The 288,358-nt window shown below is 41.1% G+C and overlaps 7 protein-coding genes, 2 long non-coding RNA genes and 1 pseudogene across 17 annotated transcripts; 4 read left to right on the plus strand and 6 right to left on the minus strand.

Annotated features, from left to right (window-relative positions):
* The first annotated feature begins 991 nt into the window (after window positions 1-991).
* Window positions 992-100,398, plus strand: SNTB2 (syntrophin beta 2). Its single transcript, XM_023637203.2, has 7 exons — window positions 992-4,099; window positions 48,233-48,446; window positions 59,898-60,108; window positions 66,008-66,150; window positions 82,429-82,625; window positions 89,910-90,094; window positions 92,722-100,398. Exons 1-7 carry the CDS (start codon window positions 3,436-3,438, stop codon window positions 92,812-92,814), a joined length of 1,707 nt encoding a protein of 568 aa, XP_023492971.2. The 5' UTR covers window positions 992-3,435; the 3' UTR covers window positions 92,815-100,398.
* Window positions 100,399-105,528: 5,130 nt separating this feature from the next.
* VPS4A (vacuolar protein sorting 4 homolog A) lies at window positions 105,529-116,619 on the plus strand. 2 transcript variants are annotated; one of them, XM_023637209.2, is made up of 11 exons: window positions 105,529-105,886; window positions 109,582-109,693; window positions 109,795-109,942; window positions 111,327-111,388; window positions 111,504-111,623; window positions 112,102-112,258; window positions 112,849-112,997; window positions 113,356-113,437; window positions 113,652-113,871; window positions 114,912-115,052; window positions 115,755-116,619. In XM_023637209.2, exons 1-11 carry the CDS (start codon window positions 105,866-105,868, stop codon window positions 115,854-115,856), a joined length of 1,314 nt encoding a protein of 437 aa, XP_023492977.1. In that variant the 5' UTR covers window positions 105,529-105,865; the 3' UTR covers window positions 115,857-116,619. The 2 variants fall into 2 exon arrangements, with proteins under 2 accessions (XP_023492977.1, XP_023492978.1); XM_023637210.2 differs by having other exon boundaries at window positions 105,572-105,886; window positions 111,330-111,388.
* Window positions 116,620-119,376: 2,757 nt separating this feature from the next.
* On the minus strand, window positions 119,377-129,070 carry COG8 (component of oligomeric golgi complex 8). Of its 3 annotated transcripts, XM_070263064.1 has the most exons (6): window positions 128,656-129,050; window positions 127,230-127,437; window positions 125,594-126,421; window positions 123,400-123,568; window positions 122,177-122,353; window positions 119,377-120,205 (listed from the first exon to the last, which is right to left on the minus strand). In XM_070263064.1, exons 1-6 carry the CDS (start codon window positions 129,048-129,050, stop codon window positions 120,048-120,050), a joined length of 1,935 nt encoding a protein of 644 aa, XP_070119165.1. In that variant the 3' UTR covers window positions 119,377-120,047. The 3 variants fall into 3 exon arrangements, with proteins under 3 accessions (XP_070119165.1, XP_070119166.1, XP_001497236.3); XM_001497186.6 differs by lacking the exon at window positions 119,377-120,205 and having other exon boundaries at window positions 121,831-122,353; window positions 128,656-129,070; XM_070263065.1 differs by lacking the exons at window positions 122,177-122,353; window positions 123,400-123,568.
* Window positions 129,071-129,148: 78 nt separating this feature from the next.
* NIP7 (nucleolar pre-rRNA processing protein NIP7) lies at window positions 129,149-149,686 on the plus strand. 2 transcript variants are annotated; one of them, XM_023637215.2, is made up of 5 exons: window positions 129,149-129,385; window positions 129,505-129,591; window positions 129,687-129,825; window positions 130,355-130,495; window positions 130,704-133,158. In XM_023637215.2, the coding sequence occupies exons 1-5, from the start codon at window positions 129,330-129,332 to the stop codon at window positions 130,821-130,823; spliced, it is 543 nt and encodes a 180-aa protein (XP_023492983.1). In that variant the 5' UTR covers window positions 129,149-129,329; the 3' UTR covers window positions 130,824-133,158. The 2 variants fall into 2 exon arrangements, with proteins under 2 accessions (XP_023492983.1, XP_023492981.1); XM_023637213.2 differs by lacking the exon at window positions 130,704-133,158 and adding an exon at window positions 142,809-149,686 and having other exon boundaries at window positions 129,194-129,385.
* TMED6 (transmembrane p24 trafficking protein 6) lies at window positions 131,921-138,400 on the minus strand. The gene is made up of 4 exons (XM_001499607.6): window positions 138,127-138,400; window positions 136,762-136,888; window positions 135,288-135,436; window positions 131,921-132,937 (listed from the first exon to the last, which is right to left on the minus strand). The coding sequence occupies exons 1-4, from the start codon at window positions 138,337-138,339 to the stop codon at window positions 132,704-132,706; spliced, it is 723 nt and encodes a 240-aa protein (XP_001499657.3). The 5' UTR covers window positions 138,340-138,400; the 3' UTR covers window positions 131,921-132,703.
* TERF2 (telomeric repeat binding factor 2) lies at window positions 140,397-164,104 on the minus strand. Of its 4 annotated transcripts, none has more exons than XM_023637205.2 (10): window positions 163,705-164,099; window positions 163,503-163,598; window positions 162,712-162,842; window positions 153,369-153,455; window positions 152,126-152,272; window positions 150,267-150,373; window positions 148,577-148,969; window positions 143,875-143,960; window positions 142,228-142,268; window positions 140,397-141,551 (listed from the first exon to the last, which is right to left on the minus strand). In XM_023637205.2, exons 1-10 carry the CDS (start codon window positions 164,081-164,083, stop codon window positions 141,393-141,395), a joined length of 1,626 nt encoding a protein of 541 aa, XP_023492973.1. In that variant the 5' UTR covers window positions 164,084-164,099; the 3' UTR covers window positions 140,397-141,392. The 4 variants fall into 4 exon arrangements, with proteins under 4 accessions (XP_023492973.1, XP_005615041.2, XP_070119168.1 ...); XM_005614984.3 differs by having other exon boundaries at window positions 142,228-142,271; window positions 163,705-164,098; XM_070263067.1 differs by lacking the exons at window positions 152,126-152,272; window positions 153,369-153,455 and having other exon boundaries at window positions 163,705-164,104.
* Window positions 164,105-175,071: 10,967 nt separating this feature from the next.
* LOC102148636 (uncharacterized) lies at window positions 175,072-178,262 on the minus strand. The gene is made up of 3 exons (XR_290020.4): window positions 177,930-178,262; window positions 175,986-176,047; window positions 175,072-175,827 (listed from the first exon to the last, which is right to left on the minus strand). It is a non-coding gene; the product is annotated as an uncharacterized lncRNA (long non-coding RNA).
* A 21,832-nt stretch (window positions 178,263-200,094) lies between these two features.
* On the plus strand, window positions 200,095-233,944 carry CYB5B (cytochrome b5 type B). Of its 2 annotated transcripts, XM_005608367.4 has the most exons (6): window positions 200,562-200,843; window positions 218,844-218,972; window positions 219,421-219,450; window positions 222,429-222,498; window positions 227,133-227,161; window positions 230,192-233,944. In XM_005608367.4, coding segments are annotated over exons 1-5 (393 nt in total). In that variant the 5' UTR covers window positions 200,562-200,681; the 3' UTR covers window positions 227,135-227,161; window positions 230,192-233,944. The 2 variants fall into 2 exon arrangements, with proteins under 2 accessions (XP_001497331.2, XP_005608424.2); XM_001497281.5 differs by lacking the exon at window positions 222,429-222,498 and having other exon boundaries at window positions 200,095-200,843.
* Window positions 215,191-216,089, minus strand: LOC102148762 (ER membrane protein complex subunit 3 pseudogene; annotated as a pseudogene).
* Window positions 233,945-253,172: 19,228 nt separating the features above from the next.
* On the minus strand, window positions 253,173-280,467 carry LOC138923581 (uncharacterized). The gene is made up of 3 exons (XR_011437368.1): window positions 280,384-280,467; window positions 269,314-269,418; window positions 253,173-253,864 (listed from the first exon to the last, which is right to left on the minus strand). It is a non-coding gene; the product is annotated as an uncharacterized lncRNA (long non-coding RNA).
* Window positions 280,468-288,358: the final 7,891 nt, after the last annotated feature.

Below are 288,358 nucleotides of genomic sequence, written 5' to 3' on the forward strand. Positions count from 1 at the left end.
ACACAACACTCAAACCTTGGAACCAGCCCCAGATCCACTAATTCTTTCCTTTGACGGACTCTTGGCAATACGTTCTCTCTTTCAGCCAAAGTGTAGCTTTATACAAGATCTGTTTGTCGCTGAAATTAATTTGGCCATTTGCCCTTTAAGCCTGGGATCATATGATATTATGAGAGACTCATTCCTAGATAAAGTATAGACTCAGCTGGAGAGTTTCTACCAAAGGTTTAATTGTTGCTGCTGCTGAAGGTCAACAGGTAATATAAGAGCAGCTGGTACTTTTTATGGCACTCTAACCGCTTGGCAGGTACGGTGCTGCTAAACACTTCGCATACATCATCCCAGTCGACCCTCACAACCACCCTTAGAGGTACAAAGTATCTGAATTTTTCTGAAGACACTGAGGCCCATGACCTCAACCCTTTGACTATTATCATATACCTAGTAAGTAGCCAAACTACTATTTGAATCTTCTACTCTTAATTACTATGCTATATTATATATCTACTATGAGGGAGAAGAAAAAGGAAAGACCATTGGGTTTGGAGAAAGCATAGAATCAGAGCCTGAGTCATAGAATTGTAGGAAATTATGGAACTGAGAGAGCTGATCCAACCCCCTCATTTTAAAGTAGCAATGATCCCTGCCTTGTTCTGAGAAACAGTAAGATAACAGCTGGGGCAGAGGAGAATACATATTGATAGGTGAGAGGAATGAAAGGTTATTAGGAATTATCTCAGCCATTTCCTTTTTTAGAGGTAGATAAAATGACATGTCTGTTCAAAGAATTATCTAAGCTTGTCTTGCTGTCCCTAAGAAACCATGGAAACAGATGTGTGTTCTTTTTATTTCAGATTTCATTATCCACAGTAAGTAGATTTCCATGGACTACTTGAGATTTCCTAGATGGTAATTTTCACTCTGCAAGGAACCAATAACCTTCAGAAGGATTATTTGAAACAACTACAGCACAGGAGGCACTGAATTTCAATCAATCACATGTTTAATGAGTTCCTTCTCTGCAAGGCAATATTTTTGGAATAATAGGGAATAGAAAGAAGTCGATGGGTGGTCCTTGCCTTCCTGTATTTTATAATCTACTGGCGCAAAACAGCCAAGCATAGAAGAAAATTATTCAAAGGAAAAATCCCAATGAATTGGGTAGTCAGGGAAAACTGGGATGAGATCTTGCTGGGTGGGAATGTGGCGGAAAGTGGCAGGGGGTGTTTGGAAGGAAGGATTCAGGAAATGTGCAAGGCATCACTAGGAGACAGTGAATGAGTTTGGCTGATCTGAAAGTAGCGATGAAAGAGAATGTTGAAAATTAACTTAGGAGCTGATGGAGGACCTTGTAAAAGCAGCTCAATAGTTTGGGAATGTTTTATGGCTATATTTTAAAATAATTTTTTATGTAAAAACCCCCAAGTAATCCAAATATCAGTCTCCATTACCTTCTCTCCTCTCTGGTTTAAATATTTTCTTATATAACTTACTGTCTTATATAAGTGCCCTCACTTACTATTTAGGTGGAAGATTATGACTTCCTCCAACTCTATTGACCAAAAGGTCTAGATACTCTTAGAAAGAATTCCCGGCACTTCCCTTTTGCTAATAAAGGTGTCCTTAAGGGCCCAACCCTCGGTGAAGGCATATATAAGTGTTGAAAACAGTGCTCATACTCTAAGGGATCAGCTGCCAAGTGCTCTCTAACAAGCAGAAATTTCACATAACTCAGGCCTCTGGGGGCTCATGCCTCAGCTGGAGCAAAGCCAGAAATGTCTGTGACTGCAGGTGCACTTGGGCACATCGGGACCTGCCGAAACAGCGCGCTGGCCTCGCTGCAATTGATTTAGGAGAGGGCTAGAGGGTTGAGCTTCTGCTGACATTTGCAGCTTGGGAAATCCTGCTCCATTAATTGCAAAGAGGATTCTGCTGTAATGATTTTTTTGGTAAGATACTTTTCTCATTTTGAATTCTTTCTTCATTTGGGCTCTGGGTGCTTTCCAGTCTATTTTTACGGCTTTAATTCCTGGTATAGGAGGCTCTTTGGAAGTTTCTGCCCACACATGAATGTGCATTCATAGAGTGGTACATGGACATGGCTTACAAGCTTCAACATGTACTTCGTGAGCAAGCAGGTATGCAGCCCCTTTTACAGGAATTGGTGCACAATCCCTCTGCTTGCAGTCCACCCCTCCCCCCATGAAAACGTGGGGATTTCGCTTTCACTGCTGAAGGAAAGTTAGAGGGCACCTTGACCTCATGTTTTTACTGAGATCTCTCTCAGCAGTGTGATTTCTGGACTCTCATTTTTGAGGTCTGAGGTAGGTAGTAAAGAAAAGCACTGGACCAGGAGACTGGGAGACCTCAAAGTTGTCTCTGTTTCCGCGCCGTCGGCTTTAAGCCCGAGTCTTTGGCTTTCCAGGCCTTAGTTTCCTCAGCTCTTCCAGCCCATGAAGCTGGAAGAAGCGAGTGAATTGCATCACTCACGTCTTTGGATAAAAGCCACTGTAGGCTCTGCGGTGTGCATACCGTTTCCGGGGATGCTCATCTACATTTACCCTAAAAAAGGCCATGGCCTCCAGGGTTAGAAAGTCAGATCTACAAATTCAAGTCCAAACACTCCGATATTTGATTATATGAGGCTTTTCACACTCACATCCTGCTATCTCCACCAACCCTACATTCTGTTCACGTTGGAATTCTGGCATCTTCCTAAGTAACCATCATTCTGCAAATATCTTTGAGGTTGACCTATTGTGGCTGCAAGGCTGAAGAAGACATGGTCCCCTCGCACATTATAGGCAGGAAAACAGGTAATGAATGCCAAAGTAGAGTGACATATGCTTGGATTCATGCCTCTTGACCTTTGCTTATGCAGTTCTCTCTGCTCCACCTATTCACTGTCCAGTGTCACCTCTGTGCAGCTGACCCTGGGCCCAACCAACTGTTTCTTCTACACTGCCCTCAGAGCATTTTCTACATGTCACTTAACCACATAGTATCACACTAGTTTGCTTGGTTCCCCGTTTTCCTCTCCCACTAGACCGCCAGCTCTCAGCTATGGTACGTTTTATTTAGCTCATCTCCAGGCCACAAAAGGAGCACACGGCACAGCACTCGGTAAATACGGAATGAACCAATCAATGCAAGAGTGAACGTGCAACCCAGTCCTGCAGGCTTGCAAAGTGCTTCTTGAAGCGCATTTTGCTTTCTGTGCCCAGGCAGCTCCGGTAAATTGCACAGTAGAGGTTAGGAGTTTGGGGGGGGCTGTTGGAGGCGAACGGAAGGAGATCGTGATACAGAGCCCCACTGTGCTCAGGCTGCCCACGTCCGGTGAGCAGCAAAGGACTGGACTGCGGGCAACAACTTAAGCTCCCGGAAGCGGCTCAGTCGGCCTCTCCCCGCCCCTCCGGAAGGTGGGCGTGGCCTCTCATGAATAATAAATCGCCGCGGGGGGAGGGGCCGGGCCCGCCCCCTCGGGCGGGAAGAGGGAAGCGCCGAGGCTGCCTGACTGGAATGAGGGTAGCTGCGACGACTGCGGCGGCGGGAGCGGGGCCGGCCATGGCGGTGTGGACGCGGGCCACCAAAGCGGGACTGGTGGAGCTGCTCCTGAGGGAGCGCTGGGTCCGGGTGGTGGCCGAGCTGAGCGGGGAGAGCCTAAGCTTGACGGGCGACGCCGCGGCGGCTGAGCCCGAGCCCTCTCTGGGGCCGGCGGCGGCCGCCTTCAACGGCCTCGCGAACGGCGGCGGCGCCGGCGACTCGCTGCCCGGGAGCCCGAGCCGCGGCCTGGGTCCCCCGAGCCCGCCCGCGCCGCCACGGGGCCCGGCGGGCGAGGCGGGCGCGTCGCCCCCGGTGCGCCGGGTGCGGGTGGTGAAGCAGGAGGCGGGCGGCCTGGGCATCAGCATCAAGGGCGGCCGCGAGAACAGGATGCCGATCCTCATCTCCAAGATCTTCCCGGGGCTGGCGGCCGACCAGAGCCGGGCGCTGCGGCTGGGCGACGCCATCCTGTCGGTGAACGGCACTGACCTGCGCCAGGCCACCCACGACCAGGCCGTGCAGGCGCTGAAGCGCGCGGGCAAGGAGGTGCTGCTGGAGGGTGAGCGGGGCCGGCGGGCGGCCGGGCGGGCGGCGCTGGGCCGGCCGGGGCTCACTTTGTTTCTGCCACCCTGCCCCCTTTGCGGAGCGAGCCCGCTCCCTCCCCCTCTGAGTCCTCGCCTTCCCCTCTGCTAGTGACCTGGCTCTCCCTAGACCCCGTGTGCTGGGGCTTCGAGGATGGAAAAACTGATATTCCTTGCAGGAAAAGTTGGGAGCCGCCTAAGTGTGGCTTGCAGTCCCTAAGGAAGACTCGGTAGAGAATTAGTAAAAAGCAGGCGCGCTTCAAGCCCCGCCTCTGCACGATAAGCTGACACTAAGAACTAGAGGGAGACCGAACGGCTCCAGTTCTGGAGGTCTCTCTTTGCTTCCTGAGAAATGCCGGGTTGGCATTTTCATCACTCCCTTCTGGCTCCCGGGGCTGGTGGGTCTGTTAAAAAAAAAAAATCATCCACGCCGATGCCAGCGGTATACTTGGGCAAACCACCAAAACGCTGGTTAATATATGGGAATTTAACCCATCATTGGCTCTCAACAATAACCAAAGGAGATCAGAGTACTTCATTGAAGCCAGAAAGCTGAAACAGCAAGTTTGTGTGGTTAATGAGCCTTGTTTAACAGTAGAGGCTCACGTGTTTGAACATTTACTGCCAACTAGAGTTTTGCCTCTTTTGCAAGAGACTGGTGCCAACTTCCTACCATTCACAGGCGGGCTGCTTCAAGCTTTAAGCTTTTTAGAAGCTTGAAATGTTAAATCTCAAGATGTGTTTGAATAGCTAGGCTTATTATTTACCCTAAGTGTATTTGTGATCTGTAACCTGGATCTTTTATGATGAATTTATGGAACTAAGACACAATTAGATCGCATCTGGTTGAAGGACTCATGGGTGTTGGAGGGTATAGAGTATTGTAAATGTGATCTGAAAAGCCAGTTGCTTGCTTCAGAAATTTTTGAGCCATTGGCTTTCTTTCACTGGTGATTCAGTCATTCGAGAAGCATTTACTGCTGGCTGTATAGAAGAGAATATAAAGGATGATGTGTCTCTGGTTGGGGAAATGATAGAAAAATGCAAAACATCTTACAAGCTATTGATTATGTAGTGCAAACTATATATAAATGCCAAGGGAGTGCAAAGTTAGGAAACAGTGAAAATCAAGATTAGTCAGGGAGGACTTTTTCAAGGAACTGAATCTTGGGCCAGGTCTCCAAGGAAGTGATGGACATACACAGGCAGAGATGAGTCAGGAGAGTATTCCTAGCAGAGGAAGAACAGAGGGAAGGGGTGGGGAGTAGGGATAAGAAGGAACCAATCATCAAACTGAGAGGCCAGAAGTCCATCTTGGCAAAGTGATTTTCATTTTTTTCTAAATCTTGTAAATATTTGGGAAAATATTAGTTTGCAAGTAAATGATTTAATATGCTCTGAATTCGTGTCCTACTTTTATGATATCCTATTTATGAGTCTTATTTATATCTCGCTTATACGTGGGCCTAGAAACTGCTCAGAAATTGGTGTTAATAAAAGTGGTAAAATTATAGATTGTGGCTTGTGTGGTGCATGTGTAAAAAAAATTGTTACCGTAAACGTGTACCTTGAAATTGGTCTAGCTGTTTGATTATAAATTCCTAGAGCCAGAATATTGAATGTGGTACTATTTATGTAGTACTCAGTGGTGATGGGCAGACGTTTCAACTCTTTACACCATATTTTTTTAAAAACCCAGTTTTTGTTTAGATATAATTTGAACGTGGTATTCATACCAAGTAAATGAAAAGCATGTAGTAGATGCTTCCCTGTATTCATTAGTCTAAAATAGACCACATGTGCTTTTAGGAGTTTACACATGGCAGCATAATGCCATATTTATTGAATGCCTTTTTACCTAACACACAGGTTCTACTTGATTTTCCCATTTTGTAAAAGACAAGCAGTTTTTGTCCTTATATGTGTGGGGAAGTATGAAATTACACTTTTAAGCCAAGGGATATAAAAATAAAATTACTTGGAATATGCAGAATCACTGAAAACAGTGATTTCATTGAACCAGTCAAACATTATTTAAAATCAAGAGCTGGTGTCCCATCCAGGTAGGTCACTTTTAAAATAGATTTTCTGCTTAGCCTTTAAAGTTTTGAAACTGTATTGTCCTTCCATTAGATGTCTCAAAACTTGAAAAACTGACTTAACATAGCACAGTGATGCTCTTTGTGGTGTGGGCAGGGAATTTCAGACATGTCCTCACCACCCCGAAGCAAAGGAAAGCTGTAGTCTCTGGTTGCCTGTGTTTAGGGAATTGAGCTAAATGATTCGTTTTTGTCTCATGGATTTGTGGCGATCATTCATTCATCCATCAGACATTTATTCAACTCCACCATGTGCCAGAGGTACTTGAAGATGCCTCATTTCTGCCCTCAGGAAGTTTGGAGCTGATACGAGAGAGAGAGGAAATAAGTACAGCAAGGCTAAAAGCACTGTTATTATAGAACTCTGGAGAGGGCATGCACAAAGGAAGGAGAGATCTCTAGAAAACCATAGTCGGGGTCAGAGGTTGAAGATGCCCAGGAAAAGATTGATGGAGAAGTTGAAGCTTGAATTGGAATTTCTCTTCCCCTAAGAAGAGAAAGCTGCCATCAGTTAAGAGACACAAGTGAGAGACGTTAAGAAGTTATTCTGCCCAGTTAGGGTAGAGTACAAATGACAGATGTGAGTTTGTTTCAGGCTAGTGGTTTGTAACCCCTAGGCAAGTTACTCAACCTTGCTAAGCCTTAGTTTCCTCATCTGTAAAACCAGGATGGTGATAATACCTCCCTCAGAGGTTGTTATTCATTTGACAGTTTATGTGCTGTGTGGTTTTTTAGGGACTGGGAATACAGCAGTAAACAACAACAACAAAAAGCAAAGTCTGAATGAGGAAGGTAGGACTGGGTTATGAAGGTATGCCGAGAGTTAAGGAAGACACTCTCAGAAGAGCCAGGATAACAAGTTGTTAAAATCCAAGCCTCCGTTTTACTTGAAAAGAAATACATGATAAGAATATGAATTATTTTAGGTGAACAGGTTAAGAATGAGTTTGCATTTCTTGGATGCAAGCACATTTTCTCAATCATGTTTTCCTATTTTTCTGTCATCTCTCATATAGGCCATTTTTTTATCCTTAAATTTTGAATTTCAGTTTCCCACTCCTCTGATTTTTCTTCTTTCACAAGTACTACTCAGAACCTTAAAACTTGCCATTAACTGTGTACTTGTAGTTTTGGGTAGTGACTATCATTGTTCCAGAGGTTAGGGAAGACAGTATAAAGAGTCCAGCTTAAGTTTGATATTTGAGAAAAGATCAGTATTTTTGAAGCACTTCTCATTGGAATATTGTTGGAATATCATCTTTTATTGCCTAAATGTGATTCTAAAAGTATTCTTATTAAATCTACTGAAAAGAAAATTGTTAAGCTTGTAGAGGAAGTGGACTGGCATAAAACTTAACTTAAGAATTGAAAATAATTTTTGTATCTAGAATGGTTTGAGATTTTGAGTGTCATATACAATATGGCTCTTTGTGTATGTCAGGGGACATGTAACAAATACTGCTGATTTTATTAGGCTGCTAAGTTAGAGAAGCTGGTTTGGATTCCTGCACTGCCACTTTTCTTCATTGTGTGTTAGACAAGTTGAGAATCTCCTAAGGAAAACATTTTACATTTTCTTTGGACTTTGCATGCATATTCATTAATCTGTCTCTTAATTAAAACAACGAAATTGTCAGGACATTTGTGTCCCTGTGTTTGTTTCTTTTTGTTTAACTAGCCCCTTTATGTTTCACTTGAATGATTAGACATGTTTATATGAGAAACTGTCTTTGTAACCAGATTATTTCTTACAGAGTCTCCTTCATGCTAAAATATGCCCTTCAAATTATTATCAAAATATGAAAAGTTTAATCTAATACAGAATGGTTATGAAAATTCTAATAACATTTTTAGAAACATAACCAGGCTTTAATTTGGATCTCAACTGATAACTCAGTAACTTCAGCTGATATAGTCCCTGTTCTGTAGTCCTTCCCAGATAAAGGTTACTTTACTTTGTGATCAGATACGTCTTTCTACATAAGGGACGAAGTACAGCCTGTGGCTTTGAACAGTGCTCTGCTGTTCTGAGCTGACTAACTTTTCAAGGGTCCAGTCACTGTCCTTGGCTAGGTTAGCACACTATCCTAACTGAAGAACTTCCACTAAATAGTATAATAATGCCTTATATTTTAATCAGGATTTTAAAATTATCTATGTGTTTTTATCTGTATTTTCTCATTTGACCTTTACACAGTCCTTCGAGATGGTGGGCTATTTATCTTTATTTTCCAGATGATTACAATGAAATTCAATAAAGTTAAGTGAGTTATCGAAGGTCTTAGAATTTCTCTTGATTTTTAGGGGAGAAACTTGAATGTTTCCTTTGGGCAAGAGAAAAAATCTTACCTGGAATTTATTTATTTATTATTTGCTTATTTTGAGGAAGATTAGCCCTGAGCTAACATCTGTCAATCCTCCTCTTTTTTCTGAGGAAGACTGGCCCTGAGCTAACATCCGTGCCCATCTTCCTGTACTTTATATGTGGGATGCCTACCACAGCATGGCTTGCCAAGTGGTGCCATGTCCACACCCAGGATCTGAACCGGTGAACCCTGGGCCACCAAAGCGGAACGTGCGCACTTAACCACTGTGCCACCGGCCGGCCCCTTACCTGAAATTTAAAAAGTTGTAAAGTCTCATCTTCCAGATGAGGAATTAATGACCAGAGACTGTCAAGGGTATGTTTAAAGTCACCCAGCTAATTATTAGTGAAACTTGAACTACAACCCAGTCCAGTGCTCTCTCCTTTGCATCATGCTGCCTACCTCTAACCAGTCAGTCAGATCTTTTACCATCTCCTATGTATCATCATGTTGCAATGTGTTGTGAGAGATCACTGTACAAAAGAAGTTGAAGGTGGTCCGTGGCATCAAAGAACTTAGAGGGGCTGGCACCGAGGCCAAGTGGTTAAATTCTCGAGCTCCACTTTGGTGGCCTAGGGTTTCTCCGGTTCGGATCCTGGGCGTGGACATGGCACTGCTCATCAAACCACGCTGAGGCGGCGTCCCACATGCCACAACTAGAAGGACCCACAACTAAAAATATGCAACTATGTTCTGGGGGGCTTTGGGGAGAAAAAGGAAAAATAAAATATTTGAAAAAAAAAAAGAACTTAGATAGAAATTGGTGAGAGAAAACTACCACAGAGAAAGTAATTGCTAAAACTGTCTTCAAGAGTTCTCTGAAGGGAATGATCAATCAGTCGGGGGTTGGAAGAGTTGAGTAGGACTTCATTGGGAAAGGATAATTTGGTCTGAGGCTTGTAGGACAGGTTGCTTCTCTGTAGATAGAAGGCAGTCCAAGTTGAGGCGGTAACCTGAGCAAAAGCCAAAATGAGCATGACATATGATGGGAAGTGAGGAGAATGGGAACGGACTTAGGGGAAGAAAATAAAGCTGGGTAGATAAATAGGAGACAGATTATGCGAGGCCTTGAAAGCCATTCAGAGGAATTTGGACCTTTTTCATTCTGTCAGTCAACATTTATTAAGTACCTATTGCAAGTAAGGTGTTGTGGTAGATGCTAGGAATTCAAAATTGGGGGTAATCCCTGCTCTTAAGACGAGTAAGGAAACAGTTTTAGCAGGTTGTGCTAAGTGCTTTCAAAGAGGTGAGAACGTGATGCACTGGCAGCAAAGGTAGAAGTGCAAAGGAGACAGCATGTCAAAGGTAAGAAAGTGATACATAGCTGGTGTGTTGAGAGAAGTAAAGCATGGTAAGGTATGGAAAGTGTGTGCCTAGAGAGCAAGCTGGAGAGGTAGGCAGAGGCCAGATCATCAAGGGCCTTGTATGCAGTGCCAAGCAGTTGTCTCTAAGTGCAGTTTACATTTACTTTTCAACCTGAAAAAAGAAGAACTTGAACTTTATTAATACTTAATGTATAGATGACCTGGTTCTCTCACGCAGTCTTATGAGACAGTGCCATTACACATTTGATACACAGTGTGATGTCTCAAGGGACGAGTGGAAGCTTCACAAAGCAGAGGCGTTGAGAGTGGTGACCTTACTAATTTGTCTATTATCATATTGTAACTTATTGTGATTTACTTGAGCCTAGTTGAGTGGATTTATGTTATATTATCTGCTTTTAACTAAATTAATATTCACAAAATGAACAACTGACTTAACGATTTGCACAAAGTAACCATGGATTGAAGATAATTCTAACACTGCAAGCAGTAACAAAAAGGTAGAGTAGACATTTCTGCTAGTAGGAGCTCTTCATCACATTTCAAGGTAATTATATCAAGAAATCAGCCTAAAAAATATAATTGCCAAGAAGACTATTTGAAATATGTGTTTACACACATTATCATCAATAATGAACTTCAGTCTAAGAGTGTATTGTACTTCTAATCATATAGTAGCCAATGATAGTATTACTTCATTAGGGATATATTAGTGTATTTAATTCATCTTTATCTCATTCTTTCTTGATTTCTATATTTTATATATGATTTATAATATATATGCATTAATGAATATTCATAGATTGAGGGTGTATACTCAGATTTTTACTGAGGGTGTGTACTGTCAAAAGCTTTAGGCCTGGGGAGCTGCCCATGATTTAAAGTGCTTTAAACAAGGGAGTGATGTCCTAGAAGGTTCAGAGTGGCAGATGGACTGTAGGAGCTCAAGAAATGAGGTAAGAGAAAGCAGTTAGGAGGCTGCTGTGACACCATAAGGACAGTGAGATGAGATAGGACAGTATAAAGCTGAAAAATCTAAGGAGATAGAAACAGCAGTTCTAAATGATGAGTTGGTTTGGGGGCTAAGGGAGTAGAGGATAATGCCTAAATTTCTGGCTTGGGAAACCAGATGACTATGAAACCAAAATGAATGGGAGAGTAATTAGTTCTTTGAGTAAAGGTAAGGAGTTCAATTTTGGACATGTTGAATTTGAGTTACCTGTGTGACATCCTGATGCAAAAGGCCAGTAGCCGGTTTGAAGTACAGGTCTGTTGTCAAGATTGGTGTCAGTATTGAGCTGAAGATTTATGAGATGTCAGGGTAGAGGTGGTAATTGATGCCATGAATGTGGATCAAGAGAGTGCAATTAAAAGGAGAAGTAGAACCAGGATTGAACCAGGCGGAACCCTTGCATTTAAAGTGAGAGTGGAGAAGAGGAATCTGGAAAGAAATGGTCCAGGAGGTAGGAAGAGAGTCTGGAGAAAATGGTGCAGTGGAAGGCAGGGAGGCAAGAGTTTCAAAAAAGAGGGATTGATCAGTATCTTCAGATGCTACAGAAGCCAAGAAGGTAAGAAAAGAGTCCATTGGATTTGTAATTAGAGAAAAAGATCATTAGAGTTCTCTCTCTATTTTATTTTTCTCCCTTTTTCTCCCCAAAGCCCCCCAGTACATAGTTGTATATTCTTTGTTGTGGGTCCTTCTAGTTGTGGCATGTGGGACGCTGCCTCAGCGTGGTTTGATGAGCAGTGCCATGTCCACACCCAGGATTCGAACCAACGAAACACTGGGCCGCCTGCAGCGGAGCGTGTGAACTTAACCATTCGGCCACGGGACCAGCCCCTAGAGTTCTCTTAAGAGCAGTTTCAGCAGAGTGATGGGAACAGAAGGCAGTGAGTAGACCATGCTTTTTAAAAGCTTCTCAGAAAAATAAAAGAAGCAAAGGTGGTAACTGGAGTTGAATCAAGTGTCCAAGGAGCTTTCACTTTTGTGGTTGTTTGGTTTTTATTTTATTTTGTTTTAAATGGGAAAAAATTGGTACATATTTGTACAGCAAGGAGCAAAGGCCAACAGAGAGAGGGAGAGGTTGAAAAGATAGAAGGGGTGGGGAACTGATGCAATCCATTTCTGAGCCAGGAAGTGACCTGATGGGAACAGAATTTTGGGTTGGCGGCTGTGGATGCACTGGATGCTGTGCGAAGAGGAAAGACCAAAGGTAGGAGAAACTACAGCTGTTGTAGTGAAAAGCAGTCCTAGGCAGAGGTGATAACCATTGAGGGGGGGTGGTGGTGGCACTGGGAATACAGTGGAAGATTTAATTCAAGAAACATTTTAAAGCAGATGGTTCTTGCCAGAGGAGAGCACAATCCACCAGGGATCTTTTCCTACCCAGACAGCCTCCTTCCAACTGCCTGTTCACCCAAAGATTTGCTATGTGTAAAGAAGCTTGGGCAGTGAGCCTCTGTTACTAGTACAGATGTTTGATCCCTCAGAGACATTAGGGTAGAATATTGAGAGCCACTGTTTTAAAGCAAGAAATGACAGGATGGGAGTGCAGATTGGGTATAGTGAATTATCCCTGAGATTTCTTTTTCTTTTTTTTTTTTTTGAGGAAGATTAGCGCTGAGCTAACATCTGCTGCCAATCCTCCTCTTTTTTCTGAGGAAGACTGGCCCTGAGCTAACATCAGTGCTCATCTTCCTCTACTTTATGTGTGGGACGCCTACCACAGCATGGCTTGCCAAGTGGTGCCATGTCCGCACCCAGGATCCGAACCGGTGAGCCCCGGGCCACCGAAGTGGAACGTGTGCACTTGACTGCTGCGCCACCCGGCTGGCCCCAGCCCTGAGATTTATATCCAGGGACAGTAGAAGAATGGTTATTGCCAGTGGGAAAAAATGGGATAATTGGGAGAGTGTTAAGCTTATACCATTCAGCTTCTTTATAAAGCTCTTAGTTCGTGTTACTCTGTCTGCTAGCTGTGGGGATTGAGAAGAAAATTTTTAGTTTATAAACATTACATCTAGTCACACAGCTTGAGAACTTATTCTTCCTTTAAAGGATTTTTTTTTTTCTAGATTAGACAAAGGAGCTTTTGGTTCCTCTAGAGAAATGATGGTGTGTTCAGGTGAGTTTAATATTTTGTGTCTGAAGAAATACAGTTGATTTGGTTCCTTTATTGAAGTGCTGTTCTAAGGAAAATACGGTGATTCCTTCATAAAATTTGTGTTTAATTTCAGTGTAACAACAAAACTCATGAAATAATTTTGTATATGAACAAAGTGCCAGTGATTATGGCATCAGTAGATGTGCTTTTTGGAAAGAGTAAGAGTTAGAAAACTCAAATTTTGTTTCATTTCTGTGAACTGGCTCCCAAGACATGGCTAAAATGCTTTGACATGCTATAACTGGTTAAGAATATGTGAAGTACAAATTTTTTTTATTACTTTGGCTTTTCTGCCACATTTTTTCTTTCTACCGCCTTCTGACCCTCTTGTTTTTAAATTTGCAAATTATGTAGAATGCTTTGTGAAAAGTAAACTTAATGGGATAGAGAAATGAGAAAATTGAGTCGTGTATCTTGCAATTTAATCTGTCATGTATATAAAATGTTACACCTCATACTTGGAAAATGGGAAGCTTTGATTTTTCATTGAAAGAGACTCAGAAAAATTATAGATTTATTTATTTTTGGTAAAATGAGTTGATCAGCTAACAAAAATTTTTTTAAAAATTGTGTGCCTTATTCAAGGCTCTTCTGGTCTCAACGCACAGAAACCTATTCAAGCTAGTTCAGATAAAAGGTTGGAGGTATTATAAAGATATAGAGAGTTCTTTGGAAAAGCTGAGCAACCAGGCCTCAAAAATGTCAGGAACCAAGGCAGTGCTGAGAACCACTGCTTTCTCATTCTCATGTCTCATCTCAGAGCTTGTCAGTTTCTCTTTGAGAATATCGTTTGCAATAGCTTTGTTCTAGTCCTTTTATGGTTTCATTTTTTATATTTAACTCTTTAATCTATGTAGAATTTATTTTGGCATATGATATGCAGTAGAGATTTAACTTTATTTATTTTTCCAAATAGTTAACTGATTTTCTCAGCATTATTTGTCAAATAATCTGCTTGCGTGCATTGTCTGATAGGTTGATGGGGCTGCCTGGAGTGCCATGTGGGGAAAGCTTCCAAAGCCATATCTGAGTTCAGCAGGAAAGCTTAATTAGTGATGTCTGCAGTGAGTCTGCAGGGGTGAGATAGAATATGCGTGCTGCATATCTGGCACCGCAGGTGTGACCTGTCCTTTCCTCATTGATTTGCAATGTACCTTTTTTATATAATTTAATTTTTTATATTCTGCAGTCTGATTCTGGATTTTCTGTTCTATTTGAATGTTTTGTAACATTCCACACTGTATGTTGTACCTTTTTTTTTTGCTGAGAATGATTTACCCTGAGCTAACATCCATGTCAGTCTTCCTCTATTTTTTTAGTACGTGGGCCACCAGCATGGTGTAGCCACTAGCAGAGTGGTGTAGGTCCGCGCCCAGTAACCAAACCCAGGCCGCCAAAATGGAGCGTGCTGAACTTAACCACTAGGCCACCATGGCTGGCCCAGTACCCTTAACATTTAGTATCTGATAATTCAAGTGGACTATACCAGGCAAGAAAAATTTGGAAAATAACAATAAACAGGTGCAGGCTGTTATAGTTACTTATTTATCCAGATAAATTTTGGAATGATTTTATCATTCTTACAAAAAAATCCTTTGAGATTTTGATTGAAATTGTATTAAATCCGTAAATTAATTTGAAGAGAACTAATGTCTTTGTAATGTCTTTTTCCAATCATCCTGCCAGAAATACTGGGCCTCGCTCATCCATGTTCCAATCATTTGGCAAGGAATATGGGATGTTCCAATTGGCCAGGCCTATATCAGGTACTCACCTTGGAGCCAAGGAATAGGGCTCCACATGAACTGAAAGTGAGGATTTCTTAAAGGATAATCAAGGTGATGTTACCAGAAGAAGGAAAAATGGATACCAGGCAGACAGAAACAGCAGATGTCCCCTATAGTGTTCTAAAAATATCAGAAGATGGTATTAGAGATTAATGAGAGACTACCATATTGGTTAAGAGATTTAGAAACTTTATAGACAGCTGTAAAAGGAAAGCAAGAAGAATAAATTTGCTTGGGTACAAATGAGCCAGTTGGAACTTTTCAAAAACTCTTGACACTTTAAAGTGAATAGTAAATTATTCTCAGCACTTATTTTAGTGGCAGTTTGGATATCACTTTTGTATGAATTTCAAGCAACTTCACAAGCATGCATTACGATGATCATTTTATAACTGGAACAACACCATATAAAGCTCAGGGACAGGCCTTGAAGTTAGAGATAGATTGGAATGGAGAAAAATCTTTGTGTATCAAAATAAGCATACACCATTTTTTCAGTAAGAATTATTTTGGTTGGAGAAACCCAAACCAAACTAAGCAGAAGTGGAATGTATTGCCTCATATAACTTAAGACTGGGAGTGGATCTAGCTTTAGGTCCGGAGGGATCTAAAGGCTCAAATTATCTTGGCTGCAACATCTCCTGCTGTGGAGAGTCTAATTCTGTGTAGTCAACTCAGATGGTGCCACAGTTCTAGGAATATATTGCCCTAACTTAATAACCCCTGTGAAAAAAGAAGTTTTTCTTGTAGCACCCACATATCAGTCTCAGGAAGGACTGTAATTAGCTCTGCTTTGTCTACCACTTAAAACAATAAATAAACAGTGATACTATTGAGAGCTTACTCTGCTAAGCTCTTTACATGCATTATCACAATTTATTCTTTTAATAGCCTTGTGAGGCAGGTAGCATCATGCCCATTTTAAATATGAAGAAATTGAGGCCTGGAGAGATTAAATAATTTGCCCAAGGTCACAGTACTTAGGTGGTAGAGGCATAGTAGTTACTCAGATTTATCAGACTCCACAGCTCTTGATATTTACCATTATAATAGACTGCTTTGTGGATGGATCAGTTTAGGTTAAGAAGCTAGCAAGTCTAAAGACCAACAGGATTTGTTGTTGTAAGTGGCTTAACATGCAGGAAATTGTGCTCTGGATTCTGTGTTGCTGTGTGTGTTTGGAGGTTATCATTAACGTCTCCCAGTCTTTTTCTCTGATTTTTCATCCTGGGCACAAATAGTTGGCTGTATGTGATTAATCAGTTCATACTGAATACCCACACTCTGCTAGGCACTCTGGGAGAAATGGAAAGAAAATATGAGCCCCACAGGCCCTCCTTTTAAGAAGTACCCAAGATGGGTTTATAATGCTGATAAACTGTACATAAATTAACCCAAATTATTTTATACAAGTGATAGAAAATGCTGAGAGAACTTGGAATAAAGGAGCAACTAATATTAGGAATGTGTTTTGGGTCAGGTGAGAGAAGGGTAGGACATGGAATGGGAGTGAGAGGTATGGAAGACAGAGGTAGTATATGTGAGGCAAATGGCATGTCCAAAGGGCGGATGGGAACAAGCAAGTGATGTTCAAACTCCAGCAAACACATTTGATGAAATAGCTGATTTCCAAAACTCTGGAGTAATAACTTAATAATTTTAATGTTTTATTAGTAAAAACAATACAACTGACTTTTTAGATATTCTCATAATGATTATATTTATCTGCTAACTGCTTCGTAAAGCAAAAATAATTTTTCTTTTGTAATTATTCTAGCCAAACATATTTTTGTTAGCTCTTCCATTTTTAATATATTACTATGTTATTTTATTTTTGGAAACATCACTTTTAGCAAAGTAGCATTCTCCAAACTGTATCTACCTTTACAAATAAATGTCTGCCCAAATGAAACCAATCTGTTTCACTGAACACTGAGTGACTCGGGTTTACCTTCTTATTTGCTGTAATTGTTGGCAAGTAAAGGTATTTAAATTGTTAGCTGTTTTCATTGCAACAAGGGCTGTCTACAATTTAGAAAACCACAGTAATGTATACTATATTTTAGAGTGCTAAGGATAAATATTATGTATTAGTCTCTTTAAAGATTATTAATACGTTCTACAATAAAACTGCATTTGTTTTTACAGTGGACATAAAGTAAAAATAGTTGAAAAAATTAAGCTGGTTCTGGACAAATATAAATTCTTGTACAAACAACAAAAAAAGACTAAAATGAGTTTCTAAAAATCACTACTCACCACAGATGTTTTAATATTCATCTCCTTTGGCCATTTACAATGTAATAGAGTTGATTTTTGTACTTGTTAATTTCATTTTAGGATACAGAGTAATGACAGTACTCACAAGATTAGTATAAAGCATTTATTCTGGAAAATAAGGAAATGAAATAATTTTAAATGCTGCCAAGCTGGTTTTTAGCATCCACATCTGGCAGGTAGTCTCAGACAGCCATATTTGTATGTATATTTTTACATATGTATTTTGACAAGAAAAATGTTGTCCTCGCATATCTTTCCTCTGCTTCTCTCCAAGGAGATTATGGTTCAGAGAAAGACCTAGTCTGCTCTTATTCCTCTACCACCTACCAATTTCCTCCCACTATTCTCTTTTTATTTCTCCTATTTCCTCCTACTTCCTCTGTGCTTGAGTCTCAAAAGAACTCTTTGGGATCCTTTAAGCATCTCCAACCCTCGGGATATAGTTACAGAAACTACCTGTCTTCTGGTACCAGAAATACTTTGGTTCCAAACTGAAGCGTGAGAGGACAAGATACCTGGGAAAAAATACAGCAAAGCAGTTCGGATGCCATTAGCTCTCTATGTGACCTTGGAAAAATAGTTTCAACATTGCAAGACTTACATTTCTTATCTATTAAAAATAAGATGCCTTCCAGTTCTCATATTTTATAATTCTAAATATGAGATAGAGAATGAAAAGTTGTAGTTAATATAGACTATCTACAAATACATGGATTGTCAGAGAATTAGAATATAACCAAATTATTTTTAACAGTAAAACTATTCTAAATATAATTGAATCTTTTTTTGATCATTCAGATGGAACCTCAGGATTTGTAATACCTTATTGGGAACTTTATTGTTGTGAAAGATGCACAGAAGTGCCAGATAAGAGATTTCATGTTGTAGGTTTGCAGATAAATCAGCTTTTGCTTTTCTACCTTTGATTATAACTAGTAACTAACCTCTTTTAGACCAACACGAGCAGCATCTCTAAAGCTATCTTTTTCTCCAAATGGAAAAGAATCAGGGAAGAAGGAATATTGAGCGATCTAGATTGCAATTAATTTTGCCACTGATTACTGTGTACCTTGAGGTTTCTTCATTGTTCTTTAGTGAATGAGGGCAAGACTCTCTTTTTTTGTTTGTTTGTTTGTTTTGGGTTTTTGGGGGGGTTTTTTTGAGGAAGATTAGCCCTGAGCTAACATCTGCCACCAATCCTCCTCTTTTTGCTGAGGGAGACTGGCCCTGAGCTAACATCTGTGCCCACCTTCCTCTGCTTTCTATGTGGGACGCCTGCCACAGCATGGTTTGCCAATCGGTGCCATGTCCACACCCCGGATCTGAACTGGTGAACCCCAGGCCTCCGAAGAGGAACGTGTGCACTTAACCACTGCGCCACAGGGCTGGCCCCAGGGCAAGACTCTCTTAATGAATATTGCAAAGAAAGGCCAAAGTCTAAGACTTAGATACCAAATAATTCCTTCTTCTTTGCACTTTTTAGTGTGAAAAATCAGGAGAAAGAGGGAAATTATTGATATAAATATTTATTTATGTTGGCTATTGTTGTCAAGCAAATTTACTCACCATGATTTAGGAATTTAGATGTTAGGAATATTTTGACAAGGTGGGGAATCAATTTCATTTGCAAACACTTTAATTTATTCTCTACTAGCACTAGCACACTGGCATGAAATTATTTTCATTTCAGGCATTCTGCTCCTCTAGACTGTGTTCTTGGCACCTAGCACGGCGTCAGTCACATCACTGGTGTTATGAATGTTTGTTAAGTGAAAGAAGGATGGAACATACAGGGCATCAAATCTCAAGTATAAAAAGGTCATTTACAATATAAGTGACCTAAATAAAAATGCTCTTGCAATGCAGTTTATTTTTTAGGCCCATGGAATTAAAATACAAGAAAAATAACAAATTTGTTATATGCCAAATTCAGGATATGGTTACTGCTAGGGCATGAGGAAGATGAATGGAGTCAGGGAGAGGTTCATGGGGACTTTTTGTTAGGAAACCAAACTGAATGAATATGACAGAATGTTAAGATTGATAAAGCTGAGTTATGTGAATATTCATTATATTGTACTGTATAATTTTTAGCATATTTTAAGTATTTCACAGTTTTTCGAATTCAGGTCAAATTAAAAAGTTGTCCAATTTTTCTTTATGCCAGATCACTTAACTGTCACTTTGATTAATTCTGACTCCTTAACATTTTAAAAAATTGAAGTATAATTAACATACAATAATATGTTTTTGGGTCTTCAGTTCAATGAGTTTTGACAATTGTATACACCTGTCGAAACACTACATAAGCTATAGAACATTTCTGTCACCCCCAGAAGTTTCCCTCGTGGTCTTTCTGGCCAATTCCTCTCCCCACTCCCACACCAGGTAACCACTTTCTCTTTTCTTTCACCATAGATTAGTTTTGTCTATTCTTCAAATTTATAGGAATGGATTCATACAGTAGGCACTCTTTTGTATAAGGCTTCTTTCACTTAACATCATGTTTTTCTGATTCATGGTTGTTACATGCATCAGTAGTTGATTTTTTTTTAATGCTGATTAATATTTCATTATACAAGTATTCTATCATTTTCCCGTTGATAGACATTTGGATTGTTTTCAGTTCTGGATGTTATGAATAAGACTGCTATGAACATTCTTGTTCACTTTTCTTTTGTGTGAATGTATGTTTACATTTCTCTTGGGTGAATACTTAAGAGTAGAATTATTGGTTCATAGGGTAGATGCATGTTTAACTTTATAAGAAACTGCCAAACAGTTCCTTAGAGTAGATGTACCATTTTATACTGCAACAACAATGTATGAGTTCCAGTTGCTCCACATCCTTGCTAATTATTAAATGTTATTAATCTTTTTATTTTAGCCCTTTTAGTAGGTGTGAAATGGTATTTCATTGTGGTTTTTAATTTCCATTTCCCTGGTGAATAAAAATAAGCCACCTTTCCATGTGTTTATTGGCCATTCATATATCTTTTTTTAAATTTATTTTTTATCTTTCCTTCTCCCCAAAGTCCCCCCGGTACATAGTTGTATATTTTAGTTGTGGGTCCTTCTAGTTGTGGCATGTGGGAGGCCGCCTCAGCAGTGCTAGGTCCACGCCCAGGATCTGAACTGGCAAAACCCTGGGCCGCAGAAGCCGAGTGCGTGAACTTAACCACTCGGCCATGGGGCCAGCCCCCCGTTCATAGATCTTAAAAAGTATCTGTTCAAGTCTTTCATCTACTTTTTTACTGGGGTGTTTATCTCTTTATCATTGGTTTGTAGAGCTCTTTATATATTCTGGATACAAGCCTATTGTCAGATGTGTGTGTTGTGAATATTTTTTCCAGTCTGTGGTTTGTCTGCTCATCTTCTTTTTTTTTTTTTTTTTTTTTTAAAGATTTTATTTTTTCCTTTTTCTCCCCAAAGCCCCCCGGTACATAGTTGTGTATTCTTCGTTGTGGGTCCTTCTAGTTGTGGCATGTGGGACGCTGCCTCAGCGTGGTCTGATGAGCAGTGCCATGTCCGCGCCCAGGATTCGAACCAACGAAACACTGGGCCGCCTGCAGCGGAGCGCGCGAACTTAACCACTCGGCCACGGGGCCAGCCCCTGTCTGCTCATCTTCTTAATGGTGATGAACTGAAATTTTTTCTTTCATGGTTACTGTCGTGGGTCCTGTCCAAGAAGTCTTTGCCTACTTCAAGGTCACGAAGATCTTCTATGTTTTTTTCTATAAGCTTTATGGTTGTGTTTCAAGTTTAGACCTATGGTCCATCTTGAAATTAATTTCTTATATGTTGACTATTCTTTACTGTTCCTTTACCCTCGCCTGATTGATAAGGTTCTTCTACCCTAAAGATCCTTATTTTTTCTCTTTGGGGTGTCACGGCAGAAGACTGCTCTGTAACTTTTACCAAACACTTTACTAAACACTCCTGTCACCTATTCACTTATGTGTATTCCCTTTTCAGTGATGTCTCACTGAAATCTCAGACAAATTGAATTGTCTTTCTCTGTTTTTTAAAGTTACTCCCATCACACTTTCAGGGCTTCCAAGGGCCTAGTTTTAAAGCAGAGTATTCAGGAAAGCCATAGGAAAACAGCATCCTGGCCTAAAAGTTCCCACCTGGATGATGAAGTATTACATGTGAATGCATGATTATTTAAAGAATTTTGATATCTCCTTTACCTTTTATTTAAGCATCTTGTACAGTATTAGCATTGTAATGGTATTAATGTCACAGAGCTAAAAGGACTACTTGTTAACACTAATAAATGGGAGAAAATGTACTAAACTCAAAGTTGCAGTCTTAGAATTTGTCAGACTTTCTTAAATGCAGATCCATACTTAAAACAGCAGGCTAACTTATTTTTGCGATGTTGATGTGGTGAGTGAGGTAGGGGGTAAGTGGCGAAATAGAAAAGATTAAGGAGGCATGAGCATAAAATCCTTTATTTAATACTGCTTAGTAAGATATTCATTTTATCCATTTGAAGAAATCTAAAATTCTTTATGAGAGGAATATATTTTTAAGTTGGGGGTGGGGAACTGTTGCTAAATCATTGGGTATTAACCTGTTACTATACCGAGTATGGCTGAAAGGAATGTTAATCCTGTTAGATTCTATTTATTGTCAACAACACCACTCCAAAAGAAAAAAACACCCTGAGAAATTATTCTCAGATTTTCAGAAAAAAGTTTGAACGGTTATTTTAGATTTCTTATTTGGAGGGCAATAATCTTGAGTTTGGTTAAAGCATTTTCTATGAGCAATCAACTCTTAATCATTCATGTGAGATTGATCAATTTTGCTGCTTATTTTCCTAAAATATTTCATCTCAGTCAGGTTTCCCGTGCCCTCTCTGGTTCTAGGTGGAGAGTGAATTGCCACAATCTGCTGCATTTACCATGAGAAGGAAGATGAATTTTATTATTTGCGTGAGCAAAATGTAATTAGAGGTAAAGCTGCTGCGACAAAATAACAACAAAAAACCCTGGAGATTTAAATTATTTTTGAAATATCCGCTATTGTGGACTCTTTGTTATCTTTCCACTAGTGAGAATGGTGGAGTTAGAAGTCTTGACCCCTGTAGAATTCTGCTTCTTACATGTTTTGAATTTGCTGGCTGTTCTACATGCCTTTTTCATGGTGTTGTCCCAGCAGTAGGAGGAAGCTGTACAGCTGTCATGGGCCAGTATAGGCACAGCCTGCGAGCTATAGCAAGGCAAAAACTAGGGAATCAGTGGCATATTATGGTCCCGGAGAAAGTACAAGGTCCGGAAAGCTGTTGGTCAACAAAATAAGGTGATCAGAACAGGCCAGGCTTGTCTGTCTTTCAGGACAAGAAAAAGTACTATTGAGCAGAATATTCTCAAGTGAATCTATGCCAGTGATTGTGATGTATTGCAGAAAGAGCATTGGCTTTGGAACCAGGGAGACCTAGAGTTCTGCATGTCAGGAAAATAACACTTTTTAAGCTTGTTTCTTTTTCAGACAAATGACTGTGGATGTTACATAAAATATTTTATATAAAAGTGCCTAGCACATAATAGATGTTCAAAAAATATTAATCTCCCTTCCCTTCTAAACTTCATATTTGGATGGAAAATTGTTTCAGGATCTCATTATCCCTCTCTGGAGAAACTGGTGCTAGCTAGTTTAGGAGCAGATCAATGAAGCAAGGCGAGCTGATAGGGCCCTGATTCATCTTCCTCATATATACCCAGTGTTTAAGCCACCTGTTCCTATAATTTCAGCTATTACCTGAGTATAATGTTTAGCTACATCTTTTTGTTCCCAGCCTTTCTGTGATCCCTTAACAGCATATCAGATTTAACCATGACCTAGGCAAACTTCTTTGCAATCACTTATTATTTGATTATGAGGCTATAGCCTCTGGCCCTGTCCCCTCTCTTCTCTTTGGCTAGGAGGCTTTCTCCTTGTTCTTGTCCTTTCCCAATTTTCACTCAAGGCTTATAAAGAAAGCAGGAGTAACTCCTCACATCTCCCCAGTTAGTAGGCATTATTTTGAACAAACAAAAATTCCTATCTTTGAAGAGCTTATAGTGGAAGGTAGCATCATGGTTACTATCATACTAAATGTAGGTCGTGAATTTTACGCACTGTCGAAATTTCTAGAAATAATGTTAGTTAATCTTTGGATTTTTACCTTTTGTTTTCCATTTAAAACAGTTCCTCTAACCCTTTCCTTCCTTCTCTAATTTATTGCAGTAGGCATGTGTTATTTATTGAGAGCCTCTGCTTAATATTGTCTTGCAAGCTAGAGACTGATGAGGACTGTCCTTTGCTCAAAGATGAGGACGCAGAAGTGGATAGCATTGCTACTCAGCTGCATTTGCTTCCATAGTTTCACTAGGAGCACCAGAAATCTCTCACCTGGCACCAGATTCATTGGGTTGTATGCCATCAGGTCTTATTCCATATATGGAATTTATTGCTCCTCAAAAGAAAAACATGTTGAGACAGTAGTTTCTAAGAAGTCAGACTTTGCCACAATCCCTTTTAGACGTAGCACCTCAGGCCTTTCCTAGCTTAGATTTAAAATTCTTTCAGAAGCACAAATTCTTCACAGGGACAGATGATTCATTAATTTTGCTCTGTGGAAAGAAAGGATCTCAAGTTAATACATGGCCCACAATCTAAATGAACTGACTACAGATTTAAGCTTTGGGAAACCTAAAACATTTAAGAACATCCAGTCTTAAACTGAAGCAAGGTATATTCAGATGTTCTACCAACATATGGAAATCTGCAGCATCAGCCCCTTCAATAATCCATTTCAATTGAATAGTCTGTGGTTTAAACAAGTATTTTTCCACTATCCTGTTTACCACATCTTTCTTGGCATCAAGATTGCCTTTCTACTTAATTCATGTCCATGTCGTTAGTTTGACTGTCGGGTTGAATTCAGTTATGGAAATGGAAATAAAAATTATTTAGTGATGTTACTACTGTGTTGTTCACATATGGTCATAGTATTTATATACTGATGATCTTGGTTTGTTTCCCTGAAGTTATATTTTTAATTGTCTGTGTACAGAGGTGGACCGCTTAGCAAAAAGGGAATCCTCACATGCATGACCCAGTTGACTTTCTTAGAGTTCAAGGGAAGTAATATTAATCCTTTCTCGATAGTTGCCCTCAATTCCATCCCAGGGGAGAGATTGTTACCAGGATTCATATTTTTCAGATACTTCTTGTGACCCCTAGTAAGGCAGGGAGAAAGACCTCCAGTTTTATCTTTCCTGTTTCCTTCCCTCTCTTGCCCACTGATCCTTGGGTGTGTGTTCTGGCTTGTTTGGTGGATGTAGCATAATGGCTTTTTCTTTTAATTGGGTAATATTTTCTTTCCCATTTTGTCTTCCCGCATCTAGCATCTCCAGCTACTTCTTTCAAATTTTACACACATGGCCCCCTAGCAATCCCAAACAAAGAATTTTAATGTTCTGGTAACTTTAGATGACTTTGAGAGAGGAAAAAGTGGAATAAGTGTCTTTTCCTCAAATAAAACTGAAGTTTCTAATAATGCTTCTTAAAAATACTTAAATGTAGGGGCCGGGCTGGTGGCGCAGCGGTTAAGTTCACACGTTCTGCTTCTCAGCAGCCCAGGGTTCGCCAGTTCGGATCCCGGGTACGGACATGGCACCGCTTGGCGTGCCATGCTGTGGTAGCCGTCCCACGTATAAAGTAGAGGAAGATGGGCACAGTTGTTAGCTCAGGGCTAGTCTTCCTCAGCAAAAAGAGGAGGATTGGCAGCAGTTAGCTCAGGGCTAATTTTCCTCAAAAAAAAGAAAAAAAAATACTTAAATGCAAATGGTTGTATTTAAGTATTTCTAATGTGTTAGAAAAAGAATCCATTATATATCCATATAATCCTATCTTTCCATTCAGGTTCTCTATGCAACTATGCTTGTTAGAGAGTGTTGGGAATATAGGAAGCCACTCTTGATTCCTACCTTTTAACCTCTTGTTTAGCAATCATTATTATTCATCTTTCCGGTAAATGATACTATTTGGGTCAGATGTAGGTAATTAATCTCCAACTTCCCTAGGAAAATATCTTCTGCAAGCATTTGTTTGTTTATTTTTTGAGGAAGATTAGCCCTGAGCTAACATCTGCCAATCCTCCTCTTTTTTCCTGAGGAAGACTGGCCCTGAGCTAACATCCGTACCCATCTTCCTCTACTTTATGTGTGGGACACCTACTACAGCATGCCAAGCGGTGTATAGGTCCACACCTGGGATCTGAATTGGCGAACCCCAGGCCGCTGAAGCGTAACTTGTGAACTTAACCACTGTGCCACCGGACTGGCCCCTGCATTCGTTTGTTAATAAGGAATTGGCTGCATTGTTATTAATCAATTTTTAAAAATAACTTTTTTATCACAAAATAATCAAGTACTTTAAAAAAAATAATCAATAAGAAAGTATATAAAATTAAAGACTCCCCTTTTCCCCAGACTTTTTTTTTTTAAAGATTTTATTTTTTTCCTTTTTCTGCCCAAAGCCCCCTGGTACATAGTTGTATATTCTTTGTTGTGGGTCCCTCTAGTTGTGGCCTGTGGGACGCTGCCTCAGGGTGGTTTGATGAGCAGTGCCATGTCCGTGCCCAGGATTCGAACCAACGAAACACTGGGCCGCCAGCAGCAGAGCATGTGAACTTAACCACTCGGCCATGGGGCCAGCCCCCCCCAGACTTTTTTCTGATTATACAGTTTCCTTTACTTTGGATCATTTAGGCTATGTTATTATACTCATAGATGTACATTCATTATATATTATAATGATGATAGTGATTGGAGAGCATCCTGTGTTTTCATACTGTTCACAGTGATCATTTAGGGAGGTTACCCAGAGCCCTTTTATCTACTATGCATGTACTTCTGTAATGTTAAAATGTTTACAGAGTGCACAATTCCTTTTGTAATTAAAAAACAATAAAGATAAAATTGTTTTAAAGCAATGAAAGAAAAAGAAAAGCTTAGGGTAATATTCGGAGATACTTTGGAGAGGAACAACTTCTGCTTTCTTAAGTACATGCCCAATAGTGTTTGTGTGTGTATATTTATGTGAAGGTTGTTTAATTAACCATGTCAAATGTAAACATCCTAATACTATTTAATCTTTCTTTAGCTACTCTTCAATATAAACTTGAAATAAAAGAAACAAGTTGAACTGAAAAAGATTTCCTATGTGGATTTTTTTTGGTAAAGATTGGCACCTGAGCTAACAACGGTTGACGATCTTCTTCTTCTTTTTTTTTTTCTGCTTTATCACTCCAAATCCCCCCAGTACATAGTTGTATATCTTAGTTGTGGGTCCTTCTAGTTGTGGCATGCGGGACGCCGCCTCAACGTGGCCTGATGAGCAGTGCTGTGTCCATGCCCAGGATTCGAACCAGTGAAACCCTGGGCCACTGAAGCAAAGCAACCTAACTTAACCACTTGGCCACAGGCCGGCCCCACAACAACCTTTCTATAGCAGGCCACTGCTTTTCACCTTGAACTCAACACTCTAGCCTTTCCTAACTGCTTATATTTCTCTGAATGTGTCATGTTCCTCCTTGCCTCTATGAGGTAACCCCTGCCAGGCTCGCTTATTTTCACCTTGTCTGCCTGGGGCACTTGTGCTTATCTTTCAGTGATCAGGGTCGCCTTTGTGAAACCTTTCCTGACTGACTCCATCCTACCCTCTCCTTTCAAAGCTGAGCACTCTTTTATCTTACCTTTTTTTACTTTTTATACATGATATATATATATTCTATAGTATTGCTTAATATACTGAGAGAATTATTTGTTCATTGGTAAAATATAGTAGTGTAGTTTACATGCTTGGTCTTTCTTTTCATCTTTGTTATTTAATGGCAGAGTGGCAAGTTTTTTATCTTCTCTAAGACCTCAGTTTCCTCATTTGTAAAATGGGAGTGATAATGTACCTATCTCCTAGGATTGTTGTGAGATTAAATGAAATTATGCATATAAAAGAAAACACTAACACTGTTTTTGGCACATACTGAACATTAAATGAGTAGTGAGGATGATGATTGCACAGTTGTGTCCTCTGTTATATTTTGAGCTTCTTGAAGACATGGGATGTGTTTTATTCATCTTTCGTTGCCTAGTATTTTGTCTGTGATAGGTTTGATCAGCAAATGCTTATTCAATGAGAAAATTACTGTCCAACACCATGAGATCTTTATACCTACTTTCTGTACTTTCTGCTTCCTTTCTTCTCATTCCAATGGGCTGTACTATGAGAAATACTATGATTTTAGGGTTTTTATACAGTGTATTGTGGCTTCAACACATATAGAAGTCTAATAATCTGTTGTTCCAGTTAATTATAACTTATGCTATGTTTAATATTAGAATAGGATTTCTTGACTTAAGGTTCACAGAGGTTATGTTAACTATCCTACCACATTTTTGGATGTATGAAGTGCCGTAAGTTCTGAGAGTTATTTTATGTGAGAACAGGAAACCATGGTCTTTTCTCTTAGGGAGGGTGTCGAGGGTTGAGAAAGAAGACAAGAAAAGTGACTGGACTCTTCTAATTTTGCACAAGCCTGGGAAGCCCAACACAAGTTTTTTCAGAGATTTCCAATTTATTTTTAACCCAGATAGAAAATGGAGAGATTTCCTATCAAAGAACCCATTTTGGTTCCTGTGTGTATGCTTTCCTGCATCCTCTTTGCATTGTTGCTGGTATAGTATTTGTTTTGCACTTTTCTACTTTTGGGATTTCCACTGACAGAAAATAAAAAACACAGTTATAAACATAGAGCACAGAGGCATTTTTTAGAGATTTGTGTGTGATATTAAAACATTTTGCTCACTCACCAAACAAACATTTCAGCAGAATAATCCAAGTTTAAGAGTTATTCAGGGGCCAGCTTGGTGGCGCAGCAGTTAAGTGTCCATGTTCTGCTTTGGCGGCCCGGGGTTTCCCAGTTCAGATCCTGGGTGTGGACATGGCACCGCTTGGCAAGCCATGCTGTGGCAGGTGTCCCACATAGAAAGTAGAGGAAGATGAGCACGGATGTTAGCTCAGGGCCAGTCTCCCTCAGCAAAAAGAGGAGGATTGGTGGCAGATGTTAGCTCAGGGCTAATCCTCCTCAAAAAAAGAATTATTCAAACAGTTTTCTCCTCTGTTAAGAGCCTATTACTGCTTGAATTTTCAGCTTTATTCTGCCCTTTGTGCTATCAGCGTGGCAGCTTATACATTCAAGAATGATATGAGGAGCCTGTTTCTTCAGACCCCTAGTCTGCTTTGTGAGCTGTATCTCATGAACCCTCACAGTTGTGTTAGGTGTGTAGGTTAGGTATATTCACCCTCTGGCGTGTATAGGTCAGACTCAGAAAGGCACAGTCGTCATTTTTCTGAATTCCATTATGTTATATGATAATGCCCTTGGAAGAAGGTCTTAACCACTTTGTATGCAAATTCCTTCAGCAAATACTTATTGAGCACCTGCTTTTTGCCATGTACCATGCTAAGTGCTGATACTGGTAAAAATGAATGTCAAGTTCTGCTGCCATTAGGTAATAATAGTAATACCTCACATTTGTATGGCTTTTGAAATTTCTAGAATCCTTTTCCATACTTTAATTCATTTAATCTTCACAATAATCCCCTAAGGATAGGTTTTATGATTTTATATATAAAGAAACTAAAATCCAAAGGAATGGAATCAAGCCACTTGTCTGGATGTAAGTTCTGAAGGGAGGACACATGGGAGGCACAATCTTTTCTAAACGGCAATAACTTTCTTTTGAAAAACAGTATTCTCATGCTTTTTATTTAGTTTTATCTTGACTGGGGCTACTGCACTGCTTTTCCAATCACCCTCTCCCCACACCATTGCTGCAATGCCCATGACAGGGGAGGAGACAGTGGCTGTGACTACTCCAGCTCCTCTGTGCTTCTAATGGCTCAGAAAGCACCATTTGCTTTCAGAGTGGGCTGACTAGTGAATATAAATATTGATCTCTGATTTTTTTTTTAAGTTTTGTTACTGATGTAGAAAAGATGAATTACTACAGGGTAAAAAGGACGCTGGCCTGAGTTTTTTAAATATGTTAATGGTAAAGTAATAGTATGAGACGTAGCCTTCTGTGAGATCATTAGCCAGCACCCGTGTTTGCCCCTTTTTCTTTTTTTTCTATTCTTGAAACATGAATTAAAATGCTCAGTTGCTCCCACACACGGTAAGGTTATCATGTTAATCTTAGATAAGATTTGACTGCTTCAGTTTTTACCATAAAGACCCAGTGAGCAAGTTTGAATGCTACTCATTTGTATTGGCTGCTGAGTAATCTGTAAAATGGTGTTTTAACATTTTACGCTATCTAAAAAACCAAATTGAAAGTTTAGGATGTATTCAGGAAAAGATGACATGGGTTTTTAGTCATGGCTTTTGTCCCAGACTGACTGTGACTTGGAAGAAGTTTTCTAATTTCTTTGGGCCTCAGTTTTATTCAGGTTTCAGTTTAGGCACCTTTAAAAATCAACAGATTGGACTGAATTATTACTAAGGCCCCCTTCAGCTCTAAAATTTTGTAAATTATCTGTTTTTAGATCAGTATTTGTCCACAGGACACTCTGGATGAGTGTGTATATAGGGGGCCAAATATAATACTCTTGAAATTAATACCTATTTCATTAATCTTCTCTAAATTGGGAATTTATTTAGGCTGTATTGAATGTAGCTCTGTAATTCATGTGTACTTACTACACTGGTGAATCTTTCTCCTTTCCTAGAATAATCTCCAGGGGAGAGAGGAGGATTTAACATGCATGAAGATAAATATAATCTCAAGATAAGCACTCTTCTGGATTACAGGAAGCTAATATTAATACAAATTGACTGTCAATTGCAAGGGCAAACTTTCACATATCTAAAGCTGCTCTATAATATTGCTTTAATATTATTTGACAAGAATATTTCATGAAATTTTGGAATTAAATGTAGATACCTCTACAATGACAATATTCTTTGATTTTTATCATTATTCTGACACCTCAAATTTACTCTGGCTCGTTAAGAATGAAGTCAAAGTGGGTGGGGGAAATAGGAAGGTGTTGGTCAAAGGGTATAAACTTCCAGTTATAAGATGAATAAGTTCTGGGCAACTAATATTCAGCATGGTGACTATAATTTACTATATTATATATTTGAAAGTTGCTAAGAGAGTAGATCTTAAGTGTTCTCACCACACATGAAAAAATTTGTAATTATGTGAGGTGACGGATGTGTTAACTAACCTTATTGTGGTAATCAGTTTGCAATATATACATGTATCAAATCATCACTTTGTACACCTTAAGCTTATACAATATTGTATGTCACTTAATCTCAATAAAGCTGGAAAACAATAACAATGAAAAGAATGAAATAGAAGAATTTGTAATCATCTTTAGGAAATATGTTTAAGTACCTAATTAGTTGTACATGGTACAGTGAACTTGACTTTTCCTTAGCCTACTAAGAAGCAAGAAAAGGGGCCAGCCTAGTGGCATAGTGGCTAAGTTTATGGGCTTTGCTTCAGTGGCCGGGGTTCGCAGGTTTGGATCCCAGGTATGGACCTACACACTGCTCATCAAGCCGTGCTGTAGTGGTGTCCCACATAGAAAATAGAGGAAGGTTGGCAACAAATGTTAGCTCAGGGCCAATCTTCCTCACCAAGAAAAAAAGAAGCAAGAAAAATTCTGAATTCAGAAGTTCTAGAAACAGGCATTAGCATTTCTTAACCTGCATCTCTATTGTAATTCTTTAATAAAGAATTTTCTTAGCACACTGATAATAAAAATGTAGGTCTAACAAATATTGAGGTAGGTTAAATAAATAGTAGTAGTATATACTAGGTTTATATTATAGTGGTATATAATGGGAGGGGTCAAGGTGAAAGGTTAGGTAATTACCTTTTTAAAGTAATGTGAAGTAGGAACTATTGGGCTAATAGGTTTTCAATACTTATTTGTAAATGTGCATGTTATCAAGTAATTTGAGTTATATTTTTTCACTTATTCCTCCTACGGGTTTTTTGAGATGCTTCTTTCAAGTACCAAATTTTAAAAGTTATATGTATGTATGTATTTCCTAGGTCCAGCATGAATTCTTTTTTTTTTGACAATTAGTAAAAGTAGCATGATGACAATAATATACCAGTAATAAAATATGTATTGAACTTAAAATTGACGTACTGATAATTGGCTTGTAATGATCCACCTATACCCTTTTGGGGCCAATTTATGATCTGTAGTGTGCATGTATATTTCATTTAGCAAAATAGAGTAGTATTGTGAAAGTGGCTGAATAGGAAAACAGGATTTGGTTTTAAAAACAAAAAAGAAACATGATTCCTCTTAAAAATTGACTGAAAATTCATGAAATGTGTATTTGAGGTAGAGTACAGACAGGAATAATTTGTAGGAGCGTGTGGTTGTATACAGATTCTAGTCAAAATAATTGTATATTTATCTCATAACTAATATAAGAAACAATAATTGTTTTAGTGTCTGTATTGTAGTCACTAAAGGTAGCTTTTTAAAATTAGCCTTAAATAATATTCACGAGAACCCACTAATTGTATATACTTACTGTATTGAAAAATTCTTCATTCAGTATATATATTTTTTTTTTGAATTTTTTTGATGAGGAAGATTACCCCTGAGCTAACGTCTGTTGCCAATCTTCCCCCCTTTTATTTTTCTCCCCAAAGCCCCACTACATAGTTGTATATCCTAGATGTAGGTCATTCTAGTTCTTCTATGTGGGATGCTGCCACAGCATGGCTTGATGAGCAGTGCATAGGTCTGCGCCCAGCATCCAAACCAGCGAACCCTAGTCTGCCGAAGCAGAGCACGCCAACTTAACCACTTGGCCACGAGGCCGACCCCTCAGTATATGTTTTTTAAACATTGATCCTATTGGCGAGACACTAGACTTGGCATTGGAAAACAAACATGACTAAAATACCCATAGTGGCATTTATAGAGCATCCAAATGCTTTATGAATTATCTAATTTAATTATCAAACCAGTCTACTATTATTTAATCTTGCTTCTCTAAATGGGGAAATTGAGGTTTAGAAAATTAGGTAGCTTGGTTAAGGTTACAGAGCTAGTGTGTAAGTAGAAGAGCTACAATTTGAACCCAGCCCTGTCTGATACCAAAGCTGGCCCTTTTTAACCAAAATGCTGTATTACGTGTATGCTATGTGTATATAGTCCTCTAGAACATGGTAGTAGAATCTGGGAAGGGGAAAAGGGCATTCCAGGAACAGGAAACCTAGTGAATAGAGGCCCATAACATGAGTAAAACTACAGTGGCAGAGATCCAGGTTACTGAAACATAGGGAGCAAGGAGGGAATGGCAAGAAATGAGACTGGAGGGGCCGGCCCGGTGGCGCAGCGGTTAAGTTCGCACGTTCCGCTTCTCGGCGGCCCAGGGTTCGCTGGTTCGGATCCCGGGTGCGGACATGGCACTGCTTGGCAGCCATGCTGTGGTAGGCGTCCCACGTATAAACTAGAGGAAGATGGGCACGGATGTTAGCTCAGAGCCAGGCTTCCTCAGCAAAAAGAGGAGGACTGGCAGTAGTTAGCTGAGGGCTAATCTTCCTCCAAAAACAAACAAACAAACAAAAAAAAAGAAATGAGACTGGAAAGGTCAGCAAGAGCATTGCCACACTGAGGAATTTGGACTTTTTTTCTCTAGGCAAAGATTTTTAAAGAAGAGAGTTTAATTGAAGCTGTGTTTTAGAAGTTTAACTAGTGGCACTGTAGAAGATGGATTGGAAAAGACAGTCTGGCAACTGGAAGGAGTTTTTTTTTTTTTATCTAGTCCCTCTGAGAAGTGGTAAGTAGCTGTGGAAATGCAGAATAGAGGAGAGATTTTTGTTTTTATTAGCCCTGAGCTAACATCTGCCACCAATCCTCCTCTTTTTGCTGAGAAAGACTGGCCCTGAGCTCACATCTGTGCCCATCTTCCTCTACTTTATATGTGGGACGCCTACCACAGCATGGCTTGCCAAGCAGTGCCATGTCCACACCCGGGATCTGAACTGACAAACCCTGGGCCTCTGAAGTGAAACGTGCGCACTTAACTGCTGCACCACTGGGCCAGCCCCCAGGAGGGATGTTTTATAGGAAGACTTTAATGGCATTTGCTGATCTATTACCAGTGTGTTTATGTTTGGGGAGTTGATGTAGAGAGAGGAATTACAAGTCACTTTGGGTTTCTAACTTGGGCAACTGGTGATGCCATTAACCACAATGAGTAATTTAGAAACAGGAGAAAGTAAAGCATGGGAGAGAGGAGCTGGATTTCGGACATTGTGTAAGTTAGTAATGCTTTTGGCTGCAAGTAAAAGAAAACACAATCAAGAATAGCTTAAGCAACAAAGATTTTTGTTTAGTCTCAAATCACAAGAGGTCTGAAGGTAGGCTATTCTAGGACTGATGCAGCACTCTGTGAGGTCAGTTTTGTTCTGTTATTTGTAATAAGTTCATTTATCTCATGGTTACAGCTCCAGACATCATATCTAAAGCTGCTTTGAGGCACAAATTCAAGGCAGGAAGAAGAGGAAAGGGAAAGTTGCTGGTTGGATCTGTTCTCTTTTATCAAGAAAAGCTTTCCCAGATGCTCTCCAGCAGATTTCACCTTATATCTTGTTGGCCAAAACTGAGTTGGATGGTCACCAGCAAGGGAGGTTGGAGAAGTGAGTATTTAGCTTTTTCAGCCTTTCAGTGAAGAAAGGCAAGGGAGAGAGGAGGATTGGGAATGGATGTTGAGTTAGCCAGCCAAGTGTCTACTATAGACTTGTTGAGTTTGCAGTACCTATAAAAACATCAGTTAGAATCAGGAACTTTTCATTATTTAGACCTGATAAGCATTTATCAGTGGGTCTTGCCTGCAACAACTATTGCTATAGTGTTCTAATGATGATCTTCTATTCCTCTCATTCCTTCTGTACTTATTAATTGGAATTCTTCTCTAAGAAAGAGCTGCCCCTTTGCCTCCATTTATTTATTTATTCAGTTATTCATTTATGTGAGTATGGACTCATGGACATTCACTTTATTCTGTGAGTTATAAGCCCATACCACTATTATTTATTTTGATGCTCAAATTGTTCCAGCTTTTGTTTTTATTTTTTAATTTAAAAAATTAATAAAACATTATCAGTGAACACAGTTACTTGATGTGGGTTGAGCAATGAATACATTGCACTATAACTTAGCCTTCGATAGTTGTTTTCTATGAACTTGGACAATTCTCAGTCTGCTACAGCCGAACTACTTAGTCAAGTGTTACATAAGAATGAGGAGGGAAAGAACATGAACACATCTTTGTCTCTTCTCCTCTTCCTGAACTCAGTTAATTCTGCCAATTTGGTCAGAAAATCCCTAATGACAACAAAAGCCTGGCAGTTACTAATAGCAGTTCTTTTGTGCAATAAAAGAAAAATTACAAAGTATTTAAAGATATGGAAACTTGGATGGCATTCTTCTTCCCCGGTGGTGACTCTGACTGGATGTTCAGGATGGAGTGCTTGCTGACCCCTTGAACACAGCTATTGTGCTGGGTTGATATTGTGTTTCCGTCTTTAGTTTATCACTTGGGGTGCTGATCTAAAACAAACCATCCGGTGTAACTAGCTACTCCAGGACACATCCACTTAGCAACAAAAATACGGGTAAGGATTTCCTTGCACTTAAACTGCTAGAATTTTTTTTTTTTTTTTTTGGTCTGGTGGAAAAACATGATTAGTATTTTTGTTGAGTATTTTTCAGTTATTTCATTTTGTTTGCTGTTGTTACATTCAATTATGTGTAACATTTTATTTATACTTCTAGCATTTATCGCTTTTTACCTTTTATAATTTCTACTTTATTAATTGGTCTTTTTTTAGGGGGGATACATGTCTGCCTTTTCCTCCTCAACTGAACAACTTGAAGACAAAGTCTGTATATCAAATGTTTTAAATATCCCACATGTTTTGCATATAAGAGTTGTTGGTTGTTGAAAAAAGGGAAACATTATGGTTTTTAAGAGTAAAAAAAATGGTTTCCTATCATTTATACTAGGAATAGATAAAAGCCTGTACTTTGGGTTTGAGAGGCAAGGCTTTTCTTTACTTACAGAAGAATGTTTAATTATTGACTCCTCAAAATAAGATTACATTTTTATGTCACTGGAAGAACAAACTGCTCATCTGTAAGTTATGTGTTTAAGTTGATAAAGTTTATTACGGAGAATTTTATTCTAATGGCAGATTTGTTTTAATAGCAAATTTAGCTGACAAGAAACTCAACAAAGATCTCACATGTAGGGGTGGCCTGGTGGCGCAGCAGTTAAGTCTGCACATTCCACTTCTGCAGCCCAGGGTTTGCTGTTTTGGATCCTGGGTGCGGACATGGCACCTCTTGGCAAGCCATGCTGTGGTAGGCGTCCCACATATAAAGTAGAGGAAGATGGGCACGGATGTTAGCTCAGGGCCAGTCTTCCTCAGGAAAAAGGAGGAGGATTGGCAGATGTTAGCTCAGGGCTAATCTTCCTCAAAAAAAAAAAAAAAAGATCCCACAGGTAGAGTTTATGTGATAACCTTCAGTACATGGAGAGAGTGACCATGTCCCAAATATTCAAAAGCCACATAATAGTGTTGAGCAAGGACCCTTTATCCAAATATTTGCAAAAATCCTTAATCTAGAGCAATTAGCAACAATTTTTAACTAGATTATATTACCCATGCCATAAATATTTCTCATGATTTCACCATGACTGGGAAATTAGGACTACAAAAATATATCTGTATTTGTGACAGAATCTCATAATTCATCTAGCCAATATTTACTGTGCATCTTCTGTGTGTTAATGATCCCTACTATGAACGCTTTATCAATGTACTCCCAAATTTTGACCAATGTATAAAATTCTTTTGTGCTACAACTAACTATGCATATTGTTATAGTGATGTCATGTGGAGTGGGGTACAACTTGCTCTAAAAGATTAGAAGCAAGTGTAATGTCAAGCCAGAGTCATAGAAAGATTGTGTGTGTGCTAGAAAAATAGATGAATTTTGCCTCATGAATGTGCAGGAGAATGTATTCAGGGCCTTAAATAGCCCTGCAGAAACTGCAACACAGTTAAGAGTGACTGAAAGGAAAAAGTGAGAGAACTATGGATAGATAAACATTATAGAAGTGATGTGTTGCAATTATTGTTGACTTTTAGGGTGTCTTGTGTTTTAATCCCTTTAATGTACCGTGGTCAAGTGGAAAAAATGGGCAAAACAGAAACTGACATATGACAAGTGCCCTAATAGTGCTATATGGAATGTTATGAGAATGTAAATGAGGAAGGCTACGTGCTGTCAAAATCTGTTTTTGTGAAAGGGAAGACAAAGAACAATTAGCTTGCTGCCTTTCTGGAGATATCTTAACTGCTATCTCCAGATGTTCTTCAATATTGCATAATAATCCTATTCTGTAGATCATTAATGTTCAATGCCTACTATCTTCCAGGCTCTCTTAAACAGTTTACTTTTTTTTTCATGTTTCTTGTTTGTTTTATTCTTTTTGTTTTGTTTGTTTTCTGTTTTTGTTTTTTTGGTGAGGAAGATTTGCCCTGATCTGACATCCATTGCCAATCTTCCTCTTTTTTTTTTTTCGCTTGAGGAATATTAGCCCTGAGCTAACATCTATGCCAGTCTTCCTCTGTCTTGTATATGGGATGCCTCCACATCATGGCTGATGAGTAGAGTAGGTCTGCACCCAGGATCCAAACCCACAAACCTGGGCTGCCTAAGTGGAGTGCATGGAACTTCAACTACTCAGCCATAGGGCTGGCTCCTCATTTTGTGTTTTTGCTGAGGAAGAGTCACCCTGAACTAACATCCACTGCCACTCTTCCTCTTTTTTGTATGTCAGCCACCACCACAGCATGGCTACTAACAGACAAGTGGTGTAGGTCCATGCTGAGGAACTGAACCCAGGCCACTGAAGCAGAGCGTGCCAAACTTAACCAGTAGGCCACCAGGGTGGCCCAACAGTTTACTTTTATTAGTTACTCTTATTTAATCCTCTCAGTTACTTAGTAAAGTTGGTATTAGGGTTAGTATTAGAGTTTTATGGGTTAGAAATTGAGATTGAAAAGTGAAATTATTTGTCCAAATCGCAAAGTTTATATGACAACTGAAATTCAGACCCTGTCTGTTCAATTTCAAATCTTAGACTCTACCCACTATAGGATACTCTCTCCAAAGTATATTTGTGGTACACATGCGCATACACACACACACATACACACTAATACTCAATACCTACAATGCTCAAGCACAGGCCTAAGCACCTTTCATACTTTATCTCATTTAATCCCCACAACAGCACTTTGAGGGTGGTATTTTGTTTTACAAATGAGGAAATTGAGGCTCAGAAAGGTAAATTCTGCGTTTTAAACCTCCCAAAAGGTAAATGGTAATATCAAGACATGAACTGAGATTCATTTGACTTTCAGGTTTGTTGCTCTGCATTTATACTTTAATTATTTTACAAAAATTATGCAAAGGGCATCAATCGTAGGTTAAGGCAAATGCCTTGAAAGGTGTGAGATATACATCTAAGACAATTCCATACTGATACCCCATTGTTCTTTCAGCATTTACCAAATAGTGACTTTTCTCCCATTGTTGTATTGTTTCTGCTATTGAATCTATTTCTGAAATTACTTTTCTAATCCGTATTTTCTTTATTATTTGATGGCATGTATTTGAAAATTAATATTATTTATTATAGAATACATGCTTACTATAAAAAAGTTCAAAGATTATAGAAATAGCTAACTTCAAAAATAGAAGTCCCTGTAACTGCAATGCAGATATAACCATTATTAGCAAATTGGCATATTTTCTTGAGCACTTTGTAAACATAATAATCTATATTTGATTTTTTGAAATATAAAACTGAGAACTTGCTTTTATCACTTAGCAACTCTAATACCCTTAGTTTTACCGTTAGTTTTATAGTGTATGAGTCATTTTATGATGTTTTTAAAATCTGGTAGGGTTCATTTTTTTCAAAAAACAAGCCTCTACTATAATACTTCAGCAAGAGACCAAGAAGCAGTATGAATTATTCCCAACCAGACTGTTTCTTCTTATGCAAATTGCCTTTCTCATTGCCTCTACTTTAGTGAAAGTGAAATTAAATAAAGTCTTATCTTTCTATTTTTTCTAATCCAAGACTTTTCTACTGTTGTCAACCATCCCCTCTGCTTTGTACGTTTTGAAGTAAGCAGAAGGGTATGAAACAGATTAGAACATTGTTTCACATAAAGCAGTACTTTTTAGGGGAGGGAGAAGTACTAAGAATTGGATTGATTTATAAAAACAAAGATATGTCACAGAAAATAAATATAAATCTCGACACCAAAAGGAAAAGAAAAATATGTAATTTGAAGTAATTTTTCAGAGGCAATATCTGCTGCTTTTTGAATTAATTATATAAAGCATTTTAAACACACTTACTGTATGGCAGTTTCCCCAGGGAAATTTGCTACTAGCTGGCTTCCTTGCAAAAACATTTAAAAATGCAAACCTAAGATGTTTAAAACTTTTTTTTAATAAAAAGTTGAAAAGCTTGCATATTCTTTTGGAATGGAATGGAAACATTCCAAAGAAAAACACTTTTAAAATTTATTTTAAAAATATTTACCTTTTAAATGACCCACAACCAGTTTTACCATATAAGATTAGTAGTTAAAGAAGACTACCAAGGAGAAATTATATAGTAAACAGTCCAAAGACCCAAATTATTTCAATCTAGCTTGTTGTTCTATGTTTGTATTATGAAAGCGTGAAAGCTAATACTTTTGTATAAAAGTAATAGATATCCATGTTAGAATTTGACTAAGGCCTAAAAAATATCTTTTTTTTTTTGCCAGTTTGCATACATTTATTATAAAAGGCTATAATTTTAAAATCCTGAAATTTTAATTGCTGGGGACAAATTTCAGAGCTACCTTATTTCTGTTTTTTTTTGGACTTATTCCACTATAGCTCAGAGGTTTCAAAGGAAACTTGAGTTCTCTTTGTCATCCCAATAGTAATTTGAGATCCTCAAAAAGGATGTATCTCCTGTTTCTGTTGACTTGGACAAGGCTTAGATTGAAATGGAGAAGGAAGGATGGGTAATGAAATGAATTGAAAATCCCAGAACCAACATAAGCTACAGGGTTTTTTTTTAACTGGAAAACATTGAAATCACATCTTACGAGCACATGTATTGCTTCTGAGGACATGCTTGGTTTCCTTGTTGAGGGTTTCTTCCTCCTGATGACTAGCAACGAGAAAAGAGCTCACTTTACAGAGTTAAATAATCAGGCAATAATAGGAAGTTAAGTATGACTTTGGAAATGCTGGCACGGTAAATCCAAAGAATTATAACTCAAATTTGTGTTAGATCTGAGGTTCTGGTGATCATCCTGTAACTCCTCACTGTTAGAACCTCACAAATCACTCCTCCCATGTCTTCAGACAAAAAAGTATAAAGAGACATGGATTTCCTGCTTTTAAAGAGAAGAAAATAATAACATCCTGCATTTGTTGAGGCAGGAGATCAAGATTGAGTGGGCATATATACATAACATTTTTCACCCATTAAAATAGCAAAGATTATTCTGAGTAAGATTGCTTCATGTTGGTAAGTGTACTGACATAGACGTGTACATACACTCCTGGTGGGAGTGTAAAATGGTATCTTTTTGGGGAGCAATTTGCAATATTTATCATGAACCTTAAATATTCTTTTGACCCAGTAATTTCTCTCCTGAAAAATATGTTCATTATAGCATTATTTAAAGTAAGTGCCCAATAATTAGGGAATGCCTAAATAAATTATGGAAAACACACAATGGAATGCTCTATAGCTATTTTTAAATGATGCTTTTAAAGATTTTGTATAACATGGGAAGATGTGTGTTACTATGTTAAGTAAAGGACTAAAAAGTCTAGAAGGAAGTGTGGTGGAATCAGGAATTTTTATATTTGTCTTTGTTTTCTTTTCAGTATTTTCCAGTTTAATTATCTGAGGGGAAAGGACGAGGTCAGCAGAAGGTAGAATGGTGGATGCCGGTGGCTGGGGGAGAAGAGAATGGAGAGTTATTGTTTAATGGTTACAGAGTTTTAGTTTGAGAAAATGAAAAGGTTCTGGAGATGGATGGTGGTGATGGCTGTACAGCAATGTGAATGTGCTTGATGCCACTGAACTGTACACATAAAAAATGGTTAAAATGGTAAATTTTGTTGTATGTATTTTACCATAATTTTTTTTTTAAAGATTTTTTATTTTTTTCCTTTTTCTCCCCAAAGCACCCCGGTACATAGTTGTATATTCTTAGTTGTGGGTCCTTCTAGTTGTGGCATGTGGGACACCGCCTCAGCGTGGCTTGATGAGCAGTGCCATGTCCGCGTCCAGGATTCGAACCAACGAAACACTGGAGTGTACGAACTTAACCACTTAGCTACTGGGCTGGCCCCCATAATTTTTTTAAAAAGGCCATTACAATGGTTTGGGTGATCCAGAAGCATGTTGGCAGTTGGAACTGAAGGGAGTAGGTAGATAACAGAAAAAATCTCAGAGGTAGGCTGGGATGGTTTGGTACTTGATGTGGCGGCTAGGGAGAGGAAAGAGTCTGCAAAGATTTAGAGAAGTGGTTCCCAAAGCTCGACTGGGCATGAGAACCAACTATCTGGAGAACCTGTAGTAAAATACAGATTATTAGGCTTTACAGCAGACTTATTATACTACTGGATTAGATACTGGGTGGCTAGAAAGATGCTGATGCTAATGCTAATAACTAAACGCACACAGGAGAAGATTAAAGATAATGAAGATTAGTTCACATTTGGTTGTGTTGGGTTTGAGGAGTTGGGACAGCACCCAGGTGGAAGGAATTGGGGCCAACAAGAGATATTGGTTCTAGAGATCTCTGTTAAGTCTAGAGATGTAGCATTGAAAGTTGCTAGGGACTAGAGGAGAAAGTGAGAAGAAAGTGCTAAAATTAGAGTCTTGGGGAACTATATTGTAGGAATAGGAAGAGAAACAATGCATTAGAAAATAAATGGCCAGAAAGGAGGAACAAAGAACAGTTGATAGAGCGCACTGTCAGATATCGGAATGGTCAAGAATGAGGTTTGAGAAGGGGCCTTTGGACTGAGTGAGTGAGAAAACATTAGTGACTCTTTAGAATGCAGTTTTGTTCAGAAGAGATTAAGGAGCAAGAGGAAAAAATAGAAACAGCAAGCATAAACTTTTTTTTTTTCCCCCAAGGAGTGGTAAAGAAAGAAAGGAACCTTAGTAAGATCAAGGCAAGGCTTTTTCAAAGTTTGGGTGAACTTGGTGCTATTTTAGGCCAGTATTTCTGTGGAGTACTTGTCTCTCGTGGGTCTCCTGTCCCTTGCTGTTCCTTCTCTTCTTCCCAGCCCTTCAATAGGGGAATGTCTTCCTCATCTATGCTCACTCCCTTGGTGATCATGCTGGAAGTCTTCCATTTGCTCTGCTGGGTCCACTCCTCTTTCTGTTGCTTTCTATCCCAGCAGGCTAAGCTGCATTGATTAATTACATCAACAATCTTCCTTGCTCTTTGTCTTTTGTTGAGTTTGGCCAATGTGGAGCCCCAACTGGACACTAGAGGAAAAGAGGGAGGAGAGTGAGGCTGGAGCATTTATCCCCTTGCCTCCTAATCTGCAGGGTCACTTCAGTCTGGCTGAACTGACTGAAGGTCACTGCTCCTCTCAAGTCAGTCCTCTACAGAAGTCTTTCCTTCTGGGTCTGGTAACCGCTTCCTCTCCTAGTCCCTTTAGGCCTACGTATGGAAACAAGATAGCACACTCTGTTTCCCCTTATGGTTTCCCTGAACTCTTGCCCACAACTTTATAAATTGTCCCTTTATTAACCTTCTGCCATCCATTTCCTGCTGGGACCCTGACTGATACAGTGATCTTATGCAGTCTCATGGCTTTAAGTATCAACCATGTGCCAATAGCTGCCAAATTTATAGCTCCAGCCCAGATCCATCTCCTGAAATGCAGACTCTCATATCTGGCTGCCTGCTTGATTTGATTGTCTAACATATGTCTTAGTAATCAACTTACTGATCTTTCCTCCTAAACCTGTTGATATTAACAGTTTAGGACAAAAATCTTAAAATCATCCTCAATTCCTATGTTTTTCTCACCGTCCCTCATCCAATCTGTCAGGACATCCTAGTAGGTCTACCTTCAGTAGAGAATCTGACCACTTCTCACTCGCTCCACTCCTGTCACCCTAGTCTAACTACCATAATCTCTCACCTGTAGTAACCTCCCAATTGGTCTTCCTGCTTCTGCTCTTACCCTCTTTCACCATTTTCAACATGGTATGAGAATGATTAAAATACAAGTTAGATATGTTACTCCTGCTTAAAACCTCCCAATGGCTTCCCATTTCAGAATAAAGGCCAAAGTCCTTACAATGACTTAAACGGCCCTACTCTATCTTTACCTCTGTTTCCCAGTTTCTACTCTCTCCCCCTCGATTATGCTGCGCTAGTTACACTGGCTTTCCTTACTGCTTTAACGCTGTTCTCTCTGTCTGGAATGCTTCTCCCAGATACTCTCATGACTAACTCCACCACCTCCTTTAAATCTTTGTTCAGCTGTCTTCCTAATGATGCTTACCCTAGTCACCTTATTTAAAACTACAAATTGATCCCCTTTGCAGCACCGCTGATCCACCTCACCGTACTGTTTCTCCTTTTCCCTAACACTTAACATCTTCTAACATTACGTAATTGTGTTTTTAAAATTTTTTCATGATCATGCAGTAAAATTGGCTTTTTTCCCTCTTATGGTATTCATTTCTGCAAATTTTAACACATGTATAGATTCTTGTGACCATCACCACAATCAGGATACAGGATAGTTCTGTGCTCCAAAAACCTAATCACATGTTCCTCATCCCTAACTCCTGGCAACCAGTGATCTGTTCTTCATCATATAGTTTTGTCTTTTCAATAATGGGATCGTGTAGTATGTAACCTTTTGACACTGACTTTTTTAACTCAGCATAATGTCTTTGGGATTCATCCAAGTTGTTGAGTATATCAATAGTTCATTTCTTTTTATTGCCGAGTAGTATCCTATTCTGTGGCTGTACTGCAATTTATCCATTCACCCATTGAAGGAAATTTGGGTTGTTTCCAGTTTGGGCACTTATGAATAGAGCAGCTAAAAACAGTCATGTACAGGTTTTTATGTGAACATAAGTTTTTGTTTCTCTAGAGTATAATATACTTATTAATTACATTTATCTTTTTTTTTCCCATGTTTTGTTCATGGAATACCATTCTAAACTCCTAAAACAATTCCTGGCACATAACAGGAGCTCGATAAATTAGTGAATATGCAATGTTACTTTCAAATGGAAACGTGGAGTGAAACCAGAGTCACTGAACACATTCAGGGTTTGCATTGCCAAACTCTAGACTGCAGTTTACTCAAACCCCAAATGGCAGGAGACTTGAGCTGAAAGACGCCTGCAAGTTGAGAATGTAAAAGGCTTTTTACTGAAAGTAAAGTAATTCCTCCCTAATGTTTTTGGTGGCCATCTATCAGATTCTTGATTTGGAGGAGGAGCTTGGGATGAGGTTGAAGAGAAACCTCTTGGGAGAGTACTTTAACAGTGATGTCAGCATAACTCATTTGTGAGCAAAATGAAAAGCCAGCTTTTCCACCCTAAGGATAACCCAGAAACAAACTTGCTTGCAAAAGCAGGGGAAATATTGGCACTGTTCTCCCCACATTATCTGACCCATTTAATTTCACTTGAACTCATGGTAAAGGTCACCAGATGAGCTAAGAAAAAGAAAAGCATTAGAGATAATGAAGAAACTAATGATTATATGAGAGGTTGATGTTTATAAAGGAAGGTAATTGATTTACTGGAATACTTGTGTTTACGGCCATAGGCTATATCTGCACTATGAAGTATCTTTTGGATAAGCTTTTAAAAGCCACATAAATGGCATTCAATTTAAAATCAGATGCTTCCTAATGCCCCAAAGCAAGAAAGCAATGTACCTGATTAAAACACATGGACGTCCTGTAACCCTATTCATTAGAGCATGGAATTCAGTAACAATCACTTGGATCTTGGATCTCATCCAGTACATTATAGTTTTTGAAGTCTCAACAAGATTTCAGTTTAAGGGTTCCATGTTTCAATTTTGAGCAAGGTTTCAGAATAAGTTTTCTTGATTTCTTAAATAAATTTTCTCCTTTTTTTGGTATAAATTATATGGACTCATAAAATTTTCAAATATACAGAACCATATCAAGAAAAAAATCAAAAGCAATCCTGCACCTATATATAAGCACTATTGATTTTTTGATGAAAATCTTTCCAGACATCTTTCCAGGTGTGTGTACAATACATGTATATGTTTTTGTCTCTCTAAAGAGAAGAAGTTATAGTGGTACTTTTAGGGTCGGAGGAAGCTACCTTCACTTTCAATGAGTGATCAGTACATAGAAGAAAGAGGATTAACTTCAGCATCTAAACACCTAAAACACTACAAACATCAGTGTTTAATTAAACATTTTGAGGTTAATCTTTAACTATCAGGAAAAATGAAGTAATCCTGAAATATATCATGGGTCTGAGTTCACCTGAATGCCATGTGGGAGTAAAGAGGCTTTGCTTATCCAGCCAGGTATCCAAGTTAAAACACTGTGGCGATTGGGGAGGTCCAAGTATAGGACTAAAACAGAACACCATTAACTTTCCACTTTGCCCAAATCTCCGGTAAATGAGAAACAAATGTCCATTCACAGTTCTTTAGCCATTATGGATGGCCAATTAGGTGGGGATATGGGCGGCATTATCATCAACTCAGGTGAAACTCCTTGCTCTTTTAATCAGCCCAAGCAGTAGGCTGTGTATATGTGTCTATTTTGTTTAAATATATGTGCAGGAATCAGTTCAGTGATGCTACTGTGTGACTGAATGAACTTCTGAGTAGATCATAAAGAGTGTTTTTCTAACCACTATAATATTCAAGAGTAGTCATTTAGACCATCTTTAATTTCCCCCAGTTGGTAGCCCAATAGTTGGTATATTGCCTTAAATGTTCAAAAAGCAAGTCTCTGCCATTGGCAGTGACTAGAAACTAGGAATTTCTGCCAAAGTTCTTGTGATCTAATCCTCTCTTGAAAGCACAAAGCTAAAGCATGTACTGAAATGCCTGAGTCAGCCACTCCAGGGATATACTGACTGCACCCCTGTTCATTTTTCTAGGATGAACAATCTCCTTGGTGACCCTCAGCAACTGGCTTTTACTCTCTCCACCTAGAAATACACATATTATAACTATGCATAAAAAGCACACACACACATATGCAAACACACATAAACTATATCTAAATGCTGGCATTAGCTTTATTATATTTTTTAGAATTATGCTTAATTTTTAGCAGATTTTGTTTAATAATTCATCAGAAAATAATTTCACCTCTTCTACTGATTGCTGCTTCAGCTTCTCTAACTTTGTAATTTAGGGAAGAAAAAGACAGGTACCTAACTATTTATTGAATGTTTAGTATGTGCCTGGAATTTTTACTTGTTTAGTGTTATTCCCATTTGATAGATGAGGACCTCAGAACAGTCAAGTGAGGGCGCATAGCTCTGCCGTAGCAAGCACAGTTAATACTTGAACAAGGTCTATCTGATTCCACAGGCCTCTCTATCACCACATCATGCTGTGGAATGCTAGGTTTATAAAAGTTTATCATCAATCTTATTAAGTAAAAAAAGCAAGCATAATATACTACCATTGTGTGAAATGTGTGTGTGTGTATATATATATACATAGATACATATATATATGCACATATACATATATAAACATGCATATGTGTGTCTATTTTTACATATGCTTAGCATATTTAGCATATCTCTGGAAGACCATACAATGATTACTACCAGGGATGGGAACTGGGCTGCTAGAAATCTAGACTTTTTATTATAAAATCTTTTATACCTTTTCAATTTTGTTTTATGTGTATTACCTATTCAGAAAAGAAACAATAGGGATGGCCTAGTGGTGCAGCGGTTAAGTGTGCACCTTCTGCTTCGGCAGCCCGGGGTTCGCCAGTTCAGATCCTGGGTGTGGACATGGCACTGCTTGGCAAGCCATCCTGTGGTAGGCGTCCCACATATAGAGTGGAGGAACATGGGCACAGATGTGAGCTCAGGGCCAGTCTTCCTCAGTAAAAAGAGGAGGATTGGCAGTTGTTAGCTCAGGGCTAATCTTCCTCAAAAAAAAAAAGAAAGAATATATTTTTTTAAGATTTTATTTTTTCCTTTTTCTCCCCAAAGCCCCCCCTGCAAATAGTTGTATATATTTTTTTAGTTGTGGCATGTGGGATGCCACCTCAACATGGCTTGATGAGCAGTGCCATGTCCACGCCCAGGATCTGAACCGGCAAAACCCTGGGCCACCGAAGCTGAGTGCATGAACTTAACCACTCCTCCACGGGGCCAGCCCCAGAAGCAGTATTTTAAAGACTGTTGTTAGCTATGTTTTTAGAAACATATCTGACTCTTTTTTAGATTTAGTAATCTATTTGTTACTAAAGTTTCCTAGGCTTGTAAAGCTTCTAATGCTGTAGGATATTAATACTAGCTATTATGATATTGATAAGCATTGATAATGATCATATCTTTCTAGTTTTTCACTTCTCATGATGCTACTCTAATGTCCTACCACATTAGAATTTGAAAAGGAAGAAGAATACTGATAGAATATATATTGATGTTAGCAGAGGTAATGGTGACTGATTCATCTGCATTCAACTATTTATGTACACTTTTAATGCTATTTAAGGTTATAATAGTTTTTGATTTATCTAGTTTTTGAAACAAGAACACTGTGCCTCAAATGACAGTAGTTGCCAGTCGTGACTAAAGTAAAAGAAGTATTTTGTAAAAGTCCTAAAACTGAATTTAAAAAGTTTCCTGTCTACTAACAGCTATATTTAGTTTGGGGCTACCATTAATGGAAATACCTTATCTTGAATACGCTTTATTTTCAAAACTACAATGACCTGTTTACATAGCTGTCTTCCTTACTAGACTGGGCATTCCTTGAGGGCAGGGTCCATGCCTCATTTACTCCTGTATTCTCAGTGGCTAGCCTAATGCCTGACACTTGGTAGGTAGCTGAAAATGTTGATTTGAGTTGAATCAAACTGAACTAGAGATTCTTACATTAGTCCAGAGAAGAGATATCATCTCAGTCTTCAGATATTTGAAAGGTTCTCATGTGGAAGAGATTAAGTTTGTCCTATATGCCTTCAGGAGGCAGCAAACCAATGGGTGGAAGTTTCAAGAAGTTTCTAAATGTTGAGTTGTCAAAAGCTAGATGGCACTGTCTTAGGGGGTACTGAATCTATCACCCAGAGAGTCACTCATGGCTGGTCAACTACCAAGATAATTCAAGTATTTAATTGTTCATTTGTTCCTTCACGCATTTGCTCAAACATTTACTGAGCAGGCACTGTTCTAAATACTGGATACCAAGATTGAATAAATCATAATCCCTGCCCTCAGGGAACTCACAGCCAGCAGGGGAACAGAAGTATTAGAAAAGGATTACAATCCAGGGTGCTAAGAAGTTGTTACAGAGATGTAATGGTAACACTCTGGAGAGAGTGGACAGGAAAGGCTGCTGGAGAGATGACTCTTGAGGAGAGTTGACCAGGCGGACAAAGGGAGAAAGAAGTCCTAAGCAGAAGGAACAATACATGCAAAGGCTCAGAAGTTAAAGTATTCAGAATAAAGTAGGGGTATTTCATTTGGATTATATGCCCTTAAAGGACCCTCCAGTCCTAAGATTCTGTGTGCTGGCCCTTTAACTTAGTGTATTTTTTCACTTCATGCCAAATATTTTGTGTGTGTGTGTATTTCAGTTGTCATTTTTCATGGGAAACAAAAATACTAACCTTCTTCTTTGATTTTTGTTCATAGTCAAGTTCATCAGAGAAGTAACGCCATATATCAAGAAGCCATCATTAGTATCAGATCTGCCATGGGAAGGTGCAGCTCCCCAGTCTCCAAGCTTTAGTGGCAGTGAGGACTCTGGTTCTCCAAAACACCAGAACAGCACCAAAGACAGGAAGGTCATCCCTCTCAAAATGTGCTTTGCTGCTAGAAACTTAAGCATGCCGGATCTGGAAAACAGGTGAGCTGTACCTAAGGAGAACATCATACTTACAGCTTTGTAAACTTAAGGACATATTGCAGTATTACTTATGCATATTATTAGGCAATAATGCAACTAAATTATACAGAGGAAAACATCAGTCTGAGATGAGAGAATAATTTTTGGAGTTCATATTTAAATTACTTCATACATATATGTACTTGTACATATGTAGAAACATTTTGGACAAACACCCAAGAAACTTAATGGTGGTTACTCCTGAGGAGTGAAATGGGATTAGAAGGTAGAAGGAAAGAAGGGCCTTCTACTCTTTATTTTATACCTTTTTGGAGTGTTATTATTACATTTTTTCACTATAAACATTACTTTATAATTGAAAAAAAACTTGTTAAAGAAATTCTTTTAACTGTCTGCTTGGATGGAAATTCTTTATACTATGGATAGTATAAAGAATCAGAGATCTGCATTATAGATCTGGCTGCATCAGCTAGCAGTGTGACCCTGGCAAGTTAGCTTCTCTTGACCTCAGTTTCTCGTTTGTAAAATGAGAGTTGGATTGGATAATTTCTGATAGCCCTCCTAGTTCTATAAGCATTTGGGTTTTATGACTTTGTCTTCATTAGCTCCATGAAGTGACACTGGTAAACCTAGTGTTAGATTAGAGATTAGGAAAAAGAAAAAAAGAAATAAAGAAACTTGTCGAAAGATCTAGTTAAGGACAGACTTTTTATAATGTGCTTTCACTTTTATGGTCGTCTCTGATCTAAATGCATAGCCACGTGCCTAATCAGGATGGGATGGATCATAGAAGACAAAAAGAGCTGAATGCCCTTCTTGGGCATTTAATGTCCCACATAGGGACATTAAAACTCCTTCTCTGTAATATATTGTGTGGTATGCTGGAAAGAGTTGAGCTCTGCAATCAGACAGACCTTGGTTTGAATCCCAACCAGGTCACCTACTTAAAGGAAGGCTCTGAGCAAATCCCTTCACCTCATAAACCACCATGTCCTCATCTGTAATTAAAAAAAGGGGAGGGGGAGAAGATAATAATACTTAACTCAGTTCCAGATTAAATGAGATAATATATATGAAGCCCTTTGCATAGAGCCAAGCACATAGTGAGTTCTCAAGAAATAGTAGTTTAAAAAAGTCTTAACTGCCAACTATGTATACACACTTTTGAAAATTATATTCTGATATATTTGTATTGTTTTTGTTTGCTTTCTTTTAAAAGTTCAAGACATAGAAGTTACTTCATGTTACATACAGATTTATTTGTGAAAGATTGTGTGTGTGTTGACTCATCAAAATGGAACACAGCTTATCTTTAAAGAAATACTATATTTTTTCATAAAGTAAGAATTTAATTTCTAAAGTAAATAATCACCTCTGCCTGTTAAATCCAAATTTTAAATTTTTTTTCTTCAAATGGCAAACATTTATCTAAGCTTTCGGTCTGTTAATCGTGGACTTAAAAAAAAATTAGATAGTAGGGACCATAGAGAAGGAACTAGAATAGAGAAACAAGGTGATGAAGAACAAATCGCAGCTAAATTTGTCAGCTGCTTGTCAGGCTGAGGAAAGTATTCAGGCTGAGTCCCTTCATTGTAAATCATTTCTGAGCATTAGAATAGATACCTGTTGTCTTAGTCTGTTTTGGCGGCTATAAGAAAATACCATAGATGAGGTGGCTTATAAACAGCAGAATTTATTTTTCAGTTTTGAGGAAGGCTGGGAAATCCAAGATCAAGGCACTGGCAGATTGAATACCTGGTGAGGGCCTGCTCCCTGGTTCATAGATGGCGTTTTGCTATGTCCTCACGTGGCAGAAGAGAATAGAGAGCTCTCTATTATAAGAGCACTACTCCCATTCATGAGAGCTCTGCCCTTGTGACTTAAGCACCTCCCAAAGGCCTCATCTCCTAATATTATCACATTAGAGGTTAGGATTTTAACATATGAATTTGGTGGTGGCGGGGACAAACATTTAATCCATAGCACCTCTAGTGCTGCTGATATAACTGGGTATTGGAGAAAAAAGCAAAGTATTTAAAGTTGCTATAGAACTCTAGGGTTATGGGAGTAGGGAGAGAAGGAAAGAGGAAGGTGATATGACTTGGCTGTATTGCTGAAAGTTGTGCTACTTTATCATCTACTAAGACATCTTTTAGAGCTCAGTAACCTTGGCCTTCATTGAAACTTGGGGCTGCATTCTCTTTACCATGTAAATATGCTAAAGACATTTGGTGGATGGCTAGGTTTGAAAAAGGTCTTCAGAACCAATTGGAGAGGGCAGCTGGAGCTACAAGAGTTGTATCACACCTTACTCTTCAATAAGATGACCAGTCTGCTTGACCATGGTGTACTATGCAAGGAGAGGTCTTAGAAGATTCAGGCTATTGCAGGTTCTCAGTCTTAATGCTGCAAAGTAATTTGTTTCTAATTTTACTTGAAACACCAAAATTTGCAAATGATTTGCTTTTTGTAAAATATAAATTAGAAGAGATTCAAGGTTATTCCTATATAACTCTTACTTGCATTCCAGTGCGCTTTTTAGAGAAAAAGAAAAGCAGTAGCATTACATGTACCTGGAAAAATTGTGCATAATACCCACAGGAATGTGAACATCTATCCTATGTGTCTTGGCAGAAAAAAATGTTCAGAACCATTGACTAATTAGACGGAAGTTAGGATGGTGGACTTTGTAACTTTGGCCAACCTCTTTGTTTTTCATAAGGCTTGGTTTTCTCTTGTTTAAAATGAAAGGTTATGTGAGGATTAAATAGGAGAATGATTGTAAAATTGGCATAGTAAGCCCTCAATATATTATTAGTATTATAGGTGCTGTTAGTGTCCTTGTGACCTTAAATAAGTCCATTAATTTCTCTGTCTTCCTGTTTTCTCTGTCTTTAAAATGGATGTAATAATGCCTACTCAACTATACTCTTTAGAACTACTTCAAGGATAAATAAGATAATATCTATAAAATCACTTGGAGCTCTTTGATCCTTAAATTTATCTCAGCTCTGTCAAAGGAAGTGTCATGATGGGTCACCCAGCTGCAACATTTAAAGCCATGAAAAAAAACAGTTCATGTAGGAAGAGCAAAAATAAGTTTCCATCAGGACATCTGTCACCAAGATATTTATCAAATTTCAGCTTTGTGTAACTGACCATATTTCTGTTTGAAAATCTTAGTCTTTCACATAGTCTCGTGTAAAGCTCTGAGCAAGAAATAGGCTTAGATGTTCCCTAATCTGGAAAATACTTATGAATCTGGTTTTACAGCCCTACATAGGCATGTGATTTCCCATCATTCTTCATTTTTTTATTAATATTTTATTATGAAAATCTTCAAACATATAGCAAAGTCGAAAGAATTTTGTAGTCAACATTCATTTTCCCACCACCTAAATTCTACCATTAACATTTTACTATATTTGCTTTATCCGATCGGTTCATCTGTCCATCTGTCAATCCATCTTAATTATTTTTTATGCATTTCAAAGTGAATTGCAGACATTAATATACTTCCCTCTAAATACTTAAGCATGCATATAAATATCTAGAGTTCAGTGTTTTGTTATAGTTCTTTTTTTGAGATAATATTTACATTCAATAAAATGTACAAATCATAAATTTTGACACATGCATACAATTATGTAACCAAAGCCTATCACGATACAGAACATTACCATCATCCTGGAAAGTTTTCTTGTGCCCTTTCCCAGTCAATTCCCTCACCTACCTCCCAAGGCTACTACTGTTCTGACTTTCTACCATAGATTAGTTTTAATTATTATAAAACTTCATACAAATGTAATCATATCATATATACTCTTTTGTAATAGAATTCTTTTACTCAGCATAAGGCTTTTGAGATTCATCCATGTTGTTGCATATATCAATAGTTCTTTTTTATTCCAGAGTAGTATTGTGTTGTATGAGTATATCGCAATTTCTTTATGCATTTTCCTATTGATGGACACCTGAGCTGTTTCTAGTTTGGAGCTAATATTAATAAAGTTACCATAAATATCTTTGTACAACTCTTTTTGTGGGCATAAATTTTTATTTCTCTTGGGTAAATTCTTAGGAGTGGAATTGCTCGGTCAAAGAGTAGGTGTATGTTTAGTTTTTTAAAAAACTGCCAAACTTTTTCCCAAAGTGGTTGTGCCATTTTATATTCTCACCAACAATGATGAGAGTTTCTGTTGCTCCACGTCTTCGGCAACATTATTGGTGTCAGTCTTTTTAATATTAACTATTCTAGATGTGTAGTGGAATCTCTTTGTGGTTGATCCTTCATTTTTATGTAAAGGCTTCACTTTCTAAACCAAAAACTTATTTGACATAAGAGGGAAACATCCTTTTTTTTGTTTTACTACTTTGATTTAGTTTCACTATTTAGAGCTGAAAAATAATGGTGACCCAGGAGGAGGAGGAAGTTTATTCTCTTCCTCCACCTTGAGTTCTCAGGACCTCACTAGATGCTTCTGATAGTTATAAGCGGTTCGTTCTGGAAAGTGAAAGCTAAATAAATAATGATGAAGTCAGGAAGAGAACATGAGCACATTCCTTAGCAAACAGCATTGTGGACAGTGTGGAGTTTAGCAAGGACAAAGTGTTCTTAAATGCTGCGTTTCGGAAGTGTAAGTCTGTTTCCTTTGAGCTGGTTCAAAATGTCTTGGTCATCTTCACATTGGCTCTTATCCATGTAAAAGGTAAATTTTGGCTTTATCACATATAAAACAATATGATTATTGCTAAATTGAACACATAAGTTATGTCAAAGACGTTACTAAACAGAAGAAATAAGCAGGCTAGACTTAACAGAAACCTATGCTTTTGTGTACCTAGACACTGATTTGATTCATACAATCAAAATGTAATAGCATTTTCTCAGGAAATCCTCAGTGGTTTGACTAGAGGCCAAAATTCTTCACACTGTAGCTGTCTCCTCCTCTCTCCTGTGGGCCCAAACGATTACTGGCAGGCTGCCTCTAAATTTTTATTAGCAGAGTTTTCATTTGAATTTTTCTTCTAAAACAGCAGTAGACTTTAGAAAATACGTTGTCCCCTTATCTGCTCTAGGGGCTGCTTCTTCAAAGGCAGACTCTTCTGGATCCTAGAATCATCAGTTCTATTTTGGAGTTTGTTTTCTGCCTCTTCTAATTTAATTTTCTATTTTATAATCCCTTTTTAAGAAACACTATAGAATTTCTCTTTTCATGAAAAATTGGTGATCCTGCCCTGGGAACTAATTTACTGCCTGTTTTCATCTTTTTCCAGCCTAGTGGTCCCAGTATTTTCTCCTGTTTAATCAGGTTTAGTTTTATTTTATCACAGAGTTAGTTTCCAGTCTTCTAGTTATTAATAACAAGGATCTTTGACACTGGGATTTTCAGAGTGCAAACTGTGTCAAAGGAGGTGTCTGAGACACTGTCCCAGGAACTGTATGAGAGGTAAAGGCTTTTTCAGAAGGTGAACGTTTTGTGCCTAGAGAAGGATGAACTGTTTCCTATCTTTAGTGCTAAGTAGGTCAGGAGGAGTGAAAGAAATTTCTCGTCATGGTTTTGCGACTGAACTTTTAGCATGTGTTTAAAGGGTGTTCAGCCAGTTATAGTGCTAAAGCAACCATGTAGAAATAAATAGCCCCTCTAGAAAATGACCAGCTTGATATAGGGTCTGACTTAGGGACAGCGCTGGCTCTTGCACCCAATTTGGTGGGATGAGGGTGGGTATGAATCTTTTGCTGGGTTGAGGCTGGGGCAGTCATTGGCCGCTGGGTATAGAGAATACTGAGACACTTTCAACCAACCTCTTTATTTTAGCTGTGCGCTTTACTTCTACTTCCAGAGGTAACTGGTAACTCCAATTCCCCAGGCTCTTTGGAATTCTGCAACATGGATTGGCTGGGATTTGACTCTTCACACTTTTCTTAGGTCTGCAGGTCATTTAACTTCTCTGTCTGTTTGCCAACTTCCAAAATTTTGTTGTAGTCACTACTCTTCTGTTCTCTCTGAGCTTGTAGGATTATGCTTTTTTTGGTGATACTTCTTAGATATAATACCAAAAACACAATACATAAAGAAAAAATTGATAAGTTGAACTTCATTAAAATTAAAAACTTCTGCTCTTTAAAAGATACTAGAGAAACCAATAGGATGGATGGGTGGATGGATGGATAGATAGATTTATTAATTATAGAAAATGGCTCATGCAATTATGAAAGCCAAGAAGTCCCATCATCTGGTGTCGGAGAGCTGGAAAACCAGCAAAGCCAGTGGTATAATTCAGTTCGAGTTCAAAGGCCCTAGAACCAGGAGTACCAGTGTGCAAAGGCAGGAAAAGATGGATGTCCCAACTTAAGCAGAGAGCAAATTCACCCTTCCTCCACCTTTTTGTTCTATTCATGCTCTCAGTGGATTGGATGATGCCCACCATATTGGTGAAGGCCACCTTCTTTACTCAGTCTACTGATTTAAATGCTAATATCTTCTGGAAGCACCCTCACAGACACACTCAGAAATAATATTTTACCAGCTATCTGGGCATCCCTTAGCCCAGTCAAGTTGACACATAAAATTAACCATCACACACTGTTAAGACAATAAAGAGAGGCCAAAAACTGGCAGAAAATCTTGGTAAAATGCATATCAGATAAAGGACTAGTATCCAAAACACACAAAGAATTCTTAAAACTCACCAATAAGAAAACAACACGATTAAAAAATGGGCAACAAATCTGAATAGACACCTCACCAAAGAAGAAATACAGCTGGCAGATAAGCATATGAAAGGCACCCCGCATCATATGTCCTTAGAGGGTTGCAATTTAAAACAGTCATATACCACCACACACGTATTAGAGTGGCCAAAATCCAAAACACTGACAACACCAAATCCTTGCGAGGATGTAGAGCAACAGGAACTCTTACTCATTGCTGGTCGGAATACAAAATGGCACAGCTACTTAGAGACGATTTGGCAGTGAGTAATAAAGAATTCATAGGTGGAGCATAGGGGATTTTTAGGGCAGTGAAACTATTATTCTATATGATATGGTAATGGTAGATATATGTCGTTATAGATTTGTCAAAACTCATAGAATATATAACACAAAGAGTGAACCAGGACTTTAGTTAATAATAATGTATCAGTGCTGTATTGGCTCATCAGTTATAACAAATGTACCACAATAATGCAAGATGTTAATAACAGGGGATATTGGGGCGGGAGGAGTATTTGGGAGCTCTCTGCACTTTTTGCTCAGTTTTTCCTGTAAACCTAATTTTAAAAAACCTGCTAAAAAAGGATCTTAATTTTTTTAAATCTCCTTCACCTGTTGTTTTTAGTGGCATTTCAGGAAGGATTAGAATAGATGTATGTGCTCAACTGCTGTCTTATATAGGAAGTTCTAGAAATACTAGAAATACTTTTTCTTTTCAAGATTAGTATAAATAATAAAGAAAATATAAAATAACTTGCTTTAGGTTTGTATTAATATATTATCTAATAATCTAGTGTTATATTTTATAGATAACTACTTATCATTAAATAAATTTACTGTAAAATAAGTTTAGCTACTTTAATGATTATTTGAGCAGTTTCTCTGGATAATGCAGTGATTAACTCATCAAAAGGATTATAACAGAGATGACTCTTTCAGTGCAATATTTTATTGTTATATAGTGTAATGTATTGTTTTAAATCTTCCCGTAACAAATGCATAGCTATTTTTCTTCTAGAGAATAGTCAGGTTTTTTTTTTTTTTTAATGATTGGCACCTGAGCTAACAACTGTTACCAATCTTTTTTTTTTTCTGCTTTTTCTCCCCAAATCCCCCCAGTACATAGTTGTATATTTTAGTTGTGGGTCCTTCCAGTTGTGGCATGTGGCACGCCACCTCAGCGTGGCCTGACTAGCAGGGCCATGTCCACACCCAGGATCTGAACCAGCGAAACCCTGGGCCACCGAAGCAGAGCGCACGAACCCAACCACTTGGCCAGGGGGCTGGCCCTATACAATCAATTTTTTAGCCAACAAATATTTATGTTCAGGACCATGGCAGCAACAATTGATATGGTGAAAAATAACATTAAAAACATTAAAAAGAATGAATATTATAAAATAACACAAAGGACTGAAAAAAGGTTAACATGAATATTAAGCCATTTGACAGAGGTCTCTTCTTTGTACTTTTGCTGGGCTTTTAGGGTGGAGGATTCCTCCTGCCTAGGAGTCTGTGTCCTGCTGGTGAGCTCTGTGTAGTCTCATCCTTCTTGGGTCCATTGAAATCTTCCCAGGCCATTTCTCTCTCTATCGTAGTCCATCTTACATCCTACCATAAGATTACTTTTTAACTAATTTATTTAAAAATGTTTAATTGTGGTAGAATACACATACATAAAATTTACCATTTTTAAGTGTATAGTTCAGTAGAATTAAGTATATTCATATTGTGGTACCAATCTCAAGAACTTTTTCATCTTGCAAAACTAAAACCATACCCATTAAACAACAGCTTCTCATTTCCCCCTCCTCCCAACCCCTGGCAACTACCATTCTACTTTCTGTTTCTGTGAGTTTGACTACTCTAGATGCCTCATATAAGTGGACTCATACGATGTTTGTCCTTCTGTAACTGGCTTATTTAAGTTAGCATAATGTCCTCAAGATTTACCCATGTTATCATGTGTCAGCATTTCCTTCCTTTTTAAGACTGAATAATATTCCATTGTATATATTTTATATATATATATATACACCACATTTTTTTTAAACATTTTTTTTTCCTTTTTCTCCCCAAAGCCCCCAGGTACATAGTTGTATATTCTTAGTTGTGGGTCCTTCTAGTTGTGGCATGTGGGATGCCGCTTCAGCGTGGCTCAATGAGCAGTGCCGTGTCTGCGCCCAGGATTTGAACCGACGAAACACTGGGCCGCCTGCAGCAGAGCACATGAACTTAACCACTTGGCCACGGGGCCGGCCCCTATATACACCACATTTTGTTTATCCATTCCCTTGATGGACATTTGGATTGTTTCCACCTTTTGACTATTGTGAATGATGTTGCTGTGAACATGGTGTACAAATATCTCAAAATTATTATTATTTTTTTAAGATTTTATTTTTCCTTTTTCTCCCAAAGCCCCCTAGTACAAAGTTGCGTATTTTTAGTTGTGGGTCCTTCTAGTTGTGGCATGTGGGATGCCTCCTCAGCATGGCTTGGTGAGCAATGCCATGTCCATGCCCAGGATTTGAACTAGCGAAACCCTGGGCTGCTGAAGCAGAGCACACAAACTTAACCACTCGGCCACGGGGCCAGCCTCTCATAAAATTATTTTTTAATTCATTGTTTTGATTGTGTTGTTCCCCTGTTGAGAATTCTCAATGACTCCACATTGCTTGCCAATAATATCCAGCCATAACCTGCTATTCAAAATCCCCTAAATTTTGGTCCCAAGCTACTTCTCACTATGTTTAACTATAGGATAGAAAATCAAATAAATTCATCAGAACTGTAACTAAAAGAAAAGCAAACAGCTTATGACTTGCTATCTAAAGATTCTCCTCTGACTAATATGAACTTTCAAGTATGGGCTTTGTTAAGTGTTTTGGCTGTTTACAGATCTTATTTTATGTTTTGGCTATTTTCTAGAACTTTTTGGCCTATTTGGCTATTGCCCTAGAACTTTGAAGGCATATAAAACATGGATAGACTGGTGGCTAGGCCTTCAGGTAGCTAGATGGGTAACTCCAGTGGGAGGGCAGGTGAGTGGGTGAATAGATAGGTAGCAGGTAGATGTGTTAATAAACTGTCTCATAGTATGACACCAGCTTGGTAAGTGTGCCCCTGAGGTGTAGAGGCCTCCATTGCCGTCCTGCTTTGCTACTACAATCTTGGGAGTGCCTTTTTTACACAAGATCTTCATAGTAGTCATCACAGTCTTTTATAGAATCATTTTTTGTAACCTGTAATTGTGTATTAATTAGTTGCTGATTTTCTGCCTTCCCCATTAGACTATAGGCCCAATGAGGGGAGAGACTATTTTTTTTCTGATTATCTTCTTCACCACTGTTCTCTCCAATGCCGCTGTCTACCACAGTGTCTGTCATGCAGTAGGTACTCAATAAATGTTTATTTAAGAAAGGATAGACTGGGGCTGCAGAGAGGGCAAAAGGGGTAAAGGGGCACATGTGTATGGTGACGGATAAAAACTAGACTGTTGGTGGTGAACATGATGCAGTCTACACAGAAACTGAAATATAATAATGTACACCTGAAATTTACACAATGTTAAAAGCCAATATGACCTCAATTAAAACATAAAGAAAGAAAAAGAAAGGATAGACTGACCAGGGTTCAAATGAGAATGAATACCTGCCATATTAAATATGACAAATTAAAATATTTGGAATTTTAAAGGATTTATAAATGTGGCAAAAGAAGGGACTCAAGCTTTAAGGCAGAAATGCTAGCATACATACAAACTGCTTATCTTTGACAGGTGGTATAGGATCTGATAATGATATTTCAAAGAAACAAAAACTGTCTTTAGAAAGATTAAAGAATAAAAAGATTTCTCCTTCTCCAGTGGCAGTTTGTCAATTTCTAGCCTACCATGAAAAACACCCTTAAGAGCTTTTTCTTTTTCCATTTTGAAAGATACGTGTTCACTGTTAGAACACAGCAGGATATATATGTTATTTATTTATTTATTTGACCTTTTAAACTCATCTTAGCAAAAACTTTGACCAAAACACCAAATAATGCCCAATAAATTGCTTTATAAGGAATTTGTTCAGTGTACTTTTAAAAAAATTAGCTAATTCCTAAGATTACTTTTGCAGTGTAAATTCTCAGCTGAACCTTAACAAATAATAGTCATAGAGTTGAAGACCTCTTAACTATTTTTCTGCCATGACTCAGAGGATGATTTAATCATATAATGTTACCCAGACACTAAAAAAAATTCCAAATTTTCATAGAGAGTCATATTCTTCAGCTATTTTTTCCTTATTTCTCACAGTGGAAATTTCAGTTCACTATTTGGCAGTAGGTTTTATTTCCTAGCAATACCTTATACCAGAATTTTCTCAGTATTTAGGAAAATATCAGTTCTTTCTTTGCAACGTGCCTATGAGATTCAACAAGCATGCTTTCCATTTCTTTGACATGGAAGTTAAAGCAAAGTGAAGTGTTCTACTGCAGACTATACAATAGGTTCCCTCATCTTAGGTCATTATATTAACACTGAAACAACAGACCCAGCAGCTAGTCTTTCTGATGATTATCTTTCCATATGTGATTTTCTCTGGAGTTGGACCCTAAGGAATTAAGAGAAAGTATCTCTATTCAGGAATATAAAATTAAAATAGATTTCCAGTTATGTATCTTAAACCCTGGCAGTTTTGATGACTTCTGATCTAGCTCACTTTTTTTTTTCTTTTTCCACACAGATTGATAGAGCTACATTCTCCTGATAGCAGGAACACGTTGATCCTACGCTGCAAGGATACAGCCACAGCACACTCCTGGTTCGTAGCTATCCACACCAACATAATGGCTCTCCTCCCACAGGTGTTGGCTGAACTCAATGCCATGCTTGGTGCAACCAGTACAGCAGGAGGCAGCAAGGAGGTCAAGCACATTGCCTGGCTAGCAGAACAGGTAGGCTGGGAGGCAGGGCAGGGTCTCACCTGGTCGTCATTCAGAGCCAGATGGTTCCCCCATTTCATATATCTGTAATATTTATCATGCAGTCAGGTCCTGGATATCTAGCTTACAGATCTTTTGCGTGTCAGTCTTTTGTTTCTCCTCCCTACCATTTAGCTATTTGTTGCTAATTATTACCTCCACCAGAAGAATCGACTATCATGATACTCATCATCACAGCATAACTAAAAAGAGGATCTTGTTACCATCTCTGTCCTTAATGACAGAGAATAATTTTCATGATTTTAGAACAGGATTGGCAAACTTTATCCACAAAGGGCCAGATAGTATCACAACTACTTGACCCTGGCACTGTAGGAAGAAAACAGTCATAGGCAATATGAAAATGAATAGGTGTGGCTGTGTTTCAATAAAACTTTATTTACAAAAGCAGGTAGTGGGCTGAATTTGGCCTACAGGTCATAGTTTCCCAACTCCTGTTCTCGTCTATTGACACAGTTTCAGGGGCAGCAGGCTTGCTCCCCTGCTCTTGGAAAAGTATAAAATATACAAAAAATTTTACAAGCCTTTAGACAAATGTACAATTATCTTCCACAACTGAAAAATGAAAAGAAGAGAAACAAGAAAACCTCAGTGGATATTGAGTGAAGGGAAAGGAAGAACTTAATCCAAGTTAGTTTAGATCCCAAATTTGATGAGAGAGAGACTAAAAGTTCTACATGAAGTTATAGTACATCCTTTCGGGTCCTTCATGTCAGCTGGGCCACAGGGAGTTGAAAAAAGAACACTGGGCTAGGGATTCAGAGATTAATGTTCACGTACTAGCTCTATTTTCCACTGATTTTACATCTTTTTAAAAGTTCCTTCATCTTGTTGAATCCTAGTTCCCTCTTCTGTGGAAGGGGGCAGAGATTGCGTCAGTATCAGCCCAGGAAGATTTTGTTTTTTTGTTTTTGTTTTGTTTTGTTTTAAATATAGTTTCCCAAGTCTGGCCTCCCACGCTCCACCTCAGCAGAGTTCTGATTTGGTAGATCTTTGGTGGGGTCTGGTAATCTTGTTTGGTAGCTCCTCATGTGATTGTGTTGTGGACCAATTTTAGATTCCACTAATCTATTTTTTTTTTCAGCTCTGAAATTTTATGAAAATTCCAAATAATGATTATAATAAATTAGAACATACAATTAGTACTGTGATCATTTCTAGGAAGTATAATTAGAATAACTAAGCAGAGAAGAAACTAATGAAAATCATGGTTTAAGTAATTAGGACTTTGAAAGTTTTAGTATTTTAGTTATGCTTATCATTGTTCTGTATTTTTATACCCTGGTTGGAACACTCGATTGAGTGGTAATTGTTCTGTGCTTGTAGCAATGTTAAAAATCTTCATGATTTTAGAAAGGTAATACATGCACATGGTTCAAAAGTCAGAATAAAAAGTTAGTAGGTGAAAGTCTTACTCTCCTTCCTGTTCCACCTCCACCTAATTCCCACTTCCTTTCCCCCAATGAGGTAATCACTTTCCTTCCTTTCTAGTGAATCTTTTGAGAGGTTTTTCATGCAAATAAAAGCAATAATGAACATAGAGTCTTCTTTTCTCTTTTATAAAAGAAGATAGTATGTTATGCACACTTCCTTGCTCTCTTTTTTTTTCATTGAACAGTATATTCTGGAGACCTTTCCATATCAATACACAATACACTTTTATGGGCGATATTTATGTATGTGTTTCCTGCACTCAATTGTGAGCTCTTGGAAGATAGGAGCACATTTTTTCCAAATCTTTTTTGCCCCCAGAGAACTTAGTACATAGTAGATGCTCAGTAATTTTTTTCTTTGTCTGCATACAAAATAGCAAGCAAACAAGTCACTAATTATAAAAAATATTGTCCAAGAACACAGTCTGAGGTTTGGGAAATAATACTAAGTAGAAAAGTTTCAACTACTTTAAAAATAGTACCACTGAACAAATTCAAAGTACTGTTTCTAAAATATCCTTGATTTTTACTTTTTTGAAGTAGTTGTTTGGGTTACCCAAATTAAATATCACTCTCAGAAGAAGGTGTTCAAGCAAGACTGGATACCATTTCTTAGAGGTATTATAATGAGCTTCTGTGTCTGATAAAGGTTGAACTAGGTACATGCCAAAGCCTTTTCTGACTATTTAATTGTATGCCTATAAAAATGGTCAAGATAATTTTAGATCATGTAATCTGTTTACTATAGGTAAGCATTTCTTTTGGCAAGAGGTGATTTCCTGATATACTTGCATATAAATGAAACTGTTTCAGTTTTACTTAGAAAAGATAGTCATTTTGGCAGATAAATTAAGGAAGGATCATTCATTTAACTTTAAATGATCTCTCCTTAATTTATCTTGTTATTTCACAATGTCATAAGTTGAGTTTGCTTAAAACAGGGAAAACTTATACTACAGATATTTGGTAGCCAATTGATAATCTGTTCTATGCATAGGTGCTTCTATCTCTTTATTAATACTTATTTTTATGTGACTGATAGTTTACTTTTAGTTGGTTATATTCTTAAAAGGGAATTTTCTTTAAGTCCACCAAATGAGGGGGACATGTATTACCTATAAAACCAGTATTTTTAAGCATTTAAGTATTAATTAGAACAGCCAAGATAGCCAAAGAAAGCTTTGTTTCCACGTTTCTTACTTTGTCCCTGATAATTCCCAAAATGTGTAAAGACGTAAATTAGGAACATATTCACTCAATCAGGGTTAGTGGAGTGGTTTATTTAGTTTTGCTCTATGTTTCTTATCATAATAATAAAGAAAGAACAGAAGTACATCACTGGACAAAAAGATAGATTCATAGGATTAAGAGATTTAGGGAATGAATAATAACTATTAGTATTTTTTTCATCTTTAGTGCTATCCAACTCTATTAGAAAATAAAATTTGGAGAAAGCTGTTGATTGGCCAGATGTATGCATGTGTGGGTGTTGAAACACAGCAAACCAGAACCCTAACATTAGTATTCCTTTTTTCTCCAGCCAAAAACTCAATAGTGGAGCCCCAAGGCTGCTTATACTGATACCACAACCGAAAACACATACTATATATAGCAGGCAGCATTTTGACTCCAGTGAAAGCAAACAGTGTTCTTAAAAATTAAGGCAAATAGGCAAACAGAATGACTTAAAGTGAGGTTTCATTTTTCTCCAATGGTAAGTAGAAGAGGAAAAAGATACTCTCCAAAAAGTAAGGACTCAAAAGAGCTAAAGAATAAACACTTTTTAAAAACTGTTAATTGAACAAAAAGTTCCCTCTCTTGAAATTGGATATTGCTTCTATTGGCATTAGCAGTTTTCCTTTAGAGCCTAAAATATCTTCTTTGGGAAGAAATACATTTAATTTAGGTTCTCCAAATGCATATACTCTGATCTAGCCTTCAAAATCTCTCTCTTAAAACTTAGGGAGGGGCCGGCCCCGTGGCCAAGTGGTTGGGTTCACGTGGTCCGCTGCAGTGGCCCAGGGTTTCACCAGTTCGGATCCTGGGCACAGACCTGGCATCGGTCATCAGGCCATGCTGAGGTGGCGTCCCACATGCCACAACTGGAAGGGCCCACAACTGAGAGTATACATCTGTGTACCTGGCGTCTTTGGGGAGAAAAAGGAAAAAAAATAAAATCTTAAACAAAGAAAAACTTAGGGAAAAAAATTAATTTTAAAAAATCAAATTATCGGGGCCAGCCCGGTGGCACAGCAGTTAAGTGCACACATTCTGCTTTGGTGGCCCAGGGTTCGCCAGTTTGGATCCCGGGTGCAGATATGGCACCGCTTGGCATGCCGTGCTGTGGTAGGTGTCCCACATATAAAGTAGAGGAAGATGGGCATGGATGTCAGCTCAGGGCCAGGCTTCCTCAGCAAAAAGAGGAGGATTGGCAGTAGATGCTAATCTTCCTCACAAAAAAAAAAAAGAAAAAGAAATCAAATTATCATTTTAACCCTTTGGGAAGATAGATTTTACATTATTTCCCCATTGAAATATTATCCATAACAGTCTTGCAGAAAAAGACTTAGTAATGCACACAAACTAGAAATCCCTTTGGGGTATCTATGACCCAAAAGTGAAAGAATCCAAGAGAACCTCTTTAGAGCTGATAGTCTCCCTCCAGATGTTAGAGTTACCCATAGACTAATATAAAGTCTTAGAAAATGGGTTCACCGATAAGAAAAGGGTAATTTGTCCACAATACTTTCCTTGACTCCTCAGAGTCAGGTCATATATTTTGTGCTTTCAGCACATGGTAGAACATGACTCACTTTAGTGGCTGGACTTCATTTCCCTCTCCTGGAATCACCTTGTGGAGAAGAGTCCTGGTGGTAGATGTTACAACACAAAACCGAACCACTCAGGCCACAATTCAGGTTATGGACGTATTCTTAAAGTGCTCTGGCATGTCCAAATTACCTTGCAGAAGTCATTAAGGAAGAGAAAATAAAAGGTGGCTCTAAAGACAACTCTTTAAGAGACAAGTGAGGGGCTGGCTTGGTGGTCTGGTGGTTAAGTTTGCATGCTCTGCTTCAGTGGCCCAGGGTTCACAGGTTTGGATCTCAGGTGCAGATCTACACACCACTTATCAAGCCATGCTATGGTGGCGTCCACATACAAAATAGAGGAAGATTGGCACAGATGTTAGCTCAGGGCCAATCTTCCTCACCAAAAACAAAAAAAGAGAGAGAGACAAGTGATTCATTAATTTGAATTCTCTTTGAAGCCATCAGTGATAGTGAGCTGAAGAATCAGTGTTAAAATACACTATGGTTAAGTGTTCCCTGCTCAAAGGTCTTTTTTTTTTTTTTTTTTTTTTTTGGTGAGGAAGACTGGCCCTGAGCTAACATCTGTGCCAATCTTTCTCTATTTTGTATATGGGATGCTGCCATGGCATGCCTTGGTGAGCAGTGTGTAGGTGTGCACTCGGGTTCCAAACCCAGAACCCTGGGCCCAGAAGCAGAGCGTGCGAACTTAACCACCATGCCCCTGGGGCTGGCCCCTCAAAGGTCCTATCTCATGAGGGTAAACGTTTTGATAATACCGTGAATTTTCTTGAACATAGTCTTTTGCTTTTTGGCCTTGAATCCTTGACAATATGGATAAATAGTGGTTGTTTTCCTACATTTTTAAACCCTCACAGAGATAACTGAGCTTTATGCAAGTAAATGCAATGGTGTATTTGAAACTGAAACATAAACTTCCGAGAGTATAATGGAGGAACTCTTTGACAATAGTTTATATCAGTGTTTTCCAAAATGCAACATAGTGTGTCATGATCAGCATTAAAAAAAAGATAGAATGGAAATTATCAGAGTGCATTGCACAAAATAGAAAAGGATTGTGTTGCTTTGGAAATTCTTTTATTCAGTTATTTATGTATGTGTCTACAGGGTTGCAGTGTAAAATGTATTTCTTATTGTAGGTCTTGATCAAAAATATTTTGAAAAAACACTGATGTTTAAATTATACAGACTTACTTGGTAGTAGAATTTTGTGTTTCTATCCTGTGCTTAGAAGATGTTACTCCCACATCAGGTATATTAAAACGATTATCATTTTGAACAGATTGCTGTATATTTAATTAGAATTGGTGGTAATTAGTTATTGTGGAATGGGGAAAAAACTGTGTCCTATCGCTAGATAATGTTTATAACTCAGAGAGAGCTTTTTCAGACTACACAATCCACCTCACACCTCCCAGTGAAGAATCCCTGTCAGTGGGAAGGAATCTGACAGGATGTTGCCTGTTTCTCAGCTCTGTTAGGATGGGGAAACAAAGTGGAGACCCACTATGTTAGGCCATTGCTGAGGGACCTTCACAATTACATATCATTATAGTTAGCTCTGCTTTCTGGATTTCACCATTGTAACAGGCAAAACTAGATGGTGGAAGACAACAATGGAGACCTGTCCTCATGGCTGTGACTGAAAAGGATTTGCTGCTTTATGACTGTATGCCATGGACAAGGGATGCCTGGGCATCACCATGTCATAGCTACCCTCTTGTTGCCACAAGGTAAGACTAAAGACAAAAAAGTAAAATATCTATCCTACTCTAAATCTAGTGAATTTTAAAGTGAATTCTATCTTAGGTACCTAAAATAGCATTTAAGTAGCTTATGTAAGTTGATTTAGACAAAAACTTTTCGTTCAGAATCTTATTATTTTGTAGCTCTTAGCTTAGAATAAATGGTTTCTGTCACTAATATATTTGCGTGTATTTTTTAAGTTGTTGAAGCAGTTTCCTAACTGTTCCCTTCAAGACTTGCTTAGTCATGAAGATAAGTAAATAGTGTTTTTTTCTGTACTTTATTGACTGTGACTAGAAAACCACTGAAATTGTGGCAGCCTTTTGACTGAGTGATGAAATCATTTAAACCAGAATGTGGTTTAAAAAGTTGTGTGGATAAACCACACAACTCAGCCAAAATATTCCTCAACTTCTCTTTCTAGTATAAGAGCACGTAATTTTGATTCCGTCCGATAAACATTGATTTGACCTGAACCAACAAGATGTTTCTAGCATGCCAGATGTGGGGAATTGGAAGGGAAAAGAATAAAGAAATGTATATTTTGGGGCCAAAATGTCTTAAGAGATAACTAGAAACTAGTTATCTAGCAAAACTAAAAAACATAATCACATTCACTTTTATATAGGCTTAAAAAAGAATCAAGCTTTGATCTAACTAAAAAACTACACATTAAAAAGGAGCCCCACAGAAAAGTATTTGGCAGTCAAAAAAGCTAAATGATGGAACCATCTGGTATGTCCAACAGGGAACCCTGGGGTCGGGGGTTAAGTTTGCATGCTTTGCTTTGGCCATTGTTAAGAGAGGAGCTTAGCTCTACCCAATAGTTTTTACAAGTAGTGAAAGTTTCATATTAAATGGCCTTTATGGCCTTGGGCAGTGCCTTCTTAGATATGACACCAAAAGCACAAGCAACAAGAGAAAAAAAAATATATTGGACTTCATCAAAATTAAAAACTTTCAGGGGCCGGCCTGGTGGCACATCGGTTAAGTGCTCCTGTTCCGCTTCTCAGCGGCCTGGGGTTTGCCAGTTCGGATCCTGGGTGCAGACATTGCACCGCTTGGCAAGCCATGCTGTGGTAGGCGTCCCACATATAAAATAGAGGAAGATGGGCACGGATGTTAGCTCAGGGCCAGTCTTCCTCAGCAAAAAGAGGAGAAATTGGCAGATGTTAGCTCAGGGCTAGTCTTCCTCAAAAAAAAATGACTTTCATGCTTCAAATGTCACCATCAAGAAAGTGAAAAGACAACCCACAGAATGGGAGAAAATATTTGCAAATCACGTATCTAATCTGGGACTTGTATCTAGAAAATATGAAGAACTTGTACAACTCAATCATAAAAAGATAAGTTACCTAATTAAAACAATGGGAAAAGGATCTGAATAGACATTTGTCCAAAGATACACAAATGGCCAATACGCACATGAAAAGATGCTTAACATAATTACCCATCAGGGAAATGCAAATCGAAACCACAATGAGATACCACTTCCTACCCACAAGGATGGCTATAATTAAAAAGACAGACAATAGCAAAGTGTAGGCTAGGATGTGGAGAAAATGGAACCCTCATACACTGCTGGTGGGAATGTCAAATGGAACGGTCAATGTGGAAAACAGTCTGTCAGTTCCTCAAAAGGCTAAATGTAGAGTCACCATATGACCCAGCAGTTCCACTCCTAGGTTGTATACCCAAGAGAAATGAAAACTTATGTCCACACAAAAACATACATGAATGTTCATAATAGCATTATTCGTAACACCCAAACAGTGGAAACAACCCAGGTGTCCATCAAATGATGAATGGATAAACAAAATATGGTATATCTATGTAATGGAATATTTACTTCAGCGATAAAAAAGAGTGAAGTTCTGATATGCTCTGTAACATGGATGAACCTTGAAAACATTATGCTAAGTGAAAGGAACCAGACACCAAAGACCACATATTATATGATTCCTTTTTTTTTGAGGAAGATTAGCCCTGCTAACATCTGCTGCCAATCCTCCTCTTTTTGCTGAGGAAGACTGGCCCTGAGCTAACATCCATGCCCATCTTCCTCTACTTTATATGTGGGACGCCTGCCACAGCATGGCTTGCCAAGTGGTGCCATGTCCGCACCAGGGATCCAAACCGGCAAACCCCGGGCCACCAAGCGGAACATGCACACTTAACCTCTGCGCCACCAGGCTGGCCCCTGTATGATTCCATTTACATGAAATGTCCAGAATAGGCAAATCTGTAGAGACAGAAAGTAGATTAGTGGTTGCCAGGGGTGTGGGAGGTGTTGGGAGAAATAGGGAGCGATTCCTAATGGATATAGGATTTCTCTCTGGGGTAATGAAAATGTGCTAAAATTGGATGTGGTGATGGTTGCATAACTCTGAATATTACTAAAACCCATTGAACTGTATACTTTAAATAGTTAAAGTGTACGGTATGTGAATTATATCTCAATAAAGCTGTTACAATTAAAACAACCCAAAAAATATTTAATAGAAGGGACTAAGACCAATCCTCAATAAACTGAGTTTGAGTCCCTATTCTGCCACTGATAGTAGGTAATTAGGAGCATGTTACTTAACCTTTCTGTGCCACAGATTTTTCATTTGTTAAGTAGACCCTAATGAGATGGAGTGGTTGTGAGTATTAAATGAGTTAATGGCTATACACATTGTAAGTGCTCAAGTGTTAGCTGCTTTAATTATAATAGTAATTATTATTTAATATTAAATGAAAATATGTCAAAAGAAGTCTATATAAATAATATAATTGGTTTAATTTGGCCATTGTTAAGAGAGGAGCTTAGCTCTACCCAATAGTTTTTACAAGTAGTGAAAGTTTCATATTAAATGTGAAGAATTCAAAAGTATTATTTGGATCAACCTAGACCTGCAAATTGAACTTGGCCATTAATTAAATGGGTGAAGCCTGTAGCTCTCTGAACAGGTTGTTTCTTAATAAGTTTAATTAATGTAACAGCAGAGATATTTTACTCCTTGTTCAGGAAGTACCAGTGGATTAGGAGCAAAGCTGACAGGCAGAGAGAGATTTAGTTTTTCCATGTGGCCATGTCGGCTAGCTGGTGTTGGTTGAAGTCACTGCATGATAGAATTAAGTGGGGCTTAATCATCCTCTGCCTCCAAGAGCGGGTAGAGTATGGCCACTGAGAGAGACCAGAGAGTGGAACCAGACTAGGAGGGATTCCATAGAGAGAAGTAAGGCCAAAAAGTGGTGTGCTCATGTCTTTTTAGTGTGAGGGAAAGAGAGGGTTTGAGATTTATATGAGAAAGGGCTGAATGTTCACTTTCACTAATTCTATTTCTAATACTTTGGAACATGTTCTTATGAGTGGATGAGACCAAAAAAAGTGATAGCGTAAACACATAGGGAAGGAAAAGAAATTAAGGACCTTGATTATCTGCAAAAGTAGACAGTCCTTGATAAATTAAGACTTAATTGTAGTTCAAAAATCAAAGAACATTGTTAGGGTGATGTAAATTAACATGGGTTACCATTTATCTTAGCTTGCACATTTACAGGTTCTTGGAAATCACAGCTGTATGTGTGTGTGTTTGCTTAATAGCTGGTATTTCAGGCTGGTGAGGAATTAAGTAAAATGTGAAATGATAAATGAAGAGGATTTTTATTTTATTTATTTATTTTTTATTTTACACATTTCTTGAGATTAAAGCCAGATGCGTGATACGGGTAGAAAAACATTGGTTTTAAAGGTGCTGTGGATTTTGCAGGATGTGCATTTTGCAATCTTTTCCTATAAGCTTTGTTTGACTGGAGGAGAAAAAGATTCAAAGAAAGTGTGGCTACTTTACAGTGTGGAAAATTGAGTGGTGTTGTGCTTATGGGACTTATGGGACAAAAGCTGCTAAAATGCCTTTGCATGAGCTCATCTGGCCTCCCCACCAAAGGGGGGCTTTTGGCAGTGTACTCTAACTAACTGCTGCACAGCAAGAGTCCAGCAGCTGGTTTGAATTAGATTCCCTCTGCCAAATATTTCATAATCAAATCTGTAGGAAAAATTCTCCTAGACTTTATAATTTTTAATATCTGACTTGGGATTAGCAATCAAACTGAATATGGTAGAATACACCCTGTCACTTTCCCCACTCCGTGTCTTAGTTGGATCATATGTGGAGTAATTTTGAAACTTATTCAACTCTTGCTGAGATAGCTAATGTTTAATTGGCATGTTGGTTCTATGGGAATCAGCTCAGTGAGGCAGTTCTCAAATTATACTTTCATGGACCTCTGGGGATCCCCTCTTCAGGGGGGTCTTTGAGTTCAAAACTATTTTCATGGTAATACTAAGATGTTATTTACTTTCTTTCACTGTTGACATTTGCACTGAGGGTTGATAAAATTGCTAGTGCCTTAGCATGAATCAAGGCAGTTGGCACCAAACTGTATGGACTTGCAGGGGGAAAAAATGCCAGTTTAACCTGAAAATGTCTTTGTTGAAGCAGTAAAACTTACTAGTTTTATTTAATATCTACCATTGAATATTCATCTTTTTAATATTCGGTGAGATGAAATGAGAAGTACTCACAGAGCGCTTCTGCTGCATACTGAAGTGTAATGGTTGTCTCAAGAAAGACATATGTGTGATGGAGTTACAAGCTGAACTAGCTGGGTTTTTTTCATGGAACACCATTTTTGACTTGAAATAACAACTGGCTGACAAACTGTGGTTAGTCAGACTTGGGTATTTGTCAGAAATTTTCTCTAAAACGACCAAAACGAATTTGTCACTTAAGGAAAACACTGATAGTATTTGTTGCCAATTATAAAATTCTAGCTTTCAAACAAAAATTAGAATTCTAAAATACTTGTATCTGTCACTGTGGGCTTGACAGCTTCCCAAGACTTTTCTGGTGAGATCAGTGGTAATATTAGCAAGTGTGACTTTTGATATTGTATATTGAAATGCTTTTAACATTTGGAAAATCTGCATAACTCAGTGAAAAAATATTTTCCAAATGACCAGTACATGATATTACAAAATCATGCATGGGTAAAAAAGATCCATTCAAATTGCAAGAGAGACCAATGGATTTTTAATGTAACAGGATGCATTAAAACTTTAGTGATGGCTCCGCCCCATGGCTGAGTGGTTAATGTTTGGCGTGTTCCACTTTGGCAGCCGGGGTTCCTGGGTTCAGATCTGGGCTTGCAGGTTCGGATCTAGGTGCAGACCTACACCATTCATCAGTCATGCTGTGGAGGCATCCCACATACAAAATGGAGGAAGACTGGTACAGATGTTAGCTCAGGGCTAATCTTCCTCAAGCAAAAGAAGGGAGGAAGATTGGCAACAGATGTTTAGCTGAGAGTGAATCTTCCTCACCAAAAAAACCCCCCAAAAACAAAACTTTATTGATAAGGTTTCAGATCCTACATTGCAACTAACATTTAAGAAACCGCTTGTTGAGTTTTGGTTCAGTGGACAAAAGGATATCCACAATTATGTGGAAAAGCTATTAAAATATTCCTTCCTTTTCCAACTACATACCTATGTGAAGCTGAGTTTTCTTTATGTATTTCAACTACATGCTGCAACAAAATCCAGAAGCAAATGTGAGAATTTAGCTATCTTTTATTAAGCTGAATATTAAAGAGATTTACAAAAACTATAAAACAATGCCACTCTTCACGTTGTATTTTTTTCTATTTTGGAAAATATTATTTTAATAAAAACAAGTTATTTAATATATTAACACAAAATAGGTTTGTTTTTTCTATTTTTAAATGAATTAATATTTTTTAATTTCTCAGTTTTAATTTCTAATTATAGTAAATACCAATAAATATAATCCATATAAACAGAAGCGTTTTGGAGTACTCAGTGTTTTTAAGAGTGTAGAAGTGTCCTCGGACCCACAAGTTGGTAAACCACTAGTTTAGTTCTTCTCAACTGTGGCTATACATTTTGAATTGTCTGGAGAACTTTTAATAAAGTAAGGTTGCCTGGGCCCCATCCTAAACCAGTTAAATCTGAATTTTTGAGGATATGAGCCAGACATCAGTCATTTACTTTTACAGTTAAAGCTATGTACTGGGTGCTCTAGTGTACTTGGCTGAGAACTCAGTAATTAACTTGGCTAAACCAGTTGGTAGATTAAGGAGAAATTCCCTTTTCCTTGAGAGACACATTCTTGCCTTTTGTCTGAACCAGTAATGACTCCCTGATAACTAAAGGAAATGTAAAGGAGCATCCATTTGCTCTTTGATGTCTTCTCGCTCAGATTACCATTGGAGGAGTGAAGGAACGAACCAACAAATTTGTAGAAAAATATTACAGGTATACAGCCTACAGTGAAGCTAAGAACAAGCCATTTTATTTATTCATCTTTGATGTACGTTCCTCACCCAGGTTTTTAAAAATCCTATATAGAGGGGCTGGCCCTGTGGCCTACTGGTTAAGTTCAGTGTGCTCCACTTTGGCGGCCCAGGTTCAATTCTGGGCATGGACCTGTACCACTTGTTGGTCCCCATGCTGTGGTGGCAACCCACATACAAAATAAGGAATATTGGCACAGATGTTAGCTCAGGGCCAATCTTCCTCAAGCAAAAAGAGGAAGATGTGCAACAGGTGTTAGCTCAGGGCAAATCTTCCTCAGAAAAAAAATACAATAAACTTTAAAAAAGATCCTATATGGAAAACATTGTCTGCTGAGTGATTCCTTATAAGTGAGGTAGTATGTTTGTTCTGTTACACTGATCCACTTAGAACTTCTTAAATATAGGGAAAATATTTTTGGTAGACTGAAATAAATTAAACTATATTAAATAGTTGTCATGAAACAAAATATTGAATAGTTAAATGACCTTAAGGAAAGTTGCTTTTCTCAATGGTTTTTCCACATGTATACTTCACTGTTATTTTTTTAGCAGCTTTATTGAGATATAACTCACACACCATACAATTGACCCATTTAAAGTATAAAATTTAATGGTTTTTAGTATGTTCACAGAGTTGTACAACCATCATCACAATCAATAATAGGACACTTTCGTCACTCCAAAAAGAAAGTCCTTACCCATTAGCAGTCACTTGTTTTTCCCTCCCCCAGCCCTAAGCAACCACAAATCTACTTTATAGATTTGCCTATTCTGGACATTCCATATAAATGTTTCATATGTTATGTAGCCTTTTATGTCTGTCCTCTTTCACTTAGCATCATGTTTTCAAGGTTCATCCATGTTTTAGCATGTGTCACAACTTCATTCCTTTTTATGGCATAAAAATATTCCATTGCATGGATATATACCATTTTCATCAGTTGATGGTCATTTGGGTTATTTCCACTTTTTGACTATTATGAATAATGCTGCTATAACATTCATGTACAGGGGCTGGCCCAGCGGCTGAGTGGTTAAGTTCGCGGGCTCTGCTTCAGCGGCCCAGGGTTTCGCTGGTTCGAATCCTGGGCGCGGACATGGCACCGCTCATCAGGACACGCTGAGGCAGCATCCCACATGCCTCAACTAGAAAGACCCACAACTAAAAATACACAAATACATATCGGGGGGCTTTGGGGAGAAAAAGGAAAAATAAAATCTTAAAAAAAAAAAAATTCATGTACAAGTTTTTGTGTGAACATATGTTTTGGGGTTTTGGGGTATACACCTAGGAATAGGATTGCTGGGTCATATGGAACTCTATGTTTAACTCTTTTGTTGTTGTTGTTGTTGTTTTGAGGAAGATTAGCCCTGAGCTAACATCTGCTGCCAGTCCTCCTCTTTTTGCTGAGGAAGACTGGCCCTGAGCTAACATCTGTGCCCATATTCCTCTACTTTATACATGGGATGCCTACCACAGCATGGCTTTTGCCAAGTGGTGCCATGTCCGCACCCGGGATCCGAACCAGTGAACCCCGGGCCTCTGAAGCGGAACGTGTGCACTTAACTGCTGTGCCACCAGGCCGGCCCCAGGATAAAAGTTCTTGCTTCACATTTTCTTTTCCTTCTTTGCCAAGAACACTTTGAGAATTCTGGAACAAATGGACATCAATAAAGAGGAGTGAGGCTAAAATGTTGACCCTTTCTTACACTTTTGCTTAGGCATCAGTCTTATTTCTGGCCTTTTCTCCTGTGGTTCCCTTGAATGAAAATGACACTAGGGGCTGGCCCCGTGGCCAAGTGGTTAAGTTTTCATGCTCCGCTTCGGTGGCCCAGGGTTTCACCAGTTTGGATCCTGAGCGCGGACGTGGCACCATTCATCAAGCCATGCTGAGGTGGTTTCCCACATAGCACAACCAGAAGGACCTACAACTAGAATATACAACTATCTAATGGGGGCCTTTGGGGAGAAGAAGAAAAAAAAAAGATTGGCAACAGTTGTTAGCTCAGGTGCCAATCTTTAAAAAAAGAAGAAGAAAATGACACCCACCAAATCTATTGGCTCTCCCCTATATCTGACCCAGTTTCAACCTCCTTCCTCAAACTCTTCCACTTGGCCCTCTGAAACTCACTCAGTCATTAGGAAAATCTTTTATATCCTCGACTTTTTCTTTGAAGATGCTCTTCACCTTCTTCCTCTAAATCTGGCTGTCCTCTAAGAGAGAACTGCTTCCCCTTCTGTTCTTTCAAGAGATAGCAATGGTCTCTTCCACATCCCACTTACCACTGGGCTTGGAAATAGGGTAGGTGTCCTCCTTGCTCCCTGTTGCTCTATTAGTCCACTGTTCCTCCCTCCTCCCTAAAATCCTCCAGCTTCTTTGGCGTTCATACCTTCAAACCATACCACCTGAATGCTTTCTTTGTTGATATCATCTCAAGACTACCAGCTCATTCTACCTTACCCCTTAAAGATTTTAGCACCTGATTCATGTTCATTTGTTCTGTCTCTGTCTCTGTCTCTCTCCCCTTCTTTCCTTCCTTCTCTTTCTCCTTCTCTCCCATCCTCTTCCTTTCTCTTTCCCTCTTCCCTCCACAGAATCCTAGAATTTGAATGATTTTAATATCTAGGTAGATGATCCTGTTACTCCGAACTCTCAGTTCCTTGGTTTCTTCTCCTTCAATGATGTCCTTCACACTATCTCCATCACTCACCAACACTATCATGATGCTGAGCTTGTCATTACCAATAACTGGACCCTCTCCATTATATTGAGTTGGTTCAATAATATCCTCCCATCATGCTCAGTTATTTTTATTATAACAGCTTTATTGAGATATAATTCCCATACTATAAAGTTCATAGGGTTGTGCATTCATCAATACCATCGAATTCCAAAGATTTTCATCACCACAAAAAGAAAACGCATACCTATTAGCAGTCACTACCTATTGCCCCTTCCCCCTAGCCCCGGCAACCACTAATCTACCTTCTATCTCTGTGGTTTTGCCTATTCCATATAAATGGAATCATACAATATGTGTTCTTTTATGTCTGCTTCTTTCACTTAGCATAATGTTTTCAAGGTTCATCCATGTTGTAGCCTATGTCAGAACTTCTTTCCTTTTTATGGCTGAATAATATTCTATTATATGGATATACCACATTTTGTTTATCCATTCATCATATGTCCAAATGATGGACATTTGGGTTGTTTCCACTTTTTGGCTATTATGAATAATATAGCTATGAACATTTGTAAACAAGTTTTTGTGCTAACATATGTTTTTAGTTCTCCTGAGTACTTAATTAGGAGTGGAATTGTTTGGTCATATGGTAACTCTATGTTTAACTTTTTGAGGAACCAGTTAATTTTTTAAAAAATATGTGAACTTGTGAATTTAATATCCATTGTTGTTTATTCTTGTTGATGTTCAGAACGTCCTATCTTTGGCCAGTGGGAGCCTCTTCAGGGCCTCCTGTACCCCTTTGACAGGACTTTTATATTAAAGCATTTGAGAGTTGCCACCTGTCTGGTATGATAGAATATTCCAAACTTATCTTGTATATCTTCTGCTCTAGAGCAGTCATTTTCAAGAAGCCTCATTTTTTTTTGAAGGGTAGGGGTTCAATGTGGGCAGTAAGGATATTTGTTGCTGTTGGGTTGGTTATTGTTTATAGGTCTTTGTTGATGGTCAAAGGTGGGATGTAAGGATGTATATGTATGTATGTATATATATTTTTTAAACATAAAATACATCATGAGTTCACACAGATACTCCATTTCACATTTGAGACTACAATGTTTTTACGTAACCTCTGCTATCTTACATCTGGTTTTCCTTTTTCTCATACCCAGAATTCCAGATCTCAAGGATACTAGAGAGGATCAAATTAGACTATCACATAATTACGCATTTGCTTTATCCCGTATTACATACACTACAGTATCAGAATAGTGCTACTATTATTCTACTGTAACCCTATCACCAACAATATAATTACTGAAAACAGTTGAAGAAAATATTTTGGAACTCCTTTTTTTGCCCTTTTTACCTGGCTTCTCCTGGTTCTCTGTCAGTTCTCCTCTAACCTCCTTGGCCACAGTTTCTCATTCCCTTTTGTTGATCCCTCCTTATCTTCCTGACTTCTAAACATTGACATGCCCCAGGGCTCACACTTCTTCTCTCTCAACTATCCCACCCCACTGGTGATTACATCTAATATCATAACTGACAATTCCCAAAGTTATATCTCCAGCCCAGACAGAATCACAAACTTATATTCCGACTGCCTATTTAACATATCATTCACATATTTGTAATCATTAGGAAGCACATTCAGCGGTTAGTAAAAGTAACCAGAAATAGTAAAATAGATATTTATTTCTTTCTTATGTAAAAGAAATCTTTCATCTTTAGCAAGAGGCTTCTACCCTTCAAGTTTGCTTCATGGCCCAAGATGGCTAGTGGAAGCTCCAGCCATCATATTTAAATTGAAGGCAGGAGGAAGAGGAGGAAAAGGAAAAGGGATACATACGTGCCGCCTTATTTTCCAATTACGGAGTTTTTCTGGAAATCCTACCCAATAACAGCTACACTTCATTGGGCATGTCTTTCTGCAAAGGAGTTTGGAAAATATTCTTTTATCCACACATACTGTCATTCAGGATAAAGGCAGAAATCTTCTATTTCTAAGGAAGAATGAGAGAATGAATAATGAGTAGGCAAGTAGACATTGTGGCAGAGACTGCTAATTGCTATCTCAAATTTAATATTTCTAAAAACACATTTTGTACTTCTCCAACAAACCTGTTCTTCCTACACTCTTCTTCATTCAGGAAAAGGGCATTTTTCCAGTTTGTGTGCAGGTTTTTTTGTGGATGCAAGTTTTCAGCTCATTTGGGTTTACACCAAAGAGTATGATTGTTAGATCGTATGGTAAGAATATGTTTCATTTTGTATGAAACTGCTAAATTGTCTTCCAAAGTGGCTGTACATTTGCATTCCCACAAGCAACGAATGAGTTCCCATTGCCCTATATTCCTGTCAGCATTTGGTGTTGTCAGTGTTTTGAATTTTAGTCATGCTAATAGGTGTGTGGTGGTATATCATTGTTTTAATTTACAATTCCCTAATGAACAGATTTTCATATACTTATTTGCCATCTATATATTGTCTTTGAGGAGGTGTCTGTTCAGCTCTTTTGCCCATTTTTTTTTCAGTTTTGCTAACTTCAAAAATTTTTCTTGAATTATGGTAAAAAACACACGACATACAGTTTGCCACTTTAACCACTTTTAAGCGTACAGTACAGTAGTGTTAACTCTATGTACATTATTGTGCAACAGGTTCCCTAGAGCTCTCTCATCTTTCAAAGTGAGGCTCCTGAGCCATTGAATAACAACTCCCCTTTCCCTCTCCTCTCCAGGCCTTGGTAATCACATTCTACTTTCTGTTTCTCTGAGTTGACTACTTTGGATATTGGAAGCATGTAACTGGAATCATGCAGTATTTGTCTTTTTTATGACTGGCTTATTTGATTTAGCATGATGTCTTCAAGTTTCATCTGTTTTGAAGCATATGACAGGATTTCCTTCTTTTTAAGGCTAAATAATATTCTATTGTGTGTATATACTGCATTTTCTTTAGCCATTCATCTGTCATTAGACATTTAGGTTGCTTACACCTCTTGACTATTGTGGATAATGCTGCAGTGAACATGGGCGTGAAATATCTCTTCAGGAGCCTATTTTCAGTTCTTTTAGATATATATCAAGAAGTAGGTCTTTTGCTCTTTTTTTTTCAGTGAGGAAGATTGGCCCTGAGTTAACATCTTTTGCCAGTCTTCCTCTTTTTGCTTGAGGAAGATTGTCACTGAGCTAACATCTGTGTCAATCTTCCTCTATTTTGTATGTAGGATGCCTCCATAGTATGGCTTGATGAGCAGTGTGTAGGTCCACGCCTGGGATCTGAACCAGTGAATCCTGGGCTGCCAAAATGGAGCGTGAAAACTTAACCACTATGCCACTGGACCAGCCCCTTTTGCTCATTTTTTAACTGGGTTTTTTGTTTTATATATTGTTGAGTTTTAAGAGTTCTGTGTATATTTTGGATACCAGTCCTTTATCAGATATATGTTTTTCATATATTTTCTCCTACTCTGTGGCTTGTCTTTTCATTCTCTTAACAGTGTCTTTTGAAGAGCAGAAGTTTTTTTGTTTTTTTGCAGGGGAAGATTCGCCCTGAGCTAACATCTGCTGCCAGTCTTCCCTTTTTTTTTCCTCCCCAAAGCCCCAGTGCATGGTTGTATATCCTAGTTGTAAGTTGTTCTAGTTCTTTTATGTGAGCCACTGCCACAGCATAGCAACTGACAGACAGGTGGTGTGGTTCTGCAACCAGGAAGTGAACCTGGGCCCCCGAAGCAGTGAGTGCTGAACTTTAACCACTAGGCCATCAGGGTTGGCTCGAAGAGCAGAAGTTTTTAATTAATAAAGTTCAACTTACTGATTTTTTCTTTTCATGGATCATGGCTTTAGTGTTGTATCTTTTTAGATCACCTAGATTTTCTCTTAAGATGTGTTCTAGAAGTCTTGCATTTTACATTTAGATCTAAGATCCATTTGGAATTAATTTTTGTAAAAAGGGCAAAGTCTTCCAAAACAGAAAGCACCAGGCCCAGATGGATTCACTGGTGAATTCTACCAAACATTTAAGGAAGAAATTCCCTATAATCTCTTTCAGAAGATAGAAGCAGAGGGAATACTTCCTAACTCATCCTAAGAGGCTAGTATTACCCTAATACTGAAACCAGACAAAGACATTACAAGAAAGGAAAACTGCAGACCAATATCTCTAACGAACATAGATGGAAAAATCCTCAACAAAATATTAGCAAATTGAGTCCAAAAAAGTGTAGAAAGAATTATACACCATGACCAAGTGGGATTTATCCCAGGTATGCAAGGCTAGTTCAACATTCAAAAACCATTTAATATAATCCATCACATCAAGAAGGTAAAGAAGAAAAATTACATGATTGTACCAAGAGATGCAGAAAAAACATTTGACAAAATCCAACACCTGTTCATGATAAAAACTCTCAGTTAACTAGGAATAGAGGGGAACATTCTCCACTTGGTAGAAACTGTCAACAAAAAAAACCTACAGCTAACATACTTAATGGTGAGAAACACACAGCTTTCCCACTAAGATCAGGTACAAGGCAAGGATGTCCCCTCTTGCCACTCCGTTTCAATGTCATACTGGAAGTCCTTGCTAATGCAATAAGGCAAGAAAAGGAAGCAAAAGGCATACAGATTGAGAAGGAAGACATAAAACTACTTTTGTTTGGAGTTGACATGATCTTCTATGTAGAAAATCCGAAAGAATCGACAGAAAACTCCTGGAACTAATAAGCAGTTATAGTAAGGTTGTAGGATACAAGGTTAATATACAAAAGTCAGTTGCTGGGTCTGGCCCAGTGGCGCAGCAGTTAAGTTCACATGTTCTGCCTCAGCAGTCCAGGGTTTGCCAGTTTGGATCCTGGGTGTGGGCCTACACACTGCTTGTCAAGCCATGCTGTGGCAGGTGTCCCACATAAAGTAGAGGAAGATGGGCATGGATGTTAGCTCAGGGCCAGTCTTCCTCAGCAAAAAGAGGAGGATTGGCGGCAATGTTAGCTCAGGGCTAATTTTCCTCAACAACAACAAAAAGTCACTTGCTTTCCTATATGCTAACAATGAATAAGTGGAATTTGAAATTAAAAACACAATGCCATTTACATTAGCACCCCCCAAAAAGAAATACTTAGGTATAAATCTAACAAAATATGTTCAAGATCTGTATGAGGAAAACTACAAAACTCTGATGCACAAAATCAAAGAGAAACTAAATAAATGGAGAGATATTCCATGTTCATGGATAGGAAGAATCAGTGTTGTAAAGTTATCACTTCTTTCCAAATTGATCTGTAGATTCAATGCAATCCCAATCAAAATTCTAGCAAGTCATTTTATGGATATTGACAAACTGATTCTAAAGTTTATAGAGACAGGAAAAGGACCCAGAACAGCCAACACAATATTGAAGGAGAAAAACAAAGTCAGAGGACTGACACAACCCAACTTCAAGATTTACTTTAAAGCTTCAGTAATCAAGACAGTGTAGTATTGGCAAAAGAATAGATAGATAGATCAATGAAACAGAATAGAGAGCCCAGAAATAGATCCCTATAAATATAGTCAACTGATCTTTGACAAAGGAGCAAAGGCAAATACAATGGAGCAAAGATAGTCTCTTCAACAAATGGTGCTAGAACAACTAGATATCTACATGCAAAAAAAATGAATCTAGACACAGACCTTACACCATTCACAAAAATTAACTCAAAATGGATCATAGACCTAAGTGTAAAATGCAAAACTATGAAACCCCTAAAAGATAACATGGGAGAAAACCTAAATGACCTTGGATATGGTGATGCCTTTGTTAGATACAATACCAAAGACATGATCCATGAAAGAAATAATTGATAAGCCAGATTTCACTAAAATTAAAATTTTCTGCTCTTTGAAAGAGAAGACAAGCTACAGACTAGGTTAAAATATTTGCAAAAAACACATCTGATAAATAACTGTTATCCAAAATATACAAAGAACTCTTAAAGCTCAACAGTAAGACAACAAACAATGCAATCAAAAAATGAGCCAGGGACCTTAACAGACACCTCACCAAAGAAGATATACAGATGGCAAATAAGAATATAAAAATATGCTCCACATCCTATGTCATCAGGGAAATGCAAATTAAAACAACAATGACATACCACTCCACACTTATTAAAATGGCCAATATCCAGAACACTGATGACACCAAATGCTGGTGAGGATGTGGAGCAATAGGAACTGTCATACATTGCTGGTGGGAATGCAAAATGGTACAGTCACTTTGGAAGACAGTTTGGCGATTTCTTACAAACATACTCTTACCATATAATCCAGCAGTCCTGCTCTGTGGTTTATCCAAAGGAGTTGAAAATAAGTTCACACAGAGACCTGCACAAAGATATTTATAGCAGCTTTATTCATAATTGTCAACACTTGGAAGCAACCAAGATGTCCTTCAGTAGTGAATGGATAAGTGAACTGTGGTACATCCAGACAATGAAACATTATTCAGTGCTAAAAAGAAATGAGCTATCAGGCTATGGAAAAACATGGAGGGAGCTTAAATGCATATTACTAAGTGAATGAAGCTGATCTGACAAGGCTTTATACTGTATGATTCCAACTATATGACATCCTGGAAAAGGCAAAACTATGGAGACAATAAAAAGAGCAATGGTTGCTGACAGAGGGGAAGGATGAGTGGGCAGTGCACAGAAGGTTTTTAGGGCAGTGAAAACACTCTGTATGATATTATAATGATGGATAGATATCATTATACATTTGTGCAAACCTATAGAATGTACAACACCAAGAGTGAACCCTAAAGTAAGCAGTGGGCTTCAGGTGATTATGATGTAGGTTCATCCTTGGTAAAAAATGTACCGTTCTGGTAAGTGATATTGGTAATAGAGGAGGCTATGCATGGATGGGGACTTATCATTTCCTAATAAAAATTGAATCTTTTTTTGATATGCACAGCCTCTTGGGAGCATAAAAAGCCAAGGGGAAATTGTGGCCTTGACCAATCCAGCCCACTGTTCTGCCTGTGATACCAGGGGTCATTTTATGGGAAAACAGAATGGTATCTACTTCAAAGATTATAATTTTGAAATGTACTTATCCAAAAACTGCTGGTGGCTTTTATAATGTTCTACTTGTTAGTCGGCATAAATTGCTGACATTTTCCCCTGACAATGCATTGATTACTTTTGATCTTTGTTCTGTTTGTGGTCCTAGATTGGTTCATTCTGGCTCCGGATGTCGATCACCCTCACTTGGGTCTGACCTTACCTTTGCTACCAGGACAGGCTCTCGGCAGGGCATTGAGATGCATCTCTTCAGGGTGGAGACACATCGAGATCTGTCAACCTGGACCAGGATACTTGTTCAAGGTTGCCATGCTGCTGCTGAGCTGATCAAAGAAGTCTCTCTAGGTATACATCGTGGCATTTCATTTCTAAGAGTAATTAAATGGACCTGTTATATTTTATTTTAAAGTAGAAACCATTATCATGTGTTCCAGACTTAAAAATGTTCTGAAATATGGCAGCTTAAAGTGATCATGATGGAAAGAAACCTAGTTTCTCTGTTTTAGTAGCAAAGTTTTCCTAAGCCTTGTACATGGCTCTGAACACGCTCATAACACAGATGGCAGTTTTACTGTTCATCATTTTAATCTGTATTTGATAGTGTAAAGATTTGTTTACTAAGTACTAGATTCATGGACCCTCTGTTTAAGAAGATTTGGAATCTAAGATTTGGATAAATATGAGCGTATCACAAAGCTAATGGCTATAAAAAAATAAAATATTTTGAAGAGGAGTTTTGCTTCAAAAGTTCAAAAATGTGTGCCTGATACTGAAATAAGCATCTAAAGGAAATAAGCCTGGTAGTCTCTTTCCATTGTTGAAGTGCCCTCTTGTGGCTAATACGTATGAATTTGGGGGTATGGTTTCATATGCATATATTTGTGTGTATGTATATATATATATATGTATAGATTTTTCCAGATTGCTTTTCATTTTAACAAGAAGAGAAAATAGTCAAAACGAAGAGACAATTAGAGTCTCTAATATGGTTTGAATTACATTGAGTATCTTGGCTGCAAGTTGGTTTACTTAATTTTGCTCCTGTTTTCTATATACCTTATTTTATAAATCTAGTTTTACAGAATTTATATAAAAAGAGAAAATATTTTAAGAGCAGAATATCTTGTGATTTATCTTTCTTTCCATTGCTTTTGGAAAGTGAGGGATCTCCGTGGCTTTAGAACTGCATGGGCAGCATTTCCATGGGTCATCTTCTAACACTAGCACCAGGGACAGTTTATTTTTTATGTTGTCAAAACGACACAATTCTTCAGCTATTTAGGACTTGCTGATTATTTCCCTCACAACCACAATGATGATTCAAGCAATGACACCAATAACTAGTAAGACCTTCAGCTAGATTCTGCTAGAACCACACATCTACACTGTCTTTCTCACTTGTCTATCTCCCACCCATTTTCTCTATGGAGTGGTTTATTACAACATTAAGGGCTGTGGGGTTCTGGTTTTTATTTTGGCCACAGAATGTGCTTTCTGGGATTGGCATGTCCTCAGTGTGAAAGTTTGTGATGCTCTGTGTTCCTGTGGGGACTCCAAGGGGTCAGCCAGCACTCTCCTCAGGCCCTTCACTGACATCTGGGGTCACCATATCTTCTTCGAGGATTCATAGAGATATGCTTCCCAAAACAAAGAATGCAACTTGGATTTTTAACATTTTTAACTTTTGTGTTGTTTCTGTGGTGTCTGGCAGCTAAACTTCATATTGCAGGAAATCAAAATCTATCCAGTCCCTGGCTCACAGTTGTTTAAATACAGATGGCTTGAGGAGAGGGAGAATAAGAACCAGCTGGTTCCTTATATTTTTACATAGACAAAAGAAATATATTTTTTGGTAATTTTGAACTTTTTTTTTCTCATTCATAGCTGTATTTTAATATTACCTTGGTAATGCTTTCATTTCCACTATTCAGGCCAACTTATGTACTTACTAATCACTTACTCTGTATTTAGAGCTGTGCCAGATATATTAAACTGGCTGAAGGTAAACCACTTTGTGAGAGCCAGGAGTCCTTTAAAATGTGTTTGGGGGCCAGCCCTGTGGCTGAGTGTTTAAGTTGTGAGTGGTTAAGTTCGTACACTCTACTTCGGCAGCCCGGGGTTCGCTGGTTTGGATCCTGGGCACGGACCTAACACCGCTAGTCAAGCCATGCTGAGGCAGTGTCCCACACAGAGGAACTAGAAGAACCTACAACTAGGATATGCAACTATGTACTGGGGGGCTTTGGGGAGGAAAAAAAAGAGGAAGATTGTTAACAGATGTTAGCTTAGGACCAATTTTCCTCAAAAAAAAAAAATGTGTTTGTGTGTGTATGTGTGCACCCGTGAGTGTGTGCACTTAGTCCGTTATGTCTTAATATGTGTGTACTCGGTGTGCACATCCACATATATACATACATACGTACATACATAACCCAAAATGTCCTTCAGATGCATGTTACCACCTTCTGTTAAATTGCTGGGGGATTCAGAAAGGTTTCTTTAAAACCGTAATTTTATGGGGCCAGCCTCGTGGTCTAGTGGTTAAGTTCGTCATGCTCCACTTCAGTGAACCAGGTTCAGTTCCCAGGCGCCAACCTACACGATTCGTCAGCCATGTTGTGGCGGCGAACCACATACAAAATAGAGGAAGATTGGCACAGATGTTAGCTCAGGGCTAATCTTCCTCAGGGGAGGAAAAAACACTAGTTTTGGCACATTGTACCACATAGTCAGATATTTATGGCCTACAGAAAGTCAGGAAGTTGACAAAAAGAAATCAGTTAAGTTCTGTTCCTTGTCTCATGTATTTTGGTTATAGTTAAATTTCATTGACTACCTACAAGATTTGACTAGTGAATGCAATACATGATCTTCATAATGTTCATTTAGTTTTAAACCTTTATTAGATTATAGTTATAGTAGAATTGATCAGTGATCCCTCTGGTACACAAGGACTTTTTCCTTCTAGCAAATATAAACTTCAAGATGCCTAGGCAAAGAATGCAGTTAACTCCCTCAGGTACACAAAACCATTTTCCATGTGTCATAATATGTCAAAATTTGTCAAAATATGAAAATGCATATATGTGTGTAGTTGTTTGAACTTTAATAAGTATGCTTTTAAAGGCTTAATTTCATCATACCAATTACCCAAGCTGTTAAAGTTGTTAAATCATACAAGAACTTTATGAAGATAATTTATATTTCTATAGCTTTGGTGATATGAAGACTAAGAAGTAGAAGATATAGGTAGGAGTTTTATTAATAAATATGCAGAAAATCTGCCAGAGGAGAAGAAAAATGGGCATTTTAAAGTGTTTATATTGTTAGCATATATGAGGAAAGAGTTTCACCATGTTCTCAATTTCATAGAAATTCTCTTGAATCCCTTTTTATTCATCTACTCGGCAAATATTGATTGAGTATGTGTATACTCTGTGCTTTTACTGGCTATACGAAAATAAATAAGGTAGGTGTAGCCCCTGCCTTTGAAATAGGAAGGACAGAAACGGACAGAATAATAGGTGCATGTCAGGGTTGTTATAAGTCATAAATGTGAGCTACATGTATCCTCTAACCCTAATACACAACCTTCTAAGGCAAGTTCTATTACCTCCATTTTCAACATGAAAGAACCGGAGGTGGGCCGGCCCCATGGCCAAGTGGTTAAGTTCGCATGCTCTGCTTCCGCAGCCTGGCGTTTTGCTGGTTCAGATCCTGGGCACGAACATGGCACTGCTCATCAGGCCATGCTGAGGCGGCGCCCCACATGCCACGACTAGGCCTCACAACTAAAATATATACAACTATGAACTAGGGGGATTTGGGGAGAAAAAGCAGAAAAAAAAAAAAAAGATTGGCAACAGCTGTTAGCTCAGGTGCCAACTTTAAAAAAAAAAAAGAATGGGGGTTAGTGTGGCTGTGACTTGAATTGAGGTCTTTTTGACTCCAAAACCAGTGCCTTGAGCCCTGACATTTCCTTCTCTAAATGACTCATTCTTTTTTTGTGTGTGAGGAAGATTGGCCCTGAGCTAACATCTATTGCCAATCTTCCTCTTTTTGCTTGAGGAAGATTGTCTCCAAGCTAACATCTGTGCCAATCTTCCTCTATTTTTTGTATGTGGGACATCACCACAGCATGGCTTGATGAGCAGTGTGTAGGTCCACACCCAGGATCCAAACCCATGAACCCTAGCCCACCGAAGCGGAGTGCACGAACTTAACCACTATGCCACTGGGCCAGCCTCCAAAATGGCTCATTCTCATGACCAGATTAAACTCCTGGAGGACATATAGTATCAGTTTCTCTTAATTCATTAAATGAACAAATATTTACTGAGTATTTTATTATTTACAAAGTGCTGTGCTTTGTAATGAGAGAAATAAAAATAAATAAGACCTGCTTCATGCCTTTGACCAAATAGCTATAAGAAAGGAACATAGTCATGTTCTTTTTTGTAACCCTGGGTGTGATTAGCCCATTGATTATACTTGATCACTGGCTTTTCCTGTGTGCAGTAACAGAGAATGTTGCCCCAGCCTTTCTCTTAGAGACTCCTGGGCAGTCAGGCCAGCTTGAACCTGCAAACCCTTCTGGGTTGTTCTGGAAGGCCAGGAGGAACCCAGGATGACATGGTCCTGCAGGTGCTAAAGTGTCTTGCTAGAAACACTAGAGCCCCCCCCCCCACCAGAGCCCTCCTACCAAGTAACTGGTCCCAGAACAGCAGAAGCAGGATTTGCAGCATAGAATTTTTGACATTAGGGTCCTTGTCCTTCATGATACACTGGTAACCACCAGCAGTGTCTCATTTAAAAAGACACAAAGTAGAAAACATAGGTTGTATTAACCTGTGTTCAGCTTGCTGTAACACTAATAGATTTATTGTTAGTTAATGAGCCCTTTTTCCTCTTAGCTTTACTAAATCTTTTACTATTAGGGAGCTGCTTAGAAAGTGATCTTTAATGTATGTCATTTCACTCAACAATATCCCCTTGGTCTGAAAAAGCCAATATCCCCTCCACTTAGCAGATTGCGAAGTAGTAGCCAGGGCAGTAGAAGGAAAACTAGGGCGGGCGAAGATGGTGATGTCATGGAAGAGTATTTCAAGGAGAGGAATGGAAGTAGGGTTAAATGTATCATTTGGGATGGTTTAGGCTGAAAATAATAGAAAATGCCCTCTAAAACTAGATTAAATATTAAAGAAATGTATTATCTTACAAAAAAGAAAGAGAGACAGCAAGAGTAAAAGAGGGGGAGGTCTTCTCTTCCCAAGCATAGTTCTTTTCAGTCTGACTGAGCCCGTTTGGTTCATATGGACCAACAAAAATCACCAGGGGAAAGCCATGCTCTGGTTGTCCCAGAGGCTATCTTCCCTGGAACACATTAGGAGAGAGTAGAAACCTGGATAAAATTGAGGTTTGGCTGTAAAGGAAGAATGGAGAAATAAAAGCTGGGTAGACGGCCAACAATGAGTACTATAGGTATCAAGATGAGGGCTGAAGAAGCAGGTCAGATTTAGCAACGTGGAGGTAATGGTGCTCTTGGGGAGAGATGCTTAGGGGTGTAATGGCAGTGGCAGGTTGCAGAGGGCCCCAGATCCTCTCCCATCAGAATAGGGCCACTTCTCACAGGTGCCTGCCCTGCACACACACGTACACACTCTCTCTCTCTCTCTCTCTGTGTCTCTCTCTGTCTGTCTCTCTCTCGTTAAATCAGAGTCAGAGGCTTATTTCTCTTTGGTTCATCACTCCTGAGACCCTCTGAGGGTGAGAGGTGGCAGGTACTTAATCACCATTGCCTCAACTGTTTTTATATACTATTTAGGGAGAAACCATTTAACTAAGACTATTAGGCACAACATTTTTATGGCCAGTTATACTCTCATTCAAAATTATCTGATATTATCTATAAGTTTTAAACTAAAACAAACTCAATTCTAAACCTAAACATATTCAGTATGACGTTTACTTCTCCTTTTCAAGGATTGTGGTAATCATAAAAAATATTCTTTGTTTTTAAAGTAATACACACAGACACTGACATTTGCTTTCCTTTCCTTCCTTCCTGAGGGAAACAATCCTAAAGAGAACATGTAAGAAATCTCTTATACGACAAGCTTGTTGGGGGGTTAATGGTTTGCCTTTGCCAGCTGTGATCACCTGATCTTGCCCCCCTAGTGACACACTGTAGGCAGAAATACTCGCCTGCCTGCACTGCACCTTCTCTGCCAGTGCTGCAGGGACTTGGGTGGATCCTTGTTCTTTGAACTTTTCATTTCCAGATTAGAACTGACCCCTCTCTTCTCAACAGATCTCAATACCCTTGACTATGCTATAGCTTCAGGGATGTTAATAGAATAAATTCTCTTGAAAACTGTACTCCGGTTGCATTGATTGGGATCAGTCTATTCTTCCTCCAAACCCCTCAGCCATTCATTTAGAGATTATCACATTGGGATCCTTCTCCAGGTAGTTAATTTTTTCCATATTTCCCCGTAAGATTCCTTTTCTGAGGATAACTAATATTCAAAGTCCATCATCCAAAACTCTCTTCTTTGAGTAGTGCTGAGAAGGGACACTGCCAATATTTGTTATTCCTTTCCCTTATTTCCTAAACATATCAGCTGCCTTGACTAATTGAATGTTTTTGCATGTCCAGCGAAAGAGTACATTGGTCTGAGTATGAGGACTTGCTTGTTTGGGAACCATTCTTTCTGTTTAAAGTGACCAAGGATAGCTTGACTCTGATCCCTTAGGTGATTTGAAGTTTGGCTCTCAGAGGTTTGTCTTAATTCCCAGGTCTCACAGGGCCTCTCACGTAGCCCCTGTAGTAACAACAAAAAATTGTGCTCAAATGTTAGTAAAACAGGAACTTCACCAGTCTTGAGAGAAGACATTTGCCAGTCTTACAGATCCAAGTTTTTTTGTCTTATCAACTCAGATACATCCTTTGAATTTTGTCTTTAATAGGACTGACTATATGACTTTTGCTGACTATAGCTTTTACCCTTGATAAACATTATCTTTATCCTCTTCCCAAATACCAACCAAACCATGTTACTGCCCCTGAAAGACATCTCTGCCTTTTCTCCTTTGGTTATTCCTTCTTCTTGCCTACTTGAAACCTTCTTCCTATTTCTCACTGCCTGTCCACTTTGACCTATTCTTTAGGGCCTATCTGAATTCCATCTCCTCCAGGAAACATTTCCTTGACTTTGCCTTATTCAGTTTGGTGTTTAGTCATGTTTTATACATTCTACCTTACACAGTTAGGGATTTCATGTTTATCTCTATTCATTTATGAGGTCCTTGAGAGCAGGAACCATGCCTCTTACTTCTCGAGTACCACACACAGCCTACTGCCAGCACAAGTGTACAGCTGATACTCACTGAATTGAACTGAATCAGCTCAGACGTCAGGAGACTTATGATAACTTCTTCCTCATTTCAATCAAGATGTTGACTCGAGTAACCAAAACAGAACTCCCTATAGGAGGTTCCAAGTAGATTAGGTATCACATACTCTCAAGAAAAGATTCTTATTCCTTTTTTGAAGTCAGAAGATTCCTTTTCCACTTGGTAATTGAAGTAGGAACTTTATTAATGGTGTTTTTTGCTTGTCTTCAACAGGCTGCACGTTAAATGGCCAAGAGGTAAGACTCAATGTCCATTATGAAAATGGGTTCACTATCTCCAGGGAAAATGGAGGTTCCAGCAGCATATTGTATCGCTACCCCTTTGAAAGGCTGAAAATGTCTGCTGATGATGGCATCAGAAATCTGTATCTGGATTTTGGTGGTCCTGAGGGAGAACTGGTAAGAGTGTTTCTGGAAAACATGTTTATTCTAATTGATATTCTCATTCTTTGTCATCGCTTCTTATCTTTTGTATAGAAAATTATGGACTGATAGTCCATTTGGAGCCAGGAAATTGTTCTTCAGTTTTCAAGATGCATTGGGTATGGGTTTGGGTTTTTTTTTCCTTTTCCCCACATTAGGAGATCATTCCCTTTTTTAAAAGTTTTGTTTGAATGTTAGAAAGAAAAAATGGCCTTTTAAGAAACAGGCTTTTATCTAATAAAAGATATAAAATACTAAAGCTGGCAAACAAATAAATTCTGTCCAATACTATTATCAGCAGTTTGTTGGAATGAGAGTTAAAAATAATAGAGTAGGGGCTGGCCCTGTGGCCGAGTGGTTAAGTTTGCGCGCTCTGCTTCAGAGGCCCAGAGTTTCACGGGTTTGGTTCCTGGGCACGAACATGGCACTGCTCATTAGGCCATGCTGAGGCGGCATCCCACATGCCACAACTAGAAGGACCCACAACTAAAACAAAATATACAACTGTGTACTGGGGGGATTTGGGAAGAAAAAGCAGGAAAAAAAAAAGATTGGCAACAGTTGTTAGCTCAGGTACCAATCTTAAAGAAAAAAGGGGGCTGGCCAGATGGCACAGCAGTTAAGTGCGCACGTTCTGCTTCAGCGGCCCGGGGTTCGCTGGTTTGGATCCTGGGTGCAGACATGGCACCGCTTGGCAAGCCATGCTGTGGTAGGTGTCCCACATATAAAGTAGAGGAAGATGGGCACAGATGTTAGCTCAGGGCCAGTCTTCCTCAGCAAAAAGAGGAGGACTGGCAGCAGATGTTAGCTCAGGGCTAAACTTCCTCAAAAGAAAAAAAAAAAAGAAAGAGTGACTTGATTGTTACAGAAATTTTACTGATCAGAAAAAAAGATACAGAGATATGTCCACAGAGCCATCCTCTTTTTTGACCTCCTTGTGCTTTAAAGGAAATATCAATGGGAATTCCTGATTCCCCTTAGAAAAGTAGAGAAGTATGTTGAGTATACTTCAGAAATCATAAATTATTATAAAGGAGTAAACTAATGCCTTTTCTCTCTTATCAGTATTGAGCCAGTTGTTCAAGTCTTATCACATGTGAAATCTTATGTCTGTTGACACAGTCACAGTAGGTGTAAATCTGGAAAACAGAATCTTGAAATTTTAGAACTGAAAGAGATCTTAGAGATAACATCGTTCAACCTGAAAATGAGAAAACTGTGGCTAGAAGTCTTATTTTAAATGATGAACCTTTAGGAGACTATGGATAGGCCATGGACCAGGGCTTTTCAAAAGCCTGAAGCATTAGAGAGAATTAAATGCTTCTCTCTATTAAATTAACTTGTATTAAATTAACCAATTATTAATAGCAGTTGCCACTTAGCAAGCCAGGTGTTAGATTATTCCTGGCTATTTACATATTTTTAATCCCTGCTTTATATTTAACATATACAAAGTTTAGTGATGAAATTAGTGCTTTATAGTTTATATTTTTAATAAAGTTGTATTTTTCTTTAAAAGGCATAGTTAAGGGCTGGCCTGGTGGTGCAGCAGTTAAGTGTGCACGTTCCACTTTGGCTGCCAGGGTTCGCTGGTTCAGATCCCAGTGCAGACATGGCACTGCTTGGCAAGCCATGCTGTGGTAGGCATCCACATAGAAAGTAGAGGAAGATGGGCACGGATGTTAGCTCAGGGCCAGTCTTCGTCAACAAAGAGGAGGATTGGCGGCAGATGTTAGCTCAGGGCTAATCTTCCTCAAAAAAAAAAGAAAGGCATAGTTAAGTAAGCTACGTCCTATTCCTGGTCTCTGTTATCAGTGCCAACATTTAATGAACCACTTAACTCATACAGCCTGACCCCAGATTTCTTGGGTTTTTTTTGTTCTGTTTTGTTTTGGTGAGGAAGATTGTTGCTGAGCTAACATCTGTGCCAATCTTCCTCTATTTTATATATGGGCCACCACCACAGCATGGCTTGATGAGTGATGTGTAGGTCCGTGCCTGGCATCGGAACCTGTGAACCCCAGGCTGCTGAAGCCTAAGAAGTTCACCACTATGCCACTGGGCTGGCCCCATAACCCCAGATTTCTTTGTTCACCTGGTGCCAGCTGTCCAAATTAGAAGCGTGTGCTTAGGAAGGTATAACTAGCCCTCCTAACTAGCCTCAAGACTTGTCATTCCCACCACAAACCTATAAGGGGTGTCAAAAGTCATATCCATAGGTGGTCACACTTCAGCTGAGTTCACTGTGGTTCCCCTGGGAAATATAATTACAATTAATGGTGTCCATGTAGGATATTGCTCTTTCTTTTACATCCTCTGCTTTTTGGTTCTTCCTACCAGGCATTATGGGACCTAGTACACCACCAGTTGTATCCTAATTGTGGATCTGAAACTTCATACTAGTGTTTAATTATGACATGGAATAACCTTCAGAGTACACGTTCATTTGTGGCTTTAAGTTCCGAAGAGTTTCCATAAATCTGACACATTCTTTATCCAAGTTCTTCTTAAGTGGAACATCATGTCTAGATGTGTTTATTTTGCCTGTTTGTTTATTAAAGTGTCTGCATATGGTAGTGACAATTACTGTCCTTTCTCCACAGACCATGGACCTGCACTCTTGTCCAAAGCCGATTGTATTTGTGTTGCACACATTCTTGTCGGCCAAAGTCACTCGCATGGGACTGCTTGTATGAGCAGCAGAATATCAGAAAAGAGCCTTGAATGTCACAAGAAGTATTTCCACCTCAAAAAAAAAAAAAAGCACAAAAAGAAAGCTCTTTGCTCTCTCCTCCAGCACAGTGCCTTGACAAGGACCTGCAAAACACTGCTGAACCGTAACCATGTTTAAAGAAGAGCCTGCCTTTCACAAGCTACCTTGGCCAGAAATTCTAGGACTCTAATAAGCTCCAAAAGGAAGCTATTGATTTATTGTCTAGTTTCCTAATGTGGTTTCTAAGTAATTAGGTTTATTTCCCATGTTAAGAAGGGTGGCTCATTGTTTTTCTTTTTGGACATAATCAAATATCCAAGAGTTGTTTTCTTTTTCTTCTTCCTATAGGATTTGTTTCAGGTTTAGACCTGATCTCTTGCTTAGGATGACTATCTCTTCCCAGGTGCTAGTTTGCAGCAGCTCGCTATGTTTCTTGGTCATTCCAGATAGGTTGTACACTTTGTTGGAGTTTACTATCCTCACTTGCTCCTTCCACCCTAGGAAGTCCTTGAATTGCCTCACCAAAGCATTCTTCCATCTGTCCTGGCTCTCGCTACATCCCATTCTGGCCATCACTTCCCACTGTGTCACAAGCTTTGCCACTCATAAGTGCTAACTTTAGGATTTAGAACTTGTGAAATTTGATTTGCCTTGCCTTCCCCTCCCTTTCTAGTGATGACCAAGTTGAAAAATGTGTTGGAAACCACTGCTTTGAAGGAAAAGTTTTGCTTATTTTAGAGTTTTCTGATTTTATCTTTGGTAGGAGCCAGGGGATGTTATAAGATTTATTTTAAAGGAAAATCCTCATTGTAGCCTAAGCCATTTTTTATTGCTTACCAAATGTGCCTTTGGTTAGGGTTAGTGGAGCTTTATTAGTCACTGTTTGAATAACTGGATATCACTGCCATTCCAGGGAGATCATCTATCCTAGTTTTGAGGAATAGTCTTTGAGGTGGGTTTCCTTAGTGGTATCTTTTCTAGTGGGCAGATCTCTTTGAGGAAGATAAATACTGGCGTGCCAGCTTGTTTAAAGAGTACTTTGTGGGTGAAGCCAGCTCTTCAGCACAAACATCATGTCAAGTTACTTTGGGCTGTGTGTGCCCGTGCAGGATCCCAGCTCTGCCTCTCTCCCTTTGTGGCAGAAGAGTGGCATGGACAAGCAGCTGCTAATTCAAGACTCAATGTTGGCTTAGTAATGCATCCTGCAGTGGGCAGGGTGACAAGACCATGGAACAGCTACCTGGGTTTTGCTAAGCATTGCCAGATATCATCACACTCACTTGTTTTTCCTAATTATGAAGGAGGTATATATCTGAAAACATTTAAAATAGTCTAATAGCTATATAAAATGTCAAGATTAGCAAAGTCCCTAGATCTGCAAGGAAAGGTAACATTGACTTGGATGTTCTCTGTGCCCCTCTGTGCCCTCTGAAGAAAGGTCTAGGAGTAGTTCTCATTTACTAGGTTTATCAGGAGTGCCATAAGAGGATGTGAGCACTACAGATGGTGAAGGAGGATAGCACTCCAAATAAGAACCACACACACCCCCACGTCCACACACAACTATATATGCAAAACATGAGCTGTTTGATTTGAGTGCAGACTGACCTACAGGTGAGATATGTGAAAGAGCAGACTTGTGAGCGAGAGAGTTCTAGTTAGACATTGTAACCCCGTTGTCTTTCCTCTGCCCAGAAGTTAGTCGTCCTTCCCCATATACAGTGAGAGTAACCATATGTAGAGGCTGGAGAGAGGTGTTCTTTCCCCGGCTCCAATCCCAAAAAGAATTTTCTGATCCACTTAAAACTGGAAGTTGAAATCTAGACTAGAATGTGTCTTTCAAGAGCTTTTTATGTTTTGAAAATTCATAACCCTAATTTGGTTCCATCTGGGATAAGTTTGCAAGTCAAGAAAGAAAAAAATATATATCTTGAAGGTCCAGCTGTGATTTCTGGAAACAGAATTTCAACACATAATACCCTCAGATAAGGGAGCTGAGACACTGTTTGCAGTAAGAGTATTATTAATGTAAGAAGTTGAACGATGCAGTCACAGACTTTTGCAGCAAAGCCATTTGGTTGAGGTTTTCTGTATTAGTGTGAAAGGCTAAGCCCTGAGAAGATTTTCAGGGGGAACTTCTGAGCCGCTCTGCTCATTAGTTATATAAAATGGATCTGCACAAAAAGTGATTAAAATGTGGGCAGGAGAGGTAAGGCATGTGTGCCTTTCCACTCATTTTGCTCAAGCTTAAACTGTCATGGATAGCACCAAGGTCCGTAGGGTTTTTAATATCTTTTGAGTCTTGATGTGAAATGAAAGTGTGTGGGAGGTTTCCTTTGACCACTAGCACCCCAAGAGCAAGAGCCCTTAAGCTGCTTGTTTAATATATTTCAACAGCTTTCCAATCATGGGTGACCAGGTTGTTCTTCAATTAAGTGTGTTTGTGGGATTTTCAAGCCACAAATGAAGTGCTTTTTATGAATAGGACAACCTTGATAAATATATTTTGTATTTAGATGCCAAAATATGGCAAATTATTTTCAAATGATAACAAAAATGGGCATTTTTGATATTTCACATCTTTTATAGAACAGCTGACTTTTCATTTTGAATTACGAAAATTGTTGAGAATGTCGTGGGCTTCCATGTGTAGAATGGAAAGAAAACTGCAGAGTAGCGTCCCCCTCTTTCTGACGGACCACTTCCTGTGTCCCCCGAAACCTGAGGCTTAGACATCTTCTCCATATTCCACACAGATGCCTATTAGCAGCCAATTGGGGTGTGAAAATTCTTCCTCCTCTTTCCCTAAAACTTCTCCCTTTCCTCTCCAAAAAAAAAAAGAAAAGGCAAGGAACCAAAGAAAAAGAAAATACTCAGTTATTCTTTTTCTGAAAAAGGTAACTTCTTTCCTGAAATCATCAAATATACCTTACCTGGAAATTAGTATCCAATATTTTATATGAAGAAATACTTTAATGTATGTTTATGCAATATTTATTGGATAGTTGTAACTGTAAACTCACCTACCTAGTAGACAGAGTTTCAGGTTAAATATTGGGACGTGTACAGGCCATCTAAAATATTACTTTAAATGTCATTCACCTATTTTAAAGCCATGTTTTAGCACTTTTTAGGCTAGGTAAAGTCTGATAGTGCCTGTTTTAATCATCTGTACTCTCACAAACTTTGTTATTGAAACTTACTGCATGGCAGGAGACGTTGAATTATTTATTTCTTATATTTTTATAAGTGGAAAATCTCTCTAACCAACAAATGATTAAAGTTGTTACTGATTGTTTGTTTTCTTAACTTATCCTCCTAAGCAGAATGGTAACAAAGCTTTTTTTCAGCTGATTAAATGCACTTAGCTAATAAACCAAAATGTATTCTTTAAGAAAAAATTAAACTGTGTGGAATCTGGACAAGATTATGTTTCTCCCAGAAAAACAGGTTTCACTGTAAATGATTTTGATGGACAAAAGTGTGACCACTTTTGAGAAAAGGTTATGATGGAGTTTTTTTTTAATTTTGTGAGAACCTCCAGGTCTTCTTGTTTAATTTATATGCATGTGGATATATTTGTATGTTTTCAAAAACATGAAAGAATCTCCATATTTTTTAATGCAAATTATCTTGTAAGCTGCTATGCAAATTCTGTTAAAAGCCCTACCTACTTAAAGAGTTAAACATTTTTGAAGCTTTCAGGGAAGACCTGTAGACTTAAGCACTTTCTCTGCTTTTTTATATCTTATCTTGAACACAACGCTGAATTATGTTCTTATTATTTTCACTTGTTATAAGCTATTGACTGTACGTAATCTTTAAGCCATCCAGATATCCAGCATGTATTTCCATGTTGCTGCCATCCACTATTGATGCCATGAATGAAATGGCTGGTTAGAAAACCAAAGGTCGTCTTTTTTCAATCCCTAATGAAGTAAAATGCCAGATCTCTTTGGTCTCTAAGCATATTGCTCTGGTCAGATCTGAATATCTATGTAAGGAAAAGAGAAATATTTAAATTTAGAATTCTGCTTAAACTTTAAGTTAAATTTGACTATAGTCATATTCATTCTTCTTATCTATCTCTATCAGGTATATTTTGTGCCAGGTAGTATTATATTCTACCTTGAGTTTGGAAATCTTTCAGTTAAATTTGAAATGTTATTGTGGCTATTTTTTTCCCTCCTAAAGATGAAAGCAGAGGAGTCTTCCATCTGCTGCCATTCTCACTCTGTGTCCCTATTTTTTAATTGCTTGGAAATCTAGAATTATTTTCACTTTCTATATACTGTCTTTAAAAACCGACAGCAGCAGTTTTCCCCCTTGCCCTGCCTTTTCAAAGTTATATCTTTCACTGTGCTGAGTATATAGACACTCAATAAATGTGTGATGATAGACAGTTCTAAAATAATTGTGCTATATATCAGGATTATGTCTTTTTGAGCAATATAGCTATTCTATGGTGTAATGATATTAAGTGAACTTTATTTTACACTAGTAATAGACTGCTTAAGTGACTGATTTGAAATCCTTTCTCTAAATATATACATATATATCTGGCAGATCAGTGATACAAGTTCATCCTACTAAAGGACAGAATTTCAGGTTAAAGAAAGTACAATAAATAGGCACATAGAGCACATCTGTTTTCTTATCTCTCATTGACACCAGCTAAACTGCCAACTGGAAGAATAGTTGTTATGTATTAACTCGAAAAAATATTTCAACAAGATTTCTCCTTTTGTTTCAAAACTGATGAACTTTAATCTCTTGCCACTTCCTTATTCTTCCTTTCCACTTCAGGTGACTGAACCAAAGCATATTCTGGTTTTAAAAGTGAATCTACATTGCATTTGATGTAATGCATCAGTATGCCGTTTGCAAATGATTACCTGCTCTTCAATGAACATTTAATTATATTCAACAAAAATCTACCATATGAACTATAATCCTTGAATTGCTCCAAAATAGATTGGTTGAAACTAAAAAGCTATAGTAGAGAAATGATACTTTGTTATATTGTAAGATTAGGTATCCTGGTAGATTTCTGACTTCTGAGCCCTCTAAGTACCTTACTCAGTTTTGTAGTCATCTTACTTCCATGCCATTGACACAAATGCTTTTTAGTTTTTGAGTCCCTCTTTATCCCAGTCACATGTACACCCTTGGAACCTGATTGTTCTATCCCCTCTTCCAAAGTAATAGAAGTCTCTTATGAATAGACAAAAGGTTCTTTGGAGAAATGTTGAAACTGCAAGGCTAATTAATGATATATTAATTCATGTATTCTTTCATCTAATGAGCATTTATGAATGTACAGTTCTTCAGAGGCACTCTGGAGGGTCCAAAAGAAAGTTCCTGCCCTCAAGTAGCACATAACATAATCTCTTATGTCTCAATCACACCATGCCATCTATTTATCAACCAGTGGTTAAATAATTATCCACTTCATATTTTCACTGAAGTATATCTTTAGTTCTGCTCATCTGGATATTTAAAAGGATAGTTGGTCTTTGGTCCATGCCAGCATGAAAGAACTCAAACACATTTAAGTAGGTTGGTCTTTTCATTATGCATAATTTTTTTTTTTTTTGAGGAAGATTAGCCCTGAGCTAACATCTACCACAAATCCTCCTCTTTTTGCTGCAGAAGACTGGCCCTGAGCTAACATCCATGCCCATCTTCCTCTACCTTTTTCTATATGTGGGATGCCTGCCACAGCATGGCTTGACAAGTGGTGCAGCACACCCCGGGCCACCAAAGCAGAATGTGCGAACTTAACCTCTGTGCCACCAGGCTGGCCCCATGCATAACTTTTTTAACGCAAAATTAGACTTTAGTTTGGGAAGGAGGACACTATAGAATATCCTTTCCTTAGTAAGATGAGTCACAACAACAAAAATTAAGCTCTATTGCACAAAGTGGATCACTGAGAAAGTCTTTTTAAAAAATGTTTAACTATAAATCAGCAAAGCTGAATGTATATTTCATTTACCCCCTGTTTCTAAACTGTGCTGACACATTCATTTCCACATTTATACCCTTTAAATATCTCATTTGCTGAAAGTCCTTACATGTGGTAGATGGAGTATTTCTCAATAACGAGAGGTAAAAATGAAGATATTTAAAACTTTGCAAAATTCCAGTTATTCTAGAACACTCTGGCATTCAAACTCACTAAAAAGGATGTCTAAAGAAAATCAGAGAGGTTGATTGAATGTTTCCATAATTTTCATACCATAATAGTCCCTTTCTATCCAGCTTACCTTCCATTTACCACTAGGGTCAGCTTTTCAGGCAACATCCATCATGTGCAGAAAGTACCTGAGCTATCTGTGATTGGAATGGCATAGAGAACATCATCTCATGGGCTCCTTCCCCTTTGTTTTCAAGTGTCCTAGAGTTGTGCACCAAATTAGGTCATACCTCCAGTGTCTTAGTCTTTACTTTAAACCTACCCTTTGACAATCAGGTGCTAATGATTATATATTGGAACCAGCATATAAATATTGTCATGTAATGTGTCCTAGGTTGGAAGAACTGCTTTCCTTCTATCTCAGTCCTGTTCAAGTGGCTGTCGGTTATATTTTTTCACCTCTGCTTTGTGAATTAATACGGTCTGGGGTGAGGAAATGATTTAAACTAAGTATTGGGTTTGGCCCAATCAACAATGTTGACGATACCAACTTTATAGCAAACCTGCCCTTATCATAAGAACTAGGTTCATGGGGCCAGCCCCGTGGCCGAGTGGTTAAGTTCGCGCGCTCCTCTGCGGTGGCCCAGGGTTTCACCGGTTTGGATCCTGGGCGCGGACATGGCACCACTCATCAGGCCACTTTGAGGCGGTGTCCCACATGCCACAACTAGAAGGACCTGCAGCTACGATATACACCTATGTGCCGGGGGGATTTGGGGAGTTAAAGCAGGAAAAAAAAAGGAAAAAACTAGGTTCACGGGTTTTTTCCTCCAGTTGAGATTCCAGGATTATGTTTACAGTCTGTTAGATGGGTTCAGCGTGATAAGACCCTGGTTCCCTTTTGGTACCAGATCCAAAGTCTTTTAGAAGATAACGTGGCAAACCACTACCTATGAAGGCTATTTTTGGCTAATCTGTGTAAACTCCGATTATACCCACTTGTATGCATTCTGTCTCACACAACTTTCATTTTTAAGTAGTAAGACTCAGAAAGTTAGAGTAATACTTCTAAAAAGAATTAAAGTATGTGATATTCTGGGGTTTTTCCTCTTTGTAGAACCCTGTATTTAAACAAGACTTCTTTTTAAGTGTTGTTTAAAATTTAAGTCTCAAATTTTCTGGTATCACCAGACTACCAAATCAAAACTCATGGCACAAAACAGGGCAGTAATTGTATTCTTAATAGTAAAAAAAAGCGATTTACGTGTACTCTATAAATATAAATGCATAGACAACACTTTCCCTTGAGTTGCACATCAACATATAGCATTGTACATTACAATGACAATTTGTAACTTAAGGGTATTATATATATAAATACATATATACATTTGTAACCTTTATACTGTAAATAAAAAATTGCTTTTAGATTTGTATTTTTAAAAAATTTTTCTATGTTAAAATTGTTTCAAACCTACAGGAATGTTTTAAGAACAGCACAAAGAATACTTAGATCCCCTTCTCCCAAATTTCCCGATTGTTAATATTTTACCACATTTGTTCCATTGCCCTCTTGTCTTTTTCTGACATGCAGCCTTATCATAACCCTTAAATTCTCTAGTGTGTACCTCCCAAACACAAGGACGCTCGCCTGCATTGCCACCACACAGCCCTCCCAGGCAGGAAATAACATTGTACAGCACTACCACTCCATCCACAGACCCCATTCACATGGTGCCAGTCGTTCCAATGATGTCCCCTTTGCCTTTCCCGCACAGGATCCTATCCAGTGCTACATGTTACATTTGGTTGTCATGTCTCAGTCTCTTCTGGTGCCCTTTTTAAAGCAGATTTAGGGTGACTCCAAATTCTTAAAAACTTAGTTTGGGTTCTAGTTCCACCACTGACTCTGTGTGATAGGAGCTTAATCATTGGACCAAGCAGAGCTTTATCATACTTTGAGTCACAGAGAGGAGAGGAGCATGAGGTGGGGGATGGTTTCTCAGGAATCATATGAGAAATCATCAGTGCTCCATTTATTTGGGTTTCAGTCACTCACTTTGCATAAATCTCAGCAAAATTTTGGCCTGGCCCTACCTCTCCAAAATGTTATTCACCTGAACCCAGTTTTTGTTCCGTCTCCTCCACACTGCTTTTGGCCCCCTTCCAAGGGGTTCCTTAACAAACTTAAGAACCCACTACTTGGCACAAACCCTAGAATGCTGGAGTTTATATAGTCTGATTTTACTAGGCCATATTGGCCAAGCAGAGTTGACTCACTGGCCCAAGCTTGGGTTTACGACAAGTGCCGTGTTCTCAGCATCAGCAGAATCAAATCTAGAAAAGTGCTATGCAAGAAAGCAAATGGAATTGTGTATTTGCAAGTCAATGACTTTCTACCTGAAGTGTAGGAGCTCTAAAGTGTGGGAGCTGAGAATCTGATTTCTGCTCCCAGGAAAAAGAAGTTATTGATGTGATTCAGAATCCGCAAGCCTCAACCTGCCTGTGTGCCAGCCCACAAATAACTTAGTGCCTTTATTCCCTCTTTCCTTCCTCCACTTACTCCCTGATCCCCAGCAATGGCAACACCACTGAGGAACTGGGGTGGTTCTCAGAGTTTGTTTTCAAGACACTATCCAAGGAGAAGGTGAACTATGGGTGACCAAGTGAGATGGGGAGGAGACCCCTTTCCTGCGATCAGAAGCAGCTGCTCAGGACAGAGCTTCCTCTAGGAGGGGGAGCTTCCCTAGGTAGCTCTGCCTTGTAAGCAGGGTCAGTGTGTAGATGGCAGACTCATGAAAGACAGACGCCAAGCAAGAAGTCAAAAAAAGCTGAGTAGGCAGTACGAAGGGAAGATGAACATAGCCAAGGTTATCTCGAACCCAGCCCTTGCTATGGGCTGAATTATGTCTACCAAAATTCATATGTTGAGCCCTCTCCCCAGCACCTCAGAATGTGACTGTTAGAGAAAGGGCCTTTAAAGAGGTGAGTCAGTTAAAACGAGGCCGTCAGGGTGGGCCCTAATCCAATCTGACTGGCGTCCTTGTAAGAAGAGGCAATCTGGACACAGAGATACCAGGGCGCACACACACAGAGGAAAGACTGTGAGGACACAGCAGAAGCATGGCTCCATGCAAGCCAAGGAAAGAGGCCTCCGAACAAACCAACCCTGCGAACACCTTGATCTTGGACTTCTAGCCTCCAGAATTTTGAGAAAATAAATTCATATTGTTTAAGCCACCCCGTGGTATTTTGTTATGGCAGCCCTAGCAAACTAATACAGCCCTCTTCATTCTAATCATAGGGACTTTTCATTTTAATTCTGTCTCCCAACTTACGCAGCCCATCAAACATGTGGGATTAATATAGTCTCAACTTCTCTGCTTCACTCTCATCCACCAGTTAGTGTCCTCTTTTTTTTTTTGCTCATTTATTAATTCAGGATAAGTTAATTATTAACTCTTCAAGCAGATATTAAGTATCTATCTTGTGCCAGGCCCCTGTAAAAGACCAGCCTTGCTCTCTCAATGATATAAAAGGACAGCGACTATGCCACGTGCCCTAACAGCAAATGAAAGCCTCCCTACTCAGCTCTGTCCAAGTCTGAAAGAGCAGAGTATTCAGGGTAGAAGTTGAGACGCAATGACTTGAAGGGTGTGTGCCTCCTCGTCTCACCTGGACTCATCCTTGTCCTGCCACTCCAGCTGTCATCCTGACTCCAGTGTCCACAGGGATGCTCAGCACGCTGGCCTTCTGGTTCCTCAATCTCCCTGTGTGCGATCATGTCCCCTTCACCGCATCTCACCCGTCCTCCTGCTCCCATGGTCACCCCGTGGACTGCGTTGTTGCTGAAACAGAGCCATTTCTGAAATCAGTAACAAACACCCCTCTACAGCATGCTCCCACTGTGACTCTTCTTCAGCCTTTTGGGTCCTCAATTAGTCCACTGACTTTTTTACCTTTTCCCTGTTCGCTTCCCACCTTCCCTGGCTGCAATTCCACATAGCCTACCATCACAGTACCACACTTGCCAAACCAGTGGCTTCCCTTGTTGCTCTGTCCTCATAGCAGTCACCTGGATGAATCTGGCCATCTCCCTGCACCCAAGTAGCTGAGTACTGGGGAGAAAAAGCCAAGGCAAATTGGCATCTATACATTTATAGAGGTTGCCAACCTTTACCAGGTTTGCCCTTAACATTGGTCCTTTCTGGTTCATGTGAAATGATTTTCAAACCATCTTTACTCTCCTCAAACCCCAGGCCTCCCACCTTCTCTCTCTCTCAGCAGATTCTCTTTCCCTCTAATTCACCAAGAAAAGAGCAGCCATCCACAGGTACTCTCTCAACTTCTTGTTACCTTCCAGCTGACCTGGGTAGGCATCTATCGTCTTCCCTCCCACTATAGTGGCTAAAGTCAGTTCTCCAACATATGCTTTGATTCCATTCCCATTGGTTAGCCTTTTCTACTAGAGCCTTCCCACTGGCTTTTTAAACATGCTCAACTCTTCTCCCATTAACAACCATCAAAAAGTCCTTCCTGGACCCCACAAATCCTGCAGCTATTGCTCAAGGCCTCCCTGTCTTTGCCCCAAACTTCTTGAAAGAGTTATCCCTCCTCATGACAGCATTTCTTGATGACCCTCTCACTCCCGGCCCACTGCACTATGGCTTCTGCTTCCGTCACCTGAATGAAACACCTCTGGCCGAGGCCGTTGGTGTCTTTCATATCACTGTCTGCCTTCTCAGCTGCATTAGGTACTGTGCTCCCTTCTCCTTATCAACTGTCCTCCCCCAACCCCCTGAGACACTCCTCCCTTGACTTCCAAGACACTCTTCTGGCTGTCCTAACTCTCCAGCTGTCTTTCTGAGCTTCTTTTGCAGGCTCATTCTCCTCTGCTCAGCCCACAAACCTCTAAGCTGTCCTAGGCTCTCCCCTTACCACGCCCTCACTCTGTTCTTCCCAGGAGACTTCATTCACCCAGCTCCATTCCCACCTATGCCCAGCTGTCTCACAGATGTGCATCTCCAGCTCTCATCTTTCTTCCGACTTCCAGATGCATATATTTAACTGACACAATATTTCAAAGGCACCTGAAACTTGTGTCTTCCTCAACCCTCCACCCCGCAAACCTAGTCTTTGTCCAGTATTCTCCATCTCAGTAGCACACCATCTGTCCAGATGCTGAAGCCAGCAACCCAGGAATCATCTCTGTCCCCTCCTACCCCTCACCATACCCCATATCCAATCCATTTCCAAGTGCTTAAGATTTGTCTTCCAAAAACCTCTGCATTCTGTGTGTGTTTCTCCACGGCCCCCTGAGTCCAAGCTTCCCTCATTCTTGTAGACTACCACAATAGCTTCATATGCAATAACCACCCCATCCCTGCAATCTGTTCTCCATACTAGGGCTATAGTCATTTATCCAAAAAACCCCACTTTCCCATTGTTTTTACAATAAAAATGTCCTGGCCAACATTATGAGGACATTACAATAGCCAAATGTCCTGGCCCTGCCAAACTCCCCAACATCAGTTCACATGAGACTTTGACTTACTTTCTGCTCTCTGGCTATCTGAGCCTTCTTCCAGTTTCTTAAATTCCACCAGTGGCCTCCTCAGAGCTTCAGGGCCTTTGCACAGGCTGTCTCATCAACCTGGAGTGCTCTTTCCTGCCTCATCCTTCAAATCTCCACTTAAATGGAAGCCTTTCCTGATCTCCCCTTGGGCAGATTGCCTGTTAGAAGCTCACATAGCACATGGGCCTTCATACATGGTCTTCAACATGTTTATTATCTCCTGATGAACATCATCATTGTCCTCAGACTGTAGGCTCCCCTGGAGCTGTTTTGATCATTGCTGTATCCCCAGAAACTAGCACAGAGCCTGGCACATAGTGGATATTGTCGAATTGATTAATGTGAATGACCAATCTGCTATGCTGAAGTTCGCCCCGGGCAAAGTCCTCAGCTTTGGAGGTCTAAGAAAATCACTTTCCTAAGGAGGAACGTAGAAGAGTTAATATTTAAAAAGTAAAACAGGGGCCAGCCCAGTGGCGCAGCTGTTAAGTTCGCACGTTCCTCTTCAGGGCCCGGGTTCGCTGGTTGGGATCCCTGGTGCGAACCTACATACCACTTATCAAGCCATGCTGTGGCAGGCATCCCACATATAAAGTGGAAGCAGATGGGCACTGATGTTAGCTCAGGGCCAATCTTCCAAAAAAAAAAAAAAAGAAAAAGAAAAAGAAAAGAAAAGTAAAACAAATCTGGCTTCAGACAGAGCCAGCGGCATCATGATTAACAGTTACCACGGGCTGAGCCCTCAGTGTCAGGTACACTGTGTTTACATTAGCTAGCTCACTCACTCCTCCCAAAAAGCAGGCAAAGTAGATACCAATTATCATTATACCCTATTAAACATCAGGAACCCAAAGCTCTGGGAAATCAGGCTTATTCTGAGAGTAAAACTGCCCTATAGGCATTGTTTCGTGCTAAGTACGGTCCAGGTCTTGAGGATTCTACCCAACCCCGCCTCTGGCCCCGCCCCCTCGGCCCCAGGTCCCGCCCCGTTTCCCCAGCCCTCGCTGTGCTCTTGGCCCCGCCCCCGCCCCACCCCGGCCCGGCCGCTGCCCTCACCCGGGCCGCCCCGTGGCCGAGAGGAGCGGTGCCTGCAGTGCCGGCTGTGGCCGCCGGGGGGCAGCCGCGCGGCTCGGGCCTGACCGCTCTGGGCCGCGCTCCTCGCTCGCCCTCGGACTCGGCTCGGGCTGCCAGCGGCCGCTCTGCCCGCGCCCAGCGCCGACTCGCCGGGCTCCCAGCGCCGGACCCAGCCCCTCGGCTCCCCGGGGCCGGACCGAGGCCGCCAGCAGCGCCGCGGGGTGTGGGGCGGACCCAGGAGATGAAATGACAACGACAACCCTCCAGGTACCCCGGCGCGGCCCGGCCCGGCTTGCGGAGGCGGAAGGAGGCGCGGCGGGGCCTGCGGGCCGGCGGGCGGCCTTTCGGAGCCCGGCCTCGCGGCCCCCGCCCCGCCACCCTGTCGCCGTCTCCGCCCGTTTCTCTTTTCTCGCGCTCGGAGCCGAGGGCCGCCTCCCGTCCAGAACGCCCCCCAGTTCCCCTGTGCCCCCGGCCAGGCCGAGCCCCGAGGCCGCTGCGGGCCGCCGGCACCCCGGGATCGCCCGGCGTGAGCCTCACCCGGGCCTCGCAGGCGCCGCCCGGGGAGCTCGGGCCGCGCGCCCTCCCGCCGCCTCCTGCCTCCCTGCCAACAACCCCCCGCTCCTCCCCCGGTCTCCGATTTCCTCTACTCGGCCAACGACCCTTCATTCATTCCCTAGATCGTGCAGGGTGGTGCTGGGGTGGCGCCGCCCGGATGCATGACCGACCCTCCCTCCGGGTGCTGCCAGTCCTGCTGGGCCGGAAGATGTAAACATGCTCAGGCCTCAGACCTGGGTTTGAGTCTCCACTCTCCCACTCACTAGCATGTGACCTTGGGCTAGCTACTTGATCTTGGAGCCTCGGGTATCCTGTCAGTAAATTGGGGTAATATAGGGACGTTGTGACAGTGGTTCTAGATGGAGCAGTTCAGGTAAAGCATTCTTAACACTGTGTCTGCTACATAGTAAGTGCTCAATAAGTGATGGCAGATACAGTGCTTCCGGGAGTTAGGCAAGATGTCATGGAAGAAGGGGCATTTGGCCAGACCGTCAAAGGATGGGTAGCATTCAGATACCTGGAGGCGGAGGAGGTATGGTTACTCTAGGTGGAGGAAAAAGGAGTAAGAGAAGCATAAAGAATAAATTGTGGTCCTAGGTTAGGAATTATCTGGACTTCAAAGCCAGACCCCAGCGTCCACCAGCAGAAGCTCTGCTCTGTTATCAGAGGGGTCAGCACACATGGCCTGCAGATCGTACCTGCCTGGCTTTTGTATGGCCTGTAAACTAAGAATGTTTTTTTACATTTTTTTTTTTAAACAGCTTTATTAAGATATAACTCACATACCATACAATTCACTCACTTAAAGTGTACAGTTCAGTGCTTTTAGTATATTCACAGAGTTTTGCAACCATCACCACAGTCACTTTTAGAACATTTTCATCACCCAGAAAAGAAACCCTGCACCCTTTAGCCGTCACGCTCCAATCCCTCTGTCCCTCCCGGCCCTAGGTAACCACTAATCTACTTTCTGTCCCTGTGGATTTGCCTGTTCTGGGCAGTTCATATAAGTGGAATCATATAACATGTCCTATGAGACTGGCTCCTTTGACTTAACATAATGTCATATGTTTTTACATTTTTAAGTGGCTAGCAAAAAAGGATATTTTGTGATACATGAAAATCTTGAAATTCAAATTTCAGTGTCTATAAATAAAGTTTTATTGGAACACATTCCCCCTCATTCGTTTACATATTGTCTGTGGCTGCTTTTGGGCTACAAAGGCAGAGTTGAGTAGTTGCTACAGAGATTGTATAGCCAGGAAAATCTAAAATATGTACTGTCTGGTCCTTTACAGAAAGTTTGCCAGCTCCTCTCTCAGCACATCTTCTCTACCCTACTTATTCTTTCATCCTCATCCTTTGCTGTACCTGTTACTAGAGATGTGGCAGGACTGGCAGTTTTGTCACTGTACGCTCTTGTTATGCAAAACTGTTCCTCTTCAAATTGTAACTGAGGCCCCTTGCATGCGAAAAACTGTACATGGTTGCCAGAAAGATCTTATTGTGCTCTTAGGTGCATTAATTGAGTATCTAGAAGGAGGGGAAGAGATGGGTCTGCTCTGCCATGTAGGAGGGGCAGAGCATATCTGGAGTATTGTTCTGAGCTCCACCTTTCAAAAGGACAGACCCCACAACCGGAGGCACTCACAACTAGAATATACAACTATAAACCGAGGGGCTTCAGGGAGAAGAAGAAAAAAAAGAAGAGGAGGAAGATTGGCAATAGATGTCAGCTCAGGTGCCAGTCTTTAAAAAAAAAAAAAAAAAAAAAAAGGACAGACCCTAGCAAGAAGGCATCTAAAGTGAAAAAGTCCAAGGAACTGGAGTTATTTGTTCTGGAAAAGAAAAGCCACCAGGGACGGAAGCAGCCCCTTTCATGTCTTCCCTGAAGGGTGGTCGTGGGGGAGAAAGTAGACACATGAAGCTTGTGTTTAAGCTTGTCATCCAAGAAGGTTCAGGGCTCCCGGCCTTTCTCTGTTTGTAGGTAGTGGAGGGAGCTGAAGCTTGAAAATAATAGCCAGCACTCTTTCTCCTTTTCTTGGCTCTTCAACCTGATGAGTTCATTCAACATCAGCCTGGCCCAACTGAGCCCAGTCTGTTAGTTTTGTAGTGTTATCTGTGTCTGTCTTTCTGAGATTTCTTATTTTCAGATGAGGATGGGCTACACAAATGCCCGGGCCCTGCCAAGAGCTGGTCAGGAGGTTTATTGTTTGCTGAGGACGGAACTGTGTGTCTGTAGTGAGCTCTGCCTGCCTGGCGTCTAGTGCTGCCTCAGCTTGAGGAGGGTGATTCTGCTAACGCTTCCTGGGTTCGTGAAGCCATGGTTTCTAAAACTGGATATGTAGGAGTGGGGCAGCTGCTTGAGAGGTCCAGCATGCCTGAAGTTCAGTCTAGAACAGGCCTCCAGGATTTATGAGATTCACAAAGACACTCTCACAAAGTTCTCAGAGGGTTCCAGAGGACAGGTCCCCTCAATTGGCAGCACACGTATGCCTCTGGAGTAAGCAAGCACTTGTCTTTTTTTTTTTTTTGAGGAAGATTAGCCCTGAGCTAACTACTGCCAATCCTCTTTTTGCTGAGGAAGACTGGCCCTGAGCTAACATCCATGCCCATCTTCCTCTACTTTATATGTGGGACGCCTAGCACAGCATGGCTTTTGCCCAGCGGTGCCATGTCTGCACCCGGGATCCGAACCGGCGAACCCCGGGCCACCAAAAGCAGAACGTGCGAACTTAACTGCTGTGCCACCGGACCAGCCTGCAAGCACTTTTTTACTGGAGTTACTGGTATATTGACCCAGGGTCTAAGCATCCCCTTCCTAGGGATCAACTTTAGGAAAACTGTCTTCTCCTTTCATCCTAGAGTAGTGAGGTGGGCCAGGAGAAGGAGGTAGGGATCCCTTTGAGTCCATCTCATAGAAACTCTCAGATCGATGAAGGACTTTCCTAGTTGGCTGGCTCTTCTCTGGTGCTCGACGTCAGGTGTGGTTTCTGGCTTCCATGCTGAGCAACACAGCAACCACTTGGTTCCAGTGTTTCCTCTTTTACAGGCTCTGAGTCCAGATCCGTTTCTCTTTCCCTTGAGGCCATGGAACAGAAAGTGAACTCCCCTTGAGCCCTAACCTGAGATATTTGATCAGGTTTCCACTTGGTGAAATCCAGAGTGAGGACTGAGAAGGAGATTGCTTTTAACTGTATGAGCATATTTTGAAGAGGGATGGCTATCTTTTAAATCTTCCTTTTAAGGACTTTCTAGTTGATATTGGAAAAGTAGGTCAACATAATGATCTGTGACTGACAAATCCACAGGCCTGGCAATGTCTGTCAGTGTATCCTGCTGCCTGAGACCCCAAGGGCTTTCTGGGTCTCTTGGGAAGCACTGAGTTATTTGCTTTGCCTTTCCAGAAAGCCATTGATCTGGTGACGAAAGCCACAGAAGAGGATAAAGCCAAGAATTACGAGGAGGCGCTCCGGCTCTACCAGCATGCCGTGGAGTATTTCCTACATGCTATCAAATGTGAGTCACACACGGGCTCTTCCCCAGCCACAGGTCCCCTTCAAGAGGACGGTGGGCACATGGGGGCTCAGAGGGACCCTTCTCTGGTTCCCCTTTTGCAGATGAGGCACACAGCGACAAGGCCAAGGAGAGTATTCGAGCCAAGTGCATGCAGTACCTAGACCGGGCAGAGAAGCTGAAGGATTATTTACGAAACAAAGAGAAGCACAGCAAGAAGCCAGTCAAAGAGAATCAGAGTGAGAGCAAGGGGTGAGTACAGGAATGGAGGGCCGGCCAGGTTCCCCACCAGCATGGGCCGTTTTCCTGTGTCGCTGTCATTCTTGGTGCTAATGCTGCCTTAGACTTCCACGGTGTAATAGTGGTAATGCCCACAACTGCTTTCATCAAGCACTTCCCAGAATGCTTCCATGTACGTCATCTCATTGAGTCCGCGCAGAAAAGCTGTGGGTGAGATGGGGAGCCAGCATGGAGGTTATGAGCCTTGGACTCTGCAGCCAGGCTCTCAGGGTATGACCTGGTTCTGCCACCTCCTAGTCATGTGACCTTGGATGAGTGCCATGATGACCTGCCCCCCGCCCCCCGCCTCATGCTCCTCATCTGTTGGAGGAGGAAGATAATGGGACTTCCCTCCTCGTGTTGCTCCAAGGAGCAAATGAGATGATGTGGGTAAAGTCCTGAGAATCAAGCTTGCTGTGCAGTAAGGATTAAATAAATGTCAGCTGCTGTTGTCAGAGTTTTCATCTTCATCTGATGGATGTGGCTGTAGACTCAGAGAGGCTCAGAGATTGCCAGGGTCCCAGAACTGGTACTTGATGGGATCTGGACCCGCACCCAGGGCTTCTGTTTCATACTTCAAAGCCAGCATTCCCTCCATAGCCTCTCACCTCACATCTGTGGTTTGCCCACTGTGGAGATTCCAGTTAGCTGAGCACAAAGGCCAGTGGTGTCCTGGAGGTGGGGGAGGGTCCCCAGCAGGAGGGTCATGGAGTAGGAGAGAGGGGTGCTGTGTCAGCTGCCTCACCAGAGGTGAGAGGCTCTGCTCCTGGGTGGAGAGGATGCACCGTGTTTAGATTCCCCAGAGTAGGAGATATACCGAGGAAGGGGCAGGAGGCCAAGCATCTCCAGGACGGCTGGAAGAGTTCTGAGGGTAGTACATCACTTATGTCCAGATAGGGACCTGTCCTGCGGGAGACCAGAGACTGTTGCTTTTTCAGGTGCTCCCCTTTATACTTAAGGTTCACCTCTTCTCTGAGTCATAGCCTCTTGCTGTCTGATTTTAAGTCTGTATGAAAGGTGAGTGACAGCTCCAATTACTTGCCCTGCTGCTCTTGAAGTCCAGCCAAAGCACATGTCCCTCACCAGCCTTGTAGAGAGGACACACGTCTCTCTTCTTATTCCCTTTGTGAAGAAACAAGGATGGGTTATGAGTATTTCCTGGAGGATCCAGAGGGAAGTGCTGGTAACATGTGGCGCTAACATCCCTGAGGTACGTGTTTGCGGGTCTCTCAGCACTGTTAAGCGAGGAAAGCATCCCTTGCCCACTGTGCTGGCAGCCAGAGCCTGGCCTTGCCCTGAGAGCCTCTTTGCCAGCTGCCTCTTGCTCTAGCCTGTCGTCTTCTGTCTCCTTTCCCAGCAGTGATAGTGACAGTGAAGGGGATAATCCAGAGAAAAAGAAATTGCAGGAACAACTGATGGGTAAGAGGCTGGAGGCTCCGTGGCAGTGGCAGGGGGATGTGGTGGGGGCCCCATGGTGGGTCGGCTCAGGCTCATCCATCAGGCTCCGGGTTGAAGGCTCTGCATCCTCGTGCAGGTGCTGTCGTGATGGAGAAGCCCAACATTCGGTGGAGTGATGTGGCCGGGCTGGAGGGGGCCAAGGAGGCCCTCAAAGAAGCTGTTATTTTGCCAATTAAATTCCCACACTTGTTCACAGGTAAGAGTTGAGCTGCTTTAGGCCCAGATATAAAAATATCGGGCTTCCAAGGGAGCCCGGGGTTCCCACCCTGAGGTGTCTAGGAACAGGTGGCGACTCGGCTAGGACCAAGCTCTCAGCAGGTATTTAGTTCCCTTTACTCCTAGAGTCAGTTGTCTTGCAGAACTAGTCCTTTCTGACTATTTACAGTGACTAAGATTTTATTTTTTTCCTTTTTCTCCCCAAAGCCCCCCGGTACACAGTTGTATATTCTTTGTTGTGGGTCCTTCTATTTGTGGCATGTGGGATGCTGCCTCAGCGTGGTTTGATGGGCAGTGCCATGTCCGCGCCCAGGATTCGAACCAACGAAACACTGGGCCGCCTGCAGCAGAGCGCGCGACCTTAACCACTCGGCCACGGGGCCAGCCCCCCCTCTGCTTTTTTCTGTTCCCTTTCCCCTCTCAAGAGGAAGCTCACTTCAGTTTACTCTTTCTCGTAGGCAAGCGTACCCCTTGGCGAGGCATACTGCTCTTTGGACCCCCTGGCACAGGGAAGTCTTACCTCGCCAAAGCGGTGGCAACAGAGGCCAACAACTCCACCTTCTTCTCTGTGTCGTCCTCAGACCTGATGTCTAAGTGGTTGGGGGAGAGTGAGAAGTAAGTCAGCTGCCAGCTCCTGCTCTGCTGGCAGTGCCGGCAGCTGCTCGTGGTCCAGCTCCCCTGCCCTTGGAGTCACCTCCCAGAGGAGCCGCTGTTGGATGTCAGGGAGAAGTAGTCAGGAGAGGGGTATCTTGCCAGCTTCTTGGGTGGGACACCATCCTGACAAACAGCTGAAATTGAAAGGGAACTAGGCAGAGTTGAGTCTTCATGAAGGGAAGAGACAGGCCCTCACAATAATTGGGTACCAGGTGAGTGTCCTCTGTGGAGACTTTACATAGTTAACTGTTCCCCATACTGACTCCATTTTGCAGATGATGAAACTGAGGCTGAGAGGAAGGGAAGTGACTTGTCCTAAGTCCAGAGCTAAGGAATGGGGCTGCCAGGATTTGAAGCTGATGCCAAGGCTTGCTCTTCCTCTTGGTATAGTGCTGCCAGAGGATTTGTTGCCACCATGTTTTCTGAAATCAAGCATGACTGTAGTCTCGACCTCCTCATGGGAAGGGCGAGAGGAGAGAAGTGGTGACTGGGACCCTGACCGGGCATGTCTGTGGGTGTCTGGATCCCAACCCCATTTCCCACCTTCACAGGCTAGTCAAGAACCTGTTTGAGCTGGCCAGGCAGCACAAGCCCTCCATCATCTTCATCGACGAGGTGGATTCCCTCTGCGGCTCCCGCAATGAAAATGAGAGCGAGGCTGCCCGAAGGATCAAAACAGAGTTCTTGGTCCAGATGCAGGGTGCGTGCCAGTCCCAGGTCCCCTCCCTGGTTCTCCTTCCATCTAAGGCCAGCCCAGGGCTTCGTTATTAGCTGTGGCTGGAGTTAGTTCTCCTTAGGGTAGAGGGAAGTATCAGAGAAGCAGTTCGCAGCTCCATCTCCTCAGGTGGTCATTGTGGAGAGGTTACTGCGGCCTCTGCGCCCCTCCTGGGGCAGGCAGGCCTGTAGGGCGCTTTGCCCCAGCGAAGCCAGTTGGGCCCCTGCTGGTGGTTGCACAGGGATGGCGCTAGTTCAGGACACAAAGCCTCTGAGTCCTTCCCGCAGGTTCTGACTGATCCTTGCAGGTGTTCTGGGTCAGCGTCTGTTCCCTTTCTCCACAGGGGTGGGGAATAACAACGATGGGACTCTGGTTCTTGGTGCCACAAACATCCCGTGGGTATTGGATTCGGCCATTAGAAGGAGGTGAGTCTTCCCCAGTAAGAGGTCTTTCTCCAGCCACGGTCAACCTGCTGCTGGCAGTCGGGTGCAGCCTGACCCCTTTTCTCTGGAGGCTTCTCCGTGTCTGCACAGTGAGCAGAGCCCTTAGTGAAGCGGCTTCTGGAGGGCCCACTGCCCCTCTCCATTGAGACCATTCCGCCATCTGCTCCCAAGTGCCCCCATGTGCTTGGCTCTCTAGGTTTGAAAAGCGAATTTACATCCCGTTGCCGGAGGAGGCTGCCCGCGCCCAGATGTTCCGGTTGCATCTGGGGAGCACTCCCCACAACCTCACGGATGCCAACATCCAGGAGCTGGCCCGGAAGACGGAAGGCTACTCTGGTGCAGACATCAGTGTCATCGTGCGTGACTCCCTCATGCAGCCTGTTAGAAAAGTACAGTCAGCAACACACTTCAAAAAGGTGAGTGCACCGGCAATGATGGCTTAGAAAGTGTCACAGGAAAGGGGGTAGCGGCTTTTTTTGCCAGCTCCCCTGCTGCTCAGGTGACACATCTTGGGTCTCCTGGGGAACCAAGGGCAAGTGCAAAGTGAGCCCCCTGGCTCTAGGGGCTGGGTTGCACCTGCTCTCCCCGTCCCTGCAGTTCTCCTTGCTTGAGTGTGACTGTCTCAGACTGTGTGAAATTAGAGGACAAGGCACCATGCTAGTCACCTCTGCCACCCCCGCAGTCAGCACGGTGCTGTTGTGCATGGTGGACGCTACTCATTGTGTGAAAGGGGTGGGTACCAAATCACACACTGTAAGGAGGACCTCCATTCACGCAGCAGATCTCTGCCAAGTGTCTGCTGAGGGTCTTCTAAGTGCCTGGCACTGTTCTAGGTGCTGGGGAGACATTCGTGACAACAGCAGACAAAAATTCCTGCCCTCCAGGACCCTCCTTCCTGGTAGGGAGACAGACAACAAACAAGTAAAGACTCGCTTCCTGGAGGGTCATGAGGGAGAAGAGAGCAGGGGCGGGAGGTCTGGTGTTTCCTAGGTTTGGAGCGGGGAGGGCAGGTTGCACCCTTAAAGGACAGACCACACAGGGTGACATTTGAGTGAAGAGTTGGGGATGTTTGGGGGAATGTTGCCAATGGAGCAGACTTCGGTTGGAAAAACATTTTTGATGTCACTGCGTTCATGGTGAGATTTAATGAAGTTAATGAGGAATAGGAAGATATCAAGGCATTTTGGGCCATAAATTGAGATTTTGGAAAACCATAGCTGGAATAGCACGCTAACCACCTCTGACCTCTGAATCAGACTTGGAACAACTTTGACTACCCAGCCTGAGAGCTTTGAAGGAGCCATCCCTCCTCAGACTGATGGCCTAGAAACCCAGGCATTCCTTCTTACTCTACCATTACCTTCTCTTCAGGACTCAGAAATTTGAGGTGTCCTGCCCCTTCCCCAAAGAGTGAGGGGCAGCCCCTCCAGCCAGTCAAACTACTGTTTCATTTCAGGTCTGTGGCCCTTCCCGCACCAACCCTAGCATTATGATTGATGACCTCCTGACCCCATGCTCACCAGGGGACCCAGGAGCCATGGAGATGACTTGGATGGATGTCCCTAGTGACAAACTCTTAGAGCCTGTGGTTTGCATGGTAAGTGGCCAGCTGGGAGAGAGAACTGCACAGAACCCAGAAGACTGGGGGCTTGAGTTCAAGAGTAAAAATAAGCGGCTCTCCTCTGTCCTGGGCTGTTGTGGCTCCTTCTGAACAGAGAATGGCCTTTGGAGCTCTTGGTAGCTGGGGCTCCTGCCATTGACCTCACTGGGGGCCGGGGATGGAGGCCATATTATTAGCATTTTATTTTCTTCAGCAAGAAGAGTAAAGGCCAGATGAAGTGACTACATGATTCCATGGCTTTGGTTTATTTTGTACACAGAAATAAATATATGTCGGCATGGTTTGATTTGATGCATTTGCACAGGCAGCTTCTCACCTGATTAGTCTTGACCTCTCCTTATCCTAGTCTTGCCCTTTCTGTGTGGCAAGTGTCTGCCATTGTGGCTGGCCTGGTGGGCGTGCAGTTAGAAAGAGTTTCTTGCGGGAGTTAACAGATGATGGGAGCTTAGATTCTTTCAGACCAGAAGTAGGCCTGTCTAGAAGTGACATGAGCTGCCTCAGGAGGGAAGAGTGTCCCTGTCACGGGAGGCATTCAGGCAGAAGTCAGGCAGCCATAGGGAGTTCTGCACTTGGGACCAGGGCTGACCTCGAAGGCAGGCCTCTGCCTGGGTCTGCGATGCGATGAGGCTGAGGACCTGGAGCCGGCTCCTCCTCAGCTGCACGCTCTTGTCTTTGCAGTCGGACATGCTCCGGTCTTTGGCCACCACTCGGCCTACCGTGAATGCAGAGGACCTCCTGAAAGTGAAGAAATTCTCAGAGGACTTTGGACAGGAGAGTTAAAAGCTTCTTCACTCGGGTGAAGGTGGGAGGTTGATTGGGGTAAATCCACAGCATGCCCCATGTCGGTGGCCGGACAGGGGTCCAGGGCTTGTCCTAAAGTCACTACAGCGTCCCCTCTGCTGTTTGGCCGCCAGCCGGGGAGCAGGAAGGAAGGGCCCCCCCGGCCGCAGAGACGCAGAAGCACACTGGGCACCTGGTGGAATACTGGCTCTTCCTCCTCCTTCCTCCTCCTCCTCTTCTGGATGCTTGCCAACTCCTTGTCCTGCCCCTCCATGGTTTTTTTTTAAATCGTTTTTGTTCCCCTAAATTAATGCTGCTTGGATTTTCGTCTTGTTTCTAAATAAAGTTAAACTCTCCGGGAAGCATCAAGGCGTGGGAGCAGCCGGTGCTGTGGGGCCGGTGCTGCAGACCTTCAGAAGGGCTTGCCGTCCCCACGGCCGTTCCTCCTAGACCTGAGGTTTGCTCCTTGTGAATGGAATGGCGGATGCCCTGGATCTCCAGCCCAAGCTTCGCCTGCAAAGGCTGAGAATCAAGCCAAGCCATTGGTACCCTCCTAGGTCGGCACCCCGAGCCCTGTGTCCTCCATGGGGGAGGAGAGGATGGATTTTGTGAGCACAAAGCTGTGTAGATCAGAACGAGTGAAGGCAGCCAGGCGGTCTCGCGGCTGCCTTTTCTTCCCTGTGAATGTGAGAACACTGAACCCAGCCACTGCCCCCGGGTCCCTGTCCTGGAAATGGGCTAATAAATCCTTTTCCCTTCTTGAGCCACCTGAGTGATCTCATCTTTGATTCTTGTCTAGGGCCCTTTGAAGGCCTCACTTGCTTCCAGTGGAAAGACCCTTTGGTTTTCTCTCTGCTCTGCTCTTCAGCAGAGTAGCAAGTAGGGATGTTGCCAGCTGCTGCACTTCCCAGGCCTGTTCTCCAGTCAGGTTCTCGAGACCTTTCTTCCCCCAAGGCCTCAGAAGTGTGGCCAGGGGTGTTTATGGCACCTGGTCAGTTCTTGTCCAGCCACCAGATCAGAGGCTACAAACTGGGAGGGCTGGGGCCAGATATGGCTGGTAGTTGTGTTTGGTTTGGTCTGCTGCCAACATTTAAAAGTCAAGAGTTTATGTAAAGATTCACATTTCTTCAGGTAATCCTGGGCCTGCACCCGCATGAGGCAACCTATCCAGCTACAGCTGAGCAGGGGCTGCCCTGTCCAGAAGGGGAACATGCTCTCTAGCTTACCTGTCTCCATGTGGACTGCTTCACTTGTTTGTATTTCCTGCCCAGCCCCTCTGGCCATTTGAATTTGTGACCCCTGTTAGTGAGACACCCAAGGCTCCAGAGCTGGCAGCCCTGGAAATGCTGTCTGATGGGCAGCAGAAGCAGTAGAAGCTGTCACTTGTTGACCACAAGCATATGAATGCACAGAAAAGGCCTGGCCCTCAGTGCTTCTAGCTGTCCTCCCCCTCCAGAAACCAGTATTATTCCTATCTTCAAACCCCGTTGGTCCAGAACTGATTATGTAGCCAACTTGTAGGCCATTTTAGCCTTACCCCAGTGGTGTTTCTTTGATCTGATTAGGAGCATCTGCTGAATTGAGCCAACTTTGCTTGGTTCCTTGAAGGCCTGGGCCCTGTGCTCCTCTCCAGTGCTGATGAGTTAGCTCCCCTCTCAGTACCTGGAGCATCAGTGGGCTTGACCTGCAAATGACACTTATGCAGCAACTGTGGCTGGAATCTTTGTCCCTCACTCAGGAATTCCCACAGACTTCTTGGTTAGTCATGTGCCCTCAGCCACCAATTAGTGTTTGTAAATGCTGGACTAACAGCTGTCCCCTGCTTGTACTGCTTGATGTTAGTTAGCTGTGTTTTTTAATTCTACCTCCAGGTACCTTTACTTGAATCAGGTCCTTGCTTCTTGTTTTTTGAACCTTCCTCATTTCTGCTTGAACACCTTGACAGGTCACAGGGGTTAACAGAAACTTTAGGGCTGTGGTTCATCCTCATAGTTCTAGTGACAGCTTTCACAGGTGCCCTGCCTTTCCATTTCTCTCTCTATGCCACCAGTGACAGGGTGAATCAATGTCCCGTTCACTAATGAGGCTGAACAAACAGGCTGACGCCTCACCATCTATGGTAAACATGGCTAATATATGCAGAGGAATTTCCTGCCCTAAATGCTTAATCTGAAATTCACTTCTTCCCTACCTGGGGTTTCTGTTCTAAACCTTCTGCCTACATTGGCTTTCACTGTGGAAGTTGACTTCTAAAACTTTTATTAGCTCAAGATGCTGATTTGTGTTTGTGGTTTTGTGACTGATATATCTGCCTGAGGTGGAAGAAATTTTCCTTATTGGAAATGTGAGGATTTGTTGCCTTTGGGCTGTAGTGTCTTGAGCTAGCTGACCAAATCCTTCCTCCAATGTGGATTTGGTTACACCAGTAATTCTCACATATTCTCAGCAAGATAGTCTCAGGCTTTCTCCGAGGTCCATTCTGAGCAATCACTTACTCTTGGGCCTCTGGGTCAAAAAGCTGCAGGCATATGCTACTGATCTCTATTACAAAGGCATTACTAAGGGATGTTAATCTCAGAGCACTGTAAGGAAGCATCAGAATGTTCTGGTGCCACCCTGCAGGAGCTTCTGGACATTGTCCAAGGGAAAGGAGGCTCCTTGAATTCTAATTTTCATAAGGACCCATGTTTTCAGTATAAATGAGCGCTTTCTAGAGACTTCCCCAATAGTTGGGTCTTCAACCTCACCTCGGGGCACTGCCGCGTCCTGTTCCTCTCCAACATTTAATGCACACACAGCCAGTTCACTTTTGCTTGGCCTCACAGGCCCCCAGACTTGGCCCGTTTAGAGAAAGCCATAGAGGACAGTGGGTCTCTGTGTTCCTTTAATTAACTGCTGTTTAAAGCACATTTTCTCTAAACAACTTACTGGACTTACTACGTAAGTACTTGGATTTTGAGGACTTTGTTTGGTAAGAGAACCTGTGTTGCAAAACTTGGCATAAAAATGAGGTAAGACAAGTATGTAAAGAAATGAGTTCCTTCACCTCTTGACAAAGCTTGACAGTGTCTTAAGGCTAAACATTGGCCAGCATGATGCTAATTTATTTTTCCAAAATAAGTGTGGTGACCAGGAAGCACAAGTTCTGCTTTCTGTTTCTGTTCTAATTGTGACAGAAAGAGGCTCATTGCTCCTTCTCAACTGTCACCCCTCCCCTAGCCGTGCTCCATGGCCTCCTCCCAAAGAATAGCCAGGTACCAGCTGCCCAAGAGATCTCAGCAGAAAAATCTTCCCCAGCTCTGTTAAAGGTGGAAGGCAAAAGCTGGAGACCTACTAAACTGTATCTGAACCTGTTAAAATGTGTGGGCGCTCATTTACAGTAGTATTGTCATTAAACACTTCCATGGACCGGGGCCATTCTGCCCTGTGTTTTACCCTCACAAGGACACTGGTGTCCAAGGCAAAGGAGACACTGCAGGTAAGACACACCACAAGCCCTTTGTCAAAAGAAGTCAGTGAAGACAGTCAACCACCTTAACCTTCATTCTTAAACACAGCTTTCAGATATTTTGGAACCACATTATTATCAAATCTTGGCTTTGAGAAGAGATTACACAAGTCTTAAGAAATGTCTACTGAGGGCCTGGCTCGGTGGTACAGTGGTTAAGCACACATGTTCTGCTTCGGCAGCCTGGGGTTTGCCGGTTCGGATCACGGGTGAGGACACGGCACCGCTTGGCAAGCCATGCTGTGGTAGGCATCCCCACATACAAAGTAGATGAGGATGGGCACGGATGTTATCTCAGGGCCAGTATTCCTCAGCAAAAAGAGGAAGATGGACAGCAGATGTTAGCTCAGGGCTAATCTTCCTCAAAAAAGAAAGAAAGAAAGAAATGTCTACTGAGAATGGCTATTTATTTACCTCACTTATCTCCATACAAAATTGCCAGGAAATGTTCACTCCTTTAGGGAAGTTATTTTTCTTCTCAAGTTGAAGGCACTATTTTTTGTTCATAGTTCATTTCAGGGCAAACACTTTAAACATCTTCCTCCATCTCAGTTTGCCATGCTTTGGAAGTTTATTGTTTTCTGTTAGAGCCAAGCCAATACCAAGTCGATCCCAAGTCAGACATGCCCAGCTGAAATGTTTTTGTCTTGGTTTTCAGAATCCTCAGATGTAGCAGGAAAGCTTTAGTCATTCACTTCCATCCAGTGGATGTTTGTAAATGTCCTGCTGTCCATTTTGTCAATGAACAGGCAGCCCTGCAAGTGGTCCATTTCATGCTGGATGATGCGGGCTGCCCACCCACTCGCCTGCCACACCACCTGCTCTCCTCTAGGATCCAACCCTGCAAAGGAAGTGACAGCCTGGGTAAGGACATGCTGAACTGCATCACTGCCAACCTCCCTACCCTCTCCCTGTCCCTGGCTGTTCTATTCACAGGAGGCAGCATCAGAAGGGAATGTTGACAGCAGCCCCTGTCCTTCCTATAAATGATGCCTCAACTCTGCCGATTACCAAGTATTCAACCTGGTTCCCAACTCTGACAGTTCGGTTGGTGGGCCACTACGGGGCTGAGATGAGAAATGATCTTCCCAAGGTGCTTCCCCTCTGAACACTCCCGGCGCTTCTGAAATATTGCTGTTTGCTTTCAATTCCTAACAAAGCATTTCAGCTTGGTACAACATAAAATAGTGGGATACCGTCGACTTTCTGACCCTCTTAGACTAAGTGCCTTGCTCAAGAGGAACAATCATCCCAACTCCAGCAAAGGACCACATTCGGCAAAACATCCTGTGGTACGACAGACCGGGGATGGCTGCCTCATTATCCTGGACTGGGCAAAACTGGGTCCCACTTTTCACTCCACCATGACAAATCTAATTAGAACAGAAGTGTGTGTGTGTTAGAGACAGAAAGACACAGAGCGAACAAGAGGGCAGAGCAGAGGACCGAGTGTGAACTAACAGTGGGACTGGGTCCCTCACCCCTGTGCCCCACTTGAGCTGGCTCTGCTCTCACAGGAGCCTCTTTCCCCATCCCAATCTGTCGGGCCTGAACCCCCTCCGCTCCCGGGTCCTGCCCTTTCTTCATGCCAGGAGGCTCCGCTGGTCAGCCGTCAACGTGTCTACACCTTAACTGGAACTTCGCAGAAACCATTTCGTGGGATCCGAGGCCGCCGCCTCCACAGACGGAACAGATGAACGCGCTTACCCAGCCACCCCAGGGCCCTCGCCGCCCCGCACCTGAGATCTGCACGGCCTGGAAGCGGGGCACGTAGGCCAGGAAGCCGGCGACGCTCTCGCAGCCCTCGGGGAAAGTAACCAGGCGGCTGTCCAGCACCCGCAGGCTGGGGTTCACGAACACGCGCAGGGGGAAGGGCTCCATCTGCCGGGCCTCGCGCAGGCGCGGCGCGCAGGCGCGGCACAGCGCCTCGGGGAACTCCAGGGCCAGCACCTGCAGCGGCACCCCCAGCTGCGGCGCGCTCAGGCCCACGCAGCGCTGGCGCCGCATCACCTGTACCAGCCGCTGCACCAGCCGCTGCAGCTCCGGCCCCGCCAGCTGTGCCGGCTCTACCGGGGCTGCCACGGCCCGCAGCGCCGGGTCCCCGACCTGGCACACACGCGAGTAGGGCGGCTCAGGCGCTCCCTGCACCAGACGCCGCAGGTAGCGCCAGTAGGAGCGCCGGCGCGCCGGGCCCTCGAGGCCGTCCCAGGCAGGCGTGGAGCTGCAGGCCCGGGCGCTGCCGCCCGCCACCCCCTCTCTCCACAGGAGGGCCGGCCCCGTGCAGCGACGCGCCCTCGCCTGCAGCGACCCCAGCAGCAGGCCCATGGTGCGCCCAAGCGGAGCCACCCACCCGCGTCCCTCGCCGGCCTCCGTAGCCGAGGCTTCCGCCGCCAGGAACGCCGGGAAGCGTAGTTCCCACGCGCCTCCCGGGGGCGCTGGCACCGCCCACACTGCGCAGCCCGCCTCTCGGTGACGTCAGTCAGCTTTATTATTGAATTCCATTTCTTATCGTACAATCAGCCTTTTACAAGCAGCACTCGGAGGTTCCCCCTTCGGTCTCCTCTCCTGAATCCCTCGGCAGCCTCTCCCCTGGGACGCACTCGCGCTTTCCGAGGCCTCCACACCCGCGGCGGCGCTCCTTCTCAGCGGGCCCTGCCGGGAGCCCGGCGCCCGAGCCCGGGGACCGCGCCGGTCGGCGGCGGGAAGGCCCGTCAGGGGCCCGCACCGGGCGCGTCAGGCGGCAGCGGCTCCGCCGACCCAGGCTCCTCCTCCTGCCCCGCCTCAGAGGAGGCCAGAGTGGCAGGCTCGAGGCGCGGCTCCTCGGCGGGGAGTGCTGGGGCCGGGGCTGGGAGTTCGGGCACCAGCTCCTCCTCGTCTAGACAGAAGACCGTCTCCCTCTTGGGCAGGATGAAGGCGAGAGGCTCCTGGACGACGCTGACGTCCACGTGCCCGAGGTTTCCGTACTTGGAGAGCTGAGTGGGTGGAACGCCTGACCCATGGTAGGGAAAGGGAATGGAAAAAACGTTTAATAAGTTAAAATACTGATGTCACAGGAAAGAAAAAACACTTAGAGGAAGTTCAGACACAGCTACCATATTTCCACACAAAATTCATCTTTATGATATGGGACAGGAAGCTATACTGTCAAGTGAGACTTTGAAGGTGATCTGGAACAGCACAGTGTAGGGCGGATGGAGTAAGAGCCCGAGAACCAAGGCAGGCACCGGTTCCCCGTGACAGGCCCAAGGCAGAAGCTGGGGGAAAGCGGAGAGCAGCCGCTCTGCTGGTGCCATCGCTGGCCCACTGCCCTTGGAGCAGTGCTTCCCACGCCCCCTTCACAGGCGCAGAGAGAGAGGGCACAGGGAACTGAAGACAGTTTGGGATAAATATTTTTAAAACACCTCTAAACATTTCATATAAATAGAATCATACAATCTGTGGTTCTTCTGTGACTGGCTTCTTCCATTTAGCCAGGTATTCACATATATTGTATGATTTCATTTGAAATGTCCAGAAAAGGCAAATCTATTGCAACAAAAAGTAGATCAGGGGCTGGCCCGATTGCATAGCAGTTAAGGTCACGCTGTCAGCTTTGGTGGCCCGCCCGGCTTGGCTGGTTCAGATCCTGGACGCAGACCTAAGCACCACTTAATCAAGCCACGCTATGGCAGGCATCTCATATATAAAAAAGTAAAGGAAGATGGGCACAGATATTAGCTCAGGGTCAATCTTCCTCAGCTAAAAGAGGAGGATTGATGGTGGATGTTAGCTCAGGGCTAATCTTCCTCAAAACAAAACAAAACAAAAAAGAAAATAGACCAGTGGTTGCCAGGGGCTAAGGGTGGGATTGGGGAATGACTACAGATGGGCATGAGAGATCTTTTTGGGGTGATGGAAATGTTCCAAAATGGTAATGGTGCACACCTCTGTACACTTAATACCAAACAATGAATTTTACAAATGGGTGAATTATTTAGTATATGAATTATATCAATAAAGCAGTTTAAAAAAATCTTTTCTTCTCCTTTCTCTTACCTAAGGTCTGTGCTATCTGAGCTGGTGGAAAAAGGACCTGGAGACAGCGATTTAAATAAGGAACCAGGTCTTCCAGGAAGACAGTGCAGAACTGGACGAAAAGCTCTTGCTCCCCACTGCTGAAGGCAGCCTCTTCAGCACGATGGAAGGCCAGGATTATTTTGGTTACCTAAGAGACAAGGACACCATCAATCACTGGGGTAGTCTATCACCATCAGTAGTGCATGAAACTAAGCACAAATGTGCATCCCTCAAGTTTTCATGAAGAAAGGAGTTCCAAACAGTACATTATATCACTATCTTGTTTAAATTCAGACTTGTGGTCAATCTCCAGAGTGCTGCCACTTCATTGGTGTATTTCTGACCCAACTTGTTTCATTAATGGAACAGTGTCCAGTTCCAGTGGAAGAGCATCATGAAATTATACAGAGACTACACTGTGCTTGACTCCCATGGGAGATGGACTAGAACTATATTGGATCCAGGAAAATGAAGCAAATCTCTAAAAGGTTTCTACTGAGTAAGGCCTTTGAGGTTACAGGAAGCTAGGACCACTAGAAAATTGTAAAGAAGAAAACAGCTGGAAAGAAAGTTCCATATATAAATAACAGAGCAGCCTACGTGACATTACAGACAGGAGTCACAGTGACAGGGTTAAGAATAGACTCAGGTGCTGGACATCCTGGGTTCAAGTCCCAGCTGTGCCACTTAGTGGTTCTGTGACTTCCAAGTGATTATTTAAGTACTCCATGCCCTCTCTGCCTCAGTTTCTTCATCTAAAGTAGGGCCAACAACAGGACCTACTTCATAGGGTTGTGATGATCAAGTCTTAATACATGTAAAATATGATGAATGCCACCTGGCACAAAGTAAGTTCTACATAAATATTAGCTGATTAGTATTATCTGAATTCCATTGACTCTAAAAAGTGTCAGTGCTCATGCTTTCTTGCTCTTTATTACAGGAGAACATCAATAGAAAGATTTTATACAACCACATCACAACTGCCACTTGGCTGACGATTTATAAGATGTCATCCATTTTAAGAAGCATCCCCATATATAAAGATTTAAATGTGTAGAAAATGTGCACCATACTAGGATATTAGTAGTGGTAGTACTGTTACTTGTGTTAGGCAGAATTCTCAGACGGCTTTTGTGATTCCCGCCCCTTGCTATCCACTCCTTTTTGTAATCTCCCCCCCTTGAGTGCAGACACAATCTGTGGCTTGTTTCTAACCAATAGAGTATGGCACAAAGGTGAAGGATTTTGCAGATGTAATTAAAGTCCCTAATCAGTTAACTCTGAATTAATCAAGAGGGAGATTATCCTAGGTAGGCCTGACTTAATCAGATGAGCCTCTTAAAGGAGGGTTGAGAACATCCCTAAAAGAGACTCAGGAAGGAGGGATGTCTCCTGTTGGCCTTGAAGAATCAAAAAGCCACAACATGAACTGCCTATGGAGTGGGGCGGCCTCTAGGTGCTGAAGGCCTAGTCCTACAACTGTAAGGAACAGAAATCAGCCAATGTGAATGAGCTTAAGAGGGGACCCCGAGCTCCAGATGAGACCACAGCTTGGCTGACACTGATTGTAATCTTGTGAGCAGAGGACCCAGTTTGCTGTGCCTGGACTCCTGACACACACAAACTGGACATGAGGGGCTGGCCCCATGGCCAAGTGGTTAAGTTCGTGCATTCCACTTCAGCGGCCCAGGGTTTTGCTGGTTTGGATCCTGGGCGTGGGCATGGCACCGCTCATCAAGCCATGCTGAGGTGGCGTCCCACATAGCTCAACCAGAGACACTCACAACTAGGATATACAACTAGGTACTGGGGAACTTTGGGGAGAAGAAGAAAAAGAAGAAGAAGATTGGCAACAGATGTTAGCTCAGGTGCCAATCTAAAAACAAAACAAAACAACACTGGAAATGATAAATGTATGTTGTTTTAAGCTGCTATGGTTGTGCAAGTTTGTCATGCAGCAATAGAAAACTAATACATTACTGAATTGTTACTACAGGTGAGCCACTGCTAGGTCCCATGCAGGGGGACTAACCAGAGCGTCTCAACCAGAAAAATCCCTAAACCTCTCTAAGTCAGCAGGCACCACTGTCACAGGAACTGGGTTATTACAAAAGTTTGGCCACCTGTTACCAAGGAAGGTCCCAGTAGAGAGCCAACAGCATGTGCTCACCTTGGCAAGGGCATCCTCCAGGGTCCCAGTCACATCTTGTGCCAGGGCCACAGGGCAGCAAAGGCGCAGATCATTGAAGGCGACCAGAATATTATTGAGAAAGCAGGCAAGGGGTGGAAAATCTAAAAGCACCATGGGCGGCTGCAGGGTTCCTGGCTGAGTGACTGGCACAGCAGCAGGCAGGTTACTGCTGCCCAGGATGGCTGGAGCCAGGATGAGGGTGTAGGAGTTCATTTCATCCTGGAACTTCTCCACTGCTTCCTGAATTGCTTTCTGGAAAGTGCTAATGGCCACCCGCTGGAAAACTGGAGCCAACTGGCCCCGGAAATCAGCCCCTACCCGGCTGAAGGACAGCCCAAAGTACATGCACTGGCCCAGCAGAGAGTCCAGGCGGCCGCCTATCCCCCGGTGAAGGTCAGTTTCCAGCACCTGCAGGAACTGTGAGACTTTCTGCAGCACCCAGCCATGGAAGATGGCACTCTCATTCACAGTGTGCTCCCCCATGGCAGGGGGCAGCAAAGGGTCCTCATCTGAGAAGATGGCACGGTACTGGGTGATGATATCGAATAGATGGACACGGCAGGCCTCGATGGTTTTTGTGATGTGGAAATAGGGATCCTCATTGGGGATCGCAGTCAGGATGGAACGGAGCCAAGCATCTCGGGCCTGAAGAAACTTCACCCTCAACTCAGCCTCGGTGAAGACATCCATGCGCCGCAGGAAGCCAATGACACGGAGGCAGGCAGGGAGCTGGATGTTGGTCCTCAGTTGCTGGATCAGCTGGGTCAACATCAGCTGCATGGACTGGCGCACTTCGTTCACAATGCCCTGACAATAAAGGGGGTGAGTCACACTACACACACATAGGGAAAGACACTCCCTGGAACCCATTCCACTAACCCTGACTATTGCAGACCAATATTCCCACTGGTTTCCTGACACACAAAGTAGATTCTCTAAAGCTGATGCATACAGGTTCACTAACAAAGATCTGGTTCACTGTGGCTGCAGGTCCTGCTGGTTCTCCTGCCTCACTTGCTTCCTGACGCTTTCCCCCTGCTTGCTGCAATCCAGTCACACTGGATGTCTTTGTATTTCTTAAACATTCCAACTTCTTCCCTCCTCAGCCCTCTGTACTTATTCTTTCCACTTTCTGGTTTGCTCTCTCCCCACATCTTCTTGTGGTTGGCACCTTCTCATCACCTGTGTCACAGCATAAATGTTAGCTCTCCAGAAGAGCCTTTCCTGACCACTCTACCCAGAGTAACCCACCCTAGTCTCTTTTACCACGTTCTCTGGTTTATTTTCTTCAGACACTCACGACTATCTGAAAGCATCATACTATTTATTCACTCATTTGCCAATAGTCGGGTTACACTGATGAGAGCCAGGACCTCATCTGCTTTGTTCACATTGTATCCCGAGCACTGACATTAGTGCTTGGCACACGATTAACATTTATCAGTTGAACAATTGAGTGAATGCACCTCTTATGTTCAAGCCTGCCTTGCTGGCAGAAACTGATGTGAAACTGCAGGGAGTTGCCCTAAATCTTCTGCCTAAAGTTTCGGTGATGACCACAGAATTACTGATTACAAGCACGTCAGTTTCAGTCCTCTCTGGGCAAGCTGGCTACCTGGATGACAGGGATGGAAGAGTATTTCCTTTCCAGTCGGCGGACGTAGGATGCAAGCTCCAGGGCCTCTTCATAATAGCTGTTCCGAACACAGGTGTCCATGAGCTGAGGAATCTCCAGGATTTCCAAGATTTCTGTATGCCGGTTTAGAGTCAGCGTGTTCATCCGTCGATTTGAGCTGATCTCCTCAGCCTCTTTCACAAAGTTCCTAGTAACAGTCAGGAGAATGTTGGTTGCTCACTGCTCTGCACCCAAACCTTAGCTACAGTTACCAAGCGTTTAATATGAACTGGGCACTGGGCTGGATGATTTATCTGATTTAATCTTCACACCAAATTTTTGAGGTAAATACTACTACTCTTGAGGAAACTTTGATCCCAGAGAGATTAAGCAACTTGTCCAAGATCACACAACTAATAAATGATAAAAAGATCTGAACCTAGATCTGCCACTTAACTAGCTGTGGCAAGGTACTTAGGCTCTCTGAACTGTTTCCTCATTGGTAAAATAGCAGTAGGAACCACCTCATAAGGATGTGAGGATTAAATGAGATGATATGTATAAAGCATTCAACACAGAACCTGACACAGTAAATGTTCCTTTAATAAAAGCTGTTATTATTTTGGTAATAATGCACTGAACTAGCCTACAAGCTACAGCCTTACCCCCAGTTCCCTCAGCCTCTTAATCTCCTATGCTATCGTTCAACCTTAGTTCCCACCACAGGCTCCATTTCTTCATAATTGCAGAGACCGGCTTTATGAAGTCCCCTATTTATTCTAGGCGGGTGGAAGGGTACAAAAGCTATTGTCAAATATCCAAAGACCCAAAAGAAAAGAAACTTTTACCATGAAAGGCTGGGAGGCAGAATTAGGGATAATGGACTTAAGATCTAGGGAGGCAGAAGATGGATCAAAAAGGAGGGATTTTTTTTCATAATTTTTGCTGCCCCCAAATGGGAGCATTTCCTTGTCAGCTTCCTATTAATGAGTTTTGGAGCAGGTGACCTCTGGTCTGAGCTGGTGTGTGTACATATATATTTACACAAACATGCACATATGTTAAGATGACAAGTGTAAAGCGTTAACTATGTCAGACCCAAGGATAAGTGCTTTGCATGGATTCTCTTGGTTTAGTGCTCACAACACCTATGGGGGAAGGAGGTGCTGCTGGGTTCCAATTCTGACTTCGAAACTTACTAGCTGTGCCCTTGGACAGTCACCTCTGAGTCTTAACTTCCTCATACATAAAATGGGAATAACAGTACCTGCCTCGAAGGCTGTTGTGAAGTTTAAATGGATTAAGAAAATGCTCACAGCAGAGCCTGACACGTAGTAAGAGCCACGTAAGTGTTAGCTATTTCTATCATCATAAATGTCAGCTATTAGAGTCGTTAAAAGCCCCTTTAGCGCCGGGCTCGCCGCACCTGCAGCTCTGCTGGAAGCTGGGCAAGCGGTCGAGCAGGCGGCCGAGCGACGCCTCCACGTCGCCGAAGAGACGGTGGATGCGCTCGGTGCACTCGGCGCCGCGGATGAAGGTCTTGTAGTTGGCGAAGGCCAAGTCGCGCGTCTGCTGCAGCAGCTGCGCCCGCTCCTCCGCCAGGCGCTCGGGCTCGCGCCGCAGCCGCTCCAGCTCCGAGCCGCTCAACTCCCGGAGGTAACGGCCCACATCGGGCCGCTCACGCCAGTGGGCCTCCGGGAAGCGGTCCCGGAACAGCGACGCCAGGAGTCCTTCATCCTCCACCTCCCCGAGAGCCGCTGCAGTGGCTGTCGTCGTGGCCGAGGTCGTAGCCGACGATGGGACAGTCGCCGTCGCTGCCATGTTCCCGACAGCAGCGTCACTTCCCCTCCGGCCCAGCGGGGGCGCTGGCTCCAAATCTAGGACCGGAAGCAAGAGGGACACACTTCCGGTCTCTATGGTTTCTCATCCGGGCCAGCTTTCTAACCCCGACGGTCCTCCAGGCTACGGGGCGCCGGCGTGGGGAACGAGTGAAAGGCAGCTAGAGAGGCAGGCTTTGGGGTTGCCAGGGAGCGGCTGGAGACTGACTTCCGTTTCCGGCGACTGAGGCACGAGGATCTCGTGCCTTAAGCCGGCGGGAGAATGCGGCCTTTGACCGAAGAGGAGACCCGTGTAATGTTTGAGAAGATAGCAAAATAGTGAGTGCGCGGGGTGGAAGAGGGAGTGTGTGTGGCCGGGAGGGGCGTGGGGGGAGTAGGGTTGCGCAGCCGGGACGAGAAAGTTCGGGCGCGGCCTCCAGTCCTCCATTTGCTCTCAGCATCGGGGAGAATCTTCAGCTGCTGGTCGACAGGCCCGACGGCACCTACTGCTTCAGGCTGCACAACGACCGGGTGTACTATGTGAGGTGAGGCGGAGACGGGGGGCAGCATGGACTCGGGTGGGGGCCTGGGTCCCACTAGCCTCCCTCATCTGACAGCTCCTTCTTCCTTACTCCTTTAGTGAGAAGATCATGAAGTTGGCTGCTAACATCTCCGGTGACAAGCTGGTGTCGCTGGGGACCTGCTTTGGAAAATTCACGAAGACTCACAAGTTCCGGTTGCACATCACAGCTCTGGATTACCTTGCACCCTATGCCAAGGTTTGTGCAGTGGTTTCCAGTCTGCCTCTGGGGATGGAGGAAGTCAAGGATGAGGCCCACTTCAGCGCGCAGATAATTGGGCAGCTTCTCTGCCGCAGAGTCCCCGACAGTGCTTGGGGTCAGTGCCAGCACATGGAGATGTTTGTGGGTCTTGCTGTTCGGGCATAGTTAGGGCCTCGGGGTACGAGTGCTGTATGGCGCTGTGGTTCTAGTTATCTCCAGCAAAGTAGAAAAGCCTATACAGATCCAGCTGAAGATTAAAAAGCAAATAGGCGGCTGTGATGAGGAACAGAGTGGGGTCCAGAAAAAGAGCTGTTAAACTGTCCGAGGGAGAAGTTGCTTCTAGAATTGAGAAAAGAACCTCCTGGCAGTTCTGTTCAGGCAGTGAACAGAGTGAGGGAAACATGCATCCTTTCTTTTCCTTAAAATTGTTTCAAGAAATTAATCGCAGATCCAGCAGCCAGCTTATCTGCAGGGGTATGACTGTTAGCATTTTTACGTCTCTTGGATTTAATTCTCTTTTTTATAGTATAAAGTGTGGATAAAACCTGGAGCCGAGCAGTCCTTCTTGTATGGGAACCACGTGTTGAAATCTGGACTGGGCCGAATCACTGAAAATACTTCTCAGTACCAGGGAGTGGTGGTGTACTCCATGGCAGACATCCCTTTGGTGAGTAGAGATGGTAGCTCGTACACAAATCAAGTATCTTTTTTTCAGCAAGGATGTATTTTCAATCTGTGTGCTTGAGAGAGTAAATTTTCAGCATCTTTTGAATTGTTGGAAGAACTGTATTTTTTTCGTGCTTGTTATTTCTAGCCCTCAGTGCATGCTTATTGAATTGCTTGAGTGAATCAGTGTCTCTTCTTTTGAATCTTAGGGTTTTGGGGTGGCAGCAAAGTCCACACAAGACTGCAGGAAAGTAGACCCCATGGCGATTGTGGTATTTCATCAAGCAGACATTGGGGAATATGTGCGGCATGAAGAGACATTGACTTAAAAACGAAATCGTCGCAAGGACTTGTGGCTGTGTGGAAGGGCCTAGCTTTGTTTCCTGTGTCTGTGTAGGCTCCACCATCCTGTTGTATTTTGTCAACACTGTGACTTCTTCAGGGACTTTTTAGTGTAATATTCTATTATCGACGATTGCAGGCTGGATTCTTATACACAGAAATGGCTCAAAAATGGGGTTTCAGATCTTTGTGTTTGTGACTAAATAGAATAGTGTTTTATGTTTGAATCAGAGGGCGTCTTGTTTTGAGTAACAGCTTCTGAATCGTTGGAACTGAGGACAAGAATAGCTTATTGTTATCTGTGATAACATTATTTTCCAAACACATGAAAGGAACACAATGAATTTTCTTAATTATTTATTAGTACTATGCAAGATAGACTAGTAGGCCATGTCTGGGATTATACAAATGAAATTGGGATAAAATAATAACAATTTATTCTGCTAATTTTCCATAGGGTAGGTGCTGTGTGGTGTGGAAGAAAAACTTGGATTCACACCCGAATTCTGATACCTACCAGCTCCAGGGTCTATGATGAGTCATTAAATTTTAATAAGCTTTATTTTCTTCTTCTGTTTCAAAAAACAGCGTTAATTATCTACCTAAGAATGGTTTCTGGAATCAGAAATCGTTGTAAAACATTTAGCACAGTGCCTGACAAATGATAGGTGTTGAATAAATGGTAAGAATTATTTTTATATTGCATATACTGAGTATTCCTATTACTGAGAGTAGGATTTTATGAGTATAGTTTGATTATATTATTTTGGTTTTTATAAGCTTTTAATTATTATTGAGGTCATGATAGTTTATAACATTGTAAAATTTCAGTTGTACGTTACTATTTTTCAGTCACCATATGAATGTGCCCCTTCGCCCCTCGGGCCCACCCCCAACCCCTTTCCCCCTGGTAACCACTGAACTGTTGCCTTTGTCTGTGTGTTTGTTTAACTTCCACGTATGAGTGGAATCATACAGCGTTTGTCTTTCTCTGGCTTATTTCGCTTAACATAATACCCTCAAGGTCCATCCATGTTGTTGCGGATGGGATGATTGTTCTTTTTCATGGTTGAGTAGTATTCCATTGTGTGTGTGTGTGTGTGTGTGTGTGTGTGTGTGTGTGTGTCTGTGTATATATATATATACACCACATCCCTAACCAATCATCACTTGATGGTACAAGCTTTTTTTCCCCCTTGATCTTTCTTTCTTGGACAACATGATCCCAGGCTGAATGTTATTTTTATCACCTTGATTTCCTAAAACATAATTTCTCTTACGAACCTTTACTTAACCTGACTCGACTGGACAAAAAGCACTAATCAGAGACCCTGAAATAATTCAATTCCTCCATCCTTCCCCACATCTCCCAAAATTATTTTTAGAATTGTTAAAATATTTTTTAAAAATGAAAAACATTTCAAAAATTTAAAAACCAGCTGGATTGTAAAACATTTTCTTTAACAAATATACTGCTTATTTTAAATTCCAAAGGTATTTTATCTCTAAAAATAAACATTTTTCCACTACAAAAAAGCAGTCTACCAACTCCTATTTTTGTATGCGACATATAAAACCGGATTTCTGTTTTTGTCCCATTTTTTCCAACTCTTCTCCCTTCTGAGGTTCTCTGTTAACCTCTACATAGACTTAGTGACGGTTGGGGGACTGCTGTATGATGAACAGTATTTTGATGGTAACGTTTATTTTATTGCCATTTTTTGCCTGTGTAGATGACAGCAACAGACTAAAACTTTCTAACGGGAAACTGATCTTTTTCAAGAACTTTACAAAGCTGGTTTGACCAAAGCTTTGACGAAGGTTCTGCCCCAGAAGGAAAGAGCCACGGCACTGTAGTTGTTTTAGCTTAGCATCTTGGCTTCTTTGTGCCTGTAGTCAGTGGGACATTGAAGAGACGCTTCAAGAAATACAGCTGCAGGATTCCAGAAAGAACAATAACAAGGCTCTGGGCTGTTGACCACCAGTTCACATAGTTATAATTTGATTGGAGAAGGAAAAAGTCCGCCCTTTTCCTCATTCGGGCAAAGTTGTAGTATCGCCACATGTGAAAGATATTGTTCTGCACCTTTTGTGTACTCTCCTGTGGGACACACAATAAAATAAAGGAGTCCTCCCTACCTGCCATCTAAGCTCACCTGGGTGCTTACCAGCACTACCCTAAGTTATCTGGAAGTTGAGTAACTTATTTGTATGATTTTATGATATGTAGTAAGTTGGCTGTTGTAGTTGATATATTCTGGTTTTGCTGTATATGAAAAAGTGGCCTGGACTTTAAATAAAAATAATTTTTATAATGAAAAACTTTAGTGCTGAAACTAGAGAGCCCTTGTGGAGTGTCTCTAGATTTACACATTTCCTCAGCACATAGTGCCCTTCTGGGGATGTCTTCTGTTCTTTGTATATGGTAGAAAATAAGGGCCTACAAACTTTTAATTAAAGGACAAGATAGTAAATATTTTGGGCTTTGCAGGCCATATGGTCTCTGTTGCAACTACTCAACTCTGCCATTGTAGCACAAAAACAGCCATAGACAAGTTGTAATTGTCAAATGAGTATGGCTGTGTTCCAGTAAAACTTTGTGTACAAAAAAAGGCAGTGGGCTTTTGTGCATCAAGGAGACTATCAAGAAAGGGAAAAGACATCCCACAGAATGGGAGAAAATACTGCAAATCATATCCAGAATATATAAAAAACTCTTAGACCTTAACAATAAAAAGACAATCCAATTTTAAAATAGAGGATTTGAATAGACATTTCTCCAAAGAAGATATACAAAGGGCCAAAAGCACATGAAACGATCCTCAATGTCTTTAGTCATTAGACACAACTCAAAACCACAAGCTAGGAGCTGGCCCTGTGGCCGAGTGGATAAGTTCACGCACTCCGCTTTGGCGGCTCAGGTTTTTGCCAGTTCGAATCCTGGACGCAGACCTGGCACTGCTCGTCAAGCCATGCTGAGGCGGCATCCCACATCCCACAACTAGAAGGACCGACAACCAAAAATACATATGTACCGGGGGGCTTTGGGGAGAAAAAGGAAAAATAAAATCTTTAAAAAAAAAAAACCCACACGCTATCACTTCACACCCACTAGGATGGCTATAATAAAAAAGACAATAAGATGTCGGCAAGGATGTGGAGAAATTGCAACCCTCATACACTGCTGGTGGGAGTGTAAAATGGTTTAGCTGCTGTGGAAAACAGCAGTTTCTCACAAAGTTAAACAGCTACCATATGACCCAGCAGAATATACCACTTCTATGTATACAGAAATGAAAACATGTTCATAACAGCATTATTCATGATAGCGAAAAAGTGGAAATAACCCAGTTGTCTGTCAACTCATGAATGGATAAACAAAATATGGTATATCCATGCAATAGAGTATTATTCATCCATAAAAAGGAATGAACATGTCAAATGAAAGAAGCCGGACACAAAAGGCCATAATGTATGATTCTACTCATATGAAATGTACACAATAGGCAAATGTATAGAGACAGAAGGTAGAATAGTGAGTGAGTACCCAGGTCTGGGGGGCATGAGGGACAGAGTGACTAATGGGTATGGAGTTTATTTTTGGGGTGATGAAACTTCTGGAATTAGATGCTGGTAATGGTTGCAGGACCTTGGGGATATATAAAACCCACTGAATTGTACACTTTAAAATGGTGAATTATATCTGAATTAAAAAACAGACAGGGCCGGCCCCGTGGCTGAGTGGGTAAGTTCCTGCGCTCTGCTTTGGTGGCCCAGGGTTTTGCCAGTTCAAATCCTGGGCGTGGACCTAGCACCGCTCATCAAGCCATGCTGAGGTGGCATCCCACATAGCTCTACTGGAAGGACCCACAACTAAAATATACAACTATGTACTGGGGGGCTTTGGGGAGAAGAAGGAAAAATAAAAACAATAAAAAACCTTAAAAGAAAAACAAGCAATGGGCCAGATTTGGCCTGTGAGCCAACCCCTTGGTATAAAACAAGTGAGGAATTTGAAGAACTCTGAGTCATGAAAGTTAAAGTCTTCAAATCCCCTTACCTGGTTGGTTTCTAACCAAATGAGCCCTCATTCAAATGATAGTACTTCCATAATTTTGTTTATTTATTTTTTCTTTTTTGACGGAGATTAGCCCTGAGCTAACTACTGCCAATCCTCCTCTTTTTGCTGAGGAAGACTGGCCCTGAGCTAATATCCATGCCCATTTTCCTCTACTTTATATGTGGGACACCTACCACAGCATGGCTTTTGCCAAGCGGTGCCATGTCCGCACCTGGGATTCGAACCGGTGAACCCCAGGCTGCCCGAGAAGCAGAACGCGCGAACTTAACCACTGTGCCACTGGGCCGGCCCCGGTACTTCCATAATTTTAATCTTTCCTCCAAATTGAAAATCAGTTTCCACGGATGTTTATCTCCCACAAAACAATTACCTCAATTGCATCCAGAGTATCATTCAGTTGTTTTCTCTCATTCTGTTTGTGGTCCATCTCAGGATCCTCATAGAAGACTCCAAAATTGAGGTACACTTGCACAGAACCAAAGCGATTTTGCTGATTTTTTAGACAAAGCTGATAAAAACCTGTAGGAATCCCTAGATCATTAGCAAGTCTTGGTCTCCCACCCTTTGCTGATCTCTCACCCTCCCACCCTCTAAATTTCCCTGGAGATGACTGTTCTGCAGTGTTAAACGTGCCTCTATAGCACCTTCTTTTTACTTAGGAAGGACAAAGACCCAAGTTTTGATGTGGAAGACACTTATCTTACATGAAACTTATTTTACTAAATAATATTTACAACATGTTTTGCCAAATTTTAGTAACTTTAGTTCTATACTGGATAGAAAACAATGTTTTCTCCCTCGTTTTCAACCTATAATTCCCACATCCCTTATTAAGGAACTTCTCAACTTAATTTCAATTGAGTTGAAATTAAGAACGTTGTGTTTGCCTGCTTCTTGTACACCCTTAGAGCTGGGGGATACCATTGTGAACTTGAATCTAGGGAAAAAATTGGTATGTTGTGAATAAAAGCAGTTATCCTGCTGGAGTAACTTCCTGCAAGGTGGTCTGTACAGGGACTGCTGGTTTGGGGCATGGACTGGTGCTGGTTCTCAACTGGAGTCACCTCCCCTTGTGTGGGGAGCGGGGAGTGGGGAGGAGCAGGATTTGAAAGGTGTGGCCGTGTATTTGATTGTTGAAATGATTGGAAGGCACTGCTGGCATGTAAGGGCCAAAGATGCTAACTATCCTATAATGCTGAATATCCTGTGCTACACAAAGGGGCATTGTTTTATGCCCCTGTTGAGAAACACTGTCTTTTTTTGTATACCTGGCTGGTAGAGAGGGCAGTTAAAACTGACTGGTGCCGTCCAGGATGGGGATGGGCTCCATCTGGCTGTAGGAATTTTCTGGTGACTGAAGGAGTGCTTTGTTGTGGAATGTGGATGTTTTTCGTGGCCTTGCATTTTCTTTTGTTCTAGTCTGCTTTTTGGTAACTGGTTCAAGTATTCTGGTGACTGGAAAGAAATGCTATCTCATAATAAATTTATTAATTGGAATTCTGTATCATAAATGAGTCTGTTTTGGTCATTTTCCCATAAACTAGTCAGTTGAGATGATGAGATAAAATTGAGCTTCTAGACCCTGGAGTTAGAATAATTAGTCACCTGGAGACTCTGCCCGCAAACTGCTAGTGGACTACCGCTTAATGTCCTTGGCCATCGGCAGTCTGCAGGAAAACTGGTTTTTGGTATTGAAAGCTAAATTTTTTTCTTATCGTTTCACCATCCCTATGTGAAAAAGCCCAGGCTTTTACGTCTCAGATAATTAATTTCAATACTTCATTATTTCCCCAATTTCAAAGAAACTTATGATTATTGTAATAGCTGTGGTGATGAAAACAGACCTGTCTCTTGGGTAGGGAAGTTAATCTGGCCCCGAACATCCTGAGAGGTATCTATGAGGAAACCCTGTGGTGTATGTGCGGTGGCAGCAACATGCCGGTCACGTGACATTCCCACTGTCCGCTGAACCTGCCAAGACACATTAAAGAGGGAGAAAAGTCCCTGCTGCATCACCACGAAGCTAGGTAATTGCCAAGATTGACACTCCATGATCATCAGCACAGTGGTTCTCAATCAGGGATGGTACTGCCCAACATCCTCTGGGAATTTGGATTCAGACAACAGTGGTGTTCGGGGCTAAGGAAGGACAGCAATGCTGAACATCCTGCCATGTTAGAAACAGTATTGCAGGACAAAGAATTGCCCAAAATCCCAACAGCACCCATGTTAAGAAGACATGTCTCAGACCATACAGCTGGCATGTATCGGTTGGTATGTATGATTCTGGCCCTGGAGTTCTTAACCGAACTTGCTTGGTTTTGACTTCCCTGGTGGTGTTCCAGATTTAGGCACTTGTCCTCATGCTGGGTCCTGATAAGCTCAGGCTACAGCGAGCTAACTAGTAGCTACTGTTCTGTTATAAATTCAGAGATAAGAAAAAGCTCTGATAAGTTAATTTAAAATGTTTTAAGTTATAGCGGCATGGAATAAGATCAATATAGTCTATTACTATGTAAACAAAAATTAGAAAGTTAACAGGTTTCTAAGATAAACAAAAGAAATGAACAGCCTTTAACTTTACTGTTGAGGAGACCATCTTTGGGCACTGTGGTCTAGGACCAAAGGATGAGGGAAAGGACTTGGCTTGTGAACAGGCAACTTGAAAACATTTACCTTCCTAAAAGAAACAGGACTGTCTGGCTGAACAGAGAAATCTTGAGCGAGTGATTCTCCAATTTGCTGGAATTACACCTAAAGGCAAAGAGTGGATGTTGCTCCCCAAACCTCATAAACTGAAGTGTTTCTTTGAAATCTCTGGGTCTGTCTCCAAAGGTCATGTGACTTTTCATTCGACTTTGTACCATAGCCATATTGTTCTAATATTTTAAAAATGTATCCTCTCCCCTCTCCTCTCCAAATGGGAGTAAATGCGCTGGTTCTCTCTCCTGGAAGAGGCACACTGTTTGTTCCATGGCTTTGAGCACACATCCAGCACCCCCAGTTTGAGAAGCCAAGCCATATGTTTTAGTCACTATTCATCCATGGAGAGTTTCCATCTACCTGCAGGTCCATTTCATTAACAGGTGGGGGATCACAGCATAATAAAGACAACCAGAGCTTGTGTTCGTCTAAAACCTGACCCACTTTACAAAAAGAAACAAAAAAGCCCAAGTCCCCAGTATGGCCAGAGGAGCCCAAGTACCCACCTCATAACTGAAATAGAAGTATCCAGTCTGGCGGGCAAATTGCCAAAAGCATTCTGTGCCTCCTGAAGGGATCATGATGGCAAAGTCACATCGATCTGCTCCATGGAAGAGTGTCTGGTCCCCAGAGCCACTAAGGGGTTCTGTCTTCTGGCTCCTAGCAGAAGTCACTAGGTTCAGAACCACCAGTCCAGCCCCAAAGAGCAAAGGGAACATGCTGCTCTTTGGAGACTCCTCTGCAGGCAAACTGCTTGCAGCCCAGTGGAACCAAGAGATTAGACCACTACTGGGGTAATCATTAACTCCACAAGTCACACTCAGGCCAGTTTCAGGGCCACACAGAGATATTCCATAATAGAACTGGCATGATACCCCCATGTTTGGCTCACAGGAAGTGTTTGCTTTCACCTCAAAAACTCAATGGCTTACCAAACCTACTTCACAGGTGCTAGATAGGATCTACCACTTCAGAAGAGGTATTTCCAGCCTTCCTTTGGGCTGTCATTTTTCACTTCTTGCTTCTTGGAGATAAACATTGGGTAAGTTTACTTACAACCATCTGAATATATAGACAAAGGGGGTCTAGGGAGTTTTTTCTCTCTTATTCATATCAGATTGCTAGATGCTACCTACTGCTCCTCTAAGACATGTGGGGCAACACCTGTTAAGTGGACTTTCTGCTTGTACTACAGCTTAGAGAGCCAAGCACAGCATAGAAATGTGTGCACAACTTTAAATGGATGAACAGAGTGAGCAAGAGACAGCGGTCAAACTCCTCCACTGGTAATCCTCCTCGTTCTGCCACCTTCCACCTGACTGATACACTCATCTAAAGCCATTCAAAACCCACTTACAGATTATATTGTTCAAACCCTTGATCTTTCTTCTTTTATCCATGACGTCTTCAGCACCCACAGGGAGAGAAAGGCTCATTGAACACCCACTGACTCCATGGTCGGCACGGAGCTAAGAGATTTACCTGCATCTTATTTTATTCTCACAACTGCCCTACATGGGAGATATCATTACCTACTGCATTAGAGATGAGGAAATGGACATTTAGGATTCCAGTGGCTAGCTCACCATCCCACAGGCACAGGTGGCACAGCTGAGGCCAAGTGGGCCATACACTCTTACCTACCAGGACAGTGTTCTGTCAATCTCTTGAGTTCTGACAATGTCAATTTTTATTTCAGCCATAATCTTAAAAAACAAAACAGCATTAGCACCTTCTAACCAAGTATTACTTTAGAATTCATCGCATTGATTCCAAGTGGTAATCCTTTAACTGTCCCAAGCTAATAACCAAAGAACAGCCTTCATAATTGTGTTCAGTTCTAGCGAAGGCCAATGATATCACAGCACTCTGAGGCACAGTGGCTCTGCAGCAGTCTTGCTGAGGAGGAGGTGGGGAGGGTAGGAGACTGGGATCATTTCTCAGTTCACAGTGGCACAGGTACTCCCACCCGAGTCCCAGCACCGCCACAGTCCTAGCACTACTCATGTCTCTAGCAGTGACTTAGATTCAGCAAACAGTCATGAGTTCACAGTAAGTTTTATAGTTCTATAGAAGCGCTAGGCAGAGTTTTGTTTGTACACATTTCAGTAACATCATAATAAAAATAACACTGAAGTTATGTTAAAAAATGTTAATGGACCTATGTGTTTCTCAAATTTGAGAAGCACTGATCAGGATATTTTACTTCTTTAAATGCATCACAGTGTCGCTCTTCTACCTAGAGAGCACCATCTAATGATGTGACAGTTGACGGGAGAAAAGCTTCTGGATCCTAATCTGATTCAGAGGGAGACCACAACTAGCTGAAACCAGATGGAGAGATGGCCAGATGGAGAGGAAATCATGTTCTCACCGTCTCACTGTAGTTTCATTTGGGGTTAATTGACAGAAAAACAGTAGTACCAAACCCCCAAACATGTAGTTAACAGGTAATAAAGCTGTACAAAAGTTTCGAAGTTATAACTACAGGATGAATTTGAAAACTTCAGCATTTCTTTACATCTTGCCTTTCACTCACTCAAAAGTGAGAAAGGGGGATTGTTTCTGTCCCCAGAAGTATGTTATATGAAGAAATGGACAAATTAAGAGGAAATTTCCACATCTCTGTTCGACACGTATTCCAAGGATTATAACATCCAATACAGTTTGACATCAGCTTCTTAACATAGTCAATATGGTTCAGCAAAGCTTCTTCAACATTTTGCTACCTGCATCTGTTCATATATGCTCTGCTGCAATTAAACAGCTACTTAAATTTGAGAGAAGCAAGACTTTAATGAAGAATGCTACAAGTTATGGACAATAATTAGTACTCATTTTAAAAAACGGTTACAGAAAACACTTTACTGAAATTTTTTTTGCTAAAAAGAGTCTTTAAGGATGTCAGAGAGAGACAGCAAGCACAACACAGTACAAAAGGAGAAGGGAATGTTGAATTCCAGTGCAAGACACTAACACAGCACAATTAGGGAATCAGGCGGAAGCAACCATTTCACAAAGAATGGAATTAGGCATTTATATTCAATCAGAATTTTTTTAGGCTTTAAAAGTCCAGCATAAGGAAGGGAATTGGGAAGAGAAGATGAAGGGAGGGGCTAAGCTTATCTACAATCACCATTTTACCAAAAAACACACTGGTTCAACCACATGAGAAGTGGAGGTTAAACCTGCCTACATAGCCCAGCAAATATTAAGAGCAAATGCCAAGGCAGTCAGGTATAGGTGTTGATGTCACAACTGGCTGAAGTCTTTAAGGGACTCTGATTCCACCAGGACTGGTCTCTCGGCAACCTGGGCTCATGACAGACGAAGTTCCTTTGCATTTGCATCAGAAGGCCAAAGCTTTACCTGGAACAAGTTCACTCCAAATAATGCTCATGTTGCTGGTTTTAACAGGTCATGGAGTCATAAGTGGCTCCTAACAGACTCCACCATTTCCTAGGAGAAGGTTCTACTGATTACCGGGGATTTAAATTCAAGCAAACCACTAAAGAAGGGAAATACTAATGATATTCTGGCACTGTACAAGCTACGTGCCTGTCATCTCTGCCAAGGACATGGGGTGGACTTGGCTTTGTTTCTCAGCTCCACGATCTCCAACAGCGATGAAGTGAAACTGGGACCTTTCCCATGTCGGAGGAGGATGCCCAAAATTCTCCTCCCAGCCCAGCTTCTGAAAGAAACAGCAGACTATCAGGGGCTATTATTAGGAACCGTGCTCCTGTGAATTCTGTGGAAATGAAAGCCTGTTTCAGTTCATGCCAAGTCTTTTCATGGTCCGCCAGCGATCCTTAATCATCACAGCTGTTCGGTTAACAAATGGGTAATTTTTAGAAATGGCAGCCCAGTTTCCTTCTCCATATTTCTGCACTCCAGCCTTGACCCATTCGCTTTCTTCTACAGTCCACTTCTGCAATAGAAAACCAAAAGATTTCTTACAACCTGTCTCTCCACTTATTTACATTTTCATATAGTGAAGAGGTAAACTCAAGAATCCTAGAAGAATAATCGGAACCCAAAAGGGTTTATATTTTCAAAACATAAGATAGATAATAAGTTAACACTGTGAATTTGGACATTTAATAATTTTCAATGTCCAGAGATTTCATCCTCAACTAATAATCATTTCTGTATTCAAAACTTCAAACATGTTGTTCATGGGTGGGAAAATGTGCCAAGTTTCTGTCCTCTTAGATTATTCTTCCAGAGAATAACCATTACTTTTTCTTTTTTCCTTTTTCTCCCAAAGCCCCCCGGTACATAGGTGTGTATTTTTTTTAGTTGTGTGTCCTTCTAGTTGTGCTATGTGGGACGCTGCCTCAGCATGGCTTGATGAGCGGTGCCATGCTGGTGCCCAGGATTCAAACTGGCCAAACCCTGGGCCGCTGAAGCAGAGCGCGCGAACTTAACCACTCGGCCCCAGGGCTGGCCTCTAATCGTTACTTTTAGTTTAGGTTATCTGAAAATTGCAAAAAATTTTTTTACCGTGTGCATGGGTAGTCTATGCCCAGGAGATGTGGGTACTTATTTTACCTCTGTTCTACCCATACAACCAGAAAAGATCAGAAGAGAGAATTCTAAATTACCTGCTTTTTTGTTATACTGGTTGCACTCTCTTCATCTGGTGCTGCTGGAAAACATTAAAAGTAGACTCATTTCAGAGTTCACCTTTGTCTGCACAAACCACAAGAAAAAGACACAGAATGTCCCGAAAGGGAAAACCTGATTCAAATTTCACAAACTTTGAGAAAAGAAAAGACATTGTTAAAGGATTAATTTGTTTTTGTCCTTTGTTTTGGGGATACCAATCATTTCAGCCCATGAGAATCTGTACAAAGCAAATACTTTACAAATAGGCATTCAATAAATGTTGGTTAGTGATGGATTTCAGGCTCCTTAGGAAAACCAATATCATTTTCTAAAATTACTGAGGGACTGTGGTATTTAAAACCCTAATATACACACATAAGTGTATATATGTAGGTGTGTGTGTACATATAGAAAATTTCTGCTTTATAACCCCTTGCTAACTACTGCTTTGAAATAACACAGTTTTACTGTTTTATGCCAGAATTTTCAAATCCCTGATCATTTTATAGAAGTAAAATTTGGTTTAATTCCTTAAAAAAAAGAACGGGATAATAATTATCGCTTCCTACTCTGACAGACATGCGAGATCTGCTCAAACTCCACCCCTCACCATATGGAAAGAGATGAGGCCTCAAAAAACATGGACCAAAATAATTTTTTAAAGGACCAGAAGGCTACAGGAGGTTATACAAGTATAAAAGACATGAATGCCATTGCAAGCCAACGAGAGCCAGTTAAAAAGCTGCAAGAAAAGGCAAAGTTGCATAAACATAAAACTTGTTCGAGTGTCTGCCTTACCAGATGCTGTCGCAGCAATGCTTCCTGACAATGGAGGAGGGGGCTCAGGAAAAGGGACACTTACAGGAGAGTACTATTTTTAAATTATGAAGTATTTCATACTATAGTGGAAGCAGATTTGTAAATCTGACAAATCTGGACTACACTGGAAGTGGGTGTTTTCTAGGACTTTCATATCCTGTTGGTTTTAAATATTAAATGCCACTTTTATTGATTTTCTGTTACCTCCGCCATTTCCTGTGTGATCTTGATCTTGCCAACTATGTTTTTGCCAATGAAGCTACTTTTTAAGGACAAAACCTTTCAGACTGGCAGAGGATTACTGTTGTTGCTACGTCACAAAAAGTCTACAGAATAATCTCCAAAACTAAAGTTTAGCACTTAGATATTTCCATTAGAATGCAAAATATGTGATGTGAGAGATTTTAATGCAAATGCTATGAAGTTTAGTATTAATTATGGAAAAGCAAAGTTTCTTATCTTAGAAAAATACATTTATATATAGAAACTGGTAAGAGAGTTTTTACTTATACAAGAAATGCAAGGAATAACCACTTCTACCTCTTCTAATTAAAAGACTTTAGGAAGAATATCAACGGCAATTAAATATATCATTTATTAAAACAAAACCAGGAATTTTCTTTAAATATAAAGTGCTGCTTTGACAGTCTCCATTGTTTAATGCGAAAGGACATAAAACTGATTCCTGATGAATCACAATGAAGAACTTATTAAACTTTTTCTAGTTTGGAGACAAGCAGTTTCTGGAACACAAATGTGATAGTAACATGCATCTACACTTCAGCAAGCATCAAGGAGAGACCAAAGAGAATCTCCTAGCTTACCCTGAACTGGAAACAGTTCCTCCTCTTCCACCCAAGTGTCTTTTTCTTCAACCCCATTAGAGCTGTTCCACTTGCCTTTGGGTACTCTAAGAGGAGATCAATGAGAGGACAAGGTGTAAGACAAATTCATCCTGGATCATCCCATTTTCTGTCCTTGGCTTACTCACCACCCTGTATGCCTCTCTGTTCTGCTGTGACCACATTCAAGATTTCACCTACACACAACTCCCAAATCCTGACTTGGCCAGGCATCTCCATGTCAACATCCTCTAGGCTGCAGGACCATCCCTCAAACTCAGCACTGTAATACATCACCATCTCCCTCAAAATCTGTTCATTTTCCTGTTTTTTGTTTGTTTGGTTTAGTTTTCACTCTTAAGGTGTGAGCATTCTTCAACCTAGAAGCTGCAAACTCCCTTCACAGATATGCCCTATTCCTGTCTCTGGACGGCTCTCCTTTCCCTCCCCATTCCCCTAGTCCAAGCCCATGGTACCTTTCACCAGTATTACACTAGCCTCTTAACTGGAGTCTCTGCCCCAGCCCCTTCCCCTTCGAAAGCCATCTGAACAATTGTCCTGAAATTACCACATCCCTCCTCTATTCTGTGATGTTTCTCACTGCCTAGACGCCTGTATGGGGAAATCAAGATCCTCCAGTCTAGACCCAGTCAATTTCTTGCCACCAGTGAGTGCCTCCTCTCCCCACCACCATCCCCATCATACCCACACCCACACAAACAGCAGAGCCACACCCTCTGCTCCTCCTTTCTCCTGCAAACTCTGTACTTTCCTGCCTCTGTATTTACTGTTCCCTCTGCTTGGGATTTGCTTCTCTGCCAGCTGAAATCCTATCCATCTTTCAAGGCCACCATTGTCAACAAGCCTGCCCTAACTACTGGCCCCAAAACACACGAAAAGCCCAGCTCCTCTGCCCTTGGGCTAGTGCTTCCACTCATTAAACAGCCATTTCACAACATACCCCTAACCATAAGCATCTTGAAGGCGGGGCCTGTATCTTCATTTGTCTATGCCAAACACCTAGCACTGTAACACGAGCCCTAAGGGGAGCTGCAGAAATATTAGCTTAATAAGGGGATTATCAAAGAGCTGCAAAGGAATTATACCATCAAAGATTAGGGTGGTGAGCAAACAAGAATCCTTCCTGTGAACATGAAATGTTAGGTATTTGGGTGCAACCAAAAACAGTCCCAATGCTGAAATATAACCCCAAGCCCAAATTATTAAATAATTTAAATGCAAATTATAGGCAGTCTTTTCTAATCAACTTTGACTGTGTTTACCTGATTGATAATATGACTGCCCTGGGAACAGAGCACAAATCTGACCTCAGAATTATAACATCTTTTACAAAACAAACATGGAAAGTATCTGAATTAAATTTTAAAGAATTTACATCGATCAAAATGACCTGTAAAACTTGACCAAGAGAGTAGAGACAAACTTCTGTCGCCTTCTCCCCATGAAAAGAAATTTATTTTTAAGGCTGTCTGGGTATTTTGCAAATGAGTAATGAAAGCAATTTGCTTAATAAGTGCAAAGACTTGAAAAGAATTCCTTGAGTTCCCTAAGTGTTCTATGACATTACCTAAGTGGCTGAGACAAACGGTGAACTATTTCCTTTCCTTTCTTTTTAAATTGGATCTCTCCAAAAATGTTATTCATGAGAATAATTAATTTGCTTGAGACAGAGTGAAAAAAAATTACTTAAGGTTTTTCCTTCTCAGGATATTAACTGCATTACTTACTATTTATAAACAAAAGTTACACAGGATTACAGTCGAAGTTTTCTATCTCCTTATCCCAGTGCTGGGATAACATTGGTTTTAACCTCTGGTCCAGCATTTTCACCCGAGTAGCTGTTCACTCTTCCTGCAGAGTCTTCCCAGATCCCTCTGGTCACCTCCCACTCCTCCTCTGAACTCAGCATTTATTATGTGGACAAATGTTCTGGTGCTTCCTCATTTCTCATGATGGGGAAGGGCCTGAGATCTGGGTCCTCATCTCAACTGCTAGGTGGCTCTGCAGTCCTGGGCAAGTCAGGTCACTTCCTGGTCCTTGCGCTCCTCACTGGTGAGGTGAGAACTTGAGCAATGAATGGTCTAGAGGGGTTGGATGGTCTAGAGGGGTCAGCAAACTACACCTGTGGCTGCTGGTTTTTGTACTGCCCTTGAGCTAAGAATGGTTTTCACATTTTCAAAGCATTGTGAAAACAAGAATATGCAACAGAGACGCAAGTGGCCCATAAAGCCTAAAATGTTAACCTTTTGCTGGCCTTCTATAGAAGTTTTGGATATGACTCCTTAAGTTGCAAGAAACAAGTATTATTTTATTTGGTTAATAAATATCCGGTAAGCATCTGTTCTGTACCAAGTGCCACGGGGGATAAAAAAATCTAGTAGTTGTAGCCCTGCCTCAGGTGATACACCCTAATCCTGCCTTCCCCTCCTCTAATTCCACTGGCCCAGCTTCCCCCAGGTCCTGACTGCTCACCTGGCAGCAGCCTCCAGCCACGCTCCTCCTCTCCTTTCCCTCAGTGCCTGTTCAAAAGCCCTCATCAGGCCTTCAGATTAGTTGTATTAGAATTATCTGGGGCATAGTTAGAAAAGCAGATTACAGAGCATTCCCCTGCCCCTTCTAATTCATAGCCAGGGGCCTGGGAATATATATTTTCTTAAACATCCCACAGGTAATTGTGATATGAAGCCCAGCTTGAGAACCTCTGTCTGAAGAATACAATAGGAACTCAAGATCTGGCCCATCTACCCATCCAGACTTTTCTTCCTTCATCCTCTCTGTGCGTTGTATTCTCCTGTCATACAGACCACATGACGTTTTTCAAAGCATACCAGACTTTCTCCTGCCTTTATGCAAGGGGTTCCCACTGCCTAGAACCCCCCAGCTCATGCTTGATGACCTCCTACTCATCCTTCAAGCCAGCTCAACATTTGCTCCTCTGCAAGGTTTGTTCCACCCACAACTCTGCTGAGCAGGCTCAGGTCTTCTCTGGAATTCCCAGGGCACCTCACACAAACTTCATTTAGAGCCAGGGTCATGGGATCCCTTTCTTCTGTAAGGGCCACATAGAATCTTTGGTTTTGTAGAGCTTACTGTCTCTGTTGCAACTACTCAACTTAATGTAGCCTCAAAAGCAGCCATAGACAATACGTAAATGATGGGTGTGGCTGTGTTCCAATAAAACTTTATTTACAAAAACAGGCAGCAGGCAGATTTAGCCCAGGGGCTGTAGTTTGCCAACCTCTGCTTTAGAGTACCCATCGTACTTCATACCCTTGACACATGAGAGAGGTAGATATGTTTGAAACCTTCACAAATCCTCCCATTTATAAAACCACTTTAATCATGCACTCTCTCCTATTTCCTCATCTGTTCATGGAGTAATACCTACACTTCACAGGATTGCTGCAAGGAGTAAACGAGATCATGTATCAAATGAGAATAAAAATGTCTTGAGCTGCATCTGCTTGCCCAGCCAATGATTCACTCACTTCTGAATGTAGGTAGTGGTGGATATAGTGCAGATTTCTGCCCGAGTATAAATCACTTATCAGATACCACAGCCCCTCAGGGCACCTAGCACATGCATGCCAGAGCACAGGTCCCCAAACAACTACAAGAGAGAGGAGTAATAGAGATGGCAATGGCTTTGGGAGACCAGTGAGGTAATCACTTACAGCAGGGTGACCACTGGAGATTCACGGAGGCAGAATTTTAAGGGGCAGCTTGGTGTACACGGTGTATAGGCCACAGACTTTTGTGTCAAGACTGACTAGGATTAAAAATCCCAAAGCCCAAATTTGCCACTTTTCAGCTGTGTGATTTCAGGCAAGTTAATAATCTTCCTCATCTATAAAATGGGGACAATATATCACTCACAGAATGAGGAGTGCAGAGATTTAAGGAGATAGTACGTGAAAGTGCTTGCCCATGGAAAGTACTTGGTCAACATCAGCTTCTCTTCCCTTTGAAGGGTGGAGGGGATTCTGACAAGCAATGATGGAGGGGTGATAGTCCAACTGTGGGGAATGAGAGGAAGCAAGAATACAGTAGTAAAAACCAAACACAGCGTGTCCCAGAGAGAGCAAGCAGAGCAGTTTGCCTGGAGGAAGGATCCATAAGAGAGCACAAAAGGTAGCAAAACTGGAAAGCCAGGTTGGGGGTCATGACGGGAACAAAATGAAAGCATTCTAACCACTGCCCCATAGAACCTCGCAGAGTGTGAGAGAATAGTAAATATTTACTGAATTTGCCATCTTAAATGGTCATAGAAGGTGCAAAACTATAAATATTCATAAATCTCTTTTAAGGACCAAAGGATAAGGTGGCCCAATTCAAATTTCTTGTGACAAACAAGACTAATATTCAGTAGTCATGGTACTCAGAAGCTTGCTAAAAATGAAAGCAGCGATGAGCAGGAGGCTTTGAAACCCTTCCATCCTCACTCATGCCCTAGTGCAATGCCCAGAAGCCCCAGTGTGGCACTTGAGAATTGGCAGGGATGGCTATGTCGTCACTCCCCATTCCTGAGTCACATTCTAGCAGTCTGAGCAAGACTTGGTGGTGAGTAACTTAGCTGAAAGTTAACTTCCTTCACAGAAGCAATACCAGGCGCAACCAGGACCACCAACCAGCCCCAAAACTGCTACAAAGAAGGTCTTCATACTTGGGATTCTTCTCTCCAGGGAGGGATTGGTTGAGAACGGTGGGCTTGGATGGTGACGCTGGATCAAGCTCCTGGGAGGAGTCGAGGCCTGCACTTGGCTCAGTACTCTGGCTGTCCTCCTCCAAAACCAATCTGCTTATTGTCATGCGCTTGTTCTTGGGCTGCAGTTCAGAGCCACCCTCACCCTCAGCTGAGGCTGAACTTTCGTTTTCATCTTTTCTCGGTCTCTTGTTTTTGAGGGCCGGTGATGGTGGGGACACTTGATTAGGAAGTACCAGATCTTTCTGGTCCAGTTTTGAGAAGGCTGCCTCAGAATCTTGTGCACTGGATAGAGTCTTGAAAGCTGCTTTCAGAGTCATAATTCCAATGGTGGTTGGAGTATTCCGTAGCTGCCTACAAATAAAGCAAACATACAAAGACCAGTTTCACCACTGCTGAAGCTTCAAGTGTGAAGCTTCAAATTAGAGAGCTCCTCAAGTTCAGGACTCTTCGTTAAAAAAGAGAGAGAGGTTGCTTGATATAACCTTTATTTATAAGGGCTTCCCTTTCTAAGTCTAAGTAGAGGCTTTAAATATGATCTATAAGTTGAACTATGGAATTCAAACTCCAAGTAAGAGAATCTTAAAGGAGCTAGGGCCAATGATACTCCCTCCAGAGACTTCTAGCCTGGGGGCTGTCTAACCATTTGGTCTGCCTGGACTAAAGCAATGCTTTCCGTTATGGAAGAACTCTGTATAGTGCCTAACAACTACAAGTCCATCTGGACAACTAACTGATAATCCAGCAGTCTCACCTTGAAGTCTAAGTTCTTCTTCCAGCTGTCCTAGTCCAACCCTCATGTGAGAGAAGTAAAATACTGGTATCCATTCTGCCTCTTTCTCCTATAATACACTTATAAATGGGATCTTGAGAATTCTCAGAGTAAGAAAAGTCTTGGAAAAATGAGAAACTGCCTTTTAAAAATAAAGTTAAGTTCATGTATCATTTGGAATAGCTAGTATGCTTTAAGTAAAAACTGTTAGGAGAGGGCAAACTGGCAGCCTGCAGGCCCCAACCCATAAGCTATGCAAGTTTTTTTTTTTAATTGGACTAACTGCCAACATTCAAAAATTGAGAAATCTCAGAAAAAAAAATTTAGACGTCTCACACAAAAATTTGAACTGAAGATTGGGCACCTTGGACATTCTCACATAGCTACAACTACACAAAACTGAAAAGCACGCCCTCTCTGGTTCACAGTCCCATGCTCTCAACTGTATCCTAGACCCACTTTGCTCCTTTACATTTCCCACCAGGCCCCCAAAGGCATCTGAACTTGTGACCCCTGCTTTAGCAACTGGTCTTGGGAATCTGATTCACAAGACTGAACACTGTATTAAAAGATCAGATATCCACCAGGATGTACTGGGTAGATATGAGCGAGGCAAGGAGAGAGACACAGAGGAAAGAACCTTTCAGGAATAGTCAGTCAGGAACTTCCGTCAGGGATGCGACATCCCATCTTCAATATTCTCATTTTCCTAGGCTGTGCTCTGTAACTCCCCTAGGGCCTTGTACAAGTAACCCAGTAACACGTCAGGAGGTCAGATCACCAGGAGGAGCTAACTAATCCTGCTCTAAGAAGGAGACTATGTTTCTAAAAGACCACCCCAGTGTTTCACCCAGGATCACAAAAGGGCATCCCTCTCACCTTGCGGGTTCTCTGTGTGGCTTTTCTACAGGCTCTGGTGCTGGCTGTTTATCTTCCTTCACTGTAGTTGAGGCAGCAGACTCAGATTTCAAAGCCTTTTTGGCCATCTGAGAAAGGAAGAATGTCATCAGGAAGAGGAATTCACAGAATTTCATTAATTCTCTGCTTCTTTCACCATGAACATACTCAATATGCAAACATGTTTACTTACAAATCCAATCTAGGCATAAACTAGAGGAGGACATAAAAAGAGAGAGAACTTACAAGAATTACCTCAAATTCCTCTCTTCTTTCCTGCCTCAAAAAATGGCTCACAGGTTTCTATACTAAAGGAGAACTCAAGTTGGAGTGGTGCTATCTCGAAATTGCAACAATTCTTTAGCCTTTTGGACAACAAATAATTACATGATTTCACTTTGTATCTCCTCTTCCATCCTTCCAATTTCATCCCTAATCTAGGTTCTGAATCCCAAATATACCTATAGGGTCAGGTATAAAAATCAAACTTTTTTTTCAAACTTAGGATAACGAATGTTTTGATTACTGTCTTTTTGTTTGTGTATAGAATTTTTTTTTTTTTTTTTTTTGGAAGATTAGCCTTGAGCTAACTACCGCCAATCCTCCTCTTTTTGCTGAGGAAGACTGGCCCTGAGCTAACATTCATGCCCATCGTCCTCTACTTTATACGTGGGACGCCTACCACAGCATGGCTTTTTGCCAAGCAGTGCCATGTCCACACCCGGGATCCAAACCAGCGAACCCCAGGCCGCCAAGAAGTGGAACGTGCCAACTTAACCGCTCGCCACTGGGCTGGCCACTGTGTATGGAATTTTTTATGGATTGTTTCCACAATGTTTTGCCTATTAACAACTCTTTAAAAATCCTTACTTATACCACATAAAGCCCTGGATAAGCCAATCTTGCTCTAACTCCAACTGCTCACCTGTCTCCCTATGATTGAAGTTTTATACATTCCCAATCAGTCCAGTATCACTGTTTCAGATAGGTCTATCTCTAACGAGCACTATCTTAAGAGCTGAGAGTTCTATTGTCATCCAGAAACAGTGGCAGGTTATTTTCCAGTTACCTGAAATACAAAGGAAAGGATCCTAGGGCAGGCTCAAGTATCCTGATACTTGCTCCCTGAATATTCCAAACTATCTGCTTTATAAATAATTTGAGATTTGCGAAATGACTGCTAGGATCATTGACACTATCCTAATATGGGCCTTGCAGATCCACTGTTAGGAGATAGTATATTTTCAACACTCTCAAAATCCTAGTTTAAAAAAAAAAAAACCTTCTCACTAAATTTTCCTCTATCATAGTCCACCTTCTAGGACAGACTGGGTTCTAATTCTTCCACATGCAGTCTTGAGCCTCATTGCTTCCATTCTTTATGCTTCTCTCTTTGATCCAATTAAAGAATATCTTCACTTGGCCTCTTTTGCCTTATCATACTTCCAGACACAGCTTTCCTCCAGTTATGCCTTCTTCCCATTAACAACCCCATTAGACTATATCTACCAAACCTCTCTTCCTCTCAAACTTAATTCAAATTTCACCTCCTTTGAGAACCACCATCAATTGTAAGAGAATGTTCTACTTCAACCACAACAGATTAATCACATGTAGAGAAGGTAAAAATGGGAGGTCAGATCAGGTATGTTCCATTTGTCTCTGCCAGTATCTCTGCTTCTGTATATATAAGACATTTAATTAAGGAAGATAGTGTATATAATTCAAAGTCTTTTCCAGACATTTACTCTTTTCACTTCTAAAAACAGCTGTCCTTTCCTAATTGCTTGCACATCCTCAAGGTCACATCATGGTTATGTGAACAGAAGGCCAAGGCCCACCGTGAGGAGGTAGGGCTCTGTGTCATCCAGGTGACTCTCTAAGAAGCGCAGCATCTTCTGCTGGAAGGTCTCGTAGGAAAAGTTCTGGATAACAGGGTGGGCCAAGTTCTTTTCACGGATAATGTTCAGGAGATCATTTCTCAGCTTCTACACAAAGGACCAATATTTGCAACATGAGAAAGGAGAACTCTAGTAAAAATTCAATGATGATGAGTTGAGACAACACTATCAGAACTTTCCTAATGCTGGCAGTGAAAATCACTGCTCCATATATAGGAAGGGAAGCCTACCACAAAGAACAGACCAATAAATTATGGATCAGCCACAATGGGTTACTATGCAGCTATAAAAAAAAGGATGAAGAACTTAGGATCTAAAGTACCTTTATACATTTACAAAAAGATTTTTAAACTTTCAAAAAAATAAAACAAAAAAGATAAAGAAGCTCCTTATGTACTAATATAGAATGGTCTCCAAGATACATGAAGTGAAAAAAGCAATTTACAAAATGCTGAAATTAGTGTATAGACTATGCTCACATATGTACATGGGAAGAACAGGAAGAATGGACATAAGTGTAGGTCTGTACATACACATATATACACAGACACACACTTATCTGCTTGCATATGCAATGCATAGAATATCGCTGAAAGGATAAAAGGAAACAACACTGGTTGCCTCTGAGGAGAGGAATGAGATGGCTGAGTCAGAGATGGGAGAGAATTTTCACTAAGCTCTTTTGTTGTACCTTTTGAATTTTACATTATGTACACGTATTACCTTTTCAAAAACTAAAATTTAGACTTATAAAGGAAAAAACAATGAAAGCAGGGTGCCAACAGAGCTTTTGACACCAGAAAATAGAGGAGTTAAGTTTTCACCAAGGCAGATTCTCAAGTCTGCAGGATCAGCATTTATGTAAATAAAGTTAGAAGTGTTACAAAGTGTTACAAAAAAAAAAATTAGAAGCTTGATACCTGGTGCTGATAGCCTAAATCAAGTTCTGTCACGAACCAGACAGAAATGAGCAAGTAAATGATTTATGTAAATCTAATGAAAAATAAATTTTGAAAAGCCAATCTAACACTAAGTTATCCAGTAAGACAACGTGCTAAAGGTGCTGAATATTTAAAGGTGAATATTTAGATAACATTCCTGACAAGGAACCCTTTCCCTGTTTCCCCACAAAAAACAATGAGATGGATTTAAGTCATGGGAACAAAAAAATAATCAAATTTACCTGAGTTGTGGGGTCCTTGGACATATGTTTTTTCAAAATTTTTGAAGCCTTTTCAAATTCTTTGTTTTTGATACAAATAATGACAGCCTACGAAAGAGGAAGAAAACCTTTTTAACTGTTACAGTGATGACAGATGCAATCAGAATATCGAATATCAAAATAAACTACTAAAAAGCAAAACTAAGTCTTATTTACCCAAGAACTTTTCAGATTCCATCAAATTCCCATCCTTAAAAACTAACAATTATTGTTTAAGCATTATGAACAACTGTAAGCTCTCTTTCAGTTGATAGGGTAGATTTCTGACATTACTTTGGATTTTTTTTTAAAAAGCTGGTAACAGCAAAATCTGATCTGCTGGATTACAGACCATTTACCCAATTTGAATAGGGCCTTCTAAGGAAAGGCAAAATGGACAGGAGTCATTCCAGGTCCCCAGAACAACTGGTTCTGCTCTTTTTAGATGCACAAGCTTTGATGTAATGGGGGCAGAAAGGGGAGGATATACTGTGGGGAAAAAAATCAATTTGCTGACCGCAGAGTCCTGCTGCTTTCAGTCAGGAAGGGCCTGTGGCCAGTTCTGTAGGAGAACCAACACAGCCTCTCACTGCTGTAAACCCCAGCTGACAACCAGATAAAGTGTGCAGGGAATTTCTGAGACGAACAAACCCAGCTCATCCACAGGCAGCAAAGGAAGAGGACAAAGTTTCAGGTAGGATGAGAAGGTCTCATCAACAACAGGGAGAAAGAAGAGTCCTTTGGTAAAGAAACCCAAAGAGAATATACGTAGAGGGAGAACAGTGATGGAAAATTAAAATGGATATTTAAAAAACTTGTACGTCTTTAAAAATTAGAAAAGCCAGGGAAAAAGTGGGAGCACTTGGTGTTATCTAACAGGATAAAACAGCTACCTTAAATCCTGTCTCAAAGAGAGGCAGAAGAAACATATCTCACACTCAAAAAAGGGAAGGAAGAAAAACTGGTCTGTAGATATTTTCAGTCTTCACAGGGAAGAACTTAAGGAGAAAAAGACCGAGAAAAGGAGGAAGAGGAAGGGAATTCGGTAAGCACTAATCTCTGAGGATTCTGACCTCAGCGTGCTGAGCACAGCCACACAGGACAAAGGAAACTGGTGTCAAATGCTGTTGAATAGCAGGCACAACCGAAAGTTCTTGCTGCCCAGGCAAAGTACAAAGTAAGTCTTTTCATTTTAATTAGATGACCATATTCACTTTTACATCATTTTCAGTAGAAAAACTATACCTAAGACTATACCTACTTTCTTGAAGAATACAAAGGTTTTACTTTTTTTCTTTTTGGTGAGAAAGATTGTCCCTGAGCTAACATCCATGCCAATCTTCCTCTATTTTGTATGTGGGATGCTGCCACAGCATGGGATGATGAGCAGTGTGTAAGTCCGCACCCAGGATCTGAACTGGTGAACCCCAGGATGCCAAAGCAGAGCGTGTGAACTTAACCGCTACACCACTGGGCTGGCCCCCAAAGGTTTTACTTTCTATAAAACATTTAGGTCCTATTATGTTTTTTTATTTTGTTTTATTTTCTGAGGAAGATTAGCCCTGAGCTAACTGCTGCCAATCCTTCTCTTTTCGCTGAGGAAGACTGGCCTTGAGCTAACATCGTGCTCATCTTCCTCTACTTTATACGTGGGACACCTACCACAGCATGCCGTGCCAAGTGGTGCCATGTCTGCAGCCGGGATCTGAACCAGCAAACCCCAGGCCACTGAGAAGCAGAACGTGCACACTGAACGGCTGTGCCACCTGGCCGGCCCCTGTATTATGCTTTTAAATTTTACTTAATTTGCATACAACAAAATTAACCTTTTTTTGGTGTACTGTTCTGAGTTTCAACACACGTGTTGACTCCTGTAACCACCACAATGAGGACACAAAAGCCGTGGATCCAAAAAGCCTCTCTCATGCTGCCCCTCTGTAGTCACCTCCTCTCCCAGCCCTGACCCCTGGCAACCACTGATCTTTTCACTGTTTGGTCTCTTCAAGAATGTCATTTAGATGGAAGCATGCAGTATGTAGCACTTATTTTATAAAGGATGTAGCCTTGAGACTGGCTTCTTTCCCTCAGTATAAGGTCTTTGGGGTCCGTCTCTGTTGCATTATCAATAGTTCCTTCTTTCTTATTGCTGAGCAGTATTCCATTGTGTGAATATACAGTTTGTTTATTCACACACTGAAGGACATTTGGGTCATCTGCAATTTGGGGTGATTATGAAGAGAGATGCTAAAACGTTCCTAACAGGTTTTGGTGTGAACATAACTTTCCATTTCTCTAAGGTAAATATGCAGCAGTGGGATTGCTGGGTCATATGGAAAATGTATGCATAACTTTGTAACAAATGGCCAAACTGTTTTCCTAAGTGGCTATACCATTTTGCATTCCTATCAGCAACGTATGAGAGTTCCAGTTGTTACACATCCTCGCTAGTGCTTGTTGCGTTAGTATTTTTTAAAGTTTATCCATTCTACTAGTAGGTCCTAGTGTTCACTGTGGTTTTAATTTGTTTTCCCCTATTGACTAAATATGTTGAGCATCTTGTCATGTGTTTATTTGCCATCTGTATATCCTCTTTGTTGAGACTTTTGCCCACTTTTTAAACAGGGTGTTTGTTTTCTTTTGAGAGTTCTTTATATATTTTGGATATAAGTCGTTTGTCAGATAGGTGATTTGCAAATATTTTCTCCCAGTCTACAGCTGGTCTTTTCATTCTCTTAGCAGTGGTTTTCTCAGAATAAAAGTAATAAGGTTTATTTTCATTTTTTTTTAAGATTTTATTTTTCCTTTTTCTCCCCAAAGCCACCTGGTACATAGTTGTGTTTTCAGTTGTGGGTCCTTCTAGTTGTGGCATGCAGGATGCCTCCTCAGCATGGCTTGACGACCATGTCTGCGCCCAGGATCTGAACCAGCGAAACCCTGGGCTGCCGAAGTGGTGTGTGTGAACTTAACCACTCGGCCACAGGGCCGGCCCCAAAAGTATTAGGTTTTGATGAAGTCTAATTTATCAATTTTTCCTCTTATGGATAGTGCTTTTAGTGTCACATCTAAGAACTTTTTGCCTAAGTGCTGGACATGAAGATTTTTCTTTCATGTTTTCTTTGACAAGTTTTATAGCTTTACAGTTTACATTTAGATTATGATCAATTTTGATTTAATATTGTGTAAGATGAGTTTTAGGTCGAGGTTCATTTTTTGCATATGGACATCCTATTGTTTCAATACCATTTGTTGAAGACTATCTTTTTTTTATTGAATAGCTTTTTCCATTGAATTGCCTTTACATTTTTGTCAAAAATCAATGTCATATTTGTGGGTTTATTTCTGGATTCTCTTCTGTTCCACTAATCTACGTCTATAGTCCTGCATACTGTAGCTTTATAGTAATTCTTAAAATTGGAGTCATGTAAGTTGTTCGTCTTTTACAAAATTGTTTTGGTTATCTTAGTTCCTTTGCCTTACCATATGTATTTTAGAATCAGTCTGTATCTACAGAAAATCCTACTGAGATTGTGACTGGAATTATATTAAATCTGTGGATCAAATGGAGAGAATGGACATCTTAACTATATTAAGTCTTCCAATCCATGAACATGGTATGTCTTTTTAATTTCCTTTATTAGGTCTTGATTTCTTTCATCAGCCTTTTGTATTTTTCCATACTCAGATTGTACACGGGTTTGCTAGACTTATACTTAAGTATTTCTTTTTTGGAGCTATTACAAATGGCACTTTTTTGGTAATTTCATTTCACATCATTCACTGCTAGTTATGGAAATATGATTAGTTTTTGTGTGTTGCTCTTGTATCCTGCAATCTTATTAAACTTAATTATAGCGTTTTTGGTATATCGTGTGGGATTTTCTTTTCTTTTTCTTTTTCTTTTTTTTGCAAGGAAGGTTCACCTTGAGCTAACATCTGTTGCCAATCTTCCTCTTTTTGTATGTGAGCCACCACCACAGCATGGCCACTGACAGACAGGTAGTGCAGGTCCATGCTGGGAACTGAACCTGGGCCACCAAAGTGGAGCACACCAAATTTAACCACTAGGCCACTGGGGATGGCCCCCATGGGATTTTCTACATAGAAAGTCATGTCTTCTGCACATAGAGACAGTTTTATTCCTTCCTTTCCAATCTGTTGCTTTTTATTTCTTTTTCTTGACCTACTGCATTGGCTATGTCTTCCAGTATGATGTAGAACCGAAGTGGTGAGAATGGACATCCTTGCCTTGTTTGGGATCTTAAGAACAGAGCATTCCATCCTCCATCATTAAGTATGATGTCAACTGTAGCTTTTTTGTAGATGCCTTTTATCAAGTTGAGGAAGTTCCCGTCTATACCTAGTTTGCTGCGTGTTTCTTTTTTTTTTTTATCATGAACGAATGTTGAATTTTGTTAAATGCTTTTTTTGCGTCAATTAATATGATCATTTTTTTCTTCTTTAGACTAATAGGGTGGATTATATTGATTGATTTTCAAATATCAAACCAGCCTTGCATTCCTTGGCTTTAGTTTCCCCACTCTGCCACACACTAACTGTGTGTGCATTCAGGGCTAAGCAGGAGGACAGACAGTTAAAAAAGCAATGGAATTTGCTCCAGGTTCTGGGGATCATAGCTCCACTGCTAAAGAGAAAGGGTTCTCTTCTGTCAGTTTTAGGTGCCTGCCCTGCTGCCACCAGTGTAGTATTGCCTGGGTGCTGTGACAGGAGAAAGGGAGAAAAGAAAAAAAGACCTCGGATCTCTCTCACCCTCTCTGACCCTTAGGAGATCCCTTTCCTGCTGCCCAGACCAGAGAAGAGCCTCTCTTGGAGTTCTTTCTATTTATACCTGGAGTGCACTTCCAGGTTTCAGGAGCCCTCAAGTCCAAGCCAGGCAATATTGGAGAGGGAAAAAATGGTAAACTACTCATCACCAGTTTGGTGGACTTTCAAATTCTGGTCTTCTTCCCCATCTGCTTACTACCACTTACATTTCTGAGTCTTCAGATAGTTCTCCACTCATTCTGTCTAGGACTTATACTTGCCTCAGGAGACACAGAAGAAAGTATGCTTACTTTATCTTTTCCAGAACTGGAACACAGGGCCTACTATATTTAATTTGTGAAACAAGAAAAGAAATGTGAATGCTTTCAAAATCTAAGTTGAAAGTCTGCCTCCAAAGTTGGTGCTCTGAACTTATCTTTTAAAACTATGTATTAATTTCCTGGAAGTTTTTTTTTTAAGAGATGACCCATTGCTTTTCACTTGAGAGTTTTCAGAAATAAGTATAATTTCTTCTCTTCTGTATCTGTTAAGGTTCTTAGGGTGTAAGCAATAACAATGGTCTCTGGCTAACTTAAACAAAAAAGGAAATTCCAAGCATAGATTTTCAAAAGAAGTAAGATAGGTTTATGTTGGGGGAAATGCCAGAAAGTATATAGGAAGAGAAAACCAAAACCCACAGAAATGAAGAAAGGCTAAAGAAGCAAACTCAGGAAGAAACCAGGCTGTTATGAGAAGCAAGAATGCTCATAAAGCCTTGACAAAGCCTTTTGTTTCAAGAATTAAAGTTCTAAGAGAAAGTGTCTGATGCACCAGCCCCCAAAGAAAATCAATGTGCTGCTACCTAAGGTGCAGGGGAGAATGCTGCACAGGAAAAAGCAACAAGTAAATTCTCCTCCAAGCACATGCCATACATGTTGTTCTCCTGGTCTCGACAGAAATCCAGCCAAGGAATCTTCTACAAAGAGAGATACCACATAATACCAAATGTAGTCTCAATATCATTAACAGCTTACAGAAGCAGTTCTGGAACTTTCTGGTCTCAGGATTCCTTTATACTCTTTAATGTTAATGAGGACCCCAAAGACTTTTGTTTATGTGGGTTATATTATCATATTAGAAATATAAAACTGAGAAAATTTTAAAATATTTATTAATTAAGAAATAAACTCATTACAGGTTAACATAAATAACATATCTTTATGAAAAATTACTATATTTTCTAAGACAAAAGTTTAATGAGAAGGGTGGCACTGTTTTACATTTTTGCAAATCTCCTTAATATCTGGTTTAATAGAAGAAAGATGGAATCTTATCTGCTTCTGCATTCACTCTGTTGCGATATGTTGTTTTGGTTGAGGTATTTTAAGAAATCCAGCCTCACACAGATAGGAAGGTGGAAAAGGGAGGAGTATTTTAATAAGCACTTTCAGAAAATTGTGGATATTCTTGACTCTAGGCCAAACTTTGGCAAGTGAACTTTTCATCTTCTATTACATTAAAATCTGTTAGTTTATCTGGCACTTTAAAGGGATCTTTTATCCACGAATGATTTTGTAATATAATGCACTGATCATTTGGAAAATATTGATTCACTGAGTTATACAGATCTTCCAACTGTTGATACATTCATTAAAAATCTTTTTAAAATCACAGTTGTTAATACCACATCATCTTATCAGAAAAGTCTAAGTATTGGGAAGCTATCAAGCACATGAATACAAGTTTTCAAAAATTCTAATTCTCACTTGAAAGCTTGAATTTTATCGCTGACAACAAATACCGTCAACTATTTTCTTTGAAGGGACAAGCTCACTGTGCTCTTTCTCACGAACGTGAGTACCAAATACCCATGTATGAATAACCAGTTTGTCAGTTCTTTCAAGTAAAATGGTATTCCACTAAAGAAGCAGGTAGATCAGCATGCAACTCCAATAATCACACAAGTGCTTTTCCTGAAAACAACCATCATGTTTTGGTATGCAGCAGAAATGCTTTAGGCAAACCTCCTATTTTGTCACACAAAATACTGAAAAAGATGTTTGCTCAAGGGTCTAGATTTAATAAAAGTAATCATTTTTACTAAAGCTTCATCAATCATCAAAGACATTCTTAATTGAAACTAGCTTTTTTTTTTTAACTGCAAGCACGTGGCGATGAAGAATACAATAACTACTAGTACAGTTTACCACTGTCTTGGTCACGCTCAGGCGCCAGCAATTTTACCCATCATTGCCTTTGCACCATCAGTGCAAATGTCAATGCAATGAAAAGTCAACTAACATTCTGGCATTGTTACGAAAATAGTTTTGACTCTTGAAAGGGGCCTGAAGACCCGCAGAGATCCCCAGACCACACAATGAGAAGTTCTAACTTAACAAATACCTTATTTGATAAACTTAAGAAGAAATTTAATATACTTTTAAATAAGTTATTGTGACACTTTACAAAGCTTAAAATGCATCAAAAAGTCTCATCGAGCCTAGGTACCCCAAGGTATTTTCCCAAAGACGACCATTAGCAGATTCTGACTCTATAAACGAGAAATTAAAAAAAAAAAATTGAAGAGACAAGTGATATATCATTTAATAACTAGGAGATCAAGGTAATTGTGGTAGCCAGCCTCTAAGATGGCCCCCTATGATCCCAACCTCCTGCACAGTCCCATTCCACACACTAATCCAGAGTGGGTCTGGTCTGTGTGACCAATAGCATATGGCAGAAGTGATGATATGTCACTTCTGAGATTAGGTTATAAAAGACTGTGGCTTCTGTCTTGGGCTCTTGATCTCCTGGATCACTTGCTTTAGGGGAAGCAGCTACCATGTTGTAAGCAGCCCTATGGAGAGGTAAGGAGCAGAAGTCTGCAGTCAACAGCCAGTGAGAAAGTGAGTCCGACTAACAACTATGTGAGTACACACGGGAGCAGATCCTTCAGCCCCAGCTGACTCTTGAGATGACTGCAACTCTAGCAGGCAACTTGACTGTAATCTCATGAGCCAGACTATAATCTCAACTCAAGCCAGAAATACTCAGCTAAACTACTACCAGATTCCTGACTCTTGGAAACTGAGAGGTAATATTATTGTTTTACGCTGCTAAGTTTTGGGGTAATTTGTTACACAGCACTAACAGTAATAGACTAAGTATAAAAAGAGATCTGGTACCTGGTAGAAAATGGAAAAGCTGAAGGGAGTCAACGTAAGAAAATGGTTGACTATTTTAAGGGAATTTAGATTTTGCTAATAGACTTTTCCTAATGAAGCCCCCAAACAAAAGATCTATGAACTTGAGTAATAATAATAAAATAATAAATATACAGCTGAAAGATGAAAGCCCACAAAGACGATTTCAAAAGAGGGGCCAGAAGACAAATCTATAGCCCTTGTGTTCTGAAGGAGCTGCATTTCTCAATCAAGAGTTACATGAATCACTGTAAACTGGGACCATTTCTTCCCATTCAGAAGATCCTTAGCTCTTTTCAAAGGAGGCATGGGTTTCTCCTCCCTTGCTAATATATCTTTTCTGGCATTTTCCCTCCAACACAAACCTGACTTACCTATACTAAGCCTATTCTTGGAATTATTCCTCTCTAAGCATTCTTTGCAAGACCAAAAGTAGTTCCTGCCCAAGGTACTTAACTGAATAAATAAAACATCTGCACCTCACACACACAGGTGGTTTTTTAACAGGGGACCTGAGGACTCAGCACACAGCCAAGGGACAGAAAGTCTTCCTTGCTAATAAGGAAGCTTTTATCGCCCCCACCTGAGTTCCCCTCCTTTTCTTTCCTTACCAGTTTCCTTACTTTCCCCCACCAAGACTTCCACACCCCTAGCCTTGGTTATCAGAGAAGACAAAGCTTTTTCTGACTGGTTCCCTTGGCCACTTCTATGTTTTAAGTACAAAGAAGTTCTACTCCTTGAACTTATTCCCTGAACTGAGCCATTACAAAGTCACAGCCCCAAACTTTTACACACTCTACCAGCTTTTTTCTTAGAAAAACCATTACTGTTTTTCTAACCAGCTGATTATCCCGGCACGTTTGATTCTGTTTGTTCAAAGGGAATGTTCCCTAAGCCTTTCTTTCTGCAAACAATTGCACGAAATAGCTCAAAGTCAGTTCCATATTGCCTGAGGCCCCAGCTATTCTCCGTTTATTATAAACAAGGGTGACCAAACCCTAAGCCAGTTACTTCTAGCCCTTTCAGGATGCTCCTGAATGGTATAACCACCACCAAAATGTCAGCCTGCAATGCCAACCCATTTGCTGTGTACTGTGGCCACTCGTGCCACAGCCACAAGGAAGACCACCAAAATCACAAAAGCTGAGCAACTGCCATGAACAGTTCTTTCTTTCGGAGCCTGGGTTGGGAAGGGGTCGCCTATAGAGATAATATCTAGTGTGTGCATGTGTTTGAGTGTGCTCACTTGTGCTCTCTCCATCCTTGTTTTTCCTCCACCCTACACAGGAAAGATAAGCATTATATCCTCAAAGATCTCTGATTTTTGTTAAAACAAAAAAGAAATAAAAATAGAGCCTTACAGCCTCCTTGACCAGTTTTCTACTGGATTCGACCACTGCCTCTGTCAGTGTAAATTCCGTTTTAATCATCTCCAGCACATTGATAGCTGATTCCAGTGGTGTGAGCTCAGCCTCCATATCAAAGGAACAGTCTAGAACAAAGAGCACAGTTTTCACTTTAAGCTATTTTCTAAGGAACAGAAAAGTGATATCCAAAAATACACATATTTATCGGAAAAAACCACGCAAATATAGTAAGATTTGCATTAAACTTGCTGACACTGGCTACAGGCTTACAAACATGTTACGGGTCCAAATTCAAATCAGTGAATTTGAAGTGACTATCTTTTAACAATTTTCAAGACAGGTAAAAAATTATCAACACATGCATTGCATCTCAAATTTCAGGATACACACATCCTCCTCAGATATAAGCGGCCAGAAACTGAAGACAGTTTTGCTAGTCAGCTGTCAAGTTCGATTCAGAAAAAAAAATGTGCTCATACTCTGAAAACATTCTACTATGGGGGAAAAGATGGCCATCTTAACATAACTCACTTTAGACAGCAGCAAAGTTGGGGCGAGTAAGAAACAGGTGGGAGGAAATAAAAAACATAGAAAAGCAGCCAAGAGAATCTTAACCGGAGAAAACTAGAGCCAGAGAATACACGCATCCTAGAAGTTTAAGACCACTGTGACCCAAACACAGTAGCGCACCTTAACCCCGAATCCTTCAGTTCCGGATATAAGTTTGAAAACAACGACTAGCCCTAAATAAGTAAGCCCAGAGAAAAACACAAAAATAGCCATACCTAAATTTTCCCCTTCTTCAATGCGCGACAGACACTGCATAACCCGCAGCAGCCGGGACACGGTATGTTCCTTCCCCAAGGGCCTGACAAGCAAAGCTGGGAAAAGAAGACATCGTTGGCCCGGCGACCCCCAGCCCCGACACCCGGGCCCCACAGATACCCCTCCAGGCGCTCCAGCCTCCTTTCCCCGGCCGGCCCTCACCCTGCATGATGTCTCGGATCTGCCTGAAGTCCCCGTACCGGCTACCCCGAAAGGCCCGCAGCGCCTCGTGGAAGTAGAACTTGAGCACCCAGCGGTTCACCGCCTCCTCCAGCCGTGCCTCCCCCGCGCCCCGCTCCGCGGCACCCCCCAGCCCCGGCTCCTGGCGCCCCCGCCGAGCCCGCCCGCCGCTGCGGGACGCCCGCCGGCCTGCCGCCCGCCGGCTGCCGTCGCTGCTCCCGCCTCCTCCCGCCATCGCGTCCGATCGCCGCGCGCCCTCCCCGCCCTCCCGGCCAGGCCGCTTCCTCGACTGTGACGCCCCCGGGTCACGCACGACGCCCGGGCCGGAAGCGGGGCTCGCCGTCCCGGCTCCGGCGGCCATGATACGGACGGCGTTCCGAGCCGCCCGCGGGCTTCTGGGAGGGAAAGGACCGTAGGGTCCTGGCCCCCGTCTCGGACTCCGTAGTTCCCCCTGTGCCGGCCGCAATGCCTGCTGGGGTTTGAAGTCCACGCTGCTCGGGCGGTAAACCAACCGGAGTTTGCAGTCAAGTGTCAACTTTGCTCCGAAATTGTGGAACACTGTGCTTACAGAGACGCGGAACTATGTATAAGATATTGAAAATAAATACGTGCAGCTTATTAAACACTTTTAAAACTATGAAATGTAATATACATAGAGGAAAGTTCATTAAACAAATTTACCTTGTAACAAATGATTTAAAGAAAGGCAAATGTTAACCCAGTCGAGGTCAAGAAATGGAATATGGCCAGTACCCCAGAAACGTCTAGACATGTAAGACATATAATTTTTTAAATTACAAAAATAGCACATTTTGTTGTAGAACAATTAGAAGAAAATAAGCAAAAGATTAACGTTTAAATCACCCATAGTCCCACATGAAAAAATAGACATTTAGGTTTATAGCCTTCCAATGCCTTTTGTATACCTATTGTGTGTGTATATATATATTTATTTATTTACAAAAAATGGGATTATGCTATATTTTATATAACGTTCACTTTTCATTTAACATGTAATGAACATCTTTCCATGCCCTTAAATACTTCTTCTACAGTATCTTTAGCAGCTACATAGCATTCCAATATATGAATGAACTAAAGTTTTCTTTATCTAAACTGCTACTGTAAGGTGTTTAGGTTACTTCAAAATTTTGTAATTGTGGACAATCTCAATATTAAAAACATCCTTTAGCTGTATTGTTGCACAAGTTCATAATTTCCTTAGTATAATTTCCTTAAAGTGGAATTACTGAGTGGAAGGATACACAGTAGAACACATATCAAAACATTTCACTCATCACTCTTTGGCAATTCCCTTTGGCTTTTGAACAAGGTGCAAGCTCCTTAACATGACTTTTTTCTTTCTTTTTTTTTTTTTCTTTTGGTGAGGAAGCTTGGCCCTGAGCTAACACATGTTGCCCATCTGCCTCTTTTTGCTTGAGGAAGATTGTCACTGACCTAACATCTGTGCCAATCCTCCTCTGTTTTGTATGTGGAGTGCCAACACAGGATGGCTTGATGAGTGGTGTGTAGGTCTGCACTGGGGACCCGAATTGGGGAACTCCAGGGCAGAAGCAAGTGTGTGAACTTAACCACTATGCTGCGCAGGCCCATTAACATGACTTTTAAAGCCTGAAAGCGTCACCTGTTTACCAGTCTCATTTTGTGTTCCCCTGTGTGTGTGCACTGCAACTTCTATCATTTCCTTTTCACCTGCTACTCAATCAGCCTGGAGCCTTCATTTGTCCATTCCAGCCTAACTAAATCCTGCTTGTCCTTTAAGTCTCATTTAAGAGACATTTCACCTCTTCTTGACTTTCTGGGCTGGGTTTAATCCCCTGCTGCTTCCTCCTTAGCACCTCATACTTCATCCTTCCTGAAGTACGTTCTCCACAGTTAGCTCTTTTAGGGGCAGGCAGCTGTCTGCTTGTTCACCATACATTCTGCAAACTAGCCCAGGGCCTGACACATTTCTTTTTTTTCTTCTTCTTTTTTTTTTTTGAGGAAGATTAACCCTGAGCTAACATCCGTGCCCATCTTCCTCTACTTTTTTATATGTGGTATGCCTACCATAGCATGGCTTGCCAAGTGGTGCATAGGTCTGCACCCAGGATCCGAACTGATGAACCCCGGGCCGCTGACGCAGAATGTGCACACTTAACTGCTGCACCACTGGGCCAGCCCCCTGACACATTTCTTGAGGTTGGATTGAACTGACTAGGCACATGAGTAAACGTGTTGAAAAACTGTACCACCAGCAAATTATATTTACTGAAATTTAATTTCATGCCCACCGGCAAACTATGGTTACTGAAATAGGGGCATTCTTAGGGCTGCCTCCCATTTCTTATGTATTTGTGTCATGATTTTCTAGATACAGAACAGCTGACTACATAAACATGCCTGCACGGCATACCTTCCCTGAGTTTTTTTCTCCCTTTCTATCCTTATAGATAGGCCTGGAGAGGACTTCAAAAAAAATCATGGTCCCTCTTTCCTTCTCCAGGTTCTCTTCTTGTCCAACCCCAGTTCCAAATCCACTTCTAGTCCCCATCTTGCTGGACGCATTCCTGAACCCTACTTACTTTGCATTTCTGTGATGGGTTTGCCACACTGGCCTTGGAGAGCCCATTCCCCATGGCATCATTGCATGTATCATTGCCTATATTTTTTACAGGCAGCAGAGTGAGTAAGGGGCATTTCTAGACTGGGTGGGGGACTGAGTGGGCTTGGAGTGGGTGTAGGAAGAAGTGGGGACATAGGGTATGAGTAACCCACAGGGGTCTCTGATGCTCTTGGAATTCACTCTCCAATACCTGGACCAAATAGAGAAATCCCAGTTCTAGTAGGTGAATGTGCCCCCACTCTGAGGGGCCCAGGAACTGGTCTAGCTTCAGAGGCTATTCTACCAGCCCCAGTGGGCAGGAACCAGCAAAGGTCCAGTTTGGGGCCATTAAAGGACAACTCAGGAGAGAGAGCAAGTGGCAGTGTCACTGAGGATGTAAAATCATATGCTGGACCCTTGAATTAATTAGACATGGATCTAAATCTGTATAGTATCCTGGTCTGACAAAATCTCCATGTGGTAGACATTCCAGATCAGGGGAGCAAGCCTCTCAGTCTGACAGATTTTTGGTGATTGTGGCTGCTTTGCGATCCCAGCCTGTCTGCCTGCCTTAACCAGGAGCCAAATTACCTGCCTCAAATCCTGACTCCTCCACTTGCTAGCTGTGTAATCTTGAGCAAGTTACTTAACCATCTCTGTGCCTCTGCTTCTTCATCTGTCAAGCACAAAAATAGAGATATCTCATGGGGATTGTATTGGATTTCTTCTTTAATTTCCTCAATGATCCGTTGGTTGTTCAGTAGCATGTTGTTTAATCTCTACATTTCTGCCCCTTTCCCAGCTTTATTCTTGTAGTTTATTTCTAGTTTCATAGCATTATGGTCAGAAAAGATGTTTGATATTATTTCAACCCTCTTGAATTTATTGAGGCTTGCTTTGTCTCCCAAGATATGGTCTATCCCTGAGAATGTTCCATGCGCACTTGAGAAGAATGTGTAACCTGCTGTTTTTGGATGGAGTGTTCTCTATATATCTATTAAGTCCATCTGGTCTAGTTTTTCATTTAATTCTACAATTTCCTTGTTGACTTTCCATCTGGATGATCTATCCATTGGTGTTAGTAGGGTGTTGAGGTCCCCTACTATTATTGTATCGTTGTTGATATCTCCTTTTAGTTTTGTTAATAGTTGCTTTACATACGTTGGTGCTCCTGTGTTGGGTGCGTATATATTTATAAGTGTTGTGTCTTCTTGGTGGAGTGTCCCTTTTATCATTATATACTCCCCTCTTTGTCTCTCTTTACCTGTCTTATCTTGAAGTCTACTTTGTCTGATATAAGTATGGTGACATCTGCTTTCTTATGTTCATTATTAGCTTGGAGTATCGTCTTCCATCCCTTTCACTCTGAGTCTGTGTTTGTCTTTGGGGCTGAGTTGTGTTTCCTGGAGGCAGCATATTGTTGGGTCTTGTTCTTTAATCCATCCTTCCACTCTGTGTCTTTTGATTGGAGAGTTCAATCCATTTACATTTAGAGTGATTATTGAAATGTGGGGGCCTAATGCTGCCATTTTATTGCTTGTTTCGGTTCTCTTGCATTTCCTTTATTTTTTTCATCCCATGATTTTTGGACTACCAATTCAGGTAGGTAGTTTTCTATATTGGCTTTCTTCTTGTTTGTAAGTTGTGTATTTATTCTTGTTATTTGTTTAGTGGTTACCATGTGGTTTGTATAAAACATCTCATAGATGAGATAGTCCATTTTCTGATAGCCTCTTATTTTCTTAGATTAAGCTGTTCCATCCCTATCCTCTTCCTCTTCTAGGTTGTTATTGTCAGATTTTTTTTTCTTCCTTCTTGTGTTGTGAGTTTGTGGTTAAAATGACAAGATTATATTTATTCTTGGTGTGTCCCTTCCTTTTTTTTTTTTTTTTTAAAGATTTTATTTTTTCCTTTTTCTCCCCAAAGCCCCCCAGTACATAGTTGTATATTCTTTGTTGTGGGTCCTTCTAGTTGTAGCATGTGGGACACTGCCTCAGCGTGGTTTGATGAGCAGTGCCATGTCCGCGCCCAGGATTCCAACCAACGAAACACTGGGCTGCCTGCAGCGGAGCGCACAGACTTAACCACTCGGCCACGGGGCCAGCCCCAGTGTGTCCCTTCCTTTTATCTTTAATGTTATACTTTGCCTTTGCTAACCTATTCTGATGGAGAGCTGCAACCTTCTGATTTTGTTTTTCTACTATCTCCTTTGCTCTGGGTTTTGTAACCTCTTTCCTTTTTTTTGTTTTTTCAGGTATGAGGGTCTTTCTCATGGGGATTGTATGAAAATTAAATGAATTACTATTTCCAATGCCCTTAGTGTAGGGCTTGGCTCGTTGTAAGGATTCAGTAAGTGTAAGCTACTTTTTTTTTTGAGGAAGATTAGTCCTGAGCTAACATCTGTTGCCAATCTTCCTCTTTTTCTTCCCCCTTCCCGAAGCCCCAGTACATAGTCGTATATCCTAGTTGTAGGTCCTTCTAGTTCTGCTGTGTGGGACGCTGCCTCAGCATGGCTTGTTGAGCAGAGCTAGGTCCGCACCCAGGATCCGAACTCATCCAGTGCCTGCCTGAAGTCTTTCCTCCTCTTCTCTATCAAAAATCTCATTTTTCTTTTTTTTTGTTAAGATATAACTTACGTAAAGTACATAAATATTAAGTATAAAGCTAGCTGAGTTTTTTCCACATTTTTCAAAGTCCTGCCATCATATAGTTGTCCCAACATCATCACTCTCTTCCTTACTCACCACAAATATCCAACTTATCTAAGGAATCTGCTCTGAGGAACTTCTGTACTTCATGCCCTCTCCCTGAGCACCAGCAGGAGGCAGTGTGGTATAGGGGAAACGCCACAGTCAGCATGTTAAGGACCATCAAGCTTGTCCTGGGCCAGCAACTTACTGGCTTGGGTAAGAAATTAACCTCTAGTAGCCTTGTTTTCCCCATCTGCTGAAGAGGACAGACTACCAAATGGACACTTTATAGGGTTGTAGTGAATATGAAATGAGATGACACCTATAAACAATGTCTTACATATGCCAATTAAATTAGTGAGGTTTTAAATATTAATAATACCCAGAGCCAACCCTGATGGCCTAGTGGTTAAAGTTTGGCATGCTTCACTTCAGCAGACTGTGTTTGGTTCCTGGGCACAGAACCACACCACTCGTCTGTCAGTAGCCATGCTGTGGTGGGGGCTCACAAAGAAGAACTAGAAGGACTTACAGGCAGAATATACAATTGGGGCCTTGGGGAGGAAAAAAAAAAGAAGAGGAAGATTGGTAACAGATGTTAGCTCACGGCGAACCTTTCCCAGCAAAAAAAAAAAAAAAAAAAAAAAAAAAATCCATTTTTTAGAAAGTCATCCTATGGAAATAATCATAAATAAGCACCAAGATTTAAGTATGAGGATTTTCATCACAGCATTACTTACAATGTACAAAAAATTAGAATTGAAAGGATCCAATAATAAAATTATTAAATAAGTCATTGTGTGTTTACAGTGAGGAATTTTACTCTGTGATAAAAATTATGCCTCCCTCTCATATAAATAAATAAATAAACAAACAAATAAATAAATAAATAATTATGTACCCAAAGATTATTTCATGCTCAAGATATAGTAAGAAGAGAAAAAGGATAGAAACATATAATGTGACCACAAATTTATGGAAATAATAATCATATAAAATTTTTTTTTGAGCACTTACTATTTTTCACTTACTATGCTAGGGTACTTTGCATCTCTTATTTCATTTAATCTTCACCAAGATCCTACAAAAAAGGTATTATTGTGCCAGTTTTACAGATGAATAAACAGGCTCCGGGAGGTCAAGTGACTTGCTCAAGATGTCATAATAGGTACACGCCGGAGTCAGATTTTAGATCCAGATCTGTTTGATATTAACTAAGAAAGAACGACAAGAGATTTCAAGTTTTCTTCCTTAGACTTTTCTATGTTTTCCCAATTTTTTACAAGGGGGAAAAGATCTCCAATAAATATTATCCTTTGTGAAGCCTCAGCGCGGTGCCTGATTCATAGAAGAGGCTCAGGAGAGCTCCAGAGTCTACCGACTTCCTGTCTAGGACAGAGCATTTCCTGTCGTGTGTTATGTGAGATTATCTCATGTGGTACACCGACTAACATTTTTAAAAATACTACTAATAATGAACTTTTTAAAACATGCATTTGAAATATGTCTATGTCATCAAGCCTGTCATCACTTGGATATAATGCTCAGGACAAAGCTCAAGTCGGTATTTAGGTTAAAAAAATGAGTCATCTAAAGAAAAGTATGATGTAAGTACAGGTGGCCCGTGGATATACCAAAAATCATGAAGGTAACCTGTGAATGCCAGAAGTCTGGGAAACACTGTTCTGGCTTCTGTGGGCTGGAGAAGAGCAGCAGAGGATGAAGCCCAGCATGGACTGGAGGTTCTTCAGGCCTTTCCATTCAGCACATGGAATGTTTGTGTCGTCACACATGGCTGGCATCTCCCAAATTCCCCAGGTGAAGGTTGTCTGTGATCATCCATTAGAGTTACAGAAATTCGATAAAGGAGGCCTTTGGGGTGGGAGCAGGAGACAATCTAGTTGGAAGGCTAAACGAGGGCATTGTGTTGAAGCCAAGTGCACCAAGCGTTGGATGTTAGCTTGAGAAAACATCAGTTGTCTGTAGCAAAGAATGGAGGAAGGGACTGATGGAAATAATGGGATATTAAACTCCAAAGCTGAGCCACTGATTGATATCACCTCTCAAATCTGGGGCCCTTATCCATGCAGGTCAGAGACTCAGAAATGATCTTAGGCATTTGCCTCTGCATTTATTGAGCTCTTGCTCTATGAGTCAAAGCTCTGTGGGTTCTAGGGGCACAAATATAATCTTGCTCTCAAGGAGTTCAAGGTCTAGATGGGGGACCAACATGTAAAAACAATGACACTATATTTTAATTTTGAGCAATGGTTAAGTATTACTTCTATAGCCACCCCCCCTCAAATAAATACTCCTAAAGTGCTCTTTTCAAGCCAAAGTCATAAGGAATAAATTAGGATTGTATGGGACAGTTGAAAGAATCTTGGCTGGGAGTCAGATGTATCTGGGTTGGAATTCCATCTCCACTGCTTTCTAAACTGGAGGTCTTCAAACTGGAGTTACATAGACCCCTGGGCATGAAGACTTTTCCAGGGGGATCGACCTTCATGTGTTGTCTTTCTTAAGACTTATCTGCCTGAGAACACTTCCCCATCATCTTTCTCCCACTTTGCAAAAGATAAGGCATACATCTGAATCTTACTGTGGTGTATATTATTATTATTATTATGTGAGATTTTATTTTTCCTTTTTCTCCCCAAAGCCCCCTCGTACATAGTTGTATATTTTTAGTTGTGGGTCCTTCTAGTTGTGACATGTGGGATGCTGCCTCAGCATGGCTTGATGAACAGTGCCATGTCTGTGCCCAGGATCCGAACGGGCGAAATGCTGGGCTGTGGTAGCAGAGCGCACAAACTTAACCACTCGGCCATGGGACCAGCCCCCTGTAGTATATATTATGACCTTAGAAACTGAATCTGGATGCAAACAAAAGCATAATTCAAAAGACTAATTAAGGTCCCAGTAACTACTCTCCCATTCATTTCATTGAGATGAATTTTCAATGGAAATAATTTTATGCTCCTTTGATCAATATTATTAGTGTATAACTAATAATTATAATGCTAACTTAAGCCCAAAGAAAATTGTTGATATTTAGAGCCTTATGATCATAGTATAGTGTATTTTTTAAGATTTTAAAATTTAAATGTGTAGTCATATATGGTTGCAGAATAATAGGTTGACGAATAAGGGACTTTCAAACATAAAAATATGTTACATTAGAGTAATACGTAGTGGGAGACAAGGGGAAAAAGAATGATTTAAAGTGTATGACTGTTCAAGAAGGGTTTGTCCATATTTTTTACTTTTTATTTATTTATTTATTTTACATTTACCAGTTTATTATAAGTGATATCATAAAAGATACAGATGAACAACCAGATGAAGATGGTCACAGGGTGAGGTCTGGAAGGGTCCTGAGTGCAGCTTCTGTCTTTGTGGAACTGTCCTGGCTCATATTTTTTTTTTTTTTAAGATTTTATTTTTTCCTTTTTGTCCCCAAAGCCCCCCGGTACATAGTTGTATATTCTTTGTTGTGGGTCCTTCTAGTTGTGGCATGTGGGACGCTGCCTCAGCGTGGTCTGATGAGCAGTGCCATGTCTGCGCCCAGGATTCGAACCAACGAAACACTGGGCCGCCTGCAGCGGAGCGCGTGAACTTAACCGCTCGGCCACGGGGCCAGCCCCTTGGCTCATATTTTTTAATGTTTAAAAGGATGGTGGTGGATATCAAATTGCTATGGTATTTGTGTTTCATTGGATATATTTATGACAGTGATATAACACTTTATTTTTAAATGTGAAAATCTATAATGTGCCAGAAATTACATCCTTTCCGTCTAGTTAAATGCATGATGAATCACCCCAGAAAGTTCCCTTGGGCCCCTTTCAAGTCAGTCCCCATCTCCTAATCACTGTTTGGGTTTTGGACATCTTAGTTTTGTCTGTTCTTGAATTTCATAGAAACGGAATCATATAGTAGGTACTCTTTGTGTCTGACTTCTTTTGTGCAATGATGGTTTTGAGATTCATCCATGTTGTTGCTTTCTATTGCTGAGTAGAGTTTCATTGTATGAAAAATCCACAATTTATTTATTCATTCTCCATAGATATGGGGTTGTTTCCAGTTGGGGGCAATTACAAATAAGGCCGCTGTAAGCATTCTTGTTCAAGTAAAAAAAAAAAAAAGGTAAATAAGATGAAAACTTTTAGATGTCAGCTTTAAAATGTGCAAGTGGATACATTCTTAGGTGATGATTTCTTTTGTTTTTCTTTTTTATTGTGCAGTATAACGTACATACAAAAGAATGCCAAACTGTTTTCCAAGGTCGTTCTACCATTTAACACTGCTGCCTTAGCCTAGTATTGCAACAATCTGAAGAGCATATAGTTATATTTGTTTTAAATATCTTCTCTCACTCTGTGATTTATCTGTTATACTCTTTATGGAGTACATTAATGAACCAAAATGTGTATCTTTAGTGTAATTGAAGCTATCATTCTTTTCCTTTAAATGAGGGCTGATAGTGGCTTGTTTAATAAATGTTTTCCAAATTCATTAGTCATGAAAATATAATTTTCACGTGTTGTCTTCTAAAAGGCTATAGATTCTTGCCTTTCGCATTTAAGTCTTTTATCCTCCTGGGGTTGATGTTTGTGTATGGCATGAAGTAGGGTCCAATTTCATTTTTTTCCCATATGGGTATCCAGCTATCCCAGCACCATTTATTAAAAGGAACTTTTCCGACTGTGTAGTGCCTCCTTTGTTATAAATTAAGTGGCCATAGATGTGTGTGTGTCTGTTTCTAAGGATACACAATTTTTCAAAATTATTTGATGAGATGTGCAAGCAAGAAAATGTGAAGATCATTCTACTAAACAAATGCTGTGACCTTTATCTAGTTATTTAACTTCTCTGAGTTTCCTGCACCGTTGAGAGAATAAAATGAGGTGAGGAAGTAAAGCGGCTAGAAGTTCATAGTAAGCCTCAGGGAGCAGTAGTAGGAGTTTGTTTGGTTGGTTTTCGTTTTTTTCTGTTGTTATATTTCAAGTGCCATGGAGTGCGTGGAAACAACACCTGCTTGGGGCTGGAGTCATCAGGGAAAGAGCCCAGAGGATGTGACATTTGGGTGGGTCATGAATGACAGTGGAATCTGTCATCTCTTTTTATGTCTGCGATCTGTTGGCTGTTCATGGCAATTTCCCATGCATGTCTCATCTGCATTATACTTTCTCTGGCTTAGAAGGGCCCAGAGAGAAAGGACCATGTCCCACCCCACGCGTTGGCTTGTGGCGACCCCCAGTACCAGTGGCCTGAGAAGACCTAGAAGTTGTGCCTGCCCTATGTGTGTTAGACGTACCCACGTGTCACTGAGGGCAGGGCTAGGCTTTTAAAAAATTCCTGCAACTGTCGTGCTGCAGGATTCCTGAGTTTCACCTACACACTGCTCCCTCCCCAAACCCCAGCCGTCCGCCAACACACATACACCAACAAACTCACACCAACAAACTCACCCATTTGCCCCCAGCGCCACCACCCATGGGAGTGGCGAAATCCATACCACACCCCCGTACAATCTTGCCTCTGGGTGAGAGAGCATAGGGTCTTGTACACAGTAGGCACTCAACAAGCATCAGGTGAATAACAAATGAGGAACCATGTTAGGATTAGGAGATAGGAGCACACTCCTGTCTGCTGCAGTGTAGCAAGAAACGGGTGGATCATGTGGTCGCTGGCAGTCCGGAGTGTGCATTGGCATCACCATGCCGGGTGGGGCTGTTAAATATACAGATTCCTCCTCCCACCCTAACTCCTGAATTAGAACAGAGAAGGGATGTGCAGAGAGGAGCTCTTTTTAGTTAATTCTCTGGGACATTCTGGTTTTGATGCTCAGTCAGTTATGGGAATGATAGAATTACATTTGCATCCATTTGTCATCAAAAGTACCGATTTGGCAGTATCTATCAAAACTTAAAATTCACGCATCTTTGAACCTGCACTTCCTCCTACACTATCCTTTTCTCAAAAGTACAGGCACAAGGACATTCAGGGCAGCATTTTTGAAGCAGAGAAATACTTGAAACTGGAAAAATGTCCACTTACTCATTAAACAAATTTTATTGCGTATTCTTCTCATTATCCGGGACAGCAGTGAGTAATGACCACAACAAGTTAATAAAGTACCTACTCTTATAGAGATTTACATTTTAGTCCATCAGAGGAGGACTCAATGAATAATTTATGATACACCCAAGCAATGGAATATTATTCCTCCATCAAAAGGAATGAGTTTCACCAATATATACTGCTTTGAAAGGATGTTCAAGACATATTGTTTCTTAAAAAATTTAGGAAGCTTTTGAATGTATTGTCTACTCAAAATCAGTAAGATAAATTAAATAAAAAAGAGAAAAACAAGTTGCAGACCAGTGCATATAGCATTGCCCTATTTGTGTGTAAAAGATATATACATATGTGTAAATATATACATAGATACATGAATAGAAAATAATTGTGGAAGAATCTTCAAAAAAATTAACAGTTGTGCCTGGAAAGTGGGGTTGAGAGGGGGCAGATTTTGCTTTGATCATTATATGCTTTGATGCTGTTTAAACTTTTAACCGAAGGAACTATTACTTTCATAATTTTTTTGACTGTTAAAAAAAATTCCAGGGGTCGGCTTGTGGCCCAGTGGTTAAGCTCCTGTGCTCTGCTTCTGTGGCCCCTGGTTTCGCTGGTTCAGATCCTGGGCGCGGATATGGCATCCATCGTCAGGCCCTGCTGAGGCGGTGTCCCACATAGCACAACCAGAGGCACTCACAACTAGAAGATACAACTATGTCCTGGGGGCTTTTGGGGAGAAGAAGAAGAAGAGAAAAAGAAGATTGGCAATAGATGTTAGCTCAGGTGCCAATCTTTAAAACAAACGAACAAACAAAATTGCTATAACCTTGAGAGCCTGTGAGATTTTACATTTCCAGCAGGGGGCAGCAGTGATTCTCAATTACCTCTGACGTCAGCACAAAGCTGAAGATTAGTGTCCACAGATTTCCAATTCCAGGCCCAAATTCTGCACTTGGATCACCAGATTATAAAGGAAACAAAAAGCAACAGCTCAGAAATCTTAAAATAGTAGAGGAATTGTTGAGACAAACATTTCCTATACAGCTCTTTATTAACATCTGTGCACAAGTCTAAAGGTCCTTTTCTCTCTTTGGAACTTACAGTTTTCTCATCTGCTAAAATCAGAGCATTTGACGAGATACTCTTAAAAGGCCTCTTTCCAGCTCTAACATTCTATGGCTTTAAGAATCTAAATCAGCATCATGAAGGAACAAGCCCCACTACACTCTGAAATTAATTGGCTTATCAAAGAATCTGCTTTACAGCCCTTAGCTGATCAGGATGAATTACTACTGGTTTATCTTTAGTGTAGATCAAAGAATACTTTTTGGGGGTGCAAGGGAGGATGTTGATATTTATTCAATTCACGGATGAAGAAAAAGGAGAATTCTCCCACTCCATAAATGTTTAGCATGTGTATAAAGGTCGTAGGTCTGGTGTTTAGAAATTACACACAGGCTTACGAAAGAATCTTCACTGGGTTGGCCAAATGAAACAGCAGGCAATTGTAGAGAAATAAACACAAGTTAACATTTAACCACAAGTCCCTGTTCTTGCTGCTCCATCCTTCTTGATAGGAGGGACCTGAGAGAGTCAGCAGGCTCTGGCTGCTCTAGCAAGACGCTGGCTCCTCTGAGAACCCACCCATGTACCACTCTTAGAAAATACATACTTTTTTTTACGCATCTGAATCTTATGATCTGAATCTTTTCCAGCTATTTCTTCATGCCCCAACAGCAGTCCTCTTTTTACAGATAATCCTTTATAAACAATAAAACTTTTTTTTTCTTTTAACATTTGCCCAAGGTTACACCACTAGTAAGACCCTCACACTTGACTGTGGCACTATAGGAAATGAGAGTACTCATGTCATCTACTTGTCATCTGGAAGCTGTATCTGCAAGAGTAGTTAGGTATAAGCATACAAAGTGAATGATTATTGCGTCTAGCTCACGTATATTAAGCACTCACTATGTGCTAGTTTCTGTAGGGTTCTGGGGAGAAGGGTATCAAAAGATGAATTAGACTTCATCATTGCACTTAAGAAACTTCTAGTTTTTGGAGGAGTGGGGAGCCAACAAGCAAACAAACATAACATGTAAAAGATAATAGGGAAATATAAATAATAATAAGAAAAAATCAGGCTAGTTAAATTCATGGGCTATGGAGTCCAGTTCTTAGCTGTGGGACCTCTAAGCCTTAGTTTCCTTGCTGTAAAATGGGGACACTAACAGCCTCTAGTGTAGGTAATTGCTGTGAGGGTTAATGATGTAGTGCCCTATTAAATTGCTTAGCATTGGCCCTGGCAGATGGAAAGACTTGTTGAATTGTTAGTTAATAATATTGTTTGATAAAGCTCCAGCAAAGTAAGAATCATGCATACAACCACATTTCTGGGATATTGACGCTTCTTTCTCAAATTTCTCTGAATCACTCAGCACGGAACAACCCATTTCCTTGAGGTTTAGTCTTCCCTCTGACATAGTTATCTTTTGATCCCACTAGAATGTCTCCAGTAAAGAAGGATGTGGCAAAGGGGCCCCAGCCCCTGTGCACCTGAAGCTTGGGCTACGTCACAGGGAAACAGAGCTGAGCCCGGGAATAGACCTCATGACAGGCAAAGCAAGAGAATCAACCTGGAGTGCTTGTCAGAAAATTTCTAGGTCCTACTCTCCAAGATTTTCATTCTGCTCCAAATTGAATTTCAATACATACTTTAATATTTTAATATGACTATAATCATAGGAAGGGTTTCACATGATTTTATCCTGCAATCATTTCCTTTCCCAGCCAGCTTATTTGTTGTTTTCTCCTAAACACTGACTCACCTCTTTCATCCTCAATCAAGGACATTGCTTTGATTTGCTCCAAGGCTGCCCCCTTCAGCTGCTGAGTCTTGGCATGAGGGCGTGTGAGTTCTTTCATCTTTTCATCTGCCTTCTGACAGCCATATGTAAACTAAAACTTCGCCTCTCTTCTAAAACCGACTGAAAACTTACCTCCTTCTGGAAGCCTTCCTTGCTGAGTTCTTTACTTTTGCGCTGTGTTCTGTGCTACCAATCCAACTGGAGTGGTTGGACTGTAACCAGGGAAGTGTTCTTACATGTTTGTTACGTGTGTGTAAGTTCTGGTTTTTCCCATTGAGGGCAGCATGTGTTTGTGGAGAGAGCAGGGACTCTGGAATCTGGCATGAATTCATAGAGCAGCACCACTCCTGAGTTCTCAAATTCATTCTGGCTGTCCTTTGTCACCTTGGGACTGCTGCTTTATTTTCGTGGGTTGTCGTCTTTCATCCCGGCTTCTCCAGGCAGCTCTGTCTTCCCCGCTTCACTTTACTTCTCTCCAAGAGTGGACAGAGGGCCCTCTTTCAACTTCTCAAAGCAAAACCAAGACCATACTGTGTGTCCACCATTTACTGTAGTGTCCTCATCTGTCAAAAGGGGATAATTATAAGCCCTTACTAAATTCTTGTAAGAATGAAATGAGATCAGGCATGTTTACGGAACCTGGCATACGGCAAGTCATGGCAGATACTTTAGGCTCATTTTCTTGAAATTCATTCCAATCCCTTTCTAGCTTGCTTTCTGAACTGCAGAGGCTGGAAAGCTAAACACTTACTCCATTGCTTAAACTCCTTTGCAGCTACGGTTCTGTTTGTGTTACAGATTCCACTATTGTGAGACTTTAGAACTGTGAGTTCTGTGGAGGAAGAGGCAAGTGTGAGGCATCCATTTTGCTGGTGCTGATCATGGCAAGGGCAACGTGATTCTGGAACCAGTAGCTGTGGTGACGGATTAGCAGTTCTGAAACTTCTGGATGGTGGCAGGGACTGTGGCTTGCTTGTCAACCCAGTTCTGCAGTGTAATTTTGGAAGTCATTCCTGGGTATTTAGCTTGGAGTCTATTTCTTAACTTTCCTAATGATTCTGTGAGCTCTCCATACACTTTAATAAATCTCTTTGTGCTTAAATTAGACAGTGAAGTCTGTTATGCTCAACGAAAAAGACTGATCAATACAAAGTGTTCAGTAAATGTTAGCTGTTACTATTATTTTAAAACTGTGTTGAAGGCTTGGTGATAAAGCAAGTAATTACATTTCAGGAAAGAAAATTTAAAACTAGCTACTAGATAAGACCACATAAAATAATTTCTACAGTAGCACTGTTCCATAGAGCTTTCTTTAATGATGGAAATGGTCTATATTTGTACCCAATATGATAGCCACTAGTTATATGTGGCTATTGAGCCCTTAGAATGTGGCTAGTATGACTCAGAAACTGAATTTTTAATTTGATTTAATTTTAATTCACTTGCATTTAAAAGTTAAGGACCACATGCAGTTGGTGGCTACTGTGTTGGACAGCACAGTCCTTGAGTTTCTTGGCCTTACCCTTCCACAAGGGTCTTTGACAGCCCTCCCTCTCTCTAGCCAAGGAACTTCTCAGTCAGCTCTTCCTAACCCCCAGTCTGAAGCCACATCTTAATAATTTGCAGAGGCGCAACATGCCCATGATAATGACAACTTTTATATGATAAGTTTAGGGTCTCACTGTCCCTGAACTCCATTCTAGGATTGCATATTGGCTTTTTATTTGCACAACCCAAAAGTTCATTCAGGTTTTTTTGCTAAAATGCAATCTGTCTCAAAAGCAAATCTCACTCTTCACTTAGAGAAAGAAAACCATTTATTGCAGTAAATATATACATATAATTTCCCATCATTTCTAGATATTGAGTTTCAAAAAATATTGGGTTCCTATAACCGTTAGACAAGTGGTTTTCATATTAGAATCACTATAATAATTACTTGCCAGCCACACTCCAGACCAATTAAATTAGCACTGTGAGGAATGATTAAAGAGAACCAAAACTTCGTCTGCAACACTCTAATTTTTTCAAAAAAGAAGAATGTATTCCTATATTAACTAGTAATTAAAAGTTAATAAAATATAAGAAAAATAGTGGTAGGATTTTAAAAAGGGTAATTTATTGTGAGACAAGATAAATAATTATAAACTTGTTATTCAAAGCCTAACTTTTTTTTTTTTTTTTTCCATTTTGGTTGACTAGAGGCCCTGAGGAGACAGTAGTCATAGAACCATCGTCCAACAACTCTGGGGAGCTTCTAGAATACAACATCCACAAAGAGTGCAGATTTCAGTCAAGCTTCTCTTCGGTATTGCCACTTTCACATATTGTATGAATAAACCTGGATAATAAATCATAAATGTTTTATAGCCTTTCCTTCCGTATAACCAAACAAACAGGCAATCCAAGGGAAGCTGGGAAAAAAGACAAGGTGTTCAAGTTCAGCATTGGATGGTCTCTTTATCATGCTCCCCATCCCTCCACTTCCTCACACACAGATGTTCCCTGTGAATGAACTTGGCTCTATGCAATTCATACCAGAAGGGGATGGTCCCAAAAAGTTTGAAGAGAGGAACTCACATTTCCTGAAATGATTCTCTCTTGACATTCATTCAAATTTAGGAAGGAGCTGCCTAAGTCTTTTATAAGTGCCCGTGAAACATATGTGACTGAAGACTCATTTTATTTCCTTCTGGCCTTTCGGTGCCTCTTTCATCTTACCAGAGAGGTGTTCTGACTTTGGTGCATGCCTGCAGTGAGTGACAGCTGGGAGCCAGCCCTTTCCTCCTGCCCTGATTAAGAAACCATAGGGCGTTTCCCAAAACTTGAGGGCCCAGGTGCTTGGAAATACTGCCAAATACTTCTTCCAACTTAAAAAAAAATGTAATTATATCCATTAATTCTGGATTGGGTAACACAGTCAAGAATTTAAAAATTCAGAAAATACAAAGAGCAGAAAGTTCCTCTAACTGTGTCCCCCAGCTTCCCAGTTCCCTTCCCCAGTGCTACCAGTTTCTGGTATATCTTCTCCAAGATAGATATTTTACGCATATGTAAAAGAACACATTTATGTTTTCTTCCCTCCTTGATTATATTATTTTGCATTAACGATTGCACACTCTACAAACATCTTTTTCATATGTCTATTCTTTTCTCCCATCTCCGCCACTAGAATGGAAGCTCCATACGGGAAGGAACTTTATTTTGTATAATGCTGCATCCTCAGCACGTAGAGTTGTAGTTGCTTCGTAAGTATTTGTTGAAGAAGTGAATGAACACACACTGTTCTGCATCTTGCTTTTTGCACTTTGAAAATCATCTCCTTACAGTACGTAAGGAACTTCCTCATTTTTTTCATGACTGTAGAGTGTTCCAGTGTCTGGATTCATTATTATTTATTTAATCAGATCCCTACTGAAGGACATTCGTTTATTTCTAACCCTTGGCTATGAAAAATAATCCTGCTATTCATATCCCTGTGCAAACATCATGTCACACATGTGTGAGTATATTTATCTGTAAGAGAAACTCCTAAATGCAGAATAGTGGGGTCAAAATGTGAGGTGTAAGGTACATTTTGTCACCTTCTTTTTTTTTTTTACAATTTAACTCAAATTTTACTTTCCACGTCTGCTCAGCACAAGCCTTTGGCTCCAGCCAGGCTAGTTGTTTTTGTTTTTGTTTTTGTTTTTTTTATTGAAGTATAGTTGACATGTAATATATTAGTTTCAGGTGTACAACATAGCGATCTGACACTTGCATACATGATGAAATGATCACACAGCAAGTCTAGTAACCATTTGTCACCATACAAAGTTATTACAACATTACTGACTATATTCGCGATGTTGTACATTATGTCCCTGTGACTTATTTATTTTATAACTGGAAATTTGTACCTCTTAACCCCTTCATCTATTTCTCCCATCCCCCCACACCCTTCTTCTCTGCCAACCACTAGTTGCATCTATGAATTTGTTTCTGCTTTGTTTTGTTTGTTCATTAGTTTTGTTTTGTTTTGGTGAGGAAGGTTGGCCCCAAGCTAACGTCTGTTGCCAATCTTCCTCTTTTTGCTTGAGGAAGGTTGTTGCTGAAGTAACATTTGTGCCAGTCTTTCTCTATTTTGCATGTGGGATGCAGCCACAGCATGGCTTGATGAGTGGAGTGTAGGTCTGTGCCTGGGATCCAAACCCATGAACCCCAGGCTGCCGAAGCATAGCTCGTGAACCCAACCACTACGCCACTGGGCCAGCCCCTTGTTTTTTTTTTAGATTCTACATATAAGTGAAATCATACAGTATTTGTCTTTCTCTGTGTGACATGTCACTTAGCACAATATCCTCTAGGTCTATCCATATTGTTTAAATGGCAAGATTTCATTCTTTTTTATGGCTGAGTAATATTCTATTGTATATATATACCACGTCTTCTTTGTCCATTCATCTATTGATAGACACTTAGATTGTTTCCATATCTAGGCTATTGTGAATAATCCTGCAATGAACATGAGGGTGCATATATCTTTTCGAATTAGTGTTTTCATTTCTTTGGATAAATACTCAGACGTGGAATTGCTGGATAGTATGATAGTTCTATTTTTAATTTTTTGTGGCACTTCCACGCTGTTTTCCATATTGGGCGCACCAATTTACATTCCCACCAACAGTTTATGAGGATTCCTTGGCATCCTCGCCAACACTTGTTATTCATTGTCTGTTTGATAATAGGCATTCTGACAGATGTGAGGTGATATCTCATTATGGTTTTGATCTGCATTTCCCTGATGGCTAATGATGTAGAGCATCTTTTCATGTGTCTTTTGGCCATCTGTATGTCTTTATTGGAAAAATGTCTATTCAGCTCCTCCTCTGCCCATTTTTTAATTGTACTGTTTGTTTTTTTGATGTTGAGTCATATGAGTTCTTTGTATATTTTAAATATTAACTCCTTATCAGATATATCATTTGCAAATATTTTCTCCCATCCAGTAGGTTGCCTTCTTGTTTGGTTGATGGTTTCCTTTGCTGTGCAAAAGCCTTTTAGTTTGATGTTGTCTCATTTGTTTATTTTTGCCTTTGTTCCTTTGCCTGAGGAGACAGATCCCTAAAAATATTGCTAAGACTGATGTCAAAGAGCATGCTGCCTATGTTTTCTTCTAGGAGTTTTTATGGTTTCAGGTCTTACATTTAAGTCTTTAATCCATTTTGAGTTTATTTTTGTGTATAGTATAAGAAAGTGGTCTAGTTTCATTCTTTTGCATGTAGCTGTCCAGTTTTCCCAATACCGTTTATTGAAGAGACTGTCTTTTCCCCATTATATATTCTTGCCTCCTTTGCATGGATTAACTGACCATGTAAGTATGGATTTATTTCTGTTTCATTGATCTGTGTCTGTTTTTGTGCCAGTACCATACACCTTTGATTACTGTAGCTTTGTATTATAGTCTGAAATCAGAGAGCATGATTCCTCCCACTTTGTTCTTCTTTCTCAAGATTGCTTTGGAGCCAACTTCTTTTTAATCAAAAGCCCCTTGCCATGTCTAACCAGCATTACTGCAGTCTATGGCAGTTGACTTAAGCCCATTCTAGGGAAATCTATCATTAATGAAATTGATCTGGTTAGGCCTGAATTTACCACCTCCACTTATTCCTGCAAATCCAATATAAAAACACCACACAGGTTGGAATTGTTAGAACAGCACAAATGAATCTCCAAAACATAATGTAGAAAGAAAGAGATGCATACCAAAAAGTGCAAACTGCAGGATTCCATTTATATGCTGGCAAGTCAAGAACAAACAAGACAAATCCATGGTGATAGAAGTCAGAACAGCAGCTGCCTGAGGTTGGGGGGCATTGACTGGAAAGTGGTACTAGGGAAATTTCTAAAGAGATGAAAAAGTTTATGTCTTAATTTGGTTGGTGGTTACATGAATGTTTACAATTGTCAAAACTCATTGACTTGTACATGAAAATATAGACATTTTATTTTATATAAAATATACCTCAATTTAAAAACTTGAAACAACTGGGCTGTGAAGAGTGGAACATATTACTATTTGTAGGTTCCAACACACTGGCCTTTTTTCAACTCCCCAAACACACCATGCTTTTCCCCACCTGACAACCTGTATGTGTGCTGTTCTCACTGCCTGGAACACTCTTCCCTTTTACCAACACAAGACCACACCATTCATCCCTCCACCCCCACCCCCACATACCTATCTTTATAATTCGGTGTACATCAAAATACATATAGCATTGAAAATGGCTGGAATGATACACTTACTGTCATAATCTGTATGAATTACTTTGCAAAACTCAGGTGTAAGAAATCGCACATTTCTTTTTGGGAGAGACTCAAACTGAAATGCAACTTTCTACCTTTCCATGATGGTGGGTGATATAATCTCAGTCATATTTGGCCACACTGCTCACTTGGCCTCCTGAGATTAGAGAAGTATCTGAGGTTTCGGAAATTCAGACAAATTGGAGAAGGACTTTGGTCCACGTGGTGGCCACTGAGACGCTCATTGTTGTGTGGTTTACTCGAAGGTGAAAGCCTCAGACTCAGTGTCAAGCTCAATCATAAGGAACCTCTTGGAGGGTCCCAAGACCTAGGAGGTGCTTAGTGCTCAGTCTTCATGGGGCCACCAGCACCCCCCTCCTGCCACCTTCTGGGGCTCTGTGTGGGATTGGGAGGGGAGTCTCTGTCCCTCTGGAACTTGCCCTCCCTTCATCCTCCCAGTGGATTTGCACTTTAAAAAACCATCCCGTGGAGAACCAGTGGGAGGGGGCTAAAGGGGATTTGGGGAGACCCGTTAAAGCTGGTAAGTCCCCACGTTGGACTCAGCCTCAGTTTCCATTAAATAGCAATTGGGGAAACTGGGAAAGGAGAATGAAATGTATTTTTTCCAAGCTTCTAAGAGTTTTGCAAACAATTGGAGTAATTAAAAGTTCTCAGAAGTAGCCGATGGTGCCCTTTTCACCAAGGGAATGTGAGCCAAGCATGATATATTAAAGGAGAGGGAGCTGCTCTATTGAAGTTAAAAATAATCTTCTGTCACATGGCTAATTTGTTGGAATGCAGCAATTAAAGGGCTGTGGGCAGAGGGAGAGCTGGAAGCAGCTGGGGAGCTCGCAGGCAGAGTGCCCGCCCTGGGGATTATGTTTGCAGAGAGAGAAAACAGTATTACAGATGACTTAGGGCACCTTATCAGAAAAATCACAAAAGGGGCAGGAAGAAGGAAAAGTGGGTTCGAGTTCAGAGCTGTGACCTTTGGGCTTATCAGACAGTGAAGGGATGGGTCAGGACTTGTCACCTGTGCTCTTGGGATGCTGATTCACTCAGCAATGATGAAGGCTATCCAGTTTCCCCTGCACTTTGAAAACGCCTGCTTTTGAATCCATTTCAAAGGAATACATAACCCGAAGGAGCCCTTTGATCCTAAATCCATGGGAAAACCCATTTATACAGTCTTGAGGGGAAACGCTCAGGCCAGGAATACAAATCCTAGTTTGGGGAGTTGGGGATTTTTTAAGTTTTTGAAATGTTTGAGTATTTTTTTCCGAAATTTTTGACTTGAAGGAGCTTTTTAAAAGGTTATCTAGTTTAATATCTGAATTTTCCAGGTGAGGCAACAAGCTGAGAGAGGCTGATGTGCTGAAGGTCACTCGACCAGTGAGTGACAGAAGGTAGATTCTAACCCAGGTCTTTAGCAAGAAAGGGAGGACGTGGAGGTTGTGATATGCAGGATTCAGCCTGCCCCGATGTGGAATCCTGGCTCCACGAGCTGTGGGACCCTCTTGCAAGTTCCTCCCAGTCTCAATTTTAACATCTGTAAAATGGGAATAACGCTAGTGCCTACCACCTAGCGTTGTTATAATGCATGTGAAGTGTTTAGTGTATCATTAGTCTAGAGAATGTGGGTAAGAAAATGTTAGCTGTTATAATCCCATAATTTTTTCTCTGCCACCCAGCATCAAATTCCTAGTGCCCTTTTGCAGGATAACTTGCCCACACATCCTCTTTGGTTTAGTTGGGATTCCCTTTCTCTCTTTTCTACTGCCAACTCTCATCCATAATATATAAGGAAAAAGAGCACTAGTCACTTTCTCCTAGCCATTTCCTGCATTCTAACACACCCACATTCCTTGTTTTCTCTCCAGCTATATGCCCTCCAGCCTCTGCTTTCAGTACGGTTTCCAAGTTGCTGGCAAGCAGAAATGGTGCCAACCTAAAGCAAGTATTGCTGCCCTAAATGCAATAGCCAGATCTATTTGAATCTTTTAGAATACTTGATCAATTTGCAATTTACAATGGGCACCACTAAAAGAAGGGGCTCTGAACGTCCAATGGAGGTTTGGGCTTCATAGTCTGAGCACCCCTGGAAAGTGGAGGCTAAGTACTGTGTATGTGCATACCACGGAACAGAAACCTACCTCACACTAGCTTGAGAACAAAAAAAGGCAAATTTAGTGGCTCATGTAACCACGAGACTAGATTTCATTTATGACTAGATTCAAGGGTTCAACAACGTCCCCAGGGTACCTTTCTGCTTTGTTGGGCTCAATTCTTTAGACTCTTTCCACTTGGCAGACAAAACAGCAGTGGAGAGCCCCAAACAATACTTTGTTCCAGTTTAGTGTTCCTCAAAGAAGCAATACCACCCTCCACTTAGTTCTCTTTCCCTGATTGGCTGCCTTAAATCAAATGCCCATTCCTGAAACAACAGGGACAGGGAAATGAGCTTCTCTGATTGGACAGATTGCATCACATGCCCCATGTGGAGGGGGAGGGGGAATATACTGATTGGCTCCCCCACTAGATTCACATAGACTAGAATTTCCAGGGAGGAAGATGGAGGTACTGAGACCAGGAGAAAGGGAAAGGCTGGCAGATACAAATCCCTAAGACCAAAGTCCAGCACTTCTGTGCACCTTCCTGAGGTGATGGGTTATAGCTTACTTCATAGCCTCAAAGTATTCTAAGTCCAAGGAATGGTAAGAAATCTTGGAGAGGAAAATCCTTTCTCTCCATTCCACTTCTTTCTTTCCGTAGAGGGTCATCAATTGAAGTTAATACTTCAGGCTCCTTTTTTCACATTCCTTCTTCTGCACTTAGGGAAGGGAGAATATTAGGCGAAACTGGGCATCAGTCGCCCAGCAGCTTCCTCTTCCTAGTCTCTTAGGATTAAGATCCCGGGAAGGAGCACGAGTTCTATCGCGTCATCCGGGGAGGGCACTCTGGTCCACTGCTGCGTGGGACTGGTGGAAAAATGTTTAATTCGGATAGAAGGAAGCCTGTTGGGCCCACACACTCTGCCACATTCTGCATCCTAAACCTTATCAGAAGATAATCCATCTCCTGACTCCTCCCACCCATCCCTAATTGATTCAGAGCCTGAGTAGGGAGGAGGCTTCCTGTTTGTTGAGTACAGTCTACGACTTGTTTCACGTACGCATTCAGGGAAACTTCATCTCCACAAGGCCTCTCATGACCCTGCTCCTCCAGTCTGCCCCGAGTCCTTCGCGCTGCATCGGATGACGGATAGCATAGAAGCTCTTACCCTGTAAGGCGTTTGCTAACGTATGTGTTTTTCTCTGCTGGCTGGTTGATGGTGCTCAGGACACATTTGCTCCATGAATGATGGAAAGTTACATCACCGTCGTGTCAAAGTCAACGAGCCACCAATTTAGAGTATTGGCGACCCACAGATTCATCCTCTCACTCTCCCTTTCCTAGGGGCGCCCCTGCTGGAACAGCTGGTCGCCTTGGGGATCCACAGAGATCCCCAAGGAGCAGGCTGAGGGACGTCACAAAAATGACAAAAGGCAAGGAAGCTAGATTTACAACAGCAGGTGAAAGGACCCGGGATTATTTCGTGGAGAGGGGAAGAAAACCAACAGAGGGGTGATTTAATAGTGGCCTCACTGGTATAGTGACATCACTGGTATTTTTCCACAGCCTCACCCTGAGCTGGATCATGGTCACATCTGCCCCCATCCCTCCCCATCTCACTTGTGACCTTCTATGCCCACCTCTTGGAAAATAAATTGTTCCACTTCCACAGAGAGGTGCAGGAGGTTGGGGCACACCAACCAACTTAAATAAAATAACATTTTATTATTATTTCATTTGAATTACAAAAGTAATACACAATCTCTGAAAAGAACTAAAAGATATAGAAAAGTATAAAGATGAAAACTAAAATCAGCTCCAAGCCCTAACCCCTATCATCAGCATTTTGTTCTATTATTGTCCAGTCTTTTTTTCTGTACATATTTTTAATATACTCTTTCTTTAAAAAAATTATGAAAAATTTCAAATAAAATACAGCCTATAGTATAAAAGATGAAAATGGTATATTCTGCTATTTTTCTACTATTATGATCTGTATATACTCTTAAATAGGATGTTTGTTTTTTATTGTTACCACTTCCTTTTCTCTTTCCTGGCCTTAGGAATGGTTGACGTTAGTGGTACTCAAATATTTGAGAGGAAAGTTCTGGAATTATGACACCCATTTTAGAGACAGGGAACTGAGGTTCTCAGATTTACCCATAGCCACAGCCAACTCCTGCTTGTGTAGCCAAGTTCCTGGGGACAGGAACAATTTCCTGACATAATAGACAACTTTGTTGAGAAAAGGAGGTAGAAGAAGTGGCTTCCATAGGCCAGGGTTCCAGGCCTTCTTTCCCAATCAAAAATACCCATCATAACCACCCTTAGCCATGTTGGTCTCCAAGCTCTAAGATTTTGATTCTGGGAACGTATAGCTGCAAGTGAGCAAGGAGTCAAGGAAAAGTTCTTTATCAGCAGGGGAATTATTTTATTCAATGTGTTTCCTTACGTGAGTTGGGACAATAAGGGGAAAAAAGGAGAAGAAATGAAAGGCCAGTTACTCAGGCTACTTTTAATGAATCACCCCCAGTGTCATTCCCCATCGCCAGTCAGGAAAAGCTTGAGTTTTTCCATGCCAAGAAAAACAGAGGGCAGGAAGAAACAAATTACGACCTTGTTTGTGTTTTGTGTCTTAACTATTTGATTTATAGGTCTTGATCCAGTGATTATGGATGAAAGAAAATATCCCAGTGTCCCAAACCTAACCCGAACTGAACCAGGGGTGGGTCTCACATCCACTGCTCCAAGTTAGCCCAGACTTAAAAATGCTTTAAGAAGAAAGGTTCAGGGTTCGGGGCTGCCTGGAGACATTCTCAACCCAGAGGCAAGGCCACATTCCTTTCCCACACTGCAATTTCAAAAAACTCTGTTAGAAACTGTTTAGAAAATTCACCCCTTAAGTTGGGCATTCGTCTATTCCACTGATAGTTATTAAGCACCTACTGTGTGCCAAGCATCATGCCAGATACTGGGGATACAATGGTACATGTACAGTTCAATCAACACATAAATCAGAAAAGTACCATGTAGCCATGTGTTCTATGGAGAGAAAGAAAACAAAATGACGTGATAGACTCAGGAGCCACTTAGGATGGGGTGGCTCACCTAGGCCTCACCAAGGGGGTGACATTTCACCTGAGATTAGAATGATAAAATCTGAATGTGAAGTTGGGGTGGGAGACCATTTCAGGCACCCAGAGTATCCCCTGAGGTAGGCTCCTGCTTGGCATATAGAAATTAAACCATCTCAACCCAAAAGAAATTCTTGGCCATTAGGGATTTTTTCAGGAGCTGATCTAGATGGAAGGTTGATAAATTCCTTTCTGACTCTTAACTATAGAAATAGATGTTTGACCTCACGCATAAGAAGAGAAATACAAATCAAAACTACAGTGCGATGCGGTTTTTTAAAAATGTAAGATTAGTATAATTCAAAAACTTTGATAACACACTATTTGTGGGGCTATGGGAAAAGGCACTCACGTGTCTCCAGTGAGAATATAAATTGGTGCAATTGCCGTGGAAGGCAGGGAGATTATAAACTGGTGCAACTGCTAACATTACAAATGCGTATGCTCTTGACCTAGAAGTCCCATTTCTTTTTGGACATTTGTATAATGACCCATGATCAAGGTTATTAATGACAGCATTGTTTGTAATTCCAAAAGACTGGAAACAACCCAAATCTCCATCAGTGGGAGGCTAGGTAAATTATGAGACATTCATATCAAACTATGAATTCCAAATCGTGGAAATCAATGAAACTGTGAAAATAAATGAGGAGACCCTCTATGTGTTACTACCTAAATGTTTCTAAGATGTTGTTAATTAAAAAAATAAGCAAGATGCAGAACTATGTGTTGTTTGCTACTTTTTATATAAAAGGGAGTAAAATTAAGCATAAATATTTGTATACTTGCATTTGCGTAGAGAAATGCAGGAAGGATACACAAAAAAATTATTAAGTTATTGTTTATCTGAGGTGGGTAAAGGGAAGGAGATGGAAAATGGGTGGAAAATGAGTAGAAAGGGTGGGCAACAGACTTTTAATTATTTTTAGTTTTGAACCATGCAAATGTATTATGGACTTAAAAAATGTACAAATTGTCCGCTTAACTATCCCTTATCTTATTAACTTATCTTAACTATTAATTTATCACTTAATCCATAGCCGTTATTCACTCCTCCAGCCACACCCCTGAGAGAGTTTCTACTTAAATAAATGTGGATGATGATTAGTAAAAGGTACATTTGTGCCTATAAATTATATCTTAATAAAGCTGATTTTAAAAATAAATTAGAGGTCAATCTAATCGCAAAGGGCCTTTCTGCACCTTGCTACTCACGCTCTACAGACTAGATAAAGGCCTTTCACCAAAGACAGTTGGAGCATTCTGAGGGCAAAACCAGCCTAAAGGAAACTTTGAGTTTATGGAAACATTATGATTTTTCAAAGTGGCCTTTTGCTCAGTAGATTGTAGCAAAAACAGTGACATCATTCAGTCTATGTACTAGAATACCTTTATCAAAAAGAACCTCTTACACTATATAGAACTTCAACATTTTAACATCTTTTCACATCCCTTCTTTCATTGGCTCATCTGGGAAGTACCACAGCCTTTTTAGTTTTTTTAATCCCTTTCCCTTCCCCTCTTCATGCCCTTCCCCTAAGCACTAGTTTAGATTTCTAACACTGTATCTAAGTTTTTTCTGTTTTTTTTCAACAGCTGTATTGAAATATAACTCATATACGATATATTTCACCTATTGAAAGTGTACAATTCAATGTTTTTTAGTATAATCACTGGGTTTTGCAACCTTTATCACAACCTAATTTTAGAACATTTTCACACCTCCTTCAAAGAAACCTCGCACCCATTAGTAGTCACTCCCCACTCCCCCAACCGCCTCAGCCCTATGCAGCCACTAAATCTATTTTCTGTCTCTATAGATATACATTTTCTGGAAATTTCACCTAAATGAAATTATACAGCATGTGGTCTGTTATGACTGTCTTCTTTCATTTAGCATGATGTTTCCAAAGTACATCTGTGTTTTAGCATGCTATTTTTACTGCCAAATAATATAACATTCTATTATAAGGACACACCACATTTTATTTATCCAGTCATCAGTAGATGGGCATTTGGGTTGTTTCCACTTTTTGGCCATTATGAATAATGTTGCTATGAACATTTGTGAACAGGTTTTTATGTGGACACACATTTTCAATTATCTTGGTGTGCCTACAAGTGGAATTGGTGGGTCATATAATAACTCTCTGTTTAACTTTGTGAGAAATTACCAAACTGTTTTCCACAGTGGCTGCTCCATTTTACATTCCCACTAGCAGTGTGTGCGTGCACCAGTTTCTCTGCGTACTCATCAGCACTTGTCATCGTCTGTCTTTTTGGTTATAGCCATGCTAATGGGTGTGAAGTGGAATCTCATTGTGATTTTGAGTTTCATTTCCCTAATGGCTAATGATATTGAGTATGCTTTAATGTGCTTCTTGGCCATTTGTATATCTTCTTTGGCTAAGTGTCTACTCAAATCCTTTGCGCATTTTTAAATTGGGTTATCTGTCTTTATTTTTGAGTTGTAAGTGTTTTTTATAGATTCTGGATACAAGTCCCTTATCAGATATATGATTTGCAAATATTTTCTCCCATTCTGTGGGTTGTCTTTTCACTCTTAATGGTATTGTTTGCAACATAAAATGTTTAATTTTGATGAAGTCCAATTTATCTATTTTTTTCATTTGTCACTTGGGATTTTATTGTTGTATTTGTCTTCCCCATTTTTGAACTTTGAGTAGGTAGAATCATACTCTTTATTTTTGCATTTATTATGTTTAAATCTTTGATCAAGCTGGGGGTTCCCCTGGTATATGGATAAAGTGTGTATAATAAACTACACTGTATACAAAGGGAGGGTGTGTGGAAAGGATAAATAAGAAAATGAAAGTAGTTACCTGGTGGAAACTGAATACATGTACACACATATTTATGTGTGTCTAAATATGTCTATGTCTATTATATATAATGCATGTGTATATTTATATATGTATGTATATACTTAGACACACAAATATATTTATACATACATGTATTTTCTTCTTGGAACATGTGAATGTATTTATTACCTGTTAAAAACAAACTAACAAACCCAGGAAGGAAGAAAAGTGGGTTTTCTGAAGCCAGGAAAACCAGCGCAGGGTAGAAAGCATTCTTGTCAGTGGCTGTTGGTACAGCTATAGTTTCTTTCACTCCTAGAAACTGGCTGGGCTTGTGGGGGTTGGGCCCCACTGGCATAAGACCCAACAGGATAGTCCTTGGAGAAGCTCCAGAAGAGGCCACCTAACGGGTCAGGGAGGTCTGGCTCACCTGAGGGTTGGAACAACTCTAGGATACTTGCAACCAAACCCTCCCTGAGGCCATGTCCTGGAGGATATGGTCTCTAACTTTGCACCTACTTCCTGAAGCCTCCCTGACCTGGATGGCCCAGATCTGGCCCTGGGAAGAGAAGGAGAGTGTGGGACCGTGATGACTTTGAGAGTTTGTCTTCCGTCTGGCAGGAGAAGAGAATAGGTTGCCAGGGGACATAATACCTTAGGAAGAACAAAACAGACTAGAGGCCCACCTTGTAATATTCCATTCCCGGAAGAGGAAAGGGGAACTCCACCACCACCACCGAAAAAAAAAAAAAAAAAGTACGAGAACACAGGTGTGTTTGATGTCTGTAGAAAATGGGACAGCATCCTTATTCCTTGCTCTATTCTCAAGGAGCATGCATAGTGTTTTCCTTGACAGTTTCCTGTTCCAATTTCATTCTCTATACAAAAGCAGTAAAATCAGCTTGCAGGGTAAATAATGACTCCTCTGGAGCAGCATCTCACACACGATCCTACTGTTATCTGAGATAAATTTCAGAGCACAAACCTGGACAGCAGGGGGGAGAGGACTTTCTAATATGTAAAAGTGGCAAAAGTAAAATGTTAATGTTAAAAATGTTTTATATGGTAAGTGCCATCTTCCTCCAAGTTTCCTTAAGAGCTGGGTTTCAATTATGGCATCTAGAAATAATAACTCCAAAATAACCAGCCTTTATGGAGGACTCTCTGTGGCAGGCACTGTGCTGAGGTTTGTGTAATACTTATGTTGACACAGTACTTAGCTGTAGTTACTCAGCAAATATTTGTCAATGAGCTTGAAAAAAGCTATCAAAGACATTCAAGAAGAGAAAATTACAGACCAATATTCCTTATGAATATAGATGCAAAGATCCTTTTAAAAAGTAGCAAATTGAATCCAACAATATATAAAAAAGACTAACATCATAACAAAGTTGGGGTTTATCCCAGGAATGCAAAGATGGTTAAGCTTTCAAAAACCACTCAAAGTAATTCATCATATTAACACATTAAAGGAGAAAAGTCGTATGATCATCTCAATAGATGCATAAAAAGTATTCAGCAGGATTCAATATTCTTTTATGATAAAAAAAGAAAACCTATAGACAGCTAATTTTCCACAAGGGAGCCAAGAACACACAAGGGAGAAAGGAAAGTCTCTTCAGTATAATGGTGTTGGGAAAACTGGACGGCCACATGCAAAAGAATGAAAGTAGACCATTATCTTATACCATACACAAAAATTAACTCAAAATGGATTAAAGACTTGAATGTGAGACCTGAAACCATGAAACTTCTAGAAGAAAACATAGGCAGTACGCTCTTCAATATCAGTCTTAGCAGCATATTTTCAAGTACCACATCTGACTGGCCAAGGGAAACAATAGAAAAAATAAACAAATTGGACTACATCAAACTAAAAAGCTATACACAGCAAAGGAAACCATCAACAAAATGAAAAGACAATCTAATAATTGGGAGAAGATAATTGCAAACCATCTATCTGATAAGGGGTTAATATCCAAAATATACAAAGAACTCATATATCTCAACAGCAAAAAAACCAACAACCCAATTAAAAAATGGGCAAAAGATCTGGACAGTTCTCCAAAGAAGATATATAGATGGCCAACAGGCACATGAAAAGACATCATTAACTATCAGGGAAATGCAAATTAAACTACAATGAGATATTACCTCACTCCTGTCAGAATAGCTCTAATTAACAAGACAGGAATCAACAAGTATTGGAGAGGATGTGGCAAGAAGGGAACTCGCATACACTGCTGGTAGGAGTGCAAACTAGTGCAGCCTCTATGGAAAACAGTGTGGAGATTCCTCAAAGAATTAAGAATAGAACTACCATATGATCCAGCTATTCCACTGCTGGGTATTTATCCAAAGTATATGAAAACACAAAAGCATAAAGATACATGCACCCCTATGTTCATTGCAGCATCATTCACAATAGCTAAGACTTGGAAGCAACCTAGGTGCCCATCAAGGGGCGAATGGATAAAGATGTGGTATATATATATAGACTGGACTACTACTCAGCTATTAGAAACGATGAAATCCGCCCATTTGGGACAACATGGATGGACCTTGAGGGAATTATGCTAAGCGAAATAAGTTAGAGGAAGAAAGTCAAATACCATATGATCTCACTCATAAGCAGAAGATAAAAACAACAATAAATAATCACATAGAAACAGAGATTGGACTGGTGGTTACCAGAAGAGAAATGGGGGAGGGAGGAGGACAAATGGGGTGATTAGGCACGTGTATGTGGTGATGGATTATAATTAGTCTTTAGGTGGTGAACATTATGTAATCTACACAGGAATTGAAATATAATGATGTACCCCAGAAATTTATATAATGTTATAAACTAATGTTACCAAAAATAAATAAATAAATAAAAAGAAAGAAAGAAGACCTTAGGAAACCAGGAATATAGGGGAATTCTGCCTTGTCTTTGATAAAGGGCATCTACTGAAGAATCTACAGACAACATCATATTTAATTGTGAAAGACTGAATGCTTTCCTCCTAAGATTGGGAACAAGGCAGGGATGTTCATTTCACCATTTTCATTCAATGTTGTACTAGGATACCTAGCCAGTGAAATAAGGGAAGAAAAAAAGAAAGGCACACAGTTTGGAAAAGAGGAAGTAAAACTGTCTTTATTAGCAGTTGACGTGATTGCTACCTAGATCATTGTAAGAAATCTACAAAACAACCACTAGAACTATAAGAGAATTTAACAAGGTCATAGGATACTAAGACAATGTACAAAATCAATTCTATTTCTCTATTGTAGCTGTAAACAATTGGAAAATGAAATAATTCCATTTATAATAGCATAAAAACCATAAAATATTTAGAGATAAATTTAACAAAAGACGTAGAGGACCTCTGTGCTGAAAACTACAAATTAAAAAAAGATTCAAATAAAAGGGGTGGTATACCATGTTTGTGAGTTGTGAGACTCAAGGTTGTTAAGATGTTCATTCTCTATAAATTCATCGATAAGCTCTTTTACAGAAATTAACAGGCTGACTTAAAAAAATAACCTTTTGATTTTGGGATAATTTTAGATTTACAGAAAAGTTGTAAAAATACTACAGAAAGATTCTCTATACCCCTCACCCAGTTTCCCATAATGGTAACGTCTTCCATTACTATGGTACATGTGTCAAAACTAAGACATCAACCCTGTACATTGCTGTTATTTTATTGAGATTTCACTGGTTTTTCCCTGCTGTCCTTTTTCGGTTCTAGGGTCCAATCCAGGATACCACATTGCATTTAGTTGTCATGTCTCCTTAGTCTACTTGGGTCTGTGACAGTTTCTCAGTGTTTCCTTGTTTTTTGTTTATTTTGTTTTTATGATCTTAACATTTTTGAGGAATAGTGGTCAGGTATTTTGTAGAATGACTCTCAGTTTGGGTTTGACCAATGTTTTCTCTTAGACTGGGATTATGAGTCTTGAGAAAGAATGCCACAGTGGTAAAGTACTCTCATCACATACCAAGGGGTACACACTATCAACATGATTTATCGCTGGGGATGTTAACCTTGACCACTCAGTTCAACAAGCTGATTTTAAAATTTATGTGGAAATATAAAGGATCTAGAATAGTGAGACAGTTTTGAAAAATAAGAGCAAAGCTGAAGGATTTACACTACCTGACTCCAGGTCTTACTATAAAGCTATAGTAATCAAGATAGTATGGAATTGGCATAAGACAGACAAATAAATCACTGGAACAGAATAGAAAGTTCAGAAAAAGACCTACTTATATGGTCAATTTTCAACAACGACAGGAAAACAATTCAATGGGGAATTGTATTTCCATCAAATGGCATTGGAACATCTGGGTGTCCAGTTTGAAAAAAAGAGATTGAGGAGGTTGCCTAAGGTGACCAAGTTTGTGAGTGGCAGGCACAGGGATCCCAAGCTAGACTTTCTGGCTAACATGTACTATACATTGTGAATATGAATTTACAATCAATACATTTCGGCCACAATATTTTTCTGACTCAAACTCAGTTTGAAGCTATACTTTTTAAAAATGTCAATATCATGAGAGAAAAAGAAAAGCTGAAGAAACCTACCCGATTAAACAAGTCCCAGGAAACGTAAACAAATGCAATACATGATCCTGGATTGGATCCTTGATCACAGAGATACACCAAAATTCCACAAAGGATATCATTGCAATAATTGGAAGGTACTATGGACAGCATGTTAGATAATTGTTTTGTGTGAATGTTATATTCCCTGAATTTGAAAATCCTAGTGGGGTTATGTAAGAGTATGTTCTTATTCTTAGAAGATACAGAATTATTTGGAGGTAAAGGGTCATGATGTCTGCAACTTATTCTGAAATTATTTAACATTATTAACAATTATAATAATAAATATATGGGAGAAATCAAATATGGAAAAATATTAACAAGTGGTGAATCTAAGTGAAAAGTATATGGGAGTTTATTGTATTATTCTTTCAACTTACCTATTTGAAATTCTAAAAAGAAATTTAAGTATTAATTAAAAAATACTTTACAGCTGGTGCCAAGGCCGAGTGGTTAAAGTTCCATGCACTCTGCTTCACCAGCCCGGGTTTGTGGGTTCGGATCCTGGGCATGGACCTGCTCCACTCATCAGCCATGCTGTGGAGGCATCCCACATACAAAGTAGAGAGAGATTGGCACAGATGTTAGCTCAGGGCTAATCTTCCTCAAGCAAAAAAAAAAAAAAAGAGGAAGATTGGCAATGGATGTTAGCTCAGGGTGAATCTTTCTCTCTCACACACACAAAACACAACTTAATCTGATCCTAGTTCCACTTGCTGTTATGGGGGCACATTCAGTCTTAGTCATTTTTGGATGTGTTCCCCTCCTCCCCCACCACCCCAGAGGGAGTGCAAAACATTCAGGAAGAGCTCTCTAACCTTCAGTCCACACTGGTCACTTCCTGGAAGACGTGTTGCAGAGCTGACAGCCTCTGCACCGGGGCTGAAGTATGTGTGCTAGCTGGGAACCTTGGCATCGAGGGTCCCATCTCCCTGCATGCACCAAGTAGCCCCTCCCCTTTGAGGTCCCATCACCTGTCCAGGTCCCTTTCAGGAAGCTTGTGGGGTCCCTGCTACAGGAGGAATTCCAAACCACTTTCCTCTTCCCAGTCTCAGAGAACCCACTTTTGCTTTTGTGGTACTCCATATATATTTCTCCTACCCCTCCCTTTGCCAAGAGGTTCTTTCATGCTATCCTCCTAGGGTCTTTAAAAACACTATTGGACTCAGTTTCCTAGAGGTGGAGGTAGAGAAGGAAATGCTGCATAATTTTACAGATTCACTGTATGAGAGATAAAGACATATCTAACATGCTTCAAAAAAGAGTTCAGTGTTTCTCAAGGGTGTCCACAGACCACCTGCATCAGAGTCATCCAAAATGCTTGCTAAAAATGTTGATTCCTAGTTCTATATCCAGACCCACTGGACCTGAATCTCTGGAGGTGGGGCTGGGAATGTGCTTTTTTTTTTTTTTTTTTTTTTTTTTTGTAGCGTCTTAAAACAAGGTTTTATTATTTCTCAGGATTCTGTGGGTTGACTGGGTGGTTCTGCTGATTGAGACTGGACTCACGCATGTGTTTGCATTCAGCTGACAAGTTGATTAAGGGGTAGGCTCAGCTGAGACCGCTTAAATGGCTGGTGTTTAATCCCAGCCTTCACAGCATCATGATCTCGGGGTAGTGTTCTAAAATGGTGAAGATGGAAACTTCAAGGCCTCTTGAGGTCCAGACTTCATAACTTGCACAGTTTCACGTCTGCTACAATCTATTGGTCAAAGTAAGTAACAAGGCAAGCCAAGATTCAAGGGGAGGAAGAGACTCCATGTCTGGATGGGAGGGAAACTGCATTTTTAACATAGGCTCCTCAGGTGACTCACGCACATCATGTTAATCGTGAATTCTTCATTTAACAAATATGTGTTGAGAGCTGTGTCCCATTGCATTTGGTACAAATTGCATTTCTAGCACTTAAATAAATACATAAATAAATATACATAAATGTAAATGTTTTTGTTTCAGAGGACTTCTTTCTTGTGTTACCTTTCTATTCCCAGAGCCTATCACAGTACCTGTGGCACAGTAAATATCTCTGAAATGAATGCAAATATTTAGAGTTTGTGGAATATCCTAGGAATCATATGGGATTGCTCTCATAGCTCCAGTCTAATTAGGGAGGTAAGATAGAGAAAGCTAACATTTACAGATACAGGGGGTTTCCTGAAATAGTAATATGCTTAGGTACTATAAGGAGATGGAATCACTGGGGCTCAGAATGGTAGGTGAGTTTGTGAAAAAGGAAGGACCTGAGGAGGAGCTTGAAAGGTGAGTAGGCATTGGAAGGAAGAGGATATCTTAAGTGGGTGGACCCGGGATGACCACAGATGTGGGTTTGTGACCAGCAGGTGTAGGAGTCAGGGCTGGTGCACAAGGCTTATAAAAGGGAATGGTGGAAAATATTAGCGAAAGAACTTGGGTATGGATTATGGACAGTCTGGGGGAGTGACATGATGAAAATGACATTATACCATGACCAATCTGTCAGTTGTGATGGCAGTTAAAAATGGGTAGTTCACAATGCTGCACATTATCCAAACTTGGAATTCGAAGATGCTGGAACCTCTAGTCGGGGACAGTTGAAGGAAATTCTATTTTACAACATATACAAACGATAGTGTAGATATATCCTTATCACCAAAGAATTGCTTTAAAAATCAGATTCCTGGGGCCAGCCTGTTGGGGCAGCAGTGAAGTTCACACATTCTGCTTGGAGGCCTGGGGTTCACCAGTTCAGATCCCAGGTGTGGACCTATACGCCGCTTATCAAGCCATGCTGTGGCAGGCGTCCCACATATAAAATAGAGGAAGATGGGCATGGATGTTAGCTCAGGGCCAATCTTCCTCAGCAAAAAGAGGAGGATTGGCAGCAGAAGTTAGCTCAGGCTAATCTTCCTCAAAAAAAAAAAAAAAAGAAAAAATCAGATTCTCTCCCCCAAGCTTTATTAAGATATAATTGACATTATATCAACAAAATCAGATTCTTACTAGTGACGGAAACTTGGAATGCTCCATATCCTACCTGCAATCTCTGTCCCAAGGCCTTAAGCCAGTGGCTCTGCCTTTCCTAACATGCGCTGTCATTTATGTATTGATTACTATGTGTCAAGCGCTCTGCAGATCCACTCTCTTATTTAAAGAGCCAAACTTCTCTGTAAGGTAGAGTTTATCATGCCCATCTTACTGGTGAGGAAACTGAGCCTTAGATGGACGCGATTCGCCAGGTCACAGCCTGGAGGCTGCAAAAGCAAGGACGTAAACCGGGGGCCGAAATACAGGCTGAGCAAGAGGGGCGGGAACAAGAGCTTCGCGTGACTCAGGAGGGATCCAAGGCGGAGGGGAAAACGGAGACTCGGCCCAGCTTCCAGGGCTCTGCAGGCGCGTACGCCCAGCAAACGGGAAACTTCTCCTGCGTGACACCTGTCAACACGTCTCCACTAGGCGCCTTTCCAAAATCACGGTATCTGATTGGCGAGACTGGAGGGGAGGGACAATCCTGATTGGTTAGTTAGAACTCGAACCAGGCCTACGCCCCGAGGATCGGGCGAGAAGTGGGCGGGGTTTAAAACGGAATCCCTCGTCTGATTAGAGGAAAGAAAATGGACCAGAAACTATTCGGACGCATGATTGGCTGTTGCCAGGAACCTGCCGACGGCCTTACGCGCCCTGGATACGGAAGCCGGGAGGGCTGAGTGCAAGGTCTACCTCAAGGAAGTTAGCGGAGGAAACTCGGATACCGGTGGAGAAGAGGTGTCTTAGGCCCAATGGCGGCTGTGGACGCAAGCGGCAGCAATGGGAAAGGGCAAGGGGTCGAGACCTCCGTGACCTATTACCGATTGGAGGAGGTGGCCAAGCGCAACTCCTCGAAGGAGATATGGCTGGTGATCCACGGGCGAGTCTACGATGTCACTCGCTTCCTTAACGAGGTGGGTGGCCCCTGGGAGCTGCAGGGGTGGGGAGTGGTCGCCCGGAAAGGCGGCTAGGGGTTTGAGCAGGAGGGAAATGGGGCGTGGCTAAGGGCGATGAGGCGTGCGAAATGGACCACGACCCTCCGAGGGGGTCCTATGCATGGGGACGCGGGGGAGGGTGGCTTGTATATGCATGCATTTCCAGCCAGCACCAGAATTGAGCGGTTTTGTGTATTATTTATCACGTGTTGAGCATTTACTGTGTGCTAGGCTAAACTCTGAACTCCAACCTATCATTATCTCCACTTTACAGAAAGAGAAACTGAGCCTCTGAGAGACCGAGGACTCTTAAGGTCACACATTTAACAGTCTAGAGCCATTCGAACCTGGGTCTGAAGGCCTCTACACCTGTGCTCTTTCCACTATGCCTTCTAAAGTAATACCATTTTCGATTTTTTATGAGAGGCTGAGATTCCCCCTCCTGCCCCCCAGTTATGCTGCCTTTGTTTTTTCCAATTTGAGTTGACCTTGAGGCCAGAAGGTCACGAGTTGACCTTTTTCGGGCCATTGACTCGATTCTGGCATCCTCTCAAATCTTCAAGCATGTTGCATTAGATCTCATTACCACGTTCTCCTTGAGGCCATGGTGCAACTGAGTGGTTTTTGTTTTTACTTAAGGAGGCAAGATAAGACGTTTAATTTGTTTAAAGTCACTTTTTTGAGGTGTGATTTACATACAGTAAGTTGTGCCCATTTAAAATGTACAGTTTGATGAGTTTTGACAAATGTATTCACCCATGTAATCACAACCCCAATTAGGAAAGGGCATTTCCACCCCTAAAAAGTTCCCTCTTCCTCCTTCACAGTCATTCCCACCACCACCAATCCCTGAGGCTTTGAGATATTTATGTATAGTACATATATATGTTACATGTATTTTTTGATGTGTATCATTTTAAGTAATAGATTAATAAACTTATGGTTAATTCCTTGAAAATTCTTGTGTAACATAACCTTATTGTAACTGAGAAAAAAGTTCACTTTTATTAGTTCTTTTTCTGAAGCAAAAACACTAGTAAAATATTTTTTCTATTTATTTGGGGCCTAGGGGAGAACTCTCTATGTCCTGATTGATAAATCTATAAAATCTTTTAAAATGTAAAATTTCCAAAAAAGGGACATTGTTTGTAATAAATCTTCCTAGTGGCCAATAAGTTAACATCTTAGAATTTGTATAGCATTTTATGCTTTTAAAAGTGCTTTTCCAGTATTTCATCCTCAAAATAACTCATTGAGAGTGACTTGGATAGTAGTGATCCTTATTTTAACAGGTGTGCAAGAAACAGGTTCAGACAGATTTTGGTCATAGAGTTGGCTAGTGGCGGAGTCTGGTTTAGTTCTCTTGTCTACATAGCATTACTTCAGAATTCTAGCCTTAGCTGTGTTCTTTGGTGTATGCCTCATAATAAGTTTACATTTTGGGTTGTAGCATGTTAAAGCATAGTTCATAATGGGTAGGTGATATTTTTCGTTTGTGGCTTCATTTCCCCCTGGTTTCTTCCTGATTGATTCAGAGTAGGTAGTGAACTTAGAAGGAACACTCAGTGCTTGCAGTGGACGTTAATTCAGTCTTGAGTAGTGGTTGCTAACCTGGTTCACCACATGCTCATGGAGCTAGAGTGTGTCACAGGTGTGTCGAGGATGCCCTTGAAGCTTGAGCTGCAGATCTTTACCTGCACTTAGCCGTTCTTACTTACCTGTTTTGCACATAGTTTCGATCTCTGTTTTCCTGTTCATTCCAAGCCTATTCATTCACTTACTCATTCAAATATTTATCAAGTGTCTACTATGTGCCAGATACTGTTCTAGGTGCTGAGGATACAGCAGTGGACAGTTAAACATTTCTGTCCTCATGGAGATTATAATCTATGTGAAACAGACAGTAAGCAGAGTAAATAAAAAGTATGTTATGTTAAGTAGTGGTAAGTGCTAAGAAGAAAAATAAAGCAGAAAAGACAACTGTGGATGTGTATAGGGTGAGGGTATGAGGATCAGGGGTTGAAATTTTAGATATGATGGCCAGCGATGGCTTTATTAAGAAGATGACTAGAGTAGAGGCCAGAAGGGAGCTAAGGAAGGGCATTCCTGGCAGGGGGAACAAGTTCAAAGGCCTTGAGGTGGGAGCGTGTCTGGTGTGTTTGAGGAACAGTGAGGGAGGCCATAGTGGCTGGATAGTAGTAGATGAGGTCAGCATGACAGGGGAGGGCAGGTGAAGTACAGCTTTGCAGGTTTTAGGAAGGATTTTGACTTTTGTTCTGAGACGGAAAACCACACTGGAGTAGAAGAGTGACGTGACATGACTTAATGGTTTAATAGAATCACTCTGACCACACTTTTGAAAAGTGACTGAAGGAGGGCAAGGGCAGAATCCGTGAGCCCAGTTAGGGGCCTGCTGTAGTAATTCAGGCAAGAGGTGGTGGCTTGGACCAGCATGGTGGGAGTGGGGACAGTGAGAATGGTCAGATTTTGAATGTGTTGTGATGGTAGAGCCCACAGGATTTAATAATGCAGTGGCTTTGAGAAGCGAGAGAGAAAAAGTCAGGAGGACACCAAGATTTTGGGCCTGCAGGTGTGGAAGAATAGCGTTGCCGTCAGGTGAGATGGAGGAGACTTACATCAGTTTTCATCGTTCTCTTTCCAGCCTGAAATCACTTTGGGGCTCCTCCTTAGAAAGGGCTTCCTAATTTGACTATCTTGCATCTGTAGGTTGCTTTTTTTTTTTTTTTTGATTAATGAATATGATTAGAGTGTTATTCTGGAGTTTGAATGTGATAATTTAGAATTGGCAATATAATTGAATTATCTTTCCCCTACCAGATTAATTTTACATTTTTGCATCAGTGGTATTGGTTTAATTTATTGAAGTCATGCATGAAAACCCAAAACCTTGCAATAGTACATATCATTGTCTTTCCACTATTTAGTAGTTTAGAAAAATCACATAAAAATGTTTACAATATCTTATGCCATTGACTAGAAAATGTCAAAGTGCATCTCCCTTAGCAAGGGTAAGTATGATTTTTCTGAACCTTTGTTTCCATTAATATTCTTGCTTTCTTACTGTGTATCATAAATGACAAAAGTTTGGAAGCCCATTGTCTCATGTATAAATAACCATTTCTGAAAAGAGTGACTTAAAATAACACATTGTGATATTTTAAAACATTCTGTGTATTTTTTTAGTGACTGTTGGCTTAAGTGGAAATATTACTTTAGGACCTGCCTCACAGAGGGGATGGCATTTTAGTCATTCAACAAGCATTTAAGTGCTGACTATGTCAGGTGCTGTGGTGCTAGGCCCTGGTGGTGTATAAAAATAAGCATAGTCCTGCCCTTTTGAAGCTACCCTTTTAGGAGAGACAAAACAAGACAAAAACTGACAAATGTTAAATGGTGGTGCTTTCTATGAAGGAAACAAACAAGGAGTTGAGAAAGAAAAATGGCGGCAGGGGCAGATCTACTTTAGTAAGAATGATCTGGGAGAGCTTCTGTGAGAAGAGGACTTTTTTCTTTTTGGTGAGGAAGATTGTCCCTGAGCTTACATCTGTGCCTCTATTTTTTTTTCATAGATAATAGAATTTTTTCCTTAAAGATTGGCACCTGAGCTAACATCTGTTGCCATTCATCTTCTTTTTTTTGCCTCCTTCTTCCCAAAGGCCCCCCTGTACATAGTTGTATATTCTAGTTGTAGGACCTTCTGGTTGTGCTATGTGGGACACCGCCTCAGCATGGCTTGATGAGCGGTGTGTAGGTCTGCACCTGGGATCTGAACCCACGAACCCCAGGCCACCAAAGTGGAGCACACAAACTTAACCAGTATGCCACTGGGCCAGCCCCAAGAAGATGACTTTTAATTGAGCTGATGAGAAGAAACTAGCTTTGGAAAGACTAGAGAAAAGAGCATTCAAACAGCATTTTCAGAGTCAAGCAAAAATTTTGCACATTACTGGGACTGAAGGCAGCTGTGGCTATAGTGGACTGAAGGAACGACAAGAATGGCCAGAGGGCTTAGCAGGAGCCAGGACAGGCAAGGCTGGGTAGGTAGTACGGATTTGATCCTAAGTGTAAGGGAAAACTACAGAAGTCTTTTAAGATGGGACTGACATCGAAGCACATTACTTTTCAAGTAGATTATTTTGCTGAGGAGTCAAGAATAGGTTGGAGGGAAAAGCAATCAGAAGAGAAGAAAGTAAAACTCTTTCAATCCCAAGAATCTCTTTGAATCCTTCTACATCTTCCATGTATATACCAATATATGCAAATATGCACAGGAAGAGAATCATAATATTCCTTCATTGAATTATAGTATCTATTAATTGATTTGGTTTAATGGAAATAATAGTATTTATTGGATGTTTATTATTCTAAGTGCTTTACATGTAATTTCTCTTTCAACCCACTCTCTCAACAACCCATTTTAGAGAGAGAAAACTGAGGAGCATAGAAGTGCCTTTCACAGAGTCATAAAGCTAAATGGTGGTATAAGGTGGGGTTTGAATTCAGGCAATCTGATCCTGTAGTCTATGCCCATTACATTAGGATTTGCCTCAGTTTTTTTCATGGCTGCAGAGTATAGAATTACATCTGTCTTACAGCCACTTTCTTTCACATTTTAGATATAATTTGGAAGCACTAGGAATGTGTTGTTGGAAAGTTAGAACAGGTGCCTTTTTTCCTGGAACCCAGGTAGTTTTTTCGTTTTTTGAATAGGTTGTATGGGTATACCGGCAAAAGCTTTCTTCCCATCTGCCCAGTGCTCCTGCCTCCCAAAGTTAACTGCTCTTGTTTGGGTATCCGTCCAGAGTTTTGTTTTGCATATACAAGCAAAAGTGAATGTAGTCCCTTCCACTCTTGATCCGTGCCTTGCTTTTTTCACTTAACTCTGTATCTCAGGAGTCTTTCCATATCCATACCCAGAACACTTCCTTCTTCATGGAATTTGTTGTATCGATCATAGTCTATTTAAGCAGTCTCCTATTGATAAACATTTGGATTGTTAGTAATTAGTTTGCTCTCTAGGGTTTTTTTTCCCCTTAAGTCAACTCTGTTGAGATCTAATGTACCTATAATAAAATGTAAAGATTTTATATGTAGAGTTCAGTGAGTTTTGACAAATGTCTCACCTGTGTAAGCACCATCACAATCAACATATAGAACATTTCTACCACCTCCGTCCTCATGCAACCGTTGATTTGGTTTCTAACACCATAGGACAGTATGTACTCTTGTGTCTAGCATCTTTCGCTTAACATATCTGTGAGATACATCTGTGTTTTTTTTCTGTGTATCAGCAATTTATTCCTACTTAGTGCTTTTTATTTGATTTAATGACTGTACTAAAATGGATCTATTCCCCTGTTGATTAAGATTTGAGTTTCCATTTTTTGGCTATTATGAATAAAGCTGCTTCAAACTTTCACGTACAGATCTTTGTGTGGACGTATGTTTCATTCCTCTTGGACAAATACCTAGGAGTGAGATTGCTGATTCGTATGTTTCTTTAACTTTTTAAGCAACTGTCAGACTTTTCCCCAAGCTGTCTACATCATTTTACACTCCCATTAGCAATGCATGAATTTTCCAGTTTCTTCACATCCTCATTGACACATGGTGTTTGTCAGTCATTTTACTTTCAGCCATTCTGATGAGTATGTACTGGTATATAATTGTGGTTTTAACTTGTATTTCCCTGATGACTAATGATGTTGAGTATCTTCATGGGCTAGTTGGCCATTTGTGTGTCTTTTTGTAAGATGTCTGTTTAATCTTGCCCATTTTTAATCGGGTTGTTTTCTTGTTATTGACTTGAAAGCATTCTTTATATATTCTGGATGCAGGTCCTTTCAGACATATGTATTGCGAATATTTTCTCCCAGTCTGTATTTTGTCTTTTCATTTTCTTAACAGTGTCTTTTGCAGAGAATTTTGGTGATGTATATATGAAATATAATTCTAATGGCTAGGTGCTGACTTTGGGGTTCAAGTCTCTGGTTCAGTTTCTTACTTTACCACTTAATAATTGTGTAATCTTGGGCAAATAAGCTCTGTAAAAGCCTTTTCCCATCTGTGGAATGGAGATAATAGTACCTACTCCACAGGGTTGTTGTGACAATTTAGATAATGCACATAAAGACTTACCATGGAACCTGGCATTAAGAGCTCAATAAGTGTTAGTGGTTATGTTTATTAATGGTAGAAAATTGAATTATATTGTTTCCTGCAGCATCTTTTGAGTGTTTACTGAGTGGCAGGTGCTCTGAAGATTTAAAAGTTGAATTCGATGCCTTGGATTTGCAGGAAGGATAAGATCTTTGCACAAGTAATTATTGTGCAAGGTAGAGTGGTCCTGCCTTAAGGAAGACTGGGAATGCAGGCTTTATTTAGTGAACCCCTAGGGTACCCCCGAAAGCTTCAGAGTTTGACTAATAACAATTCTTACTGGATTTCTCCAAGGCTAGTCAAAAGAAAGTGCAATTTGATCATTATTTAGCTTGTAGAATTAACACATCTGTAGAAGGAATGCTTTCTTTCCTTGAGCAGTCCCAAGTGGTTAGTCCTAGAGAAGGCTAGAAATAAGATGAGGCAAAATTTAACCTCCATCACTGTCCAGGTTAAGATGCCCTGATCAACAAATCAACTTGCATTTATTCATTTTGCATGTGGGCATGGATGCTGACATACGTGCTAGAGAGAGAGAGAAGGCAGGTGGGAGGGAAGGAGGGCAGTGTGAGTGCTCCCTATACGTCACTATGTTGCAGGTGTCATGCTGTGTTCTGGATGAGACAACCATGGTCCCTGTTCTTATGGAGCTTAGAGTCTAGTATGGGAAAAAAAACATAAGATCAATAATTGCAGTTATGATTTATACCATGAGGGTGCTGAAGGAGTTGTGAGAATCTATAGCAGTGGGACCTAATCTGGTGGGGGTAAGGGTGTCTATCTGATCTTGTGGGGATAAGTTATGTTTGGATCTGCAGACCTGAAATTCAGACCCTGGGAAATAGTGACTGCCAAGGTTACCCTCTCTGGCAGCCATCAAATTCCTCTCCTAGGTGACACCCCTGCCTCACTGGGCTCTTTCTAATCCAAATGCTAACGCACCATTTCCTCCTGTTCTCCACTCATGTCTCTTATCTTTCTCTGCCCTGTCAGACTGTTTCTTAGGAAGTGGTTTTTATCCTTTCTGAAATTTTACCCTCCATATCTTGTTTTGATGAGGTATTCTGCTAATCTCTTTGGCTAGAGGTCTCTCTTTTCATCACCCGGCCTAATTTTGCAGCTTCCGCAATCGTACTTAATGTTTCTAGATTTCATTTTCCAAGTCAGGTGGTCTTTAGCGTATCCTCTTGTTAGTTGTATTACATCAGTATGGAATTTCCAGTCACAGAGAATTTGTGTAATTTTTTCCCAACAAGATTTTTATTCTGTAACTGTTTGTTGTTCTTCACGTCCTCCTCCTTTCTGCCCATCTGTCCCCTATCCTTTCCAGAGAATTAGTAATCTGGAAGTATTATTTTCTGTTAGTAATTTGTCCTCTTTCTTTTCTATATTGAAACATGAATTTCCTGTCCTCTTTTCAATGATACTTAGTAAAGTAGATGACCTTAAGGAAAAGCCAGAAGGCTTCCCCTGCTGCCTACCACCTGTTCTTTGGATAGTTGAACTGACTAAAATCTTTCACAAGAGGACATTACAGGGCTGGCCCCGTGGCCGAGCAGTTAAGTTCGCGCGCTCCGCTGCAGGCGGCCCAGTGTTTCGTTGGTTCGAATCCTGGGCGCGGACATGACACTGCTCGTCGAACCACGCTGAGGCAGCGTCCCACATGCCACAACTAGAAGAACCCACAACAAAGAATATACAACTATGTACCGGGGGGCTTTGGGGAGAAAAAGGAAAAAATAAAAAATCTTAAAAAAAAAAAAAAAAAAAAAAAAAAAAAAGAGGACATTACAAAATTCCCTTTGTATCTGTAAAGCCTTTCACTTGATTATTGCTGGACTGAGGTAGAAATGAATCAAACATAGTCATGGTTTCATTTCTTTTGAAAGTTTATGATCTTGATTGCAGTATAGTTTATTTGAAACATTTTACTTGTAATATTGTGTAATTGCTTACATAATATAAACTGAGACAAGGTCCATTAGTCTTAAAACAGAAAGGCTTAAAAGAATCTTTTTTGCAAATTCATATGAGATGTAAAAGCAAAGCAGGTCCTAGAAAAAATGGAAAATAAGCACTGCCTTGTGTTAGGTTTACTTAATAAAAATAGGGAGAAATTTGTGATTGCCCAGATTTGAATAGTGTAGGCAACCAATCTAGATTAATAAGGGTAACCCCCAAACTGCTTTGATCTTACTTGTTGTGTTTTGCTGTGATTCAAATAAAAGTATATTTTTTGGCTTCTATTGCTTATAGTTATGTAAACCTAGCTTTATTCTTTTTTTATGGTGGTAAAATATATATAACATAAAATCTGCCATTTTAACCATTTTTAACTGTAGAATTCAGTGACATTAATTGCATTTACACTGTTGTGCAAGCAGTACTGCTGTTTGTAAAACTTTTCCATCACCCCACACAGAAGCTCTGTAATCACTAGGCAGTAACTCCCTCGTCATCGCTCTTCCCAAGCCTCTGGTAACCTCTCACCTACTATGTGTCTCTATGAATTTGCCTATTCTAGGTACATCGTGTAAGTGGAGTCATACGCTATTTGTCCTTTTGTGTCTGGCTTCTTTCACTTAGTATAATGTTTTGGATTTTTATTTTATTTTTTTAAGATTTTATTTTTTCCTTTTTCTCCCCAAAGCCCCTCTGGTACATAGTTGTGTATTCTTAGTTGTGGGTCCATCTAGTTGTGGTATGTGGGACGCTGCCTCAGCGTGGTTTGATGAGCAGTGCCATGTCGGCTCCCAGGATTCGAACCAACGAAACACTGGGCCGCCTGCAGCGGAGCGCGCGAACTTAACCACTCGGCCACGGGGCCAGCCCCTTTTATTTTATTTTTTTATTGTGGTAAAATATACATAAAATTTAATATTTTAACATTTTTAAGTATACAGTTCAGTGGCATTCAGTACATACACGTTGTTTTGTGACCATTACCACCATCCATCTCCATAACTTTTTCATTATCCCAAACTGGAACTCCGTACCCCTTAAACTACAACTGCCCCTTGCCCCCTCCTCCCAGCCCCTGGTAATCACTGTTTTGCTTTCTGTCTATGAGTTTGACTGTTCTCCGTACCACATAGAAATAGAATCATAATATTTGTCCTTTTGTATCTGGCTCATTTCACTTAGTATCATGTCTTCACAGTTCATCCACGGTGTAGCATGTATCGGAATTTCATTCCTTTTAAGGGTTGAATAATATTCCATTATATGTATACACCACATTTTGTTTGTCCATTCATCAGTGGTCATTTGGGTTGTGTCTACCTTTCGGCCATTGTGAACAGTGCTGCAGTGAACACTGGCATACAAGTATCTGAGTCGTTGTTTTAGTTCATTTGGGTATATGTAGGAGTGGAGTTGCTGGGTCATATGGTAGTTCTGTGAAGAACCTTTTTGAAGAACCTCCAGACTTTTCCATAGCAACTGCAATCTTTTACATTCCCACCAGCAATGAATGAGGGTTCCAGTTTCTTCAAGTTGTCTCCAACACTTCTTTTTCTTTTTTTTTTTTCATTATAGTCATCCTAGCAGGTGTAAAGTGGTATCTCATTGTGGTTAGATTTGCGTTTCCCTAATAACTAATGATGTTGAGCATCTTTTCCTGTGCTTATTGGTCCTCTGTGTATCTTCTTTGGAGAAATGTCTGTTCAAGCTCTTTGCCCATTTTTTTTTTTAAACGTTTTATTTTATTTTATTTTTTCTCCCAAAGCACCCTAGTACGTAGTTATGTATTTTTAGTTGTGGGTCCTTCCAGTTGTGCTATGTGGGATGCTCCCTTAGCATGGCTTGATGATCAGTGCCATGTCTGCGCCCAGGATTCAAACCGGCAAAACCCTGGGCCGCCAAAGCGGAGCGCGTGAACTTAACCACTCACCCACAGGGCCGCCGGCCCCACTTTGCCCCTTTTTAAATTGACAAAGTTTGTCTTTTTGTTGTTAAGTTGGATTTCTTTATATATTCTGGATATTAGTCCTTTATTTGATGTATGATTTGCAAATATTTTCTCCCATTGTGTAGGTTGTTTTTTCACTTTTTGTCCTTTGATGTACAAAAGTTTTTAATTTTTATGGTTTTTTTAGTTTTATAGTTTTTAATTTTAAGTCCCTCCTTATCAGTAATTACTTTAAATGTAAATAGATTAAACTCTCCAATCAAAAGACAGAGCTTGGCAGAATGGATAAAAAGACATGATCTAACTCTATGCTGTCTACAGGAGACTCGCTTTAGATCCAAAGACGCTAATAGGCTGACAGTGAAAGGATGGAAAAATCTGTTTCATGCAAGTAGCAACCAAAAGAGACCAGCGGTGGCCATACTAATAGCATACGAGAGAGACTTTAAATCAAAAAAACAGTTTTTAGGGGTGAGCCCCATAAGATAGTGGTTAAAGTTCCACATGCTTCATTTTGGCAACCTGAGTTTGTGGGTTTGGATCCCGGGCGTGGACCTGCACTGCTTGTCAGCCATGCTATGGCAGTGACCCATATATAAAGTGGAAGAAGATTAACTCAGGGCTAATCTTCCTCAGCAAAAAACAAAGGTTTTTAATGGGCATAGCGTTTCAGATTTGCAAGGTGAAAAGAGTTCTGGAGATGGATGGTACTGGTAGTTGCACTGTTTTACATTCCCACCAGGAGTGCACAAGGGTTCCAATATACCCTCATCCTCGTCAACACTTTCTCCCCCCGATAATAGATAGCTTGATACGTATGAGATCACATTTCATTGTGGTTTTGATTTGCATTTCCCCAGTGACTACTGATGTTGAGCAGCCTTTCATATGCTTTTTGACCACTTGTGTATCATTTTCAGAGAAATGTCTATTTACGTCCTTTCCCCTTTTTTTTTTTTTGAGGAAGATTAGCCCTGAGCTAACTACTGCCAGTCCTCTTCTTTTTGCTGAGGAAGCCTGGCCCTGAGCTAACATCCATGCCCATCTTCCTCTACTTTATATGTGGGACCCCCTACCACAGCATGGTGTACCAAGCGGTGTCATGTCGGCACCCAGGATCCGAACCGGCGAACCCCGGGCCACCAAGAAAAGGAACATGCGAACTTAACCGCTGCACCACTGGGCCAGCCCCCTTTGCCCATTTTTTAATCAGGGTATTTGATGGTTGTTGAATTTTAGGAGTTCTTTACATATTCTACCTAATTAACCCTTTATGATTTACGTATCTTTTCTCTTTTTCCATAGGTTGTCTTGTCACTCTCTTGATTGTGTCCTTTGATGCATAAAAGTTTTTAAGTTTGATGTAGTCTCATTTGTCAATTTGGCTTTTGTTGCTTGTGCTTTTGGTGTCATATCCAAGAAAGCATTATCAAACCCAATGTCATAAAGCTTTTATCCTGTTATTTTCTTCTAGGAGTTTTATAGTTTTGGGTTTTACCTTTAGATCTTTAATGCATTTTGCATTGATTTTTGTTTAAGGTGTAAGATAAGGGTCCATCTTCACTATTTTGCATGCAGATACTCAGTTTTCCTGGCCCCATTTGTTGAAGAGATTGTCCTTTCCCTATTGACTGCTCCTGGCACCCTTCTTGAAGATCATTTGACTGTATACTTGAGGGTAGTTGTGTGTGTGATATTTTGGAACTGATTTTCCCACTGATTGTGTACTCCTGAGATTTAGCTTTATGGTGTCAATCTAGTAAGTGAACACATTTGGATAACTACCGTGTAAAACCTTATAGTACCCTGGAACCTCTCCTTGAACCCCCTCCCAAATCACTGCTTTCTTCTTCATCACCAGTGGGACCCACTCTGTTTCAATATCGTTTATTTCTGCTCTTATTTTTATTATTTCCCTCCTTCTACTGACTCTGGGCTTTGTTTGTTCTTCTTTTTCTAGTTCTGTTAGGTGTCGTTTGAGGTTGCTTACGTGAGCTTTTTCTTGTTTAGTGAGGTGAGCCTGTATTGCGATGAATTTCCCTCTTAGGACTGCTTTTGCTGCATCCCAAATGATTTGGTATGTCGTGTTCTCATTTTCATTTGTCTCCAGATAATATTTGATTTCTTCTTTAATTTCCTCAATGATCCATTGTTTGTTGAGAAGCGTGTTGTTTAGTCTCCACATTTTTGCACCTTTCTCTGCTTTTTTCTTGTAGTTGATTTCTAGTTTAATAGCGTTATGATCAGAAAAGATGCTTGATATTATTTCAACTCTCTTGTATTTATTGATGTTTGCTTTGGTTCCCAAAATATGGTCAATCCTTGAGAATGTTCCATGTGCACTTGAGAAGAATGTGTAACCTGCTGTTTTTGGATGAAGTGTTCTATATATATCTATTAAGTCCATCTGGTCTAATTTTTCATTTAGTGGGACCCACTCTGTTGACTTTAACACTATAGGTTTGTTTTGCCTGTTTTTGAACTTTTTACAAATAAAAATGTCACAGTATATATTGTTTAATGTCTGGTGTCTTTTGTTCAATACGTATGTTATATTCTTTTGTGTTGTGCATGTTGCAGTGGTTCATTGTTTTTCATGGCTGATTACGATTCCATTGTATGATTATACCTCAGTTTATTCATATTCTACTTATGGACGTTGGGTTGTTTAAAGTTCAGGGTTGTAATAAATAATGCTACTATACTCATTTGAATGTGGGTATGTATATATAAGTTCATATATCTGTGCACGTTTCTCTTGGGTGTGAACTTAGGAAATTTGATTTGATTTTTTTTTTATAAGGAAGATTTGCTCTGAGCTACCACCATCTGTGCCAGTCTTCCTCTACTTTGTGTGTGGGATGCCCCCATAGCATGGCTGATGAGCAGGTCCTCACCTGGGATCTGAACCTGTGAATCCTGGGCCACCGAAGTGGAGCGTGCGGAACTTTAACCACTTGGCCATGGGGCTGGCCCCTGATTTGATTTTTTTAATTTAAATTTTTGTTGAGATAATGATAGATTATATGCAGTTGTAAAAAATAATAGAACTCTTGTAACTTTCCCCCCTTTTCCTCCAAAAGTAATATTTTACAAAACTGTAGTGCCATATCACAACCAGGATATTGACATTGATAGAATCCACAGATCTTACTCTGACTTCCCCAGTTTTACTTCCATACAACTGATTTGTCTTTTAAAGAGAAAACAGGATAGTTTAATTGGTAGAGTCAAGAGTCATTTGTTCTGGACTACAGTACTCAACATGCAAATCAACGTTTACCTCTTGCTACAGAAATTGGCACTTTCCTGGGACATTTGATCCAGACAGAATTATTTCTGGGCAGCCTTTATCTATGTACCTGCCAGCAAGTGCTCTCTCTCCCTTCTTATAGCAATATGTAAAACTTTCTTATTTAGAATAACTGTGTCTTCGAGTTCAACTGAGTGGCCATATACAGTACAGAACCATTGATTTTTCGGTGGATTTGATGTATTCTGGACTCCAGATCAAGAATATCCCATTATTTAACCTATCTGTGATCATCTTGAAGGCGCTTGAGAATCCAGCAGTGTCTCAGGGTCACCATTTTCCCTGGACAGTATTACGAGTTATAGGCGGTTTGCTAAGTCTGTCCTGGCCCTTAGTATTCCCTTTGAAAAAGAGTTTATTCGAGTAAAGTTTTGACACATTTGCTCTTTATATCATTTTGTAGGCTCAAAATGAACAATATAGGGAGATTTGTTTTGTTCATACATAGTTTCTAAATTTTCAGTAATGAAATTTCTTATTTTGTAAAGGAAGTTATTAAAATACTACCACATAAATTAAATGTAAAAATACAGAGTATTTGGATTCCAAGGAAACAGGAGTTTACTGTGGTTTAGAAGTCAGGCTGATTGTACATGATAATTAGTTATAACTGGCAATGATTTTTCCAAAGATTGAATTTTTGCTACGTTTTTGTCTACTATCACTAGCTTGAGTTTTTTCCTTTCTCTGCCTTTCATTTCTACAGTCACCAGCAGGAAATTTTAAAACATTTTTGAAATAGCTCTTTCCCTGTAAATCACCTGGCACGTAGTCCTCATTTCCTCTAGTTTCAAACATAAAGGGGAACCTGGCTCAGGCAAGAGTGATCCTTCCCCCCCCCCCCCCCCCCACCAGCTCATGCATTGTCCTTTTTATTCTGAGAGGCTCCTGCTCAGAAGAATGTTACAAGGTTAAAGGCTCCTTTGAGTTCCTGACAGACTAATCCCTGTTTGGTCTTCAAAAAATAGACGTCTGTAAGTCCTTTTTGAACATGCCTTCAAAGTGGAGGGCTTTGGCCATGAGCTCTTCTTTGACATCATCTGTTGCCCACTGGTGATCTCTTAGCTCCAAAACTTGCCCCATTGTCTTGAAAGCTTTGTTGGTGTCTGCAGGCATGGCCATGGCTGCTCCAGTCATCTATGCCTGCATCATTCCCAGAATCAGAGAGTAAATGCTCTGAAGCCCAAATGCATAGCAGAAGTACTAGGATGTAGAACTCACTAGGATGCAGCTAATGTGAGTAGTTTGATTCCTTGTTGTATCAGAGGCTTAAAACAGGGTCATTGGAAATAGGACTTTGGTTGTGACAAAGCCCGAGAATATCGTGTTGATCTATCCACCAATAAGAATCATAGGGAGGAAGATTGGTACACTCCCTTTTATCATGTCAGTGAGCGTAGTGGGATCAGTCATAGGAGAAGTTCGTACTATTTTTGCTTCATTTTTTTTTGAAAAATCTATCCTCTGGGTTGTTGAAGCAATATTTTCATGTCAAGAAGGACTATTTGGGAATATAATTTGCATTTTCCCTGAGGACTATGCTTCAAATTAAGACTTAACTGTCAGATACCTGCTCCCGGGTGAGCTTCTTGTCACTCTGCAGCACTGTGGACCACAGTGGTGGCTCATACCTGCAAAGAAGTGATGATAAAGATGGGCAAAACCACCCAGAGGCTCCTGCTGGAGTCGAGCACAGCTCCCAACATCTTTCTGAGAGCCAGCCTGGCCAAGGTGGCAGGGTTTCTCCTCCGTGGGGTTCTGGGGCTCGTCTTCGGATTCTTCTCAGGGCATTCTTCTGCCCCTCAGCTTGGGCATTATCTTGGCCCAGGACTGGCCTGGGCTCTGCTGTGGCCTCAGGCCTAGTGCACTGCCTGCAGCTGGGCTGCCATTTGATTCTAAATAGTATCTGAAGTTTATAGAGTTCTAAAATAGAAACTAAGGATGCCTGACATCTTTTTGCTTGTTCTCAACCATCTATCTTAAGACTGCATTTTGGAATAAGAATTACTAAACCTAGGGGGTTTTTCCACCACTCTGACCCTCCTTGCCTCCATGAAAAAAACTAGACGATAAAACAGAATATACTGTATGAATTCACTTTCATAAAAAACACCAAAACTTTTATTTATCACTGCTTAATACATGAAAATGGCTAGCCCTGGTGGTCTAGTAGTTAAGATTTGGCGCTCTCACCATTTCAGCCCAGGTTTGTTTCTGGTTAGGGAACCACACCGCCTGTCTGTCAGTTGTCATACTGTGGTGGCTAGGTGTTGCTGTGATGCTGAACGCTATGCCACTGGTATTTCAAATACCAGCAGGGTCACCCGTGGTGGACAGGTTTCAGCAGAACTTGCAGACTAGCCAGACTAGGAAGGACATGGCCACCTTCTTCCAAAAAAATTGGCCATGGAAACCCTTTGTATAGGGGCTGGTCGGGTGGCACAGCGGTTAAGTTCACACATTCTTTTTTGGCAGCCGGGGGTTTGCTGGTTTGGATCCCGGGTGCAGACATGGTACCGCTTGGCAAGCCATGCTGTGGTAGGCATCCCACATAGAAAGTGGAGGAAGATGGGCATGGATGTTAGCTCAGGGCCAGTCTTCCTCAGAAAACAGAGGAGGATTGGCAGTGGATGTTAGCTCAGGGCTAATCTTCCTCAAAAAAAAAAAGAAACCCTGTGAATAGCAGTGGAGTGTTGTCTCCTATAGTGCGAGAAAGTGAGAGAGTGGCACAAAAAGACTGGGCAGGTAGGGTTCCGCTCTGCTGTACACAGGATTGCTAGGAGTCTGAATGGACTCAATGGCACTGCAAACGAAAGTACATTAACATAGTAAATACTCAGTAAAAATTGCAGCATAATGATTGAAATGATTGAATGTACAGGAAAAACAATGGAGTTTCACGCACCAAAATGTTAATTAACTGTACTTATTTCTGTTATGCAACTAGAGTTGATTCTTTATTCTTGTTTTTTCCAAATTCAGTGGAAAAAAATAGGCATTTTTAAATGTTTCATTTTCTCTTATTTACAAGTGGTGAGAGATTGATGACAATGAAAATACTTTGTAGTTGTGGAAAGAGTTGTGTAGAAAGTTATAAGTTCAGCCATTCCCTGAAATATCTCATGCTGCTAAGAAATTCTGTTATTCCTTTACTCTGAAAGGCAACATAATAGTTGCTGTGTGTCACACGGAAAAAATATCTTCTATAGTTTAGATACATAAAGCAAATTGGGACACAATTCCCAAACTAATGGCTTACTACACCTGAGCGCGTTCCGATGTACTGACAGATGAGCGGGGCTATCTTACTCTTGCTTTGAAACAGCATGCTTGAATACTGGGATAGGAGACCCATTTATTGGGTGGAGACCTTTTAGGAGACAAAAATAGAAGTCATCCTTATCCTCAGGAGCTCATAGGCAAGTGACTGACAGGGAGGTTACATTTAGAGTGTTTGTGCTTCAGCTGAGTTTGGCTTTAAAATAGGGATGAAAATATTATTCCTGCTTAAAAGCATTACTTGATGTTTCAGAAAATGACTTCAAATAAGTTTACATATGTCAAGTAACGTAAGTTCTAAATTTACTAGTTATAAGTAAATGTTTATTGAGTTTTTGCTTTAAATCAGGGACTAAATGTAATTTTTAAAAAATTATTTTCTGAGTAGGTAATACGTTACTTGGTAAGACAGTTTCAAGAGGGTAGCAGTGAAAAGTTGTCCTTCCACCCTGTCTCCTTGCCACCAGCTTCTCTTCAGTGTTTGCGGAGAGATTTTATGCATATGCACACATATATGTATCTGCTTTTTAGAATCATAGATGATAGCATGTTATACAAACTATACCGTTCTTTTCTTGAGTACAAAGTATTTCATATCCTATCTCATTTAATACTCACAATAGTAGTTAAGATAGGTACTACTCACATTATCTCCATTTTACGGTTAAGGAAACAAAGACATTTTGAGTTCTTAGTAGCTTGTCCAGGGTCATATAGCTTGTAAATTATAGATAGAATCAACTTCCCAGGTATAGGAGCAGTTATTTTGGTATTACTTATTTAACTTTTTCTTTTGAAACCATTTCAAGCTTACAGAAAAGTTGCAAGAATGGAGTAAAGCATTCCATATGCCCTTTGCCCAGAGTCTCCATTCAGGTTTCTGCAGCAGTCTCAGCAATGCTGGCAAAGGGAATCAAGTCGGGAGTACACGTTGTTTCCACTTCTCATGTCTTTCCAGCCTCCTTCAATCTGGAACCATTCTTCAGTCTTTCCTTGGCTTTCATGACCTTGAGATATTTGGATATCACAGGCCAGTCATGTTGTAGAATATCTCTCAGTTTACAGTTGGCCTAGGTTTCCTCACAATTATACTCATATTATGCATTTTTGGCCAAAAGGTCGCAGAAGTTATGTTGTGTTCTTCCCATTGCATGCTATCAGGTGGCATACAATGTCGGTTCGTCCCATTACTCCCATTAAAGGGAGAAAAGGGAAAGGAAGAGGGGGAGGGGAAAGTACCTTATATTACTTTGCTTTTCAGAGAGCCCTCTGTTCAGTCAATCATCTTTCCTTGTAGCATCCTGGAGGAGAAGAGGTTCTGCTGGAACAAGCTGGTGCAGATGCAAGTGAAAGCTTTGAAGATGTGGGCCACTCCTCTGATGCCAGAGAAATGCTGAAGCAGTACTATATTGGTGACGTGCATCCGGTAAGAACTATCCGAGCTAGGAGTGCTTATGGAGAGTAAGCTACCCAGCAGCTGCAGAACGCGATGAGAGGATGAATTATTAAAATGGGAATCCATTCAATCTAGCCAGCAGGCTAAATTTTCTCCAAAATCATCTAGCCTTACTGTGCTAACATAGAACTTGTATATCTCTGAAAATGGAACTGATTGTGGATTTTTTTTTAATTGATTGGTTTTTGTAATGCAGTTAATAACGTCTCTACCTGAAATAGTGGTTTGGTGGTTCTTGCAAATTCTTTGCTAAAAGGTGTTAACTATGGACTTTTTAAACCATACCATTCTAATAAGGGACCTTGATGATACGTTTACTACTAACAGAATGTGCTCTCATGTTCCAAGGTTAGAGACAAGCACATAGAGAGTGTTCGTTTGGATATATCTTAAAATATTTATTTTCCGCTTTTAACAGAATGACCTTAAACCTGAAGGTGGTGGCAAGGTAAGAAGACATCTGTTTCTCTTGTGTGTTTCAAGTGTTTGTATTTCTATTTACTCAAATAGAATTGCTTTTTTAAAAAATTAGCAAAAGAAGTGTTTACTTCTCCCCAAGCAAAAATCCTATTTTTCAGGAATTGGGACTCAGTCCCATCTCAGGAAAAAAGAACAGCTGAGTCTTGAACAGTAGGAAATATTTTGTTCATGTTTCTGTTTGCTTTTAAAAAAACTGAAACTCTAATGTCATGCCCTGTATGGGTTTGAAAGAAATTAGTTTATGGGTTTAATTGTAGAGAAGTATTCCTTGTTTTTACATTAATTAGTACAGGTGATAATAATTGCTTCTGTGTTGGAAAAAGAATTGGAAAGTTGATTTTCTCTTAGAAGTCTTAGAAGGAGTTGTAGACTGAAGTAATTGACCAGAACAGACCTTTCTTTCCTTATTCCCAAATTGAATCCTTTTATGGTGTAGGCTCAAATAGGCCTACACCCTTCCCATTTACTCAGTGATAGAATAAAAACAAAAAATTAAATATTTGAAAACCTTAATGTGCACTGCATAATGTACCAGGAAGAAAATATGAAAGCCTTTTTGCTTCCCACAAGCTGGGTGGTTGCTCTCCTCTGTTCCCTCACAGTTTTCCTTGACTTCTGTCCTTCAGAAAGCTATTACGTTACCCTCTGATTTAAAGGGACAGCACTTTCGTCACTGCCTGGAACATCATGGAGGTGGTGCTTCCTCCCCTTACCCTCCTTCTGGCTTCTTGCTTTCCTTTTCTCATTGAGCTGGAATTACTGAACACATTTGACACAGCAATTAAAGTTGGCCTAAACACAAGAATTCTTTCAACTCAAGAGATTGCTTGATAGTGTCTACCATCTGTTGCCTTGCAATCCAGAGTGTTTGTGTAAGTTAACTCTTCCGTCTTGCTGCACTCTGCTACTCTGAACGGTTGGATTGTTTACGACAGGAAATGAAATGGTTCTTTAAATGCTTTGTGAGCCCTGTTGATTTGTTCATCCGCCCCTTCTAACACAGGTACTGTCTATTCTTAAATGCTCACTTGTATAATTAAGGTAAAATTTGAACTAAGCATGGCCTCATTTAGTATATTGAACATGTCCAGAAGACATTGCTCTCAGAGGTCAACATTTGATTCAAGGATTAGTCCCATCTGTACCAGAGATGCACCTTGTATGTCGGAGCCGTAACCCACTTGTGCATAGCAATTGTGAGAGCACCCTTTATATTAAAAAAACAGAAAAAATATTTTTGGAATTATAATGTCTAGAAGTCCGCAGATTGCTTCTTGTCGCTGTTTTTCTTCCTTGGTAGCACAGTAGATAGTTAGGACCATTCTTAGAAATGGAGAGCAGTATTTTTCAAAAGCTGTTCCTCGTCTTACCTATAGTATATCGGAATCCCTTGGCATGTTTTCTGAAATGTGTATTTCCTGGGCTTCCACTGCTACTGATTCATAACCTCTGGAGGTGGGACTTGGGAATTTGCTTTTCAAGTAAAGTAAAGACTTTTTTGCTGAATGATATGCCCATCTTTTCATTTGAAAACTTAGGAAATTTTAATTCTCTTCTGTGGAAAGCACTGTCTGTCTTCTATAGGCCAAAGAATTACTTAGAAATGTGGCAGCTAAATTAAAACTATTGAGCCTTGGACTTTCGGTAAGAAATATAGAGAAAGAAACCCTTTTAGTTCACTAAATTCAGTAATAATGTGGAAGTCTCCAAATGCAGTTTGGCCCCTGCCTGGGTGAAACAGTGATCAAAGGCAGTGTTGTCGAGGCCGTTTTCCTCATCCCTGTTGTACCCACAGGACAGTCTTCATTAAGTAGAGAGCTGGTTATTGAGTGTTTCGAGTCATAGTGCTGTACTCCAGGCAGATTAGGCAAGGAAAACCTTTGGAGAAAATTTCAAGACCACCTACATAGGTTGTCATAGAACTGTAGTCAAGCCTGATTTCAGTTCCAGGAAGAAATTCTTGATCCCTCAGATTTATTTCTTACAGAGTTTTGAATAGGCCCTTCTGTCTAGGATGTAGGTGTCTCTCTTGTTAATTTTTCTTCATTCACTGTGAAGAAATGGATGTAAAGTTCATTTCATTAATACTTTCTTTTGCTTAAGCGTTTCTGAACCTCTCTGAAGAAGTGATTTCTTTGAAGCCTAATTAAGAGGTGTCTTCTTCCTTATGGGACAGAGTTTTCATTTCCCTTCTCCCTCTTCTCCTTTCCTTTATTATTTTTTTTGTGAGGAAGATTGACCCTGAGCTAACATCTGTCACCAATCTTCCTCTTTTCTTTTTTTTTTCCTCCCCAAAGACCCAGTACATAGTTGTATGTCTTAGTTGTAGGTCCTTCTAGTTCTTCTTAGGTGGGATGCTGCCTCAGCATGGCTTGATGAGTGATGCTAGATCTGCACCCGGGATCTGAACCGGCGAACCCTGGGCCGCCGAAGTGGAGCAGGCGAATTTAACCACTATGCCACCGGGTCGGCCCCCTTTCCTTTTTTCTTTTCTTCTCCACTTCTGCTCTCCTCCCTCCACAGCTCCGTATCTCTTCCTTCCCTCCCTGAACTGTCTCCTCCTCCTCAAAATTAAAAAAAGAAAACACCCCAGAACATGCTATTCCAGAATATAAATCAGGAAGATTTTCCCAGTTTTTTTGAAACTACCTTTCATATTGCTTTTGCTATGACACAGGTAGATAATTGAAAGTCACTATTGTTTTCTTGTTAGATTGGTAATGCCTGAGGTTCAAGGGCCTGCAATATTGCAATACTAAAACTTGAAAGCTTAGAAACTACAGGTCTGGCAACAGATGTTTTTCTTAGCTGCTTCAGTCAAAGATAATTAACTAGAATTAAACCCTTTTTGTCTCTGTGATTCTCTTCCTGGCTAGATTAGTCCCATGCTGAGAGCCATCAATCTTCTATTCATATTTGAGTTCACATTTTTCTGGTCTGCTTTAGGTTATGGAAACTCACCTTACAAACAGACTTAGTGTTTCCTGTGCCAGCCTGCCCGCCTGCCTACTGTGCTGCAAGTATCCTAGACGCATTTGTGGTCCATGAAGTCTGTCTTTTGATTATGCTCTTGCTTCTAGGTTGCTTCTGTTATCACTCAATCTGGCATCAGTTCAGGAGATAGGGTACATATAAATGCTAACCTGACCACAAAAGTGGGCACCACTTCATTCATTTATTCAACAGGTATTTTCTAGGTGACAGTTCAACTGCTTCACTAGTCAGATCTCATTACAATGAATAGACCCAATAACTTGACCATTTTCCCATTTAAATAGTTTGCATGGGTAGTACAGGATGTACATGGTAAAAATTTCAAATAGTACAAAAAAGTGTATGATAAAAGATGACTTCCTCCCATCCAGTTCCCCTTCCCCAGAGGTAACCAGCTACCATTTTGTTTACTTTTCCAAAGAAATTCTGTAGATACAGAAATATAAATGGATAGATGGCTGGCTGGCTGAATGGATTGGTCAGTCGATAGATAGGCAGACCAACCATCTCTTCCTTTAAAAAAAATCTCGTACATATTGTTCTGCACCTTGCTTCTTTTTACTTAAAAATTTTATCTTAATGATTGTTCCTTATCAGTTCAGAAAGATCTTCCTCATTCTTTTTTCATAAATATTTAGTATTCCATAGACTAAAGTTTTGATGCGATGACATTTGCTGCAACAAGATTTAATCTTTTTTTTTAAACAAATAAGATTGTCTCCATAAAGGCTTGACATGTTTTTTAAACTTCATTTTTTAACTTAAGAAGTTTAACATTTGAAATCTAGTAAAGTCCACATATGTTAGAAGCAATCTGTAAATTGCAGTTAGAGGCAGATACATTTTTTCTCACAGATGCTACAGTCTTTTGTTGTTGTTGTTTTTTTTTTTTTTTTGAGGAAGGTTAGCCGTCAGCTGACTACTGCCAGTCCTCCTCTTTTTGCTGAGGAAGCCTGGCTCTGAGCTAACATCCGTACCCATCTTCCTCTACTTTATATGTGGGACGCCTACCACAGCATGGCTGCCAAGCGGTGCCATGTCCGCACCCGGGATCCGAACCAGCGAACCCCGGGCCGCCGAGAAGCGGAACGTGCGAACTTAACCGCTGTGCCACCCGGCCGGCCCCAACACAGATAGTTTTCTGTTACACATACATAACATATTATAGATACATAACATTCAGTTTACTTTCTCTTTTATGGGAGAGAAGCTAAAAAGAATACCTTATTTACAATTGTGTAATATAGTTAGTTGGTTGCATTATACTAAAAATTTCAAGAGTTGTTTAATGTTCCTGTCGTACTTACGACCTAAGTTTTAAAGTTGGGAATAGCGATGCAGATGCCCTTTAGATGAGTAGCGATTGCCATTTGCTCAAGAATTTTGTCAGGTGTTTTATTTGTTCCCTGTTTTTGTCTAGCATTTCTAACTTGTAACATACTCTTTTGAAATAAAATATAGACTGTCTGGCAAAGTCACTCTCCAAAGACTACCCTTTGTTGAGGGATCTCAAGAATTAATATCCTCTTGTAACGCTCTGTTTAGAAATATTTAATTGTGCAGCATAAGGTGTCAGAAGGACAAGGTAACATCCTTTTCAAATCAGCCCTCAATGTTATAACAAGTTTTTCACTTCTTAGGGCCTGGTAGAAATTATTCTGTGAGTGTTTTAATTTTTTTCTCCAGTGATATCTTATATATCTTAACATAGTGCGTTCTTGAGAGACTCATACAGAAATTTGTTTTAGAGGGCATTGTTCATCTTTGAACTTTGCCTTATGAGCAGCTTTATAAAAAGGTTGCTCATGTATAATGAAATACTTCCTTTTATCCTACAAAGCCCCTGTAATTATTTATATGTATGTAAATATATTTATTTACTTATTTATTTTATGAGAGAATTAAAACCTTAGTGAACTTTAAACTTTAGGAACCAGTTTATTTAAACAGTTAATTTCTGTTAATTTTCAACTAAAATCAGAATAGACTTAAAGCAATTTGGTTGTTTGGAAGTGTATTCCAAACTCCTTGGAGAATAAAGAAGCGTGCATATTAATGGCTTGATAGGGCTTTTGCGGGAAGATCTCTGGATTTGATCTGCTCTTTTGTAACTGAAATCATATAATATTGCAATCACTATTTTCCATGCCAAAGATTGAGAACAGTCACTGTTCTGACCAGAAATCTTGCCTGTAAATTAAAATGTGGGCAAGAACATAACCAGCCAGATATGGCTGAACACCCAAAGGGATAAATTAAAGTTAGTCATAAACTGTAGGAATTTTACTTAAGCATCCGTTAGATTCAGCACAGAGCTTTGGAGTGGAAATGCGAGTTGGGGGACTATGCATAGAGAGTATGGCAGGGTGAGGGTGAAGGAAGGTTTTCTCTTAATAGAACCTTTTTCTTTTTAATTTTGTAACTTTAAAAATAACTAACTGGCTTCTTTCCAAACTCAGCTGAGATTCTTGGCGACTGAGAGCAGTGCCTTGAACAACTCCTTCATTATAGTTGATGAAAAGTGGCGTCGCTCTAGTTTGGCATTTACTTGGCTGTCAGTATCCTACAGAGAGGGCACGCTTCTTTCTCTTCTCTTTCCTCCAGTGTTAGGGAAGTTGATCTTTTTGCCTCCAGGGATGGATTGATCTTAAAACAGAGGTTGAGGTATTTAGTGTTTTTTTTTTAAATGTATATTTTTAACTTTTTATTAATTAGAAAGTATTACAATTTCAGCATATTATGGTCTTGGTTCTCTCTGGGCTCTCTCCTCCTCTCTTTCTTCTCTCAGTTGCTTGCTACATTGTCTGAGGCTCACTCTAAGTTAGCACACATCCAGAGCTTTTGGTTGTAAAAGGGGCTAACAGCTTTGAAATCTTGAGAATCCATTTATGTGAACTATATGGCTTTTAATGTGATACAGATTAACCATCATAATACATATACTACTCCATAATGCTCTCATGAAGCCTTTCAAATTATCTCATTGTTTTTAATACTAACTCTACTTTTTTTGTCCTATAAATCATTGGTATATATGTGGATAAAGTATAAAAGACCATGGGCATTTTATTGATGGAATTCAATTATTTCTTGGCTACCATAATGGAATATTTAAAAAGGCAACATTATAATTTAATTTGATACACACACCACCATCGCTATCACTGCCACCAGGGCCTTCCAAATCTGTAAAACATCTGTTGTATTTCTCAAAGATTGACCAATAACATGTTTTAATTAGCCTGATCCATGCTTTCTAGTAGAAATGTCCCAGATAGCAGTAATCATCAAGGTCTCAAAGTGTGGTAGTATATCAGTATGGTTTACCTAAAACTTTTTATTAGAAGTTTTACTTTGCCTATAGGCTAATTTCTTTCAGGTTTGGGGCGTGTATTCATTTGCATGACAGATTTCTGGATATATGAAATTAAAACTCATTTCATGGTCTGCTCTAAAGTATCTAGGCCAGTATGTAGAGTTTTTGGAAATTCTTGGAGATTAGGCAGAGTTGATATTCTGTGTTCGCACCCTGGCATACTTCTGCATATTGGGAAAGGTGATATTTTGGGAAGGAGTAACCTATGCTGATGGGTTATTGTCCTCTGGCAGTAAGTTAGCAAGCCTTTTGTATTATACAGCTGGTTAATGGAATCAATAACTTCATTTGATATTTACTTAAATTGAATAAAAAATTTTAATAATAGCTTTATTAAGATGTAATTCACATACCATCCAATTCACCTATTTATGATGTCAAGGGTTTTTAATATATTCACAGAGCTGTGCAACCATAATCACAATCAATTTTGAAACATTTTCATCACTCCAAGAAGAAACTCCATAATTATTAACAGTTATTTTCCATTTCCCTCCAACTCCCCTTCCCCCACAGCCCTAACAAACTACTGATCTACTTTCTGCCTCTATAGATTCGCCTGTTCTGAACATTTTATATAAATGGATTTGTATAATATGTAGTCTTTTGTTTCTGGCTTCTTTCACTTAGCATAATATTTTCAAGGTTCATCCATGTTGTAGCATGTATCAGTACATCATTACTTTTTATTGCCAAAATGTTGCTTTTAAGGTTATTTTGGCCTTTTTCCCCTTTAACTCCATTCTTCCCCGTTTCATTGTAAAATAAGACATAAGATCTCCAATCATAATTATTATGATTTCAGGTAGTAAACTAGTTGGTTTCTATAAGCCACGAAGCAATCATCTGCGTGCTCTAGAGCATTTCACAGTTGACCCTATGTTACAAAATGAGAGTTTTAATTTTTTTATATATGTTTTCAGAAGATGTGATCTTAGCTACTGCCAGTGGCAAGCCCAGCTGAACCAGGCGGATCATTGTGACTGCAGATTAGTCCATTTCAATATAGTTGGTACCAAGAGCATTGTTTTTACATCTAAAAAAAGTTTAGGTCATTTCTCTATGCTTTCATTAAGGGTTCTTCACTAGGGAATACCAGTATCTTACCAGGAATAGAATTCCTAGTCCTCTCATTGCATATAGCTTTGTAAGCATCAAATTGCATGAAAGGTCAAGTTATGTTAGCTTCAGAGTTTATGTAGATATTCAAGAAGATTTATGTACTCTGTGTTAATCTTCTTTCTTTTTGTCTGTTAATTTTGATTATGCATTTTCTTCAGGACCCTTCGAAAAACAACACGTGCAAAAGGTTAGTATTGCCTTAATAGACTTCCTTATGCTCAAGATAATGTCTAGTAAGAAGTTCTTCCATCAACATACATATATAACATAACTTAAGAGTACAGTTTGACAGTGAATTCTTTTTTGATCAAAATTATTGAAAATTCAGTAGTTCCTTGGCATTAGCAAAATTAATTTTTACAATTTCAGTCTTTTTTGAGTCATCTCAAAATTTCATGCCTTGAGTAGTTTTTCAATCTTGCTGTGACATAAATTGGAATCCTACTCAGTAAGAGGCCAGTATGCGTGGACAGGTAACTACTGTTCAGTCAAGTGCCTGTCTCTGCAGCTCAGCCTAGCTCTGCGACTGCCACTTAATCTTGTTCAATCCTCACAACCGCTCTGTAAGGTAGGTGCTATTACTGCATTTTTACAGAAGAAACAATTACGTAGTGCAGTCATTTTCAGGAATTTGGGTTTTCTCAAAGGTTTATTTACAAATATCCTTTACACTAATATTAGTAATACAGTAGGTATTAGCTCTGAAATGTATAAATTTGCCATCCCTTAAGTGTCTCTACTTAAGATAACTGTGGAATCTTTGGCTTGTAAAAAATCTTTATAGAGATTGTATAAAGCTATCTGTTTTATCTTTCTGAGATCCCACTTAAAGCATTTCAGAAAGAGAGAAAAATGTGTCTTTTTTTCCCCATAAAAGTGTCCCATCTTTTTTGTTTGAGGTGATGGACAGAGTGTTAAAAAAGTGCAAACTTAAAGGACACTGGTAGTAAATTCAACTTCCTTAATATTAAGGACTTATGCTCACCCAAGTGCTCCATAGAGAATTTGAAAATACAGGCCACAAACTTGGAGTAGACTTATGCTACACATAAAACTATTAAGAATTATTATGCAGAATACTTAAAGAATTCCTACAAATCAACTTTTAAAAAATAACTTCGTAGAATATGAGAAAAAGACTTAAACAAGTACCTTAGAGAAGAGGAAACACCAATATAAGCATATGAAAAAAAGGTTTAATTTCATTTGTCACCAGAGAGATGCAAATTAAAATTAGAGGGTATTTCTCACACCTGCCAGATTGGCAAAAATTAAAAATTCCAAAAATAAGAAGAGTTGTTTAGGAAGTGGATCACCAAGATTCTTAGGGAAATGTAAAGTGGTACAATCACTTTGGAAAACAATTTGGCATTATCTAGTAAATCTAACAATGTGAATAACTTTTGACCCAGCAATTCCATTTCTCAGGATATACTCAAGAGAAATGTGTGCACGTGTATACCACAAAACATGCACAAGAATGTCCATAGTTGGGGCCAGCTCAGTGGCACAGCCCTTAAGTTCGCATGTTCCACTTCAGTGGCCTGGGGTTCGCTAGTTCGGATCCCTGGTGTGGACCTACACACCGCTTCTCAAGCCACACTGTGGCAGGCGTCCCACATATGAAATAGAGGAAGATTGGCACAGATGTGAGCTCAGGGCCAGTCTTCCTCAGCAAAAAGAGGAGGATTGGTGGCAGATGTTAGCTCAGGGCTAATCTTCCTCAAAAAAAAAGAACGTCCATAGCAACGTTACTCAAGATATTAAAATATTGGAAACAACCCACATAACCAGTCATTAATAAAATGAATGAATTCATTCTGGTGTATTCATACAGTGGAATACTACAAAGCAATAAAATAAGTGAATCACGTCTGCATGCAATAACCTGAGAATCTCCAAGAGGAAGTTCTGTCTATGGCCCGGGAGTTATGTTGATCCTGAGCCTCCTTTGGCACAGTATAAATGCATCTCCTCTGGTTCTGTTCTCAGTGGCAGTCCAGTACTGTGAAGGATTATTTGAGGATTGACGGTCAGCCATTCTCAGTGTTTTGTACTGAAGAATTTCTCTTCTTTAGTGTTTTCTTAAGAACCCTACTTTTGAGCTCTTTTGTCTCTTGTGGTTGCTCTCCAAGATATCTGAATTCATTATTCTTCGGGGGAGATTTCTTCAAAGTTCTTGTGTGCCATATTGCTCACGTACATGCCAGCTTGCTTGTTTTTTTAAACAAAGGTACCTGGCAGACATTCTAAACTTGTCCGGAGCAGCTTTTTGCCATATTTAAGTGTACAAACTGCTAGGCATGTTTAGGCAAAAAGAATCATTTTTATTATTGAACCTCAGCTGGTTTTATTGGCTTCAAAGTCTTTTAATATCAAGACTGCATTTGTCTTAAGTAGAGGGACAGGCAGGTCACTTGCATCGTGGAACAATGACACCTTGGAACTAGCAGTGCTAATAAGCGCTGTTTGAGAAGAAGAATTGTTTTAGGGCCATGGTGACTGCCCTCAAACTCCTGAGGAAAGTCTCTTACTTACAGGACTTTTGAAGCCACCTGCCATTTACTTTATTAGAACTATCAATGTGTTCTGTGTGTGTGTATATCCTTGTTAAGCAGAGATTAAGGGGATGGGTTTGGAACCACTCGACTTGCTTCACTTTGTGATTTTAGGTGCAAAGCTTGCATTTCCTATGTCTAAAATGAGAATAATAGTAGTACCTATTTTGTAGAGTTGTTGTGAGGATTAAATTTAAAAAAATACATGTGAGACAGAAATAATATGGCCAATAGTTGTATTAGATGTTATTGCTTCTAAATTTATAATTATATATATAAAATGATGGCTTTTTCCTGTTTAAAAAAATGTTAATTGTAAAATATTTGAAAAACAAAGCACAAAGAAGAAAAATGTGAATAGCCATAATCCCAGAACCCAGAAATGGGTTTGTAAAAATGCGCGTGGAGGTGTGTATATACATATATATCTTTTTTTGGTATCACACTATACATTCTGTTTTGAATCTTTTTAAAATTGATTAAATATTGTCACTCCAATCCAACTAGTTGTTGTTTCCACCTACTGTGATAAAAGCAGTTAAATTTCCCAAAATAAATCAGAACTCTGCTCATAAAAATATGAAAATGTGAATGTTGAAGGATAGCGAACATTTGGGATAAAATGTTGATGATTTTGCTGCTGTTTCCCCCGCTTCTAGTTGCTGGATATATTGGCTTTTCCCCGTCGTCGGCGCCGTTCTCGTAGGTTTCCTGTATCGTTACTGCACGTCGGAAAGCACATCCTCCTGAGGAGGCCGTGGTGGAGGCCGGAAGCATACACACGTGGAAGTGGAAACTAGAGACTTGTTTGGAGGCTGCAGTGGTGCCCTCTTCCCGAATCCTGCCAGTTTTATTCTTCCCCCTTGGAGCCCAGACGGTTGGCCACACATCCACCTCAGAGCCGGGGCCAGTGTCCTTCATCTCTCAGAGCCTTCCTCCCAAAGCACCTGCCCATTGTTCTGTGTCCTTGCCACTGTTTCCTCTCTCCACTGGTTTCCACGAACGCCTTTGCATTTCATAACTGTCTTTTATAATTACAATCCATATGTCCTAGTGACATTGCCCTTTGGTAAAAATGCCTGCTTTCCAATACTTTGATTGCACATCAGACATTCTTAACAGGGCAGCCTGCTCTGCTTTTGAAGCTTTTCTTTTTCCATTTTTCTTTTAAGTAAATTAAAAAAAAAAATTCTGACTTAATTCTATTGTTTATCATAAGGGGTTTAAATTGATGAAGTCAAGGTGCACACCCAAGACTTAAAACACAGCCGCCAAATGGTCTTCCTTGTTTCTATTTGTTAAAATTGGAAAGAACCATGTGATCAACCTTGCCCTCCCAAGCGAGTGTGGCAGGTAGCTCTTGCCACCCCGTGGGTCCACCAAGTGGTGCTGGACAGAAGCATGCTTCCCTTTTATTTCTGGGGAGTAGAGAGAAACAGGGAAAGGGAGAGGTGAATTGAGGTGATGGGGCAAATTCGTAGTAATCTTTCTTGTGAAAAGTAGTGCTTTAGAGAAAGCACCAAAGATTTCATCCTTTGCTTTTGTTTGTTACCAGTTTCTCGCCGTCTTCCCCCCCAACCATCTTTTACTGGTAAAATATAAATTCACAATTATATCTGTAGTGCTTTACCATAGATTTTTGCTGCTTTTTTGTTTATTGATTAGCAAATTTTTTATTCCCCATTTTGCAAAATTAAGAGACTTCAAATTGATCAAAGATACAATATTTGATCTTTTGTTTGCTCCAGTAAAATACCCTCCACACTAAAGCGGCATTTGAGAGGGGGAGACTGTGACGAGAGAATGTGTTGCATTTCATCTGTATTTTATCTCTGTGGCTCCAACTTTGTCTCTGCCGTCCGTGAAACCCATCCTAGACCCAGGCCTTCTTTTGATCTCCTGCTGATGTGATGTCACTTTGTATTATAAAAACCACTTTGGGGTCCATTTACTATTCTGCTGTGGTTTTGTTGTTTTTCCATGAGAATAAAAAACTCGGAGTTTTTTTTCTCGGATGTGTTTCATTGATGAGTAGCTTATTATTTAAAATTATGTTACTATTTCTTCTTGGCTCAGGAATTTCTCTGGCATATTTGACTTTACTTTTTTTTTTCCTGTGGAAGCACCTGAGGAGACCTCAGTGTCCTGGCTGTTTTCTGCCAAGAGCTGTTTGTGGTGATTTTTCTCCCCATCCTTTGAGGATTACCATTCTGCTTGTGAGCGGTTGTCATGTGCAGCAGGGAGCAGCTTCACTCCAGAAGGACCACGGGCACTGCTCAGTATTTCCTCCCCGCTTCCAGCTTGCCAGCGACTTGACAAGATGGGAAACTGCCCAGCAAACCAGTGTCTGCCCATGCAAACTATTTAAGAAAAAGTTCAACCCAGGTCTTGTATCCTGTGATTTAGCAGTTGAGTGAATTTAGAATTCATCAAAATAATATTAACCTTGTATTTGCACATTTGAATGTGACATTATGGAGTAATTTTAGGGGATTTCTGACTGACTTTTATGTATCAGATATGGTGATAGTCAAACTTTTACCTTTAGAAAATGTTTTGTGTGTATTATAAGATGCCACTTCAAGACAATTTATTGAAAAAAAACTTTGGTTATTATATAACAAAAGTGGTGTGACTATTGATGCTCCTCTGTTTGAAGGCTAGGAAGGGTTGCCTTGAATAAGAAGTGGTATATAATTGCTATAATAATTAGGTTGCATGATTACATGGGGCCATTTTGCAGTAGAAATAAAGAACAAAGGAGTATTGAGGAGCTGGAAAGGGAGCATTCAAGCTAAAACTAAGCCAGAAGATAACTTGGACCAATTAAAAGTGTGCTGGTAGGCTCCAAAACTGAATGGAAAACATCTGGCTTATAAGAAACGGTAAAGAATGATAGTCTTAAGTAAAATTGGTGTTTTTGATATTTTTAAGATAAACCACTGTAAAAAGTATGTTTTTCTATTTCATATTGGTTGTCTTTTTCTGTTTATAGCTGGACTTATTTTTACTCAGAGCCAGAGAAGTAGACTTTCAGACTTTGTCTCTGCCTTCCCTGAAACCCATCCAAGACCCAGGCCTTCTTTTGATCTGATGCTGATGTGATGTCACTTCGTATTATAAAACCACTTTGGGGTCCATTTACTATTATCCTGCTGCCTCCATAAACAGCCAGGTGACAAGTAGAGCTTGTATGAGAGTTTGCAGAGGTTTTTCTAAACAATAAAGTAATACAGTATGTTAGCCAAATCCATCAAAAAGGACTTTTGTTTTAGGAGGTAGCCTTGAATTCTGGAAAAACAGTCTCCACATTAGTAGGTTGTGAAAACCTCTCTGGAGAGCAAGTGGAGCCCGTCCCTGTTGGCTGACCCCGGCCCCAAGAGCTAGTCTCGGGGGTGTTTGGTGGTTTATTCCTGAGAAATACTGACTGCGACTGCACCCCTACTGTACACATAGCGCCTGGAGATCACCGGAGGAGAGCACGAGGGAGAGCTTATGCCGCCAAGATAGGGGTGTTCGTGCTGGGCCTCCAAATCTTTAGCTCCTGTCTCTCAGGAATTGGTTTTGGTTTCTGAATGACTTCCACATTTCTAAAGACGAGAAAGCGGTGGGGACAAAGTTTATATTGTGTTTAGTTCTCAGACAACTTAAGCAGAAACAAAAATTCATTGGAACCTGTAATATGAGCCTGTAAAGTTCTTCCAGCAAGTTGTCATAAATGCATAGGTTGTGAAATAAGATCATTATTGAGTTTATGCTCATTTGGTTCCGATATGAAGCAATGAAAAATTCTTTACAGGCCAGGTATGTCATTACTTATGGTATCTCATGTTGAAAATCTCAGGTGATATCTATCTGGTTAAATTCCATTTTAGGAGATTGAAATGCTGAACACGAATGTTTATTACTTCCTTCCCCAGGAGAAATGGATTCAGACATGTCTTGTCTCAACAAGAGATTGATTTTTTTCTTTAACCATCTCATTCTGTTGCCAAATATCACAAAAGTAATGGGGAGGTTTAGTCACATTTGGCTGCTGTGCTCTGAAAGAGCCCAGTTTGGGGTGATCTCAGAGGGAGTTTCCAAGAAGCAGAGAAGTAGTCGTCAGGTTACCTACCCTGTGTCTGGCATTTTACTCTTGAGTTTTAGGAGCTGCTCTTTGCCTGCACTTAGGCTCTACATTTGCTATTTGGGCAGAACGTAATTGTGATTATTGATGTCCTTTCTTTTTACTTCACCCTCAACTATGAACGAGTAATAATAACATTCCTTTTGTGTATTCAATAATGGAGTTTGTTTACCTATTTTATTTCAGCATATTTTGAACAAAGATCTTTGTCTCTTTCTGCTGGAATGTGCACACAGTGAATGTTTGTTGGAACTACACACAATAAAGATACTGTTTTCCTTTTCTTGTTCTGACTACAGTTATTAAAAGAAAAGTTGGTTTTTGTTTTATTTTTAAAGTAGAAGTGTTGGCTGTATAATCCTCAGGTGTTCTGGAAGAAAAGATTTGAGAAGCGTGAAAGTCGCCTGTGTCTGTGCTAATATTGTGCCTAGTGTAACTCGATGGGGAGTTCTGTGGTTCTTCAGGATTCTTGCTGCTGCTCTTTCCTTGAAGTGAGTTGCTCATTTCATAATCGTGAGAGGCAAAAATTAAGACTTTTGCTGTATTAATGGATGTGAAGTGGCAACTAGGGACACAGGTCGGGAGTTCTGTTTTCACTGAAACTGTCTGGTAAAGAGAAGCCAGTGCGGGGTGATAATATTTTGTTATCTGCAATGCCAGTCTTCAAATGACTGTTTTTCTTGGAAATAGCTAAATTGTTACGGAAAATTAAACACTGGGATTGAAATTCTAGTGACTGTGTTAATAAAACAAGGGAAATAAATCCTTTTGATAATTACCTTTAAAGCATACTGATAGCCTTCTAACATTGCTAACGAGGCAGCGTTCATTAGGGCTTGGTTATTTTACTATCACATGAGTTGAGGATGACCAACAGGAAAGGATGGTCCTGTTCTTATTACTCGTGTTTCAATCTAGTGTTTAATCTTCAATCCTAATAACTCACATCGTTGCCCTCTTCCTGATGCTGAGTGTTTGCCAGGTACTTGACAAATCCTGGCTGATTCTTGAAAACCCGAGGTAGGAGATTGTGATTCCAACTATGTAAATTTAAGGTAAGAAATAGCAATACAATTTACTAAATTGTTGGTAATTATAGGTAATATTGGTAACGACATTAATTAGCTTAATAGATATCTATACTGTGTATTTCAAGGACCACCCAGCTTAGTCATATATATGCCAGCATTTTAAGAACTTAATTCTTTTATGAAGCATTCACGAGAGACTAGAGTCGCTTTCAGATGAAACATGAGGACAGTTGTAATACTATCATTTAGGTGCCGTCTGCTATGTGCTAGGCAGTGTCTTCGATAGTTTACAGACGTTTCTGATCCTGACTCTTAGCGTGTCCTTACATAGTAGATGGGGTATCCAAATTTTACCAATGACTTGACTTGCCTGGGGCCACACAGCTAAGAGGAGAGCTAGAGTTTAAACTCAAATCTAGCCCTAAAACTCTCAATTTCCACTTGTGGTGGTTCCCATATAAAATCTAAGCTCTAGCTGTACTCCAATAATATGCTTGATATGTCTGCTACTAATTCTCATATCTAGATGTTTCTGTGTATGGTTAATAAAATGGAATCAATAACGTAATCATTTTCTTAAGTAAGTTCGTACTTAAAAATAGCTGCTGTCTCAGAAGTCCCTGAAAAGTCTTGGTTGTTGAAGAGAATCATATTGCTTCAGTGGAAACCACTTATTTAAAATGCCCCTCAGTCCCTTGCAAAACAGTCTCTTGAGACGATTTATTGAGAATTTAGATTTGAACCATTGTTATTAGAAAAGACTTTTGATAAAAGTTAGCCTATAAGGATGGAGAGTTGAGGACTATTAGTGAAAGCCTTAGCCAGCGTAGATGGGAAGTTCTTGCATAACTTCACCCATCCCATCACCCACTCTAGGATCCTGGATAAGATTTAACCTGGTAATATATATATGTAAATCTGTAATTTTTAATAGGAAGTAATTGTTAATTGATTGGCTTGACCTTCGCCGCTTCTGAACCTCTCTCTACAAGTCACGTGGAAGTTTGAGAAATGGAAATCTACTTCGTGCCATGTAGCAAGATTTGGAAACTGTCGTTTCCAGCTTTTGAGATTGTCATATCATGAAAAGATGGTTCAACTTCACTGGAGGAAGCACAACATAATGCAGATACAAATGCTGTCTGTTACAAGTGTGACAAATGGCATTTTTGATCCATCAGTGCCAGTGTCAAAACAGTTTCGTATTGTTTGCCCTGGTCCTAATCTCTGTGACCGAAACATTGATATTAACTTTAGAACCATATGGACCTGGGAAAAGAAATTTTAAAATCGAGGTGCTTGAATTTTGTTTTTCCTTAAAGAAGGTTAAACTTTCGTTATCTTTTTTCTAGTTTCCTCACCTAAGTTTTTCAGAAAGGGAGGTGGCACTACCTTACAGGACAGTAGGATGGTGTCTGCAATAGAAATGAATCTTCTCACAAACTTGCCCAGTCTGATTTAATTACCCATGAAATCTAATCAGGAACAAATAAAGATAGAAGTTGGGAGAAGCTCAACCATGAATAGCACAGGGAAGTGAGCTTTCCAAGACTCCCAATCTAACCCACTTGTCCTTCTGTGTCTCTTAAAAAATTTTTTGGATTTTTCCTTAGCTCTTACTACAACCTCCCTTTTGCCCCTCTTGAACTACTGTGCCTTCTGTTTTACTCAAATGACAACATCTCAGCTTTGCTTCCCCTCATTTTTAAGTATTGTGGTAAAAAAATTTACCTAATGGTCTGACCTGGAAAACATTTGGAAGAAATAAGGCTGATTTGTTTAGAATCTGGACCATCCACGTAAACTAAGGCAGTCCTGTTTGAGCATCGTCATTGACTGTTATTTAAGGCTATATTCTACCTCTGGACCTTTCATGTATGAATCAATAAATTTGCTTTTTGTCTTAAGCTAGGTCACCTCGGGTTTCTGAGACACATATCCTGACTACTATCGCCTCTGCAACTTGTCTGACCTTAAAATGCGTGCCTTGCTAATATCTTTGTAAGGGGTCTGCCTCTCCAAATACCTAAGCTCTCATAGGGCAGAAACTGGTTTTTTATTCCGTGCTAGTTGAATTATCTTTGGAAAGAAGAATATTCTTTACTTAAGATACACACTCTGATTATTTTTATCGTAGAATAAGATACAGAAACCTATTTAAGCTAACATAGGTAAAAGGAACTTTTCATAGGAACTTGTCTTGAATCAGTGATGAATGAGAATCTGAGGGAACTGAAGGGTCGGAAGCACAGCTGGACCTCATGAGGAACTAGGACTGGGAATCAGAAGACCGATAGGAATTAAAGTGGCTACGTTAGTTTCCAGTCCAAACACCTAATGGGAATTAATTCCTAGAAGTGAGAGTGTGGTTGGCCACATAGCATCAGAGTGTCCGCTTCTGGTCCATCAAGGGCATGGGGACCCATTCCTCAGGTTTGAAAGGGAGGGAGAGCATAGGAGAAGCAATTACCCAAGGCAGATACTATAATCACATACTTTGTGTGTGTGTATATTTTATTTAAGTGTCTCTGCTAATAGACTATACACTCTTTGAAGGAAGGGTCTTCTGCATCCTTCAGAGTTTCCTCTCATTATGCTGGGCATAAGAAAGGACTAAGTTAATTCAGTATGGATTATTGTGCTGTGTCTGAATGAAGAACCGTAGCCAAATTTGTTGAAGATCCATCTAGGACTTCCAAGTAGAATTATGAGATACATCCATTGTTGCCCGCATCACTAACAACCCCAAACCCCCTGCACCCCTGCACACCCACAGACCGATCCTGTTTATCTGTAAATAGATTCAGCTGTCAGTGTTTATTGGTTTCATAGAAATATTTTTAATAAGCTTTATTTTTTAGAACAGTCTTAAATTTACAGAAAAATTGTGAAGACAGTACAGGGGGTTCCCATAAACCTGACACCCAGTTTTTTTATTAACATCTTACATTATTATGGTACATTTGTTATGATTAATGAACCAAATTGATAAATTATTAAAGTGCATACTTTATTCATATTTCCTCAGTCTTTACCTAATGTCTTTTCTGTTCCAAAATACAACATTACATTTAGTCATCATGTTTCCTTAGGCTCCTCTTGACTGTGACAGTTTCTTGGACTCTTGTTGCTGATGACCTTGACAGTTTTGAAGAGTAGTGGTCAGGTACAATGTAGGCTGCTCTCTATTTGAATTTGATATTTTTGCTGTGATTGGACTGAGGCTGTGGGTTTGGGGTTGGGGGAGGCTCAGGAGGTCAATAGCCATTTTTATCACATCAGTTCAAGGGTACATACTATCAATATGATTTCTGACTGCTGATTTTGACCTTGATCACCAGGCTGAGATAGTGTTCATTAGGTTTCTCTACTATGAAGTTATTCTTTAGAAGGAACCTTCCCCACGGTTCCATACTGGAAGGAAGTCACTATGGGCAGCCCGCATTTAAGGAGTAAGGAGTTATGCTCCACCTCCTTGAGATGGAGTATTTACAGAAATCATTTGGAATTTTTTCTGCATGGGAAATTGTATTATAGAACTTTATACTTAATATTTAGAGTGATTTTGACCACCCTAAATAAAATAACAGTAAGAGGTTTCTGATTGAACATAGCAGTTTGAACAAACTTGTTTATTTCTGCTCCCTTCCAAAAGTCACGCAATGATGAGAATAAGGAGTAAACAAAGACATAAATCACAAGGACAAAGTGAATGAGAGTACACCTCAGTTGATGCAAGATCTCAAGAAATTTTTGGAAGATAGAAGGCCAATAAACCTAGAAGAGTATGGAAAACAAATTTAAATGCCTACAGGAGGAAAAGCCAACACAATGAAGTCACACCACAGATCCCTGAAAAACTCATGCAATGGGAAGCACCAGTTAGCTCTGAGGGTAAGCAGTGTTGTAAACAGTGAGTTAAACTCGCCTCCCCACTCTCACCCCACGTCTTTGCACAGCTAGGCAACTGTCCCTCTCCTCTGATGAAAGCTGGAGGTTTAACCTTGGGAGAAGTTGAACCTGAGAGGATCTTGATGTGATTACAAGGCAGAGATGAGGGCAGTGGTGAGTATGGACCTGAAGATGGATATTAAATGGAAGTTCATACTAGTTGCTGAGACACCCTCCAGCCCACCCCCTTGGCTCCTAGAATACCAGCAGCCAAGATTATACCCGCAGGCAGGGGCTAGGAAGATTCCTCTCTGGAGAAACTCACCAGTCCAAGAGAAAAGATCTACAGATACTGACATTTGGTAGCTTCCACATGGTCACTCTGTAGTGAAATCCTTCAGTCAATGAGTTCTGTTGATGCAAAGCATCCAAAAAGGTTTTTAGTGCCTTGCTTGCTTAACAGTTAAATTTGAGTGGATAGCCAAGGACTATCAACCATTTTGACCCTTAACATGAAAAAGAGACCAAAACAAATAGGAAAAAGGAAGTCAGAGGAAGAGAGAATGCAGAATAAAAGAAAAAAACCTGATAACTTAAGAGAGATGATATTGTATACATGAATACAAACATAGGATGCTATTTAAAAAGTAATGTTCAGAGAATATTAATTCTAGAAATTACAAAATTTGAGGCTACCGATGAATGCTAAAGTTAGACAAAAGCTTAAGAAGAAACAGGATATTTACATTTCCTCGAAGTATTTCCCCTAAAGCAGTTACTAATTACAAAGGGAAAAGCAGTAATTTTACGGTGGAGAAAGGTGACAGACAACACCTTAACCAGGTGATCAAGGTTAACATCACCAGTAATAAGTAACATATCGGTATCATGTACCCTTGAAATGCCGCACTGAGAAGGCACATCGCCTCTGTTGTATTCCCCTCAATTCGTAACCTCAGTCTAATCATGAGAAAACATCAGACAGACCCAAAGTGGTGGACATTCTACAAACACTGACTGGTATTCGTCAAAAGTGTCAAGGTCATGAATGACAAGGAAAGACTGAACAACTGTCATAGATTGGAGGAGACAAAGGAGACGTGACAACTGAATGCAATGTGGGATCCCGAAATAGAAAAAGGATGTTAGTGGAAAAACTGGTGACATTCAAATAAAGTCTGTAGTTAATAGTGTTGTTGCAACGTTAAACTTCTTAGTTTTGACAATTGTACTTTGGTTATGTAAGATGTTAACGTTAGGGGAAGTGGAGTGATGAATATATGGGAACTCTACTATCTTTGCAAGTTTTGTAAGCCTAAAGGTATTTCAAAATAAAGGTTTTTTTAAATGAGAGCAGAAATAAAGCAATAGAAGAGTTGGAAAATAAAAACAAGGAAATCTCCCACAAGGTGAAACCAAAAGGAAAAGATAGAAAATGTGAGGTTCATACCAGGAGATACCTATCCCAATTAATAGGAGATCTAGAAGTGAAAAATGAATTATCACAGAAGTAATGCAAGAAAACTAATCGTTATGATTTTTTTTCTTTTTGAGGACGATTAGCATTGAGCTAACACCTGCTGCCAATCCTCCTCTTTTTTCTGAGGAAGACTGGCCCCGAGCTAACATCCATGCCCATCTTCCTCTACTTTATATGTGGGATACCTGCCACAGCACGGCTTGATAAGCTGGGGTGGGGTGGGGGGGAGGGGGGGCGGTTGGGGAGGTAAAGCAGAAAAAAAAGGATTGGCAACAGTTGCTAGCTCAGGTGCCACTCTTTAAAAAAAAAAAAAAGAAGATTGGCAACAGTTGTTAGCCCAGGTGCCAATCTTTAAATAGAAAAAAATAAAAAAATAAATGTCCTGCCCCATGTGTACTGCCTGCCATCATGTGATTTGTAACGAGGCAGGATTTGTCCTAAGTGTATACTGAAACATTGTGTCCTGTGCTTAGCATAACTGCTAACAGACACTATCCCAATAACTTTCAAAAATATGTTTATGACTCAGTGCCCAAACGGGCAATTCAGAGAGGAAGGATCATTGGCGTTTAGAGGAGAGAGGGCGAGAGCTGCTGTGTTTATTTTGCCATGGTCAATTTATTCTTTCCTCACAGAGCGTTACCTACCTCTAACCTTGAACCTCCAACAGCATGTTCAGCCACAAATCTCCACAGTTTATAACCCTTGTTACCATTTAGCAGTATAAAGCATGTTTATAAATGAGCTGAGCCAGACATTTTCTATTTTTATTACATGGGTAGGGAGTACTGGAGTGGATTTCTCAACAGCCATCCCACCCTAGATGATGTCTGAGACACTTGCGGCAATCTCGTCCCCCTGGTCTGGTTGGTTGCACGCGTGACCCAATTCTCACCAGTGGGATGAGACCTCTAGAAGAAGTTTCCTCTCCAAAGAAGGAGTCACAGAAAGAACTGCTGTGGCTGTGCTGCTGCTGGCCTGAGAATGAATGAAAACCAAGACGGCTGAGTGGAGAGAAGCAAAGAACATGGGGCTTTGTTGACGCAAACTGCTGATTCAGTTAACCCTGAAGGGCGCCCTACAGTGGGACTTCCGTTTATGTGGAGGCTGTAAATTTTCTTATTGTTTAAGCCCTTTGAGTTGGGGTTTCCATTACTTGCAGCTGGAAGCATCCTCACTGATAAAATAATCTTTAAAGGAGTGACTCATGGGGAAACAATCCTCTCAGCTTCTGATTAACTCTGGCCTCCAGGGATAATTATCTGGGCCATCAGATACATAAAAAATATGGGGGTCGTAAGATTAAAATTATAGTGGTTATGTCTAGGGAGAGGGTGGGGATAGTGACTGGAAGAGGGCCTGAGGGGGGCTTCTGGAATGCTGGTAATTTCCTGATCTGGGTGGTGGTTATATGAGTGTGTTTACTTTGGGATAAATTCATTGAGTTGTGTACTTAGGATTTGTGTACTTTTCTGCGTCTAAGTTATGCTTCAATAAAAAAAAGTTTACTAAAAAATATTATGTTGTGGAGCTGGCCTGGTGGCATAGTGGTTAAGTTCACACACTCTGCTTTGGCGGCCCAGGGTTCACTGGTTTGGACCCTGGGTGCGGACACACACACCGCTCATCAAGCCATGTTGCAGCAGCATCCCACATAGAAGAACTAGAAGGACTTACAACTAGGATATACAACTATGCACTGGGGTTTGGGGGTGAAAAAAAGAGCAGGACTGGCAACAGATGTTAGCTCAGAGCCAATCTTCCTCATCAAAACGAATACATATATATTATATTGTAACCAGACCTCCATACAAACTGTTTATATCTTTATGACTGGAAGGATATGAATGACATGTCATGGTCACTTTATTAGGCAGCCAAATTAACCTATAGGGATATGCTTTTATAAACTTCCAGAAGATTGTTGTAAAGACCTCCTGTCAGTAGTGTGTGGCCAACCCACCCTAACCTTAGCCAAAATGTTTTCCCTTATTGTTCGGATGGGAGGGCCTCAAAGCCCGACAAATGAAGGATTTGATCATTTTTTAGAATCCAGTCACAGCAAAGATTGAAAACCAGAATAAAAACTAACAGATTGGAGTCTGTTCATGTAGGGCTTCGCCAAGCAATATTCTCAGAGAGGCATTTTAGTTATGGGATGGTCCTCTCCAAGGAAACCACTGGGTTTGGAATAATGGAACCATGAACCTCGCGCAGCCTAGCTTGTTGAGGCTTCTAGTTCAGGAAGGAAGAGGTGTAACTTGCTTAGTCAGTTGTTTGTGGAAGAATCTATGGGTTTTGGGGACCAAATTATCTGGAGAAAGACTTGCCTCCACTAGAGGAAAGCCAGCTAAGGAAAGTTACCATAAATCGTAGCTCACAGAGTGGAATTGGACTTGCGGCAGCAAGACCCTGGGAATATCAGTCTTCACGAGGGAGAGGATTTAGAGAGTAATCACATCACGAAACTAAATGGGAAATGCGGTTAGTTGGTGGCCAGGTCCAGGGAATTCAACTTTCTTAGAGATGTCGAGCTCTGTCCTGTTTGAGCACCCACATGGATCCACAGCAGTGGGAGCTCATCAGAAGAATGTGGAGACTTATTTACGTCCCGCATAACTCTTCAAGGTGCTTTTACATTCAGCATATCCTCATTACAACCTTATGAGGTAGGTAAGTTAGATAGGACCATAAGAGAGACAGCGACTAAGAGAACAGGCTTTAGAAGCCAACAGACCTGGGTTTGAATCCTGTCTCTGTCTTAGTGGAGTGGGGTGTGCAATTTACTTAGCCTGTGTCAGTGGCTGTCAACTGCACGGGACATTTGGCAATATATGGAGACATTTTTGATTGTCGCAACTGGAGGAGTGCCATTAGCATCCAGTGGGTAGAGGCCAGGGATACTGCTAACGATTCTACAATGCACTGGACAGCCCCCACCACAAAGTATTGTTCAGCTCAAAATGTCAATAGTGCTGCTATTGAGAAAAACTGGGTCTTGTCTGAATCTCAGTCTCTTCATCTATAAAATGGGGATATAGACATTACCTCGATGGGTTGCTGTAAACAGTAGATTAAATAACAGTTGATATTGGGTTGTCTGTCCTTCCACTCTCCCTTGCCCCCATTCTAGGAGCTGCCTTTTTGGGGCTATCCTTCTCTACAGCATTAGATTTCCATGGGCGACTGCCAACCATTCGCAGTCCCCACTTGGTTCATGGTCTTTTGGCTCGCATGACTCTGCCGCTTTGCCACAGTTGATTGGATCAGGGGTGGGCACTGGATCCAAACAAAAGCAGTGAGAACTCTTTCCCGCAAGGAGCTTTGTAATTTGTACTGAGAGGTTCCAGGCTCAGTCTGGCTGCTGTCCTGAGTGGACAAGATACAAACCTCGGAGTTGTGGGTGGTCATTTACTCACACGTGGACCAGGATGCAAAGACAACCAGTTTATAGCAAAAGAGAAGAATGCAACCATTTCAGAGAGAAAAGCAGCAACAAGAGAAAGTTCCCAGAGTCTGTTCCCTGGCTGACCCTGACCTGAGGGTCTGTAGGCCGTTTCTGTATCCTTGTAATACTTTTTACTTAAGCTGGCTTTAGTTATGTGTTCCTTGTGCCCAAGGGACACACAATGACTACTGATAACATGTCAAAGTACTTAGCATGGTGCCTAGGAATAGTAAGCCCTGAATAAATGGCAGTTGTTATTATCATCCTCATTTTAGGGATAAAAAAGTTGAGGCAGAGAGCTTAAGTAATTTGTCTTGTGTCACACAGCTCTTTAGTGGTAAACCTGACCTGGAATCCAGTGCTCCTGACACCTAAACCTGGGTTCTGTCTGTCTGTTCTTTAGTTGTGAAACAGAACTTTCAGAATAGTACGTGAGTCAGTAAGTACCTATGTAGAGTTAAAATAATTCAGAGTGAACCCCACTGTGTCCATCCCCCAGGACAAGAACTAGAAAATTGGCTGCAGCTCAGACCTCCCTGTGTCCCTCCCTGACACATCTCCCTTGCTCCCTGCCAGAGGTAACCAATATCCTGTTTTTTTGTTGAAATAATTTTTTAATAGTTTTTCCACCTGCATTTGCATTTCTAAACTCCGTGGTTTAGTTTTACTTGTTTTGGAACTTTATGTAAATGAAACTGTACTACACGTATTCTTTTGTGACTTGTTTCTTTCAACACTATGAGAGGCCCATCATGCTGTTATGTGTAGCTGTAGTTCATTTATTTTCTTTGATGTATAGTCCACCATGTATTTATCCAAGCTGCTGTCAATGGACATTAGATTATTTCCAATTTGGGGCCAACAGTATTACTATGAGCATCCTTGTTTGTATATCCTGGTGCGTATGTGCAAGAACGTCTCCTGGGTAATGACTAGGAGTGGAGCTGCAGTGTTTGAGACTTCCTTTGCTCCACATCCTTGTCAGTTTGGGTTCTTTCCCATGCAGATGCCAATACTTGAGGCCACAAGATAAACAAAGTACTGTGGATTTAAAACACAGTATTCTTCCTCAAAAAATTCAACCTAGAGCTACCAGTGACCTAGCAACTCCATTCTTCAGTATATACCCAAGAGAATGGAAAACATACATTCACACAAAAACCTATACACGAATATTTATAATTGCATTATCCATAATAGCCAAAAGGTAGAAACAGCCCAAATGTCCAACCACTGATGGATGGATAAACAAAACGTGGTGTATCCATTCAATGGAATATTGTTTAGCATAAAAAAGAATGAAACACTGATACATGCTATGACATTATGCTAAGTGAAAGAAGCCAGGCACAGAAAACCACATATTGTATAATTCCACTTATATGAAATGTCCAGAACAGGCAAATTCATAGAGCCAGAAAGTGGATTAGTAGTTGCCAGGTGCTAGGGGAAGGGAGAAATGGGCAGCGACCCTAATGGGTACAGGGTTCCTTTTTGAGGTAATGAAAATATTCTGGAATTAGATAGTGATGATGGTCTCACAAGTTTGTGAATATACTAAAAACCACTGAATTGTATACCTTAGAAGGGTGAATCTTACGGTATATGAATTATATCTTAATAAAAATGTAAATAAAAACACAGTATCCTTGTCATTCATTCATTTATTCAGAACACATGCAGTGAGTACCTAAGACATGCCAGACATTCTTTAGCACATTGTTGGGGAAGCTGGTCAGTGAGTTAGACGTGGCTCCCGTATTGGTCAGAACTTCTGTCGGGCAACAAGTGGCACCTTCTAGAGGGGCCGTTGAGGAGAATTTAATGAAGGGACTGTTTGCAGAAGTGTGGGCAGGGTTAAGAGATCCCTGGTGAAGGGATGGTGAGGCACTTCAGGGTTGGCAACAGATGGCAGCCATTACCACCCGGGCCTGGCAGGGCAAGCGGAGAAAGTGGTTACCAGATCTGAGCAAGAGTTGCAGGAAGGAGGGAGCCACCGACGCCTCAGTCCACTCCCCATCTCCTAGTTGGGGGCATCGGAACTTGGGCAACACAGACCCCATCAGTCAGCCTCCTCAGGCCTAGAGGAGGGGGGAGAAGACTGGAGAGTGGCTCCAGGGAAGCAAAGGGAGACTATTGATCCTCATGGACTTTACGTTTTGAGTGAGAAGACACACAGAAAAATAATTACAGAATGTGATAAACAGGCTGACATGAAAGAGGGCATCTTGGTGTCTGGGTGGGTGGGTGGAGGGGCACTTTAGATTTGGTGCCCAGGAAGGTCTTTCCACAGAGGACGTGCTGTTTAGCTGGGACCTAAAGGATAAGCCTGTAGGTGATGAAGGTGCCAGTTTCTGAGAAGGGAAAGCCTGGAGGAGAATCAGAGTTGGGGGAGGAAATCGTGAATTCCCTCTGGGACATGTTAAAGAGGGAACACATACAAACATTGAAAAATAACAACTCAAGGCTGAGTGAGAATCCACGGGGCCCAGAGGCTGAGCAGCAGAGACGACAGCTGCGGGCTGACACCCAGGGCCTGCCTCTTGGAAGCCGGGACGTGTGTGGACTGCGTCCTCCCTGGAGGTTATACCAAGTGCTGGCACAGCACGCTGGCTCCGGGCCACCTGCCTGCTCACGGGTCTCCTTCCAGCCTTTAGTGGCCTTCTGCCACGTCCCAGGTCCTCCCCTTACAAAGGCAACAAGGGCCAGGGGAAGGGAGTGTCCTTTCTGAACACCAGATGTGACACATAGCCTTAAATAGGCAGGAGCTCCAATCCCATAGCTGCGGTGGCCACAGGGAGAAACGTGGGCTTGCCAACCATGAAGGGTCCCAAATCTTCTTAGAAAAGCCCCCAGCCTCATGATTAACACTGTGGTGCCCCGGAGCACCCCAAGGGACAAGCAGGCCCCGCATCCTGGCTGGGGCCAAATCAAGAAAGCAGGAGAGAACATCGAGTCTGCAACCAGCACGTTCTTCCTCAGCCGATGGGTCTTGTGACATCAGCCAGAGCCCACCTTCGGGTGTTTCTGGCCCATACAACTTGGCATATCTCTCTATTTTCTTCCGTGGAGGTCTCTCCCCTCTGGCTCGCTGCCCAGCCAGTTGCCCAAAGGCTGGAAAACAAAGGCCCGCTGCTTTCCCTGGAGACCTGGGCTTAAGGGATGGGCCCTGGGCAGGCTGGGCGGATGCTCTGTTGATTTTTTTTCAAGTGCAGAGAATGTGACAGCCAATTCCTGTTGGAAACGGCCTTTGTTTTCTTTGGAGCACAAAGCACTTTTCCTTTCTCGTGATTGTTTCGGTTCAGGTCATGTTTAGGATGGAGATGATTCGCTAACCTAATTGCATGCCTTCCAGATCCGTGGGGCACAGATCCTCTCGCAACCCTGATAAAAACTGTGGCCCCTCTCGCTGAAGCATACATACATACACTGCACACGAATACCCCCAAGTGAAACATTTGGTATCGACCCCAGCAGGTTAAGATGCCCTGGGTTAAGGAGAGTGAGCCCTTCCTCCCCTCCGCCCCGCAGCTTTCTTTCCAGTCTGCATCTTAAAATTCCCTTTCTTTAGCACTTCTCAGGGGCCAGCTTTTCTTGCCTGGCTCCTGCCTGAATTAATCCCATGTGTCTAGCCCGCTGAGGAACCGGGCCCCTCGCTGGCTTCGGGCTGCCTCTGGCTTGAAGGCTCCAGTCCAGTGGCGCTCCAATTTTTCAGGCAGCAGAATATTCTAGTGGCATTCGTAAAACCTTAGTCTCATCTGTGCCTCTTTACTGGCCCCCCAAAGGGGCGAGGCAGCAAGAGTCTCAGCAGATTCTACAAGAGGTGGCACAGCTTCGGAGGAGACCAGGGAGACAGGCGTTGCCCAGTTTTGTTAAATTCCAGGAGCGAGTCACTTTGCCAAAAATGCCAAAAATAAAAGGACTGTCTAGACACTTACATATTGGAAGCTCTAGCATGAAGAGAGACCATCCTGAAGATTATTGATTTATGCTTAAACGGTGAAACAATGGGGCTCATTTATTTAACAAACATGTATTGTGTACCTGCCATGTGCCTGGCAGGCTTCTAGGCACTAGGGGTACAGGGTGAGTAAGACAGACAAGGTCCTAGAGAATTTTAGGCAGTGTCAAGTGCAAGGAAGAATGGGGTGAAGAGACAGGTGTGATGGTGGTGGGGACATGATCAGAGAAGATACCGGTGGGAAGATGGCATTGGAGCTGAAACCTGAATACCGAAAAGGAAGCGTCCATTTGGAGGAGGAGAGCTCCGGGGGGGGGGGGGGGGGGGGGTGCGGGGGGGGGGGGGGGGAACAGCTGTTGCAAAGGCCCTGAGGCTGGAACAAACTGGCCTGCTTGAGGAAAAGAAAAACACGCATGGCTAGTGCAGGCAGAGTCAGGGAGGGGGCCGGTGGGAGATGAGATGAGAGCGGTCGGCAGCGGATGGATCACACAGATCAAGACGGGCTTTGCAGGAAAGACAGTGGAGGGTGTGGAGCAGGGGTCTCGTGTGATCGGATCTGCATTTTTAGAACTGGCCTCTGTGGAGAGAAGCGTGTTCTGGGAGAGCAAGAAGGGACGTGGGGGCTGGTGCGAGGCTGATCAGTGGTCCAGGTGAGTGGGCGATGGTGGCGCGTACCTCTGGGTGGTGGTACAGGTGGAGAGTCAAGGACCGTTTTCCAGACGAACACACTTGGTGCATAATATGCTACCATGCACGGCGGTTAAGACCACATGGAAACTTTGGTTTACTACTTTTTAGAAAGGCCAAAATGATGGTGCTCTTGCCAGTCCAAGGTTTCCTGTTTGCTCCCTTCCAGAAAAAACAATGACAAAAATACAAATCCCCCTTAAGAGAAAGTTGCTTGGCTTTCGCTGTCTCCACAGAATGTTAATCTCCTTGGCAGGCAGGAGAAGGGAAGGAGAGCCGATATGTATTAAGTGCCAACTGCATACCTTGATCTCATCTAATTCCACAATAACCCTGCAAGACTCCTGTTATTAGCCTCCTTTTCTTTTCTTTTTTTTTTTTTTTTGAGATGAGGAAACTGAAGTTCAGAGAGGTTAGGTAAATTGCCCAAGGTCACATAACTAACAAGTGACAGAGCAGGGATCCAAACCCTGATTCCAATTCTTTCCACATCCTCCCTGGCTGGCAAGACCAGGTGAGTGTGTTGAGAAGCCTTATTGACCCTGAGGCTCCCAGGGTTTTAGCTACTCCCTGGATGAAAATTGGTCTCATTGGGGGTCTGCTGACTTTTCCAGATCATGGGGGTGTGCTGGGTGCAGTGATGTTTAAGAGTAGCATTTTAAGATGTTCCCTAATGGTCAGAAGATTTAATGAGGCCAAAGAATCTACTGCAGAAAGGAGTTTGGGTCTTGAGATAAACAGGCTCATTAACTGGCACTAAATCAATCAATCGGTGTGAAATCAATTAGGGCCACCTGGAAGGGAGAACCTACCCCCCCCCCCCCAATCTGTCTTGACTCTTGAAATGAGAGATGGATGGTGGCTACTGGTATATCCTGGAGACAGGATCCTAACGACAAGAAATTCTGTGCTGAAAATCCTGTTGCCCCTACTGCCTCACGGCCAGTTGGTTGGTGGGAGAGTCTGGAGGGTTCTAGAGGCCTCCAGTGTTTCCAGCAAGACCCCTGGCCCATGGCTCCAGCAGCCTCAGGATGTGTGTGTCCCCCAGGACTCCTCCAGGTCTTGGGCCTTTCAGAGTGACCCAGAAGGGAGTGGGCCTTACAGGTTCCACCTGGCCTCACTGCCCAGGATTGTCACAGAGAAAGGCTGGGGCAACATTCCCTGTGACTGTACGTAGGAAAAGCCAGCCCATCACACCCAGGGTCACACCCAGATGACAAAGAGGAACATGACACTGTGTTCCTCTTTGGTGCTTTCAGCTCTCAGGTGGGTGTGCACACCTCCCACCAGACTGCCCACTCCATGGGGGGAGGACTGTCTTCTGTTTCACCTCTCATTATTATTTTTTTTGCCGTACTTGAACGGATTAACTGAGATTGGCTTATGGAGATGGTCTGCGTCCTCCAGGATTTGACATCTCAGCTGGAGTTATAAGCCCATAAAGAGGAAACTGAGGCATTAAGAACAGTACGTTTTGGGATCAGATAGATTCCAGTGAAGAGAGTGAGGCCTTGGTTTCCTTGTCTGTAGAATGAGGGGACGAGGCACACGCGGAAGGTAGCTGTAAGGATTAACTGGGATTATGCATGTAAGTGCTTGGCCGGCGTCCTGGCGCTTAACAGCCCTCAAAGCGAGTACGAAACACTTCTGCAGCTACCACCAGTGCCTTGCATGGTACTTTGTGTTTCAATGAGAGCATATCATTCTCTTGACTGTGATGCACATCACAGCCCTATAATGTGTGTGTATACATATCTTTAAAATAACTGAAATGTAAATTTTATGCAATAATACCCTTACTATGTGTGATGAACTCTGATAGTTTCTATTCAATTTTGTTGAAAACAATGCTGAAGGGGCACAGGGGAACTTTTTGGGGTGATGACTGTGTTCTATACTTTGATTAGGGGGGTGGCGTGGGTGTCTTTGTCAAAAATCGTTGAACTCTACGTTAAAACGAGTTCATTTTATTACATGTAAATTAATCTCAATAGATTTGTAACCCTCTAAATTAATTTTTTATTGAGATACAATTCACATTCCATAAAATTCACCCTTTTAAAGTGTACAAATCAGTGATTTTTAGTATATTCACAGAGCAACCATCACTACTCTCCAATTCCAGGGCATTTTCATCACTTCGAAAGGAATCTCTTTCCCCATTAGCAGTCACTTCCCATCCCCCTAGTCCTAGTGCCGGGCAGCCACTAATTTACTCTCTGCTTCTATGCATTTGCTGGTTCTAGTTCTGTGGGGCCGAGAGAAGAGCCTTTGAAGCTAGACCAGTTCCTGGGCCTCTCCGGGAGGGGGCACACTCACCCCCAAGAAGTGGGGTTTCTCTAGTTGGTCCAGGTACTGCGTAGTGAATTCCAAGAGCATCAGAGACACTTGTAGGTGACTCACACCCTATGTCCCCACTTCTTCCTACACCCACTTCAGGCCCACCCCGTCCTTTGGAAATGCTCCTTACTCACTCACTCACTCACTCCCCTGCTTGTGGAAGATGGACAATGATGCACCCAATAAAGGAGTCACGTATGGGCTCTCCAAGGTCAATGTGGCAAACCCATCACACACGTGCAGAGTAAGTAGGGTTCAGGAATGTGTCCAGCAAGGTGGGGGCTGGAAATGGATTTAGAACTGAGACTGGACAAGAGGAGTAAGTGAAGAGGTTGTTACTGGCTGCCTGGAGAAGGAGAGAGGGACCTGGAGGTGACTCATGCCACATGTCCCTGCCTCTTTCCTACATCAAGCTCCCCCCAGTCTTCTGGAAATGCTCCTTACTCACTTCACCCCCTACTGCCTTGGAAAGGTGTGGACAAGGAGACACCTGAGGAAGGGAGAAGGCAAGAAGTAAAGGACCTGCCTCTGCAAGGCCGGGAGGCAAGTGCCTCCCCCGGACCTCCATAGCTGGCTAATGACTGGCGGCGGTGGGCAAGATTGACCTAGACTGCAGTCGTCTGGAAACAGGTCTCATATGGAGGCTTGCAAAAGAGACCTGGAGGTGTTAGCAAGGGCCGCCTGGAGAGGCAAGAGAAAAAAGTCCTTCAGCTTTAGAAGCCTTCTTTTTCTAGCTCTCATCAACAGAAAGGAGGTAGGACTCTCGTGATGCCCAAGGAATGAATGCACACCCACAAGATAAAATGTCCAGAAGTGTTAAGGTGAGCAGCAGAGCATGGGTGCCTCCGAGCCTGTTTATGTAACAAAGATATTGTGTGTGGTTGTCCGTAACAGACCAAGTCTGGAAGGATTCTCACTAACCTGCCAATAATAACCTTCAGGAAAAGGAATTTCACTGTCTCCTATTAGATTTTTTTTTAATAATTGTATGCTATTTGTGTAATTTTCAAAAGATATATTTTTAATTTATTTTTAAATCTATTTGTAAATAGGTAATACAATCACACGGAAAATCTCCCTCCCATCCTTGTCCTTATCTGCAGGGACACCCCGTCCCCATGCCATAGTTCCTAATTTCTTATGTATCCTTCCAGAATTTCTTTACGCGTATGTAAGTAAGTTTGTATAGAGATTCTTAATAAATTCTTTTTTGAGCTCTGTCTCTAGGAAGGAAATAGAATTTAAACCCAATGTCTCTTTTTCTCTTTTTTAAAGGTTATTTAATTATTTATTTTAGATTTAAAAATTTTTCCTTCTTCTCTCCAAAGCCCCCCAGTACATAGTTATACAACTATTTTAGTCATGGGTCCTTCTAGTTGTGGCATGTGGGATGCCGCCTCAGCATGGCTTGATGAGTGGTGCTAGGTCCACGCCCAGGATCCCAATTGGTGAAACCCTGGGCCGCTGAAGTGGAGCGTGGGAACTCAACCATGGGGCCGGCCCCACCCAATGACTCTTAAGGGCCCTGAAGACTTCCCATAATCAAACATACCTACAGTTGGCTAGCGGGCGTGAGTACAGCCCCTAAAAGGGGGGTGGGCTTTTAAACAGGAATTTTGTAAAACAATAACTGATAAACGCTCAATTATAAAGGGGCCAAGAAATGCAGTAAAAGGAAAATCACTGCAAATCTCTCTACCCGAAAATAACAATGATTAACATCAATTGAACATTATTCTGGACCAGTGATGGCCAACAGAACTTTCTGGGATGATGGAAACATTTTCTGCACTATTATAGTAACCACTAACTACATATGCCTTTTGAGTGCGGAAATGTGGCCAGTGTAACAGAGGACCTGAATTGTTTATTTTACTTTAATTAATTTTAACTTTAATATAGCCAGCCACATGTGTCTAGTGCCTGCTGTGAGGGACAGCACATCTTCTGTGCATATGTGTGAGTGGAAGGATGTGATGAGAGGCTGGGCATACAGGCCATTTGGGCATCCTAAGTGTGATTACTAATTGACCTAGGAATTCTTCTAGGGATTATCCTAAAGAAATGGTTATGAATTTGCTCAAAATCTGTCTCTGAGAGTATTTATTTATTTTTTATTTATTTATTTATTTTTTTTAAAGATTTTATTTTTTCCTTTTTCTCCCTAAAGCCCCCCGGTACATAGTTGTATCTTCTTCGTTGTGGGTCCTTCTAGTTGTGGCATGTGGGACGCTGCCTCAGCGTGGCTTGATGAGCAGTGCCATGTCCGCGCCCAGGATTCGAACCAACGAAACACTGGGCCGCCTGCAGAGGAGCGCGCGAACCTAACCACTCGGCCACGGGGCCAGCCCCTCTGAGAGTATTTATTAACATAAAAAACTGGAACGTTGTAGGAAAATATTTACTGACATGGGAATATGTTCACAACTGTCCATTAAGTGAAAGGCAGATTACAAAGCAGGATGATTTCATTAAAATATAAATATAAATAGCCTGGAAAGATATGTGTCAAACTGCTCAGTGCCTGGCAGGCACTCAATAAAAATGTATTAAATAATGAGTAAATGTTAATAAGAGTTAGCACTGGGCGGTGAAATCGACTCATTTTATATTTTCTTCTGATCCCTTATTTATGTTTTCTAACTTTCTATGGTGGACACATATACCTTTGTAATAAGAAAAAACATTTATTGGAAAAAGAAGTACAGTTGCTGGGTCATAATATGTCAGAGCTGGAAGGGACTTTGGAGACAAAGGAACACGTGGCTGGTTAATGGCAGCCACCCAGATTCCCGACTACACACAAACATCTTCCGGAGCCAAGGAGAAAAGATCGCTGGATTGTCTCCTGTTCTGGATTATCCATGGCCAGGACAAACTCTCTCAGTGTGGCAATTCAGGAGTGGATTTAGGGAGGGAAAAACAGAGGGTATTAACGTTCCTTGACAAGGTACAAAACATCACGAAAAATCTCACTAGCAGACTACAGGCATTGTAGTCTTTGCTCTCGCTGGGCTGCCTCCGCGAGTTGTGGCCTCCAATGTGACTCCAGTGGAGAGGCCCTGTGTGACTCCCTGTCCAGCCAGAATGTGGGAGAGCAGCCTCTGTCCCTTGCGGGAGGAAGTCTCCTGGGTGTCCCCTCATTTTGGCTCTTCTTCAAAGCCTGTCCTTTTTCAAAATTCTTGACTGAATCACTAAGTTTACACCTCAGATGTCCTTTCTTTTTATCCCGCCTTTGCTGCTGGAGTTCATGCTCAACTTTGGAACTTTATTACGTGAACTGCACCTTATTATTTGAAATGATTATCGCCACCTCACAGCTCTTGGTTCCACAACTCAGTTCATTTTTTCACACTTCTTTTGCCCTAGTGGATACAGAAACATATAAAACGGTGATTATCCAAGAGAATGAGAACACATACCCACGAAAAGACTCGTACAAAAATGTGCACAGCTGCTTTATTCATAATAGCCAAAACAAGTACCAACCCAAATGCCCATCAAGAGGAGAACCGATAAACAAATTGTGGCACGTGCATTCAATGGAATCCTGCTCAGCAATAGAAAGGGATGAAATACTGATATGCACGGCACTTTGAGTGAACCTCAAATACATTATACTCAATGAAAGAAGCCAGAAAAAAAAAAGAGTGCAAACTGTATAATTCCATTTATATGAAGTTTTAGAATAGGCAAAACTAACCTAAGGTGAAAAAAATTGGAACAGAGGTTGACTCTGGAGAGATGGCTGGAGGGTCGTGGATGAGAAAGGGCAGGGCAGTGGGAGAAGGACTTACTCTACATCACGAAGGGGATGTGTGTTACACAGCTGTACCCGCTTATTAAAATTATGTAGCCTAAGATTTGCACATTTTAATACGTGTGACTTTTACCTGAAAAAAAAAGGGGAAGAGGTTGTAAGAAACTGTTAATGAAATAGAGTTGGAGTGGGCAGTGTGTAGAGGTCTAGACAAAACAAGAATGGCAGAGGGTTGGTCATTGCTGGCACTGGGAATTGGGTACATAATTCTCTTTGTATGTGTTTGAAATTTTCCACAATGAAAAGCTCTTAAAAAAATATGAAACATTATCTGCCTATATTGTAGCTAGGGTCCCAGCAGGTAATTTGAGGAAAGTTTAATAAAAGGATCATTTATAACGGTGTATTTAGTGTAGAGAAACCACAAAGGCTGCACATAATGACTTCCTTCCAAAGAGTACAGTATGGAAAAGGTGGGGAGGGGTTAGAAAGAGTAACTCTACAGACAGGAAAGCGGACGCAACCTCAGCCAGGTGGCCAAGGTCAACATCAACAGTCATAAGTCATGTTGATAGCATGTATCCTTGCTATGATGTGATGAAAATGGCACTTTAACTCTGTGATCTTTCTCCCCCAAACCTATAACATCAGTCTAATCATGAGAAAAACATCAAATTCCAATAGAGGGCATCTTATAATGTACCAGACCAGTACTCCTCAAAACTGTCAAGGTCGTGCATCAAAGGACACAACCAACAGAGTGAAAAGACAACCTACAGAATGGGAGAGAATATTTGTAAGTCATTTATCTGATAAGAGGTTAATATCTGGAATATATAAAGAATTCCTTTAACTCAACAACAAAAAAACAAACAATCTGATTAAAACATGGACAAAGGACTTGAATAGACATTTCTCCAAAGAAGATATGTAAATGGCCAATAAGCACATGGAAAGATGCTCAACATCACTAATCATCAGAGAAATGCAAATCCAAACCACAATAAGATACCACCTCATACCCACTGGAATGGCTATTATCAAAAAATCCAAAAATTTACAAGTGTTGGCAAGGATGTGGAAAACTGGAACTCTTTCACACTGTTGGTGGGAATGTAAAATGGTACAGCTACTATGGAAAACACAATGGCAGTTCCCCAGTTACTGTATGATCCAGCAATTCCACTTCTGGGTATATCTCCAAAAGAACTGAAAGCAGGGACTCTCGGAGATATTTGTACACCCATGTTCACAACAGCCAAAAGGTGGAAGCAACCCAAGTGTCTCTTGAGGGATGAATGAATAAACAAAAAGTGGAAAATACATACAATAACATATTTAACCTTGAAAAGGAAGGAAATTCTGACACATGCTACAACATGGGTGAACCTTGAGGACATTATGTTAAGTGAAATAAGTCAGTCACAAAAAGACAAATGCTGTATGATTCCACATATCTGAGGTATCTAAAGTTGTCAAATTCACAGAAACAGAAAGCGGCTGGAGAGGGAAAAAGGGGAGTTGTTTAATGAGCGTAGAGTTTCAGTTTTGCAAGATGAAAACATTCTGGAGAGCTGTTGCACAACAATGTGAATGTACTTAACACTACTGACTATACACTTAAAAATGGTTAAGATGGTAAGTTTTATGTATATTTTACCATAATTGAAAATATTAACCCCCCAAATGGTTGAGATGGTAAATTCTATGTTGTGCATATTTTACCACAATTCATAAAACTGTCAGGATCATCAAAAACAAGGGAAGTCTGAGAAACCGTCACAGCCAAGAGGAGCCTAAGGAGATATGATGACTAAATGTAACGTAGTATCCTGGATGGGAGATCCTGGAACACAAAAAGGACATTAGCTAAACTAAGGAAATCTGAATAAACCGTGGATGTCAGTTAATAATGACATATCAACATTCATGCATTAATTGTAACAATAGGGGAAACTGATAATGGGGTATATAAAACTCTGTATTTCTGTGTGTGTGCCTTTCGACCATCTTCACCCATTTTGCCCACCCCTACCTCCACCTCTGGCAGCCACCAATCTGTTCTCTGAATCTACGAGTTCGGTTTTGTTTGTTTCTTTTCTTATATTCCACATGTGAATGAGGTCATATATTATTTGTCTTTTGGTATTTCATGAAGAAATAGAAGATCTAAACAGACCAATTATTAGTAAGGAGACTGAATCAGTGATCAAAACCCTCCAACAAACAAAAGTCCAGGACCAGAGAGCTTCACTGGTGAATTCTACCAAACGTTTAAAGAAGAATTGATACCAGTCCTTCTAAAATTCTTCCAAAAAATAGAAGAGGAGGGAACACTTCCAAACACATTTTACGAGGCCAGCATTACTCTGATACCAAAACCAGACAGGGACACCACAAGAAAAGAAAATTACAGGCCAATATCCCTGATGAACATAGATGCAAAAATCCTCAACAAAATATTAGCAAACCAAATTCAACAATACATTAAAAGAATCATAGATCATGATCAGGTGGGAAGATCCCAGGCAGGCAAGGATGGTTCAACGTAGGCAAATCAAGCAATGTGATACACCACATTCATGAAACGAAGGATAAAAGTCATATTATCATTTCAATAGATGCAGAAAAAGCATTTGGCAAAATTTGTCATCCGTTTATGATAAACACTCTGAACACAGTGGGTATAGAGGGAATGTAGCTCAACATAATAAAGGCCATATGTGACAAGCCCACAGCTAACATCATACTTAATGGTGAAAAGCTAAAAGCTTTTCCTCTAAGATCAGGAACAAGACAAGGAAGCCCACTCTCACTGCTTTTATTCAACAGGGTATTGGAAGTCCTAGATAGAGCAATTAGGAAACTCTTTGTATTATCTGCATAATTTTTCTGTAAATCTAAAACCATTCTACAAACTAAGGTCTATTAAAAAAATAATAATATAGGCTCTGACCTCTAGGAATGTAGTGGCTGAGGGCATGAACTTTGAGTTGGTCTCTTGGGTTCAAATGGCTCCACCGTGTCCTGGCAGAGGGCCGATGAGGGAGTGCAGTAACCTCTTGGCAGGACAATTTCTTCCTCTTCCAAAAATTGGGGGTAATACTAGGACCTACCTCATGGGGGCGCTGTGAAGACTAAATTAGATGGTCTGTACAGAGTGCTCAGCACCACCGCTGGCTCATTGTTTAGATGCTGCTATTCCTATAAGAGTTATAGAAATCAAAGCGGATAGATAACACAGTGGTTGAGAGCGTGCATCTTGGAACCAGGTAGTCTGGATTCAAATCCTGGTTCCTCCAGTGTTGATTTATAAAATTGTGGGCCAGTCACTCGAACTGAGCCTCAGTGTCCTTAGCTATTAAAATAGGATGAATAAAGCCCACCCACAAGGCTGGCTGGGCAGACAGAATGAGCTCATGCATGCAAAGCCCCAGCACAGTGCGTGCACAGGGTAGACTTCTTCTGTGGCAGCTCCAGGAGGAAAGCAGATGTGCAGTAAGAATCCCGGGGAGGGGCCAAGAAAAGGGGCCTGCTCTGGCTTCTGGGCTGAGGCTGCCGATGGGCCTGCTTCACAGTCCTCCAAGGTCCCATGTGACCTCCTCCCCCACCCTGTGAGGTCTTCCCAGGTCCCCAGCGTTGGAACAAAGCCTCCGTCTGCTGTTCTGCCACTGTTCTCTGTCTGAACTCTGATTAGGCTCTTATCTCGGCAGCTTTGCCCTGCTTGGCTGCCTGTCACATTCAATTCCATTCCAGGGCTTTCATCCTGCCCTGCCCCCATGTCCCTGAGTGAGGTTCTGGGACCTGAGGCCTGGTCTGTATCGCCCTTGGTTCCCACAATCCTGAGCACCCTGTCTGCAGCCCAGCAACTTCTCGGATCATGGCAGCTGAAGAGAATAAAATTATTCAGAAGCTAACTCCTGGGCTGGATGTAGTTGATTTCAAGGCACTGAGAAACACTGGCATGATGGCCCCTTCAAAACTGCCTTCTCTCTCTGGATTCCCTCTAGCCCCGAATACTACCATTAGAACTCCATTGCTTTGGCCTCAGCCAAATTGGGATCTTATACCCGAAAAAATGCAGCATTCTCTATCAGTCAGAGCCTCGCAGGAAATAGAAGGCACACTCAGAAGGGTTTAACTGAAAAATAAGATAAAATAAGGAAATTAGTGACAGGACTATTTACAGTGACGTGGGCAGGATTAAAGGAACCAGCAGGGATGGTGAAGCACCCTGGGACTTGTGAGCCAGCCCGCTGTTAGCACCCTGGGGTGGAAGGGCCCAAGGAAGCCCAGTGAGAACTGAGCTGTGGAAGAGCCACCGAGAGGGAGATGGAGGCTGAAGAGATGCAGCCACTGCCCAGAGGCTGCCGCCAGGATGAAGTATCTCCATCTTCCTCTCCTCTTGGCCTCAGATCTCCTGGCAGCGTCCCCCACTGGCCAGACCCAAACTGAAGCCAGAGGGTAAGGGGGCCTGGGTGATGTGGTTCCGAGGGCTCAGCCTCCCAGGAACAGAGAGGGATAGAAGATGGATCTGGGGTGGGGGCAGGGGCGCAAACCGAGAACAATAAGCCTTCAGAGGTGACATATTGTAGTCTTAGCAATCATGTACGATTCAGTGCAAATAAAGCATCAGATCCTTCAAGAAGGAGGAGAGGGGAAGGAGACTAGGGACCAGGGTCCTGAGAGCTAGAAAGAAAAGAGTCACTGACCGGTGCCTCCCTCCTCCTCTCTCCTCAAGACAAACCCTGCCTGTTTCCAGTGGTGCCTCTGGAATTTCCATGTGGATGGCCATCTGGGTGGATGGGAAACCACCATGGTGTAGCAAGCAGTGGGACTTTACCTAGGTTTGAGTAGCTGGGATGGTGCTGATGAGGTTATGGGGGCATTCAGTCTCTCCCCCATCTCTCCTATACAACGCTTTGTCATCACGGGACTTCTTGGAGCCTCAAAGATGCTGAAGCGCACCATGATCCTGAGCTCTGGGAGATGTAACCTGTGATCTGGGAGACGTCCTTGACCACAGGAAACCCCTCACCAAGCCCCCAGGGACCAGTGGGAACTCTAGGGGTTTGGTAGATTGTCATCAAATCTGGGTTTGGGAAGAAGAGGGAAAATGAGATCAGTGGCAAAGGCTGCTTTAGGGGCATAGGAGGAGCACAGGGCCAGAGGAAGGGAGTCCTTCTGTGGAATGAGGCTCTCTTGGGCCGGGAAGGGCTGAATTGTCAAGGGCCTTGCTACTCAAAGTAGGATCCAGGGACCAGGAGTATCAGCATCACCAGCAAGCTTGTTGGAAACGAGGAGTCTCGGGCCACAGCCCATACCTACTGGATCAGGATTTGCATTTTCTCAAGATCCCTAGGTGATTCTCATGCATCAGATAGTTTGAGAAGCAGTGTTCTTGTCCACCTTGCTCAGGTGAGCCTGCCTGCTCATTTCCCCTCGGTACACCTGTGCTTTTTTCCCCCGGGGCCTTTTGCATTCAGAAAGTCATGCAAAAAACGCTGAGTGACTAGTCCATGCCTAGCACTACAGGTAGAGAAATTAATAGCAGACAGAGAAGCAAATAGGAAACTTCCCCAGTGTGGGAAATGCTAAAATAAGGATGCTGTGTGGGGGGTGCCTATGGGCGGACTGAAGAAGGTCCCCCAACCTGTGGTGGGAGGAGTGGTTGGGGAACACACCTTGGAGCTGTGCACCTGCAATTTGCCCAAATTTCTTTTGCCGATCCCACCCTGCTCCTGACGTCAGCACCGCTTACTCGGCCTAAAATCCTCCGTCTCTGATTATCTCACTATTTGTGTGCTCAGGTTGCATTTTATTATCTGAATTGTGCTCCTCTCGCTTCCTCCCATTCTAACACTTAGTAGGCCTTGAATTCTAAATATGAGAGGATGAATGAATGAATGATATGGCACAGAGTATAAGTACACTAGGTAACAGTGAGACCCACTCCATTTTCCTATCCTCTGTCAACCAGCTTTGCAGACCCCCTTGTCCATCTCTTCCTGTCTGTATATGATTTTTGAAATATGACTGTTTATTTCCTCAATTATGGGTTCTTTAGAAGCAGCACGTAGAGCAAGCTGGGAGGCCTTGCATAAAGAAGTATGTTAAAAGCACAGATTCAAGTCGGACACCGAGGTTCAAATCCTGGCTCCTTTGTTGACTAGGTCAGTGACTTTGGGCATGTTACTTTACCTCTCTGTGCCTCAGTTTCCTCATCGGCCAAGTGGGGATAAGAGGACCATGTTCACAGGGTGACTGGGGGTTTACATGAGTTGTTATCTATAAGGTGCCTAGGACAGTGCTGGCGCTTGGTAAGCGCTGTGAAAATGGTTGCTATCCTTGAGAACTTGCTATGTGCTGGGCCAATGATTCCTTTGCCTGGACTCAGGTAACCAGGAAAGCCAAGAACAGCCTCTGCGAATGGTGAACAGCAGGAGGCTGATCTTTCCCACATCAGAGAGTCCAAGCTAGAGGAGAAAGGTCTTTGTCCCCAGCAGGTGGCCACTGGGCTGTGGGCTTGCCTGGGACCATCACAGTCCAGTAACCACTTTCACGGGAACTAGAAAGACCTTCTTCTCCTTTTGTTCCCATTGAGGGCTTTGTGATTGCTTCTCTTGTCAGGGATCTCCCTGACCTCCTCTTTGAAGCCCCTGGGGCTGGTGGCCTTTCCACTTCCTCTCACTGCTGACTGGAAGTCAGTGGATTGACTCCGGCAGGCAGATGGTGATACCCAGGCTTGGCTGGCATTGAAGCTATTTTGTGGAGCTCATATTTAGTGAGTTCGGAAGGCTGAAGGGCCAAAGTGTTTAACTTAGGCATCCTCTGGGCCTCGGTTAGATCTAGTGGAATAGGAATCAGAATGTGCATCTTTCTATCTGAGACAAAGTAGCGTCACGGGAAGGGAGCTTCTTACTCAAGGCCAATTCAAAGAAATTTGGCTAATTCTGTAGCTCTGAGATGTTCTTGGAAACTTGGGAGATTTTGCAGCATGGCTTTCTCGCCAGGTTGCCTCTGATCTGGAGGGAATAGAAGAGGTTTCTGCCTCCTGGCCCTGGGCCCAACTCAGCAGAAGGATGCACTCACTCTTGGGGAGCAAGGGGGCAAACAGTGCCACTGGCCAGCCTGGGACCTCATGGAGGAGCCACTGAGATGGCCGCCAGACCAGAGGTCAGGGGTGGAGCAAGTTAAGACTGCCACTTTCAGGGGCTAACTGTGGGATCACTAGGATAGTGCAAAGTTTCGGTAATGTTGGGGTTCCTAACAACCACCAGGAGATGTTGTCGTCTCAGCCAGTTGTCACCTCCAGCCCTTAGACGTAGTGCTGGATTGGTCATGTGAGTAGTTGGCACCCACCTACCCTCGACTCCTATTTACCATCCCATATTCTGTGAAGGAGCAATGACACCACAGTCTATCCTGTCCTTCATGGGAGACTCTCAGGAGTTTCTTTTCTTCCTAAAAATTTTTATTTTGAAATAATTTCAAATTTACAAAAAGCTGCAGACACAGTATAAAGAATTCCCATATACCCTTCACCCAGATCCACTGTTCACATTTTGCTGCGTTTGTTCTCTTTATTCTCATATATATGTGTTTATATAAATAATATATAATATATAAATATTTATATATAAATTTATAAAATATATATTTTATAATATGTTAAATATATTTCTATAATTTCGATAATATACAAATATATTAAATAAATTATATTTTATGTATTTATATAAATATTATACATAATATATAAAATATATTTATAATATATATAACATATATAAACACACATATGTGTGTGTGCATATGTATATACAGAATTTTTTTCTGAATCATTTGAAAGTAAGTTGTAGACACATTTACCCCTTAATACTTCAGTGTGTATTTCCTAAGAACAAATATGTTTTGTTATGTAACCACAAAATAATCATAAAATTCAGAAAAGTTAACATTCATCCACTATTATTACCTAATCTACAGTTCATATTCCAATTTTGCAGATTTCCAATGATATATTTTATAGCTATTTTTCCCTCGGCCAGGATCTAATCCAGGCTAAGCATTACATTTTGCCGTCAGGTGTCTTTAGCTGTCTTTAATCTAGAATTGTTCCTCAGTCTTTCTTTGTTGTTCACGTCCTCGGGACTTTTCTAGATGAAAATAAATCTGAAAGCATTCTCGTGGCTGTGACTTCTCTAAATGCTAACTCAAAAAAAAAAAATCCTTTTCAGTTCCTTGCCTTTGAAGCCTCAAGACAGGTGGGTTTGACAACAGTCTATTTTGGTCATGCCTGGGCATATTGGCTTATCCATCTACATCAGTCTCAAATGATTCTCGGATTTGCTCTTGGGTACACAGTAGATACTTAATAAGTACTTGCTGATTTGCCAGGAGAGAAAGTGGATTTGACGACTGGATTAAATAACTCAAATGACATTCCAGGAAAGTTTTGCTGATGTAGATAGAGAGACAAAGCGTTGGCTCTTCCAGAGGTGAATACCAAGGGCATCAATCCAAGGGCAGCGGGCAGGCTTGGAGTTCTTGATCTTATTTCTATTACATAGTGCACTAAGGCTCTCCTCAGATTCCCCGGCAGGACAGTCAGGAAGCTCCACTGCAAGTTGTTAAATCCACCAAGTGAGGGAGCAAATCATGGTGCTCTGAGATCCTACAAACTCTGACACATATTATTTGGCCTCCTGCCTGGGGTCTGTAAATTTGGATCATCTCAACAGGAACAACAGAGAATAGAGCTTTGAAGTCAACCCATCCATGGTAGGCAGCCTCCAAGATGGTCTCCAACCTTGCCTCCCCTCCCGCATAAATCAGGACTGGCCTATGTGAACAATAGGATATGGTGAAAGAGACAGTGTCTGACTCCTGAGGCTAAGTCCAAAAGATAATGCAGCTTCCACCTTGGTCTCTTGCCTAGCTTGTTTTAGAGAAAGCCAGCTACTTTGAGGACGCTCAGGCATCTGTGTGGGGAAGCCCATATGGAGAGGAACTGAGGCCCCCAGCCAACAGCCTGCACTAACTTGCCAGCTGTGAGTGATCCATCTTAGAAATGGATCCTCCAATCAACGTGATACACCACATCAACAAACTGAGGAATAAAAACCACGTGATCATCTCAATAGATGCAGAGAAAGCATTTGACAAAATCCAACAGCCATTTATGATAAAAACTCTGAACAAAACGGGCATAGAAGGAAACTACCTCAACATAATAAAGGCCATATATGACAAACCCATAGCCAACATCATACTCAATGGGCAAAAACTGAGCGCCATCCCCCTGAAAACAGGAACGAGACAAGGATGCCCTCTGTCACCACTCTTATTTAACATAGTACTGGAGGTCCTGGCCAGAGCAATCAGGCAAGGAAAAGGAATAAAAGGAATCCAAATAGGGAGGGAAGAAGTGAAACTCTCGCTGTTTGCAGACGACTTGATCTTATATATAGAAAACCCCAAAGAATCCATTGGAAAACTCTTAGAAGTAATCAGCAACTACAGCAAAGTTGCAGGGTACAAAATCAATTTGCATAAATCAGTAGCATTTCTATATTCTAACAATGAGCTAACAGAAAAAGAACTCAAGAACACAATACCATTCACAATCTCAACAAAAAGAATAAAATACCTCGGGGTAAATTTAACTAAGGAAGTGAAGGACCTATATAATGAAAATTACAAGGCCTTTCTGAGAGAACTGGATGACGACATAAGGAGATGGAAAGACATTCCATGTACATGGATTGGAAGAATAAACATAGTTAAAATGTCCGTTCTACCTAAAGCAATCTACAGATTCAACGCCATCCCAATCAGAATCCCAATGACATTCTTTACAGAATTAGAACAAAGAATCCTAAAATTCATATGGGGCAACAAAAGACCCCGAATTGCTAAAGCAATCCTGAGAAAAAAGAACAAAACGGGAGGCATCACAATCCCTGACTTCAAAACATACTACAAAGCTACAGTAATCAAAACAGCATGGTACTGGTACAAAAACAGGTGCACAGATCAATGGAACAGAATTGAAAGCCCAGAAAGAAAACCACACATCTATGGACAGCTAATCTTCCACAAAGGAGCTGAGGGCATACAATGGAGAAAAGAAAGTCTTTTCAACAAATGGTGCTGGGAAAACTGGAAAGCCACATGTAAAAGAATGAAAATTGACCATTCTTTTTCACCATTCACCAAAATAAACTCAAAATGGATCAAAGACCTAAAGGTGAGACCTGAAACCATAAGACTTCTAGAAGAAAACGCAGGCAGTACACTCTTTGACATCAGTATTAAAAGGATCTTTTCGGACACCATGCCTTCTCAGAGAAGGGAAAGAATAGAAAGAATAAACAAATGGGACTTCATCAGATTAAAGAGCTTCTTCAAGGCAAATGAAAACAGGATTGAAACGAAAAAACAACCCACTAACTGGGAAAAAATATTTGCAAGTCATATATCTGACAAAGGCTTAATCTCCATAGTATATAAAGAACTCTCACAACTCAACAACAAAAAATCAAACAACCCAATCAAAGAATGGGCTGGAGACATGAATAGACATTTCTCCAAAGAAGATATACGGATGGCCAATAGGCACATGAAAAGATGCTCATCATCACTGATCATCAGGGAAACGCAAATCAAAACTACACTATCACCTTACACCCATTAGAATGACAAAAATATCTAAAACTAATAGTAACAAATGTTGCAGAGGTTGTGGAGAAAAAGGAACGCTCATACACTGCTGGTGGGAATGCAAACTGGTGCAGCCGCTATGGAAAACAGTATGGAGATTCCTCAAAAAATTAAAAGTAGAACTACCATACGATCCAGCCATTCCACTACTGGGTGTATATCCAAAGAGCTTGAAGTCAGCAATCCCAAAAGTCCTATGTACCCCAATGTTCATTGCAGCATTATTTACAATAGCCAAGACATGGAAGCAACCTAAGTGCCCATCAACTGATGATTGGATAAAGAAGATATATACAATGGAATACTACTCAGTGCAAAACAGAACAAAATCATTCCATTTGCAATAACATGGATGGACCTTGAGGGAATTATGTTAAATGAAATAAGCCAGCTAGAGAAGGATAATCTGTGTATGACTCCACTCATATGAGGAATTTAAAAATGTGGACTGAGAGAACAGATTAGTGGATACCAGGGGAAAGGTGGGGTGGGGGTGGGCACAAAGGGTGAAGTGGTGCACCTACAATACAAATGACAAACATTAATGTACAACTGAAATTTCACAAGATTGTAACCTATCGTTAACTCAATAAAAAAAAAAAAAAAGAAATGGATCCTCCAGGGGTCGGCCCAGTGGCATAGCAGTTAAATTCGCATACTCCACTTTGGCAGCCCAAGGTTCACAGTTTGGATCCTGGGTACAGACCTACACATTGCTCATCAAGCCATGCTGTGATGGTGTCCTGTATACCAAATAGAGGAAGATTGGCACAGATGTTAGCTCAATGACAATCTTCCTCAGGGAAAAAGAGGAAGATTGGCAACAGATGTTAGCTCAGGACCAATCTTCCTCACCAAAAAAAAGAAATGGATCCCCCAGCTCCAGCCATGCCTTCAGATGACTGCCATGTTGACCAGCATCTCACTGAAACCTCATGAAAGACCTGGAGGAGGAACTTCGTATTCAAGGTGCTCCCAAATTCCTGACCCACAAAATGTGAGAGATAAGAAATTATTATTGTTGGGGCTGGCCCCGTGGCCGAGTGGTTAAGTTCATGCACTCCGCTTTCGTGGCCCAGGGTTTCGCCAGTTTGGATCCTGGGAGCGGACATGGCACCACTCATCAACCTATGTTGAGGCAGTGTCCCACATGCCACAACTGGAAGGACTCACAACTACAAATACACAACTATGTATCGGCGGGCTTTGGGGAGAAAAAGGAAAAATAAAATCTTGAAAAAAAATGAAATGATTATTGTTATTTTAAGCCATGAAGCTTTGGGGTAATTTTCTATGCAGGAGTAGATAATTGATACATCACTCCATTGAAAAGTACAAAGAAGCATATGACCTAGCTATTCTGCTCCTAGATATATACCCAAGAGAATTGAAAACATATGTCCAAACAAAAGCTTGTACACCACGTTTATTACAGCATTATTCACAAGAGCCAAAAAGTGGAAACAACCCAAATGTCGACCAACTGATGAATGAATAAATGAAATGTGGTATATCCATACAATGGAATATTATTCAGCCATGAAAAGTAATGAAGTACTGGTTCATGCTACAACAGGAAAGACCCTTGAAAACATTAGGCTAGGTATAAGAAGCCAGACACAAAAGACCACATATTGTATGATTCCATTTATATGAAATGTCCAGAAGAGGGAAGTCTATAGAGACAGAAAGTGGTTGCCTAGGGCTGTGGGGCATGGGAGAATGAGAGGTGGCTGCTAACAGATACAGGGGTTCTTTTTAGAGCAGTGATGAAAATGTTCTAAAACTGATTGTGGTGAAGGTTGCACCACACCGTGAATATACTAAGAGCCATTGAGCTGTATGCTTTAAATGGGTAAATTGCATGGTATGTGAATTATATCTCAATAAAGCTGTTATAAAAAATTATAAAGAGACAAACCATCCTGGCGACCTCATGGGGGTTTAGCTCCTGTTCTTTTTGATGAAGATATTAGTGTGTCTTTCGCCAGTGCCTGGAGAAGGTCCTAAGAGACTTACCTGGCTACAAGGAGGGAAAAAATTGCTGGAATTGAAAGAAGGAGCAATGGGAATGATCTGTTAAAATAATTAAAGAATAATTCTAGGGGCCAGCCCTGTGGCTGAATTGTTAGGTTCACGTGCTCCATTTCAGCGGCCCAGGGTTTCGCTGGGTCGGATCCTGGGTGCAGACATGGCACTGCTCATCAGGCCATGCTGAGGCAGCGTCCCACATGCCACAACTAGAAGGACCCACAACTAAAATATACAACTATGTACGGGGAGTTTTGGGGAGAAAAAGCAGGAAAAAAAAGAAGATTGGCAACAGTTGTTAGCTCAGGTGCCAATCTTTAAAAAAAAAAAAAGGAATAATTCTAACCTGCCAAATGCTGTACAATCAGAATCACAAATCATAATCCCAGCAAGATTAGATTTGGGAAAGGAAATTAATAATAGAGCCTGGATTCCTAATTAAGTCCTGGTGAGAATGTCATGTTTCCACCCTTTGAGAATGCCAGTCAGCCATTGTCAAGAGCAGTCTTCCTCCTCCACCTGCTGGAGCTTTAGCCCAGATGTGAAGCCCAGATTTTTTGTCAATCCAGATCACTGATGTTTTAGCCCAGAGCGTCTACTCTGAGCTCTCTGAAGTTACAGGATAGAAGTGGTCACTGCCTCCCTTTTGGCATATGCCTGTGAATATGTTGGGCTACAAAAAGTTTGTAATCATTATTTTTTCAAACAAAATCTGGCTCTACTTATTCACATCTCCTTTTTCAAAATGTTCTTTAGAAATAGTTTTTTATTTTTCAAAATTAGCATTTATAGAGGCCAGCCTGGTGGTGTAGTGGTTGTATTTGCGCACTCTGTGTCGGCAGCTGGGGTTCACAGGTTCAGATCCTGGGCGTGGACCTACACACTGCTCATCAAGCCATGCTGTGGTGGCATCCCACATACAAAAAATAGAGGAAGGTTGGCATGGATGTTAGCTCAGGGCCAATCTTCCTCACCAAAAAAAAAGAAAGAAAGAAAAGAACTTATCATTTATAATTTTAGAGATCAAGGATAATCAAGATGACTTGTAATTATTTAGCATAAATAAAAGGAGGGTGCAATTAAGGTGGGTTTTTAAAAAAAATGATATAGTATTTAAGGTAAATCTGTCGATCATTTTACAGATGAGGAAAGTGAGACATTTAGTGACTTGCTCAAATTGATACGGGTAATACATACCATAATTGAGATTCTCAATCTAGAGTCCTAGTGTTACTGTTACTCAGTGTTGTTCTACCTACGTGCAATGGGATTGAATACAAGGGATTAAATATCTTATGAATGGCACCCATGCTGACCATACTCTACCACAAAGTATCAGACCTGAGATTTAATTACTCCACCCCATTGAAGCCTTGAATGCATAACAAATACACTCATGTGTGTTATAACCAATGTAACAAGATATATTCAAATTCTTGTATTTCTCAGCCTCAATGTTTATGTTCAAATGAAGAAATTTAAGATCATCTTAATTGATGAACTTGTACTCTGGGATCCAGAAGTCTGTTAGAATCCCTATTTATAAAACTGTTGAATAAACGGTGCCAAGAACTTACCCAAATCCCTCATTTGGCTGTTATTAGTGTCACCAGTAGGCTTTTTATTTTTATGTATGAAAAAATGCCTTGTTGTCATAAAAGTATGCTGAGGGATTTCTTTTGCTGGGATGGAAGTGAGGCAAGGAAGATTTTAAAGAGGTTATTAGTGATGTTCAGGGCTGGCACAGGGTCAGGCAAGTGCAAAATTTAAGGGAGTGCCCAAAACCGCAGAAATCAAGATAAATGTGATTTTAATGGAATATTAAAAAAAATCAAAATTAATGCAAAAAAATCCCTGATGAACAAAACAGCAACATTTTAAGTAAAAGCAGGACCCAGCAGGGCTGGGATCAGGAGGTGGCAAGTGATGTGAGTTATGCCAGTGCAGAGTCAGATTCTGTCTGATTTAAAATTTTGATATTCATCATAGATTTTTTTGCGCTAATTTTATTTTTTAGAAAAACGTTGTAGTAAAATATTATTTATCTTGATTGCTGGATTTTTGGGCACCATTTTAAATGTTGCACTTGAGATGAGTGCCTCTCGTGCCTCACCCTAGCCCAGGCCCTGCAGATTGGCAGGAATCTTTCCAAGGAAAGAAAAGGTCCCAGACCACCCGCCCCAGACGTGCCTGGCTCTAGTGAGCTGAGCAACACGTGCGTCAGGAACAGGTCTTTCCCAGGTATCACAGATGGTGAGAGGAAGCTTTTTTCAACTCTTTCTGTTACGACATGTTTACCTGATCATGGGACACATCCTGCAGCCTCTGCCCGGTGAGCAACTTTCCAGCAACTAACCCCACAGACCAATGGGAGAGGGGTCTTTCTGCCAAATCTTCACATTCCTAGGCAAAAAGCAAGATTTCTGAAAGTCCTAATGAAGACCCAAAGGATTGAAAGTACACATCATGCATTTAATAATATGTTTCAAATTGAATTCAATGTCTCTTCTGTGTAACCTGAATGTCCCCAGATGCTCCATGTTTCTGAGGTCACTTTTCCTCTGACCTCCAAGTGAGAGGTTTGAGCATCTCTGCATGAACCTTGGGATACTCCAGAGTGGGGAGAAGGACAGTTTCCCTGTCTCTGTCCTGCCCTGCTCTCAACTTCTGCTGCCGCGATTCTCTGTCACTGCTGGACTTCTCGCCCCCACGGCTGTGGTCCTCTCTGGGCAACGCTTTTTGCCCTACACAGACACTTCTCTCCCTGTGCTCCCCAAGGCACCAACAAGGCTTTTTTGTGAAACAGGCTTTTCCTGAAGTTTTGTGGGAAACAGGGAAGGGCACTACCGCATAGTCCATGACAGGAAACTATTTAAAATTCAATAAAGACATTTTTGGATAAACGAAACCTAAAAGAATTCATCGCCAGCAGATCTGCACTGTAAAAAATGCTAAAGGAACATTTTTCAGGTGAAAGGAAATGGTACCAGACAGAAACTTGGATCTTCAGGAACGATGAAGAGCACTAGAAACAGTAAATGTAAGAATAAATATAAGAAAGCATTTTTGAAAATACTTCATTTCTTTAAAATACTTATGAATATTGAAAGCAAAAATTTTAATACTGTATTGTGAGGTTTACAACTTATTAGATGTAACACATAAAACATATTTTACCTGAAGTGGCACAATATTAATTCTAAATAGATTGTGAAATGTTAAGGATATATATTATAATTTCTACAGTGACCACTTTAAAAAATTGCAAAGAAGTATAACAAAAGGGCTGATAGATAAATGAAGGAAGATTTCTAAGAAAATATTCAATTAACCCAAAAGAAGGCAGGAGAGGGAGAAAAGAGGAACAAAAAAACAGGGGACAAAGAGAAAACAAACAGTAAAATGGTAAAATGACCTACATTCAACCATATCAATAATTACATTAAGAGTTAGTAGTCTAAAACACTTCAATTAAAAGACAGAAGTTGTCAGGATGGATAAAAAAATCATGACGCAACCACACTCTATCTACAAGAGACACACAAAAGCAGTTGATAGGAAATGAATGGAAAAAGATGTATCATGCAAGCAGCAAGCATAAGAAAGTTGACGTGGCTAAATTAATATGAAATAAAGTAGACTTTGAGATAGAGACTGTTATCAGAGATAAAGAGGGAAATCTCTTAATAATAAATATCACCAGGAAAGTGTAAAAATCATACATAACAGAGTTTCAAAATACTTGAAGAAAAATTGACATAATTCAAGGGGGAAATACAGAAATCCACTACCATAGTTGGACATTTTAACACCCTTCTCTCAGCAATTATAAAGCAACTAGGCAAGAAATCAGTAAAGACTTAGAAGATTTGAACAATACCATCAGCCATCTTGATCTAATTGATATCTACAGAGCAATCTACCCAACAGAATACACATTATCTTCAAGTTCAAGTGCCCCTGATATATTCACCAAGGTAGATAAGATGCTGAGCCATAAAACAAGTCCCAATAAATTTAAAAGGGCTAAAATCATACAGAGAATTTTATCTGACCACAGTGGAATTAAATTACAAGTCAGTAACAATAATATACGTAGAAAAACCCAAATACTTGGAAGTTAAACAGTACAGATCTAAATAATTAGTCCAAGAAATCTCAGAGAATATTATAAAATATTTGGAACTGAATGAGTATAAAAATAAAACACACCAAACTTTGTGAGATGAAACAAAACAGTTCTTAGAGAGATATTTATAGCTTTAAAACCTAATAGTAGAAAAAGAGGCTTAGGTTTCACTTTCAGAAGCCAGAAAAAGGAGAGCAAAGTAAACCTAAAGTAAATGATAGGGAGGAAATAATAAAGAGAAGAACAGAAATTATAAAATTGAAAGCAGATAAAAATAAATAAGTTTAACAAAGCCAAAAGTTGGTTATTTGAAAAGATCAACAAAATTGATTAATCCCCAGCTAGACTGACCCCTTTTCCCGTCTCTCCCCCAGATAAAAAGAGCCAAGAGACAAATTACCAATATAAGGAATAAAAGAAGGGATATCACTACAGATGCTAAAGACGTTAAAAGGCTAATAAGAGAATGTCATAACTTTATACTAATAAACTGGACAATGTGGATGAAATGGACAAATTCCTTGAAAACTACATCTTATCAAATGGACATAAGATAAATGAGAAAATCTGAATGTCCCTTTAGCTAGTAAAGAAATTGAGTTCATTATCAAACACCTTCCTGCAAAGGAAACTCCAGGCTGAGATGGTTTACTGGTCAATTCTACCACATGTTTAAGAAAAACTATTACCAATGTTACAAAAATTCTTTCAGAAAATACACGTGAAAAGAATGCTTTCCACTTTGTTTTGTGAGGCCAGTATAACCCTGATGCCAAAACTTGAGAAGACATCAGAAAAGAAAGAAGAAAGAAAGAGAGAGGGAGACAGGGAGGGGGGAAGGGAGGGAAGGAGGGAGGAAGGAAGAAAGTTACAAATCAATGTCCTTTATAAACATAGATGCGAAAATCCATAACAAAGTATTAGCAAATAAAATCTGGCAATATAGAAAAAGGATGATACATCATAACCTGCGGATTTGTCTCAGGAATGCAAGGCTGGTCTAACACTTGAAAATCAATGTAATTTACCATATGAACAGAAAAGGGAGAAAAAAACACATAGGATCATCTTAAGTAGAAAAAATTTGACAAAATTTCAGTGTCTATTCATGACAAAAACTCTCAGCGTATTAGGAAGAGAAAAGAACTTCCACAGTCTGAAAAAGGGCATCTATGAAAAATCTAGAGCTAACATCATATTCAATGTTGAAAAATTGAATGCTTTCCCCTTAAAACTGGGAACAAGGCAAGTAGGTCTACTCCCCGCCTTTGTATTCAACGTTGTATTGGAGATCCTAGTCAGTACAATAAGACAAGAAACATAAAAACTCTAAAGGAAGAAGTAAAACTTCTATTTGCAGATGACATGATTTCTACATAGAAATACTAAGGAATCTACAACAGAGGTAACACTAGATCAAATTAGCAATTTCATAGGACACAGGGTTAGCATTTTTAAAATGAGTTGTGTTTTTATATACTAGCAGCAAACAATTGGAAAATGAAATCTAAAAAACCAATTCTATTTACAATAGTATCAAAAAATACAAAATGCTTAGAATAAGTTTAACAAAAGACAAGTTCTGTACACTGAAAACTGTAAATTAACGCTGAGAGGAATTCAAGAAGACCTAATAAATGGAGAGATATACCTTGTCATGGATTGGACGACTCAATATTGTTAAGATGTCAGTTCTACTCATATTGATATATAGATTCAACAAAGTCTCCTTCACAATCCTAGCAGACTTCTTAAAGTGACAAGCTGATTCTAAAATTTACGTGAAGGAGATAGGGTTTTCAAAGCAATCCTGAAAGAAAAGAAGAGGAAGAGGAGGAGGAGGAGGAAAAGAAGGAGGAGAAAGAAAGAAGAAAGTTAGAAGAACTCATATTTACTACTGACTTCAAGACTTACTGTAAAGCTACAGTAATCAAGACAGTGTGATTCTTTGTTGTTTTTTTTTTAATTTGAGGAAGATTAGCCCTGAGCTAACTGCTGCCAATCCTCCTCTTTTTGCTGAGGAAGACTGGCCCTGAGCTAACATCTGTGCCCATCTTCCTCTACTTTATATGTGGGACGCCTGCCACAGCATGGCCTGTCAAGTGGTGCCATGTTCGTACCTGGGATCCAAACCAGCGAACCCCAGGACGCCAAAGCGGAACATGTGCATTTAACCACTGCGCCACTGGGCTGGCCCCAAGACAGTGTGATTCTATCATAAGGATCAACACATAGGTTAATGGAAGAGAATAAAGAGTTCAGAAATTCACTTATACAGTCATTTAATTTTTGACAAAGTTACAACGCAACGCAATGGGGAAAGGAAAGTCAACAAATGATGCTGGAACAACTGGATATCCATACAAAAAAAAAAGAACCTCAATCTTTATCTTTTACTATATACAAAAATTGAGATGGATCCTAGACCTAAATGTAGACATTAAAACTGTAAAGCTTCTATAGGAAAACCTAGGAGAATATCTTCATGATTTGGTGATAAGCAACGCTATTTTTAGACATTCAGGAAAATGAGTACACAGGCTATAGGCTGGGAGACATTATTTGTAAAGAAAGCCCTTAACTGACAAAGGACTGGTATTTGGGACTTAGAAAGAACGCCTATAACTCAAGAGCAAAAAACCCCAAACAACCCAATAAAAAATGGCAAAAAGTTGAACAGATACTTCACAAAGGAAGATAGATGAATGGCCAGTAAGCATTTGAAAACGTGCTCAGTATCATTAGTTATCAGAGAAAAGCAAATTAAAACCACAATGAGTTTCCACTATATACCCACCAGAATAGCTTAAATTAAAAAGAGTGACAACACCAAATGTTGGCAAGGGTATGGAACAATATTAAGTTCCCTGCCTTGTTGGTGGGAGTGTAAAATCATACAACCACTTTGAAATGAAAGTCTGTCAGTTTCACATGAAACTAAACATGCCCCTGTGACCCAGTAATTTTGGTTTTAGATATTTACCCAAGAGAAATGAAAGCATGTCCACAAAAAGGCTAGTAGAAGAATAGTAGTAGCATTTTTTATTATAAAGCCCCAAACTGGAAACATCCCAGATGTCAGTCAACAGGAGGACAGATAAACAAATTGTGGTATATTCATGCAATGAAAAGAAACAAACTACTTATTCATGCAACACCATGAATGAATTTCAAAAACATTATGCTGAGTGAAAGAGGCCTTAGATAAAAGAGTACATACTGTATGATTGCATTCATATGAAGTCCTAAAGCAGGCAAAACTGATCTATGGGGGCCAGCCGGTGGCGCAGCGGTTAAGTGCACATGTTCCACTTCGGCGGCCTGGGGTTCCTTGGTTGGGATCCCGGGTACGGACATGGCACCGCTTGGCAAGCCATGCTGTGGCAGGCGTCCCACATAGAAAGCAGAGGAAGATGGGCACAGATGTTAGCTCAGGGCCAGTCTTCCTCAGCAAAAAGAGAAGGATTGGCAGCAGATGTTAGCTCAGGGCTAATCTTTCTTAAAAAAAAAAAAAACCCAAAAAATTAATCTATGGTAAAAAAAAAAGAGAGAGAACAGAATGGTTGTGGGGGGAAATTGACTGGGAAGGGACATGAGGGAGCTTTCTGGATGATAATAACGTTTTATTTTTTGATAGGTTTGGGTTACATAGTATATGCATTTCTCAAACTCATTGAATGACACTGTTAATGTGCATACATTTCACTTTATGTAAATTTTCCCTCAAAGAAAAATCCGTAAATAAATAGTAAACTTTTTTCAATGATAAGTATTCCGAAATATTTTGGGGTGAAATGTAATGCTAGGGAACGTGCAACTTACTTTGACATGCATGCAAAGGGGGAAAAAAGATGGATTTACGGATGGGTAGAGGGATGGTAAGAGATAAAACAAATATAATAAAAGGTCAATTTAGAATATAAGTGGTTTACATATAGATGTTCAATATACAATTATTTCAACTTTTCTTTATGTTTGAAATTTTCCAAAATAAACTGTTGGGGAAAAAAGTGAACACTACAAGTATCCAGATATGCTTGTAGCAGCACTGTTTGTGATAGCCCCCAAATGGCAACAACTTACACGTCCATCACCAGTAGAAGGGATAGGGGCCAGCGGCGTGGCTGAGTGGTTAAGTTCTCGCACTCAGCTTCGGCGGCCCAGGGTTTCACCGGTTTGGTTCGTATCCTGGGTGTGGACCTAGTGCCGCTCATCAAGCCGTGCTGAGGCGGCGTCCCACATAGCAGAACTAGAAGGACCTACAACTAGCATATACAACTACATATTGGGGGTCTTTGGGGAGAAGAAGGAAAAAAAAAAAAACCAGTAGAAGGGATAAATCAATTGTATTATAATCATATAATGGAATAGTCTATAGCAATGAGGATGAAAAATCTATGACTACGCAGCAATGTGGATGAACCTCACAAACACAATGTTGAATGAAAGAAGTCAGATACTAAAAGGCACGACCCATTTACATAATGTACAAAAAACAGGCAGAACTAGTCCCTGCTGTTCAAAGTCAGGATAGTGATTGATTGCCCCTGGGTGGAGTCATGTTTGGAAGAGAACCTGACAGGAGTCCTGGGGTACTTGACTTGAGTGCTGCTTATACGGGTATGTGAAAATTCATCAAGGGGTACACATTTCTCTCTTTATCTGTTATTACTTCAATAAAAAGTTCAAAAAATATTAATGTTAGACCTCAGTGTTCTTAAAACTGGTTTCTCAGCCCAGCTCCACCCCTAGGAATTCTTTGCCAGCCATCTTTCCCTCATCTCTCTTCTCACAGTTCCCAGGCTCTGACACACCTATCTCCCTTACCTGCCAGGGAAAAACTCAGTGCAGAGGAATTTCCTTCTCAACCGATACCCTGGTCCAGGTTTCAGCACTGATCCAACTGGAAAGGCTCATTAATGACTTTACCTAAACCAAGGAGCCATGCAGCCTCAAGATAAATTCCTTTACTTCTTGACAACAACAACAAAAATTGCTGCATTTTTTTAAAAGCAAAATCTGTCTTCCTTTTACATAGGTGTCTGCATCTTTCCCTTCTACCACCATGAGTTTATCCCTTCCCTTCTTTTCTCTTTAAAGAGGTGGCAGTAGCTTACTCCTTTCACCAAATCTGGGAAGCAATGACTTGAATAAGAGATTGTCCTGGTGCTTCAGCTCAGGCCCAAGGCTCCCTTGGCTGGTAAGTCAACCCACAGACTCCAGCAAAGTAGGGGGTGAGGGGTGGGGATGCGGTAGGGGTGGACGACTAGAGGAAGAGGAGGAGTGGCATGGTGAGGGGAGGGGAGTAGGGTACAAAAGAACAATGGGGCCCAATCCCTGCTCTTCCCAACCTTGCTATTGGGTGAGAAATCTAGATGAATACACATCTAAAGGAAACAAGAGAACTATTTAATTAAGCTTTTCTTCTTTTTATCTGATGGGTCACTTTTCAGTCCTCTTGTTACCTGCCCAGTCAGAAACATTTGACCCAGTTGATGTTTCCCTCTTCCTTGAGACTCTCTTCTGGGTTTCTTCTTACCTCACTGTCTGTTTCTTCTTGGTCTTCTCCTGCTGGTTCCCCCTCATCTCTTTGACCTCTAAATGTTGGAGTACTCCAGGAAATGGTCCTTTCACCTTATCCCTTTAGCTGCTTTCACTCTCTTCATGATTTCACTCAATTTTGTGGCTCAGAAAATACCGTCCACACCCTAATGACTTCCACATTTGTGTTCCAGCCAGATCTCTCCCTTGAACTCCAGAACTGTCTGTTTAACCACCTACTCACCGTCACCTAGATCTCTAGTAGACATCTTAGATTTATCATGTCCAATACGGAGCTCCGGATAGCCCTCCGCCAAACCTCTTCCTCCCACAGTTATCTCAGTAAATGGCAACTCCATTCTTCCAAATGCTCAGGCCCAAAACCTGGGTGTCATTCCTGACTCCTCTGTTTCTCTCATCTCCCACCTCCAATCTGTCAGGAAATCCTTTTGACTTAACTTCAACAAGTTATGCATTGCTTATGACAGGGGTACTTCCTGAGAAATGCATCGTTAGCTAATTTTGTCATTGTGGGAACACCACAGAGTATACTTAAAGAAACCTAGATGGTATAGCCAACTGTACACCTAGGCTACATGGTACTAATCTTTAGGGACCACTTTTGTATATGTGGCCCGTTGTTGACTGAAACGTTGTTATGCCACATATGACTGTGCACTGAGAATCTCAGCATTCTCACTTCCTTCACTCCCTCTCTCCAAGCCACCACCGTTTCTCACTTGGATGACCAATAGCCTCCCAATCTTGTCCCCCTTCAGCCTGCTCTCAACACAACAACGAGAGTGATGCTATTATAATGCTAGTCTGCTCAAAAATCCCCAGTGCTTCCCATTTCACTCAGAACAAACAGCAACGTCCTTACAATGGCCGGCAAGGCACCACACAGTCTGGCCTCCTCTCCTGACCTCTCTCACCTCACTTCCAGCTGCTCTTGCCCTCACTTTCTATTCCAGCCATACTGGCCTCCTTGCCATTCCTTGAAAACACCAGGCATGCTCCTGCCTCTGTGCCTTTGCAGTTGCCCTCCCTTCTATATCAAATGCCCTTCCCCCTACATGGTGCATTCTCATGTCTATTAGATCTGAAGTCTAGTATCACCTTCTCCATGAGGCCTGCCCTGGCCCCTTGCCTAAAACTGTACATTTTCTCACATATTCTCAGTCTCTTTTCTCTGCCTTATTTCTCTCTTTAGCACTTATTGCCATGTAGTATACATAGATTTTCATGTATTTATATTCTTTAGTGTCTGTCTCCCTCCACGAGAATGTGAAGTCCATGAGGGCAGAGACTTTCATCTGTCTTGTTCACTGCTGAGTCTCCTAGAACAGGACCTGGCATATATGGCTGTGAATACTTGCTGTAGGAATGAATGATTATTTCAGAATGGCCTAAGAGGTGATAACAGATCAGAGGAAGTGTGTCAGCTAAGGGAAGGTGAGAGAGAGCTGCAGGTATCTGGGAGGAGAAGGAATGTTCTTCAGTCTTTGGAGAATGGGGAGTCCTTGGAAAAGTGAGAAGAAAGAGGACCACAACATAGTGATGAAGAGTACTGGCTTTGGAGTCAGCTGGCTTGAGTCCAAGTCCTGGCTTGGTCATTTACTAGCTGTGGTCAAGCCACCTAATTTCTCTGGGTCTCAGTTTCCATATCTGTAAAATAGAGATGACCATTGCACCTAACTCATAGGGTTTTTTTTTTTTAGAATCTAATGAAATAACATATAAATAATGTTTAGCAAGGGCAGAGTACTTAGGAAGACTTTGCTCAAAAAGTGCTAGTTATTGCAGCGCTTAGAATACCTACAAACTGAGACTTCACGTCAGAGGCATTGTGGAGCGTCTCAAACAGCAGACCAAGAGATGGAATTAGTTGGTCTTGACTCAGGAGTAACAGCCCAAATGGGTACAACAGCTTCTTTCTCAGAACTCTCAGTCCCTGGACTCAACCAGCTGGGTGGAACCGAATTCCTGTCCTGCATTAGTTAAGGTGGCCCTACTCAGAAGCAAAGAGGGAATCAGAATCAGGCACAAATGTGGCATCAGGCCTCCGCTGCGGACCCAGCAGCTCCCAGCCGCCTGTCGCTGATGCAATCAGAGCAAAGAGAAATGATTCACTTCGATCCTGCCATCGCCCTCAGGATTTTGGCCAAGTGCAGGTTTTGGGGTTGGTTGGTGGATTATTTTTTCCCTTCCTGAGTTGAAAGAGTAACTTTGTGTTTCAAAAAGGCACTTTCTTTATGCAGAGAAATCCTGTGGTGAGGGCTTGCTGGACCTGGTGTGGGATGAACCACCTTTGCTTATGTCTGGGGAGAGAATGAAATCTGGTGCCCCTATTTTTTTTCCCTCCCACCCAGTAAAGACGCAGAGCTGAAAGGTGTCTTTCAGAAGGGCTGGAGACAAGGGAGGTGACTGGTAGGTAAAAGGACAAAGGACACTGCACAGGAGGCTGCCGGAGAAGTGGCTTCTTGTTTGGTAGCGTGGGTTTGTGGTGAGGAGGTCTGTGAAGCCCTCCCCCAGAGCACCCGGGACTGAACAGACAAATAAAACCTCTATTTGTTCATCTCTACCCTGGATTTAGATGGTGCTTTATGGCCGGGGTTACTGGGATCAGCTGAAACCCAGGCTGATGTTTATTCCTGGGATTGCAAAGACAGACAAATACCTCTCTGTCCTTCCATTTTCCGGGCCAAGAGGGCAGGAGACACTTTTAATCAAGCAGGCAGGCAGTGAAGAATGATTTTTCAGGTGCCCAGTGTGTCCTCAATGCTGAGCCACATAAATATAAATAGAAAAGGCACAAAATTCAGGCTCCAGCCCTAAACAGCACCTAAAATCCAGTTAGCAAAAGGTAGCTTGGTGGGCAAAACAAATGCAAGAGAAACCCTTAACATACAGTGGTGTGAGGGTCTCAGAATTAGTCTTAGGAGAGGTAAGAGAGGAGAGAGATGACTGGGAGTCAGACGCTCTTGGGGAAGGGTTGGTGGAGAAAGTTCCTAAGACCATAAGCAACATGGCGACGGAAAACCTATTTGTTCTGTTGTCTGCTGTCGCCTGGCACTTAGCATAATGTCTGACACGGAGTGGGCATTCGGTAACTATTTGGGGAATGAATGAAGAAGGAGGGGGCTGATATTAGAAGGATAATTAGGTGAAGAAGACGGAGGAGGACATTCCAGCCTGAGGAAAGGCCCAGAGAATTGAGTCGGATGTCTTGGTGAGACTGGTTTAACCACAGCGAAGGGTGTGTAGTGAGGAGTAGTGGGAAATGAGGTTAGAGATGGGGCCAGATGACAGAGGGCTGGAAAGCCAGGCAGAGAAATTTAGAGATGAATGTTCCTTTATTCCTTCATTGAGCTTTGATGGAATGCTGACCATGTGCTAGGCGCAGAGGCAAGGGAAGGTGGTGGAAAAATAAAGATGAATAAAAAGATATCACCATCTGTTGGGAACAGGATGAATATCTGCACTTTGTTGTAGTTACTATGAGAAAGATGGTATAGACAAAATATTTTGATGTTCTATTCTCAGTTTGTTTGGTTGCAAGAAACTGAGGCCATGTCAAACTTGCTCAAATTAATTGAGAATCTATTGAAAGGGGTCCCAGATGTTCAAGGCAAGGAAGTGGAGTTCAAGAGGGACACGAGGGGGCTCGACCTGCTAAATCAGGCTGGTTCTCCTACCTTCCTCTCCCCAGCCAGTGCCTCGTAGATGGTCTCTCACCTCTGCCCCTTTCTCTATGTACACTTCACTCTCCTGCTTCATCCCTCTCTGACTAAGATTTTACTTGGTGCAAGTTTGACACCTCAACACGGCAGTACCCTCCCCCTCCAGGGCCAGCCATCCTCGGCTGCTCTCTGAGCCTTTTAGGTCAGAATATCAAGGAAAAAGATGCTGATTGGCTCAGTTCAGCCTATAGATGGATATCCCTGGGTCAGGTGATTACTCAGAACCAATTAGCTGTGGTCAGGAGGCAAATCATGTGATTAAAATATGGCTGTCTAAGACTACCAAGAATTTCAGATAAAGGACAATTCCAAATAAAGGGTGTGGGGTGGGAGGCAATAACAGATAAGCCTAATTCCTACAGGTTAACCATGCAGGGAGCAAATCTATTCGCGTGGTGGGGGTGGCATAGGGAGAAGGCTATCAGACTTAAGCAAGGCTTGACTTAAAGTTCTGATTTAGCCCCAGGGGTAAAAAAAGACATCCCTGCTGCGGATGAAAGCAGCATTTTAGAGCAATTAGACTGGCCCGTAGGAGGAATTAGAAAAGTCAAGAAACTGAAGGGACACAGACAATCACGAAAACTTTTGCCTAATCCAGAATGTAACTGTTTGGAGATAATGATTTTAAAAAAAAAAAAGTAGACTAAATCATTTTAGGGCAGAGTCCTGCTTCTCATTTATTACTATAACCCTGGTCTCATAGTCAGGCTCAGAATAGAAGTTCACTACCCATTTGTTGGACTGAATTGAATTGTCCTAAAACCCAGACAAACAACGTACATATTGCTATTTGTATTCTGTTAGAGACAGAACCAGGACCAGGAACACAAAACAAAACAAACCAAAATATGATTTTTCTGATTCCTGATGCAGGCTCAGCTCACTGGCTGCAGACTTGGTGAGAAGCAAAAATGCCCCAGAAGGAGAGTCTGGGCCGAGCTGCCTGGCAGAAAACTAGATGAACAGATAGCGCTGTGCCCAGTGGCTCAGAGGCAGATCAAAGCCAGCTTCCCCAGCACAGGCAGCAAGCATAGCAGGAATCCGGGGGGCCTCTTGCCCAGTGCCCACCTCAACGCTCACATACTGAAAGCCACAACTTTAGCGGTCACACCTTTGAACACCACCAGCACACAGGTGTTTGTGACAAATCTTTTATAGTCTAGTATGTAGCTCTCTACAGATTAGCAGCTGTGATAGCACTGGGCCATGTGATTTCTGGCCAGACCACATGGGTTCACAGCCCAGGTCTGCCGCTTGGGCAAGTAGCTTAACTATTTAACTACTTTGTGTCTCGGTTTCCTCATTTGTAAAACACAGATAATAAATTCCCTTAGAGGGTCGATGAGAAGATTAAATGAGATAATATATTCAAAGCAATGAAAACGGTGCCCAGCTCATAGTAAGCAATCACGATTACCATTATTGGTACCAAAAAACCAGACTGCAGAGAAAAGCTTCCCATCTGGAGGGCCCTGGAGATCATTTAAACTCACAGAGAGCAACCTGTTGGGGGCTATGATTTGGGCCTGCTGAACACCTGTCCCTCCTTTCTTTTGGGCAAAGACCCCTAATTGGTCCAGGAGCAGCCATAGGACTAAGGGATTTCCTGGATGTGAAACTTTCACTGCAAACCAGGAGGAGTTGGTCAACCTATGTGAGCCCAAACAGAACTCATGTGAGGCCTCTGGCTCACACCCATGGTCTCATTTCACCCTGAAACAATCGAGGGAGGTAGCTAAGCAAGGTACATATGTCCTCCAGATCCCCATCTGTGCAATGCAAGGAGGCAGATCCCGTCGTTATTCTCGCTTTACAGAGACCCACAAGCTCCTACAATGAGTGTGAGGGGGACAATCCGTTTATTCCACAACCCAATGGTACATTCCCTTAGCTCCCCGTGCAGGCGCAGCCTCATGTGATCAATAAGATTCAGGCCTCTCACTCCTGCTTCCAACAGCTTCTCCATGGTCGTAGAATCTCATCTCTGCTTGGAGAGGGCAGGGCCCTCTGGGCAGCCAGGAGATAAGGAGTTTTTCCCTTAATCCCTCTTCTTTAGGTTGAAAGAAAGGATACATTTGCAATCACATTCCATATAGTGAACTTGGACCTGGTCCATGTTTATAAATGTGGAACTTGTCTGCTGGCTTGGTACCTGTCTCCGCTTTGAGGAAAAACGAAGGGGACCAACACTTGCTGACAGCCTCCTGGGTGCGGGGTCCCATGCTGTGCACTCCTATAACCCTCGTAATGCCCAACAAACTTCTGAGAGAAGGACTGGAGTCCCAGGCTCGTGCCCTTTCCGGGCCACCACCCTGCCAATCCAGGCATGCCAAGAGGGCATTTGGAATTGCCAGGTTGTCATTGCTCAAAGGGAGGGGCATGCGGCTCAGAATAGAGTGAAATAATAAGAGTTACAAATAGGCTCCCTCTGCATGCTGCTCGCCAGGTGTTGGTGGCTCTGTGGGTGGGTTACAGGGAGAGACAGGTCCACCCCCTCATGAAATCGTTCTCTGATGAGATGATACATGTTAAGTGAACTATAAACCTTTAAGAGCACATTCCATTCCCACTCATAAACATTAGGAATCAGTCCCTTTGGGAAAGCTGGTATTCTCGAGGCAATAGACCATGTTACTAGCCTAGTGGGGCCCCCACTAGGATGTCCTCTAACCAGAAGTCTGAATTCTTGTAAATGAGCCAAAATTAGAAAGAAAGTGAGGTTTGTGTTTTATTAATACTTTTAACCCTTGCACCTTGGGTTTCTCTGACCCCTTTTAACAGAGTGGCAGAAAGACAGTGTCACATTGTGGTTACTAGCAGGATGGTTTTTTTGGTTAGATCTGAGTTCAAGTCCCAGCTCTGCCACTTCTCTAATGGGTGATGTGAGAGACAGGCTACTAACCTCTCTGGCCCTCAGATTTCCCCTCTGGGAATGAGGTTAACGAGACCGGGTCACGGGGCTATTGTAAGGATTAAAAAGGAAATGACACACACTCTCCATATGACCCAGCAATCCCACTCCTATATATTCACCCAAGAGAAATGAAAATGTCTGTTCACACAGAAGCCTGTATGTGTTATAGAAGTTCTATTCATAATTGCCCCAAACTGCAAACAACCCAAATGTCCTTCAACGGATGAATGGATAAACAAGCTGTGGTACATCCCTCCGACAGAATACGCCTCACCAGTGACAGGGAATAAACTATTGACACACATACAACAATGACAGCGATGAATACAACAATGACAGCGATGAATCCCACGCGCGTTCTGCTGAGTGAAAGACATCAGACACAAAAGATTACATGTTGCATGATTCCACTTATATGACATTCCGGAAAAGGCAAAACTATAAGGACAGAGAACATATCAGGGGCTGGAGATGGGAGTGTAGTGGGGTTGCCAGGGGCTGCAGGTAGAGGATGACTACGTAGGGGCATGAAAGAATTTTTTAGGGGGTGATGGAACTCTCCTGTATCTTGATTGTGGTAGTGACTACATGACTGGAGGCATTTGTCAAAACTCACAGAACTGTCCACTAAAAAGGGTGAATTTTCCCCTAAGTGAGTTATGCCTCATTTAAACCTGACTTTAAAAAAACGTGAAAGCAAAGGAAAGGGCCTCACTTAGCGCCCCCAGGAAGAAAATACCTACAGACTCTTTTTCACTAAAGTGTTAGTAACAATGTGTTCTTCTCTCCAGCATTTTTACTTTTGGAAAAAGAGCCTGCAGGGGAGCCAAGTCATTAAGTTTGCGCCCTCTGCTTCCACAGCCTGGGGTTCACCAGTTCGGATCCCGGGCACGGAGATACACACCGCTCATCAAGCCATGCTGTGGCAGGTGTCCCACATAGAAGAACTAGGATGTACAATTGTGCACTGGGGCTTCGGGGAGAAAAAGAAAAAGAGGAAGATTGGCAACAGATGTTAGCTCTGGGCCAATCTTCCTCACCAGAAAAAGCATATTTAAAAAAAAAAAAGAGCCTGCAACTTTTGTGGAAAAAGAAGAGTGGCAGTGTGTGTGTGTGTTTATTTGTGTATGTATAAAGAAACTCTGAAAAGCGACACAAGAAACTAATAACAGCAGTGACAGTGGGGGTTGGGTAGGAACTGGGCAGACAGGGGAACTGGAAGGGGAGACTTTTCAATATAACACGTGTGTGTGTATGTAATACTCTCACGTGGTTAAAAAGTATATAATGTATATAACGTTATGTACATTTACATATATAGATTATATGTATATACATATGTATGTATGTATATATAAATTGCATATATATATACTTAATTTTTTATCCATAGGAATATATCACCTATAAAAATATTAAATTACAAAAAAAGTCAAAAAGGCTCAAAAGAAAGGGAAATGCTGAATTCCTAGGCATGACTCTCCGCTGGTGGAATCTGTGAGGGGGTGGCATTCTGTGCTGCCATGTCACATGAGCATCTGCTTACTCGGCCTTGGTGCCACCCACCCTGCTAATAAACCGAAGGCAAGACTTGGCTTGAGTAGATGGGCTCCTGTTCTCAGGATTGAGGAGAATGGAGAACACCCACTTCCTCCCTCAGATATCTCTCCCATGTGCCTCCCAATGGCAGAAATTCCTTCTAGTCTTTCAGCTCACAATGGGAGTAGGACTTCACCTACAGATGCTCCCTGAAGGAGTAAGTACTATAGGCCTATAGTCACACTTGGGTGTAAATGTCTGCTAGACTCTTTCCTGGAGACATATTTTGGAAGAGGCAAGCAGACCACCTATATTTCAGGTGTCCGGGCTGTTTCAGGGCCCTGGGCACCTGAGATCTGGGGCAATGGAAAGACACAAGTTAATTACTTCTTGGTCTCGTGTTGTGTGGGAGCTCTAGGAAAGGCAGAGGGGTAGGGTCCTGCCGTGTTGGGGAGTACAGGCTTTAGAGTCTGAATTTGAATCTCGCCTCAGCCTCTTCCTAGCTGTGAGCGCTTGGCCAAGTATTTAACCTCTCTGTGCCTCAGTTTCCTCATTTTCAAAATGGGAATGCTAACAACACCTGTGTTGAATGAGCAGTCACGAGGGTGAAAGGAGATCACGTGGTGAGCACAGATAGCACTGTGAATGACGCAGCTTAGGTGCTCAGCACTCAGGATCTCAGGCAGGTCTGCCTGGGCTGCCTCGAGGCTGCACATGTGGTTCAGGGGGAAAGGGTGGCAGACAGAGAAGAGCAGGGAGGTGGAACAATACCAAGAATGAAAGCAGAGCGGCGGGGCTGACTCATTGGATGACTCATTTCCTTGCCCAGGGATGTTCGGAGCATCCTCGAGCTGCTCCTTGCACTCCTCACACCCTCTGTTCCTCTTTTGTAGGGAAGGCCCAAGGAAGATGGGCCTGTCCCCAAGGAGAGCAGGGAGCAGAAGGTCGGACCTTCCGCTTCATACCCAGGACCGAAGGAGCTGTCAGCTAGCTTGCAAATCATTTTTCAATCCATAAAATAGCAGTCCCCGTACCATGCAATCATTTTAAGAAAGAACAGTTTTTGCTCTGGAATATAGGAGAGATTCTAGACTCCTTTTGCCCTTCCCCAGATTATCACAGCCATATCTGCAACCCCCAGAACATTTGGAAAGCAAAGGAAAGTGTAAAGAAGCTGAAAAAAATCACCCATAATCTTCTCATTTAGATTCAATCGCAGTAATGAGTTTGGTATTTTTCTATTCTATTCTTTTCTCCGCATTTTTTCATTGTATGGTCAAGTTTGTACTTACATCAGCACTGTTCAAGACACATATGTGAACCACAAATATGAGTTACATATGTAATTTTAAATGTTTTCGTAGCCTCATTCAAGAAAAATCAAAACAGCCAAAATTATTTTTAACAATATATTTTATTTAACCCAATAGATCCAAAATATTATTTCACCATATAATCAACATAAAAATTAATGAAATATTTTACATTCTTTTTGAGCATTTGAAATCTTTTTTTTTTTTCTATTCTATAGCGGATCTCAATTTGGACTACCCACTTTTCCAGTACTCAATAGCCCCATGGGGCTAGAGGCTATGGTATCGGGCAGCACAGTTCTATACCATTTCTATCTTGCTTTTGTTTTTGCTTAAATTGCTTCCTAGGTCTTTCCTCATATCATAAGTTATCTTTTGAAAAAAGTAACATGTGTTTACTATCTAATTCCAAAGGTAATATATTTGCTTCTGTTTTGTTTGTCTTCACTCAGGGACAATTTGTGTTACCCATTTGATATAATTACTTCTAGACTATTTTCTCAGCAGATATTCATATTGAACAAAAATTGGATGCATACAATATGTTCTGTTTTATAACCACTCTTTTCACTTAACAATACACATTGTGAACATACAAGCAATAATAATGACAGTGTCACCTTTGAGCCTCTACAGAGAGCCAGGCACATTCAAACACGTGTTCTCATCTCAGGAGTGGGAGAGGGAGCATTTCCATCCCCGGTTCTCAAAAGTGGAAAGAAAGGCTCAGAAAAATAAAGTGACTTTCATTATTGCAAAGTTGGGATTCAACCCAGATCTTCTGATTTTATCTCCAGAGCCTTTCATTTTCACCATATGGTCTCCTTCTGGAGGGAGGCAGGCAGGGGATCCAAGATATGCCAAAGAAGCAATTTACAAATTAACTTTTGGAGTAGGATTCTCAGTAAATTGAGACTGTCTCTACCCACAGGTTTGCCTAACAACTGCCATAATCACGCAGGTCAATCCCCTTCTTTCCTGCACACACATACCCCCAGGGCTGCTGTCTTCTTGTGGGAAGTCCTTCCCCTTCCAGGCTTCTTCTCTGTAACTTCCAAGAAAGAATCCTGAGAGTCTCTCTAAGTCAGAGTTTCTCAACCTCAGGACTATTGACATTTCAGCCAGATAATTCTTTGTTTGGGGAGGGGGTCGGGGGCTATTTGGTGCATTATAGGTTGTTTAGCAGCATCCCTGACCTCTGTCCACTAGATGCCAGTAGCACTCCCTGCCCCCCGCCCCCAGTTGTGACAATCAAAAGTGTCTCAGACGTTGCCAAATGTCCCCTGGGGGGGAAATATCACCCTTGGTTGAGAACCACTGCTCTAAGTATTATGAGATGGAGGCATCTTTCCTAAACTAGTCATTTGATGGACCCCAGAGAAGAAGTAGGACAATGACTTCCTCTACAGACTGCCCTTTTACAAAGATAGGAACCTTTTCTCTCCACCAATGAGAGACAGTAGCTGCATCTAATAAGCACTTGATAAATGTGTGCACAATAAAGGATGCTGGTGACTTTTTTTGTTGTACTTTATATTAGGCTTTTCAAGACTGAGCTAAATGCACCCAAAACACATCCTAGATGATAGTTCCCTTTGCAGATCCTTTTCTCCTGGAGTTCTAATGCCTTTTCGATTCTGATGTTCAACGTGTTATTTTCCTCTGCCAAAGAGAATGATATGCAGTCCTAGCATTTACATCCCTGACTATCATATTACATTTGGATCGTGCACATATGTCCCATGCTAGATTGACAAATATTTCTATGAGGCAAAGGAAAGATCATTTTTTTTTTTTTTTTTTTAAGATTTTATTTTTTTCCTTTTTCTACCCAAAGCCCCCCGGTACATAGCCGTGTATTCTTTGTTGTGGGTTCCTCTAGTTGTGGCATGTGGGACGCTGCCTCAGCGTGGTCTGACGAGCAGTGCCATGTCCGCGCCCAGGATTCGAACCGACGAAACACTGGGCCGCCTGCAGCGGAGCGCGCGAACTTAACCACTCGGCCACGGGGCCAGCCCCAGGAAAGATCATTTTTAAGATTGCATCATGTGCCATCTTTTGAGCCTTCCAAAATCAACGGTTTTTCTAGTTTGGGGCATTTAGATTGCTTCCAATTTTTCTCATCTTAAATAACACTGCAGTGAACATCTTTGTGCACATATTT

Source organism: Equus caballus, chromosome 3, assembly GCF_041296265.1.
Source record: "Equus caballus isolate H_3958 breed thoroughbred chromosome 3, TB-T2T, whole genome shotgun sequence".
In the NCBI taxonomy this organism is placed as follows: Eukaryota; Metazoa; Chordata; class Mammalia; order Perissodactyla; family Equidae; genus Equus; species Equus caballus.

Bases quoted from the DNA above. Each gene is read 5' to 3' on its own strand.
- CYB5B (XM_001497281.5), top strand. From the start codon at position 200,682: ATGGCGGCTGTGGACGCAAGCGGCAGCAATGGGAAAGGGCAAGGGGTC. The intron at 218,973-219,420 runs GTAAGAACTATC...CGCTTTTAACAG, and splicing joins ATATTGGTGACGTGCATCCG to AATGACCTTAAACCTGAAGG. The intron at 219,451-227,132 runs GTAAGAAGACAT...CATTTTCTTCAG, and splicing joins AACCTGAAGGTGGTGGCAAG to GACCCTTCGAAAAACAACAC.
- VPS4A (XM_023637209.2), top strand. From the start codon at position 105,866: ATGACAACGACAACCCTCCAG. The intron at 112,998-113,355 runs GTGCGTGCCAGT...CTTTCTCCACAG, and splicing joins GTTCTTGGTCCAGATGCAGG to GGGTGGGGAATAACAACGAT. The intron at 115,053-115,754 runs GTAAGTGGCCAG...TTGTCTTTGCAG, and splicing joins TAGAGCCTGTGGTTTGCATG to TCGGACATGCTCCGGTCTTT.
- COG8 (XM_070263064.1), bottom strand. From the start codon at position 129,050: ATGGCAGCGACGGCGACTGTCCCATCGTCGGCTACGACCTCGGCCACG. The intron at 126,422-127,229 runs GTAGCCAGCTTG...CTTTATTGTCAG, and splicing joins CTTCCATCCCTGTCATCCAG to GGCATTGTGAACGAAGTGCG. The intron at 123,569-125,593 runs GTGAGCACATGC...CTTGTCTCTTAG, and splicing joins TGGAGGATGCCCTTGCCAAG to GTAACCAAAATAATCCTGGC.
- TMED6 (XM_001499607.6), bottom strand. From the start codon at position 138,339: ATGTTCCCTTTGCTCTTTGGGGCTGGACTGGTGGTTCTGAACCTAGTG. The intron at 135,437-136,761 runs GTCTGTTTTCAT...GGATTCCTACAG, and splicing joins CTTCCCTACCCAAGAGACAG to GTTTTTATCAGCTTTGTCTA. The intron at 132,938-135,287 runs GTAATTGTTTTG...TGTGTCCCACAG, and splicing joins ATACTCTGGATGCAATTGAG to GAGAGTACACAAAAGGTGCA.
- SNTB2 (XM_023637203.2), top strand. From the start codon at position 3,436: ATGAATAATAAATCGCCGCGGGGGGAGGGGCCGGGCCCGCCCCCTCGG. The intron at 48,447-59,897 runs GTGAGCTGTACC...TTTTCCACACAG, and splicing joins ATGCCGGATCTGGAAAACAG to ATTGATAGAGCTACATTCTC. The intron at 66,151-82,428 runs GTAAGACTAAAG...TTGTGGTCCTAG, and splicing joins TACCCTCTTGTTGCCACAAG to ATTGGTTCATTCTGGCTCCG.
- TERF2 (XM_005614984.3), bottom strand. From the start codon at position 164,083: ATGGCCGCCGGAGCCGGGACGGCGAGCCCCGCTTCCGGCCCGGGCGTC. The intron at 162,843-163,502 runs GTATGGCTATTT...TCTTTGTTCTAG, and splicing joins TGAAGAAGGGGAAAATTTAG to ACTGTTCCTTTGATATGGAG. The intron at 142,272-143,874 runs GTAAGCTAGGAG...AATGTTTTCCAG, and splicing joins GGAACTGTTTCCAGTTCAGG to CAGCACCAGATGAAGAGAGT.
- NIP7 (XM_023637213.2), top strand. From the start codon at position 129,330: ATGCGGCCTTTGACCGAAGAGGAGACCCGTGTAATGTTTGAGAAGATA. The intron at 129,386-129,504 runs GTGAGTGCGCGG...ATTTGCTCTCAG, and splicing joins TTTGAGAAGATAGCAAAATA to CATCGGGGAGAATCTTCAGC. The intron at 129,826-130,354 runs GTTTGTGCAGTG...TCTTTTTTATAG, and splicing joins ACCTTGCACCCTATGCCAAG to TATAAAGTGTGGATAAAACC.